The following is a 227,797-nucleotide window of genomic DNA, read 5'->3' as shown; positions in this document are numbered from 1 at the left end:
TGGGGGCACCTGAATGGATGATGTGCCAGTAAAAGCCAAGGGCAGACTGATGGAAATTTCCAAAAGAGAAATTTAACTGTGATAAAGCGATTTGGATTAAGGAGCCTGATTACAATTTTCTGATGGAGAGGCATCTGGCCCCAGGAAGGGGGAGATTCAAAAGACATTTTCTTGGGAAAGGGAATCCAAAAAAGACTCCTGGAACATGGCCCTGGTAGGTGTGTCATATGGCATTTGTGGCATTTTCAGGAAGGAACAAAGGAGAGGGGAAGTCAAACTGACTTTATGAAAATTAAGATCAGCCTTTACTAGTAAACTTGAAGGTAATTCATTATTCTTTCTTTTCTTTTTTCTTACACTTTTACTGAAGTGTAACCAACAAATAAAAATTATATATATTTGAGGTCTACAAAATAATGTTTTGATATTTGTTTACATTGTGAAACAATCACCACAATCAAGCTGATTAGCATATCTGTCACCTCATATAGTTGCCCTTTTTTGTGATGAGAATACTTAAGATCTACTCTCTTAGCAAATTTCAAGTACTCAACACATTATCATTGACTATAGTCACCATGCTGGACATTGGGTCTCCAGAACTTGTTCCTCTTATAACCTCAGGTATGTACTCTTTGAGCAACAGCTTCCTCTCTCCCCAACCCATCCCCTGCTAACCACCCTTCTACACTCTGTGTCTATGAGTTCCAACTTTTGTAGATTCCACATATGAGTGAAATCATGCTGTAGTTGTGTTTTCTGTGCCTGGCTTATTTCACGTAGCATAATGTCTTCCAGTTTCATCCATATTATCACAAGTGGCAGGATTTCTTTCTTTTTTAAGGCCAAATAATACTCCATTATATGCATATTGTGTGTGTGCATATACACATACACACACACACACACACACTACAACTTCTCTACTCATTCATCCATCGACAGACACTTGGGTTATTTCCACATCTTGGCTACTGTGAAGAATGCTGCATTGAACATGTATATGCAGATACCTCTTCAAGATGCTGATTTCATTTCCTTTGAATATATTCCCAGAAATAGGATTGCATCATTCTTTCTTAAAAATCTGGAAAGGAGGTGTAGCCCAAGGTAAACTATTCTGGTACCTCAAATCTTTAGATTCTGATTTCTAATCTCAGTCCTTTCTGCTGTTTCTCAAGTTCTTTCTAGCTTCTACCTCAGACAAGTTATCCTACTTACGATCCTACTTATGGTAGTCATTCTGTCAGGTTTACAAACTGCAAATTACATCAATGGGATTGCTTCTACAGTGCATGATAACTATTCTTTTTTTTTTTTTTTTTTTTTTTGCTATGATCATCACCTCTGGCTGAGTCCTCATTCAATCAATTTCTCCTTCCATGACTGTGGGACTGTGGGGCAGATGTTAAAACCTGGTGGCCAGCAGACTTGATGAGTTTGATTCTTACAGTGCTTTTTCAAAACTGGAATAGTTCTCAGTGTTTTGAAACAGAAACATGTTGTGTAAAAATCTGGATTTTGGCTTCTCTGGCCACACTGGGTAGGCATTCCTATGAGGCAACAAATCCAGTGGAGCTGCTAAGTGGCCACCCTATCTATGTACACAGCGTTTACTCTCTCAGTTTACCAGAGTTCCCACCCAAGCCACATCTCTTATTCATGTGACCAGTCCAATCCTGAAGACATTTGTACACATGACACCTGCTATGGACCAAGGCTTGAGGTATTGCATTTTGGCCTTTGCACGTTGATGCTTGCCTCAAGCATTCTGTGGGGTTTGAAGCCCAGATCTACTATTTTTACCTGTTATGGAATTTTAAACAATTGACTGCCTCCCTGAGCTTCAGTTTCCCTAATCCCAAAATACAGTGTGGCAACGATTAAACAAACCATTCTCAAGTCAATCACCATAGTGTTTAGCACCTTCCATACACCCTAGAAATGTTAAACTTGAGTATTAAGATTTGGAGAGATGGTCAAGGGACACCAGGACCTCCAAGTCATGTAAGCCTCTTGACACAGTGGAGAAGAGAGACAGACATGTTTGGTGTCAAAGAAAGGGTGACACAGAAGAGGCGGCAGGCCAAAGGAGTTCATTAATGCTAATAAGTAAGTCAGATAATGGTGGGCCTGAAGAAGGGAGTGAAGCTTTGTGAGAAGTTATGTCATCTGTCCAAAGTCATTCCACAAGTAAGTGGCAGAGCTGGGCTTAATATCTAGATTGACCATTATCTTCACATGCACCTGCTGGGTAGGTAAGACAGTTATTATTTACTGTCAGGGTGGTGAAGAAGAAAGCACAGATCATAAGTAGGATAACTTGTCTGGTTTGCCTAGGACTTTCCTGGTTTTAGCACTGAAAGTCCTGTGTCCCAGGAAATCCCTCAGTCCTGGAAAATTGGGACAGTCTGTCACCCTAAAATATTGAGTCTTACAGAGCTAGTAAGAGATTGACTGTCTATATGCACCTTCTACTCTGTTGTGCTGCCATATTTTCCAGCCATTCCATATCCTGTTACTCTTAGCTAGCATCTCAGTTACATGAGGTTCTTTCCTTGGTAGGATAACCTAAACTTCCATTCCCACAAGATTTGAATTATTGGCATGTTGCTCAGTTTTCCATTGACCAGTACTTTTGAACAAGGGAGTATGAAAAGTTACATCAGATGAATTCCTACATTGCAAACCCAATCCTTCATATTCTCATTATGCAACAGCAACCCGATTTCCCCCAGGTAATCAGGACATTTGCCACACCAGTTCAATGAACCCAAAATGACTAGGAGGCAGTATCTACTTCTAATTCATCAGAACCAGAACTCTTCCTTGGTGCAAGCATTTCTACATTGTCACTGGGACTTCCAAACCTGCTGAGACCAAAGCTATAGAAACAGAAAGTAAGATTCTTCATGTAGGTTATTAGGCATAATAATGAGAGGCATCACCCATCTCTACCCCTTAGTCTCCAGAACTATGATCCCATCTATGGATAGACTGCACTAGATATTGGCCCCCAATTACAGCATATACTGCATTCAGTATGATAGCATCTTAATATCACAAGGTATTATCTTCTAGATGATGCTGTAATTGAGTCTGAATCAGGTCATTCCACCTTTGGGTAATGGGAAAAGTGGTAAGACCAGTGGCCCTGGTCAGACAATGTTGTGAAAGATATCATTGCAATGGATAAAACATTCAAAGTCCATAACTGGACATGCTAGCAGAAACACTATGGGCAAGAAAGGCAAATTCATACCCAGAATATGAGTCTATCCTCTGTGAAGAGACTGCTATATTTCTATAATGGCAATTGTCCAAGGAAATCAATCTGACACCGTATAACCTGCTGGCCTTCCTGGGAGATATTACCATGTCAATGGCTCATCAGTTGCTTCTGCTGATCATACACTCATCAGTGGCAGTAGCCAAATGGGCCTTGGTGAGAGGACAGCCAGGCTGTTGAGTCCAAGTACAGCCTCCATCCTTGTTGACATGCCATTTTGTTCATGGATCCACTGAGCCAGCATCAGGGTGGCTAGAGAGAGGGGCCAACTAATATTAATGACAGCATGAGTCATCTTGAGAACATCTACCACCATGGTTGCTCTCTGATAGGCATTTGTATGGGGCACTATATCTTCACACTATGGGGCCCATTCCATACATGGAATTCCTAAATTCCTAATTTTTCTTGCCACCAATTAGCTTCAAGTCCTCAATGAGCCAGTCACCCATCATCCACTGCATGAGTTGGCGTAGATCCATGATTCAGGCCCAAGTGGACAGTTCAATGTACTGCCTGAAGTTCTGTCCACTGGGAAAATTTCCATCCACCACAGTCTTTTAGGGTCTCCTGTGAGTAGGGCTATAGATGGCGCTGTCCACTTCTGGCTGGTGCTGGCATACTGTGCAGAATTAGGTTCATGCTTTTTTCTCATTTATTCACTGGTCACAGGGAATTCCCCATGAAGTCAATGTGTGGTTGAGGGAAAGGCAGCAAAGCTATTACCTGGAGTTACCACAAGAGTCAAAACCACCTGTTTGTGCAGGTTACTGGTGCTTTCTTGACATGAATGGGCTGTTTTCCCTATATACATACCACTTCCGTTTTATAATAAATATTTCTGAGCAAGTTCAATTTTATAATTTATTGGGAAAGGTACCCAGTTCTACATGGGTAGGTTAAGTCATATGTTATTTGGTGTTACTCCTTCCCTACTCATGTCCTGAAGAGTCCTAATGGGGTCCAGCATTTAATTAATGCTGCAACTTGGGCTTGGTCCGTATCCCTATGGTCCCTGCAGCTATAGGAGTGGAGGGACTCCTTTAAAGTTTCCTGAGAGGACTTCCAGTTCTCCCTGTGCATATTAATAGCTTTTAATTTGTCTTTTCCCCCATGTATGTTCTCAAGGGTCATGCAAAGAATCAGGTGATGCCATGATTTTTGAAAATACTGCAATTGCTCTAGGAACAAAGCATTAGAACCGCTTGATCTCCCAGCACCTTGCCCTCCACTTTATTCTCTACCCCATTCAGTGATAATTTGAGTATTCATGATGCCACCCTTTACCATGAACTACCCGGGTCCTATTTGCCCTCATCAAGGAAGTTATCCTTGAGCTGCTCATGACCAGCCCAAACCCAGAGTTCCACTTTATGAGTTTGCTTCCTCCTAGGCCCAAGTGGAAGGAGAGGAGAGGTTTCAGGAACTGAGAAGGAGACAGAATCAGGTAGATAGGCGTCTTAGAGAGGAGTGATACCTTTCAGTCAAAAAACAAAGCCAGCCCAAAGCAACCTTACAGAGAATAACACCCTGTCCTCCCCCCACTCCCACTCTCCCATCTCCCACTGGAATCCTGGTCATCCAGAGAGCACAAGAACTCCATTGATGCCATGCATAAAAGTTAGTCCCCCAGGCAGAGCACGCAGCAGGTGAAGAAGGGGGAAGAATGGCTCCAGATGGCGCAGGCAGGAGATTTCTGCACACCATATAGAGTTGTTGCAATGATTTCATGAGATAACAGGCTTAGCAAAATGTCTGACATACAGTCAGAACTCCCGTGCAAAAACACCAAGGAGGCCCAGAGAGGTAAAGCCGATGGCTCAAGGACACACAGCTAGTTCACAGCAAAACCAGGCTGAAGACTCCTGTAGTAGGTGCTTTCTCTGCTGGCCCTCACTTTCCTGCCAGACCATGTGATTTTGCTGCTGATATTAATCTGTCCCTCCATTTTTAGCTTTCCTCCAGAAGTTACAACTCCATCATGCAGCCTGCATCATAATGCTTTTTGCAATGGCATGTGCATCCCATCACTCTATCTCTACCGCATTTCACTGCCTTGTCAGCTATATTTCATTATACCTTTCCCTAAACAACTCATTTGTTAGAATCTGATACAGTGAACTACTCAACATCTCAGTAGACACGCTTCTTTCCATGATTTAATGGAATTTTCCATCTATATATGATATATGCCTCTTTAAATGTATAGCAAAGTAATTGCTATTAAGAATGCTAAATTAGGAGTTGACAGAAGTGAATTCTAATTCTGGCTGCACCACAAGCTAAGTATTTGACCTGGAAATGGCCACTTTGCCTATCTATTGAGATTTTAGATTTTTCACGTATAACCATTAGAATAGGTGATTTTTCAGGCTCCTCCCAGTGCCAACGCTCACTGATGATACAAATGAGGAGGAGGAGGACGATGACTGACAGAGAGTGAGCTCCAGTTTTGTACCAGGCACTGTGCTGAGTACGTTACTCTCGTTATCTCACTGCTGTGTCACAGCAGTGAGAAAAACACCTTTCTGACCAGTAGCTAGAGTTAGTGCTCTGGCTAGCAGGATACAGGTAAGACAGCTTTCACAGAGTACATCCTGACAGAGGAAAAAGGGGCAGTGCAGAGCAGGAGAGGGAGAAGGAACTGCTTGGGTAAGGTGTTGGTTGGGGATGGCATAGAGGAGTAGAAGGAATTGGCCAGAGTGCCCCACCAAGACTTGACGAGAAATGACAAGAGAGACTTGTGCCCCATACGTAGCACAGACACTTGCAGGAGTAGGCAGGCATGGAACCAAGGTCATGGCCCTTTTCCTTATCAACTCATGAAAGGCACACAAAGGCGAATGTTGATCCAGGCTCTAGGGTTGAGAGCATGATTTGGCAGTGCTACATGAAAAGATCAAGCTTCAACTATTTCCATCTGTGTAGCAGAAAAAGGCCTAACACTACAGACCAGAAGGTCATGGTGCCTGGGAAGGTCTTCAGCCTCCTTGGTGGGCACAGCTGTGGCCTTGCAAGTCTTTCAGGAACTTGGGAGTAAATAGCCAGATAAACAGCCTGGTGATCTAGGGTTTTTTTGGTTTTGGTTTTGGTTTGGTTTTTTAGTTTTTGGTTTTTGTTTTGTTTTGTTGTTGTTGTTTTGCTTTTTTTTATTTTTTGGTGTTTTGTTGTTGTTAATCTACAAGGGGGTTGGTGCTGCCAGTTTCCCATCCCACTTGGATCCTTTTGGGGACCAGGAGTAAGGATGGGCCTGGGGCCCCTTCTTTGTTGGCATCACAGCAGCCCTGAAAAGATGCCTGGCCCCAGCGGGAATTACTTCTCAGCATCCTGACTAAAAATGTCCCCAGTTTTCCCCGCCCCACAGAGGCTGAGCATAGCTCAGGAATCTCCAGGTGGAGGAAGAAATAGAATAGATCTATCTTGCACTTTTCCTTGACTCTTGGTCCTACCGTCCTTGGTGAATGCAGGGGAAGGCAGAAGGGGCCTACAGCTTGCCCCGCAGTCAAGTGTGAGCTCAGACCTGTCCCTTCCACACCAGGCTGGGGATCTCTGCTGGAGCCAAGGTCAACCCCAAACCTCCCAGTGAGGGACAAGTCCCTCCCTGAAGGGACAAGTGCCTGCCTTATTTCTCTTCCCCAAGCCCCCAAAGCCTGTACAGGCCTCAGCAAAGTGGTGGCTTTTAATAAGACTCTTAACTGCTCTGGGGGAAAAATGCACTCACTGCTGGATGGAACTCCCACCAGGGCCCAAGCTGGACAGGAAGGAGACGGTTGCAGTTCTAACCCTTCAAGGAAGGCAGCCGAGGAGTAGGCACAGGTCCAGGCCTGGAGTCAGAAAATCTAAGGATGATTCCTGCTCTGCCTTTCCAGCTGGGTGTCAGGCCTCTGAGCCCAAGCCAAGCCATCGCATCCCCTGTGACTTGCAGGTATACGCCCAGATGGCCTGAAGTAACTGAAGAATCACAAAAGAAGTGAAAAGGCCCTGCCCCGCCTTAACTGATGACATTCCACCATTGTGATTTGTTCCTGCCCCACCTTAACTGGGTGATTAACCCTGTGAATTTCCTTCTCCTGGCTCAGAAGCTCCCCCACGGAGTACCTTGTGACCCCCGCCCCTGCCCACCAGAGAACAACCCCCTTTGACAGTAATTTTCCATTACCTTCCCAAATCCTATAAAACGGCCCCACCCCTATCTCCCTTCGCTGACTCTCTTTTCGGACTCGGCCCGCCTGCACCCAGGTGAAATAAATAGCCATGTTGCTCACACAAAGCCTGTTTGGTGGTCTCTTCACACGGATGCACATGAAATTTGGTGCCGTGACTCGGATCGGGGGACCTCCCTTCGGAGATCAATCCCCCGTCCTCCTGCTCTTTGCTCCATGAGAAAGATCCACCTATGACCTCAGGTCCTCAGACTGACCAGCCCAAGAAACATCTCACCAATTTCAAATCCGGTAAGCGGCCTCTTTTTACTCTCTTCTCCAACTTCCCTCACTATCCCTCAACCTCTTTCTCCTTTCAATCTTGGCACCACACTTCAATCTCTCCCTTCTTTTAATTTCAATTCCTTTCATTTTCTGGTAGAGACAAAGGAGACACATTTTATCCATGGACCCAAAACGCTGGCGCCGGTCACGGACTGGGAAGGCAGACTTCCCTTGGTGTTTAATCATTGCAGGGACACCTCTCTGATTATTCACCTACGTTTCAAAGGTGTCAGACCACGCAGGGATGCCTGCCTTGGTCCTTCACCCTTAGCGGCAAGTCCCACTTTTCTGGGGGAGGGGCAAGTACCCCAACCCCTTCTCTTTGTGTCTCTACCCCTTCTCTGCTCTTCTGGGGCAGGGCAAGAACCCCTCAACCCCTTCTTCACCATTAGCAGCAAGTCCCACTTTTCTAGGGGGCAAGAACCCCCAATCCCTTATTTCCGTGCCCCAACACTTTCTCTGCTTTTCTGGAGGGCAAGAAACCCCCACCCCTTCTCCATGTCTCTACTCTTTTCTCTGGGCTTGCCTCCTTCACTATGGGCAAGCTTCCACCTTCCATTCCTCCTTCTTCTCCCTTAGCCTGTATTCTCAAGAACTTAAAACCTCTTCAACTCTCACCTGACCTAAAATCTAAGTGTTTTATTTTCTTCTTCAATGCTGCTTGACCCCAATACAAACTCGACAGTAGTTCCAAATAGCCAGAAAATGGCACTTTCAATTTTTCCATCCTACAAGATCTAAATAATTCTTGTCGTAAAATAGGCAAACGGTCTGAGGTGCCTGATGTCCAGGCATTCTTTTACACATCAGTCCCTTCCTAGTCTCTGTGCCCAGTGCAATTCATCCCAAATCTTCCTTCTTTCCCTCCTGCCTGTCCCCTCAGTACCAACCCCAAGCATCACTGAGTCTTTCTAATCTTCCTTTTCTACAGACCCATCTGACCTCTCCCTTCCTCCCCAGGCTGCTCCTCACCAGGCCAAGCTAGGTCCCAATTCTTCCTCAGCCTCTGCTCCTCCACCCTATAATCTTTTTATCACCTCCGCTCCTCACACCTGGTCCGGCTTACAGTTTCGTTCCGTGACTAGCCCTCCCCTTCCTGCCCAGCAATTTACTCTTAAAAAGGTGGCTGGAGCTAAAGGCATAGTCAAGGTTAATGCTCCTTTTTCTTTATCCCAAATCAGATAGCGTTTAGGCTGTTTTTCATCAAATACAAAAATCCAACCCAGTTCATGACTTGTTGGGCAGCAACCCTGAGACACTTTACAGCCCTAGATCCTAAAAGGTCAAAAAGCCATCTTATTCTCAAAATATATTTTATTCCCCAGTCTGCTCCTGACATTAAATAAAACTCCAAAAATCAAATTCCGGCCCTCAAACCCCACAACAGAATTTAATTAACCTCACCTTCAAGGTGTACCATAATAGAAAAAAGTTGCAATTCCTTGCCTCCACTGTGAGACAAACCCCAGCCACATCTCTAGCACACAAGAACTTCCAAACGCCTGAACCGCAGCAGCCAGGCGTTCCTCCAGAACCTCCTCCCCCAGGAGCTTGCGTACAAGTGCCAGAAATCTGGCCACTGGGCCAAGGAATGCCCGCAGCCAGGGATTCCTCCTAAGCCGTGTCCCATCTGTGTGGGACCCCACTGGAAATCGGACTGTTCAACTCACCGGGCAGCCACTCCCAGAGCCCCTGGAACTCTGGCCCAAGGCTCTCTGACTGACTCCTTCTTGGCTTAGAGGCTGAAGACTGATGCTGCCTGATCGCCTCAGAAGCACCCTAGACCATCATGGATGCCAAGCTTCAGGTAACTCTCATGGTGGAGGGTAAGTCCATCCCCTTCTTAATCAATACGGAGGCTACCCACTCCACATTACCTTCTTTTCAAGGGCCTGTTTCCCTTGCCTCCATAACTGTTGTGGGTATTGATGGCCAGGCTTCTAAACCTCTTAAAACTCCCCAACTCTGGTGCCAACTTAGACAATACTCTTCTAAGCACTCCTTTTAGTTATCCACACCTGCCCAGTTCCCTTATTAGGCTGAGACACTTTAACTAAATTATCTGCTTCCCTGACTATTCCTGGATTATAGCTACATCTCATTGCTGCCCTTCTTCCCAATCCAAAGCCTCCTTTGTGTCCTCCTCTTGTATTCCCCTACCTTAACCCACAAGTATAAGACACCTCTACTCCCTCTTTGGCGACCGATCATGCACCCCTTACCATCTCATTAAAACCTAATCACCCTTACCCCGATCAATGCCAATATCCCATCCCACTGCATGCTTTGAAAGGATTAAAGCCTGTTATCACTCGTCTGCTACATCATGGCCTTCTAAAGCCTATAAACTCTCCTTACAATTCCCCCATTTTACCTGTCCTAAAACCAGACAAGCCTTACAAGTTAGTTCAGGATCTATGCCTTATCAACCAAATTGTTTTGCCTATCCACCCCATGGTGCCAAACCCATATACTCTCCTATCCTCAATACCTCCCTCCACAATCCATTATTCTGTCTCAAACATGTTTTCTTTACTATTCCTTTGCATCCGTCATCCCAGCCTCTCTTCGCTTTCACTTGGACTGACCCTGACACCCATCAGGCTCAGCAAATTACCTGGGCTGTACTGCCGCAAGGCTTCACAGACATCCCCCATTACTTCAGTCAAGCCCAAATTTCATCCTCATCTGTTACCTATCTCGGCATAATTCTCACAAAAACACACATGCTCTCCCTGCTGATCATGTCCGATTAATCTCCCAAACCTCAATCCCTTACAAAAGAACAACTCCTTTCCTTCCTAGGCAAGGTTAGTGTGGTCAGAATTCTTACACAAGAGCCAGGACCACACCGTGTAGCCTTTCTGTCCAAACAACTTGACCTTACTGTTTTAGCCTAGCCCTCATGTCTGCGTGGAGCGGCTGCCACTGCTTTAATACTGTTAGAGGCCCTAAAAATCACAAACTATGCTCAACTCTCTCTCTACATTTCTATTAACTTCCAAAATCTATTTTCTTCCTCATACCAGATGCATATACTTTCTGCTCCCCGGCTCCTTCAGCTGTACTCACTTTTTGTTAAGTCCCACAGTTACCATTGTTCCTGGCCCGGACTTCAGTCTGGCCTCCCACATTATTCCTGATACCACACCTGACTCCCATGACTGTATCTCTCTGATCCACCTGATATTCACCCCATTTCCCCAAATTTCCTTCTTTCCTGTTCCTCACCCTGATCACACTTGATTTATTGATGGCGGTTCCACCAGGCCTAATTGCCACACACCAGCAAAGGCAGGCTATGCTACAGTACAAGTCACTAGCCCACCTCTTAGAACCTCTCATTTCCTTTCCATCGTGGAAATCTATCCTCAAGGAAATAACTTCTCAGTGTTCCATCTGCTATTCTACTATTCCTCAGGGATTATTCAGGCCCCCTCCCTTCCCTACACATCAAGCTCGAGGATTTGCCCCCACCCAGGACTGGCAAATTAGCTTTACTCAACATGCCCTGAGTCAGGTAACTAAAATACCTCTTAGTCTAGGTAGACACTTTCACTGGATAGGTAGAGGCCTTTCCTACAGGGTCTGAGAAGGCCACTGCAGTCATTTCTTTCCTTCTGTCAGACATAATTCCTCAGTTTAGCCCTCCCACCTCTATACAGTCTGATAATAGACTAGCCTTTATTAGTCAAATCAGCCAAGCAGTTTTTCAAGCTCTTAGTATTCAGTGAAACCTTTATATCCCTTATAGTCCTCTGTCTTCAAGAAAAGTAGAACGGACTAAAGGTCTTTTAAAAACACACCTCACCAAGCTCAGCCACCAGCTTAAAAAGAACTGGACAATACTTTTACCACTTTCCCTTCTCAGAAGTCAGACCTGTCCTCAGAATGCTACAAGGTACAGCCCATTTAGGCTCCTGTATAGATGCTCCTTTTCATTAGGCCCCAGTCTCATCCACACACTGGACCAACCTAGACTGTGCCCCCAAATAACTTGTCATCCCTACTATCTTCTGTCTAGTCATACTCCTATTCTCCGTTCTCAACTACTCATACATGCCCTGCTCTTGTTTACACTGCCGGTTTACACTGTTTCTCCAAGCCATCACAGCTGATATCTCCTCGTGCTATCCCCAAACTGCCACTCTTAACTCTTGAAGTAAATAAATAATCTTTGCTGGCAAGGCTATGCTGAATCTCCTTAGGCACTCTCTAATCAGATGTCCTAGGTCTTCTCAATTCTTAGACCTTTTATACCTGTTTTTCTCCTTCTCTTATTCCATTTAGTTTTTCAATTCATACAAAACCGTATCCAGGCCATCACCAATCATTTTATACGACAAATGTTTCTTCTTACATCCCCACAATATCACCCCTTACCACAAGACCTCCCTTCAGCTTAATCTCTCCCACTCTAGGATCCCACACCGCCCCTAATCCTGCTTGAAGCAGCCCTGAGAAACATCGCCCATTCTCTCTCCATACCACCCCCAAAAATTTTCACCGCCCCAACACTTCAACACTATTTTGTTCTATTTTTCTTATTAATATAAGAAGGCAGGAATGTCAGGCCTCTGAGCCTAAGCCAAGCCATCGCATCCCCTGTGACTTGCACGTATACACCCAGATGGCCTGAAGTAACTGAAGATCCACAAAAGAAGTAAAAATAGCCTTAACTGATGACATGCCACCATTGTGATTTGTTCCTGCCCCACCCTAACTGATCAATGTACTTTGTAATCTCTCCCACCCTTAAGAAGATTCTTTGTAATTCTCCCCACCCTTGAGAATGTACTTTGTGAGATCCACCCCTGCCCGCAAAACATTGCTCTTAACTTCACCGCCTATCCCAAAACCTATAAGAACTAATGATAATCCATCTCCCTTCGCTGACTCTCTTTTCGGACTCAGCCCACCTGCACCCAGGTGAAATAAACAGCCATGTTGCTCACACAAAGCCTGTTTGGTGGTCTCTTCACACGGACGCGCCAAGAAAATTATCCAATCTGCTCCCGACATTAAATAAAACTCCAAAAATCAAATTCCGGCCCTCAAACCCCACAACAGAATTTAATTAACCTCGCCTTCAAGGTGTACCGTAATAGAAAAAAGTTGCAATTCCTTGCCTCCACTGTGAGACAAACCCCAGCCACATCTCCAGCACACAAGAACTTCCAAACACCTGAACCGCAGCAGCCAGGCGTTCCTCCAGAACCTCCTCCCGCAGGAGCTTGCGTACAAGTGCCAGAAATCTGACCACCGGGCCAAGGAATGCCCACAGCCCAGGATTCCTCCTAAGCCGTGTCCCATCTGTGTGGGACCCCACTGGAAATCGGACTGTTCAACTCACCGGGCAGCCACTCCCAGAGCCCCTGGAACTCTGGCCCAAGGCTCTCTGACTGACTCCTTCTTGGCTTAGCGGCTGAAGACTGATGCTGCCTGATCGCCTCAGAAGCCCCGTAGACCATCACAGATGCAGAGCTTTAGGTAACTCTCACAGTGGAAGGTAAGCCCGTCCCCTTCTTAATCAATACGGAGGCTACCCACTCCACATTACCTTCTTTTCAAGGGCCTGTTTCCCTTTCCTCCATAACTGTTGTGGGTATTGACGGCCAGGCTTCTAAACCTCTTAAAACTCCCCAACTCTGGTGCCAACTTAGACAATACTCATTTAAGCACTCCTTTTTAGTTATCCCCACCTGCCCAGTTCCCTTATTAGGCTGAGACACTTTAAGTAAATTATCTGCTTCCCTGACTATTCCTGGACTACAGCTATATCTCATTGCTGCCCTTCTTCCCAATCCAAAGCCTCCTTTGTGTCCTCCTCTTGTATCCCCCACCTTAACCCACAAGTATAAGACACCTCTACTCCCTCTTTGGCGACCGATCATGCACCCCTTACCATCTCATTAAAACCTAATCACCCTTACCCCGCTCAATGCCAGTATCCCATCCCACAGCACGCTTTAAAAAGATTAAAGCCTGTTATCACTTGCCTTCTACAGCATGGCCTTTTAAAGCCTATAAACTCTCCTTACAATTCCCCCATTTTACCTGTCCTAAAACCAGACAAGCCTTACAAGTTAGTTCAGGATCTGTGCCTTATCAACCAAATTGTTTTGCCTATCCACCCCACGGTGCCAAACCCATATACTCTCCTATCCTCAATACCTCCCTCCACAATCCATTATTCTGTTCTGGATCTCAAACATGCTTTCTTTACTATTCCTTTGCACCCGTCATCCCAGCCTCTCTTCGCTTTCACTTGGACTGACCCTGCCGCAAGGCTTCGCAGACAGCTCCCATTACTTCAGTCAAGCCCAAATTTCATCCTCATCTGTTACCTATCTCGGCATAATTATCGTAAAAACACATGTGCTCCCCCTGCTGATCATGTCCGATTAATCTCCCAAACCTCAATCCCTTACAGAACAACTCCTTTCCTTCCTAGGGATGGTTAGTGCGGTCAGAATTCTTACATGAGAGCCAGGACCACACCGTGTAGCCTTTCTGTCCAAACAACTTGACCTTACTGTTTCAGCCTAGCCCTCATGTCTGCATGCAGCGGCTCCCACTGCTTTAATACTGTTAGAGGCCCTAAAAATAACAAACTGTGCTCAACTCTCTCTCTACATTTCTATTAACTTCCAAAATCTATTTTCTCCCTCATACCTGACACATATACTTTCTGCTCCCTGACTCCTTCAGCTGTACTCACTCTTTGTTAAGTCCCACAGTTACCATTGTTTCTGGCCCGGACTTCAATCTGGCCTCCCATATTAGTCCTGATACCACACCTGACTCTCATGACTGCATCTCTCTGATCCACCTGATGTTCATCCCATTTCCCTACATTTCCTTCTTCCCTGTTTCTCACCCTGATCATGCTTGATTTATTGATGGCGGTTCCACCAGGCCTAATCGCCACACACCAGCAAAGGCAGGCTATGCTATAGTACAAGCCACTAGCCCGCCTCTTAGAACCTCTCATTTCCTTTCCATTGTGGAAATCTATCCTCAAGGAAATAACTTCTCAGTGTTCCATCTGCTATTCTACTACTCCTCAGGGATTATTCAGGCCCCCCCCTTCCCTACACATCAAGCTCGAGGATTTGCCCCCACCCAGGACTGACAAATTAGCTTTACTCAACATGCCCCGAGTCACAAAAACTAAAATACCTAGTCTAAGTAGACACTTTCACTAGATAGGTATAGGCCTTTCCTACAGGGTCTGAGAAGGCCACCGCAGTCATTTCTTCCCTTCTGTCAGATATAATTCCTCAGTTTAGCCTTCCCACCTCTATACAGTCTGATAACAGGCCAGCCTTTATTAGTCAAATCAGGCAAGCATTTTTTCAGGCTCTTAGTATTCAGTGACAGACTAATGGTCTATTAAAAACACACCTCACCAAGCTCAGCCACCAACTTAAAAAGGACTGGACAATACTTTTACCACTTTCCCTTCTCAGAAGTCAGACCTGTCCTCAATGCTACAAGGTACAGCCCATTTAAGCTCCTGTATAGACGCTCCTTTTTATTAGGCCCCAGTCTCATTCCAGACACCAGACCAACTTAGACTGTGCCCCCAAATAACTTGTCATCCCTACTATCTTCTGTCTAGTCATACTCCTATTCACTGTTCTCAACTACTCATACATGCCCTGCTCTTGTTTACACTGCCGGTTTACACTGTTTCTCCAAGCCATCACAGCTGATATCTCCTCGTGCTATCCCCAAACTGCCACTCTTAACTCTTGAAGTAAATAAATAATCTTCGCTGGCAGGACTATGCTGAATCTCCATAGGCACTCTCTAATCAGATATCCTGGGTCGTTCCAATTCTTAGACCTTTTATACCTGTTTTTCTCCTTCTCTTATTCCATTTAGTTTTTCAATTCATACAAAACCGTATCCAGGCCATCACCCATCATTCTATACGACAAATGTTTCTTCTAACAACCTCATAATATCACCCCTTACCACAAGATCTTCCTTCAGCTTAATCTCTCCCACTTTAGGTTCCCACACCGCCCCTAATCCTGCTTGAAGCAGCCCTGAGAAACATCGCCCATTCTCTCTCCATACCACCCCCAAAAATTTTCACCGCCCCAACACTTCAACACTATTTTGTTCTATTTTTCTTATTAATATAAGAAGGCAGGAATGTCAGGCCTCTGAGCCCAAGCCAAGCCATAGCATCCCCTGTGACTTGCAGGTATACACCCAGATGGCCTGAAGTACTGAAGAATCACAAAAGAAGTGAAAAGGCCCTGCCCCGCCTTAACTGATGACATTCCACCATTGTGATTTGTTCCTGCCCCACCTTAACTGGGTGATTAACCCTGTGAATTTCCTTCTCCTGGCTCAGAAGCTTCCCCACTGAGCACCTTGTGACCCCCGCCCCTGCCCACCAGAGAACAACCCCCTTTGACAGTAATTTTCCATTACCTTCCCAAATCCTATAAAACGGCCCCACCCCTATCTCCCTTCACTGACTCTCTTTTCGGACTCGGCCCGCCTGCACCCAGGTGAAATAAACAGCCATGTTGCTCACACAAAGCCTGTTTGGTGGTCTCTTCACACGGACGTGCATGAAACTGGGTGACCCCAGCAAGTCACTGAACTCTTGAGTCTGAGTCCACACTTGAGAAATAGGAACAATGATGCCTGTGTCACTGGGTTGTGGTGTTACATATGTATGACAGGGCCTGTATACGTAGCAGGCAGTGTCTGGCAGGTGGTAAGTGTGCCATGAACCGCCTGTCCTCTCTTCTGAGCTAGGAGGAAGGACCAGCCCTGGAGGAGGAGTGGCCTGCGTGATCAAATTCCGGGGCTTAGACCCTGTCCCAAGAAAGCCTAGCTGGAGCAAAGGCTGGAGGAGAATTTTACAAGGGGAATTATCTTCTGTTCACCTGCAAAGACAAGGGGGCAGAGTGTGGCACAAGGAATCTGGAGAAGGTTCTCAAGGGGATGGTTGAGGCAGTCATTTCCAGGGACAGCTGTGTGTGCAGAGAGGGAAAAAGGCAAAGAGGCCGGTCACGCTGGAGAAAACCTAGACTCTCCACCCCTGCTGCCAATCCTCATCTGGGAGTTCTCCAGCTCTGCAAACCAGACCTGCAGCCTCAGCCAGAATAGATACCCCACAAAACTGGGGCACAGGCTGAAAAACTCCACTGGGGGTCTTCTCCCCACCTATGGCTACAACTCAGCCTGGCGTCTTGTCATCTGGATGATGGCAATGTACCCACTTTCAACAGCCTGAAGCCATGGGATAGGCTCCTCCCCAAGCCCTGCCCCCAAAGCTCTGCCAGCAACATTCTGTACATTCCAGTGAGAGGAAGGGAACGGCAGTCAGGGAGGGGCATCCCGTGGGGCAGATATGTGGGTGGAGGTAAGAGGAAGAATTACAGAGAGTGCACAAACACCTTTAGCAAGGGAGTCCCCTCTCTAGGTGCAGTACCACACTGGCCACTTCCGGGTCCCCTGCTAGGTTCATCATTGGCAGCACCTCAGATGTCCTTGGATGGAAGTGGAGAGCACCCAGGCCAGGGAAACGAACTAAGCTTTCTAGGAAATAAAGCCTTTTCACTAAAGGAAGCCACCCAAAGAAAGAGGCAACAGCCACCAAGGTTTACCCATTTTTTATTTTGTATAAAACAAGCTACAAATAGTTTCCCTCTCTCCTTCACAAAGGAAAACCACACAACACCGCCTACACACACGATCCTGTGGGAGACAAGATGCCTGGGGAGATCTCGAAGATCCAAACATCTACAGGCAGGTGCCGTCTCCATGTGTGCATGCTTCCTCCAGGCCTGAAAGTGGGGCCAGAGTATCGTGCAAGGCCCACTCAGCTCCGGCACGTTGAGTTCTCTCATTGGGGCTAACGGGAGGAGGCTTCCTTCCCACCTTTCCACGTTGGGGCGAGGCTACCAGTCATTCCTGAGATAACCTCTAGGACTTTCTCCAGGACAGCAGGGACCTCCTTTAGCCCAAGACCGCATCAGATCCTGTCCCGAGAAGGCTGTGCTCCTCCCACAGGGACAGTGCTTGTGGTGCCAATGCCTTCCAGACCTGGAACGGGTGGAGGTACTTTTAGGGATGTCAGGTTGGAATACAAGATGAGGCCAGGTTTGCAACGGTGATCTGAGGAGGGCACCAGTCCAGGGCTACCCAACCTCCCTCACTGCCACCACAGCTGCTTATTGGAAGGGGTGCTAAGGGTCACTTGCTGCTCTGCCTGAAGGCCACTTGAATAGGCACAGCACCTGGGCAGAGGGAGCTGCACCTCAGACCAGAAGGCTGGGCAGCCCACCCTAGAATCTGGGGAAGATGCCTGTGATGCCTGTGGAAAGCTGGGCGGGGATTTCCCCGTAGCTGGGTTATCACCCCTGCCCTTCTAGGGGAGGCAGAATAGGAAACCCAAGATCAGTTTTACTTCTGGAATTAGCTTAAAGCCTGGAAGCCCATAAGAAAACTTGAGGGAACAGGAAGAACCTCAGTATTGGGTTTTTAAAAAACCAACAAAACAACTTTAGTGTTACCAACGAGGTGACTGACACCTCCCCCAACCCACCCACCCAGGCCTGTGATAGCCACTAGAACAACATCGGGAGATGGAGGAGTGGAGAGGTCACACCCAGTCTGCCCCTGGCACTGAGACAGCTGTGTCTCTGGGAGCCTCACTGGTAGGTTTGCAGGGAGGTGAAGAGTTTCCCTGTTGGCACCACACCCCTCAGTGCAGGCTTACTGTCCTGTCCCCTCCCCTGCTTAGATATTAAATATCTACTTTTTAAAAGGCCCTTCTGTGCGTCTTCTTCTTCGCCTCCCCTCTCATGCGTTATACAGAGTAGATGCTAAGCATGGATGAAAACGTTTCGAGTGACATAATGCAAATCCTTTGTGGATAATTTGCTCCAAGGGTCACTAAGATACTGGTGCACCCACCAATGCTGGGCCCTTTGGGGGTCCGGAGAGCAGGAATGCACGGACCCTCTGAGAGCCAGTACCTGTGTGGGCTATTCAAGGGATCTGGACTCCCTTCCTCTCCAAGGGCAGTTTCCATCTCTCCTTAGCCCAACCTCCCTGGACAAGGCCGAGAGCCAAGTGACTTATCAATTTTGACAACTAATGGCATGGGGCAATATAGTCCTCCCACCAGAAAAGAACTCGTGGAGTCCACAGTACAATTGCAGGACTCCCGTCTTTATACACAGGGGTCAGTCTCCAAACAGAAGTTTAGTAGGCCCAGGATAGAGTCCTGGATTTCCGAAAGCTGGACTATGTGTCCAGAGCGCCCACCACCCACAGCAGGCAGAGGGAGGGAAATAAACAAACAGCAATGCCAACGCCTGTACAAAAGAACTATACAATTTACATATATATTTATATACAGCATATAAATCTCTTTCTTCTCAGCCCCAACAACACCCTCCCCCACCCCCCCAAAACCCCCTAAAAGTTGTCAGTAGCAGATCCAAAAACTTACAATAAGAGAGAGAATAAAGTCTTTCTTCCCTTTCCTTTTCCCACTGTGGTATTAGATATTGATGTCTTAAAATGAAACCAAAAACAAAACACGCAAGTGAGAGTTATTAAAAGTGCAAACATGGTGGGCACCACTTATGTTACACGGGATGTGGCAGGGCCATGGGCAACGCTGAAGGTTAGGTGTCTGGTGATCCATCCTGCCTCCCTGGACTCTCCACCTGCCCTTGGGTTTTCTGCTCCTTAGACGAGGCGTCCTACTGAGAGAAGGAAGGAGAATGCAAAAAAAAAAAAAAAAAAAGGCGGGGGGAGATATAAGCAAGAAGTTAGAGTTGGGTTTGTGAGAAATCTAACTATGTCCATCAATTTCCCCACAAGTGCAGCCTTTTTCACCTGCTGTCCTCTATGAGGTTAGGTGGGGCACAGGTTGCCTGGACTTGCAGATGGGCATGTTTTACCAGCCTGTCCTTTGCCACTATGAGGCACCAACACTGCAACTGAAATAAGTCTGGCATTGGAGAGAACGAGGCTTGGCCTAGGGAAGTGTGGGTTTGCAGGGTATGCACTCTGTTCAGATCACACTACTCTTACATGCCAGCTTTTCAACCTGGGGCTGGGGTGGAAACGGCAGGGGTTTGTTTACAGGTGGGGATGGCAGAATCCCCTGGCACTGACCCAATAGTTCTCTCGTGTCCTCAGCAAACAACCTGAAAATGGGAGCTTAAGTCACCTGGCCAATCTCTTCACCCCTGAGGAGCCCAGAAAGGGGCAACTTACTGAATGGGTTTGTGCCTGCTCATTTTGCCTGGGGGAAACTGCCAAGGCTACCACCTGCAACAAACCAGGAGCACGTGACACTGAGTGGCCTTGACCCAGAGAACTGGCACCTTCTCCCGTATGCTGGGTCTCTGTCCCCTCTGACCCTCAGAATAAAGAGCAGACTTGGGAAAGAGCAAAAAGGTTGTTTGGCCCTGCTTTTTGCTCTGTGAGTGTCTATGGCTCAGGTGAACTTATTACTGGCCAACGCCTTCACACAAAGTCCCTTTTCCATAAGGCCTGGCTCCTGCTGGGCACCTCTTTGCAAGCCCTCAGCTATCCACTAAGAAGGGCTCTGGTGCTGATGCACCTGGACAGAACTGTCCCAGGTCTTGGTTCCCTGAGTCACAGAATGTCAGAGTAGAAGGAATCCAGCAGCAGCTCAGAGCAGAGGAGCGACTTTCACAAAGTCCCAGGCTCATTCTGCTGACACCCACATCTCCCCAGAGGGGGCTGAGCCATTGTGGAAACTGCCATGCCTGCTCCAGCAGGTCCTGGCCTCCTGAAGAGGAGCGAGGAGCTGGGGGCAAGCACATCAAGAGCTGCCCCCCTCCACCCCCGCCCCGAGATGCTTAGGGCCATGTGACTCTGTGCATGCCCCTGAACCTCTCTGGATCAGTCTACAGCCTGGGAGCTAGAACCACAGCTGTACAGCTTCTGCTCTGCCTCCCTCTCAGAATTGCCTTGAGGATCCACTGAATTCATGGAGGAGGAGAAAGGGCTTTGAGGAGTGTACAGCGCTGCAGAACCCAAGCCCACCCGTTGGTCATGTGAGCCACAGCTCCATGTCCCCTGGGTTATGCCACTATTCCTTACAATTGAAGAAAGGAGAGCGGACATGGGGTGGGGTGGGTGTGGGGTGGATATCGGTTTATCCAATTTTACAGAGGAGGAGACAAACTCTAAAAGAAGGTGACAGCCCCAAGGCAAGCAGGTGGGAAGCGGCAGAGCCAGGCTGCTGACGTCAAATCCCACCTTTCCTCCGCTCCCTCCAGCAGCCGCTTCTCTCCTTGCTGAGTAGAAAGGTCAGCACATCTAAAAAGGAGGTGCACAGCAGTTCTGCCCACCAGGCTGAGATGTGTGAAGCAAAATGGACAGCTAGCCGTAACCAGCTCTTTTTCATGGAGGCTTATGTGCTAATCCTGTTACCTAAGTCCTATCAGTTAATCCTCAGAGCGACTTTATTTGAGAGTGATAAAATTATCTCCATCTTAGGATGATGAAACTGAAGCTTGGAAATATCAAGTAACCCACCCAGGATGGCACAGCTTCCGCGTGGCAAAGCGAATTCCGACCTAGCTAGTTGCCTCCAGAATCATGCTCTGAGCCACCAGGGAGGATGGGAGAGAAGAAGGCTGAGCCCCAGGCAGTTGGCATCCTCAGACAAGGCAAAAGAAGAGCTGATAGTTCTGAGAAAAGGAGGCACTAGACCCCACCTGCCTCACAGGATGGTGACAATGATCCCAGTGAAGGTGCTTTATAAATTGGGAAAGTGAAGAAAGAGGCATGTTATGCAGAGAATTCAGCTCTCCAGGGAGGAGTCTGGTTGGTAAAATATCTGGGTTTCAGTGGAATTTCCAAAAATTCAGTCCCTTGGACCCAAAACTCTACTGGTCCCCAAGCTCGGCATCCTTCCCCCAGCCAGCTTCTGTCCCCACCTAGCATGCAAGCCCCTCGCAGCCCACCAGGGGGCACCGCACGACACGGGATGGATGACCGACGCATAGGCTCTGCTCCCGGAGCCCCTGCACACCATGGACCACAGGGGCTTTTCTGCCGCCCTGCAGAGCAGAGGGATAGAGCGGGCAGTTCTGAAACTCATGCCTTCATTCCCGGACATGTTCCTCTACCGCTACCAATTTCTTTTGTGCCTTCACTATGTACCAGGTACCGTGCTAAGTTCTTCACACACATTATCTGATTACATCCTCACCAAATCGTTGAGGTAGGTACTATAATCACCACTTTGCAAATGGGGAAATGGAGGTTTAGAGAGTTTAGGTAATTTGCCAAGGATTAAAGATCCGGTAATTGTCAGAGCTGGGATTAAAATCAAGCCAGGCCCATCTGACTTCAGGGCCTCTGCACTTACTCCAGCCCCTACTTGTGCCTAATCATGGTATCCTACACTGCTCCTGGGCCTCTCAATAGTGGTCCATCATCCCACAGGCACTGCCTGCCTGGAAACTGTGGGCTTCCCAGCTCAGGTTGCTGGTGGCACCCTCACCCCCTGCAACACCTCTACTCCTGCCCACACTGCCCCCAGGCTGGTCTGCTCCCCCTCTTCCCCAGACTCCCCCACTGGCCACTCCCTTGGCTTCACCAGGCAACCAAGACTGGCCTGCTCACACAAGGCGACATCTTCAAACACACTGGGGTCCTTCTCCTGGAGGGGACAGCAGTCTAGCCCAGGAATCCTGAGGCTGGGCCAAGCGCCAGCAGTGGTGTTACCTCACATGTACCCTTGAGCAAATCGCTACTCCTCTCTGGGCTAACCTTGACTCCTAGACTGCAAAATGGACTAGAGGACCCACAGAGCCTTCCAGCTCTGGGCTGCTTGGGTCCAGAGCAGTGTGTCCTGTGGTGTGTGTTGAAATGGAGAGTGGGGACACAGGAATCCTTTCTGCCTCTGCATAGGCTTTAAGTCTACTTAGCCTCCACTTCACCCCACCCCATTGATTAATCCTACATACCGTCTTCCTCTTATCTCAATGTTCTACTCTCCCTCACTCCATCACACTCATACACACATATATGCAGACACATGCACAGACATACACAGACATATGCACAATGCATGCACACATATGTATAGACATGCACACATAGCCATACTTAAAGACATAAGTGTAGACCATGTACAAACAGACACAGACATGAACACAGACAGGTGCACACTCAGGCCTACCCACGGAGACATGCACAAACAGACACGTGTATATACATTCAGAGACATGTCACAGACACGGGCTTTCTGGCCAGACTTTCCATAGTCCTACCTTTGAGGTGGGGGGTTCAAGAGGGTGTACTGGGCCAAGAAGAATGACAGTTGCACTCCAAAGCACCCTACGGGCCTCTGTGGGCAAAGCTATGAGGATAACTGAAACTAACACTTGTCCGCAGCTGAGCCTGAATTGAGGAGGAACATCCAGATGACCAGGAATCCCTAAATCTACATTCTACTTCAGTTTTCTCTGGATGCTTCTGTCAGGTCCTGTGTGTCAGCTGGGACTGGCAGACACCTGGTGCCTGGAAAGGCTTCAGAGGAAGGCTAGGAGGAGTCCCTGAGCTCGGTGGATCTGAGCTCACCACACTCAGCCATTGCTTGGCTTCCGTGTGCTGTGCAGACCAGAACTACTAGCACGGGAAGGGGGCCGAAGGCAGGGGCAGTACAGAGCATCATCGCTCAGCCCAGGAGTGCCCCTGGTATGCCTGGGGTCTACATTAACACTGGATGGTCTCTTCCCGACATTGGCCATCTGCCTGTGCTCTGCGAAAGGACCACAAATTCCAAGTGTGTCAGAGCATAATGTCACCGGAAGGGGCAACCCCCTCATCCATTCATTCCTTCACTTATTCATTCATTTAACAAGGACTTAATGAACTACCAGGTGCCATGTACTATGCTAGAGGTTAGGAATTGAGAGAGAGAATCCTTTTGGCTTCAAGGGGTAATCAGAAGAGCAAACTGCAACACAGTGTAAGTCCATCTTATGAAGAAGAATAGTAATATTGAACTTCTATTGAGTTATTTCAATTTCTCAGGAACTTTGGGAATGCTTTCACTCACTGTCCCATTTAATCAGCACAACAGTCCTATGAGATAGACTCTAGCATTATTCCCATTAAGCAGGTGAAGAAACTGAAATGCAGAATGGTTCAGTAATTTGTACTGAATTGAAATCCAAAATGCTTCAAAATCCAAAACCTTTCAAGTGCTGACAAGATGCTCAAAGGAAATGCTCACTGTAGCATATCGGATTTCAGATTTTGTGGATTTGGGATGCTCAACCAGTAAGTGTAATGCAAATATTACAAAATCTGAAAAAGTTCCAAATGCTTCTGGTCCCGAGCGTTTCAGATAAGGGACGCTCAAGCCGCATGTGGTGAAAGAGTGAGGCCAGGACAGAGGCAGGGTTTGAACCATTGACTCATTGCTGAGTCCTGGAGACTCAGAGTACTATGGGAACAGAGAAGCATCCGCATCAGACAGGCATGCCCAGAGTAACGAAGTCACACACCAGTAAGCCCCAGAACCAAGGCCAGAAACCAGCCATGGCAGGGCTGGCGGTGGGGAGTGGGTCCCAAGCCCAGGTTCCTATGGGAACCCATCCATTTCCCATGCTACTCTTTGGGTTTACTCTGACAACTGAGGATCAAGGAAAAAGCCTTTTTGTCTTCTTCTGCTAAACTCTCTCCTTAGGAAATCTCAGCTTTTCTAAAGCTTCCATTTCAAATAAGTCAGCATCACCCAAATCTGCATCTTCAGACCCTTCACCTGCATTACAGAGCCACTCATCCTTCATATGCATCCAACTCAACGTGTCCAAGCCATACTTGGGCACCCTCTACATCCCTCTATACCTAACCTGCTCTTCCTTCCATGTTGCCCATCTCAGTGAGCAGCCCTGCCTCCAGCTGAACAAACCTACCTTTGTCCCATACCCAACTTGATCTCCAATCACCCACTTCTCTCCATCCCCCTTACCCTGTTGTGTTTTCATAACTTGGCCCTCCATCACTCTAGCCTGGACTGTGCCACGCCTCCTATTGGGTGACCCTGCCTTGCTCATTTCCAATCCATGTCCCACCCTGAAACCAGAATACTTTTTTAAGAAAAACTGATACTATCAATTCTCTGAACCCCTTCAACAGCTTTCCACTACCCTTATAAAGTCTAAAGTCTTTCACCTGAATTTAAAAACTCTCCAACTTCACCTTGCCTCTTGTCACCACCCTTGCTCTTCCTATCACTGTTAAAATATTCATTTCAGTCACACAAACATCCTTCAGCTCATTGAAAACTGTTTCCTTGCCTCCAGAGCTTCACTCCTCATTTGCCTCGGCTTAGAACACACTCTTCCCTCTCCTGACCTCTCTTCTTGGCCATCTCCTACTCATGTTTCCAGTAATGGGTTAGACCATGGGTTGGCAAATTTATCTGCAAGAGACTAGATAGTAAATATTTTAGGCTTTGTGGGCCATGTACAGTCCCTCTTATATATTCTTCTTTCAAAAAAAAACTTACAGCTCTTTACAAATGCAAAAATCATTCTTAGTTCACAGGCTGTACAAAAACAGGCCACAGACTAGATTGAGCATTCAGGCCATTGTTTGCTGAGCCCTGGTTTAGGCATCGCTTCCTTCACAAAGTTTTCCAAGGCTGTCTGTCCCTTAGTGTCTTGGGTGCCCCTATATATGTTGCTACAATGCTCTGCACTTGCCCTGCTGTGACAGAGCTTACTAGATGTTCACCAGAATTCATGCTGTTCTCTTCTTGGGTTCCCTCCCCTAGTTGACTGAGTTCCGGCCAATGAATTATGACCAGGAATGTGTGTCATTTCCAGGGCTGGCCCATAAAACCCAGCCTTCCCAGTGACCGAGCTCTGGTCAGTGAAATACCGGCAGAAACGAGTGTCATTTCCAGGACTGGCCCATGAAACTCCCTCACATGCACTGCTTCATGTCTACTCCATCTGGTTGACTGAGGATGGACATGATGAAGATGGCAGAGTCACTCTCAGCCTGGATCCCAGAGTGACTGCATAGAGCAATCCCTGCCCCTATTCCTTCCCCTACACACACACACACACACACACACACACACACACACACACACACACACACACACACACACACACACCCCCTACAACCTGCGACCATGCTGAACTACTATATGGGAAAGAAAAACTTTCCACTGTATCAAGCCATGATGTATGGGCCTACTTGTGACTGTAGCCTGGCCCACCCTAGCACACTCTCACAGCATGTATCACAGCTCATGTGATTGCTTATTTAAGCTCTGTCTTCTGTGCAAGGATAGGGACCTTATCAGTCAATTCCACCAGTGTCTCAAACATCTAGCATGAAGCATAGCACACTTCCAGCAAATAATTGATGAACAGATGAGTACCTGGGATCTCATTTATCAGACAGCCCTTGGTCCCATGCCTGGGTGGGGGCAAGAATTGAAAGGCCAGGAGCACAGGGGAGAGCACTCACCTTCTTTGCTAACACCCAGGCAGCCCTTCAGCTCAGGCAGTGAAATGACCTTGTCTTTGTTCAGGTCACAGTAGTCGGTGAAACGCCGGGCACATTTCTTGGGCTTGGCTTTCTTCTTCACATAGCGCTTGAAGGGCTTCATCTCCCGCTTGTTAATGTCGTTGCTGCTATTGCTGTCCAGCTGGCTGAAATACCAGTGCACTACCCGCTCCTCCAGGGTGTGGCTGGGGTCTGGCTCTGAGAACCTTGGCCATGGACAAACACCCCCACCCCAGAGAACACCACTCAGGATCTTGCAGGAACCATCAGCCCTGGTACGACTGCCCCCAGAAAGTCAGGTAGAAATGGCTCCTCCAAGCCAAAGTCCACCCAGAGCGGCTCAGCCTGTGGCAGCATCAAGCCATCCTCTCTGACTCAAATCCCAAGATTGGACCATTCTTTTCTCAGGACTCCCCAGGTGTGTAATCCTTATTACACAAACATGCCTCGCCCTCTACCAAAGCCAGAAATGTTCTTGTGCATGTTGGGTGCTCAAGACAAATTGGCTTGATCTAATTTGCTGAATAAACCAGAGCTGGAATCCAAATTGTCCTTCCGCTGGCCTAGCACTCACTGCAGACAAGCTGCTCATCACACGTGAACATGTGCCCTGGGGTGGACTCACTGTGGGGAAGGTGCTCTGTACGCCCAGTGCCAGTCTGGGCCCTGGAGGGTGCACCCCTGGCCTCAAGTGGCTCACTGTCTCTATGAGACAGAGCCAAAAAGGTGAAAACAGTCATGACGACTGAATGTGGGGTCTCCCCTGTGAACAAGCCAGCAAACTCTCTCCTCTTCCACCCCACCAAGTAACGTCCAAGTTCAGGGAAAAAGAAGTTCCATTATGGGGGGGAAAAAAAGCCAGTCAGCCATCCCTGTTAGATGCCTATTCCTAATTAGCTGAATTTCAGTCTTGGGCAGGTACTCCGGGCATCCTGGACTGATTCCAGGAGGACGCAATTAGTGGATCTGCCAAGGGGACCTCATTGTGACAGGTTTAACTCAGACAGTACCTGGCGGAAGGTGTGAGGGAGCCATGGAGAGCTACCAGCTGCCTCTAACTCTTAGGAAATCTGCTTAGTCTGTCATGGAAACCAGGCTCAGGAGGTCTTTGAAACAGGCATGAAGTTATTCACTGAAGAACTCAGATTTTGTCTCTGCCAGCATACACAGTATTCTGGTGTTTTCCATCTTTCCCTATTTTACCTGCAATATTCACTCTTAAGACGGCCCCTGCAGTGCATACCAGCTACAAAGGCAGAATATTTTGTTGGAATGCTATTGGTGCAGGTAGGGGAGTGACCTGCCTGTCCCTGCCTTTCCCCAAACAGCAGGGAGGACACAGGCTGTGGAGGAGAGACAGAAGGCCCCCTAGGAAGGAACTCAGTTCTCTCAGGCAATGGGGGAGGCAGTCAGGGACCTTCCCGCTCAGCCCTCCCACCAGGGAGCCATGAGAGTTCCAAGGCAAAGGCAGCTCTTCCCTTAACCTTTAGGCTCAGTATAGCGTAATGTCTACCTAGAGGCTGGAATAATAAAGCCTCAGTCGCTGAGACGGGAAGGGATGAGGTCATCCCACCCAGAGGCCCTGCCAGGGGAGGAGCACTCCCTCCAACACGTGTTTCTGGGGCTCCCGCCTGTCCAGCTTCAGCAACTCCATTGACAGAGCTCTGCCACCCTCCTTTGGGCTATTTTGCAGCAAGAAGCAGTTCTTCTTCTGGCTTTACAACCTCCAAGAGTTTCCTTCCATGCCTGAGAGTGACCATCATCCGACTCCTGCCCCATTCCCTGCCTTTCTTCTGATTTTCCCTTCCTGACATCTCCTTGCCAGAAGAACAACATTTTGACTCTCTTCACTCCCATCAAGGCCTCCCAGTGCAGGGCAGCCACAACTTCTGATTGCTGCCCCCGACCCCGCCTGGCGCCCAGCTGAGCCACTGGGCTGAGTTGTGCAGCATTCACTTCCTCAGGAGAGATCCTCTGAGCCCCTCCAGGCAGTGCCTCTGGGCTCCCTCTAACACTGGCATGACTCACAGCCTGCCCTGTGAGGCCCCAGGGTCCTGCTGCCTTCCTTCCTCCTTCCCAGCTAGCATGATATTCTCTGCTTCTGAACTCCTTCGGCTGCCAAAACAACCCTCAAACCCCTAAATAAGAGAGCCCTACCTCTACCTGTAAGCTGGGTAGCCCTAGGGTCATCTTTGGAATCCAACACTTTGGCCATGCCAAACTCCAAGTACATTAAGAGCAGAAAATTTCAGCTTTGAGTCCATGAGGGATTGTGAATCCTCTGAGAGCCTCCACAAAGATATGAGCTCTCTCTCTAGAGAAATAGACATACACAGAGAAGTCTGCAGATTTTAGGAGATTAATGGACTCCCTAAATCCATTCAAAGTCCACGGACTCAGGTTAAAAAAAAAAAAAAGACAAAAACAAAACAAAACAAAACCCTTGATCTAGAGGAATGGAGGCTCTAGCCATGGCCCAAGAAGAGTATTTAAGCATGATGCTTAAAGAAGAAGATGGAGTCAGACAAAAGACAGTAGCTGGAGGGGTTTGGGGATCGTTTCCCTACTTCCAACAATACTATTGAAGGCAATGGATTTAAAAACTCTGTAAATCAAGTTTCTGGCCTGGCAACAGCCTGAAGTCACAGATGAGGTTGACAGCAGGTACCCACTATGCTTTGTACAAGCTCTTGGCTAAGACTTAGATCCAGCAGGAGTCCTAGCATAGCAGTAAGTGTGTGCAAAAGAAGACCCAAGAGGCCTCTGTTAACTGAACAGAATCTGAGATTTTTCCTGGGGGAGTGCTGGATAGGCATGGAGCAGGGAAGCCTCCCCCAGAGATTCAGGAATCTCTCAAGCAGTCTTTGCTGGAGACTTTCCATCACAGTTAGACCCCCTCAACCACAAAGCCATAGCCCAAGAAAGCCCAAAGCCTTGCCCCTTCCCCTCCCAGCTCCAGGCTTACACTGGCCTCAGGTTCCCAACCTGTCTCACACAAGCACACATATATTCCGCTGGAGGTCAGGACTGCTGAATTCAAAGCTGCTCATCAGGCAAAGGCTGAGGACCTAAGTTAGAGGGAGCAAGAGCTCCTTAGGATCAGTGTTAACAGCACTAACTTGTCCACACTGCAGACTTCTCCATGGGTAAAGTTCTACTTCTACTAAAAGGGCTCACTGGGTAGGTATAATATCCAAGTTTCCTTGGATATGGTATGAACAGACACACCCAAATGATACCAGATTCCAGATTTTAGAAGACTATGGTTCAGACAACATGAGCCAAATAACGCTGGTGTCTGCCCTACCTCTGGGCTGTTTTTGTGACTGTCCTGTTGACTTCTGCCTCCAGGGATGAGGAAACCCACTAGAGCCAAGTTCCTCCCCAAACTGGCCCCACGGAGCCTTCTCCCAGTTTCAGAGGTGGCATAGGCTACCCTTCTCCCACAGCACTTTCAGTTTTGCTTCTGCAGCCTCAGCCCCGCCAGGCCTTGGCTGCAATGCACAGCTGGAGAGCCAGCTCCGTTTACCACAAGGAAACCTGCTTTGGCCAAGATCTCGGGCCCAGTTCTGCTGTCCTAAGCAGTTTTAGAGAAGTAAGGCGGGACGGCCTGGAGGCACTAGCCAAGCCAAGCAGACCAACTGAGCCCCGTCTGGAGTTGGGTCCAGGCCCCGCCAGCTGTGCGGGTGCGGCTGGGAAATGCCAAGTCAGCCACATTCCAGCCTCTTCCTTGCAAAGCCATCAACAGGCAACCACACTGGGCAGAAAGGAGGAAGCCACAGTACAGTTTCCCCTCGGGGGACCACGTGAAGGGCCAAGAGGCTCACACAGCCCTTCCCACCTCCCCTCAAAGTTGACTTTCCCTAGGGGAGGGTGGAGCCAGGAGAGGGTTCCCCTGCTCTAGAAGACTCTGCCAGCTGAGATCTCAGAAATCTTCCTTTGGGACTGGTAAATGCTAATGGGTGCTGTGGGAAGGCTGATCTAAGGGGGAACACTGCCTCCTGGAGCCCTGGCCAGAGGGGCCAAAGGGATAACTCACTCACACAGAAAACATTCACCAAGAGGGACTATCAGCCATTGATATTTGCAATGCACACCCTCCCATGCACCTGCCACGGAGTTTTCACAGACACCCCATTCTACTCTGCCTATTTTTAGATCTTTGTAGCACTGTTTTTTGCTAATAAATCAGGCCAGAAAAGGGAGTAGATGCCTCCCACTCTTCCACTCCCTGCATGTAGCAAGTCTTGAAATCCTATTGATTTCTTTACAAAAGCTTCAGCAAATCATCCCTTTCCCACGGTCCATGCCCTCATCACCCTTCATGCTGACACTTGCTATCATCTTCCTGCCTGCCTTGCTCCCCTCCAATCCCGCTTCCATAGTGCCATCAGGATGACTCTGCAAAAATGCCCACCTAACCCTGCAGCTCCCTTCTGCCCTGCATCTTGACTCCCAGGGCCTGGCACCAGCTGGGCTCTGCTCAACTCTGCAGCCTCATCTCCTACCTGCCCCCAACCTGACTCCCAAACATAAACCATACTACTTCTTACAACTCCTTCCACACTTCCTACCCTGTTCACACCTCACTACCCACATGGTCCCCTCTGCTGGAAGCCCCTTACCCCTGGTCCATCTAGGTCAGGCATTTTCCCATTCGTAAGGGAAGATGGGGCTCCACTGTTGCTCCCATGGAAAGCCTTCCCTCACATGCTCTGGCTCCCCAGGGTACCTGCAACACTTTCTCAGCCTCTATTATCCTACCGACTTTATACTGCAGTCATATGGTTGTTCTGTATCTCCCTTCCAGGCCAGAAACTATCCCCTTTTCTTTAGATGCCCCAGAACCTAGCATGGAGCTCATACCATGGGCGAGTTGAAACGTGAGAGCTGATGCAAAGCCAACATCTCCATGCCTGACAGGAAGTAGACTGGGAGGAAGGCACCTTTTTTCTGCACTGTCCAAACATCTTCTATCCCTTTTTCCCACTGTCCCCAAGTGAGACTGTTTCCCTGGCCTCAGCTGATGTCCAGCTTTAACTACTAGAGTCTGAGAGGATAAAGGAGGGATCAGATGCGACTTCCTTAACCTCATGCCTGTAGCCCCAACTCTGCCTGAATTCCACAGCCAAGGCCGAAACTCAGAATGCCTGGATTTCCTAATTGTCTTCGTCAGTCCTGTTCCAGACATGCTACCTGACCTCCAGCTGCCCCATACCTCTGCTCCTCCATCAAACAAGAGGGACAACTGGCCAGGGTCTGTCTGCATGACATTCCAAGTCCCTGGGTCCTGGCCAGGGTACCCTCGGGCCCTGGTTACAAAATAGCACCGCAGTAAACTTGACAGCTGGCTCCAGCCTTATACTTGGTCTTGTGGTGGTCGGTTGACCCTCTGATGTGTGCCAGAAAGAGGTCTTATCAAGACAGGGATCCATCCATCTATCCCCCATCCCTCTAGCTATTTATTCATTTAACATATTTTACTGGGCACCTACTATGTTCCAGGCACTAGTCTAAGCTCTGGGAATACAGAAGGGAAGAAGACAGAAAATGTTACTTCTCTCATAGAACTTAAATTCTCCTTGGGTTTAGGGAGACAGATAATATATCAACAAGCCAGCAAAATATCAGACCATGATATATGCTAGGCTGAGTTAAAAAGGGGTGCTGAGGTACGGGGTGAACAGGCAGCTCCTACAGATTGAGTGGTACTTGAGAAGGTGACATTTAAATAGATAAGCAGGGGCCAGTCATTGGAAGATGGGGAACTGAATTCTAGGAGCAACTGACATAGAGGTCCTGGAACAGGCAAGAGCTTGACTTGTTTGAGGAACCAGAACTGAGGAGAACCAGTACCTGGAACATAATGGTGGGAAGTAAAGGAATATGTGAGGAGAGGTGGGCCCAGCAAAGTTGTCCTGAAGGGCCAGCCCAGGTCAGAGTTAGGGCTTATGCTGAATACAGTGGGAAGATCTGGAACAGCCTTAAACCCTGTTACTACACTGGTAACCCTGACAGCTACCTTCCTGGATAGCAGTTTCTCTCTTTCTTCTCCCTTTCCCCACCCACTTCCTTGATTTCTAAACTATTTCTTGAAGCATCTTGTCTGTCTTTTGATTAAAGTCCATCCTCTAGGTAACATAACTACCAAAGGCAGTTCAAATCTTTCATTCCCATCAAAACCAAGTATGGTCAAGCTAATATGAGCTTAAAATGAAAAACATGTTTTGAAAACAATTTTTTTGAAAAACCTCTTCCAAGTCTAAATGACACTTAAAATAGAATGGAAAAAAGATCCTCTTCCCTAAGGACACACTGATATTAAAAAATTATAAATTTCTTAGCTTTCATTGCCTGTAAAAATCCCTTCTGTCTGTCATTTGAGGATAAGGCACAAATCCTACCTTCCCCTGGCAGCAGGGCCCATCTGCGTCCCCCACCTGCAGTGGAGCCCATGCAGTGCTCTTGGGAAAGCAACCAAGGGGAGCTTGAAGTCCTGCCTCCTTAGGACTCAGGCAGAACTGCAGGTGGGACCCCTGAGCTGGGGGGCGGTGCCCGGAGCCTGCAGGAAGGTGTAAGTGGGAAGCCCCCAGACCAGAAACTTTTAAGCCCATGGACCTCCTTTTTTTCCTTTTTCCCTTTTTCCCTCTCTTCTAAACATAAATATGAACATAAAACATAAATCTTTCATGCCTGTTTTTGCATGAAACAACAGGTATTTTTTTCATATTCTAAACACAAGTAACATCAAGGCCAACAACACTGCCTTTTCAAAATTCACCTTCTCCCCTCTTCTTGGAGATCTGGATGCCGTCCTCTCTATCTCGGAGACTGAGCAACTGAGTGCCACGGGCCGCCTCCAGCAGCTCCCGTCTGTGGGCCTGTTGAACCCTGTCTTCACCTTTCTCAGACTTAGTGCTGTTCTCCTCCTGGAGGAGTCCTGGCCCCCACCCACAGGGGCGGCAGAAACAGAGCCACAGCCAGAAACCAGCCTCAGAGCTCACGGGACCATGGGGGGCTCAGGGCAAGCACCCCGACAAGCAGTTTCCAAGACGGGCAACCACTGCACTCACTTTTTTCTTTTTTCTCCTTTCGTTTTTTTGTTGTTGTTGTTGTTAATTTTATTGTGGTAAGAACACTAAATGGGAGATCTAGCCTGTTAACAAACATCTAAGTGTATAGCACCGTGCTGTTAACTATAAGGACAATGTTGGATAGCAGATCTCTGGGACTTATTCATCTTGCTTTGCTGAAACTTGACACCCATTGGTTAGCAACTCCCCAAACCCCTGGCAACCACCATTCTGCTCTCTGCTTCTACACATCTGACTGTTTCAGGTACCTCATGTACATGGAATCATGCAGCATTTGTGCTTGTGACTGGCTCATTTCACTTAGCATAATGCCCCCAATATAACAGGATTTCTCTCTCTTTTAAGACTGAATATTACTCCACTGTATACATATACCGCATGTTCTTTATCTAGTCATCCATTGATGGGCATTGAGGTTGTTTCCATGTCTTGGCTATTGTGTGCACTCACTTTGATTTGATATAAAATTGGGTTTTCAAAATGGCTGCCTTTGTCTGCCTCAGGATGCAGAAACGTCAACAGGTCTGCTTGGAGCCCTAAACTCCTACCCTAAACACATACCACACAGTCCTGCCAATCACCACTGAGGGAGCTATGCTGGGGTCCTTCCAAGGCCTAGGCTTGTTCTCTTTGTGGCATTCCTTGTCTTATGGATAACAGCTCTGCCTCTGGGCAGATGCCGGGGGACTAGCGCTCCCTCCTCAGTGAGCCATATAAGTTCAGAGGCAGGCTGCCCATCCCTGCCAAGCCTAGGGTACCTCCCCTCCTGCTGTAAGGAGCCTAGACACTCCCCCACTTGTCTCTGCCAGTCTCTGCTGTGCTTCCCCCTCTGGCTTCATGAGCAGAAGTCTTACTCAGCATGTCTCACAGGACTTTCAGGATCTGAGTCCTGCCCACCTCTTCCATCTCACGATTACCACTCTTACCTCCTCCGCTTCCTCCTCCTCTGCCTATCCACCCCAGCCCAACCTAACTGAACCACAGATATGCACTTTCTTGGAGCCACAATATCCTTTCCTTCTCTCTGGATGGCTTTCTCTTTTCTTTGACCGGCTAAGTCCTACCTATCCTTTAAAACTCAGCTCAGATATCACCTTCTCCAGGAAGCCTTCTCTGACTCCTCCAGACTGAGTTAGACAACCATTCTCCATTCTTCCACCTGTGTCCTAGCACTCACCACAGATTTTGTAAGTATCTATCTATGGTCTAGTATCCCCACTAAGCTGCATCCTTTGAAGGTGGGACATGCCTCTATCCCCAGATACCTTGTCCTTAGCCCAGTGTTTGCTGTGTCTTCCATGTTCAAAAGGTGGTAAGCGGATGGATGAATGCATGCATGCATCTCCAACCGACTGGTCTAATGGGCCCAAACTCATGAGTGCCAGCAATGCTGGTTACTGCGGAGCATGTGCATTTCAGCCTCACGTCAGGACGGCCTCAGCTACCACCTCAATTCCTGACCTGAGCTATATTTGGCTATATGAGTGTCCAGTTCCATTGCCAAGAGCTCCTTGGAATTCTCAGGATGCCAAAAAGGCATTTGGTTCCTGCCTTCTAGGAGAGAAGAAAATTGCAAAGTGCTTTGTGCTCCCTCTCTGCCCTCCCTGTCCCCATGATATACCCATCACCCTTCCTGCCATTCAGAACTCTCACTCCAACCCATCACCTTCTGAGATTAAACAGCTGGAAGTCCCAGACAGCCCTGGACTTTCCTATAAATCAGGTAACTAAAAGCTAGGGACAAGCAGCTCCCAAAGAACAGGGAAGGTAGAGGGGCAGGAAGATTTTTGACAGAAGGCGGGTCAAAGCTATGGGTACATGGTTTCATGAAAAAGATCAACTTCCAGCCCTTGCCCTCCCCAAACCCTGCCAACTCTCCCACCCTCCCTCAGCATCTGAAAAGTCAGGGAGGGGCCCCACATTTTTCTCCTAGGCCTGATTCCTGCTCACATTCTCACCTCCCACCTCCAGTGGGCGCTGCTGAGTTAATGGCCTGAACCATGTCAGTGGTGAGAGCATCCAGTAGGCTGGTGATAAACTCCATTTTCTTCCCTTCTGGACAGCCTAAAAGATAAAATGAGATTTGAAGGTAGATGCCAGGTAATAATCAAGTCAACAGCTTTCTCAACTACCATTCTTTCCTAAACTTCTCAAAGCCCTTCTTGTCCAGCCAAATCCACTTTAGTGACTTGTTTACTGATCAGATGAGTCTCATAAACTTCCATAGTTCCTTTACCCATACCCCACAAAGGACCATCAGACCAAATAATGCTTTCAATTTTCTTCCATTCCACACGTTTTTGCTAGACAGCAACTCAGGCACCATGTTAAACGCTAGAGATACAGAGTGAACAATACAGAAGGTCCTTATCCTTGTACAGTTCACATCTACAGGGGAACTCAAGCTAATAGCCAAGCAGTCATCCTAAAGTGAGAAAAATACTGTGCTAGGGGTAAGAACTAGGGGCTGTGGGAGCACAAGGGAGGGAGAGAACCCCCAGTGGTCAAAGTTGACTTAAGTACACCTACCACCGGATCCATCCAAGAGCCTCCTCCTTTTTTCACTTCCCTCCTCATCCATCTTAGATTATAACTACAGCATCTCTCTTATAAATACTCCCAAGTCCTTGTTCCTTTTTTCCTCCTTGTATTATTCCAGGAAAACACAGTAAAGCACAGATGAACCTTCTATAGATACGCCTTTTCCATGTCTACATCACGTAGCTGGGGAAAACACCACCACACAACTGGATAAATGGGTGTCCTATAAAGTCATTATCACCAGCACCAAATGGGCCCTCTACACTACTCCCAGTGCTCCTTTTCAAAGCAACTCCACACAGAGATTAGCAACTAGCTCATTCTCTTCTGTCCCCAAATCCTCCAGGTCTCAGGTTCAACACTTGCTTCTCAGAGAAGCTGTGGAATCTAAAGCAGGTTCTCCCTGCCATTCTCACAGCACGTTCTGCTTTTCCTTCACAGTACCCACCACGACTATCTATAAATGCCTGTATTCATTTATTCATATCCAATCTGTCTCCTCCACTCTGTAAGTCTCATGTCAACTTTGACCACTAGATTATACCCAGTGCCTGGCACATAGTAGAATCTCAATTCACATTTGTTGAGGGGTTAGCTAAAAGGGGTACCCTGGCCACCATGACTCCATTCTTGTGATGGGGTGATTCCTACAAACCTCGTGTGGAAAATCCCTGACTTTTAGAACTCTCTGCTTTCAGTTCTCACTTGGAGTCCTGATAGGTCACAGGAAGGTGGCCCATTTCCCACTAGCACTAATCTGACTTTGTGCTGTGCAAAGACAATAAGATTCCAAGCCACCAATATTTAGTAATTTTACTGTAACTTGCAGGTAGAGATTGCTATAAATAAGGGGAAACCCGCACATTAGCCATTTGGAGGTACCAGGGCCCTGCCTATGTGTCTTGTGTCACACTCCATGGTCGTCCTGTGTCACCAGGGGTCGTCTGCCTCTTCAGAGCAAGCAGCAGACACTGTCCACATTGCTCAGGACAGCCCTTCCCTATAAGCTATCTTATCCTCACAGCTCTGGAAAAAATAACTCGCAGTGCTCAAAACATTGTCCTCATGGACCTCAGATGGACAACGCGTTGTGGAATTGCAGACAGGATTTTAACCCGATGACTACATTATAAAGACGAAGAGGCACAAGGAAGAGAAGCAACGTGCACAAGAGCACAGAGCTAATTAGGGATAAATCCCAGACCGGGATGTAGATCCCACGGCTCCTGGCTCCATCTTACACATGGGGAAACAGACAAAGAGGAGACAGCTTCTTCTGCATAATGAGAGAGTGGAGAAACAGAAGGAGGTGACGGTGCCGGCAGCGCAGCATCGTCTCCCACCTGGTAGCTCCCTGTCCTTGAAGGGGTCATCCGCCTCTGTAGTCTTGGCCCTGGCGTCGCTCTCACAACTGGGCATCACGTAGCTGGGAAAAGAGAGATATGGGAGGGATGGGAGGGGCTGGCAACTGAGCCTACTTCAGTCACTACTGCCCAGCAATGATCTATGTTGTCACCAAGCCTAAAGCACCAAGGGCGGGCAGCATGATATCTCTTGCGCTGTCCGGCAGCTACAAGGCAATCTTAGCATCGATGTTCCCATTGAGACATGTTCAGGCATGTCATTTCAACCACTCAAGCATAATAACAATGATACTTGAGCTGCACGCAGTATCTTTTTTGACCCATGGAACCTAGTGGCTTAGAAAGGGCAATAATCTCATCAGGAAACCGACGTTCAGAGAGGTTAAGTACTGTTCCAAGGTCTTAAGTTAGAAAGAGACAGGCCTGTGACCAGAATCCAGGTCCCAGGGTCTTTCTACCAGAAACTCTTCTACTCATTGAAAACATTGCTCTCCCAGGCACTCATCTCCCACCAAACCAGAGCAGGAACACTGGGAGATGCCAGCATGGATAACAGCCAGCAGCTGCGTTTTTCCCAGGACCCAGCCCGGGGGGCTTACCGTGTGGAGGTCCCAGGCAGCGGGCGCCCTGTGTCCACCAGCACACACCAGCAGTAGCCAGTGGACTGGTGGCATTGCACTGGCTTATAGAGTCCCCCAGGGGCACACTCAGGGATGACAATACCCTCACGGGGATTCTGCCGGGCCTCTTCCAGGGCACTCTGCCTCTCCTGGTCACATGAGTAGACTTTCTCTGCAAGAGAAGACATAGCCTGTGGTGACTATCACTCCTGTGATTTAACATTCCTGTCTTCTGTGCCCAGCATCCAAAGTAAGTAGCAAGGACCAGGCCTGGACCCAAGGAACTGTTGAGCTGCCCCATTGATGAATTACCACAGAGAGCTGTCTCCCATGCCAGCGCATGCTGAGGGGGCTGGAGGTTCAGAACCTCCCTGTGGCCATCTCTGCTGCCAGCATTCATTAGCATTCCCACCAAACAGGTTCAACTGCAGCAACAAGCCAGCCCAGGGACTCCAGGGATGCCCCGTCTCAGAGTGGCAGCTTGTCCCAAGGGTGGAATATCTCACTGTTTTCAGAGTGGCTCCTGCTGATGCTCTGTCTATGGGCTGCAGGAGAGGTGGGTGCAGGAGCCTGGCTATCCTGCAGGCTGATGCAGGAATGCCTGTGCATGTAGACCTTTCCAAGCCCAGACACAGCAGGATGGAGCCGTGGCCATCAGCCTCATGTGGAGTGATGCTCGGCACCCAGGAGGAGCAGAAACAAGGTCCAGCCTTGGCTTCTCCCCACCCTCCAACGCTGCTGGACAAAGTAGGCCGAGTGAATTTCAGTGAGTTACACAATGCTGCTTCCATCCAATTGGAGAGAAAACAGGCCCAGCCGGATGGTATCTGCACTCAGCAGCCTCAGGAACACATAGGCATGTCTGAACAGCCAAACCTGGTTTCCCCCGAGCCAGTGCCCGGCTGAGACAGTGCATGGTACCCTGTGTCCAGCATGGCCAGCTCCAGGGCATCTCACATCTGCACAGCCACTTACCTGAAAATTCTTCCCAATCAACTACTCAGCCTGCCTGGCTTCCCTTTTTGTTTTTTTTCTGGTTTTGTTTTTGTTTTAAGTATTAAAAATAAATAGTGTTGGGTTTCTTATTATAAAGAAGTTTTAAAAAAGAAACTTTGGAAAAACCTATAATCCTGCCAAAGTTAAACACTGTACCTTCCCTAGATTTTATGTACATACATACATGGAAATACAGGTGCACACATCTACTTTTTTGATAACAAAAGAATCACATCATAAACCTGTACTATTACTTTATTTTTCATTTACTCGTTTATTTACCTACTATATATTTTTCATACCACTATTCTACAACTCTTCTCTTGAAGAAGTTGACAGGAATGTAGTCTTGGGCACCCACTGAATGTTTACAGATTGTTACAAAAATACCCTTCTTAAGAGCAAAGAACTTGGTATCAGCAACCTGGAGAACCATGCTGTGCACTGAACAACAGCACAAGCGATCAAAATAACAGACACTCAACTCCACTTTAAGGAAGCCAACTTCGTTGAAATAATGGCTCTGTTAATGACACACATATAGGTAAAGCACGCATGTTTAAACAAACCATAGGAGTACACAGAGACACAAAGTAGCTCAATGTAGTTTTACAGAGAAGTCAGATGATAGAAAAACAATGCTATGTCTCACTGCTAGGAAAATGCTCAAAAACAATGACCTGGTGATTCTCATTGCAGGGTAAAAATATTTCCTTAGGGACATAAAAATATCTGAGGGCCACGAGGCAGGCACATATAGCATATTCACTATTAAAATAGAAAATGTTATTTTGAATTTGGGAAGAGAAAAAAAACTACTGTTTTCATAATGCAAATATAGAAAAGCTAAACAGAATCTCCTTGGCTAGAGGAAGAGGAGTTTAAAACAGCTGACAGACATCAGACTTGGGATTCTGCCTCCAACTGTGACTACCACCAGAACAGCATCTAGAGGCAGGAAAGAGACAGAAACTGAGCAGGGAGAGGGGCCTTGGGAAACCTGGCTTAAAGATCCGGCATTTTGACTTCAGCCCCTGGCTGGGAAGGTGCCATGGCAACTTCAAGGGGATTATGCAAGAATTTTTCAATAGCTCCCCCAACCCCAATTTGGTAGCCTTATTTTCCTACCTCGTATTTCATGCCATGAAAGAGGCAATAGAGGAGCAAAACCAAAGGAAAACAGCTTTTTACTGGCACCACGTTCATGTAACAACCTCTGACAGAGGCTTTAAATTAAGACTCTCCAGGCCAACCTTCTAAAGCCATAAATCAGACTGAAAGCAAGAGGCAAAGAAAGAAGGGGGGAACTTCCCCAGGGGCAGAGCGAATAATGAACCTGACTTCACACCACTGGGGGTCCCGAGACCCTCGGAAATGTGGACAGGAGCCATCTAAGAATAGGCACAGACTCGTGGTTTGGGCCCTGTTGATGGATTTCTGGAAGTCCTTGAAGGCTGTTCTGAGCTGTTTATAGTCAGTGTCTATGAAGTTCCATGGAGAATAAAATCATTAAAATGCCAGGCTCAGTGGCTCATGCCTATAATCCCAGCATTTGGGAAGGCTGAGGCAGGCAGATTGCTTACCCCACGAGTTTGAGACCAGCCTGGGTAACATAGCAAGACACTGTCTTTACAAAAACAAAAAACAAAAAACAAAAAGTAGCCAGCGTGATGGCGCATGCCTGTAGTCCCAGCTACCCAGGAGGCTGAGGCGAGAGGGCCACCTGAGTCCAGGAGGCTGAGGCTGCAGTGAGCCATGATCACGCCACTGCACTACAGCCTGGCCCACAGAGTAAGACCCTGTCTCAATAAAATAAAATAAAATAATAAAAATGATAAAGCTCACTAATTTGGAAAAATGGGGGATAGCAAAGAATTTTTTAAAAGCCTGAATGCGAGGTTTATCACTTTTTTATTTTATTATTTTTATTATTGATTTACTACTTCATTACAGTATCTGCAAGTCCAGGTGCCTCTAAGAAAGAGACAGAAGTGATTTATCATAATAGCACTAACCCTCTGTGAAGAGTACACAGAGAGTTTGTCTTACAGCCAAGAGAAAATCTCCCTTAAAATCATCTTTACAACTAATAACAATAAAAACAAACATTCATTGAGTGATATGTGCCAGGCAATAGACTAAGGGCTTTACCTAATGAATCCCTTTGCCCATGTGAGGTAGGCACTATTATTACGCCCATTTTGTAGACAAGGAAGCTGAACATTGGAGAGATTAATGGATTTTCCCAAGTTCACTCAGCCGGGAGACAGAAAGGCTGGGGGATCCTGACAGTCAGGCTTGACTTGCTAACCTCTAGACAGTGTTGCCTCTAACCATTTGCTCTAGGAGACAAATAAATTTATTTTTTACAGTGAGCTCTTCTATGTCAGTGTCTTTGCAGACTATCCCAAATCTGCTGCATTCAAAACCAAATGTGCTGGACACAGCACAGCTTCTTCTGACCAATGATGTCTTCTTGACCTAAGCACGCTACAAATCTTGTACCTGGATATTTTTCTCTCTTTGCCTCAGAAGCGGAAAACTTAAAACCAAATTTAACTCATCCACCATTGCAGAACTCTAAAATGAATAACAATAGCTAACATCTATTTGAGTATTTACCATGGGCCAGACTTGGAATTAGGTGCACTATTTGTATTAACTCACTTCAAACTCATTACAAGCCTTTAAGGGCAGTGTTGTTATCCTCATTGAACAGAAAAGGATGCAGAAACACAGACTGGCTGAGAAATTGGATGATCATAGAACTAGGAAGTGGCAGAGCTGACATTTCAGCACTGGCTGGGTGCTTCACCTCTGCAAGATCATCTTCTTGCCACAGGCTAATCTGATTTTTATCCTAACCTATATTTTTCTTTTACTCAGTATAGGTCATCTCATTACAAAACAGTCCTCACTGAACCGTGCCTCCCTGTGATCATGCCCTTGTGTGGACCCCTCCACGTGGACTCTGGTTTGCTTTGCCCAATAGAATGTTAGAGGCAATGCTGATGTTGTGTGTCAGGCCGAGGCCTCAAGAGGACTTGCAGCTCTCGCTTTCACTTTTGTGGAAGCTGCCCTGAGATCATCACAAGGAAGCTGGTCTCGCCTACTGGAGAACAAGAGGCCACAGAGAGGAAAGGGAAGCAGCTCAGGTCACAGCGAGTACCAACTGCAGATGTGAGAGGGAGGTCACTTTGTACATTCCAGCCCAGCTGATCCTCCCCCACCTAGATGAGTCCAGGAGTAAATTCAGGTAAAACAAGTACCCGGCCAACCCACAGACACATTAGAAAGAATAAATTATTTTTATGGTAAGCCAGTACATTTCGGAGCAGTCTGTTACACAGCAGCAGATAACTGAAACATCTAGACCTCAACTATTCATCAATTTACCCTGTACGTATTTTTGTAGCTCTGTAAGCCCTTCAGTCAACCAATCAATTATTCTTGAAGGGCTTCTCTAGAGGTTATGGGTCACGCAGATGCTAATCAGTGAGTACCACAGGGCATAAGCTTATTCCATATCTGAGGACCCAAATTTGTAACTCATCCACCATTGCAGAACTCTAAAATGAATAACAATAGCTAACATTTATTTGAGTATTTACCATCTGCCAGACTTGGTACTGGGCAGTTTGCTTGTATTAACTCACTTCAAACTCAAACAAGCCTCTAAAATAGTGTTCTTCTTATCCTCACCGAAGAGAGGAAGATGCAGAAACACAGACTGGCAGAGTCATTGGATCAAGATCACAGAACTAGGAAGTGGTGGACCCAAAAAGCCAGGCCACCCATGGGGCCACTATCATCCTCTGTCCTTCTCAGTTACCTAAATCCCAAATGCGTCTTAAAATTCACATCTATCAGTTTTCTTAGGTACCAAGAAGTCCCCTTCCAGAATGCAAGACAGGGGGCCTATTTCGTGGGTCTCTTCATGATCATGGGTTCAGAGAGGGAGCTCCCCAGAAGTGAACACACACTGTTCTAAAATAATCTCTGCTCAGGAACATTCAGGGAGAGATGACAAGATTAGAAGGTCTGGCCAGGTATCTATGAGAATGGGCCAGGACCATCTGTAAACACCTGGAAGCCATAAATGGAAGGGGAGAGGGAACAATTAGGGCTGTCCAGGGGGGCATGGAAATGCATGGCCACACATACACACACACGCCTGCCCCTATAATCCTGTCCCTCAGATGGTGCAGAGAAGAAGTGAGAGTCAGGTCATTCTGCACTTGGGAATGAGTGGTTAAAGTTTCACTGACAAACCTCTGACTGCCTAAGAGAAGAAACACAATAGAAAAAATATCCAAGCAAACTGCCCAGTACCTAGTCTGGCACATGGTAAATACTCAAATAGAAGTGAAACCATGTCCACCCCTTGTCACCAGAAAGCACACAACCCTGTCCACTACTAATTGCACATAGCAAAGAAGGACCAAAGTCCAGCAAGAGTGGGCAGGGCAGAAGACAGGAAAGGAAAAAAGAGGTTGGACCAGACAAACATGAACCTTGTCTCCAGGCCCAGGGCACGGGTTCTTTCACATCCCACCAAGAGAGGACAAGACTGGAGCACAGCTCTGTTGGCTGGGACTAGCCCAGGCCTCTGTGCCTCTCAATTACTCGTGGTGATTAGGAACAAAGAAAAGCATGGATAACCTAAATCCTCAGCTAATCCCCAGTCTTGATTTTAGCCCAGAGTTTAGTCTTTTATCCCAGAAACCTTTTCTTCGTCATCATTTTTTTCCTTTCTCTTCTTTTTTTGTTTAAAGCAAAAATGGCCAAAAAACATAAACATTACAAGATTTGAGTTTCACATCTTTGGGCTGGCCTTTCTTTCTAGACACTGCCTTCCAGAGGAGGAACTGCTGAAGAAAGGAGCAGACAGAAAAGCTGAGATCCTGGGTAACCCAACACCAAAGCACCTTCTGCACATGCAGTCAGCAGTTATTGGTAGGCCAGCTATGCTGTAAGCTTTTTGGAGAAAGAACATGGGAACCTCATGGTGATGGAGGAAGCGGAAGGTGAAGGGGAGACGGGTGGAGAGAGCAGACAGTAGACAGAGAAGGTCTGTGTCACTCAGGGTTCTGCAGAGAAAGAGAACCAACAGAAGACAGAGACAGGTGTATATGTATGTGTGTGTGTATCTTTATATCTATTTGTTTTGGAAAGGCTAGCACAGGGACAAGTGCTAGATATCTACAGATTATAGATACACACACATATACATAGAGAGAGAGAGAGTGATATTTTAAGGAATTGGCTATATAATTACAGGGGCTGACAAATCTAAAATATGTTGGGCAGGCCAATAGGCTAGAAATTCAGGTAAGAGTGATGGGGCGTCTTGAGTCCAAAATCAATAGGTCAGGTCAGCAGACTGGAAACTCAAGCAGGATTGCCATGTTACAGTCTGGAGAAGGAATTCCTTCTTTTGGGGGAAAACTCAGTCTTTGCTCTTAAGCCCTTCCATTGATTGGATGGGACCCACCCACATTATGAAGGGCAATCTGTTTTATTTGAAGTCAATTGACTGTAAATGTTGACCACATCCACAAAATACCTTCACACCAATATCTAGATGAGTGTTTGACCAAACAACTGGGCAGGATGGCCTAGCCAAACTGACCTATAACATGAAGCATCGTAAAGTCCATCTGAAAAATAAGTGCAAGAAAAAAGGCTAATCTTACAGAGAACCATACGCAGAAGAAATGAAGAAGAGTCACAAGCCATAAAAACATGGACTGGGAAGATGCCTTGATGAATGATGCAGTCTTCCCAAAGAAAGAATCAGAAGCTCTCCCAGTGGAGGCTCGGTTGGTAACCAAGGTGCCTACTCTGGCCATCCGGACAGGGAGTTCCTTATACTACAGAAAAAGTAAGCTGACATTGTCCTGAGAGAGGAGGACCTAAAGTAGGATCCTGAGCAGCAAATGAAATTAGGGCCCAGGAAGAGGACACAAAAAAGGACTGGGACCTTGTAGACCCAGGTTCTCACCCAGGATGTTACTGGTTGTATATGTACTGGGTGCTGGCATCATGTCAGGTGCTGGAGAGGCCAGAAAAATCCTCTAAGATGTAGCAAGCAGAAAGAATAAACCATGAGACCTTTGCCTACCCTCATTTTAGGCCATCCTCCATCCCTGAAGCTTTCCCTGAGGCCCCACCTGGAAAAAGGCTAGAAGCAGTGTGGCCGCTGTGGAGGATCTGCCCTCGTGGGCCCCTTGTCCTCGGTACCCTGACTTCACTGGATGCAAGTTCCTGGAAACTAGGACTCTGCACACCCTTCCTGAGCCTTCACCACACCCATCTCTGGTGGCCATAGGAGAGCCGTGGAATCTCTGGTGTACAAGATTCATAAAGGGTACTTGGTCCAAGAACCCTTCTATTGCTTGAGTCCCCATTATGTCACCCCCTCACAGAATTCTAGTCTGACACTTCAGAGATGGGGCTGCCCACTGTTGAATAAACCATAGGGATGAGACCACAGAGGCTGCAAAAAGAATATCTATCCCTTTGACACATCCTGGGAAATGCTACACTCAACCCTCAGACCATCAAGCACTGGATTTTCTTGGGGAAAAATCAATTAAAATGTTACCCAGACTGAAAAATGAGAGGCACTTACTTAGGTTTCACTGCAGAAGGAGTTGTCCCACTGAGCCAAGAATATTAAAGAAAAAATTAGCATTGTGTCACCTACGGTGACCCTGAAACCCCATCAAATACTTCACACCCACCTAGTCTCTTATCAAAAATGAATGAAATGCTGAAAGATAACCCAAAATATCAAACTGTGTGTTGAAAACAACCTTTCTAAATTACAACATGAAATTCCAGAGGCATAAGAAACCACATGGCTCTAGCCTCTGGATTCTCTAGGTCAGCGTGCGAGCATGTGAGAGTGTGGTGTCGGGAGCGTTCCAGAACTGTCGGGTGGCTGAGAATTTGGCAGAGGAAGGCACTGCAGGAGTAAAAGAGAGAAAGATAAGACCAGGTTGTAAGGAACTGACTTTGCTGTTTCAGAAAGGTTAGCACAGGGATGAGATATGGTACCCCGGGGAAGGGTTGCTGGACTCCATGATTTATGGGACATCACTGAGCAGGCCCTTGCTGTTTATTTAGCCACATGGGGTTTTAGCACCTATGGTTTCAAGCCAACTATGTGAACAGGTTATTTTTCTTACTTGTGGACTTTGCACTTTTTCACAGGAGGGGCTAACTGGCCCCCAGAGGATCATTTTTCCAAGCACCATTTGCTGGGCCGACTCTGCCCTGCTACCATGGCTTTCCATCACACACACCACTCAGTGCCACTTGGCCATCGCCAATTCCCAATTCCCAATTTCTCAACATCTATGTGACTCAGAGTTATGCAGGGGCTCTGGGAGCCCCTGAGGAGGGGGAGAGCCCACAGAACCATTGCTCAGGGCTTCTTTCCAAATAGAGGGCAGACAACTGGCCCAGAAAAGGAAAGGCCCTACCAGGGCAAGGAAAAAGCAAACGTCGCTGGCAAACAGAACAAAGTCAGCCGCTGAAATTGTGCTCAGGTTTGTATCAGGTAGAGGGAGGGTATGGGGAGAATAGAAACAGAATTTGCGCAAATTAAAGTCACACTTCTGTTGGCATGGGTTTTTCCATCCCCTTTAAGTTAAAAAGCCCTTTCCCCCACAGAATAGGCAGCAAAAGAAAGCAAAAATCTAACATCATCCCTCAATTGTAACCTACAAAGGGACCCAGGAGAACCCCCTGGAGGGAGCACCCTTCTGATTAACTCACTGGCCAAGAGAAGAACTGTCTCCAGCTCCAGCCCAGATGGAGATGTGAGGATAGTCTAAAAGCTCAACTGCCAGAGAGAACTCAGGGCAGTCAGAGGGAACTAGAGGTAGGGGATGAGGGAATACTAGGGCTTCCTTGGCAAGGCTAAAAGCAGTCGTAAGTGCCTATCACTCCTCCTGCATACTCCTATCCAAAGGTCTGGCATGTTAGAAGGTTCCGAAGTCAGCAACAGTTGGAATAGAGGCAATATAGGCAGTCAAGAGCATGGGCTTTGTGGTCAATGATTCAGGCTCTACCCCTTGTTTGCTCTGTGACCTTGGCCAGTTCAGGTTCCTTACGTGTAAAAGTAAGGTAACTCTTGCACATGCCTCACAGGGTCATTGTGAAGATTAAATGCAATCATGTGTGAAAAACATTAAACCTGGTGGCATAGTAAGTTGCTAAATGGCAGCTACTATTCCTATTAGCTTGTCTAAGGTAGCAGTGTGGAGCAAACATGGTCTTCCTGCCCTATCCATGTGAATGACCAGTCTCCTCAACAGGACTCCAGTAGCTGACCAAAGGCAGGGGAATGGAGCAGTATGCTCCAGAGGCAGGCAATAAAGGGGTATTAGGTCTATAGGTAAACTAAAAAAAATATGCACATATAGCTAAGAGTTTATCTGCTTTTTCTAATCACTATGCCAGCAATTCAAAACAATGTCAGTGATAAAATACTCCTCCCCACTGGTATGGACCACACCATCACCCCCCATCCCTTTGGTGCACCACTGCCCAATGGTCAGCTCCTGCCTTAAACGTTCCTTGTATTTCATCCTTTGACCCCTCAGTGGCAAACAGAGGCCTTAGTACATGATAGTTCTTGATGGATCTATGACCTTGGACAAGGCCCTTAGCAAGTCTGGGCTCCTGTTTTCTCATTTAAAATTAAGCGGCAATGCTAGATGACTCTCAGGCCCTTCTCACTCTAACAGCCCACAGTCTTACAATTAAACAAAATCAGGTGCACTTCCCCATGACTCAGGGGCCAGATCCAAACTTAGCTTCCCAAGTCCCAATGGAACTCAGAGCACCAGGAAGGGGCTGGGTTAAGGGGAAGGCTGCTCGGTGCTCTCAGGTTCTCCCTCGTACCTCATACCTCTTTCCACAGCCCTGCTATGTGGCCTGTGAGCCACACCTAACCTGCTATGTCTCGGAGATCCCATCTTCAGCACAAAAGTAACACCATCCACCCCATATCCCTGACGTTGGCCGAGGCCACCTCCTCACAGGGATGTTTACAGTTGGCACTGTAAGTAGGGCATGCTGCTGGGATGAAGTGTCATGGGTGAGGAGGTGTAAGGGAAAATTACAAACCAACCAGCCTGTCTAAATAGTTTCTCTCTGTGTAACCCAAAATGGTCATGCATGGCTCACCATGGTCTGAAGTTGTGACCGCTTCCTTCCCACGCAGAGACTGAGTTCCTACAGGGTAGGGAAGAACAAGATCGAAATTCTACAGAGGATGTTTCATCCAGGATGGATTGTCCCAATATAGCATGGAGGCATTTTTCTTTTTAACTTTTCCCCCAAGGCATCACTCACTCACATCCGCTCAAATTTTAGAGAAGTTCCCATCTCTATTGACTCACGGCATTAAGTGAGCAGATACGACCCTTCCACCAAAAAGAATATGAAATACCTCACAGTATTTTTGCAATGACAAGTACTGAGAAATAGCAAGCTGCCTTTTTTCTAGTTTTTCTCAGTAACTTCATTGGCTTTAACCTGACAGTCTCTGTACTTTCATTGGCCTTAAACTGACAGTCTCTGTACTTTTAAGAGCAAGTTCTAGCAAATAAAAATTTAGACAGAAAGGGAGGAAAAGGCACAGACAAAGGTGGAAGATGAAAAAGCTATTTAAATTTATCAAAATAAAGTATCACAACTTCACTCTTTACTCCCCAAAACATGAGTGTTGCCTGTGTGAGTGTGTTTATGAGATGTAGACCCCATCTACTTCCAAAGCCACTTTACAAATAAACACAGAACAAGGACCCTCAGATCTAAGCAGAGACTGTAGTTGACTTCCAGAAAATTGGAATGAGCCAATGACAATACCTGGGCAAGATCTTTAATTTCAGTGTCTTAGCAGCAGAGGCCAAAAGGAAAATACCAGGGCATGTAGTTTTGCTATCAAACATTAAAAAGCAGACACAACACACTCACCTCCAGAAACAGAAACAGAACCCTTGCTGGTACAGCACATCATCCCAGTGCTGGGTCCTGCAGCACATCCCTCCACCCTCCCCAACCTTTGTGTTCCAAGCAGACAACGTGGGGCGAAGCAGCAAGGCGACCAGGAAAGCTAATTTTAAAACAAGGTAAAAATGGACTGTGCGGCTAGGCTCCCTGGGGCCTCCAAGTGTGTTTATTGCTTCTCTCTGCAAAGGGAAATTTTAAGAAAGAACAAGGCCTTTGTTGCCATGGAGAAAGCCATAGGGATGACCACCCATCCCCCATCCCCAGCTCAATTCTACTGGCCATGATTGACCAAGGCACCTGCATCAGAGAGACGGGCAGATATCCAGAAGGCCAGTTATGGAAATAAATATCCAGGGTGTGTTTTTATATAGATATTTTAAATGCACACAAGCCCAGACCCATCCTCGGCTGCTAACGTTAGTGGATTACTCATTCTTCCTCCCAATCACGTCATGTGCGAGATTCCAGGTGGCCATGGGGTATTTGCTTACGACGGCTACCGCTGGTTTCCCTGTGAGCTGTTTATTTTTCCAGGCCTCAAGTCATTACATCAGCCAGTGGTTTCTAGGCGGGCCAAGAGTGCTGGCTTGGGGGGTGGGGGAATCCAGCCAGGAGGTGTAGTTGCCTCAGTGACCCCAAGTCCCAGTCATAGCAGCTATCCCAGCAGGAACTTCCTGGGTGAGGAAGGAGCAATCTAAGACGTGGCCAAGTGGCCTGAAGCAGGCCTAGAAGAGCAGCAGTCTGATACTGTGAACAGCTTACCTGTGACAGGTAAGGTGACGTGAGAAAACACAGTCACAGTCATGCACGAGGAGGCCAGGGTGTCACTTTCATGGTAAAACTTAAAAGAAATGCATTTCCACCTTGTGTCTGTGCTGATGGCTGTATCTCCAGGGAGCAGAGTCACCATGAGCTGCTCCATTCAATGACGTAGAGAAGGAAGCGCTGCGGGTCTAAGAGGCAAGGGAGGAAAGGCATGGCCCTTTCAGATTTAACTCACAGGGCCAGGGTCTAGGGCCTCCTTGAGGTCCTTGATCAGATCATGGAAGAAGTTAACTGGAAAAAAAACAGGGACAAAGGAAAGAAAGAGATGACAAAATGAAGAGGGAAGTCACACCACTCCACTCCACTTGAGGCCACAGAGTCAAGCCCCCAGGGCAGAAGGAAATGAGTGGTGGGCCTTGGGAGCATTACTATGCTGCACAGAGAAGAGCTGCATGAACATATTTCCTGAGAGATTATACTTGCCCAGAGGAGAAAGGGTGGAAGTTTGTCATATAGAAACAAAGATGTAAATCAGAGCCATAGGAAAGTGCCTGCACATAGTCAAATTAGAAACATGAGAAGATGAGGTGAAAAATTAGATGAAACCTAATTCTTGTCACTTATTTCATATCTTTATCATCTGTAACATGTAGATGGTTAAAAAATATTTTAAACACTAGGTATATTAAGAAATGCCTTGGTAGCCAACCCCTGATACATATATAAAAAAAAAAACTTAGCAAGAGTTCATATTTCCTTATAAAAGCAGAAGAGAGGCTCCATCCAACACTCATCTATGGGAAGATGCTGTTCTCAAGTTCTAGGGTATTAGCTGGCCAGGTACATTGTCTTCCTGAATGCAAAAGGAATTCCTGGTGCACTGGAGATGCAATGGAGGAGAGGTTCAATGGAGGCGAGAACTGAAGAGAAGAGCAAAGAAGCAAATCTGTCAATGCTGAACTTGCCAAGTACTCAAAAGGTGACACTGACTATAGTGAACACATGACAAAGCCTTAAAAACAAGGGCCAAAACTTCCAGGAGCAGAGAAGGAGACTAGGAGAGTCTGTAGGCATATGTGTCATGTTATTGCAAAACTTCAGCTGCCCAGTGGAACCTTTCCAACATCAACAGTCCCCAGGCCAGAAAACAAACCTGGCGTCACAGGGTCTGAGTGTGAAAAAAGGATGTGTGGGGTGTAAAAGAAACTGGGATAGCCTTTTTGCCTCTGAGAGACAGCTGAGAAGAAGAGCTCTCATCCCGATGGGCTTCACGGAGTCCCATGGCAACCTCCCCGAGGATGCAGGCTGAAGCACACCTGAACCCAGGATCATCCATCAAACTCTAATGAAAAACTGTCTCAGATGTTTGGCCAAGAGGCTCCAGTCCCTACCAGAGCCAAATATCCAGACATAAGTTATCATTAAGGTATATCTGACTTCTCATTAAACCAAATATGATAACATGTGACAAGTGGCTAGCAAAAGACATAAAGATATTCCACCAAGAGTCACCAGTGTTTTGTTGGGTTTAAAAAATCATTTATGGTATACCTACTACGTGCCAGGCATTACACAGATGCTTTTGAGTCCTCACAAAGAAATCCTGCAAGGCACTAAAACTTTGTTTTACATATAAGGAAATCAAGACTCAGGGAAGTTAATTAACTTTCCCAGGCTCACCAAGCTGCTCAGTGGGAAGCTAGCATTGGAAACCAGGTTATAGGTTTGTCTGACACCAAAGCCCATGCTTTTGCCATTACGTGGTTTATCTCCGCTACATGCAAAAGACTCCCTACCCCCTGCCTAAGAAAGCCAAACATCAAGATGCTTTTTTGGCAACCCGTTTGTGGGAGCATGCACCAGAACCGGACATTAAAGCTTGGAAAAGGTTTGTGTGAGATGGTGAAGAGCCTTGTGAGCTGCCTCAGAGCTCCTGTGCTGATGCAGGCTTACCTGGGCGTGTCAGGAAGCATCCTCCTTCCTGGACTATGAGAGGGGCCAGAAAACTTAAGTAAGACATACCCATACACACACTCCCATCCAAATGCTTCTATTTCAATCATATATGCCAGAAGCCAGAAAGCTTTTCTGTAAAGGGTCAGATAACAAATATTTTAGGCTTTGCAGGCCATACAGGGTCTGTCACAACTATTCCACTCTACTATTTAGATGAAAATGGTCACAGACACTACATAAATATATGGCTGTGGCTGTGATCCAACCCAACTTTATTTTCAAAAACAGGCAAGTGACCATTTGACAACCCCTATTATAGGCCTTTGTGGCACCATATATTTTATACATAATTATATCAAAGAGATTGATAGGCATTCAGCCAATATTACCAGTTGACCATGATGGAAAAAGTCCCAGTTGAGTAGGAGATTCCTAAGTTATCAATCTCTAACAGTTAGCCCTGGTCTCAGTTTCTCCCAGGGAACTGTTAGGTCTCTCCCAACTATCCTGTCATATACACTAACCTTACAGATATAACTGGGGTCATGCAGAGAAAAATAAAGGTGGCCACGCCACCCCAACAAAAGGAAGGTGGATGGACCTGCCCAGAATCCATTTCTCAACATGACCCTATTCTTATCTAATTGGAGAGTAGGAATGAAAGCAGAAGAACTTCAGCGGAAGCAAAGATTATCAACTGACTTTGACCTCACCACTTTACTACACGCAGAGAATACAGCCCAAGAAGACAGGCATTCTATTCCCAAGGATAACTAGTTTTCTCCAGCCCAACCACTCCCTAGCTATGACTCAGGACAAGTTACTTCCTCTGTCTCAGCCTCTGACTCTTCATCTGCAAGACGGAGACAAGAACAATAGCTATCTCATAGGGTTATGGTGAAGCTCAAGTGAGATGACAAATGTAAAGTTCCACAGGACCTGACACAAAGTAGCTATTATGACAGTGCTATTCTAATTTTACTGATAATGATGATGATGATGATCTTTTCTCCTCCATCATTCCCCAAAGCAATCAAATGCATGGGTAAGTGAAAAAGAAATTCAAGGAAGCAATTGTTAAGGGCCAAGTGAGTGTTTCAGGCAAAAAAGTGCTGTATGTTATAATTCAGAGAGCTCACCTTCGTATCTTCCACTTGGTCACAGAATGAGAATTAACTCATGGGGGTCTTGCAGACCTTCCAGGGCCTCAGGGACTAGGAGACCAGTTGCAAATGTTACTTCCAGCACCAGGTACTACAGGCACCAAAACCACTTCTATTTGATTTATATTTGCCTAACAGGGAAAGGGGAATAGAGGGGGTCCTAAGAAGAAGCCTAATAGATGCCTTTGCTTAAGGTGACAATCATAAATTCTTTCTGATTGAAGAATTTTCAAAATAAGCACCATCATTACTGTTCCCACTATTCATACCAATAATAATGATAATAATAAATACATGTACTTACAATTTATCAGTTAGCCAGGCATCAGTTGAGTGCCATATAGACATTATCTTAGTTAACTTTTAACCATAGCCCTTTGAGGGAGAGATTGTGATTCCCATTTTATGAACGAGAATTGAGGCTCAAAGGAATTATGTGACTTGACTGGGGTCACTAAGTGTTGGAGCTACAATGTGAACCCAGGTTTCACTAATTCCAAAGCCTGTGCTTTAACCACTGCACTATTCTGTCAAAGACTGACCCAAGGGAGTTCACAGTCTCCTTTCACTCCACCATCCCATATCTCCAACTTTTATCAGTGAACAGACACATGAAAAGGCAGTGACCAGCCCAAGTCACAGAGGAACTCAACTGATGGCGTGTGAATTCACCTCCTGGTCTATATAATTCCTTGCATTCTAATGCCACATCGCCACCACTAGGACAGAGCTGGTGAACTGGTCAACTTAAAGGGGACCAATGACAGGACACTCATTAATTGATGGTCATGTAAAATTCTGCCTGCTGGTTCAAAGTCATATATCTTTTGTTCATAGTCTTGCCACCTATAAGGAAAAGAAGATATGGCTAAATTCAACAACCAGGCATAAATTATGCAGAGTGGTATTTTGCATAATGAAGTCTTCGGTTGAAAAGATGATCCTCCTTGATAAAGATACAGATTTCGCTTGTGAACACATTTTCCTGTTGATGAACATTTAGTCTTTATTGATAGTAAATAGACCTCTTTACTGACTCTGGTCTTTATTGTTATTAAATAGAGTCTACAAAAATATCCTACAAATATGATCACCCTTCAAAAATTATCACTTTCTACAGAGGGTTCAGCCAGTGCTCAAACTTGACCACTCACAAGACCCCCTACTAAAAGATCAGACCAGAGAAGACATGACTGTAAGCAGCTATTTAGAGCCTTCAAAACACACAGAATCGACTCCCTCCAGGCTTGAAGTCCAACTTCTTTATGTCCAGTCATTCTTCTTTCAAATTCTTCTGCATGGCATATGGAAAGTTAATCAAAATATTACAATATACAGTCAAAGAAATTTGTTAAGAGGATAAACGACCTAAGAAAGATGATCCGTGAGATGATAATTGAAGAAAATTAAAGTTGGAAGGGATTAACTCATCCAATCTCTTTATTTTATAGCTATAGAAATTGACAACCAGACAGATTAAATGATTTTTCCAAACCCACACAATAAGTAGTCACAGAACCATGGGGCAAAGAAGGATGGACTGGGTACATATATAATCCAAGGAAGGTTATTTACCTGAATTTCTTATGTTGGTGTTGTTCAGTTTGGAGTCCTTGATCACCAAGTGTTTAATCCATAGAGTTGGGGCTGTGATTTCTAGGGGTGAGGAAAAGGAGAGAGAAAAAGTCTGGGCAAAGAGACTATGTGAGTGGAAGTGTAACCTCAGATTTCTTAATAGTCATTTTTCAAAGTCTGAGGCATTGAGGCTTCAGCTCTCTCCCACATCCACTCCTCCCAGTTCCCCTCCCTTCCTCACAACGGAAGCTCCTCTCCCCAACAGCTCATAAGAGCCGATCAGGGCATCCTGTGCTGGGAAGCAGAGTGGTCAGAATGCAGAGGCGCTGAGCACTCCATCCAGGAATAAAAATATTATCCCAGGAGGTAAGGAACATGGGCCAAGCCAAGTCCCTCTCAGCTGCTTCCCTGGGAGAAGATTTAAAGGGGATAAATCAACAAACAAACGCCAAACAAACCACAGAGACCATTCTAGGGGAAACGGCTGAGCCGAGATTGCTCCAGATGGGAAAGAAAGGAGTGCGTCTCATGTGTGCTTCAATCCCCTTTCTAATGGCTTCTCATGCGCACAGGCTGAATTCCTCCATCCAGAGAGTGCCAGGGTGCCTCCAGCCTCTCCAGGATTTGGTCACCCAGTGGACAAATGGGAATCCTAAGTGACCTGAGCATACTGTGGAGTGACCTTCAATGAGGGTATTGGGGAGGTCTCCTAAGATGAGACAGTCTCCATCCCTCACCTGACCCCCCAGGGTCCCAGACTTGTCAATGATCCAGGACCTTTGTGGATCACAGAGACATCTACAACTAAACTTTTAGACATGAACATACAAAACTTCCCATAAGTGAGCTGATTGCAAAGGATATTGCACATTTCAATCCTCAGAGCTGAGCTTGTGCTAGGGACATTCATAGTCACAATGTTAACCCGTGGCATGATTTCTTTTTATTCTTCTGTCACTCTGCCCAGTCTCATGATCCAGGGCTGGATACGCTTAGCTAGGAGCTCCTCAAAGTTTGCTACACATTGCACTAAAATCCCAACCTTATTGTCATATTTTAGAGACTTCACTCTGCCAAACTTCCAGTTCCTCATCAGGGGAATATGGAGTACTTAGTACAGTACACTGAAGAAGAGTACAGGCCCTGAGCACCTCCAACTTGAACCTTCTGCACCCCACACTCCTATCCTCTCTCTATGCCTCCAGAGACTTCCAGCCTCTCTTTTGCCACCAGCCACAATTTCTCTTGACCTAGAATTTCTCCTCTCCAAAATGTCCTGCCTCAACTCTCAACGTCCCTACAACCTACACGAACCAGTCCCACTGGCCAATCTCCTTCCTGCGACTTTCCTCACTGTATCCCATCCCTACCTCATTCCCCTCTTGTCCATGCCAGCACCCTGCCTGGAACACCGAGACTCCTCCCCTCCACTTTCAAGATCCAGCTCAAGTCCTGGCTCTTCACAAAAGCTTTTCCCAGACCATGGTGATCTCTTTCTTCCATAAATGTCTATGACAATAAGAACGGAGACCACGTAATTTAACACATAAAGCACTCTAAGAATTGCAGCTGTCTTGAGAGCAAAGGCTTACATCTCCAAACCTCCTTTTCATCTCCCAGAGGGGCTCACACAGTGCCAGGCACAGAGTGGACACTTGTAAGTGTCAATTAGTTTACTGAAGGGACACTGCTGGCCTGACTATCTTTCTCAGCTGTGATTCCTGGGTCTTGGCAGCTCCAAGGGTCTGTCCAGGCTGTGTTATTGTTGGACACCAGGAGACAGGCAGGAAGCCTGAGAGAACAGAGGGCCCTTCCAGAAGTGGAGAGTGTACCAGTTTCTGGGAGGATTTGCATTTTTTAAAAAGGTTAAAACAACCCAGCTTACACTGGGAAAAATTGAAATTAAAAAAGAAAATAATAATAATAAAACTTAAACAAACATCCAACGTTAAGACTTTTCCCAAACCTGAAAATGAGTGGGAGAATGAACATCAGAAGTAATGCAAGAGCTTACCATCTCCATCGAACACCGGCTGGGTCTCCATCGTGGGCGTTGGCTTAGACCCGTCATCTGAATTGAGGGTTAAAAAGAATCGAAAGGAGACTACCATTATTGAGGTAAATACTATCTACTCTCCAGCACTGTTGAATGGTTGGGGTTTGTACAAGGCCCGGCCAAGTCCCAGTGAAGAGAACAAAGAAAAAGAAACAAAAGAAGAAAAGGGCAAGAAGGAAAAGAGAACCATAAAGAGACAAAACAACAAAACAAATCCAGGTGTGTGTTCACCATCCCAAGGCATGGACGAAAGGAGCTAAAGCTTCATGGCTTTGGGGGACCGTTTCTCACAAATCTGAGGATACCAGTATGACTCTGCTGGCCCTTGTTCCCGCAGGAAAACTGGAAGGCAGTATCTCCCCCTCAGCCCTGAGTTATGGCCAGGCATGTTAGGATAAGGTTGGCAATCCTTATGGCATCAAATTATGGTGTCCCCAGCTCCTTTCCTGCCCTAAAGCTACCAGCTCAGTGGCCCTGATTAAAGAGCTCAAGGAAAACAAGGGACCTGTGTGCTATTCCCTTCCAATCTCCTCACTGTTTCTCCACTCTCACCTAAAACAGATAAGAAGGCAGGAAGAACCATTCTCTCTCCAGCACACGGAACTGAAGAGAATCAGGAATCATTAGAATGCTTCTAACTGCGAAATAGCAAAGACCCCAATTCCCAATAAGAGGGAGGGCAAGCAAAATGGGAGAGGACATGGGACTTTGCAGAAATCACCCTACACTTGCTTTGAAATTTCTAACATAGATGATTGGAGCAGGGAGCTCCCAGTAACAAAGTCCTAATGCTTATCATTCTAATAGTGTTGGCAGTCCTCTCTGCACAGCAAGAACCTCTGCAGGTCAGGAGTTAGTGCAGACTTTGTTTATTTACCTTCCAGGACTCTGAGTTCTTTCATCAGGGCCCCAAAAACCTTAGCTTAGAGCAGTATTTCTCAACCTTTTTTCCATTATCACTTGTCTAAGGAGCATTTTTAGGTAATTTTTTCCTAATCATCTCCCTAATGAAATTTTAATAATGCAAAGAAACTGTATATATTTGTGCTTCATATGTAAAATGAGTAAGTGTTTTTCATCCCCTAAGAAATAATTTTACCCCCTTAGAGAAGGCTGGGAGAGGGTATCTTTGTCCCTCTTAAGGATATACAGTTTAAGAGATTTCTCTCCACGGGGGGAGGGAAGGAGAGCACTGTTGTCTCAGGTGGTTTGATGATTACACCATCCCTCTCTTCTCAAGACCCCTTAGAGGTCTTTTAGGATGGAACACTATATTCTCTGAGCATTAACTATTTATGCAGATTCCAAGTTCTCAGATAGTCTCTGTGACGCCAGTCAGATCATCAATAATAACAACTCTCTACCATTTGGAGCTCTCAGTACCTTTGGCCGACTTTCATGCATCTTATTGGGGGAGGGAGAGAGAATACAGAGTCCTGATCTCTTTTTTGCATCAATATCTCACCCTTGGGAGCTTAAGAGTCAAGAGCTATGGAGACTCTAACCCTTGCTAGAGGCTGAGGCCAGCAGCTGAGCTGACAGTCGGGTGACACCTGACCCTGCTATTATTCTCACGTACTGACACCAAGACCCAACTCTTGCAGAAGCCAAAGTGATCCTGAATTATCTGACAATCATCCCAAGAAATGAGATGTAGCAGGAAGAGAAGGGTATCTATGCTAGATATATTATTTGCCTCAAACTGGAGTCCAAAACAGGCATCTTTTGATGCCAAACTGTGTGAGTTTGATCTGGAAGTCATTGAGGGAGAATAAACACAGAACACAGCCACACAATGTCATTTTTTTAATAGCATCACTTCCCCTGACTCTATTAACACCTCTTTCCATTGAATTCAATGAGCCACTGAATTGAGTCTTTTGGCAGCTGCAATGCACATTTGGTTGTGCCTGCCGGATACAGAGTTCACAGTCTAAATAGTCCAGCACAGTGTGCTCAGCCCTTCCACACAGGGTGGCTTCATTTTAGGAGTCTTACTGGCTAACAAAGGGAAAGTGAAAAATCAAACATTCCAGGAGGGATGATAGTGAGAACTCAAGTGCATATGGCTTATGTAATATTTTAATATTCAATGTAGATATTAAAATCCTCCCATATTACAAGAGCTGTATCTCTTCTCTGGAGCAAGATAACTGAAAACATTGTGTTTATTTCTCCCATCATCCAGATGAAAATCTTGGACTACCCATCAGGCCCAGCCATCAGCAAAGCAGGTCTGCACTCAAGGAGGGCAAAACGGTTTTTTGGGGAAGCTTTGCCCTTTTGCAGGTCAAGGACTTCCACAGATTTCCCAGATGTAGTCAGAGAAGCCCATGAGGCATAAAGCCACGTGCAGGGAAGGAATCTTCCTGCAGGGTAGGGTCACTGAGGGTGAAAAGATACAGCTGCTCTGCCACGGGGAGGTCCTAAATGGAAATCTTTATGAAGTGAGAAAAGACAAGATGCCCTGCTGCCAGGAACCACCTGTGAAATCCAGCATGCTCAAAGGCTGAGAAGCCAAGCCAAAGCGAACAGCACCCTCTAACCATCATCTCCGGGCACCTGGGCTCCTGGCTTCTGACTCAGCAAATAAGAGCACCTCTTCTACCAAACACAAGTCCAAGGCCTAGGTCCAAGGTCTACATCAGTTCTGCTTCCAGGCAAGCCCTGGAGCAACACCAGGCCCCACACTGGGCCCTGGGGAGAGAACAAGGTTTCTATATGTGCTCCTGCCTCCCAGTCTCAAGGGGAGTCACACTCCAAATCCCCCTTCACATCTAATAAATTTACTCTGGATAAGTTGAGCCCCTCCTTTTACTTCTCTGGATAGCAATATCCTCTTCTAAAATTGAAGGATATCTGCCTACAAAATCTCGGGACACTTTTTTGTGTAGGTGTAAAACACTTTAAAGGCCTACTAAAGGGCATCTATAATTCCATGAGTGCAAACCATCTTATTCAACTGCTTACTTTTAAAATTGGGTTTACAAAATTAAAATCCTATCAAAGTTTTTAAATTGAAAATAAGGTAAACCTTACAACTCAATAACAAGCAACCTTATTTAAATATGGACAACATATTTTAACAGACATTTCACCAAAGAAGAGATACAGATGGCTAATAAATACATGAAAAGATACCCAACATCATTAATCACTAGGAAGGTACAAATTAAAACCACAACAAGATACTTCTAAACAGCCACTAGAATGGCTAAAATAAAAAGATAGACAATATTAAGTGTTGGTAAGGATGTGGAGGAAATGGAACCCTTGTTCATTGCTGGTGAGAATGTACAACTGGGCATCCACCTTGGAAAGGAGTTTGACAGTCTCTTTAAAAAGCTAAACATCAACTTTTAACCCCAAAATTCCACTCCTAGAATCCATCTAGGAGAATAAAAACATGCCCACACAAAGACATGTATAGAAATATTCACCGCAGCATTATTCATTAAAGCTTCAAACTGAAAATAATCCCAATGTCTGTCAACTGGTGAATAGATAAATTGTGATATATCCATATGATAGAATACTATTCAGCAATTAAAAGGAATGAATACTAATACATGTGACAATATAGATGAAGAATCTCAAAGACATTATGCTAAGTATAAAAATCCAGATGTAAATATCACATGTTGTATGATTCCATTTATATGAAATGTCCAGTAAGGCTAAATCTGTAGACACAGAAAACAGATCTGGGGGTGCCTAGGGCTATAGGTAGGAGTAGAAAATACCTGTGAATGGATTCAAGGTTGCTTTTTGGGGTGATGGAGATGTTCTCTGGTGACAATTGTACAACACTATGAATTTATTAAATTCATTGGGTTGTATATTTACAATGAGTGAATTTTATGGTATGTAAACTATACTTCAATAAAGCTGTTAAAACAAAAAGGTAGGTGTGCCCAAGTCATCACAAATAAATCATGAAGCAGCAGCAGCTAGATTATTTGAGTGGTCCTTAATTTGGGGGAAGACTCTTCCACTGTTTTAAAGAAAAATATATCTGAATCTGTATATGCATGTGATGATGTTTGGTGCATATTCTTCATGATTCTTTTGGACCTCAGAGAGTATTTCTCTTTAATACTATCATAATCTTCCAGATTAAAAGGAAGAGGATAAACACTGAAAAAAAAAGCCAATTCAAAGATTATCCTTTTTCTTACAGAGAGGGAGAAAAAAGGCAAATTTGGAAACATGAAAACAAACAACAAGTAAGGCAAACTGAAAGAATTCTCAAGGAGGATGTCAAGAGCAACGGTAATAATAGTATTACCACACTTTGCAACACTCAGTTCCTGGCAGGTAGCTTTCCTCATCTATTCTCACCACCAGCCAGGGTGGAGGGAGAAACCAGGCAGATAAAAAGAGAATTGAATAACAATGCAAGTAAGTGATTTGATCAAGGTCCCAGAGGCAGCAAGCAGCTTTGGAAACTGCCTGGTCCCAGAGCCCTGGCATTTGGCCTCCGGAGATTCCCCAACCCCCAGTCACGCCTTGTCCTTGCAGGTGCAGCCCCAGAAAGTTGCAGCCCCCGCATGGGCTCTGTGAGCCTATACAGACAGTAGGTTTGTGTGACAGCACAATTCCTTGCCCTGCGAGAAGGCCTGGCCCACGCACAGACAGCTGGAAGTCACTTCGACCCCCGATGACACCGTTCAAAGCCTCCTCTGTTTGGCTTTTTGATTCCTGATTGACATTCGCTGGCGAGGAGAGATAAATGCCAGGCTGAGGACAATGTTGATCCGCTCAGACTTTTCTCAGGGAAAGACTTTTCAGAATAACAAACAAAACAAAACAAAAACCCAAAAACATTGGTGTGCTTAAGGGACTGAATAGAGCCCAAGAGGTCCAGGGACGCAGGGCCAGGCCTTTCAAGGGGCTGGCAAGTCCATTGAGGAGTTAATTGTTTGGGTGTACAATGAGTTTATTCTGGCCACATACAAAGAGCTTTCTCTTCCAGGTCCTTCAAAAGCAAATGTCTCAAAGGGGCCAGAGGAGGAATCTGTATTAATGGCATCTCTTGGGGTCTCTGAGACTGAGAAGCCTTGGAGAATGAGGAAAAAAGAAACCACTTCCCCCATCCTGAGATGTAGAAGGTCTGTCAACAATCCCAAGTCCCCTTTAATTCTTGGGCTCTCCCCAAACCATGTCCATCACTGGTGACCCTCCCTCATATTCTTTCAGGCTGCCATTGTCCATCTTTGAAAAAGACATGGAGATAAACCTCAGCCTGGTAGAAGTGCTGGAAAGTTCTTTCTTTAAAGGGACCACATTTATGCCAGAGCCACCATCCTCCTCCACATGTGATTCTGAGGCTCAATGAGGAAGTGGAGACAACTCATTCTGGGCATCGTAAGGAGACAACAGTGTCTGTTTGCAAAAGTCCCTTGAGAACCTGCCCTGAATCAGACCCGGAGAAGGATGGAATGCTAGGCCACCTCAACATTTCCTGAGATGCATGCGCCATGACCAGCAAGACTCAGAAATGGATGGTGAACTGTCCTGATTCTGATCTGTAGGAGCAGAAGTGGTCGGGCATGTCAGGTTCTTTCCAAAGCAGGAGGTCAGTGTTTTATATTCCGTATAACTACCTGCATGTTCCCTCCCAAAAGAAGTGAAAACAAGCTGAAAGCTTCCTTTTTGCAGGCAGTTCTCACATCCTTGAGCTGAAGAAGAGCAAAAACAGAAGGCTGGGGAAAAGGCAAACTGGGGACAGAAGAGGAAGAGGAAGCACTGGCAGCAGAGGAGTCTGGTCAGGGTGGGGTTCACACAGAAGACTCAGCCAATGTTTTTTTAACTTTTCATTTTGAAATGATTATAGATTCACAGGAAGTTGCAAAGATAATACAGAGAGGTCCTGTGTACCCCTCACCCAGTTTCCCCCAATGGTAACGGCTTTACAGTTAGCATAATGATATGGGTAAGCCCTGTAATTATCTAGGTGGCATAATTAGTACAAAATCAAAATCAGGACACTGATATTCATATAATCTATGGACCTTATTCAGATTCTACCAGTTTTAAATGCACTCATTTCTGTGTTTTGTTCTCTGCAATTTTATCCATGTGTAGACTCGGGTAAACACCACCACCATCAGCCTAGAACTATTCCATCAGCACAAAGATGTCCCTTGTGCCACTTTTACTGTCACACTTTCCCTCCTCCACCCCATTCCTCACACCTGGCAACCACTAATCTGTTCTCCATCTCTATAATGCTGTCATTTCTAGACTGTTATATAAATGGAATCATGCAATATACAACCTTTTGAAATGGGCTTTTTTCATGTTGCATAATGCCCTTGAGATCCATTCAAGTTGTGGTTGCATATATCAACAATTCATTCCTTTTTATTGCTGAGTATTTTTCCATGGTATAGATGGATAGGGGATCCCACCTTACTCACAGCAGATACCTTCCAAGACCCCCAATGGATGCCTTCAACCGCGGATAGTACCGAACCCTACACATCCTGTTTTTTCCCATACATACCTATGATAAAGGTTTATTTATAAATTAGGCACAGTATAGATGAACAATAATAACTACTAATAAAATAGAACAATTACAACAACGTACTTTTATAAAAGTTATATGAATATTGTCTATCTCTCAGAATATCTGATTGTACTGTATTCATCCTTCTTCATTTTGCAATCTATCCACTTGATAACAGAGCTGGCCCCAAGTCACAGGGAGGGTACACAGCATGGGTATGCTGGACAAAGTCATGATTCACATCCCAGATGGGAGCGAGCAGGACAGTGCGAGATTGCATCACACTACTCAGAATGGCTCACAACTTAAAACTTACAAATTGTTTATTTCTGAAATTTTCCATTGAATATTTTCAGACCGTGGTTGGCTGTGGGTAGGGCAGTACTGCTGTGCCACGGTTTGTTTCATCTACTGAAGGACATTTGGGGTTTTTTTTCTACTTTTGGCTATTACAGATAAAGCTGCTTCTTGTTCGTGTACAGGTTTTTTGTGTGTGTGGCCATAAATTTTCATTTCTCTGGAATAAATGCTCAGGAGTGCAACTGCTGGATTATATGGTAAATGTATGTTTAGTTGTTTTTCAGAAACTTCCAAAGTATTTTTCCAGTGTGTCTGTACCATGTTACATTCTTGCCAGCAATGTATGAGAGGTCCAGTTTCTCGGCAGCCTCACTATCATTTGGTGTTGACACTACTTTTTCTTTTAGCTCTCCTAATAGATATGTAGTGACATCCTGCCATGGACTTATTTTGCATTTCCTGCGGCTAATGACGCTGAGCCTCTTCTTGTGTGCATATTTGCCCTCTGTTTGTCTGCCTTGGTGAAATGTCTATTTGTGCATTTGGCCAATTTTTTTTTTTTTTTTTTTTGAGACAGGGTCTCACTCCGTCACCAAGGCTGGAGTGATGATCTTGCTTGCTGCAACCTCCACCTCCTGGATTCAAGTGATTCTTCTGCCTCAGCCTTCCGAGTAGCTGGGATTACAGGTGCACATCACCATGCCTGGCTAATTTTTTGTTTTTGTTTGTTTGAGATGGAGTCTCGCTCTGTCATCCAGGCTGGAGAGCAGTGGCGCGATCTCGGCTCACTGCAACCTCCACCTCCTGGGTTCAAGTGATTCTCCTGCCTCAGCCTCCTGAGTAGCTGGGATTACAGGCACGTGCCACCATGCCTGGCTAATTTTTGTTTTTGTTTTTTTTTTTTAATAGAGATAGGGTTTCACCATGTTGGGTAGGCTGGTCTTGAACTCCTGGCCTCAAGTGGTTCGTCCACCTTAGCCTCCCAAAGTGATGGGATTACAGGTGTGAGCCACTATGCCAGGCCACCATTTTCTAATTAAACTGTTTTTTAACTGCTGAGCTTTAAGAGTTGTTTATATATTCTAGATATGAGTCCTGTGTTGGATAGACGGTTTGCAAATATTTTTTCCCAGGCTGTAGCTTTTTTTTAATTCTCTAACAGCACTTTTTGTAGAGCAAATTTTAAAGTTCAATTTATATATATTATCTTCTAGATCATGTTTTTGGTGGTGAAGATTTTCTCTTGTTTTCTTGTAAAAGTTTTAATAGCTTCACATTTTACATTTAAGTCTATGATCCATTTTGAATTAATTTTCGTATCAGGTCTGAGGTTTAGGTTGAGGCTTTGGGGTTGATTTGTTAATTTTATTTGTTTGGTCTGTGGATGTCCAATTGCTAGAGCACCATTTGTTTGTGGATCTGTTTCTGGGTCCTCTATTCTGTTCCATTGATTTATGTATCTGTTACTCCACAACTACCACACTATCTCCAGAACTCTAGCTTTATTCATCTTAAAATCAGGTAAAATGGTTCCTCCCACTTTAGTTTTCTTTTTAAAAATTGTTTCAGCTATTCTTGTTCCATTGCCTATCCAAAGAAACTTGAGAATAAGCAGCCCTTGAATCTCACATCTTTCTTTCTGCAAGCACAGGATCACTGCAATGGAACCTGAAAGCGACAGTTCCTCGGCCTTTACCACACAAGTTCCATGGCCCTCCGAGCTGGAGACCAGGGGTCAGAAGCAGGCCCAAGGCCTGTCCATCTGTGTGCCCATATCCCTACCTCTCTGCAAGCTGCTGTGCCACACTGGAACTTAGGCCGGGAGCAGGGAGCAAATGAACATATTCTCATTGGCCTGACAAGCTCTGAGCCCTCTCATCTGGACTTCAGTGGCCCCACAAAGGCACTAGTCAGAGGGCTCAGGAACCTGGCAGAGGGCTTTGCTCAGCTCAGGCCAACCGCTCCAAGGGGCTTTCCTTTAGAGGCTCTGGCTACAGGAGCTACCACACAGGGTTGTTTGGAGGGGCCACCTGCCTTCCCTCCCCTGCAGAGGTGGCAACTTCCCAGAGCTTACAGAAGCCTGTTGCTCCGCTGGAGGTTTTCCTCCACCTGAAGATGAATAACCTCCATCATAAAAGGCTAAGAACAATTAGAATGTGAGCTCCAGGAGGTGAGGCCTGGACTCGTACTATTATACTCATCCCTGGGTCCTTAGTGACGATAACAAGCCTGACATTTAGTAAGTTCTCCATAAATATTTGCTGAGTAAAAGCACCAAGCGTAAAATATCAATGGTTACTAATACCACCAGGGATTCAAATGAATCTATGTCTAAGAGGCTTTTTCCAGATCCCTAAATCTTATTTTCTCTCCAGTCCTTGGAGATGAGGATATGGCAGGAAATCAAACTCTCAGTCTAGTGCTGTTCATGCATAAACTTTTCTTCAGAGACCCTGGAATACGGGCCAAAATGGAGGGGGTTGAGTAGCTGGAGCCAAGCTGGTGGAGCAGTTAGCTATGGGAAGGAGGGAGACGTGGTACATGTGTGAGCATGCAAGCACACCCCTTCTGAAACTGACCTCTGCGAAGCTGGTATATGAATATTCCAGGCTTGGTGGAGGCGGCTCGGAGAACCAGAAAGCAAAAGAGCTGCCTCCCTCAGGCTTGGAGCTGCTCAGGCACAGTTCTGTTTCAGCAGGCACAGAATCAAAGTGAATCCTTCTCCAAGAAAAGCCATGTGAGCAGAAGCCAACAGCATGGAGGTCGTCAGCTGCCCATCTCCATCCAAACCCAGCCCAGCCCACCTGATGGCAATGCTAAGAGATCAGCTACAGATTCAGCCTCCCACACCCCCGTGGTTGCTAGGGGAAGAGAAAAAAGAGGTAGCAGGGAAGAGATTTAAGTCATGTGAGCATCAGTGATGTTTCACATGTGGAATGTCCCTCGACAGCCAGCCCAACACGGCTCTGCCAGGCTCAGGGCAATGAAGCACCCCTCCTTCAGGTGTGTTAACACCTCATGAGGGCTGAGGCTGGAGGCCACCCAGTCCCCTTTGTCTGGGATGTTTGCCAGCCATTGCCCCTGTCCTAAGCCTGCCCCTCAGAGCTGCTCCATCCATTGCTTGAGTGACAAGGTCTCCAAGTTGGCAACAACCTGTAGACCCAGCTCTAAAAACAGAGATACAGACAGGGACCTTGGAGAAATAAATATGACTCACTCTTCACTTGGAGCACATACTATGGAACAGCCAGTGGGAGATTTTCTTTTTAAGCTCTGCAAATTAAAGCTGGGTTGGATTTTTGAAGTTCTGCCCCTCTCCAAGACTAGCTTGACAAATACAGAAGCCCATGCAGAAAAGTTTAGCAGAGTATATTAGTATTTTTATTTTTCTCTTACTTTCGTTAAACAACTAACTCCCAGACTTCTTATGGGAAAAACGCAAACCGCAGAAAACTCCTGGTGACCCTAAACTTTCACTTGCCATTTATCACAGCATCACCCCATGGTCTCTGATGTTCTGGGCACTCAGAAGTTAAAAGCTCGCAGAGAACTGCCAGAAATCATTTCACAAGTGCTTTTCCATATCCTTTCATTTAATCACTCTTCACCACTGCCCCCCTTCACCCCACCGGAGGCTAAGAAATTCCTTCCCTCTTTGCACTTCAGAAGCAATGAAGGGCAAGGCCAGCCCCTGAACCTGTGTTCAGTTATCCTGGAAGCTCCTCAAATCACCTATGGTAATTAGCATTGAGACCCCAAAAAGAGTCACATCAGAAAAATCCACAGGCCTTGGTACAGCCAGGTAAAGCTGCTGCAGGATAAGTTCTTGATCTCCGAAACCATTCTGCTTCCAATCTACTTTCCTTTGGATGACTCCAGTGGAAACCAAAACTTTACCTCTATCTCTACTTCTTCAGCCTTCGACTGTTTTAGCAGCACATTTTCAGAGCTAAAGGGGCTGTTTGGGGCCCTCTTCCTCTCTTCTGATATTCCTCTGTAGCATCCATAAAACACATGTGAATGCACATGTGCACCGTCCCCCTCTCCCAAACACACACACACACACACACACACACACACACACACACACACATATCTCTCTTTAAGGGCCAGGACCAAAGGAGAAGAAGGGGAGGGGGCAGCCAGGATGGGATTGCCCCAGATCAATGGATATTTGAAACTCAAACACATGGACCAGGACCTACACTGCACGTGTTAATTACCACACATGTGCCCATAAAGGAGTTCGTTAAACACAAGAGGCCCAAAGAACAGAGTGAGGAAAGGACATTCCAAGGGATTAAGTAAATAGTCTGAAGTTTTGACCCTCCTCCCCTCCTGGAGCACGTGCATCTGGGTAAGATAACAGTGCCTCCCCCTCCTTCCCCCACTTCTTCCCTGGAGCCCCACACCTGTGGATCCAGGAGCCACAGCCACTCAGGCCTCCTGTCTCAGACCAAACGGCTGTGACCTGTTACCACCCAGCCTCTCTCCCTCCTCTCTTCCTCCTGCTATCTCTCTGGGCCTCCTCCCCCAGCCTCCTTCTGCTCTGCCTTTCTCCTCCTCTCCTTCAGAGAACTAATTCCTGGCTGGCGACCAGACTCTCCGTGGTCACACAATACATCTTTTCATTCCTTCCAGCCTGGGAGGGACAGCCGATCCCTCCCAGCCTGGTCAGTGGAGGATATTCAAAAAGGCAGGAGGCTAGGGAAAGAGAAGGTTGGGTCCCGTCCTTGCCCTGCCGTCCCCCACCACTCACACCTCCAGGCCTCTGGCCCCACCTCTTTTCTGGCCATACCCCTCACCCTGCACAAGGGTGCAGACCAAGCACCTCTTTGTAGCAGGCCTCAGGGAAATAGATGCCTCCTAGGAGAAGCCATGTGCGGGCACAAGCTCAGACAAGGGGCCTTTGTGTCTTCCCACCTGCTGCCTTCCAGAGCACATTCCATTCTTAAGTGGCAGCTGAAAGAGGAACCTTGGCTGGTCGACACAGGATATTACTAATGCCCTCTCGCACCCTGTCCCCATTCAAACCCCAGCTTCCTGGACAGGTGTGGCTTCAGGTGCAGCATCCTACAGGTGGCCCGAACCTGCTCTTCACTGCGCTGCCCACAGCAGACATAGAGAAGAGGATCCAACACCTAATCGGATCCTTCAAAGTACAGGGAAAGAGAGGCCACTAAATAGAATTTAAGACTCCCGGGGAGAATGAGTCCTAGCATTCCCCACCAGAGCCCTGTCCTGACCTTTGCACCAAAGAGGAAGCCTCTGCAGAGCCATCTTGGAGGAAGGGACCCATCCAGGGCAAGGGAGTAAAGAGCTGGGAACTGAGAGCAGCTTATCCCTCTGAGATGAAGGCTTCAGATTCTATCGCCCATTTCCTGCATTGCCCCTGGAGGAATCAGGCTCCTCTACCCTCTTTTGGCTCTGGAAGCTGACCCTAGAGCTAAAAAGGAACAAATGGTACTCACTGCTTGACTGTAAAAGGGAACAAAGGGTGCTCACTGTTGACTGTAAACTGACATCCCCAGCCCCCCTCACCCCCCCACTTCCAGCTGGACCAGTGAGAGCCTGGGATGGCCATGGGTCTGTCTCTCATTGTTGTCCACAGGGTGCAAAGCCACATCCCCCTGGAAAACACTTCTTGTCCAGTTTAAGAACCAGAATCCCATGGCTGGCAGTTGTTTAGTGTGTGTGCACTTTATTCAACGTCATACAATCAGCTCCCTTTGGAGGAGGGGAATCTGGGTGGTCAGTTTTGCATGATTGTTAATTTTCCTTTCCTACTACCAGGACCTCTTGCCCAGGAATAAAGGTGATGTTCCTGAAGATTTCCATTGCAACAGGCAAAACTAAAAGCAGTGCATGCCTGCAGTCCCAGCTATCTGGGAGGCTGAGGTGGGAGAATTGCTTGAGCCCAGGAGTTTCAGGCAAGCCTAGGCAACATAGTAAGATCTTGTCTCTAAAAGATAAAAATTAAAAATGCTCTCCTAGAAAAAAAAAAAAAAACACACACACACACACACGCAATAGAAAACTTGAAGGCATCTTCCTTTTCCAATCCCAGTAAACACACACTACTCACAGCATTGGTGATTTCAGGTCTTTGTAGATTCTCTCCCCACTTTCCCACCTAGGAGGGAACCACCCACACTTATGGTAGTCTCCTTATGCCCTGGGAAGGACCTGAAGAAGCACTTACTCCCCTTTCCAACTACTTTCTCATTTTTGCCCAGGGAAAGAGCAGTAGCCCATCTGGCCCATTGGTCCCTGTTTTCTGGTGGGTGGTGGTATCACCTGTTCCACTTCCACATCTTCTTGGAGCACCTGCATTTGGGGGCAGCAGGTTCTCCAGATCCTTATCTCCTGCATTCAGAGTGGTTGACTTCGCCTCTTCTTCCCATCCCATGGCATAAGCACTGGAGGCAGGGCCCAGGGCTTTACCTTGGTCTCCCTGCACCTGTGTGTGCAGGACAAGCCTGTGAACTTCACAATGACCCTCAGCAAGCCCAAGGCTCCACATGGGCCCTGATGAGCATGTAGTTTCCAAGTCCTAGATGCAGGTGGGAAGCCTTAAACTCAGCCTGAGATGGGAGTCCTGGAGAGGCTGCACATGAGATGAAATGCACACTTGCTTTCCATTCAACTACTAGCTCTGCACATATGCTGTCCTGGAGGTCAGTGGCAGTGAATCTTAAGCCTCCAACTGTCTTCCATGCTAAAAACTATGGTCAGCATATTCCAGGGACCTATTGCTCATGTTGGCTGGTCCAATAAACAGCCCTCAGACAGATACCAGCTACATCAGTTGTGGGGCCCAGTGTAAAGTAAAAATGCAGGGTCTTTTGTTCAAAAAGCAGGGAAAAGTGCCATTAAAGGCACTAAAATACAACACTTTGTCCTTTATTCCATAGTCTCTCTCTCTTACCTTGTCATGGTGTTATTTTAATTTGCTACTTAGTATTGTCCTAGATAAAGAAAAATAAAAATTTTAAGCATGCTGTGGAAGCCACATAGTACATCTCACAAAAGCTTTGTGCTAATGAGGTGACAAGGTTCAGCAGACACTCATATGATGTGTCTCTCCTCCACTCCCTTGTATCTTCACTGCCCCATCAGACTCAAAGACAGAATTATTCAGAATTTCAGGATAACAACTGCACAGGTTGCATGCCCACAAAGCCAGCCTCGCCTTAGTAAAGAGAATCTGGATGTGCTGGGACTATTATGAAGGAGAATCAGCAAGGGGGGATAAATGCCCAAATGTGCTTTTACAACAAGAGAGCCAAGGGCAGACTTCGGCACCCTACCTTCCTCATCCTCTCTGGTTTAATGCTGGCTACACTGGTAGTTGATTGACCGAGCTCCCCAGGGAACCAATATTCCTAGGGCTCACATTCTAAAGGTGCTTCTCAGCTCTGGGCTCTATACTCACTCACCTCCCTCAGGAATTCTGGGAGCTTGGTGTCCATCACTGTATGAGCCTTACTTACCTCGGGTGAGTCAGAGAGGAAACACAGAATAAGAATGGAGAAGATGTTCTGCGGGACACCTTAGGCTTTCACCCCAGGCTCCTTCTATCTCATCTAAGAAATCCTGCTTGGACCATCTTTGGAAGCAAACATTTAGATAAAGCATAAAACTCCACTCACCTTTCCTTCCTGAGTTACCCTGGCTCAAGGGCTTGTCGGTGACTGAACCTTGGGTGAGAAGGGAAACAAAAACATAGCCATTCAGAATGCATTGCGGTTGGTTTCTTTCAAAGAGTTGGCAAAACCTGATGTTATGAGCATATGGTCATGTATAGATGTATTGTATACACATCTAAGGATATTATATACAATGTTAGTACATATACACATGTTGAGTGGGGTTTGTTTAACATCAATGTCACTGATAACCCAGCACTGTTAAGATGAACTATGATTTCTAGGTTCCCTGGTAAGAGTCTTGACCACATTTTTACAAAGCTCCACACTCATATAACTCCCTTGTTGAACATTCCAATATCTGCCCCTCACCTTTACACCCCCATCTCCCCAACTTCTCACCAGTTCCATGTTCGGAGCCATATTCAGTCAGCAAGGCCAACTGAAAAGAAACTCCCTTTTACTGCAAAGGCAATGATTGACATCCCTTGCTGGTTAGGACAGGAAATCAGCGATTTTCCATCTGCATTAAGTAGAAAATTGTTGGCCCAATTGTACTGAATGGGCCAAAATAGTCTAAGGCATGGAAACAATTTTCTAGACACAGCCTGTTCCTCCAGGAGCGGGTAGCAGGTATGTTTGCCCAAGCATTTGCGCCCTGCATATACTAGGGTACTCTGTGCATCCCCTCCTCCAGTCCTGACCCTGTGGCACCTGTCTTCTGCTGAGGTCCAGCCTCACACAGGCAGGGTACAATCAGTGCACGCACAGAAGGGCATCTGTAGAGTCCCGCCAAAAGAAAAGAATCTCTATTTCCCTAATCCATGTCATATTCCTTCTCCATATACCAGTTTTGTGAGAACTCAAACATATTATCCTGTATGGCTTGTTTCTAGTCGTTTGTTTGCTTTAAATGAAACTTTCCAGGTCATTTAAAAGGAGGGCTAATTCCTGTACCTCCCTACCCCAACCCCAATTAAGGTTTCTAGTTTCCATGTAAACCACAAATAAAGTAAACTTCCCTTTCGACCTGTAAATTTGAGTTTCCTGATGTAGATTCTTATAGCCCTTTCCACTTTCTTTTTCCTTCATGTAACAGAGCAAGTAGAAAAAGCTATGATAGCAAGACTGTCAGCCTTTGGAATTTCCCATAGGTTTTAGCATAATGTTTTATACTTTGCACTTAAAATGAAAAATAAGTAAATCAATAAAACCCTATGCACACAGATATGAAGAAATATGAATCAGCTGATGGGTGAGACAGGCTTTTTTGAGAGAGCTGAGCCACACAGTGAATTAAGGGAGCGACTCAGAGTCCTTTACCATCTGAATGGAGGTGGACACTGTGGGGCTTGTAAAAATCCCTAATCCACAATCCCATGAAATGGACCTAAAAAGCACAATTTCTCTATGTTTATTAAGTTGGGAATAGAAAGGACTTAATTTTTGCTATGGCCTAACCCAATGGATCACTATAAAGCAATAGTTTGCTAACTTGTCTAATCATTAGAATCACCTGAGAGACTTCATAAAAACAAGGACCTCAGGTCTCCCTCCAGGCCTCCTGGATCAGAATATACAAGAGGAAGCCTCGATATCTGGGTTCTCTTTAATTTCCCAGACATTGCTGTTGATCAGTCAGATTTAAGGGCCACTGTTACGAAAATTTTCCATTTCTCTACATCACATTCTTCAGGGGTGGTGAGTATATGACACAGAAGCCACCATTCTCCTCTCCTGCTCCCATGAAAAACATCACTAACTGATAACTACAGCCTTTGATGCTGAGCTCCCAGGTGGTCTCAAAATCCATCTCAATAAAGCACTTCAAGAGCCACTAGCAATCAGAATCAGCACACAAGCTAGTAACTTATACGCCACCACAGCTCTATGAGGTTACAGCCAGTGCTTAGAAGGAGAGCATTGAACCAAAAATCTAAACTCAAAATCTGTAAATACACACATGGCATACACTGTCATGCCTTATCATTTGTTGACTTCCGAGCAAGCATGTTAGAGTAGAATCCTCCCTGACCTAGAAAAAGGTTCATCACCACCACCAACCTTCTAAAGGTTCTCCCACAAGATGCAGGAGACCAACCAACGGGTCTCTCTCCAACCCTTTTCATTCTTCCCGTCCCTCCCTACGGTACCTGAACATACAGGAGTTTTATTCTGCACAGAAGAGCCACTGATGGGCTTCCCATCTGGGGTGACACACCAGCAGTACCCAGTGTAAGTATGGCACTGCACCTGTTCAGGGAAGTGAAAAGGGAAGAAAACCATAAGTCTCGGTCACAATATCAAGACTCATCTCCAACCCCTTTCAAAGCATCACCCATACGATGAAAGAGCATCTTCCACCTCTCATCCCCACATCTGTCTCCAGAGTGTCTCTCATGGGTGGTCCAGTCAGTGAACAGCACTGGGTACATGTTTGCTGTGGGACTCCCATGCAAACCACAGCAGTTTACCCACTTCTCTCTTATTCCTCTTCACACTTAATACCTGTATTATACTGTGTTTTTCCTGAGATGGTTCTCACCAATACCTGTACATTTGTTTTCTCTAGCACTGGCATACACTCCCATCCAACTGTACAAAATTCTAACCCACCCTAATTTTGAGACACAGTTTCAGTCTATCACCCAGGCTGGAGTGCAGTGGCATGATCTCAGCTCACTGCAACCTCTGCCTCCTGGGTTCAAGCGATTCTCCTGCCTCAGCCTCCGAAGTAGCTAGGATTACAAGCGTGCACCACCATACCCGGCTGATTTTTGTATTTTTCGTAGAAATGGGTTTCGCCATGTTAGCTGGGGTAGTCTTGAAGTCCTCACCTCAAGTGATTCACCTGCCTCGGCTTCCCAAAGTACTGGGATTACAGGCGTGAGCCACTGCACCCAGTCAAAAATTCTAACCCTTGAACTAATTTGGCAAGTACAAGTTGGAATGTTGCCACTGCAGATTGAAATGACATTTCTTTAACAAGCAGAGACAATTGGTAAGCTTTTCTTCTTTGTCTAGCTTCTCCCAGCATCCATTCATAGATCAGCTTGCCTATTGATCTTGTGACTCTCTTGAGATGAGGGCACACATGATGGGATTAAGGCAAGGGTAAAACCTGCAGGTTTTATTTCTAGATGCCCCGCTGCACCACTGTGTGATCTTCCTGAAGCCTCCAAGATCAGGTCTGCCTGCCTGGGAATAGCAAAAAGGAATGAGGCTTTTTTCATCCTTCAGGATAGCTCTTCTTTCTCTTCCAGTAGCTGTCACCCTACCCACCACCTCCCACCCCACCCCACTATCCTGCTTTCAATCTGGAGTTCCCAAACACACATTAAGGCCTACTTCCCTGCTTAGAATCCTTCAGTGATTCGCGTTGGGATCTAGGATAGAGATGAAACTCATTGGTATGCACAAGGTCCTCTGTGATCTGCCTCCATCTATTCCCGCAGCCTCATTTCATGCCCGTGTCCCAGCACACACCCTCCACTCTGGCCACAGAACCCTTTGATGCTCCCAAACACATTCTAGTTTCTCCTGATTCTGAGCCTTTGTTTGCTCCAACCATTCCATTTGTCTGGAATGCCCTTCCCCAACCCATCTCCCACCCACTCCTAATCCCTCGTATTCCCCTCCTCCTTTGTGATACACCTCCTCAAAGCAGTCCCAGCCTCCCCTGCCTCCTTCCTCTGATCCTCCCACACACCCTGGGGCCCCCAAAATCAGAGCCCTTATCACTGTGAGCTCTAGCTGTTGATTCATCCAGTCCATTCCCCCCTCTCAAGATTGTGACCTCAGGGACTGCATGCTAGTTATTTCTACATTCCCAGAATCTGACATAATGCCTGACATTCATTGTAGGTGATTGATGGGTTGAATAAAGGGATCCATTATCATATTTTCTCAATTCCTGATCTCCGTCAATTATAAAAATGCAATGTCAATTTAAACAACCCCACTACATTAAATGTAGATCTCAATTACAAGACATGTGCCAATTGCAAAGATATTAAAGTGTGAAGAAAATGTGCCTCTTGAAATCAAGGACATATTGAAATCAAGGCTAGACAGTAATAGCATACAAACTGAGTGGTAAGGGATGGAAGGGAGCAGTGAGAGGAGAGATCTGACAGCCTTGGTGAAATCCAAAAGTTATCACAAAGGCAGAAAAGCTGTAAAAAGGCTTCTGCTCTCGTGTGGGCACCAAACACCGTCATTTTCCCCAAGACAAGTTGTTTCGCTATGGACCTATCGACAGAAATCAAGGATAAGACAAGATAGGGGGAAACTTGTTCCTACCACGAAGGTGCAGGCTGTATAAATGAGGCATTTCCCGCAGCTCCTGCATCTGAGACCCTGCTCGGGTCTTCTGATCAATGCCTTTACCCCAGTACCACGTCCCATGTCCACTTCATCTCAAGGCCATGGTTGCTACCCCAAATGTTCATCCAAGAGCAATATCTTGGGGTCAGATCAACGCTACTTTCTGAGGAGCCTTAATGGTGGAATGGAAAAAAATCCAGATAGACCTGGATTTGAATCCTGGTCCAGCCGGTTATGAACTAGATACATCGCTCAGCTCTTTGAGCCCATCTATAAAATGGGGATAACAATGTGAAACCTGAAGGTAAGAAGTCCATTGTTTGGCACCCAGTGAAGGCTGGATTTGGAGTGGCGGTGGTGAGGATTGTTCTCAGCTGTGCCAGAAACGCCTGGCAAGCTGGCCTTTTCCAGGGCCATATCTCCTCTAGTAACCTCCACAGACTTGGGTGGGAAATGCTGCTGGAAATGTGGAGCTGATCCCTTCAGACTCCATCCACCCTAGAGGGGATATTTCCTAGAGACAGTTCCTCGCCAGTGGCAGCAATTTTACTGGCAGGCTGCTTTCTCCTCCTTGGCCAATAATCACCTCTGGGGAAACATGTCCCAGGAGCTGAATGGCCACTCTGACTCCCTCCCAGGGCCCTTGACTCCCATGGCCAAGGCAGGCCTCTGTCTCCATGAGGACTGTGCCCTCAAGTCCATCGCCCGAGGCTGTGTCTCTGGCCCGGTGCTGTGCTGCAGGAGCCGGGCACTGCAGTTAAGCAGGCTGCAGAGAACGGGCTGGTTCAAAAGCATGCACAGAGTGCCAGCCAAGGCTAGTGGGGACAGAAGCAAATTCATGAGTAAGAGGCTAAGCCCAAAGCTTTGTTTCTGGGGATATAATCTGACATCTGGGCTCAGAGGGTCCCAAGGGCCACATTCTCACTGAGTGTGCCCATTGTATCCCAGTGGGCACATGAACACTGTCTCCCAGCCCCAGGCTGGCCAAGAGGCCCAAACACAGCTCCTTTCTCCCCAGAGCCCTCAGCATTTTTCTCAGTCCAGGCTCCAAAGAAGACAGCCCAGATTACAAAAAACTCCTTCCAAGTCCTATAAAACTGAAATCGAATGAGGAATTGTTGCCACGTGCCTGTGAGGGCTGGGGTATACAATAATGGCACACCTGCCCCAGGTGTGCCGCAGGGATGGGGACAGCCATTGGCAAAAGGCGGCACAGAAGACCCGAGCAAGGTCTCAGATCCAGGAGCTGAGGAAAGTGGCCGAGCACAGGCTCTTAGCTGAAGGAGCCCCTAGTAAATCAGCCCATGATTCCACAATGAGAGGTTGTTTCTAAGTTGCCTAGGGAGTTTTCAAGGTGACTTCTTGCAGAAAAAGAAGTTACATGGAGACAGTCTGCAGCCGGCCTTCCAGCACTTCCCAGCTCCGCCACTTAACTCCTTCTGCAGCCTTGAAAAGCTTTTTAATCACACTAAGCCACAGCCTGTCTGTATCTTTTTAAAAACGGAAGATAATCATGACAATAATACCTATCTTAGTTGTTAAGAGAATTCAATTTGATCATGTAAATAAAGCACTTAGCTCACAGGGTAAGTGCCCAGTTAACTTTCAGCTATTTATTTTTATTATCATTGTGTTATATTTTAGCAAACTATTTGTACACTCAAAAATGCCAGAGCCAGATTATCTGATGAGGACAAAAGAACATCCTATTCTGAGCAGCCTGAGGGGAAGGGGCAGTCTAAAGTCAGCAAAACGTTTGAAAACGTTTGGGTGGAAGAAGGAGATGTTTGTTTTCACATAGAAGTAGTTCTATTGCCAGCAGAGGAGAGAAACGTTTCTTGCAGAAAAGCAATCAGGGTATAAATTCTTTGAATTGATGGTTTCTATATACATGATCAAGATGTAAACTCTACCTGGCTTAGCTTCCTCCCTTGCAGATTTGTCCTTTTAAATTAATAAGTAATACCCTTCCTTTTTCCCTAAGAGCCTCAAGTGGGTCAACTTTCAGACTTAATCTCTGAGAAAACCCAGGACCAAGAGGATCCATGAGGCAATTGGCCATTTCAAATATCTCCCTGTGCAGTTCTCAAAACTCAGGGTTGTTCTGGCCTAAAAGGTACAGATACAAACAGTGAAATCTGCTTCTATCCCACTGCTCCTATCCCACTGAAGGATAGGATCCCACTGAAGCATCCTAGGAAGGCTGAAGTGTCAACAGATGGCTCTTCCTTAAGGGACAAAAAGTGTTTACTCATCAACCTAAGTGAGGTTACCTTCTGCTTATATTGTAACTGTACTGTAGAATGTAACTGGGGGGAGTGGGGCCAGGTGCAGTGGCTCATGCCTGTAATCCCAGCACTTTGGGAGGCCGAGGCAGGCAGATCACTGGAGGTCAGGAATTCGAGACCAGCCTGGCCAACATGATGAAACCCCGTCTCTACTAAAAATACAAAAATTAGCAGGCGTGGTGGCAGATGCCTGTAATCCCAGCTACTCGGGAGGCTGAGGCAGGATAATTGCTTGAAGCCAGGAGTTGGAGGTTCCAGTGAGCCGAGATCACACCACTGCACTCTAGCCTGGGCAATAAAGTGAGTTTCCGTCTCCAAAAAAAGGAATGTAACTAGGAGTCTCAAAGGTCCTTTAAGGCAGTGTGTTCCTAGATAAGTAAGTTTCATGTCTGCCTCATACACTTTAATATTTTTGGCAAGAAGCCCTTTACATAAACAGCCTAGTGGTATATTTCAGGCCAACCTCCATCCAAATAAAGACAGATCTGAATTATTTTAATCCTGCTAATCTTCAACATTAGCCCAAATTCTGAACACCTGGAAGGATGTGGCAGGCTAGCACTCCCAACAAGGCAGGTGAGCAACCGATGAGCAGAGAAACCTCAGTTCCTGGGGGTAAAGCAAGTCAGGGAGTAAAGGGGAAGAAAGCAAAGAGAGAAATGGGGCCGACAGATGAACAACGCATATGGACAACTATCACCCGCAGGTGCCATGTCCAACGCAAAAAATACCAGCTTCCACTTTCACGAGGGCTTCTCAGTCACCGTCAAAGGTCTATGCATTATCTCACTTGGGCCTCAAAGCCACCCTGTGTGCAGATCTTTTATAGGAGAGGTACAGAGAGCGGAAGTTATGTGTTCAAAGCCAGTTAATAACAGCACAGGACATTGGAATCCCAATATCTAAGCAATCATAAAATTTCAGAACTGATGGACTGGAAAAATCCTTAGAGGTCACCAATCTAACCCAAACACTTCAAAAATGAGGAAACTGAGGCCCAGAGACAGAGTAGTAGTTGGCTCCCAGTACCTTGTCCCGGCAGATGGAAAGCTCTCAGACCTCGAGGAAGGAGGAAGAGACAGGAAGTGACTGAGTCTCTTTGAGCCTTGTAATTTTCTGGAAAATAGAACTCTTTGGGGTCATGTAAATATGCCCACCAGGGAAGCAGCTGGAAGAGAGTCTATTGCTCCCATTTCAATGAGAGGCCTTTTCTGGAGTAGCATTGGGGCCTCCACCTGCTGCGGGCTGCCCTGCTTCCCCTGGGATGTTCTCTGGGGGTTTCTATGGCAGGGGTGAGGCCTCACCTCCCAGAGTCGCTTCTTTGTTGCTTGTTCTTTCACTCTCTTACCAATCACCCCTGCTTTCCTAGGAAACCAGAGAGGAAACCAGTCTCTCTGCAGGTGCCCACTTTCTTCTCTTTTCTCCAGAAATGTGAGGCTGCTGTTCTCTCCAATTTGATACACTGATGAATGAATGCAGCTTGTATTCTGTGAGGTGTGAATAGAAATAATGAGGGATAAAATTGTCCTCTGGCCAAATAACTTTGGAAATATTGGGTTAAACAAAGTTAAAAGATTTCTTTACTGCAAAACTTCTCCTAGCTTTACATCACCTCCCACCTGAGTTCCTATTATTCTTCCCTATTTTGACATGAAAAAAAATTCTGATCCCTTCAATTTTGCAGAAGAGTTTAGTTGACTGACCTGCCAGGTCACCTCCCAGCATGTTACGTGCACTCACAGAGCAGTGGCAAAAGCCCTAAATGTATGTCTTAATGGCTCTGCCTGAAAGTTTCCTGAGTAAATGTCTGTTGTGGGCCTACTGTGTGCCTAGCCACCTGATTGGACATTAGCTCTTGTCTCATAAAATCCTAAAAAGTGGTGTTTTCCTCCTCAGAGATCAATTGAACCCCCTTCCCAATGTAGGAACACTCCTTCCCATCCCTATGGCACAGCTGATAGATATCCACTCGGTCTCTGCTTACCCACTTTCCGGGATGGGAAGTTAAGTCCTCTTCGAGTCAGACATTCTGTCTGTGAGCTACTCTACTTGTCAAAAGTTCTTCCCTATTTCGAGTCAGAATCCTACTCTTTATATACTGTACGCAGTGATCCTGGGTCAGCTCTGTGGGACTACACATAAAAGACTATTATCATTCACAGACAAAGGTTTGGATCTGGCTCTCAGGTATCCCTTTGGTCATCTTTTTATTATTATTATTATTTTTTTTTTTGAGAGTCTTGCTCTGTCACCCAGGCTGGAGTGCACCGGCGCCAACTCGGCTCGCTGCAACCTCCACCTCCTGGGTTCAAGTGATTCTCCTGCCTCAGCCTCCCAAGTAGCTGGGACTACAGGCATGTACCACCACACCTGGCTAATTTTTTGTGTGTTTTTAGTGGAGATGGGGTTTCACCATGTTAGCCAGGCTGGTCTTGATCTCCTGACCTCAGGTGATTCACCCACCTCGGCCTCCCAAAGTGCTGGGATTACAGGCGTGTGCTACTGCGCCCGGCCTAGTCATCTTTTTATCCATCCTTTGGTTGTTATCTCTGGCTCCATTGGATATTCCTCACATGACATCATTTCCCAACTTTACTCACCTGAGTCACCCTCCTGAATATGCCCTAGTTTGGCAACATCACTTTAAAAGATGGCAATGTCTCTTAGAGGGGCAGTGTGGAATCATGGTTAGGATCAAGAACTCTGGAGCCAGGGTACTTGGGTTTGAATCCTGACTCTGCCACTTGCACACTGTGAGACCCTGGGCAAGCTGCATAGCTTCTCTGTGGTTCAGTTTCCGCATCAATAAAATGGGAATGTAATAGTGCTTATAGTGAGGACTGAATAACTTAACATGTGTCAGGCAAATATAAAACAGCCTGGTACCTTGTGTATAGGTTAAGAAAGTGGTGTTGTTGATGATGATTATTATCATCTAAAAAAGAATAGCAGCTCCTGTAATTCCACCACTTTGGGAGGCCAAGGGGGGCGGACCTCGAGGTCAGCAAATCGAGACCATCTTGGCTAACACAGTGAAACCCCGTCTCTACTAAAAATACAAAAAATTAGCTGGGCGTGGTGGTGGGCACCTGTAGTCCCAGCTACTTGGGAGGCTGAGGCAGAAGAATGGCGTGAACCCAGGAGGTGGAGCTTGCAGTGAGCCAAGATCACACCACTGGACTCCAGCCTGGGCAACAGAGCGAGACTCTGTCTCAAAAAAAAAAAAAAAAAAAGAATACCAGAGAGAGTGACTGAAGCCTCCCATTACTGAGCCTCTCCTCTCCCACAGACAGCAGGAAAGCCAGAGCAGGAGGCTTCCATCTTTCCCTCCCTCCCTCCCAAGTACACTGCATTGCAGAAGAGAAGCTGCAGATACTGCCCAGAGCTCACTCCTTTCATTTCCACAACAGACAAATTGTAGGGACAGAATCACCAAGGGCTACGGGGAGCTCAGATGCCCAGCTGGGAGCACCCAAACCTTGCATGCTTACTCCAAAGCAAATGATGCCAGCCAATCTGAGAGAGGACTCACAGTGGCCATTCAGCTAGAAAACAGCCATTGAAGAGCAGGACAGAGCAGAAAGTGGGAAAGGCGAGTCCCCAGAGAGCACAATGGAGACAGTGTTCTGAGCACAAAGCGTGCTCCATCCACCCTCATCTTATCACACATCCTTGCACCTGATGGGTGATGGGGGCATGGGGACCAGTTCTCCCATTGAAAACATGATAGCAGAGGCTCCCAACACATGCAAGACATTAGACCGGTCACTTCCTAAACAAGTCCTTCCTGCACATGAATGGGTCAGACCTTGCTCTTGCCATCATTGACAAAGTTAAAAATTAAATTTCATAACTGCATAACTGAGATTGTTTACTCACTGCAAATGATATGCCACCTTGACCTCCCACAGGAAGGCAAAAGTAGGGTGCCCTTGGGAAGCTGGCTACTGGCTGCTGCTCACTGGGGCTCCAGCTTCTACCTGTCCCAGATCTTGATGTGCTGAGAACCTTAATGCCCACAGAGGATACGCCAGTGGGGGAAGGGCGGGGGGACTAGCACAAGCCCACCACTCTACTCAGACAGGCAGTAGCATTTCTCCTCTACAGCTTCAAGGCTCCCTGTAACCCAGAGTTTCTCATTTGAAAGGAATTCCCTTTCCTGCTTGTAGAGTCAAAGAAGTATTAGCCTGTCAGAGACTGAGAGCTCTTAGAGATATACAATGCTCATCTTTGGTGATTCTAAAAAGTTTCCTACCCCCATTTGGTACCGTTCTCTCCCAGCCTTTCCCTTTTCTTACAAATATCATGCCAAGGGTACTGACATTGTCTCCAAACCTAGGACTACAGCACAGGCTACAGGTTCCTGTGCATTCCCCCTACTAGATGCTCTGCCTTGGTGAGTGGAGCCAGCATCAACCCCATACATGAGTGCAGAACAACACTCATCTCACTGTCCAATTATAAAGAAAAAATAAGATTTCAAAACTTACTGCAAGGTTATAGTAATCAGGAGAGTGTGGCACTGGCATAGGACTAGACATATAGATTAAGGAATAGAATTGAGAATCCAGAAATAAGCTGATTTTTGACGAGAGGACCAAGACAATTCAAGATGGACAAATAGTCTTTTCAACAAGTAGTCCTGAGATAACCGAATATATGCATGAAAAGGAATGAAGTTATAAGAAATAAAAGAGGAAAAAAGATAAATTGAACTTCAGAACTAAAGCTTTTTGGCCAGGCGCAGTGGCTCATGCCTGTAATCCCAGCACTTTGGGAGGCCAAGATAGGCAGGTTGCTTGAGCTCAGGAGTTCAAGACCAGCCTGGGCAACATGGCAAAACATCGTCTCTACAAAAAACACAAAAATTAGCCCTGCATAGTGGCATGCACCTGTAGTCCCAGCTACTCAAGAGGCTGAGGTGGGAGGATCGCTTTAGCCCAAGAGGCCGAGGTTGCAGTGAGCCAAGATGGTACCACCACACTCCAGCCTAGGTGACAGAGTGAGATCTTCTCTCAAAAAAAAAGAAAAGAAAAGAAAAAAGAAAAAAAAGAAGCTTTTGTGCTTCAAAGGAAATTATTGAGAACGTAAAAAGAACCCACAGGATGGGAGAAAATATTTGTGAATCATATATCTGATGAGTCTTGTATCTAATGCCCAGTGGCTCACGCCTGTAATCCCAGCACTGTGGGAGGCTAAGGCAGGCAGATTACTGAGGTCAGGAGTTTGAGACCAGCCTGGCCAACATGGTGAAACCCTGTCTCTACTATAAAAATACAAAAATTAGCCGGGCTTGGTGGCACGTGCTTATAATCCCAGCAATTCCAGAGGCTGAGTCAGGAGAATCACTTTAACACAGGAGGCAGAGGTTGCAGTGAGCCAAGATGGTGCCACTGCACTCCAGCCTGGGTGACAGAGTAAGTCAGACTCCGTCTCAAATAAAAAAAAAAGAGAGAGAGAGAGAGTCTTGTATCTAGAATATATAAAGAGCTCTTGTAACTCAATAATGAAAAGATAAGTAACTGAATTAAGAAATGGGAAAAGGATCTGAGTAGACATTTCTCCAAAGATATAGAAATGGCCAAAAAGCACATGAAAAGATGCTCGACATCATTAGTCATTAGGGAAATGCAAATGAAAACACCATGAGATACCACTTCACACCCACTAGAAAAGATACTAATAAGAAAGATGGAAAATAGCAAGTGTTGACAAGGATGTGGAGAAATTGGAACCTTCATACATTGCTGGTGGGAATGTAAAATGGTTCAGCTAACTTGGAAAACAGCCTGTCAGTTCCTCAAAAGCATAAACATATAGTTACCACATGACCTAGCAATTCTACTCCTAGGTATATGCCAAGAGAATTGAAAACAGATAAACACACAAAAATGTACACAAATGTTCATAATAGTACTACTTATGACAGCCAAAAAAATGGAAACAGGCCAGGCGTGGTGGCCCACACCTGTAATCCTTTGGGAGGCTGAGGTGGGCATATCACTTGAGCTCAGGAGTTCAAGAACAGCTTTAGCAACATGGCAAAACCCCATCTCTACCAAAAATACAAAAATTTAGCCAAGTGCGATGGTGCACACCTGTGGTCCCAGCTACTCAGGAGGCTGAGGTAGGAGGATCAATTGAGACCGGGAGGTAGAGGTTGTAGTGAGTCCAGATCATGCCACTGCACTCCAGCCTGGGCAACAGAGCGAGACCCCTTCTCAAAATATAATAAAAAATAAAAATAGAAAATAGAAACAACCCAAATGTCCATCAGCTGATGAATGAATAAATAAAACGGGATATATATATATATATATATATACACTCTCTATATATATACTATATATACTATTATATATATACTATATAGTATATATATATACTATATATAGTATATATACTATTATATATATACTATATATAGTATATATACTATTATATATATACTATATATACTATATATACTATTTTATATATACTATATAGTATATATATATATACTATAGAATATTGTTGGACAATAAAAAGGATCTTAGTACTGATTCATGCTACAACAAGGCTGAGCCTTGAAAACATTATGCTGATTAAAATAAGCCAGGCAGAAGGACCACATATTATTATTCCATTTGTATGAAATGTCCAGAATAAGCAAATCATAGAAATAGAAAGTAGATTAGTGGTTGCCAAGGACTGAGGAGAGAGGTAATGGGAAGTGAATGCTAATGGGTACAAGATTTTTTCTCGGGTGATAAAAATGTTCTGGTATTAGATAATGATGATGGTTGCACAACTCTGTGAATTTACTAAGAACCACTCAATAGCATATTTTAAAATGGTAACTTTTATGGTGCACAAATTATATGTCAATACAGTTATTATTTTAAAGAATAAATAAAAACAGGTGGCTGGTCCACAGACCACAGTTTGCCAACCTCTGAACGAGTTCAACTCTTCCAGTTTACAGTTGAGCAAACCAAGAACCTAAAGATGAAGAAAACTAACATCTGCTAAGCAACAATTATGTGCTAAATAGAAGACATTTTGTATAAATTATCACTGTACATTAACTGGTTGTTTGGAACAAAAGCAATTCACTGAAAAACACATGTAAAACAAGTAGTAAGATGCTCTGGACACAGTAGATGTTCACACTGTAATAATAATAGTTTTTTGAGCATGTAACAAAAAAGGAAAAAGAAAATCAATAAGTGCCCAACAGTGGGGTCCATTTACCATTTATGCCATCTGTACATAAAGGATGGGCTTGAATTTTTAGCAGTATGACTGCTTTAAAAAAAAAGCTGGCATTGTCCACAGACCAAAAGGCAGGAGGTCTTTATAAAGCAGGGCACCATCCACTAAACACACACAGAGCCCACTTTTTCTGCAGCATCCAAAGGGGCCAACTGTGGCTGAAGAAGCTTGGAAACATTCCAGCTCACAGATGCACCCCAGGTCTCAGTACTTCACCTAGAGAGTCCTCTACACTGTCTGAGAGAGCCACACTGTTGCTCTAGGCAAGATCTATCCACATGAAGACAAAAAGGCCCTTGGCCCCTGAACTCCTATTAGACCCCCAGGCTCCTCAAAGATAGGACAAACCCCTTCCACCCTATGAGGATGTTCAGCCTGCCAACGTTTCATCAGTCCAGGCCAACAGAGTTTCACAGTTCATGTCAAGCATCCAGACCTTCAGTACTTGCTGGGAATGTGAAAGAAAAAAGACCAGACAGTAAACCAAGGTGTTCCCAGGGCAAGCTAGTCACATAACTCGAGTCTATAGGGGTGACGTCAGGAAGATGCAGTTCTATACTGTGGGGATGGGGAGCTAAAAAGGAACAATAAGATCTGCTTCATAGCTCAACCCCAGGCACTTAGGAAACAAGTGTGTATTTCCCTAGGTTTTAGGAAATACAACAGTAAGAACTACGGAAATGACAATAGAACCCAATGCCTTTGTCAAAAAGCCACAGAACATTTTTTAAGCTTCCAACTTCAGAACAAAGCATCATCAAGAAGAAGTTACATCTCCCCAGATCCCTATATGCAAGGGATCCATGCATATAGATCCCTATATGCAATGACCTCAGGAAATAAAAAAATCAGGTACTTGTGTGCACTGTTGGAGGGGAGCAGTGGTTAGAATGAGAAAATGGGAGAAGTGGTGGTGCCCATACAGCTATATCAAGAAAGATTGTTCCTGGACCACGGAGCTCAAAGACAGGAAACATAACACATTTTTTTCCACACAGAAGTAACATAATGGATAGAGTTTTATATTCTATATTATTAGAACTATAATCCAGCTACACAAAAAATTAAAATGTCTTGGGAATGAGTCTGATAACAACCAATAATCAACCACATGGTCGCTCAACATTTATGGAAAGCGACGTGGTAGTATTCCTCAAATGCCTTAAAAAGTGCATGGCCTTTTGACACAATAGACAGCTGCTGGAAAGTTAATCTCCAAATTTTTAGGATTCATGATACATTCATACAATGAAATACAATGCAGACATTTTTTAAATGAGATAGTGTTGTATGTAACTTACTGGGAAATAAACCCATAATATAATTAGCTAAGAAAATGTTGTAAAACAATATATGACATTACACCATACTTGTCCTAAATAATGACAATAAGTACACACAAGGAAAAAAATCTAGAGGGTTAGACTTAACTGTTGCTATTTCAGGGGCATGAAATCACTGGCTTAATCTTTCTACCTTATATACTTCCGTATGGTCAGAATTTTTTTAACAGAATGTGTATAGCTTTTCTATTTAGAAGAAAATGAAAATATTTATCATCTTAATTATCTGGTTAATTAAATCCCTAATACACAGACCTACACAAATATATTACATAAGCCTCTACAACACATGCATTTAGAGGTTGCACAGTGTGGCTATGTCATTTGTTTAAGCAATTTTCTAGTATTGGATATTTAGGTTGTTTCCAATTTTTTGGCACTATAAACAGAACTTGGATTGTAATCCTTGTGGCTAAATAGTTTCACATATTTTTAGTTACTTCCTTAGAATAAATTCCTAGAAGTGGAATTGCAGGCCCAAAATGTGGACACGATTGAGGACTTTTGACCCATATTGCAAGACTATCCCATTAAAAAGTCAGTGCCAATTTACTTTCCAAACTGCAATGGAAGGGTACCCTTTTCCCTTTAACTGACCCTGAATATCATCATCTTTTCCCAGTTTTTGCTAATTTAGTAAGCAAAAGCATTCATCATCATTTTTATTTGTATTTCTAAAATGACAAAAGAAGATAACATCATTCAGATTCACTTATTGACTATTTATTATTATCGTATGACTGGTTTATTGCTATCTCTTGCCCACATTTTCACTAGGATCTTTTTGTTTCTGAATTGTAAGAGTTCTTTACATAAGATTAGCTCTTTGTTGTTAAGGCTAATGTGTGTTGTTTGCTTTTAGTTTAGTTTTTCTCTTTTTAGAAACGGGGTCTCACTATGTTATCCAGGCTGGAGTGGGGTGGCTATTCACACGTGCAATCATAGAGCAATATAGCCTTGAACTCCTGGGCTCAAGCAATCCTCCTGCCTCAGCCTCCCAATTAGCTGGGACTACAGGCTTGTGCCACCATGCTCAGTTTTGCTTTTAGTTTTGTTTAAGGTATTTGTGTCCAAAAATTTAAAATTTGTATATATTTTCCTAACAATAAAAGGCATTCAGGATTCCAAATAACTGACTTATAAATGAGCTTTTGAAATATTATTGTTTGTATATTGTCTTTTATATAGTTACTTTATCATATGTCTTAATCTCTTTTCTGCATGTAAACTCCTTGAAGGCAGAGGTCATGACATTTTTTTGAATCCTCCCTAGCAACCAGCACACAGCCCACAGTATAGCAGAGCTCAAAAATGTCTGGGATGAAAAGATATTGTGCCTGGGGATTTGCTTTGAAGCAATCCAGTTTGGGGGCAGGAGATGGAAATAAGGTAAAGATGAAACAGAATTGGCCATTTGTTAATCATTGTTGAAGCTGGGTGATGGGTATATGTTCATTATACTATTATTTCTACTTTTTTTATCTTTTTTTAATTTCCATAATCAAAAGATTGTGTTTTTTTAAATGTTTGTTTCATTGATTGGTCAATAGCATTAGAAAGAGAACTTCTGCAACAACAATGGTGATAGAAATGGAATACATATGTATCAAGGCCACTTCTGTAGCCCAAAAAAGTTAAGAGCACAGCCTTCGATATTAGGCAGGCTTGAGTACAACTTGTCTTAGGCCCTCGATATTAGGCAGCCTTGAGTACAAATTGTCTTAAGCTTAGGGACCTCAAGTCAGCCATTCAACCCCACTGAAACTCAATTTTTCTTTATACATAAGAGTATTAATAACTATCTCAAAAGGTTGTAGTAAAGATTAATGGGTGTAAAACACAGGGCCTAGCACCTGATAGCACTCAATAAAAAGCAGGCATCATTGTCATTCAGTGATGCACACATTTGCCAAGCTCCAGCCAACACAGCCTGATGGTGACAGCCCAACACCCTTCCACTGCAGCTGAGATTTCAGTTAATCAGCTTGGGCACCAGACAACTGCTTGGCAGAGGACTTGATAGAACAGATGTCAGGAGTTGTGTTCCAGATACCCAGAACAAAAAACAGATAAGACCATAGCAAAGGAAAAAGCCTATAGTTCCTGACCTTACTCAACAGGTCACCAATGAGGCTAAATTCCACATCTCAAGGATGCAATCGAGAAACAAGAGTGATGAAGTCCTTACAAAAGTGGTTTGAAACTTTGATCAAACATTGGCATCGCCTGGGGAGCTCGAAAAAACACAATGTCTGTGTCCCATTCCCAGATATTGATTTAATGGTCTGGGATATGGCCTAGGTTTCAAGACCTTTAAAAGTCTAACATGATCTAATGTACAGCTGTAGTGTCACTGCTGTAGAAGAAAGCTGAACCACTCCTGTGTGTGAGTTGGAGTTGGAGGTAGGGAGGGAAGAGGACAAGGAAAAACAAAGGGAAAGAACAGAGGCCAGCGAGTCCCACATGAAGCCCATTAAAGCCAAGTCAGTCACGTGGTCTCAAGCTGTGTCCCATGCCAAACAAATCCAATCCCATTAGAGTCCCATCACTCCCCCCATAAACTTCAAGAGAGGGTTACTGTGTAATAATTTCCAGGGCTAAAATATGTTAATACCAGGATGCATGCATATCAATATTCTAAAGAATATTAAAGCAATGTAGTTTATCTCTGGGTTTTGGTCTTGGGGGAAAAAAAAAAAAAAGCCCAGCTAAGTGATGGAGGTTGGAGAAAGGAGAAAGCATTCATCTCCCGGCATTTTGGCAGCCAGTCAATGTGACTGAAGCACACTCAAAGAGGCAGCCTTATTTTGTGAAGTTATTGCAGTGTCTTTGATCAGCGGGAAAAGCACATCCATTTTAATCACTGTAGCTGGGATGGGCCCGCTGTCTGGCTGTCTGGCTGCCCACCAGAGTGAGCTAGCCTTCAGCCTACAGACACATGGCAGTGCTTAGCATGTCAAACAAATGAGGGGGTTCTTGACTATCTACACAACTCTTGCTGAACTTCGGGGACTCTGTCGTTTAGCAATTTAGCCTGGACTAATCTGGAAGTTCCTTTCCCCCAGTAAACACCACCTGGCCTGGCCTGGCCTCACCAAAACAAAAGCTGGCCAGTGGGCTGTCTGTCATGAGGTAGCCAACACCTCAGAATCAGGAGGGCAGGGGTCAGCCGTTCCTACAACCAACACACCCAGGATCACACAAGCCTGGAGAAAGAAAAAGCCAATGGCCACAAACTCCACTCTCCTCCTTTACCTTCACCCTGTCTCAGCCCCAAACTAATCTGAGAGAAGTCTGATTCCTCCCCACAGACATGAATTCTTAGCAATGCAGTTTTAAATATATACAAAGATCACCCACATTCTTTTTACCAGAATAAACAGTTTTTTAAAAATTTATGGAAGAATTCATCCATTTTCCAACTTAGGGATTTTCAACAAAAGGTTTGGTGGGTTTTTTCCTTAAGCTGTATACTGCTATCGACATGATAGAAAGATTTCAGTAGTAGAACTACAGTAAAGATGGGAATAATCATGATGATAATGACAAAAATTTATATATTATTTATGTGTTCCAAGTGTTTCATGTGTTCACTGATTTTATCTTCATCGCGACCTAATGAGGGAAGCTACAATAATGATCGTTAACAATACTAATTATAGGAATATATAATATATAACAATTATTATTACATACAATAATAATGAATAACAACAGATAAGCAATCACAATAATCAATCTCCACTTTTCAGATAAGGAAATTCTGACCCCAGAGAAGCTCGGGGACTTACCTGAGGGGTGGGGGCTGAGCTTCGTGCCCAGGTGTCCGGCTCCAGGAGCAGCGCTCTAACCAGACCACCAGACTGCCTCCTTCCAGAGCACACCTCAGAGCCTCCTTTAAAGCTGCCAGCTCAGAGAGCCAACAGAGTATGGAGGGCTTCTGAGGGCTCTGGACTTTGGGATTTGTGAGTCTGAACCCCAGCTCTGCCACTCCACATCCCACACCTGTTGCATCATCTATAAATGGGGATAATGATACCTACCTCACAGGCTTGTGGTGAGGCTTAAATGACAAAATGAATTAAAAGCACCTCTCCCAGGGTCGGCAACGAACGTCAGTTTAACCCAGTGACTATCAAGCCTGGCTGCCCATTTGAATCAACCAGAAAACTTTTAAAATGCTGATATCCAATCCCTAACCTCCTCATCCCTCTACCTTTCTACCTCAACAGAAAGTTAGTCTCAAATGAGTAATCCACTGTGTCCCACCTGGAAATGAAACCTGAAGCCCCTCAGACCAAAGACCAGCCTATATACCCTTTGCCACATTGATTGAGAATTACAGGGGAGCTTTTAAACCCCTGAAGCCTCTGTCCCTGGCTCTAAGACAACAGGATTCCCCCAAATGTTGTTCAATTAGACAAAGAAGTTGCAGGTGCCAGGACCATTCCCAACCACCTGGCTAAGCTCATCCTTGTCCAGTGACCTTCCACACTTTCATCAGGACAGCACCTTCACTCAGCTGGCACCATATCTCTCACAGAAGCTGCCTACCACCCAGGCTGCCTCCCACCTCAGCCACAAGCCCCTGCATAGGAGGAAGCAGCCCAGAAGCTTTCCTGAGAAGCACCTTTCTGTCCCACCGTTGCCTGTGTTTTAGAAATAGTCTGTGCCAAGGCCAGGTGTGATGGCTCACACTATAATCCTAGCACTTTTGGAGGCTGAGGCGGGAGGATCACTTGAGGCCAGGACTTTGAGACCAGTCTGGGCAACATAGCAAGATCCTGTCTCTAAAAAATATTTTAAAAATAAGCTGGGTGTGGTGGCGTGTGCCTATAGTCCCAGCTATTCAGGAGGCATGGGTGGAAGGATTGCTTGATCCCAGGAGTTCAAGGCTGCAATGAGCTATGATTGTGCCACTGCACTCCAGCCTGGAGTGAGACCCAGTCTGCAACAGATTGAGACCCTGTCTCCAAAAAAAGAAAAGAAAAAAGAAATAGTCTGTGCCAAGGTCAACACAGTCAGCGTTACTTTGACAACGCACTAACCAGAAGATCATGCAAGATGAGAGGTAGGACTGCCTGACTTAGGTTTTAAAATCTGAGTATATGCATACCTCTATGTGTATACACACACACACACTCACACATCCAAGAACCATAGTACACTTTGTGCTCAAAGAGGGCTCTGCTTCGTTCAAGGACTGGGGATAGAAAGCAGGGAGGGCAGGGGGTAGCAATAAACAGGGAAGGGAATACCGGGGTTGCCCATGGAAACTGGCAGGAATAAGAAAAATAATCAGCTCACATTTGACAGAAGAGAAAAGCACAGGTCTGGCCCTCCAAGGAGACAGCCAGCAGGGAGGATGGGGACCAAGCAATGCCAGTTTCCTGGCTTGGGCTTCCATGCGTCTTTTCAGGACCTACTGCCAGTTGGCAAGAGGTGGCATGGAGGGCCGGGGAGGGCTGGAGAGGGGGAAGGCAGCATGGAGCGGAGTTGAAGAGCCACTCACTCAACTGTTTCCCAGAAAGTGAAGGCGCCAAGAAGCCCTCGCGCTCTCGGGACACCTCCCCTCTGCCTCCATCCAGGAAAGAGCCCAAAAGGATTGTCCAAGGCCTCACCTGGGTAAAGGAGCCATCCTCGCCACACTCTGGGACAAACACAGCTTCCTGAGGCTTCTTGGCTTGCTCCAGGGCTTGAGCCCGCTCCAGGCGACACTTGCTCTGGCCAGCATCTGAAAGAGGAGAGGAGCAGATTTCATATTTCACTTGGATTCGACACTGGGGCCAAGGGACAAAATGGCTGAGAAAACCACTCCACCTGTGCGGGAGCCCACACACAACCAACTGGCTTGTCCAAGCCTAAAAGGGCCATGGCTAGTAACTGCTGCACAGCCCCCCTTCCCCGTATGTCATTCATAGAAAAGCAGAGGAGTCGTGTTTATCCCAAGTTCTGCCTGTCTTTTCTCCCAAGTACCTCTACCCTGGCCCCATAGAAAAAAAAAATGTTTTACTTCCATGATTTTTCACTGGGTTTATTCTAAAAGTAGTAAGCCTAACAGGGGCTCAACCATGTCTTATGGTTCAAGAATTGCAACCATTTTCTTTGGAAAATCAGAGGCTCTAGTGCAGCCCGCTTAGCCACCTACAACTCCTGTGATGACTCTAAGCAGTCTAGGGTCACAAATTCAAATATGTACAGGACTCAGGAAAAAGATATAAATCAGAGAAACCAGCTGGATATGAGAGGAATGACATTCAGTTCTGAGAGACTATAGGGAGTGCTGTAAGACTGTGGCAAACTGGACAACAGGCTCCCCTTTAAAGCAGTAGCTGTTATGCAGGTCTAGCCATGTGTTGCTTTGTAGGAACACAGACCTAATGTTACCAGACTTTCCAATTTTGGAATAGAAGGACACAAAGCCAGATTTTTTTTCACTGAATCTCCCAATTTTTAAATGTTATCCCAAATGTTTTTTGCTGTTTTTAAACAGGCAAACAGACCAAACAAAACACATCTGTTGGCCAACAATTTGGAATCACTATTCAGGAGCCAGCAATAATGTCTTGCCGTTTTAAGCATCTCCATAAAAAGAAAAAGGAAAGTGCTGGCCAGATAGCAGCACATCTCTTTAAGCCCTAGCCTGGGGGCAGTGTTTGAAAGACAGAAAAATGCTCATTCCTTCAGGTAGACCAGGCTTTCTTCCCTCAGCCCTGGTGGAAGGGGTGGAGAGATAGGAAAGCAAAGTGAGTGGACAGACTTACTCCAAGCTTCCCTGCTGCAAATGCACAGTGAGGGAGCTGGGGTGCCCAGGAACCTCTCCTTGGCTGGGCAGGGGTGCACACACTCACCTTTGCATCTACCTCGATGCACCACGCCCAGGGTCGGGTCTCGGCACTTGGCTCGCTGGTACTCACACATGGACTCGTAGGACCTGCCATCAGAGGCACAGATGGGTTTGGGTTGAGTCCTGGAGCAGTGGAGGTTGCACTGAGGGTCACGGTCACTTATTAGAAACTAGGTTGGAAAAAAGTGAAAGGGTACAGAGGTTACTTTTGCAAGAAAAGTAGGGGCGAGTCCATGACTTACAGTACTTGTTTGCCTTTAGAAAGTAAGTCCCTAATAAACCCAAATAAAACCCTAAAGGTGAAGGGAAGGGAGCAGTCACAAAGTCTAACCAAGGAAGGCATCCTCTATGCATCATAAGAACAATAATGTCTAACAATTACTGACCATTAACAGGCACTGTGCCAAGTAATTCACATCCAGGATCTCAGTCCTCACAACAACCCTGTGAAATAGGAACCCTATTCTGTAGACGAGGAAACCGAAGCCTAGAGACGTAACTTGCCCAGTGTCACATAGCTATAAGCAGTGGAGGCTGAATTAGAACCTAAATCTGTCAGAAGTAAAATCAAAGCTTTACCCTCTAGGATGTCCAGCCTCTCCATCCATGCAGATGGCCATGCAGCCTCTATTTGTGTTCCTCAAATCAGGAACACACCATAAATCTCCAAATTCCATCTCGGGAAAGTTTTATTTATTAGATCGTAGTGAGCTCCAAATCTATCATCCCTCCAATTTTTGCCCACCTCTCTCTGGCAGAATACAGAAGTTAAATAATTTTCTGTGAGAAACAGATTTGCTGATTTTTAAAATAACAACATTAATCGCTTGGAAAATGCTGAGTTAAGCAGATTTTCTTGGTGAAGGGCTTCTCAGATGACTCTGATACATTCTTATGCATTGTGAACCTCCAAGACGCATAGTAAATTAAAGACAGCTACAAATTATTTGCTACTCCTCCCATTGAGCTATGGAGTCTAATGTCCTCTCCCTTGAATCTGGACTGGCCTCAGAAACTTGCTTGACCAAGAAAATACTATGGGAGTGGTGTCTGGGGACTTCAAAGTTAGGTTACACGAAGCCTTGCAGCTCCTTCCTGGGCCTCTTGTAATAATCACTCTTGAGGAAATCAGCTGCAAGGAAATCAGCTGTAAGAAGCCTAACAAGCCTGAGACCACCATACTATGAGGAAGCCCAAGTTTACCCATGTCAAAACCATGCAGAGAGAGAAATGCCCAACCAACCCAGGCACAGAGACATGTTGAGTGAAGAAGCCTTCAGGTGAGTCTAGTCCCAGCTGTCATCTAATTGCAACTCAGAGAGATGAAAATAAATAATTGCATGAGAGACCCCAAAGTCAGAACCACCCAGCTGAGCCCAGTTAACCCACAGAATTGAGAGAGATTATAATCATAAATTGTTTTAAGCCGTTAAGTGTTGTGGTAGTTTGTTACACAACAATCAACCAGATCAAGGGGCATATACAATGAAGCATCTTCCAAAGTTACTTAACCATGAACCCCTATATCAGGGAACCCCCTGTTAACAACAACAGAATACAGTTGGAGAACAATAACTGAGCTATTACAATCCATGAGCTTCTGCTCCGTAACCCATGATTAGATTGTACGGGCCTTGAGACCTGGGTCCACTCTTACCTACTCCCATATAGCAGAGTCCTGAGCACACAGAATGAGGCTCCTCATCAGACTGGGTTGAGGGAATGAATGTCCCACAATAATGAATGGCAATGTCATGAGCACAAATCAGGCCATCAGTAATGGTAGAGTTGACTATGTAACCAAGCTCGTAGAGGTTTTGGGAAGGCGTGAATACAAGCTCTGTCTCTGATGTATTTGTGGGCCCTTTGTGTGAAGCAAATAGATGAGAACTTGCTGACCCTTTTCCAGAACAGCAGAGAAGTTTCAGAGGTAGCACCACACCCTTCAAGGCAGTACTGGAAACACACACCCCACACTGGCCAAACTCAAAGAGGGCCCGAACCTGTCCATAAATACACCGACCACATCCCAGCTATAAAACCAGTCCCTCCTTGGGACTGGACCTCATGCCTGGGTGCTGGCTGCCTAGCACAGGGACGGAGCAGCTGAGGGCTGAAACCACTGCACAGGCCTTGTCCAAATGGACAGTGAAATTGCGCTTTCTCTTCAGACACCTTGGGCTCCCACGCACTCACAGGTCACACCTGAATCTTGCCCAGGGCCCAAAGGGAAATATCCAGATAGTGTCTCATGCGCACAGCATTTGATACAGTCCAGTGCTCAGGGGTAAAAATAAATAACTCAGATCATCATCTCCAGAGGAAGCCCACTGCCTCCAGGGCTGCCCCACAGAAGAGGGGTGAGCTGATGGGGGGAAATGGGAGAGGACAGCATTGTTCAGTCAAGCCCTGCACACGATCCCCAGCCTCAACCCCCCTCAAGTTGCCCCTGCCTTAAACCCGTGAGCCATGTCCCACTGCTCGGGGACCCTTACATCATCTCCCAGGCCTGGTGAGAATCAGACCCGGGGGCCCCTCTCTGTCCCTCTGCTCTCTCTTCCCTGCTCCCCCTTGCTCCCTGCTGGTGGGGCACACGGGCCTGCTTCCTATTTATCAAATGAGCTACCTCTGCTCCTACCTCCAGGCCTTCAGGCACGCTGTTCCTTCTCCATTCCCTCCCACCCTGCTTCGGATTTTGGCTCAGGTGGTCTCTTCCAGAAGGCCCTCCCTGACTCTCCCAGGTGAGGACGATCTCCTGTAATACTCTCTCACACTTCATTTTTCCTTCGTGGCTCTTCACACAGTTTGTAATGAAGAATTCATTTGCATGATTTGGTTACCAATGGAATCCCCAACTCTTAGCTCCATGAAGATGAGAACGATGCCTGCTTTGCCTGTGAACACCTCCCCCGAGCATCTAACACAATCCTGGGGCCCTCCGTCATGTGTGGGAGGAGTGCAGCCCTGTAGCAGCATCTCCCGCCTGCCATTCCCTCAACACCTGCCAGTGGGATGTCACAGGCCTGGCTTTCCGGGCTCCTGCCACCCCCGGGGATCGCTGGGGCCACTCCTCATGCCCCTGTGCTTCCAGCCTTGCCGTCCTCAGCCATGTTCTCCCGTCCCACTTCTGCATTGCACGTGGGCAGAGGTGGCCCAGAGCCTGCCATCTTTACTCCACCTCAGAACAGGAACTCTCATCAGGAGTGTCTCGTGCTGGGCCTGACCCGCCTGGAGGGCAGGGCTGTCTCACCTGGATGTTCAGCATCTGGTGCCTGGCACACAGAGTAGGTGCTTGGTCAACAGTTTTTGACTTTGTGAAGTCCTTTTTGCAGGTGGGCCGGTGTTTCTGTTTGTTATAATGAAAGGCAGTGGGACCTAGTGATTAGAAGCTTGGCTCTGGAGCCCAGCCATGGGTGTCAGTACCAGCAACAGCACCCACATGCTGTTTAACCCTGGGAATGTTGCCTAGCTTCTCTGGGCTTTTAGTTTTCTCATCCGTAAAATGAGAGTAGTAACAAGCCTTGCCTCATAGGGTGATGTGAAGATTCAATTATTAACATATCCTAAGTCACGTATAAGTTCTTGTTCATCTTCTTTCTTTGGAATTTAATTGAAGAGGGGCATGGTTTAAGAGAACACACAGAAAAAAGAGGGAGAGGAAGGCAAAGTTTCTTTTCAAACCCACTGAGGTTGCCTAGTTGCCCATGCTGCAGCTCACGGGACAGGAGAGCTGCCAGTGTCCCCGTGAAGTTGAACTACAGGCCAAAAAATCGGTTTGAAAATGGATTGCTCCCAGACAGGGCGGCCGGGCAGAGGCGCTCCTCACCTCCCAGACGGGGCGGCCGGGTAGAGGCGCTCCTCACTTCCTAGACAGGGCAGCCGGGCAGAGGCGCTCGTGGAGGTGAGGAGCTCCTGCCCGGCCGCCACCCCGTCTGGGAGGAAGTGAGGAGCGCCTCTGCCCGGCCGCCCCGTCTGGGGGATGAGGAGTGCATGTGCCCCCCTCTGGGAAGTGAGGAGCGCCTCTGCCCGGCCGCCCTGTCTGGGAGGTGTACCCAACAGCTCCGAAGAGACAGCGACCATCGAGAACGGGCCATGATGACGATGGCGGTTTTGTTGAAAAGAAAAGGGGGAAATGTGGGGAAAAGAAAGAGAGATCAGATTGTTACTGTGTCTGTGTAGGAAGAAGTAGGCATAGGAGACTCCATTTTGTTATGTACTAGGAGAAATTCTTCTGCCTTGGGATGCTGTTGATCTATGGCCTTGCCCCCAGCCCCGTGCTCTCTGAAACATGTGCTGTGTCAACTCAGGGTTAAATGGATTAAGGGCGGTGCAAGACGTGCTTTGTTAAACAGATGTTTGAAGGCAGCATGCTCGTTAAGAGTCATCACCACTCCCTAATCTCAAGTACCCAGGGACACAAACACTGCGGAAGGCCGCAGGGACCTCTGCCTAGGAAAACCAGAGACCTTTGTTCATGTGTTTATCTCCTGACCTTCTCTCCACCATTATCCTATGACCCTCCCATATCCCCCTCTCCGAGAAACACCCAAGAATCATCAATAAATACTTAAAAAAAAAAGAAAAGAAAAGAAAATGGATTGCTCTACGCCGAGAGAGAGGCCACAGCAGCTGTGCCAGAGACCAGCTTCTTAACAAGGGGAACACTCTGTCTGCAAACAGACAGGTTAAAGAACTTCAGAGGCCCCACCCATCCCAACACACAGAGATCATTCTCAGCTTCAGAAGAGCACCCAAAATATTCCTGTCTAGAAATTACTGGTCCCTAAGGCCAAATAAAAAGTTCAGAGATAGCATGGGGGCATTGACAATCTTCAATCAACTATGGTGTCACATTTTCATCTGTTTTAGGAACTGTGTGTTATTTGTGATTGTTTTCACACACAAAAAAAATGAGCTCTATAAAATGGAGCTTTAACCAGATGGCTACGCCCTAATAAGATCACCCAAAGCTCCAGGGCCCCAAAGGGATTACTCTGTGTCCACAAACCCTCCAGTTCATTCCTTCATCTGTTCATCTGCTCTGTACTCAATAAGTGATCACCAACAGTGAGCCCAACACTGTACCAGCATAGGAAGCAACACGTAACCAACATGGTACCCACCCTCAGTAAGATTACCATTTAGGGTGGAGACAAGGAGCATGATAACAGGACACCATGGAGCTATTAAGATAGAGGCAATAAGAGAAGACTTAATCCTAGAGACTCTGGAACGCTCCAAAGCCACACGGTCCAAAAGAACTTCTCACCATGATGGACATGTTCTATATCTGTGCTGTCCAATACAGCAGCCACAAACCACATGTGGCTGTTAAGCACTGCAATGTAGCTAGTGCAACTGGGAAATCAAATATTTAGTTACGTTTAATTTTAGTTAATTTAAGTTTAAATGACCACATGTGGCTAGTGGCTACTGTATGCAACAGCCCAGTTATAAAGTAAAAAAAACAAGAGGAGAAGAGAGAGGAGGGAGTGTAGTCTTCAATCGAATTTTTCTCAGTTGAGCCAGGTGAACACTGATTGAGAGAAAAACAAAAAAGAGAAAAAAGAAAAAGAAAAAAGAAGCTGATCTGGAGAATAATTTCTGCATTTTGAAATTAGACAGTATGTTAGGCTATTCTTGCATTGCTATGAAGAAATACCTGAGGCCAGGCATGGTGGCTCACACCAGTAATCCCAGCACTTTGGGAGGTCAAGGAGAGGGGATTGCTTGAGCCCAGGAGTTCAAGACCAGCCTGGGCAACATAGAGAGACCCTGTCTCTACAGAAAATTTTAAAATTAGCCAGGCATAGTAATGCATGCCCATGGCCCTAGTTACTTGGGAGGCTGAGATGGGAGGATCACTTGAGCTGGGAGGTGAAGGCTGCAGTGAGCCATGATGGTACTACTGTACTCCAGCCTGGGTGACAGAATAAGAATGAAAGAAAAGAAAGGAGAAAAGAGAAGAAAAGAAAATAAACAGGGAGTGAAGGAAGAAGGAAGGGAGGGAGGGAAGGAAGGAAGGAAGGAAGGAAGGCTGGCCTGAGACTGGGTAATTTATAAAGAAAAGAGATTTAATTGCTCATGGTTCTGTAGGCTGTACAGGAAGCATAACACTGGCATTTGCTCTGCTTCTGGGGAGGCCTCAGGGAGCTTTTACTCAGGGCAGAAGGCGAAGCAGGAGCTTGCATGTCACATGGCAAAAGCAGAAGCAAGAGGGATAGGGGGGCAGATCACACACTTAACCAGATATCACAAGTACTCACTATTGCAAGGACAGCACCAAGCCATGAGGGATGCACGCCGAGGACCAAAGCACCTCCCACCAGGGCCCACCTCCAACATTGGGGATTACATTTCAACATGAGATTTGGGTGGGGACAAATTTCCAAACTATGTCAGATAGAAAATCAGTTCACTATTTATGGGTCAAAACCAGGATATTCCAGGAGTTTGGAGTTGCTCAGGAGCAATCATGGTTGGTGGAAATTTGGGAGGTTGGGCAGGAGCAAGCCATCTCTCCAACAAGCCAAACACTGAGCCATTTCCTTCTAGAGGGAAATAGCAGTTTTACAGAAATCTTCACTTATATTCCTTTCCTTCTTCCTAACCAAAAGACACTAAAAACAAAATAATAATGTTAAATATGATTGCATAATACAGAAACCAAACAAAAGGAGCTGGGATAATTGTATATCTGCAGTTGTCTCTCCCACCCGTTCTCCTTGCAGAGTGGATGACTCCAAACACTCTGTGTTTTGTTCACATTTGTAAAGTAGGACGGATACTTGATATACACATAAACAAGTCATTTTTCCTATTGGAAAAGTAAGCTACTGACTGGGGGCTGCCTTTGCCATGGAGGAGATCGGGTAGATGAAATCAATTTTGGACTAGTCATCCCCTCCATCTGAAATGCACACATGCTGATTCTTCCCCTTCAGTCTCCAGCATAGTAGAATGCAAGCCCTGCCACAGCTTTTGCTCAGGGAGACCACCCCAATACCACAAGCTGTGTTAGGTTTGACTGACTGCCAAGTTTCCATGACAATATAGGGAATAAAAGAGCCAGCCTAAGATTCCATCTGGGAGGAGATGTTTAATTCTTTATAATATAGAGCTGTGCTCACCCTCTTAACTTCCACCTGTTAGTATAATGCTGACTTAACCAATATCTAAAATCTAAACAGGTATTTTTCTGGTAATATGCATACTCATATATTTTTCCTGGGTGTAGAGAAGGAGACAATAGCCAGGCTAAACAACTAGGTCAGAGGTCTATCCACTGGATTTGGGAGACTGAAGTCCACAATTTGGAGCAGCAAGTGACATTTCTCTCTGTGATAACATACTCAAAAATCACAGGCCAAACTCAAATTAATTTTAGGTTTTTCTTTAATAAATTCGTATGTAACACAGCTTCAAGTACTCACTTTCAAACTTTTTGCTTCACTTATCTGTTGGAGCAAAACAAATCACCCCTAAACTTAGCAGCTTCAAACCACAATTTATCATTTCTCATACTTATGTGGATTGGCTGGGCTCAGCTAGGAGGTTCTTCTGCTCCACATGGTACCACCTGAGGTAACAGATTTGACTTCACTCAGTTGGGAGATTGGCTGGGGCTCTGTCTCCAACAGGCTTTCCTGTCTTATCCATGACGACTTCATTTAGTCCTTTATCTCTCGCCTGGGTGTTTGATTCTTTGGCACCAAACTTCCGCCCCCATCCCTACCCCTAACCCAAGTTCAAATTCCACATTGCCACTGAGGTTATCATCCTAAAAAGCAAATACTTTCATATTTTAAACACCACTATTAGCTTCCTTGGCACTCCTACTGCACTGTGTTTATACTTCTATCAAAACCCTCGATATACTGCATTATCATTTATCTATTTACACGTCTATAAAAGATTGTGTCTTATTCCTCTTTATATACATAGGGCATAACACAGCACCTTACCAAAAAAGTTTGTTCAGTACATGTTTGAGGAATGAATGAATGAATATCAAACCTTACCTAAAATATATCATGAAGAAGTAGCTCTTTTTTCTGTCACTTACTGTGAAAAGAAATATTCTTCGTCCAACTACCAACAACAGCTTAAAGCTCTCAAATGTATAGTGATTAAAGGTATTTGTTCCTTTCTTTTCTTTAAAGGAACATCTATCTCTTAAATAATAAAAGTCACATATTAAACATGGTATTTTTTCCTTGGATTAATGGAAACGAAAAAAAATCTCTAAGAGGATATACCAGTATGGCTGAGATAGTACCCATATATCACTAAATCATCATGGAATTCATTCCCAATGAACCTGGCCTTAGCCTCCAGGAAGCCTTTCCACCAGCCCAGAGATGTCATCTCACCCATAACTCGGGCAGTATCTGAGACTCTAGATTGATGAGACTGAAATTAATATATGTCAAGGTGGAAAACTCTGACAATTTAATGGCCAATGTGATTAGCACTCTAGTTTTTCGGGCAGCTACCATATGCATGCACTTGAGTAAGAACAATAGCCAGATGGAAAAAAAAAATCAGTTACAAGTCAATTTTTTGACACCCTAAATTCATTTTTCTATAGCCTCAACATTGTAAATAATGGTGAGTTTTCTCCACCTGCAAATGTCCAATCTGCAAATGCCTATTTGGAAGGAAAGGGGAGGAGAACAATCCATACATGTATGCCTGCTGGGTGGTAACAGGCAGGGCAGAAACCACAGCCCAGCTCTGCAGCTCCTTCCTGCCTCTGGACTGTGCACACGCCGGCCCCTTTCCCTGGAATGTGCTTCCACCTGATTAACTCCAATTCCGGAGTAAATGCTGCTGCCTTCCAAAACAGGTCGGGATCCCTGTAATGAGCCCCCAGAACACCCACTATGGTCCACTGTGGCCTGTGCCATAATTGTGATTAAAATGGCCCATCATTTAATTTTACATTGCTTATCCATGCCCCTCCACCGGGCTGTAAGCTCCCTGAGGGCAGAAACCAAGATCTGGGTGTGACACTGCTGCATCCCCAGTGCCCAAATGAGGCATTTAATAAATATGTATGGCTTGAATGAATGAGGAGAAAACCGAGGCTGAGCAAGGTTAAGTCAGTAAGTGGTAGAGCACTCCTGTAAGTCTGATCCTCACAGCCCAGATTCTTTCTCCCACACCACACTGCCTTCCTAAATGTAGGGATATCAGACACTATGCCCCAGATGCCACTGAGGGGCAGAAAGGGCTTTGCTGTCAGCTCTGGCAACAGTGGTTTGGGTCTATAGTAGTGGCCCCCAGGAGAACAGAAGAGGAGAAGGGCACCAGAAGCAAAAAGAGCTCTCCCAAGAGAGGGGATATTTTTCTGTCTTGTTTGTAAATCACGGTCCAGCTCAAGTTTTTAGAACTCAAGTACTAAAAAGCATTTCTGGGAGGTAAACCTGCTATTGAAAGGGGGGAAAAGCCACTCTTGGAGCCAATGCTTGGAACAAAAAGCGGAGAATCACATTCCAGACGTCTAGCTGCAGCTCAGCCGCTTGCTCTCCAACCTGGGACTGCTCGCCTCTCACCACATCCTTCACCATCTGCAAAACTGGACTTTGGCCTTCTTCTCTGGGGCCTGCATCTTTGGGAATAGAGAGTGGTTTCCCATTAAAACATCACTCACCCACCCACTATCAAATTGGTCATCTGCATTAAAAATCCACATCCCTATATCTGCCAGCTCGCTCTCACCCTTCCCTGACCCCATGACCACTGCATTTACACAGGTGCAAAGAAGGGCCTCGACCTGCTGGCTTCAGAGGGGGGCTCAGTGAAGATGGAAGAGGGAAGATAAGGGAGGTCAAAGGGAAAGAGAGGCCTGCCAGCAACAGCAGCATCTGCTCTTCCTCCGCACACCTCCGCGACAGAGCCTGACAGCAGCATGCCCGATTAAAGGGCTTTTCACGCTGCTGAGGGAAAGCAGACACCCCCTCCAGCTGTTGGGCAGCTGGAGCCACTTCTGTTGTTTTAGCCAGGAGAGGCCTGACCTTCATCACCCCACCACCACCCCCTCGCAAGGGAGGAATTTAGCGGTCACTTCACCCCACCCACCTGACTTCCCTCCTCCACTGTGCCCCTCACCACCAGCAGCCACAGGGATGATGGGCCAGGGCCCAGGGGAGAAGGCTGTCTTACACCAGGTGCCACTGTGTGGGAAGGCAGGAGACAGGAGGACCCATGAGTTTGACAAAGCAGCTGAGACCCTGGATCTACAGAGACCCTACCAAGAATGCAAAGGGGACCGAGTTAACTTACATGCTCCCAATCCACACACTCTGTCTGCAGCCCCAAACCCATGCTCCTTGTCAATCTTTTAGAAAAGCAGGTGCACATAAAGTGAGGGTTAGGGCCCAAGTCATCAAATTTCCAAAAAAGTAAAAATAAAGCCTTATTCTAAGTGAAAGAAGCCAGACTCGAAAAGTTATATACTATATAATTCCATTATGTGACATCCTGGAAAAGTCCAAACCAAAGTGACAGAAATTGGATTAATGATTACCAGGGACTGGAGATCAGGAGAGAAGCAGGAGAAAATGTTTGTGGGTGATGGAAATATTCTAGATCTTGATTATGGTAGTGGTTACACAACTATATAAATCTGTTAAAATTCATAAAAGTATACACCTAAAAGGGGTCAGTTGTACCCCATGTAAATTACAACTCAGCAAACAAACAAGATAAAAACAATAAACACAAAACTAAAGAAAAATTTCCAAAGAATGTTTGCTTTGAAGGGCACATCAGACCCCCCCATAGGCACTCAGAGAAGTTTCTGGCGATTTCTCCGCCCACCCCCTTTAATACAAGCCACCATGCTAGGTACATTGAGGATTATGAAAATAAACAAGAACACAGGCCCTGCCCCTACAAGCTGATCTAGTTGCAAAAACTGACATGTGGACATATCTCCACTGGGGCTGCATTTTTGAAACCAGGAAGCAAAGCCTAAGTCACAAACAAACAGATAAGATATGGGAAAATGGGGTGCCAGAAAATCCAAGATGTGAGATGGTCACAGCAAACTCGTAGAAAGGAAAAGAGAGGAGAGGAGAGGCAAGGAGGAAGGAAAAAGAACCATCCATTTGGCAAAGACTCACTGAGCACCTATTATGCTTCAGGGCTCTGCTGAGTGCTGGACAGAGCAGCTGACCCTGTGTTCTGCGGGGCTAGAAGGAGAGGTAAATTCAGACTGAAAAGACCCAGGAGAATTTCTCAGGGAAGGAGCCATAAACTGGATCTTAAAAGATTTTCACAAGTAGGAAGGGATGTCGAAAGGACACGCTAAGAGAATCACAGCAGGTAGACCTAAGTAGACAAGCAAAGTAATTTCAAGATAGAGTTTAGAAATGACCATTCATAGAAGAAATCAGCCCCTAGGGCCAGGTTGGGGAGAGATCGTAGAGGATCCTAAAAATTCCCAGCTGTCTTTGGTGTTTTGTTTTGTTTTGTTTTGTTTTGTTTTGTTTTGTTTTGTTTTGTTAAAAAACTGAAAGCCAATGAAGGAAGTAAAACACAAACTCAGACCCGAGCTTTGGAAATCTTTGGCAAGGGTATGAGAGACAAAAGAGAGGACACTTAGGAGGTTACTACACTTGAATAAGCCAGCAGTGGGGATGGAAAAGAAGGGGCACATTTGGGCCAATGAAGTGGCTGGGTGTCCTGGGTAATAAGTGTGGCCACACTGTAGATGATGAGCTTAGCAAACCCATCAGCAGCCCCCGAGAACTACAGCCTAGTCACAGGCAAATGTGAGTTTCTGAGTCCTACACTAGGCATCTACATGCACGCTGCCTCCTCCTGAGAGGTGGTTATCCCAGGCTGAAAAGCAAATGCACCTGGTGGAATCTGGACCAACTAGATGAAATAAGAGCACCAAGAACCAAATCCGATCACTGTCTTATGGAACAGGGTTGCTGCCCATGGAGAAGATCAATGGGCTTCGTCGCTGCCCTACAGGACTTCCACAAGTCTAGGTAGGGCAGGGCGGGATGCCAGAAGCATGCATCCTGGTGAGAAAGAAGGAGAAAGGAGGACAAGTGGAGATCAAAATACGTCTTTGCATGAGTGGAGTCCTACAACTTAAATGTCTTTTAGATTTTAGTCCTCCTTGATCACCAACAGGGCATCAAACCTTTTACTCAGAGGCGGAAGGCATTTATTTTTATTTTCTGCTTGTGCACACACACCCCTGCCCTGTCACTAAAGACTAGGGAAGCAGAGGCTGGAGAAAGTTGCATGCCATTCCCTCTCCTCATCCCTCAAAGTCTGCCACCAGCACAAATAAAAACTCCTCTCACTCCAAATCAAATAAACAGAGAGCTCTCCAGGACCCAGGATCCCGATTTTTTTAATCCTCTCAGCCCACTAGCATTGAGGGAAAAAAAATAGAGATTAAGCTGATGGTATTAACAAGGAGCCACAAAATGGTCTTATACTTGGGGTGCATCCAAGAGATCATGGATTATAAGAGAGGACTTAGACTTGTGGGGTGCAAAGGCAAAGAGGACAAAAAAGGAGTTTCTTCATGCCTGTTTGATTCTAAGCGTCCTGCCCTTCCTCCCAATGACACACACATCTGATAGGAAGGATTTGTTAAATTAGCACCATCTCTCCACCTGGCAGGAGCAATTTATTCAGCCAAGGGTAGTAACTCCTTACAAAGTTATCCTGAACACTCCTATGAGCTCTGACCAGCAATATGCTCTAAGTTTGCATTGAGCATTACTAAGAACACAAATATCTAGCATGTCACTGAGCCTGCTGGCTTGTGGCAGTGAGCCCCGGATACTCCTGTGCCACCTGACCCTGGGCCACCATCCTCGGCTAATGATCACTGGTAGCTCTTTGCACCCAGTGATATGTGAGATGTGTTTTACCACTGGGGGACTGAGGGAGAAGTTCGGTGGCGAGTGGGGAAGAGGGCTGGGGTTGATCTCAATACAAATGGGTGCTGGGCAGTGACTGAACCCCTCTGGTTGGAAAGACAAGATTCCAAAACAGACAGAATTGTTTTCGCAAGAGACTTGTGGAGATTCCGGACAAAGTGGGAGATGCAGAAGCTGAAAGTGGCATCCAAAAGATTCAAGTTCCCCTTAAGAGATTCTGGGCACTCACAGAGCTAGATGGCAAAGAGAAACAGAAATGAGGTGGGTCCTTCTTCCCACCTCTGCATGAAGCCCATCCCTGCTCTGGCACCTGAATCAACAGCTTTGGCAGCAGTGGGAGATAGTCCCACTCACCTGGACCTGGCTCTCACCATGGGCACAGCCAGCAATAAGCATCCTTTGGGCAAAGGGGAAATTATAACTTATTTGTGCAAGTATCCAAGGCACCCCAAAGTGGGGACTAAGGGGAGTTACTGTTTGAGCAGATGAGGGTCTTAGAGTCATTGTAATTTAGGAGTAAATGTGAATGTGGCACTATTGTGTAATCACAGACAGAAGAGACCTGGAAATACCAGTTATAAGAATAGAAGCTAAGGGGAGACTGGGTCCCTTTAGCAGACTGTGGGATTCCAACAGGCAGCCCCAAACTTAGGGAGAACTTGCAAAAGCCAGTAGGATCCAGAGATTGGTTTTCCATAAAGATGACACTGGAACTGGCTGTGAGACAAAATGCCTTAGTGACATGGTTTGGCTATTTCCCCACCCAAATCTCATCTTGACTTGTAGCTCCCATAATCACCACATGTGGTAGGACGGACCCGGTGGGAAGTAATTGAATCATGGGGGTGGGTTTTTCCCATGCTGTTCTCATGATAGTGAATAAATCTCACAAGATATGATGGTTTTATAAAGGGCAGTTCCCCTGCACACGCTCTCTTGCCTGCTGCCATGTAAGATATGCCTTTGTTCTTCCTTTGCCTTCCACCACGATTATGAGGCTTCCCCAGCCCTGCTGAACTGTGTGTCTATTAAACCTCTTTCCTTTATAAATGACCCATTCTTGGGTATGTCTTTATTAGCAGCGTGAGAACAGACTAATACACTCAGTAACTCACAATGTGGCTGAAATGAAGCTAACCTGGCCCAGAGTCCAGTGGAGAGTTTGAAAGGGGTGGGAGTTGGATAGTGCTTTAAATAAAAGGGCTGATCAGCTGAACCTGTTCATGAGCTGAGGCATGTGTGCTTCCGTCAGATGGACACAGGGACATGCGTGCACACACCCTCACACTCAGAAGAGCCCTTAGGAAGTCATCATTTGGAGGGCACAATCACTGGCTCTTGTTCAAGAGTCTAGGACCACGAATGTGGAAGAAGAAAGCTGCCAGCTAAGTTACTTGCAAAAACAATAGCACTGGTAGTCTTTGTTTTCCTCCCCTCTGGATCTGCTCTGCACCACCAGACATAAGCCCTCCGATATCACAGTATGTTCCCCAAAGGAGGTGAATGGAGACCTTATCAGTGTCCTATAAGAGACCCTCATGCCACTGACAGAAGCCATAGACACTCCTTGTCCCTCCTTCAATGGGCCAAATGGGCCAGGTGAACTCCACCCAGTGTGCTTCCTGCTCCATCCCCAATACAGCAACAGCCCAACAACATCTTAAGCGGTAAGAAGCCCAAAAGCCACTCTCCAGGCCTAAGCCACTGAACCTGCAAGACAGACTCTCCTCTTGTCTGGGTCTCCTTTCTCATCCTGCTGCAGAGCTGCCGTTAGCCCTCACGACGCCACTACATGGGATTCTTGGTGTTGCTGCTATTCATTTTCTAACCTTAGAAAATATTTATCCACTCGCATATTGTGCTTTTACCACCTACTGTTCCCCTTATCAATACAAAAAGGCCCAAAACAGCCTCACCATAGCCCACCCACGATAAAAGACTTCCACACAAATTCTAAACATAGCAGGAAGAAGAGGCAGAGTATTATACTCTCCCGGCCCCTGGGGAGTATGTCATGGCTCTGTAATAACTAAATGGAGAACTGGTATATTTCAGTGTCATAGGATTATCATGAAGGAAAATGTCATTAAAGTGCCTGTTTAATTTGGATGAAATCCTATGGCATACACACAGGCTCATCTTCATTTCCACTTACACAGTGGAGAGATTTACACTGACAAAGGAGATAACAGAGGAAGAAATGCTTTATCCACAGCACTTGAGGAAATCCACTCCCTTACAGCAGTAAGCTCTGGGAATGAAGCTGAGCAAGTGCAGACTAAAACAAACAGAAGAGGAAATCCCAGTCTTGCTATATCATCGAATTCTGTTGGGGCTGTGTGTGTTTAATTCGTGTGCTTCCTTTCATTGCTATTTCCACTGTCATTTGAGATCCTGCTGTACTGATTGATGCCTGGCTTCAGATCACCAAACACACAAGCACACACATGCACACATGTGAGCATGCATGTGTGCATACCCCCAAACACACACACAAAATGCTTTCAAAGTCACAGGCAAAAGAGGAGAAGAAATAGCTTGGCCCGTGTGGGACTGGCGGGGGCACTGGTACTGTCAGACCATCTCGAGCTGAAAATCCCCACTGCGTCGCTCAGACAAGGATTGATGACCACTGCCCAGGCCTCAGGCTCATGTCTGACTTCGCACAACTGTGAAGCTGTTCTGAGCAGGAGAGAAATCCTGTTGACCCAAACTGGGCCAAGGAAAAGTAAATAAAACCATGTCAAATTCTACAGGCAGGAACGGAAGATCAGTGGAAAACCAAAGCAAACCCATTCCTGAGGGAAAGAAAGAATGGTTCTTCCATGTACTAACCCTTTCAGTTCCAGGGCAGAGCAAAGATCTTTCTTTTAAGGATAAAAACCTGTATTTGACTATGAGGATCTTTTTCTATTAGTCCAGACATTTATAACCCTTAAGGTCAGATTTCCCTCAAGCATGGGATTAGGCAAACTGATTGAGAGGACCCTTGCCTTTGCACTTAGCAGATCCCATCTGTTAAGCAGTCCTGTAGAAACAAGATAGCAAGGGGTGGGTGGATCTACTCCCAGAGAGCACGCAGGGCACACCAAGCAAAGCCTGCACACTCTCAAAGAACGGGAACGCCACAGGCTTTTCTGATGCGAAGGATAGCACCCCAAAGACTCGGTACTAAAGACTTTTCACCCAGCCTTCAAAGCAGTTCTCAAGACTTTTTATTGACCGCGGAAATGCTCACAATATAAAATTAACTAAAACCAAAGCAGAATATCAAACATGTATATAAATATACATATATATAATACATACTTATGTGTGTATATATGTAAGTAATCTTCCTCCCACTCCAGACAGAAAAAGAGAAAGACAAAAGATAGGAAATACACCAAAATGTTAATAGTGGCTGTCTCTGAATGGTAGGAATACAGATGGGTTATAGATGGGTTTGGCTTTTTTCTTGGCACTTTTCTTTAGTTTCTAAGTTTCCTAAAAAACACCTGTTTTAAAGGGATGAGAGTGAGGCACACACAGAATCCAAACAGATTGACCCAGACCTGCCTTTAGCCAAGTTGCACCCAAAGTTCTACACCAAATTCTGCTGTCACCTCAAAAGCATCCAACACTGGCGGGCAATGGCCCACACAAGGCCGGGGACTGAGCAAAGCTTGCCCAGACTTGCAGTGGGAGGGGAAGGAGGAAGGATGCCTTCTCGGCTTCTTGATCTCTGGAAGTCGGATGGGGTTACTTGTTCCTCTGTGTTATACCTACGGTTCTCAGTTCAGCACAGAACAACTCAGTGTCCTTTCTCAACAGTGTCATTAGCATTACAGGCCCAGATGCCCTCTTGGGCAGCATCTACCCAGGCAACTGCATCCTCACCACATAGTCTCCCTCTTCAGCTCAGATAACATGGACAGGCAGTCTTCAGCCTTCCCTATGATGCAGCTCTGAATCTCACCAGATGGGATGAACTCTAATGTCCCAAGCCAAAGTGGTGCTGTGATAGGGGCTGCCAGAAGCACTCAGCAGCCTCTCTAGGGCACACATGTAACCTGTATGGGCCTTCAGACTAGAAGGTGACAAACGGTGGTAATCAACTGGGAGAATGGGGGAGAAATGAAAATCACAGGGCCAAAAATAAGACCTTGCAAGACATGCAGCTCTAGCTTCAGGTAGGGGAGGGATGTGGAGGGACATTGGCTCTCCCATCATTGCTGAAAGATGCCCTTAGAACAAAACTCCCCTGGCATTCATTTCCTTGCAAAACAATTCAAAACCTGAAGGTAGTTTCATACACTAGCTCCACAACTTGCCACATTCGTTCATTCCATAAATATTTACTAACCCCCCTCTAAGGTCAGCCACTGTGCTAGGCACAGGATCTGCAGGGAGGGGCACACTGCCATAGCTCCTGCCCCTCATGGTCTTGTGGATGTAATCCTCACTGTTCCTATTTCGCATCCTTCTAGGGCCTTAATACCCTTGAGCTACAGAGTCAGGTCCCAGGCACAGACTTCAGAGTGGGGATACACCAAAGCACAACCACCCCTGTGCTGCCACCCACATGTAGCAAGCTCCTTGGAGGAGGTTCTTCTTGGTCTGGGTCACAACACAGGTGTCTCTTTAAAAGGCAATTCCATCCCTGACCTGATCCAGAAAAACATATTAACTCTAAAGAGACCCCAGCAAACTAGCTGGAAGAGGGGCTCGGGAGGCCACAGGCCAACTTCTGAAGTTGCTCAAGCTAATCAGAGTACTTAGGCTAGGTTAAAATACAGGGCTGACTGCGTCCTGATTGGCCTCCGAAAAGATAGGGCTAAGGATGACTTGTGCTGGAGTGTTTGGTCTTGTATAAGAAACTATATCTTCTAGGGAAAGCAGAAAAAGACAATTTTAAATTTTCTCCTTTTCACCTCGATAGAGTATATCTCCCCAACTTTTGGTGCATTTAAAAGCATCTCTGAGGGAGACACTTAAAATAGAGGTTGCTTTACTTTAAAACAGATTCCCCATGCCAGATCTAAATCTATTTGGGGTCCCTGTCTCCACCAGAAAACTGCCTTAAAAATTATATTTTAGTGCAGAAGTTCCAGGAAAGAAGACTACATTTATCTAAAACCTAGACTAGAAAGCACCCAATTGCACTGCTGAAATTTTACAGCATTCTAAGAGGGAATTAGAGAGGAAGAAGTCGTAGTAGAATAGAAATAAGTTTCCAGGGAATTCTCATTTATTGTATGCCTTCTATGTGCCAGGTGCAGGGCTAGGAATTTTAAATAAATTATTTTAATTGATCCTGACAACCACCGAAGAGGTAATCTTCTGCATCCCACTTTGCGGATGGAAAAACTGACAGAAAAGTTGAGCAACTGATCAAGGCCATATAATCAGAATTCAAACCCAGACCTATGGCTCCATTATATGTCAGCCAACAAGGACCAAGGAACTGTGTGAAGATCCAAAGGAGCTAAACCCTCAACCCAGCCTTGGACTACGTAAACTCAGCAAATTAAAAAATTAAGTCCAATGTTGTGATGTTTTTACATAATTTAGTAAAGAAGATGTAGATTTCTAAGATCCTACCACCACATTCTTACCTCCTCCCATCTATTCCCTTAAAAAGGAGAGGAGTAGGACTAAACAAAGATGCTGAATCCTTCAAAGGCCATAACACCTGGACCTCAGCAGCAATTTTTCTAGGACCCAACACTTCTCGCCTGTGGTTCAGTCCCACCCCATCCTTCCTGCCCCACCTGGCTAGATTGGAGATTGCTCTGTCTCTATCCTGGGGAGCTACTCTCTAACATAGCAGGATGAAAATATGAGGGACAAAATTCAGAATCAATGCCATTCTATTTCTGATGTCGGGGAAGGGGCTGTCCTCATGTATGCCTCAGTGGGTGGAGATGGATGCCAGATTAACTCAATGTCAAAGCCCTGGGCCAATGACAATACCCCAGTCGTCAATCAGGTGTGATGCTTCTAACAGAAACGAGATGTGAGCCTTCAACGGGACACAGCAAAGAAACGGGTGCTGCTTGGGAAGGTCCTCTGTACTGGGCAGAAAATGCAAGGCAGGCGGTAAAAACATGGACTTTCAGTGAGACACACCTGGGATCCAGTCCTTGGTCCCTGGACCTTGATCAAGATACTCACCTCTATGAGCCTCAGTTTCCTCACTTGTTAAGGCAGGGAAATATGGCAGTTACAGTATCAAAGATGTTCTGAGAATAAAAGAGCGGGTTGGCACATAACAACTGTTTGATAAATCTTAGATGTTACTACATTAATACTTCTATTATTGACTAAATCAGTTTTTTAAACTGCATTCCACGGTTTCAACATATTTTCACTGAAGTTAGCAAGGATTCTAGATATTGGTTTGCAAACAAAGTGAAAGTTTGTGTATTTTGTGAAATAGCCAATTTTCTGGCAGGGTGCGGTGGCTCATGCCTGTAATTCCAGCACTATGGGAGGCTGAGGCAGGCAGATCACTTGAGGTCAGGAGTTCAAGACCAGCCTGGCCAACATAGTGACACCCTGTCTCTACTAAAAATTCAAAAGTAAGCCAGGCGTGGTGGTGCACACCCGTAGTCCCAGCCACTCAGGAGGCTGAGACATGAGAATCGCTTGAACCCAAGAGGCGGAGGTTGCAGTGAGTCAAGATCACGCCACTGCAGCCCAGCCTGGGCAACAGAGCAGGACTCTGTCTAAAAAAACTAAGAAAAAAAATGTCTTTTACATTTGTGTGAGCTCATTTCTTTCTAATTTTATATTACAGTGATTTTCAACACACAGCTGTATAAAGAACCACGACAAAAAGAGGTGGAAGATATTTCGAGTTTTAAATTCAGAAACAGTACATGTGTTACTAACCATAGTGGAAAAAAAAGTCTTTCATTTTTCAGAAATAGCCATAATGAATTTTTAAAAATAATGAACCCTTTAAATGGGAGAACGATGTTATTACAAGCCTACAACTGCCATCCTGTTTCTGAAAATAAGTAAAATACTAGTACACTAAACATCTACTTTTTATTTAGACCTTTCCCAGAAGGGCCACTGGGTTGAAGTAAAAGAGTAAGATAAAAACTATACTGTAAAGATGTATTTTGTAAGAAAACTTCACTCTTTTTCACCTGCGCTTGCTATGGGTAAAACTCAGAGAACCGATCAGTTTAAACTTTTGCTCTGCACCCCATAATGTATGTCACCCTATGTATACTCATCGTTAAAACTCTCTCAATGGTCTGGCCTCCGAGGATACAGTCTAATTTGATGTAAGAAGAGTTCCACGTCTTCAAGAAATTTTAAAACTGCTGCCCTAGGTTGGTGTAGTCTTGCACAGCTTCCGTCAGAATTGCTCAGAATGTCTCATGGACTTACAGAAGGTGACAGAAGAACTGCTGCCAGCATCCCCAGAATACTTTCAGCCCTGCCAGAGCTGCCTTTGCTCTGCACCTCCGGCCCGCCCCATCACAGCTCCTGTAAGTGGTTACCAGGAAAAAGCCGCACTGCCCTGCCAGTGTCTCTCCATCTTCCGGCACAGGGGCTCCCAAAGCACAAGCGTCGGTCCCCAGGACCACAAAGCCGCCTTTGAATGAATAGAGCAGAGGCCGGCTGTGATATCAGAACAAAGACTGAATGTGCCTAATCCGTCCTTTGAGAGTGGGAGGAGAGGGCTGCACCTGTATGAACAATGCTGCATCTGAAGCCCAAATGGCACCGAAAGGTTCCCCCAGCTCCCACTGCCCCCATTCCTCCCAATGCCTTTGTGGCGGCTTTGTTCCTCACTTCCACCACTCCTTTCACTCAGCACACCCCCAGCCCCAGGGACAGGAGGAGGCATGTGGAGCTGAGGGTGGCATGGTAGTAAAGTCCCGGAAGGCCCCAGCGCAGCAGAGGAAGCTCATCACCTGTAATGTAGTCGTGCATTCTATAGCAAAACAGCAAGTTTACTATAAAGCCACTGACCCCCTCCTGAGCCCTTCAGGAAGCTGTTCCTGTTCAGGGGCTGTGCCTGTGGCTTCACACATCTGCAGGCAAAACAAAGCACCCCGCTGGTGGACTCGTGTTTTGCGAAACACAGAGGGTAGTGGTGAAGAAGGGTGTTCCCGTTCCCTTGAGCATGCCTTCACCATACAACCCACCGCACACCTGGTGGAGGGTTGAGGAACAGCTCGGGTTCCGAGGAACGGGATGGCAAAGCCACTCTTTGGACTGCCAGAACAGGCGGATGCTCCGTGGCTTTGGCCCTGGTGAGGTCGGTGCCCCACTCCCTGCGCAACACCTGCTCCACTTCTCATCCCACACCTTGAGGTATAGTTTGGCTCAAGCTGCGTCACAGGAGGGAAAAGTGAAGAAAGCCCTCAGCTAATGACAAGAATCAGAAGTAGAAAGGCAGATTCCAGCCAAAAGTCTGTAGTCCTTTAACTGGACACTAAAGCGTGGCCATTTCTTTCTCTCCTTCCCCACCTTTCTCCATGTAAACCTTGACCGCTGCCACCGCCACAACCCCTGATTTTCAGGAGAATCTTCTCTTATTTTTCATAATTTTCTAAACATCTAATGGCTCTCTAGAAATCCTTCCTTAAATCCAACCTAAATCCCTTATGCTGCAATCTAAGCTTATTTCCTGTTGGTCAATTCAAAAATTATTTCTTGAGTGCTCATTAGAGGCTTGACCCAGCGCCTGCTGTGGGCTCCCAAAGAACATGATCTGGCTCCTTCCTCCAAAAGCCAATGCTCTGGGTCAAGAGAAAACACCAACAAACAAGGAAGAGCTATACACTGCCCGCCTGTCATGGAATTGTCCAGAGGACTGACAGCAAGTGGAGCTGAAGGTCTTGGAGAAGGAGGAGTTGGGGCAGCTGGGAAGACTGCCCGGAGGGAGCGGGACTCAGGCTGCCCCTTGAAGGATAAATAACATTTGGCCTCATGGCTGAGACAAGGAAAGGCATGTCAGGCAGAGGAGAGCACCCTGAATAAAATTGCCATGCGTGCACAGGGGACAGAGGAGACGCCCATGTGGCTGCTGCCAGATGTCTGTGTGAAGGTGGGATGGCTCCCTCAAGACAGCCGGGCCTCAGTTCTGTGGCCCAGAAAGAACCTGTGGAAGCTTGGGTAGGAAAGTCACTCCATAAAACTGATGTTTTCAGCTGCTTGTTCTGGCCACAGAGGGCAGAACAGAATGAAAGGGAAAGAGAATAAATGCAAAATGGACAGTTAAGAGGCACTGGCACAAATGCAAACATGAGGTGTTGACAGCAGCCCAGGCTACGCTGTGGCAGTGGGGATGGAAAAGAAGAATCAACACAGGAGATGGTTTAGAGGAAGATTCTGGAAGCAGCTGTCTCCATCTCTGGTTCCAGCCTACTTCAGTAAATGCAATGGAATCAGGTCACCCCCTGCATTCCCAGCTCCAGGCCAAGAGCTGCGTCAGGCACTGGGGTGCGAGTGTCCTTGCCTGGGAAGCCGGCTTCAGAAGCCAGTAGCTGGTCAGGCTCTCAAGGTCCTCCCTTGACAGAGCTTTTCTGAGGCCTAAGCCCTGAGGCCCAGGAACTCCTATTTCCCGACCCTTTCTCTTGCACACCCAGGGGCCCTTCCTCAGACCTCCTACTCCTGAAACCCCAGCCCAGTGACCTGGCTGCTGTCACTTACCTAGAAAAAGTGGCTGGAACTGACTGGGTGTTGTTCCTCTGCACCCAGTCAGCTGCTAAGGGGAAAAACAGGCCTGCCCCAAAGCCACAGTTTAGTTCAAGCAATTTAAACATAATGTTGCACAAAAGAGGACTCAGTTTCCGCTCACCCTCATGCCAAGAGCACATCCATCCATCCTGAGCAATGTTTTTGGCACAACGCAAGTGCCCCTACAGACCTCTCAAGTGAGGTGACCCAGCAGCTGACGGGCTGCTGGGACGGGCAGTGTGGTGGGATGGGCAGTGAGGTCCCTCAGTAACTGGCTGGAGAGGTGCAGAGGTGGGAAGGGTGCTGTCAGGGGGGTGAGAAGGGTGCTGTCAGGGGAGTGGGAAGGGTGCTGTCAGGGGTACAGTCACTGGGAACGAAAGGAGTGAGAGCAGAGGTGGGAACAGAATCAGGAATGATGCAGAAGCCAAGCAGCAGAAGCACATGTGGATTCCACAGCCCATCTCTGAAGTGGATAGAGGGGTTGGGGCTGCTCCCCCAGCCACGTCTCTGCCTCCCTAGGGGAGGGTCACCACAGATGTGGGGCCGAACTCTCAAGTCCTGTACCAGACCCTACTTGCATCTCCAGAAAAGAGACTGATCCTAGCTTGGCCCAGACACCAGGAAGAGGTTTCTGAGTAAGAAGGTCTCTCTTTTCCTTCGTCAGCCTAACGCCTCTGGGGCTGCCTCCTTCCTTGTCCAACCAAGAAACAAGCCCCACAATCTGGCCAAACTCCCAATTACCAGTAAGAAGCAGTTCCACCTGTGTTTAATCCAGAACCAAGAAGCTCTTTATCGAGTTGTACTTTTCCCCCGGGAGATCATATCCTTCCCTTCTTCTCCAGGGGCTTGGGTTCCCAAAGAAGCCTCCAAGATTCAATACTCTGGCTTCCCTGAGCCCCAGGCTTCCCTCTCACACAGCTTCCAGGACATGTCTCTAAAACACCCCAATGTCTTAGAAAGCACTTGGTTTCTCAGGCATCTCTGTGGCCAATGTAGCACAGTAGTTAAGAGTATGGCCTTTAGAATCAGACAGACCAGGGTTTCAAATCCCAGCTCTACCACTTACTTGCTGCATGACCTTAGGCAAGTCACTTAACCTCTCTGAGCCTCAGCTTCTTCATCTGTAAAATAAGAATGCTCATTCCATGGATTGGTCATGAGGAATAGTGAGATGATGCATGTAGAGCTTGTAGCCTGGCACAGTGTAAATACTCAATAAATGGTAGCTATGTTTATTAGGATTATTCCACAGCCCTCAGACTGAAATTGTTTGGGGGAGGCAGATGGAGCAGGGAATGGAAGGGAAAGGCTTCAGCAAGTGGGGTGCCTCCTCCCTCTTCCTTCCATAATGGGTGAGCATAGAGCCTCCAGGGATCTCTGATGTGGCAGATGCTGGACAGTCACTATAAAGACATGAGATGTCACCTCAAGAAGGTCTCTTCCTATGCAGCTTGCAAGCTTGCCACCCCGGGGAGGTTCCCAGCTCCTGGAAGAAACCTTCCTGAGGGATCAGAACCCTCCAGAGAGTTTCACTCCAGTGTACAGAGACTTCCAGATGGTCATTCCTTCTCCAGAAAGGTATCTTTCCCTGTCCAATATCCCAGCATCAACACCACCTAACAGCTGGGGGCTTGACCCCAACTGTTAAATTTATGACAAATGTAGAAAATAAGAACATACATAAGCAGAGGAAGCATTATATTTAATATATGCATGCTTTAACTATTCAGGCTTTGAAGATATGTAATATTAATAACTCTACTCAGATGGGGACATTAATTAGGCAAAATGGAGTTCAAAGAATTCTCCCTTAATCTAGACTTTCCTCCCAAATTGATATGTGAAGCAGGCTCTTGTTTCACTTGTACTCTGAAATAAAGTCCTGGGAAGCAGAAAAGGGACCCCACAAAGAGCACCTCTAAAGTAGTGCACACAGAAACCCCAATGCACCCAGCCACACCACACCAAGGACCAGGAAGATCCAGAGCTGGAACCTCGCTGGAGTTTGCAAATCCAGCTATAAAGCTGTCTGGGCTGGGTCGGACCCTCACCCCTGGCTGGCTCTGGCTCTAGCCTCAAACACACTGAGCCTGGATAAACAAACAGGGGATTACGCTGACCCAGACTACGAGGAGACTGCATTTTTGCCTTCTGAAAAAGTTGCAATTTGCCAAGAAAAACCATCTCTGATTCAGACAAGGAAAATCTCGAAATAAATCAGAGCTGCACACAGACCCAGCACAGCCGAGGAAGCCTGCCTGCTTCCTGGAGGAGCAGGGCTGACTCAAGGTAAGCCCAACCTCCTGCTTCCCAGCCTGGCAAGCCAGTGACCAGCACCAGCCATCTGGGTGCCAGCCTGAAGCATTCAGATACACAGATCCTCCTCCAGGCCTGGCCTTGGGCAAGTCCCTTCTCCTCGCTGGGTCTCAGATCTGAAGCTTCCTGGACTTCATTCAAAGCACCTTTTCTCTTTGGCAAGAATCGCACTGCATCGTGCCCAGCATCCCTCCTTTCCCTACTTGCCCAGTTCCCCACTGCCTTCTCTTCCCTGCACTGACCCCTTCACCCCTCTGTTTATTCCCCTTCCAGTTTCCTCAAGGGGTCCCTCTTAGCTTCACATTACAGGACACAAAGGAACTTGGATCCATTACCCCTGGAGGAGGTGACCTGAAAGTCCCTGCGGAATGCTCAGTCCTGCCAAGTACTTGGTTCAGAAGGGAGCAGTCAAGTACCAGCACCAGGCCCTGCTAGCCTCCCTTCAGAAAACCAGAGCAATGGCTGGAGAAGTGTCTCCACCCGCAAGCAATCCTACGCCTCCTCAGAGGTTTCCCTCCTACCACCTTTTTTTGTGCCGGTTGAGATGGAATCTGACTCTGGCGTCCAAGCTGGAGTGCAGTGGCGCAATCTTGGCTCACTGCAACCTCTGCCTCTGGGGCTCAGGCAATCCTCCCACCTCAGCCTCCCAAGTAGCAGGGACCACAGGTGCTCACCACCACACCCAGCTAATTTTTTGTATTAGCCAGAGACAGGTTTTCATGTGCCCAGGCTGGTCTCAAACTCCTGAGCTCAAGCAATCCACCCTCCTCGGCCCCTCAAAGTGCTGGGATTACAGGTGTGAGCCACCATGCCCGGCTCCTCCTACCATCTTATTTAGCCCTACTCCCTATCCTCCATCCCCTCACATTCTCAAGCAATTATAAAGCCTTTCCTGTCCAGCACTTGTAGGCCCCAGCACAGACACACAGCCAATGCTCAGAAGTTGATGACCTGCAAAACCAAACCCAAAGCCCAGACTTTTTGAAGCCTCCTTGCATGCTGGAACAACTGGAAGTCAGTCAGCATGACATGAAGCATGTTCCACATATGTTACCTCAATAAATCCTTAGCTCTAGTTTTTGCCCTTGGGCTTGTTGTTTAGCTTCTCTGTGCCTCAGTCCCCACATCTGTAAAATGGCGTGATAACGGAACCACCACATAAGGACGTTCTAAGCAAAGTGAAATGCAAGTGAAGACACATGAAGAATTTAGAATTGGGCCTGGCACGGGTTGAGTACTCAGTGAACGTGAGCCATTGTTGTCAACATCATCATCATCATCATAACCACGTCCAGGTTTTCACAGCAACCTATAAGCAATCCTGGGCAAATTAACTGAGGTTCAGAGAGGTTAAGTGACTTCCTCAAGGTCACCATGTAAAGAAGTGCTAAAACATGGCTTTCAATGAGGTCTGCTGACTCCAACATACTTTTTACCATTCCACACCCAATTATGGCTCTTTGGAGCCTACGTGCCATTTGGCTACAACAGGGAGCCAGGCAAGCTTCATCCCTGATGGGGCCCCAATAAGGGGCAGAGAGTATGAGGGGAGGAACATGGTTTCTCAGCAATTTGACAGGATTGGTCAGAGGAGCTGGCCACAGGATAGAAAGCGGGGTTCTGCTGCCACTGAACAAAAGACCACTTGATCCTCTGCAGAGCCCCTAGGACCTGAGGCCACAAGAGAGAAGTACTTTAGCAGGAGAAGGAATCCAAATCTCTCCTGCATCTGCCGCCTGGCCCCTTAAACACTAATTTTTCCACTTTCCCTTCCCCAGCTCTGAAAGTTTACAGGACTGGCAGTCTGTCCCGCCCCATGGCCTAACCCAAAGCTTGAACCCAGAGAGGCTTACTCCTCCGTGGTCCCTTGGTACCAAATTAAATGCAAAAATCCAATCTAGCTGGCGGCAGCTGATTGATTGACCCTGGTATTGAGCCTTCTCCTTGCAAAACTTGCCAAAATCGGAACACAATTTAGAGATCTGAGTGGCTTAACTTCATCACTGCCCTCAGAATCTCCAATCAGGAAAATTGTGCTTCTTGTTCTTCAAACAAAGTCATCATCCAGGAGAGAACATAATTTGTGTCTGTTCCCTGGACATGCAACTCGCAGACTTTGTCAGGATTTTGGTAATACCAAGTCAGGAGCCAATTCAGGAGACTGAAAAAAAAAAAGGCTTCTGATATTAACCAGCTCCTTGGGCCTCAGTGACAGCGAGTTCCTCAGGGGAGCTGAGTAAGTCTCTGGGGGGAGTCAGGGAGAGCTAAGACTCCTCTCCAGGGTGTGCCCAGCCTTTTCCAGATGTGTCTGTCTTTCGTGGTGGTCTGAGATATAAGCAGGAAACAGGGTTTGATTTTCTGCTCTGCTCATTCTGATAAGAAAATTGGAAAAAGAACAACCTCTAACCTACAATGAACTTTCTGGATGGAGACTACCTGGTCTACAGTGAACCCCTCCAGGTTCCAGAGAGCCAGCAGCCCTGATTCACATCTCTCTGTTCGCTTCCTCCAGTGTTCAGTCTTTCGGCCAACAAATATTTGAACCTACTATGTGCCCAGCGCTGTTCTTAGTGTCAGAGACGGAGACACGGGGAGTAAGACACGCAAGTCCCGGCCCCATGGGCTTTACATTTAAGGGGGTCGGGACAAGCACACACATAAATGGATAAAACAATGTCGGGTGGTAATCTGTGCTCTGGAGAAAATAAAACGGGGTGACAGCACAGCAAGGGACTGGATCCTGTGATTGCAAAGAGACTCTAGGGGAGGAGGTGACATTTGAGCACACACTTGAATGTCAACTTTGGGTGCTGCCCACACAAAATCTAGGGACAATCATGGTTCCTCCCCTCAAGAGCCCTCCAATCTACTAAAGGAAAAAAGATGGACACACATGTGAGAGTCACATCTTACCTCCCCTACCTCCCCTAGCTCCCCTACCTCCCCTAGCTCCCCTACCTCTTTTCCTCCCCTACCTCCCCTCCTCCCCTGCCTCCCCTCTTCCCTTACTGCCCCTCCTACTCTAGCTCCCCTCCCCTCTAGCTCCCCTACCTCCCCTACCTCTCCTAGCTCCCCTCCTCTCACTCTTCCTCTACCTCCCCTCCTTCTCTAGCTCCCCTCCCTCCTAGCTCCCCTACCTCCCCTACCTCTCCTCCTCCTCTATCTCCCCTAGCTCCCCTACCTCCCCTACCTCCCTTACCTCCCCTACTTCCTCTACCTCTCCTCCTCCCCTACCTCTCCTACCTCCCCTAGCTCCCCTAGCTCCCCTGCCTCCCCTAGCTCCCCTACCTCCCCTACCTCTCCTACCTCCCCTAGCTCCCCTAGCTCCCCTAGCTCTCCTGCCTCCCCTAGCTCCCCTACCTCCCCTACCTTCCCTACTTTCCCTATCCCCCCTACCTCCCCTATCCCCCCTACCTCCCCTAGCTCCCCTACCTTCCCTAGCTCCCCTACCTTCCCTAGCTCCCCTACCTTCCCTAGCTCCCCTACCTCCCCTAGCTCCCCTACCTCCCCTACCTCCCCTAGCTCCCCTACCTCCCCTAGCTCCCCTAGCTCCCCTACCTCCCCTAGCTCCCCTACCTCCCCTAGCTCCCCTAGCTCCCCTGCCTCCCCTAGCTCCCCTAGCTCCCCTAGCTCCCCTACCTCCCCTAGCTCCCCTAGCTCCCCTAGCTCCCCTACCTCCCCTAGCTCCCCTGCCTCCCCTAGCTCCCCTAGCTCCCCTACCTCCCCTACCTCCCCTAGCTCCCCTGCCTCCCCTACCTCCCCTAGCTCCCCTACCTCCCCTAGCTCCCCTAGCTCCCCTACCTCCCCTAGCTCCCCTAGCTCCCCTACCTCCCCTACCTCCCCTAGCTCCCCTACCTCCCCTACCTCCCCTAGCTCCCCTAGCTCCCCTACCTCCCCTAGCTCCCCTACCTCCCCTGCCTCCCCTACCTTCCCTAGCTCCCCTACCTCCCCTACCTTCCCTACCTCCCCTACCTTCCCTAGCTCCCCTACCTCCCCTACCTTCCCTACCTCCCCTACCTCCCCTAGCTCCCCTACCTTCCCTAGCTCCCCTACCTTCCCTAGCTCCCCTACCTCCCCTGCCTCCCCTACCTCTCCTCGCTCCCCTAGCTTTCCTCCTCCCCTACCTCTCCGCCTCCCCTTCCTCCCCTAGCTCCCCTAGCTCCTCTACCTCCCTACCTCCCCTGCCTCCCTAACCTCTCCCAGCTCCCCTAGCTCTCCTCCTCCCCTACCTCCCCTAGCTCCCTTACCTCCCCTCTCCCTTACCTTCCCTAGCTCCCCTACCTTCCCTACCTCCTTAGCTCTTCTACCTCCCCTGTACAAGGCAGGCAAGAGAATGTGGGGGAGGGGAGAAGGGCAAAGGTCAGATCATGTAGGATTCCACCCAGGCCACGGTGAGGAGTCTGAATTCATTCCCGGGTGCCATGAGAGGGCACTGGAGGGTTTCCCATTAGGGAATGTGGGATTTGATATCCACTTCTAAAGAGGTTCAACCCAGCTGCTGTGTGAAGAAGGATCACAAAAGGAATGGGAAGTGTAGACCAGTGATTTCCAGGGCTGAGTAGACTGTAAATGTTCTCACCACAAAAAATGACAAGTATGTGAGGTCATGCATATATTAATTAGCTTGCTGGAGAGACAGCAGTGCAGACAGTGTGCGCGCAGCCAATGCATTTGGGAGGTGAGGTCAACAGGATCTGCCGATGGACCAGATGCAGGGGCTGAGGGAAGGAAGGACCAAGAGTGATCTCTAGGCTGGGGCCTGAGCGCATGGGTGAGGGGGAGTTGCCATTTGCTGAGACAGGAAAGTCTGTGGGAGGACTCAGTTTGTGAGGGAAGAGCAACCAGAGGCATATTAAATTCTAGAGCTTCTTGGATATCTGTAGCGGATGCTGTTGACACTCCACCGAGATCCCCTTTTTCTGGTTGGTGCAGTTCAGTTGCTGAAAGTAGTGTGAATCTTTTCTCTAGAGAACTGCCTTGGTGAAGGCAGCCTGACCAGGGGACCCCAGGGAGGTTACACTGCCAACTGCCCACCCCACCTGTGGCTCAGGCCAAGGCAGGACATTGCCAGGCACCACATCTTTACTTCACCTCTTCTCCTGCCCTATTCTGCCTCCCTCCTACGTAGGACTGATTGAGGGCATGCTCTCAGGAGAAAGGGCAGGATAGGTATGTCCCTGCCTCGGGTACTGTCTGCAGCTAGAAAACCCAACTGAGACCACAGCTAAATGAACATGTCAAATCGACAGCAGGTCATAGGAGTCTAGAGTAAGGGCTAGAGATACAGTGAGAGTCACCAGGGTATGGATCTAAAGTCAAGGGACTCGATGAAATTATCTGGGGAAAGAGCACAGCTGACAACAGAGGATCCAGGATGAAGACATGGGGTTGTCCCGCACTGGGAGAGAACAGAGCAGGACAAGGCAGGAGAGGAGATTGAGAAGGAAAATCCAGTGAGATAAAGGGAACCAAACAGGTCTCTCTTTCCTTCTGGTCCATGCTGTTACCCCCTGTGCTCCCACCACCCCAACTCCTATGTGTGCCTGGGTTTCAGAATCAATGAGAGGGAACTCACATTTACGTAGAAATAATTAAATAATTTAAATAATTTTGCTGCGTTTACTCAAACATGTATTCAGTCCTGTGAGCCAGGGAGGGAGCTTGTGTGGAGGGTGTACAGTAAAGAGGGCTGAGCCGGGCGCGGTGGCTCATGCCTGTAATCCCAGCACTTTGGGAGGCCGACGCAGGTGGATCATGAGGTCAGGAGATCGAGACCATCCTGGCTAACACTGTGAAACCCCGTCTCTACTAAAAAATACAAAAAGTTAGCCGGGCGTAGTGGCGGGTGCCTGTAGTCCCAGCTACTTGGGAGGCTGAGGCAGGAGGATGGCGTGAACCTGGGAGGCGGAGCTTGCAGTGAGCCGAGATCATGCCATTGCACTCCAGCCTGGGTGACAAAGCGAGACTCCGTCTCAAAAACAAAAACAAAAACAAAAACAAAAAAAAAAGAGGGCTGAGACCCTGCCCTAGGACCGCTCCTGGGAGAAGAGAAGTCAACAGGTGATGAGAGTCGATGTGACAACAGATGGGATGCACAAAGTCACAGGTTAACTTCTGTTGGTTTTCATTTATCTCATTTGTTCATCCTTCCCCTGCTTTTCCCTATACACACACCACACGCACACCATACACACCCAACACTAGGGCTCTATCCCCATAAGCTGATACAATGTCGAGGCACTTCTCAAAGTTTGGGTGCATATGACCACCTAGAGATCTTGGCAGCATACAGGTTATCATTCACTAGGTCTGGAGGGGGCCCAGGATGCTGCATGTCTAAGAAGGATGCTGGAGGCTGCATTTCTATGTGATGCCCACGATGCTGGGCAGTGGCCCACACTTTGAGCACCCAAGGCAAAGAGGACACATTACACCGGACAGCAATAGTCAAGGTCAACCTGATCCACGACTTTCCCCAGGAAAGCCAGTTCTTGTAGCAGAAAGAGTTCAGCTAGCCTTGGGCCACACTCCAACACTTCAAGCAGCAGCATGTACTGTGCCGAAGCATTTAATAATGCACAGGACCTTTACGCCTGAAGCATGATGAAGAGAGACAAAAAAAAGCAGATAACAACATCACCACTGTTTATTGGACTCGCTGACTTTATGCCAGGCACTGTGCTAAGAACATTAAGTGCATTTTTCAGTGTATCCTCCCAGCCTGCAGTATTTGCACTTTTATTTTACCAATGAGAAAGCTCCAGAGGTTACGTTACTAGCCCAGGATGGCACAGCCAAAACCCAGGCGGTCCTACTTTGAAGCCCAAGCTTTGTATCACGACCACTGAGCTGCCTCTTCAGTGAGCTAATGGAGTCTGAAGCCCACTCACTCTGACCTGGGGCACTGCCTCATTCTCAACAGATGGCTGGATCCTGGAGAGGGAGGAGGTTGGGCAGGCAGGAGCAGTGCACCCAGGTGAGGCACCCCAAAATCACAGCCAGTCAAATTCATCCAGAGCACTTCAGGGGTCCAGGGGTGGAAAGGGGGCCCCTTCCGTTGGGTACCTTTCTCCATCTTAATTCCTAACCTGCTGTTTCTGGTTCCCATTGCAAAGCACCAGTTAACTTCCAGACCCTCTGAGCCATTTTATAAAAGGAAAGAAACACATAAGAAGCATCAGTTTGTTCTCCAGCTGAACGATGCAGTGAGACCACCCAAGTTAGGGCCCAGCCCAGGCCCTGGGAATGCTCTTATGTTAAAAATGGAAGACTAATAAGATTCTCTTAAGGTTTATGTCAGCCCTCACCCTCCCCAGAATACAAAGCCCTGCACAGACCAGGAATTTCTTTCACCCCTCTTGCAGAGTAGTCTACTCACCTGTGAGGCCCCCCCAGGACCTACAGCCCAGGGACTTAGCATGTGACACATCAGGGATGTACAACAACTGTTTGTTGAATGAATTGATGTCCCCTTCTGCCCTACTGAAAAACTTGGCCCAGAATAGGGAAGAACTCAACACTCAATTTCATAGTGAGTCAGTGGAAATGAAAACCAGTGCAGTCTGTGAGCCTCATGTCCCAACAGCCTCCCCTGGGAAGGTCCAGGCCTACTGTGTGAGACACAAGGGGTTGGTCAGGCCCTCCCCAGGCACTCTGTCTCTCCACCAGCCTGCAAGATCTTGCCCATGATGTAACGACCAAGGCAGAAGTCTGCGGCGCTGGGGGCTGTGGAGTCTAGCTCACTCCCGCCATGGCCTCCCTGGGCTGTGAGTCACAGCCGAGGCAATGCTCAGGAGGCATCTGGCCAGCCCTGCAGCGGGAAGTCTGTGCGAGAGAAGGCTCATGGCCCAGGTGCTCTGAAAAGCTCTCAGGACACCCAGGAGGACCATGGGCTTTGGGCAACGAACTACAGGTCCTCACCTCCAAGGAATGGAGTGGGGGACCAGGGAGTTTTTGCACCCAGGGCTAAGGAGCACAGAGCAGGGTTCCCCATCTAACGGTGACTGTGAACTAGCTTAAACAATGAGAAGAATTTCACCTCCAGCCACCAGGCCTTTCGCTGCGCTGTGCCCTCTGCCTAGAACGCCTCCCTCCCTCTTCACTGGGCAAGTCCTCTTCCTCCAGACCATACCTCAGGCATGGAATCCTCAGGCCAACCCTCTCTGACCTTCCAGACAAAGCCCCAGGCAAAGCAGATCTCCTTTGTAGTTCTCATCCCAGGTAAAGTTTTATTTTATTTGCATGATTATTTTATTGCCTCTCCCGACTAGACAGTAAACTCCATGATGGCAGCAACTGTTTTTGCAGTTGTCATTGTATCCTCACCTGGCGCTGTGTCTGGCACAGAACAGAAGCTCAAAGTAAGTGTGCTGAAGGAATGTTTGCATGGGGATGGGAGGACAGAACCATGACAATTGGGGAGGACAGAGCCATTTGAATATGATAGGAAGCTGTTGAGATGTATGAGCACATAAATTATGATTCTAAGTCCTAGTTCTGGCAATAGCCCCTTAATAATAATATGAGGGCTGTCTGCTGCCAGGGAGAGCCCCACATCTCATCTGCACTGCCTAATTTACATATCCATAAAATCTACAGAGGTAAGTGGCAGTAACATAGCCAGCACTGGCACTAATTATATCTAGGATCAGCATTTTGGAGTTCACTCATTCTTACAAGGTCAGCCATAGCAAAGATCTAGAGATCACGGAATGAGTTTTCTACTGCCAAATAGAAGGGGCTCTAGGCTTTTGAGCTTCACTGGCTTTTGTCCCCAGTGCAGAGGCACATGCTGTCCTTCTGTCTGCAGATCCAGTTCCCGATAGAGGCTCTGGGCCTCGCTCTGAAGACATCCCTTTACTAAATCCAGTCCATAGCAACAGCCTAGGCAACTGCCAAGGAGAGACAGCGTGCATCCATGCCTCCCGGGAGACTAATGGATGATGGCAGGCACCCACTTCCATGTTAAGATGCAATGTATGTGCCTTTTATCCCTACTCCAGGGGAGAAAGAGGGGTGGGGGGGATTTTTGTTCATAGGATGATTTAGTCCAGATGGTTGTATTAATTTCATATTGGATAATCCTTACCCAATATAAGTTATCCAAAATTATGTTGGCTAATTGTATAGTTAAAATACATTTTTTTGAAAAGTCTACCTCTGGAAGGTTTCCACTGATTTCATCACAGCCAGGAGAGTGAATGAGGCAGGATTCCCTGTAGATCTTAGGCCCACCCAACTCCCATTGCAGCTTTGATGATTGTGAGTTGAGAGCATGAGATCTGAGTCCCACTGGGCCAAGCTTGAGGCCCAGCTTCACATTCACAAGGCTAGCAATTATGGGTTTTGTCAAGTTTAATACCCCCATTTCTTCTGCAGGTCCATAACTTGTAAAATCATCACAGATGTGTTACGATATTACATGTGTCTGCTACGTTCTAGGTCTTGGTAAATATTAGTAGTGATCATTGAAGTGGTTAAAATTTTAACTATTATTTTTTAAGTACAGAAGTGAAAAGGTTCAGGGTATATGTGGGAAATAGAGTAACTTCCCCTTTGGCTGCAACACAGGCTGAACAAGACACACAGCTGGAAAGGTAGAGTCTAAATCGAGGGAAAGGGGCTGTGAGAGTGGCCCAGGGCTTTATTTTTCATCTCCATGGGGAATACCTGAGTTTCTGAGCATGCTCTCTGTCCCAGAATATGAGAGGGTTGCTTGGTGTAGCTCTTTTATGGGCTTGACCTGGCTATGTAAGGCAGCAACAAGAATTCCCAAAGTGAAATACCAGCCGCATGGGAAAGAAGACTCTACCCCCTTTTGTAAAAAGTGACCCTAAGTCAGAACTTCTCAACAAACCCACCTCAAGTGTGTGCATTCTCAGAGACAGCAGCAAAGAAAACACACAGCTGAAACTCCAGAGAGGCAGGAATCAAAAACAAACAAACAAACAAAAAAACCCACGATCACCACTCCTCCATTATCCACATAAATAGAAAGAGGCTATTTCCTTTTCTCTGCACCATTTGCCTGGGTTGTATGTGATCTTGTGAGGTCTAACTGAAGCACTTCAGGACACTACAAGTCAGAAGGGACAGAGAAGCTTTGTTCTTGGCTCAATATTCTGTGGCAGTTGGGCAGCTATGAAAAGTGTTACCTCTCAGAATAATAACAATAATAATAATGGCAAGTTTTTTGCCAGGTTCTAGGTGTCTAACATGTTAATCCATTTAAACCTTAAAACAATCCTGTGAAATAAGTGCCTTCTACAGATTTCAAAGATGAAGAAACCAAGGCACACGGAAGTTCCGTTACTTAGCCATGGTCACCAGCTGGTAAGTGATGGAGCCAGGAATTGAATCCAGCCAATCTGACCCTAGGGTTCATGGTCAAAATAGACAGGATCAGCCGAGCATGGTGGCTCACACCTGTAATCCCAGCACTTGGGGAGGCCAAGGTGGGCAGATTGCTTGAATCCAGGAGTTCAAGACCAGCCTGGGCAACATGGTGAAACCCTGTCTCTACAAAAAAAATAGAGAAATTAGCTAAGCATGGTGGTGCACACCTATAGTCCCAGCTGCTCAAAAGGCAGAGGCAGGAGGATCATCTGAGCTCAGAAGGTCAAGGGTGCAGTAAGCCCTGATTGCACCACTGCACTCCAGCCTGGGCAACAGAGTGAGACCCTGTCTCAAAAAAAAAAAAAAAAATTGGGTAAGTTCTGGGAACCTATTACACAGCACGGCAACTCTAGTTAATTATAATGTCTTGTATACTTGAAAGTTACTAAGAGAGCAGATCTTAAGTATTCTCACCACAAAAAGATGATAGCCTGTGAGATGATAGATATGTTAATTAGCTTGATTTAAACATTTCACGATGTGTGCATAGATCACTGCATATATACATTTTTGTTAATTAGACCTTAATAAGGCCAGGGATGGAGAGCTGGGGACCACATTACTAGAGGCAGGAAGGGAGGTGAAGCAGGTGGTATTTTTTTTTCAAGAGGACACTGTGTGTTGCCTCCCATTCTGCCTGCTGCTGTGTTCATTCAGCATCCAACATTCATTAATGGCGGGTCCACCATGTGACTAGAAACTGTCTTTGGAATCATCCCTAAAGGCCCTTTGGAAAGACACCAAAGATCACTGGCCTGCTGCAAGCCCCTCAGCAGATTTTGTTCATATAGAAACCTGAAAAACAATGTTTACCATTTTTGAAAAGAAGGTGAAGAAAGAGGAAAAGAACAGCATGACTATTTTTAAAACCATTGTTAAATGAACAACCGATGTGTTATCATCCGAAGTGTAACCCTCTGAAGACCGCCAGCACACACACTGTCTTGTGTTCTCAAGGTATTTACACAACACTCACTAACAAAGCTTCCCCCAGGCCATCACACTGTATGTTTATTTAAATGTTTTCTAAATGTGTCATTCATTAAGAAGCTGTACCTCTACGTGTTTTGTTTTGTTTTGCTTTTAATGCAAGCTACACATGTCTGTCCACGTGAAATTCTAGAAGCAAGTAAAGTTCACCACAATGGCCCATGTGCACTATAGGCAAACGCTGGGCAGCGCTCAGGCACACAGGCTCCGTGAGCATTGTCAGCGAGGTGTTTGGGCCAACTGTCTAAGAACTCGTGAATGTTCCGCTTTGAAATAAAATTATCTTACTACTCTTCCTTCAAAGTTCCGGCCCTGTTTAACTGAAGAACATTTTGCTATTGCAGATTGAGCTGTTACCATTTGCAATGTAAATCAGGACTTTCTCACACTTTGCAAAAACACAACAAAAACAAGACGAAATGAGATACATTCAAGCTGATCAAATATCATTATCTGTCCTACAAATTGGGCTCCTTCTGAATTTGTTTGGAAACAGAGTTGTCCTGCTGTTTAAAAGTATGAAAACCACCACCGTATTATAATGCATGGTTGGTCTGAGAAGTGAGAATTCATTCACTCAACGTGCTTCCAGCATGTTCTAAATCTCAGGCACTGTCCTAGGCACTGGGCTTCTCACTCTCATGAAGTTTTCATTCTAGCAGGAGGACAGAACCAATTGACAAGTACGTGACAATCTAGCAGGTGGTGGTATGCCCTGCTGAGAAAAATAAGGCAAGACAAGGGAATGTAAAGGGTGTAAGGAGGGTGGAGATGGCAGTTCTTACCCATAGGTTGGCCAGGAAAGAGTCTCTGAGAAGGTGACATTTGACCAAAAGCTGAAGGAAGTAAACAAGGGAGCCATGCAGTTTTCTAGGGAGAGAACATTCCACACAGAGGGAACAGCAAGGGCAAAGGCCCTAAGGAGGAAATGTACCCAAGTGCTCAGGGAACAGCAAAGAGGTGGAGCAGCTGGGGCAAAGAAGGCAGCTTCAGGAGGTCAGATCAGAGAGGCAGCCGAGGAGCAAATTACATGGGGCCTGGAAGCCACTGTAAAATGGGCAGCAGAGGAGTGAATGATCTGATCTACATTCGAGAAAGCTCCCTCTGCTGCCATGCTGCTCATAGAGGGTAGGGCCCAAAGGCTGAAAAGAGAAGACCAGTGTGGCAGCTACTGCAGTAATCCTGAGGAGAGAGCCTAACAGCTTGGACCAGGCTATAGCAGCAGAGGTGGCAAGAAGCGGGTAGATTCTGGACACATTTTTAGAGTAGAATCACTAGGATGTGTTGATGGATGTGATTTGGGATGTGAGAGAAAGAGGAGGGTCAAGAATGATTCTGAAGGTTTCATCGCACCTCTAAAGATGGAGCTGTCATTTATTGAGTTGAGGAATGGGTAAATGGGTTTGGTAAGGTTGGTGGGGAAAATCTGGGGTTTTGGTTTCATGTTGGTTTCAGATTCCCAACAGACGCCCACATAGAGATGTTGAGCAAGAAGGCAGATATGTTGTTATGGCTATATCCAGACTAGAGACATAGATTTGAGATATGTCTGCATAGAGATGCTATTTAAACCATAAAATTAGACAAGATAAGCAAAGGAATGAGAATAGAGAGTGTTCCTAGGGCTGAGCCTTGAGGAACTATACCATTTACGGGTGAGAGAGATGAGGGGGAGCCAGGAGATAAGACTAACTGGGAGCATCTAGGCAAGTAGGAAGAGAACCAAGTAATGTCCCAGAAACTGAGGAAAGTGTCCCATGACGGAGGCAGTAATTAACTGTGTCAAGAGCTGCTAAAAACTCAGTACAATGAGGTCTGAACATTGCCTGTATCTGCACATTAGCCAGCTTGGAGGTCATCGGTGACACTGACAAGTTGTTTCAGGGACGTAGTGGAGACACAAGCCTGACAGGTGTAAGTTCAAGAGAAGACAGAGGCAAGGGATCAGGGAAAGCATGTATAGACCATTACAGAGAGTTTTGCTGCCAAGGACAGCAGAGAAATGGGATGCTAACAAAAAGGTGACAAGGTAGAAATTATAATAGGTTTGACAACAAGGAAATGATCTAGTGGGAGGTGGTGGATAGTGACACAGAAGACAGGAGACAGTGGCTACAGTAATGTCCTTGAGTAAGTACGAGATACAACCTAGCACAAAAGTGGAGGGGTTTGCCCCGTACAGATGCAGCAGCAGTTCATCCACAGTGACAGGAGGTTCAGGGCACAGACACGGGTAGATTCAGAGATACAGTAAGGGTAACCTGAAGAAACTATCTTCCATTGCCTGGATTTCTCAGTGAAAGAGGAAGCAAGGCTGAGACTGAAGAAGGAGGACCAATGTGTTGGAAGTTTGAGGACAGAATGTGTAAACTGGCCGGGCGTGTTGGCTCATGCCTGCAATCTCAGCACTTTGGGAGGCTGAAGCGGGTGGATCACCTGAGGTCAGGAGTTGGAGACCAGCCTGGCCAACATGGTGAAACCCCATCTTTACTAAAAATACAAAAAATTAGCCGGGCATGGTGGTGGGCGGCTATAATCCCAGCTACTTGGGAGTCTGAGGCAGGAGAATCACTTGAACCCAGGGGGCGGAGGTTGCAGCAAGCCAAGATCATGCAATTGCACTCCAGCCTGGGCAACAGAATGAATGAATGAATGAATGAATGAATGAATGAATGAATGAATAAAATAAATTAGAAAAAATAATACGTAAACTAGTCTTCCAGCACACCAGAAGCATGAATGGACTAGAGGAAGAGAACAGAAATGTTAGGCAGCACTTGGGATAAGTAAGAACAAATTTCTAGTGAGAACAGTCAGAATGGTCTCATTAATAAGCATTACAGTTGGAAACCAGGTAAGACTTAGAGAGGGACAGACATCTCTGGTCACTGGGCATCTTCTCGCATGATAATGGCTACTTCACCAGACCTAGGCAGTTTTGTGTTTGTTCGTTGGTTTGTTTGTTTGTTTCTTTCCTACTGGTGTCTCCAACTTCTGATAGTGTGGGTATTAAGGAGCATTTTGAGTGTATCACTAAATAGAAGAGGCAAGTAACAAGCAAGTCTGACTACTCTGAAGATGCTACTTTTAGTTTTTTCAGGGGTCTGCGAACTACTGTGGGGAAATGGGTGCACAAATCTGGCCCAGCTCCCCGTTTTTGTAAATATAAGGCTTTATTTACTTTATAATTTAGCTATGCCCATTCTTTTCTTTTACATATTATCTGTGGCTGCTTTTGCACTATAGTGGCAGAGTTTAGTATTTGCAACAGAGACCCTATACCCCACAAAGCCTAAAATATTTACCATCTGGTCCTTTACAGAAAAAGTTTACAAACCCCTAATTTACAGCAGTGGTTCTCAAACTTTAGGAGCATCAGAATCACGCCAAGGGCTTGTTAATGACAGACTGCTGGGCCCCACGCCTAGACTTACTGATTCAAGAGGTCTTTGCTGGGGATCAAATTTGCACATCTTCAAAGTTCCTTGGTGATACCGATGCTGCTGGTCTAGTGACCATACTTTGAGAACCACTGGTTTAGGAAGCCCATTATACCCACATGATCAGGATCTTATTCATGACTCTGTAGTGAACTTGAGCATTTCCACTCTAACTCTAGGTTCCAATGTATAAACAGACAGAAGACATACACTCTAAAAAGCTTCTCTAAACAGGCAAGGAATGAGCCAAGGAGATAAGGAAACATAAACCTCATGTCATTCCTAGGACTCTTAAAACCCTAGCCAGGGTTTTTCTCAGGGCTGCTGTATTGAGCTAGCTTATTAGCAGCCATGAAAAGAAATTTATTTCCTCTTGCTTCAGAAGAGCATCAGAAGTCCCACACTCAAGAGCAAAATCGGATCAACAAATATTTCCACCACTGTGCCAAGGCTATTTCATTTAAATCAATTCTACCGCACCAACTGCAGGGCCTTCTCCTGACACTCATGTATTCCAAGTAGGTTGGTCAGATCTAGCAAATAAAAATAATACACAATGACTAGTTACTCTGAATTTCAGAAAAGCAAGGAATATATTGTTTAGTATAAGTGTGTCCCATGTACTGTTTGGAACACACACACACACACACACACACACACACGCCAATTCATTGTTTTTCTGAAATTCAAATTTAATTAGGTGCCCTGTATTTTATCTGGCAGCCCTAATGCTAAGGTTCCCCGAAACATCCAATCATATTTTGCTTATTTTGTCTTCCTAGGAAGCTGGTAAGGAGTACACAATTCACACATATAAGAGTACATAGAACACTGGATATCGGTGGAAAATGTACCATGTTCCCACCCACAGGAGAAGACATACAGTCTATCAGAGCGGAAAGAGATAGAGGAATGATTTTGTTACCCAGCAAGACAACCCTACAGATAGAACTGCAAAATCAAGGTGTCAAAGGCTTTGAAGCCATGCAGAGCTGTTTGCCCCCACACTCGCCGGCCTTAAGCTATCATCTGGGTTTTTTCTACCCTTCTTCATTGTTAAACTGTGCATGATCTGTGTCTCCACATGCCAGCCATTAGCCATCGTTCCTCCCACTTTCTAATTTGATGCTTCCAGTTTTCAAAGGAACTGAAAGTGATAGGCTTATTCAAATTGTGTTTAAAGTGAAAAATAAACAGGCCTGGATATTTCCTAGTGAAACAAGGGAAAGCCTGACAATTTCTCCTAAGCAGAAAGTAGCCACACAAACTGAAGGTTAAAGACAAACTGCAGCCTGAGGAGGGACGCAACCAGGAGGGTGAAAGAATGCAAGGCTCTTCTACCATGAGGAAAAAAATACTGACAGGGCCTTTTCCTTTTCCCTGTCTCCTGCCTGGAGAGCAAGTGTTATGGCTGGAGCTCCCGCAATCATCTGGCGACCTTGAGAAAGCAAGCCACAACCGAAGGATGATGACACAGAAAGTGAGAACCTGGGTCCCTGACCACCTATCACCTCTGAATAGTCTACAGCTGGAATTCCTTTATGTGAATCATGTATACTTATGCCTTGGCTGGGTACAGTGACTCATGCCTGTAATCTCAGCACTTTAGGAGGCTGAACACGGGAGGACGGCATGAGGCCAGTAGTTAGAGACTGGCCCAGGCAACATAACAAAACAACGGCTCTACAAAAAAAAATTTTTAATTAGTTGGGTGTAGTGGTGCATGCCTGTAGTCCCAGCTACTCAGGAGGCTGAGACAGGAGGATTGCTTGAAGCCAGGAGTTCAAGGTTGCAGTGAGCTATAATCATGCAACTACACTCCAGCCTGAGTGACAGAGCAAGACCACGCCTAAAATTTAAAGAAAAAGGAAATTGTGCCTCAACTATGGTTGAGCATCTGTTAACAGCAGTTGAAAATACAATTCAGTATACTTGTGCTATTTACTTCTTTCAATCCTGACAATAGTGACCATACACATGACCTCATTTGGAAACAATGTCCAAAACATTTAAATAGAAATGCAAATTAAAATCATAATGAGATACCACATACTATTAGAATGCTAAAAATAAATATAAACACATAAAAAATATCAACAATACCAAGTGCTGGCAAGGATGCAGAGCAACTAGACCCCTCATACATTGATGGTGGGGATGCGAAATGGTATAGTCACCCTGGAAAACAGTGTGGCAGTTTCTCATAAAGTTAGCCATACATTTACCAGATGACCCAGCAATCCCACTCAAAGTGTCTACTCAACAGAAGTGAACAGTTATGTTCATACAAAAACCTATACATTAATGTTTCTAACAGCTTTATTCATAATTGCCTAAAACTAGAAACAACCCAAATGTCCTTCAACTGGTGAATGCATGAACAAACCATGACACATTCACATCATGGAATACTACTCAGCCAATAAAAAGGAACTACCAATATATGCAAGAACATGGATGAATGGCAAATGCATTATAGTACATGAAAGCAGCCAGACTAAAAATACTACATAATTCCACTTATGTAACATTCTTCTAGGAAAGGTGAAACTATAGAGACAGAAAACAGACCACTGGTTGTCAGGGGTTAAGGTAGAGGGAGTCAATGAAAAGGAGAAAACAAGAGAATTGGGGTGGGGAGCAAGGATGGAACTGCTCTGTGTCTTGATTGTGGTGGTTACACAACTGTATGCACTGTTAAAATTCATGGAACTGTTCACCAAAAATTGTGTTGCATTTACCATATATTAATTTTGAAATAAACTTTAAAAGTTTAAATATGTGATCCCTGGGCCACATGGCTCTCCTGGGCCTTCTATCTTGGGCCCAGTCTCAGTATCTGCCCTAATCTATTCCATCTCCAGCCTTTACCCCCAGGCACAGTCTGGATATACCTCCAAAATCTAATACAGTGGTAGACAGAGAGGATTCTCCATCCAAATCCTGGACACATTTTAACACCAGCCACTAACTGGCACTCCTGAAACACAGAACAATAGCTATATTGTATGCTGTGCCATACAGGCCACTGCATAAACATTAGCAACAAGTTCCATGGTGACTCCCTGCTACTGGCCTTTGCAGCTGCCCAACTTCCAGGACTTGAGGATCTGCCCAGGGTAACATGGAGTCTGGATACAGTTCAATGTGTCAGTCTTAAATCTATAGCTTATAACAGTCTCCATCCTTGGAAACTCCCTGGTAATAACACAGACAACAGACCCGCTCCCACTAAAGTCCCCAGTCTCAGGCTTCCAAACAGCTATCCTTGACAGCCTCCCAGAGGACAGCATACCCGCAAGTCCTGAATACCCAGGGTTAATCCCTACAAGTCAGGCCATGGAAAATCCGTCTGCTCAGGAGGGATCCTGACCAGGGGTGCATTTGACTTGACACCTCCTCAGCATAAACAGAGTCTGTCTCTCTTGACCTTATGCAGCTGCTGAGCCCAGTTTATTAAAAATTGAGTATCCAAGGCTTATTGCAATAGGGGCATTTTTGTCAACCAAAAAAAAAAAATCCTTCAAACATAAATCATTTAAGCCACCCTCCACATTCTCTGGCATGAAATAAACAGAGGCTGTCTTATAGGCAGAAGGTGCCAGAGTGGCTTTGCCAGCTTCATGCCTCCTGCCTGGCCATCGTATACTCCACCCTAGATGTTCAAAATATAATAAAAACCTGCACAGAAAGGTTTCTTCCCAACCGTTTCTTTCCAACCACCTGTGTGGGTGACCTGAATCTTGCTGTGCTGTGCTATTAAGGCAGCATGGTACATTGGAAAGCACAGGACTTTGCAACTAGACAGACTCGGATTCAAATCCAGACTCTTCCCAGGGGCCTAAGTACTTTTCTTGAATTCTCTGCACCTCTGTTTGCTCAATCATAAGTGGGAATGAAAATCGGTTCCTTTTGCAGAACCAGTTGACAGAGATAAATGAGAGTGTATGTAAAACACCTAACATGGGACTTGATCCATAAAACATGTTCATCATATTAAATCTTTTTTCCCCTAAGTAATTTCCTCTATCTAGAATTGTTCCACATAAACCTGAAAACATAAGCTAACACAGAAAGCAGAGGCAGATGATCTGTCGCCAGGAGGAAACCATCTGCTCCAGACTAGGAAACATGGTTCAAAGGCGTGAATGACATGTGAGCAAAGAAAAAGAAATTTGGTCTCCAATCACGTCCTCTTGACTAATAATCAATGGAGTCCTGTCCTAGGGAGTGCTAGACCCAAAAACCTCTGCTCTCTCACTCCCCGATCCTCATTCTCACCTGGTTAGAATTATTTTTGGCTGAAGAATCAATGAAAAACAAATTAAATGGCCAATATCCACGAGAACACAGATTTTTTAAGTGTTTTCATTGCTTCTACCTCCTAGGGTACCTTTGGAAAATACCCTGACATTTTCTGGAAACTTTTTACACAGCATAACATAAAATCTAAGGTTGTTCTCCAATGGAAAATAGCTCTTTACAAAAACAAGAAGCTGAGTATTCATTTAAAATACAGTCACAATTTTGAAAAGCTTTTACATAAATCCTTGCCAGAAATCATCCTTTCCCAATGCTACCCTCTGAGCTTAAAGCTGTCTCCCTGCTATGCCAAACTTTCCACCACCTAGACACTGCAGTGGGAACTTTGGAGGTCAACATTGGATGTACCTGCCTGTAAACTCAAAGTGAAGTCCATCAGAGGAAATGTATTTGCTTAGAGAAGTCTACCACAAAAAATAAGGAAGAGCTCAGCCAATTCCTGCTATCAGACACAGTGTATTACATGTTTAGATCATAAGGCGATATTTCACATGCTAAAGTAAAATAACAAAGCATATAGAGTGAATATGCACCATGATTCAGGGACACCAAAAACTCACATATTTATGATGATATGCTGCTTGGTGCCATCACCAATAGATAATTTTTCAGCCCTTGATACAGTGCTGAGCCCTAGGAGTATGGAGATTTAAGACAGTCCCTGTCTTCTGAGTTCTTTCGGTATAGTTGGAAATACGGAGTCCCTGCCCTAAAGGAGTCCACCCATAGTCTAGTGGAGCAAAAAGATAAATCTACAGTGAACGAGCCAATCCATCACCATAGAGCGCTTTAGGAGAGGTGAGTATAAAGTGCTGGGAGGCAGAGAAGAAGAAGAGAGGGACATTTCAAAGAAACAATTGGGAGAATACAATTCTTCCAAATAGATTTGTCTCACACACACACACCCCCACACCCCAATACCTAAGATTAAAAGAAAAGAGGCAAGGAAAGAGAAACAAAACTGAAAAACAACTCCCCTGCACTGTTTTGAGCCCAGCCTGCCTCAAGTCCTAATTGTACCTAAGGAGGTTACCACAATAAACCGGAAGGGTCTCCTCATCCAGCCTCCAACACTAACAGGAAGACCTGTCAGAGAGCACTGGAAGGCCAACACAGCACCCACAGATCCCAAGGCACTGTTGGAAGGCCAGATGAGAAAAGCAAAGAGGATGCCGAGGCTCAGGCCCTCCCAGACCTGGCTAGCAGATTCCCAGGGGTCTACTGTGTTCTTTCCTATTCTTCGTCTAAACACAGGCTGTCCTGCGGCCAGAGTCTGTCCGTGTTCCCACTACCCTCTAGCGCACCAGCCACCAAGAAGATGCAAGACCTCATCCAAGGGTGTGAAACATCAGGAAAGGGCCACCCACAGACTCACTTACCTGCATACAGGTAAGTGCAGCTTTCACATTTGAAGTGAGCACACATGCAGATTCAGTGGTTGCTTTGGTTTTACTAATTCTATTTATACATACAAGAAATACATGTTCCTTTTACACAAGGGAAATGAAAGTCTCCATAATACTGCCACCCAGAGAAAACACCCAGATCAATGTTTTGGTGCATACTCTTTTTTCTGTGTATATTGGTCATGTACAAAATGGGTCTCTACAATATGATGTTTTACAGCCTACTTTTTCCCCCACACTGAATCCGTTGTGAACTTAAACATGTCAAAAACACAACACCATTTTTATAGATTTTTGTGCCATAGATGTGTGCCACAATTGATTCACCTATTGCTGTGGTCTGAAAGTGTATGTCCCTCCAAAACTCATATGTTGAAATCCCCACCCCCAATAGTATTAGGAGTCCTTTTGGAGGTGATTAGGTCATAGGGGAAGACCTCATGAATGGCATTAATGCCTTTATAAAGGAGGCCAGAGTGAGACCCCTCACCCCTTCCGCCATGTAAGATTAGAGTGAGAAGATGGTTATCTATAAAGAAGCTCTCTATAAGGAATCTTATAGATAAGGAACCTCACCAGACACTTGTTGGCACCTTGATCTTGGACTTCCAGCCTCCAGAACTGTGAGAAATAAATTTCTGCTGTTTATAAGCTTACTCAGTCTATGGTATTTTGCTAGAGCAGCTCAAATGGACTAAGACACCTACTCTACTTGGTTCATTCTTAATACTTCTCTTTTGTTTTCTGTCTTACTGAATGTCGGCAAATGAGAGGCACATTACCCTTAGAGCTAAAATATCAGTTACCTTAAATTCTGGGCCCACACCTTTGTTGTCTCTACCCTTGGTTCATTACAAGATAAAGTGGGATCTGAAATTCTTCTCTTTTGCGTAACTACAAAGGGAGAACTAGGATCAATGGGTAGAAGACTCAGAAAGGTAAAATTATATTTAATAGACAAAGAAATCACTATATATTTAAGCAAAAATAGATAATCAGTAAGCATGTTACAGAAAGAATTTCTCAGAGTAGAGGCAAAAAGATGATATCTAAGATTCCATGTGGTAGGTTTTACCTTTTATAAATAGACAGTGAAGTTAACTAATTTTTGCTATCAAAATAATAATTCCTCCATGATAAGACATTAAATGCCATAGTGCTGCTTCCTATGGTTGTTAATCCCTAGACTAGTTTTAAGTTCTGGCAGCCCAGAACTTAAAACAGTCATGGCCCCCAGCCTCAGAAATTGTCTCCTCCACCACCCATTAAACCTCCTTCCCTCTACACCAGAGGTTGTTCAAGAACATTTTCTCAGAAATATGACTGTTTCCATCTAACTCCTCCTATTTCCCTCAAGACATTCCTCTAGTAATTTTTTCTTTCTGCATCTCCAACCTCGTTCTCTTCTCAAATCTCTCTCTAACATCTTTTAAAGAAAAATTTTGACTTTGCATCTCCATCTAATTTCCACTGTTTCTGTCCCGTGTTTCAAGGCTAAGCATATTGAAAAAGTGGCCCACACTCCATTTCCATTCCTCTCTTTCATGGCAATCTTTGGCCTTCATGACACACTGAAGATGTTCCTATTGAAGTTACTAATGGCTTCCTAGTGGGCAAATTCAGTGGATGTCTCTTAGGTGTTCACTGTTCTGACCACTTCAAGCCTTCCCTCTCTCTCAGTTGGCTTCCAACTTCTCTTGACTCCTCCTTTTTGTCCTTGTTCTGGTTATCTATTTGTACAGCAAATTTTCCCAAAACTTAGCAACTTAAAGTAACAATTTTATAATGCTCACAGATTCTACAGGTCAGGAATTCAGAAAGCACACAGAAGGCATGGTTTGTCTCTGCTCCACAGAGGACTCAAAGGCTAGGGTTGAATTTATGGCTGGGGGCAGGAATCATCTGCTGATATCTTCACTCACACCTCGCAGTTGATGCTGGCTGTCAGTAGGACATCAGCTGAGGCTGTTGGCCAGAAGACCTACACATGGCTTCTCCCTGTAACCTGAGTCCTTCAAATCATGGCAGCCTCTGATTCTTACATAGTGGCTCAGGGCTCCAAAGGTGAATGTCCTAGGAAAACCAGCAAAAGCTGTATCTTCTTTTATTACCTAGCCTTGGAAGTATCCTAGAAGCACCTCCACTGGAGTCAAATTTTCCCAGATCATGGGAAAGGAACATAGGCCTTGTCTCTCTGGGAGAAGTGTCAAAATCCCATGGTAAGAAGGGCATGTGGGATAGGAGAGATTGTTCCAGCCATCTTTGGAAAATGCAATCTGCTACAATCCTCTTCCATGATTTTTCTTCCTATGCCCAACTTAATGGTAGCATCATCCAGAGTTTGATCACTGACTGATATCACACTTTTCCATGGTCAATTTTATCCACACCAACTCTCATCTACACATTGGTGACTACTTGGTCTACATCTGATCTAGAATACGCACAAATATCTTCACTTAGGTTTCTTCAGGTGGCTCAAGTTCAACACATCCAAAACAATCCTTCCTGGCCCCTCATCAAGTCTGCTTCTCTTTCTGTACTACCCAATGTGATTCATGACACCACCTAATTTCTGAAGTCATCTAAGTAGGAAAGCAAGTAGGCTTCTTTGATTTCTCCCTTCCACCTTCACCCTTCCACATCCAACTGGCTGCCATCTTTCAACAATACTGCCTGCTTGATATTTTCAGTCCTTCTTTTCTTCAACCTCACTATCATCTCATTGACCTTAACTCAGATGCGCATCGTCTCTAGGTGGGATTTTGTAATTAATTCATAACTGGTCTCCCAGCCTGGAGACTTGCACCCCCTCCAACTACTCACTGCTTGATCTTTCTAAAACATTATTCATGTTACTCTCCTGCTTAAAATTCTGTAATGATGCCCACTGCCTACAGCACCAAGTTGACATTCCTTTGTGTGTAGGTGCCTTGTCCCTCATGATGGGTCACCACCTCCCTTTCCAGCTACCCTCCTTCTATTCCCTCACAATCAACCTACATCACAGCATCCTGAACTGCTTGCAGTCTCTAGAACATACTTTCTCATACTTCTATGCCTTTGCATATGCATTCCCTCTGCTTGGACATTCCTCTCCAACTCCTGCCTTAGAAATTCCTACTAGGTGTCAAATCAGGTGGGACTGCTTTGACTCTGCCTTCAGAAGACTCTCAGCCCCTATGTCCTATGTGTTGCCATAGCACCTCTTCCCAACATCATCATATTGCTCCTACACATAATGTTTTCACATGATGTTATAATTTGTTTGTATTATCATCACCATTCTGACCACCATTACCATATGAGTCTGTATTTGAAAGGAACGCTATCAGAAAAGACCCTCTTCATTACAGGCAACCCATTACAAACTTGATAACAAATTGAACAAGACATGATTCTGTCTAGTGTTAAGAATGAAATAAACATGATTGGCAGTGGCAGGATGGTGTTCTGTGATATCCTGCCACCTTCAAGAGGAAAAATGTTGAAGGATAGCTGCTAAATCTGGGCTACCAACACTGCATGGGAGGCATCTCCTCATGTTTTGGTCACCACAACCCCATGAAGGAAGTATGATTACCTCCCATTTCACCCATGAGACCGAGTTTCAGACAGGCTCCATGATGAGCACAAGGCCCTCAGCAGCAGGTGGCAGAGCCAGCCTTTGAGCCCATGAAGGTCTGACTCCAGGACCCATGCTATTGCACTGCCTCTACTACTTTCCTTAGTCTCAAGTAGCTGATGCTTCACCTCTCCTGGACATTTTCAGGACAGATCAGTAACCCCAGAAGTCACATGTGTGAGAGCCTATGAAGAGGAGCTACAACAAGGCTGAGGAATGCCAAGTGTTAAACCCCATAAGTGACCAGTAGAGAAGGAGCTGTTGAAAGGTCTTCCCTTAGGGGCATGTGCTGGAGAAATCCACCCCTTCAGAGACAGTGGCACCATTGTTCAGATAAGTTACACAAACATGAGCAAGAACTATATCCCACTAGCAAGAGAATTCACACATGCATGCTTGGCAAGTGAAGCTCCAGATCAAGGCAGCTGGTTTCACTCACAGGTGGGGAGAAGTTCCACAGAGGTGCATTTCTGATAAGGTTTAGTTCATTACAGAAGTGTATCAGTCCTAACTCTCTATTGTGAATGACAGAAAATAAAATCAAACTGACTCAAGCAAATAAAAAAAATTTATCAGCTAATTTATTGATGTATAACAAGCCACCCCCAACACCTTGTGGCTTAAAATAACAACTCTGATTCTGTGGGCTGATGGGGCCGTCCACCTGCTGGTTTCACCTGGGCCCCCCAAGTGCAGCTGCATTCAGCTGGAAGGTCAGCAAGGCTGAGGTCCGAGACGACCTCACTGACATGTGGGGCAGCTAGGGGACTTCGGTTCTGCTCCACGTGACCTCTCCTCCAGTAGGTTAGATGGTTTTCTTAAAGGATGGTCTCAGGGCAGAGGTCCCAGAGGGTGAAGGCAGAAGCTGCAAGGACCCCAAGGCCTAGTCTCCACAACTCACAGTGTCACTCCCACCACCTTCAAGAGTCCACGCAAGTCACAAGGCCAGCCCAGATTCAAAAGGTGTGGAAATAGACCCCATCTCTTAATGAAAGGAGCCACAAAGAAATTGTGGCTATATTTAACCTACTGTAGGAAGCTACTGGCTCATACAAACAAGAGATTCAAGGAAGCTTTTAGCAGAGTGGGATCCAGGTGTTCACAATATATTATAAGAAACCTGTCTCTTTCCTCTCTCAGCTTTCTTTTGCTCTGTGTTGGATTTATTTTGAAGCAAGGTTTTCCTTCATAGTGACCAAATAACTACCAACGACTACAGGCCTACATCTTTAGAGCATACAAACCCCAGGGCTTCTCTTTCTCCAGAGTTTCAATAAAAAGTCTCCAAATGGAATCCACTGGTCCAGCATAAGTCACATGACCATTCCTAAACCAGAGGAGGGCATACACTGATCAGGCCTGGGTCATGCATTCACCCTAGAACTGGGAGGTGGGATCAGTCCACTCGAGTTATGAAGAGTAAGAGTGAGGGACGGGTGTTCCCTAAAGGAAAGCAGAGATTCTATTGCTAGAAAAGACAGAGTAGAGGCTGGGCAGACCAAAACAACAGATGTTTCCTACAATAGGCATCTCAAGATGGTGACAAGGCAAAGCACCACCACAGAATGCACTGAATTTCCCTCTCCCAATGCATCATGGAATTTTGCCAGCTGACAAGTCCCTGTTTCCCAGCGGGGTGGTGTGTGCCCCACTGAACAGCTTCTTGTGCATTTGAAAAACAAAGACATAGGACAAAGCCTTTTGCAATATGCACTTGCACAATTCTTCAATCTGGCAAAAGATACTCTTTCTCAGACATTTGTCAAATTCCTCCCTAAGATGTCCTACCGTAATAGGAATCAGAATACTTTTAACTCAGAGTTTTTTTCTGGAAAAGATGCAAACACAACATCCCCCTTACTTTCCACAGCCCCATTACAGGCCAACTCATAAAATCTTGGAAGCAACTGGGCCAGCACTACATGAAGGCTGAGGGACAATGTGAAGATGTGTGCCATCAGTAAATTAATAATTCCCAGACCACCTCCGATAGTTCCATCCCCAAGAATATTTATAGTTTAAACTGCAGAAATTAGGATATCCACAACAAATGAATGAATGAATGAGTCAAAGGCTGAACAAAGGAGTGAGGAAATGAGTCAAAATGCACCTCCTGGTTAGAGCTGTGCTTCAGGCCCTGAACAAAGATGGTCAGAGGGCAAATGTACCTTAGCAATTCAAGCAGCCCTTCTCTTTGGACCCTCAAGGACTATTACTAGTTTATGCTATAGCACTTCTCTTCATCTTCCTGGACATCTCCTGAGTATGGGAGAAGGAGCTAAGAAAAGATATCTCTCATTTTAAATTTCATCACATGGTATAGCAGTTGCATGTGACCCTTAAGACTTGGTCTTCCACGGAATTGGACATCATCTTTCTAGAACTGCAGCTACCGAGTTGAGATTCCCAATTTCATGTCAGTAGAGGAGCAGCTCCAACCCAAAAACAAGAAGAGGGTAAGAAAAATCTATCCTCAAAGAAGAGGATAAGATTTTGCTAATAATGGCCAGTTACAGGCTGGCATGACTAAAGGTCATGCTAGACCAGGCCATTGTGGCATGTGGCCATGAGTTTAATCAGCTGTGGCAAGCACAATGATGGAGAAGTGCAATTCACCTTGTTTTAGCAATAGGGAATGCCTGGTTATCAGGTTTTTCATAATTAACACAAGAGGAAAGCCTTTGGGTGTTGGGGACAGGCAAGAACATGTTTGTTTTCTTGACACCTTCCAGCACATTATTAAGCTGTGAGTAAACACCCTGCTGCCTGAAGTAAGCATCTCAGGTCAATGAACCTCTGTGTGTCTCAGTTTCCTCCTCTGTAAAATGGGATGATAATAATGTCTTTGTCATCAGAATAAGATGGATTAGTATGTGCAAAGGGCTTAGAAAAGTACCTGGCACATAAGAAGAGCCAGATAAGTGTTATAAGTGTTGTCCATTATGTACTGCTCCATAAACGAGGGACTATCTCATTCCCTGTTGTATTTTGTTTCCCAGTGCCTAGAACACTAGCTGGCACATAGTAGTAGCTCAATAAATATTTGTAGAATGTGTTGATTTGAATAGCAGAAAACACTAGCTCTGTGCCAGGCTCTTTGCTAGGAGCTTCAACGTGAAAAAAATAAATAAATGGCACACACACTCCCTACGTTCAGCCACATCCCATAAGGACTAGGTAGCTGGGTAGCTGCTTCCCACATGGCTGGCTCTAGGAGGCACAGGTGGGCCTTCCTCCTCTCTTCCCAGGCCGCCCTCCACATTGACAACTTTCGCAAAGCACAGCCACCTGAGCAGGAACTGTAAAAAAGTTTCCATAATCCACCACTGAGCACACTGTTTGTGTGTGTCTGGAGTCAATAGAAATGGGTATCGCGAGTATGTAAGAAGCTTGGTAGCCTCCAGTCCATTCTAACAACAAGTAAAAAGCTGAACAAACTGAAAATCAACAATTCTCATTTCACATGGCAAATCACTGCCCCCAAAATTGGAGAGACAGGCAGATACAGAGAATCACAGCTTACCAGGGCAGAAATCTCCACAGGAACCAGTGTGGTAAGAAAACCTAAACCAGTATCTAAACCTCAACTGTTTAGGTAGGAAAGCCTAAACTGTAACTGACAACCTGCCAGAGGCTCAGTAGGAACAAGTCTGAGGGTCAAAAACTGCAACGGCACCTAGACTTAGGGGGACCTCCACATTTTAGTGAGTTTTACCTCCAGGAGCCCTACCTGGTTCTCACAGTGAATATCAGAGAAAAATCTCCTTGCCATTTGTATTAGTCCGTTCTCACATTGCTATAAGGAAATGCCTGGGGATTGGACAATTCATGAAGAAAAATGTTTAGTTGGCTCATAGTTCTACAGGAAGTATAGTGGTATCTACTTCTGGGGAGGCCTTAGAAAACTTACGATCATAGTGGAAGGCAAAAGGGAAGCAGGAATGTCTTAAAAAGTTGGAACAGAAGGAAGAGAGCCAGAGGGGGGAGGTGCCACACACTTTTAAACAACCAGATCTCATGAGAACTCTGTCACGAGAATAATACCAAAGGGATGATGCTAAATCATTCATGAAGGATCAAACCCCATGATCCAATCACCTCCCACCAGGCCCCACCTCCAACACTGGGGATTACAATTGAACACGAAACTTGGGTGGAGACACAGATCCCAACCCTTCCAGCAGAAGAGGGAGAAGGCAGCCATTTTGAACTACAGCAGAGCATTCTGTTCCCATAACAAGGCCTTTGCCATCAGGAGAAGCTATTTTACCAGAGCCTAATCTGTTGGGATTTTATCAGAGCCTAACCTACCTGGGAGAAGGGAAATAAACTCCAGCCCATCCTAGCCGTCATGTTCCACCTAAGGTAGGGGGAAACACTGAGAAGCACTTATGAAGTTCACAGCCCAAGGGCACAGGCTCACCAAAAAACTGAGACCTAATCACAGGACTACAGAATGCTTCTCCTCCCCTCACATCTTACCACCACATCACTAAAGGCCTATTTACCACAAGTCCTTTTGCCCAATATGTCATGGCTGGCTTTCAACAAAAAATTACAAGCCATACTAGAAGGCAAACAAACAAACAAACAAAAAACACACTTTGAAGAGATAGAGCAAGCATGAGTACCAGACAAACATGGCTGAGATGTTGGAATTATTAGATCAGGAATTTTTTTAAAACTATGATTAATATGCTAAGGGCTCTAATGGAAAACGTAAACAACATACAAGAACAGATGGGTAATATCAACAGAGAAATGGAAATTCTGAGAAATAATCAAAAAGAAATGCAAGAGATCAAAAACACTATAACAGAAATGAAGAATTCCTTTGATGGGCTCATTAGTAGACTGGACATGGCAGAGGAAAGAATCTCTGAGCTTGAGGATATGGCAATAGAAACTTCCAAAACTGAAAAGCAAAGAGAAAAAAGACTGGGAAAAAAAAAAAAACAGAATCAAATACACAAGAACTTTAGGACAACCACAAAAGGTATAACATGTATCATGGGAATATTAAAAGGAGAAGAAAGAAAGAAACAGAAGAATTATTTGAAGCAATAGTGACTGAGAATTTCCCCAAAATTCATGCCAGACACCAGACCACAGATTCAGAAAGCTCAGAGAGAACACCAAGCCAGGTAATTGCAAAAAACAAAAACCCTAGTCATATTATATTCAAACTGCAAAAAAAATCAAAGATAAAGAAAAAAATCTTGAAAGAAGCCAAAGGAAAATACACCTTATGTATAGAGGAGCAAAGATAAGAATTATATCCAACTTATCCTCAGAAACCATGCAAGGAAGAATAGAGTGTGGTGAAATACTTAAAATGTTGAGGGAAAAAGTCATCAACCTAGAATTCCATATTTTGCAAAATTATCCTTTAAAAGTGATAGAGAAACAGACTCTGAGGCAAATAAAAACTGAGGAAACTTGTTGCCAGTAGACCTGCCTTGTAAGAAATGTTAAAAGAAGTTATTCAGAGAGAAGAAAAAAAAAACATAGCTCAGAAACTCAGATGTACATAAAGAAAGAGCATTAGAGAAAGAATAAGTGGAGGCAAAATTAAAACTTGTATTTATTATATTCTCAATTAATTTAACAGATAATTTTTTTTCAAAATAATAATATTAGCAACAATGTAGTCCATGAGTATAGCTTACATGTAAGTTAAATAAATGACAGCATAATACAAGGGACAGGAGAGAGGAATTAGGAATACTTTATTATAAGGTATTTACACTACCCATGAAGTAGTATAGTGTTACTTGAAAGAGGACTTGGATTAGCTGTAAATGTTTATTGCAAACTCTGGGGCAACCACTTTGAAAAGTTTTTTTTTTTTTTAAGTATAAGTGCTACACTAAGAAAAGAGAAAATGAAATCATTAAAAATGCTCAATTAAAAACACAACAGGCAGAAAAATGAGTTGAAGAGAAAAATAGGCACAAAGAACAAGAGCAATCAGTAGAAAACAGTAGCAAATATAGTAGATATTAATTCAACTACATCAATTATCACTTTAAATATAAATGGTTCAAATATACAAATTAAAAGTACTTAGAAGAAAAAAAAGTAGGTGTGGCTGGCCCAAGCCACCTTATCTGGAAATATCCCTCCAGGAAGTCATGCTAACAGCAAGGAGTTATTGTTTCTGAACTGCAGTTCTGAAACAGACCTGGGGGGATGGTGTGTGGTTACACAACAGGCTCTGCCTTTATTGGCTTTCCAACCCCCAGACAAGGGGAAGGCTCATGTGGGTTGAGAGGAGGAAGAGGCCAGAAAAGCCAGGCACTGCCCCTCCAGCTCCATGGAATGTTCCTGGATCACATCTGGGAACATATTGGACAGTCACTAGCCTGACCCCCAACCCCAGAAATCATGAGGAGGGCACATCAATCAGCAGGACCTTCCACTTACCTCCTAATGGCAAAACTGTTTCTCACAGTCTCACAGACTTCCTATGATTCCTCACATTCTTAGAGAAATATGGAGAAGGTGATCAGGACTACTCAAGCTTCCTTTAGATGCCGAAGTCAGGAAAATAGCCTATCATGCCAGGAAAAGGGAAAAACGAAACAAGACTTCAAGAAAGACAGAGCGTCCAGTTGCCTGGAAGAGAAGCCATAGCCACATGGCACATGGAGGAAGACCATGCCAAAGAGCATCCTCCCTCCACTGACTTCTACTTAAGAAGATCCTCCTGACCTATATCAGATTGGGAAAGTGTAGGAATTTGATTTATTGCACACAAAAAATGAGCTTTATTTATAAACAAAAGGGAATAAAACCACAGATTATAAATCTTCAATGTATTGATGGTACTCTTTTAGCTTTAATTTCAAGGGGGAAATCTAATTTTGGGTTCTTACATGGATCTCTCATATTTTCTTGTTACAGCTATTATTTTTATGAATAGTTAACATTTCTTGAGCTTCCTGCCATTACTTCATTTAAGCTCCTCAATTACCCGGTGAGTTAAATAATATCTTTCTTTTCTTGAAGAGGAAGCTGAAGCATGGAGCTTAGTTCATTTGCCCGAGAACACACAGCTAGAAAGTGGCAGAGCTAGAAAGTGGCTTTTCTGAGAAAGATACCTAATCTCAGGTCTCTTTGACCCCAAGCCACTATGCTACATTGCCCTCTAGGTAGGCAAGAAAGCAGGCAGCTAGTCAAATGGTATTAGTTCAGACCTCTATCCTCCAGCATTGAGATGGGAGGTGAATTTCATTCACAAAGTAGATGCAGCTTTAAGAAAAGAAAGGTACACACTGGGGGCCAGGTACACTGGCTCACACCTGTAATTCCAGCCCTTTGGAAGGGTGAAGTAGGAAGATTGCTTGAGCCCAAGAGTTCAAGACCAGCCTAGACAATATAGCAAGACTGTGTCTCTTCAAAAATCTAAAAATTAGCCAGGTGTGGAGGCATATCTTAGTTCAAGCTACTCAGGAGGCTAAGGCATTAGGATCATGTGAGCCCAAGAGTTCAATTGCACTACTGCACTCTAGCCTAGGTGACAGAACAAGACCCTGTCTCAAAAAAAAAGGAAAAAAAGAAAAGGAAGGAGGGAAGGAAGGAAGGAAAAAAAAAAAGGTACAAACTGGGAATCAGCAATATTGGGACCAAGGCTGTGAGCCCAGTCTTTTCCTAAGGCTCTACCTTGATGGGGGGAAAGAAAGTATAATGCTATACCACCAGGAAAAGTTACATGGTCCTCAAAGCCAGTGAGAAGACTAGAAGGATGGAATGATGCATCCTGACCTCTGTTCATTACGGCTGTGACTGGCAGAGATGCAGGGAGAAAGTATCCAAAGAAGGAGGACCCTGGCCACTTTCAGACCCTCCTCAACAAAAAGAAAGGATTTCTACTTCTACTCTCAAGATGGATATTGATTTTAAAACCCACCTAGGAAACTACCATGCCGACCTTCAGATCAAACATGCTCTCACTGCTCCAGATCATTTGCCATTCAGTTGGGTGGATGTTTACATTGATCTCATTGCTATTAACCAGCATCAAGAGTCCTACACCAAGATCTACCTTTACTTCTTCAAACAGAATCGCTGGCTACTTGTTCTATCAGCTCTACTTCACATTTCCTAACTGAAACCTTCAACACTGGCGGAAACCAGAAACTCACCCCTTTTCAGGAAATGAGAATGCTATGAAATGCTTGCATAGTCAGGTGGCAAGGATGGGGAAGATTCCACATGTCCTGAGGTTTTGGTCACCTTTCCCAACCACTGGAAATTGGTGAATTGGCCAAAGCCAACTTAGAAACACAATCCTCTACAAAAATTCAAGCTATTTCCTCCCCATAGCTGGAATTGTGCCACTTTTCCAAGTGTTCCAGGGCATCTTTGAAAGGAAAAGGCATGCACAGAGCAATAAAGGGACATATCTAGAATCTGGCTCTGGCTCTGCCACTAGCTGGCCAAGTGCACTGAGGATAGTCCTTAGACATCTGTAAAATGAAGAAATCTATGGGAATCTTTCAACTGCCGGCCTATTATCCTTATTTTGGGCTTTCTGGAATCATCTTCACATGGCCTATCTATTCTATTCTGAAATTTTCCAAACTTTTTCTATGTTCCCTTTTTCCTGTCAGCTCCAACTCTTGGAACATCTGCACTGGGAGGACCCTGGAAAATCATTTAATCCCCTTAATAGATGAAGCAACTGATCACCCAGTAAGAGGGAAGCCCCCTCTCTGGGCTCTGACCATCCATGTCCAACACCCTTCTCACCACACAGCCCACCCCACCATTCCACTTGTCTCCAAATGTCACAGATCCCAACACAAATCCTGTGGTTGTTGCTCAAATCCTGTGGTTGTTGCTCCAGCATCCCTTCCACTCTTACCTTGTCCAGTAGCCATGTGGTCAGGAGAAGCTAACAGGATTAATCTGACCCCTTGTCCCAGAAATGAGTAATCCTATCTCCCACCCCTGCCACAGTGATTGCTCTAAGAAACCTGGGCCCAAGTCGAGTATGGCATTCTCCTGGCCAAAGGGATTGGTTAAAAGAATGGCTAAGTTTCCTGAGACCTTCTAGGAATGAAGACTCTCCACCTTCTGAGAGAGCTACTTAAAGCTAATTCTCTTTTCCCTCTTCTAGAAAGGATGATGTTTAGATAGGAAGGATGGAACCATTACAGCCATTTGCCCCCATGACAAAAGCTGGACTTGGGATAAAACATGCACCACACAAGGCAGAGGGGAGCTACATAAAGACACTGTATATTTGATGATGCTACTGAGCCACTGAATCAAACCACTTCTGAAAGTCACTGTATTCGTTTGCTAGGGCTGCCATAACAAAATACCACAGACTGAGTAGCTTAAATCACAGAAATTTATTTTCTCACAATTCTGGAGGCTGGAAGTTCAAGATCAAGATGCTGGCAGGGTTGGTCTCCTCTTTGGCCTCTCTCCTTAGCTTGAAGATGGCTACCCTCTTGCTGCCTCATCACATGGCAATCATGTCCCTAGTTTTTCTCTGTGTGTTCTAATCTCCTCTTCTTATACTGGTACCAGTCAGACTGGATTAAGGGCCCACCGTAACAGACTCATTTTAACTTAATTGTTTCATCAAGGCCCTATCTCCAAATACAATCACATTCTGGGGTACTAGGGGTTGAGACTTCATATGAATTTGAAGGAGATAGAATTCAGCCCATGGCACCTGTCTTACCTCTGTACTTTCTGCTACTTGAGCCAATGAATCTCCTTCACTGTATAAGCCAATTCAAAATGCATTATCTGTTTCTTGTAATATAAATACCCAACTGATATAAATATACCAAAGATCACACAAAAAGCAAATCTATAGTTACATCCAAAAAACCTCCCAATTAGCACTAAAAAGTAAAGCCAGCTCCTTTATGCTCTTACCATTTCAACCAGAAACTAAGGTGGTTCCCCTCCCAAGGCCACCAACCAAGAACTCAGGGCATAGTTTCCCCCTCAGAGCTTTGCAATTGCATGCAGCCTCCCCACTGAGAGAGCCTTGAGAAGGGAACTTTAGCACCAAACCCCCTTCTCTATCCCTCCATGGCAACACCAGAGACAAGGAAAGTAATGGCAATGCCTCCCAAAAGTTAGAATCTCTTTACAGCAGAGCCTGTTACTTGTTTAAAAATCAGTGAATTAGCAGGTCCAGCAATGATCATCAATGGGTGCTAACATCACAGATGTTATATGTCTCCTGAAAGAAGCACACACCAACTCCCATGAAATATACTTAAAAATATATATATCAAACCTATACCTGATCAAACCTATTGATTTAACTATCACTTTACGAGAAATATAAAGGACAGAGGGACATGTTACAAAATGCAACAGAAATGCAGGCAGCAAAATCTAGTGTGGAAACCCCAGAAGACCCGTTTACTCAACAAATAAATTACAAAGTAAAAAAGAGGTAGAGGAGAAACTCATAGAGTAAAAGAGACTTAGGAGACAAATCAACCAATTGCAATATGTGGACCTTATTTGGACCTTGATTCAAAGAAACAGAATAGCATATTTAAGGGATCATCAAGGAAATTTGAATATTGATTATTTGATTGTATTATATTACAGAATTATTGCTAATATTTTTTGGTTGTGGTATGGTATCATGGTTAGGTTTTTTAATGAATCCTAAACTTTTACAGATATATATGAAAATGTACAGATGATGACAAAATATCAGATTTGCTTCAAAATAATCTGAGCAGGGAAATAGGGAGATGTTTGCTTCAAAATAATCTGAGCAGGGGAATAGGGAGACTGGTAAAAGAAACAAGATTGGCCATGAGTGGTTCATGGTTGAATGTGGGTAAGGGGTCCATGGGAATCCATTGTACTATTCTCTCCTTTTGTGTATATTTGGAAGTTTTCATAACAACAAAAAAAATTTAATGACAAAGATGAAGGAGAGTCTAAGTCCTTTGCCAAAGTTCTAGTGTCATTTCCAATACAGCTTGCTTATCAACACATTTTACATAAATTTCCCCAATTACCATCACAGAATATTCCAGTTGGCATATCTTCTTTACAAATGTTACTGGAATTTCTGAAGCATGGAACAAGTATGTTCTCCAAAGGATTACATTAAGAAGTTCCATTCAGCACATACTAGAGAAACTTACAGCAAACACTAATCGATGACCTGTGTGTCATGCATTTGTTGCTGCTTGTGCAACCCAAGTCTCTAGAAATTTATTCACCCTAATTTCTATAATCTTAGTAGGAGGCCTCTCTCAGCCTGAGACCAAAGACAGAAACCATAACAATAGATTAGCCACATAAACATGTAAAAGTTCAGTGGATTGAAACCCTCGTCCTTTCATATAACATACTGAGAAAGGCATTTGCCAGACTTGACAGAAAAACAGACTAATATCTTTAGTATTTTTTTTAAAAAAAAAACCTACCATCCCTATTTTTTAAATTAGCAGAAACCCTGGGCAGGTAATTTACAAAAGAAAGGAACTAATTTAGGATTGGCAGATACAATACAAGATACTCAGTTCAATTTCAATTTCAGACAAACAATGAATAATTTTTATGTGGGTCATACTTACACTAAAACATAATTTGTTGTTTATCTGAAATTCCAATTTACCTGGGCATTCTGTATTTTTATTTTCCAACTTTGGAAATCTTAAACTGATAGCGAATAACTTGGAGAAGATGAAGAAGAACCTCATTCATGATCATCCAGGGAGGGCAAGGACAACAGGCAAGCAGAGGCCTGGGGAGGGTAGACAGGAGCACTAACGCTGGCAGGCACAGGCCGGGAGAAGGGAGCAGTAGCCCCTCCTGGCCCTGAGGAGGATAGGAGGGAGAGGCCAGCAGATGCAGTTCAGTGAGTAGGGAGGGAAGAGGGATTGCAACTTTGGTTAAACAACCCTGAGCCTATCCTTCAGAGGAAAGGAAAGGCATGCTCAGCTTCATGCAGCTAAGAACCCCTTCCAGAAGCATCACTTTTAATATTTGTTCTTAAACCCTGTTTGTGCTCTATCCAAATGCATTTTAATATCTTATGAAAAATGTATTATGTATTACTTAATGTATACAAAAAGGAATTTAAGAATCTATGTATTCACCACCCAATTTAAAGACAAACAATATTACCATTCAATCCAAGCCTTCTATGTGTCCCCTCTGACATATTCCAGTTTGCCCTACTTAACCATTAACCTGAGCTCCACACAGCATTCATCACTGCTCTTAATTTTATCTTACATTTTTTACATCTAAACAATATAGCTTTTGCATGCTTTCAACCTTTATGTAAATAATAGCATTATGTATTATTCTGCAATTTGCCTTTTTCATGCAACATTGATGAAATTAATCTGCAATAATGAGTATAGCTTTAGGTTAGTCGTTTCCAGTACTGTGTAATAGCCCATTATTTGTATACAATTTAATTTATTTTTCTATTCTTCTGTTGGTGGTCATTTAGCTAATTTCCAATGTTTACTACCACCAGAAAATGCTGCTATGAACAGTCTTGAACTTATCTCTCCATATACATTAGAGTTTCTCCAGGGTATGTACCAGAGCAGAATTACAAGGTCAAAGAGTATGTACAACTTCAACTGTAATTCTACAAAGTTATACTAATTTATATTCCCACCAGCAGCAATAAATATATTTTTTACAGTTATGTCCTGCTGAGGTTAATTGAAAACTCTCCTTTAAAGCAGTCTGAGCTCAAAGCATGCTGAAAATGAGCAGTCCTGGCACTAATAGTTACTAGCCCTAAAAGTTAGCCCAACATGAATACAGGCCAATTGTGTCAGATGTAGACTGAATCCCAGGGTGACTCAGGAATCAGGCTGGACTGAGGCAGGTTTAGGGGGCATTTTTCAATCATGCATGTTTTAATCTTTATTATTTTGCTCTAAGATTAAAAGATGCTCATTGTAAACAAAATTGTGTTAATAGTTACCAAAATGCATCTCTTGGAATTGAACATCCCCATGGTCACCACCACCAACAGCATGACATATAATCTACCTAATTTTTTAACACATAAACCAACTTTCTTTTTTGCCTAAAAGGGATCATCTATTCCTTTTTTGCATATTACTTATTTTTACTATCCAATATATCTTTATAAGGAAAGACATCATCTACCTTTATTGAAAATTCTATTATTCAATAAACATTTATTAAGCACCTGCTTTCAGGCAGGATGGAGTCTATAAAGAAAATTAAGCGACTTCATCATTAAGAGGCTCCTACCCTAAAGGAAAGAAACTAACAGATGCTGGTCATAATGATGGCCTCAATTGTAAAGCACTTTCTATGAGCCAGGCACTGTACCAGGCCCTTAATGAATGTGGTAGGCAGAATCACGCTCCCCACAAAGATGTCCATGTGCTAATCCTAATAATGCTATGTTACAGGGCAAGGAGGTTTGTTCTAATCAGCTAAACTTAAAATAAGGAGATTAGTCTGAATTATCTGGGTGGGCCCAGTGTAATCACAAGAGTCCTTAAATTGCAAAGAGGGACACAGAAAATTCAGAACCAGAGAGACCCTGGCAGCATGAGGAAAGATTTGGCCAACCATTGCTAGCTTTAAAGGTGGAAGGGGCCACAAGCCAAGGAATACAGGCAGATTCTAGAGGCTGGAAAAGGCAAGAAAACAGATTCTCTCCTAGAGCTCCAGAAAGGAACTCAGTCCTGCTGATTTTTTTAGCCTATTAAGAGCTGTGTCAGACTTCTGATCTCTAGAAATTTGTGTTGTTTAAGTCACTAAGTTTGTGTTCATTTGTCATAGCAGCAATAGGAAGCTAATACATGGCACATCATCCATTTTCCCCACCACCCTGAAAAAGAGGTGCTGTGACCTCCATTGGACAAATCAGGGAACAGAGGACCTAAGAGGCCAGATTACTAGCCCAAGTGCCCAACAGCAGAGCCAGACTCACACTTAAGTCTGTCTGCCTCTGGGTCTATGCTGAGGCTGCTCCTGGTTGGCTGGGATACAGGGAAGATGGTGACACATGCCATCATAGGGGTAAGCAAATGATTCTTTGCTTAAAGGAAACTGAGAGAATTCTTCCTGGGACCAACCTAGAAGGACTGCGTGGAGGTAACATCTGAACCTTTTGAATGATGGGCAGGATTCTGACAGACAGAAATGGGGAAGGAAGGAGAGATCAGGAAGTACAGTGGTCCAGCCCCACTGAGGTCTAGGGCACATGGGGGTATCCAGCAGAAGGTAAGGTTGGACACACTGGTCAGAGTCCAGCACTGTCCAGTATGATAGCCACCAACCACATGTGGCTATTAACATTCATATTTACATTAATTTAATTTAATTTAAAATTCAGGTCCTCAGTGTACTAACCACATTTCAAATGTTCAATAGCCACATGTGGCTAATATTGGACAGTACAGTTATAAAACATGTCCATCCTTGTGAAAAGTTCTGTGGATGAAGGGAAGTCACTGGCATCATCGTTTTTAAGCAGGTCACTGGCACTTTGGAAGGAGGAAGTGAAGAAGTAATACATGTCCTTTTATAACACTCCCTATCTCACTCTTTTATTTGTTATCTACAATGTGTCCTCTCCCCAGGGGTTTGGCAGAAGTTTCAAGAATAAATGCATAATGAACATCCATAAAAATTATTTAAAACTCCTAGCACTGCCTTAGAATGCATATCTAGTTCTAAAAATAAACCACTCTGGGAAGTAGGTCCAATTTTTCTCCACTGTCAATACTTTAAAAGAAAAAAAAAGGCTTTCAGCCCTTATCTTATAGAATCCAATCAACACTGTAGGGTAAAATAGATTTTAAGGAGGTGAGGCATAGTTGTTCAAATCTCTAGATAATTTGTCAGGTTTCAAAACACATTATGTCTGACCTCATGGAACTTTGCTCAGTCCCAGTGCTCCCTGGTGGTGGGAAAGGCTCTACTGAGATGAGAGCTACCTTCCCTGTCTTAGAGAGGCTGCCCCATTCTGACTCAAAAAAAGGATGCTGAAATCAACCAAGGTGACGTCCAGGAAGTATGCAGAGCTCCATACCCAACAAGCTTAGATGTGGCCAAAGGTAAGATTATTTTGTGATCTAGCAACTGAATTCCAAATGATGTTGGATGCAAAAGAAAACCCTATAGTCACCTATGTTGCTTTGGGGTCTTCATGGGGACAGTTGGAAGTGATTCATGGCAATCTAATCTCTGAACCTCTCGGTGACTCAAGACTCCCGCAGAGCACGTATTGTACAAACCTAACCCTATTTGGCGGCCTCACAAGCAGCTCCGATTGATTTCTCATCTGCAACTCAACCTTTGTCCTCCCCAAACATGGAAGGAGGGGGCCCTCCACACTGACTTCCTCCACCACTAGCAGCAATACCAGGACTTGGCTGCCTAAACAGTAAATCTCTATGTGGCTCAGAGAGAAAGGGTGCCCTGTACCTGCTGAGCAGGACCATGCATCCCACCCCCAGCTCCTGGAAAAAGCGGTGAGGGGAGGTTGGAATGAAGACAGGCATCAAACTAGAAACAGGCCTTCCCCTAGCCCAGACACTACCTCCACCCACAGGCCCCACTGGCAAATAAAGTTTCTGACCCAAGCATCAGCTCATGAACACTTCCACTCTGCAGGGTGAATCACCCTGAGCAAGGAAAAGGGAAGACTGCCCACTGCCAGCTTAGCTTTACAAATGAGACCTTAGGCCACCTGATGCAGACGTTTAAGCCAGGGCCTGGGTCTGCTCTGGGTCTAGAAGCCAAAATCACTCTCCAGTGGGGTTATTTTAGACAGAGCCACATGCACATCTTGAAAGAGGGGGGAGGAAGAAGAAGGTGGCAAGAAAGGAGTCCCTTACTCTGGGAATTTTTGTTTGTTTGACCTCACGTGCAAAGAATTGAATTAATTTTAATCTTTGGCTCATGATACACTCAACATTGGTTTATGCAGGGCTTACTTTTTTATCAGCTATTAGATCTTGAATAATGGACAAATGCCTTTAGGCCCATCCTCCCTCTCCCCCAAAAAGGTAGAGTACCTACACCAATCCACAACAACCATATGGTTTTACCCATTCTATCCCCCTGCCTCACCCTAACTTCACCCTGAATCTGTATCCATCATTACTTTACTTTGCTTTTCATAGCATTTTGTTGTAGCTGTATCTAGTCCTAAAAATTTTTTTTTAATTTTAGTTATTTATAAGTTTATTTTTTAAACATCACGCTGTATCTTTTGGTAATTTTCTTTCACTCAACATCATATTGCCAAGATTTATCCATATTTTTGCATGTCACTGTTGTTCACTTGTTTTGGCTGAATATAATTTTACACTGTGAATTCATCACAGTTTACTCATCTGCCCTCCCACTGATGAGCATCTGGGCTCTTTCCAGGCATGTGATATTATAAACATAGTTGCATAGCACATGAGTTTCTCCTGGGCACATAGAGCCAAAGTGGAATTGCTGGGCCATAAGAAATGTGAATACTCAACTTCAGAAGATAATTAGATCATATCAATTCTTTTCTATTTTGATTGCATTTCCTAGAGATTCTAAGATGATTGTTTCCTCTTCCTGTCCTTTTGTTTCTATAAATTTCACATGTCAGCTCTACCAAAATGTTTAAATCTGGTCCTTGGCCTAATACTTGAGTAGCACTTCAGCTAAATCCCCCCATATGGAAAAAAAGGATTCTTGTCAGGGGCACAGATAACAGGAAAAGCATCTAAGCAGACACAAGGACCCACCCTGGACAAGATGCTGGGATGGGCTAGTCAAATGGAAGGAAACAGTTTAGAAGCTGTTTCACTCTTGGCAAATGCAAGATACAAAAAAGGACTGGGGAGGAGCTATAAAGCCAGTTTCCCTGTTCAAATTCGCATGTTCAGTCTCTCTTCCCCCAGCCTTCCTGTAACTACCAAATATGCTTATTTTTAAACAAAGAACAAAAACCCAAAAATGGAAAAGCCAGTTTGTAAGTAACCAATTTCAGATTTAAACAACAGCAGGGGTCCAGGTTGGACATCATTATGCAGTCCACTTCATTTCAATATATATTTACAGAATGCTTTACAATGTGACAAGCACCCTGATGAATGAGGTCTATTCTGCCCTCAAGGGGCTTGCAGATTTGTTCATTTAACAAAACAGATCATGCATGAAGTGCTAAAGGGGCAACTTAGTGCTAAGAAGAGGAAGATGTTGGCCTGATATTAAGATGCTCACTGCAGGAGGATTAATACAAGTTAGGATACAAGTGGACCAGATATAGAAGTTTTTCAAAGGAGAGAGTAATCGTTCCTAAGCAAAAAGAATGCTCTGTAGAAAAGTTCCTAGAGAGTAATGTTGGAACTGGGTTTTGAAGGATGAATCAAGTGATTAAGAGGCGAGAGAAGAAATAACAAATACCTAAAACATTTAAGGAATAAGTTTCAGGTTGAAGAATACACAAGTGAATGGAAAGAGACGTCATGTTCATGAATTGGAAGAGCAAACGTTGTGAAAATGTCTATACTTCCCAAAGCAATCTACAGATTCAGTGCAATCCCTATAAAAATACTAAGATGTTCTTCATAGAAATAGAAAAAACAACCCTAAAATTTTTGTAGAACCACAAAAGACCCTGAACAGCCAAAGCAAAGGAAAAAGTAACAAGAACAAAGCTGGAGGCATCACACTATATGATTTCAAAATAAACTACAAAGCTATAGAACCAAGACAGCATGGTACTGACATAAAAACAGACACGCAGACCAATGGAACAGAAGACAGAGCCCAAAAATAAATCCACACATTTACAGCCAACTGATTTCAACAAAGGTACCAAGAACACACAATGGGGAAAGGAAAATCTTCAATAAATGGTTTTAGGAAAACTGGATATCCACATGCAGAAGAATGAAATTAGACCCTCATCTCTCACCGTATACAAAAATTGACTCAAATGAATTAAAGACTGAAATGTAAGATCCAAAACTATGACACTATTAAAAGAAAACATAGGGGGAAAGCTCCATGACTTTGGTTTGGGGACCTCAAAAGCATAAGCAACAAAAGCAAAAATAGACAAATGAAATTATACCAAACTAAAAAGCTTCTGCACAGCAAGGAAAACAATTAACCAAGTAAAGAGATAATCTAGAGAATGGGAGAACATATTCACAAACTGTATATCTGATAAGGAGTTAATATGCAAAGTACACAGAGAACTCAAATCACTCAATAGCAAAAAAAACAAAAAACAATGCAATGAAAAAATGGGCAAAAGATCTGAATAGGTATTTCTCAAAAGAAGACATAGAAATGGGCAACAGGTATATTAAAAAATGCTCAACATCACTAACCATCAGGGAAATGCACTCAAACCACAATGAGATACCACCTCACTCCAGTTAGAATGGCTATTATCAAAAAGACAAAAAACAAGTGCTGGTAAGGATATGGAGAAAAGGGAGTTCTTACACACTGTTGGTGGGAATGTAAATTAGTACAGCCATTATGAGAAACAGTTAAAACATTCCTCAAAAAATTTAAAGCAGAACTAGCATATGTTCCAGCAATCTCACTGCTGGACATTTATCCAAAGGAAATGAAATCAGTATGTTGAAGAAATACCTGTTCTCCCATGTTTATTGCAGCATTGTTCACAATAGCCAAGATACGAAATCAACCTAATTGTCTATCAGTGGATGAATGGATAGAGAAAATATGGTATACATACACAAGGAATACCATTCAGCCATAGAAAAGAATGAAGTCCTGTCATTTGCAACAATGTGGATGAACCTGGAGGACGTTAAGAAAAGTAAGCCAGCCATAGAAGGACAGATGCCACATAATCTCACTCATACGTGGAATCTAAAAAAATTGGTCTCATAGAAGTAGAAAGTAGAACAGTGGTTACCAGAGGCTGAGGAAGGAAGAGGGGAGAAGGGAAGGAGAGAGGTTGGTCAAAGGGTACATAATTATAGTTAGAGAGGAATAATAAATTCAAGAGATCTATTGTATAGCAAAGCGACTATAGTTAATGACAAGTTATTGTATCCTTGAAAAATGCAAAGAGTGGATGTTAAGTGCTCTCACCACAAAAATGATAATCATGCGAGGTAATGCTATCATTAATTAGCTAGATTTAACTATTTCACAGTGTATATATACTTCAAAACATCATGTTGTGCACAATAAATACATACAATGCTATCTGTCAAATTTAAAAAATAAAAATCCATTTCTGACTCAGACCTCTTGATCTTTGCATCATCTCCTATTTCTCACACTTCTTAAATCTAGTTCCTGCCTCCAGTCAAAGTGGAACCTGTAATCACTCTCAAACACACATTATCTGCATTTATTTGTTCATTCCACCAGCACCAACAAAGTAAATCTTTACAGGTGTCTGGCCCCTTGCTGAGCTCCAGAGATAAATCCCTGGACAACACAGAAACAGTTCCTGCCTTCACCCAGCTTTCCATCTTCAAGGGAGACACAGAATTTAACAAAGACAGGCAGTTGGCTTCACCATTGGCCAGACACCATCAGCCAGGGAGAGCCCCTCCCCCATCCCATCCTCCCCTGAAACATTTTCAGTAAATTGTGCAGGATTAAAGAAACGGCTGCCTCCTCAGTAATTAAAAGAATCCTGACCAACGTCCCAGCTAGCCAAGCGACCACTCACAGTTGAGAGACCCCAAAATCAGGTGCTTCCTATATAATAGCCTCCAATCTGATACTTGATAGCCGCTGGTTTCCAGAGTCAAACAAATGACAAGAATTTTATGAAGGAAGGCAGGAAGCAAATAAGGGGGCAAGGACTGGGGTCTAGGCCTCAGGGGAGCTCAATTAGTGAGCCAGATAAAGTTAAACTGAAAGGGCATGCTCTTGGTTTCCTAGAAAGCCAGCTGGAAAAGATGCCAATCCTTAAGCCTCTGTCACTCAAAAGATTAACAGAAGAGACTTAGGAGCGCCCACAGGGAATAATGCAACAAGCCAGATGTTTCTGCTCCTTGGATGACGCCGCTCTCAACAACCAGAGCTACACTTTTGAGGCCCCCAATAAGCCATAGAAAAGAACCGGAGTCTTTGGGGATAGGTTGAAATTCAGTCATTTGCCTTAAGTGATACAGACACCAAAAAAATATTAATAATTTCTCTGCAGACTCCCCTGATGTATCCGGGTTCTGTATTTCTCATTGAGCCATCTCTTTCTTTAACAGAAACAGCATCACTCAGATGAACACTCACTACAGCTGCCTGGTGGTGGGCAGAGCACACAACCTTTCAATCCATATAAACTGGAAGCTCAGGCAAGTCGATTGGCCACCCTGAGTCTCACTTTGCCATCTGTAAAATGGCTTTTAAAAGACCCACCTTCTTGTTCTCGTTCAAAGAAAGAGATCATGTAAAGTGCCCAGCCCAGATGTTCATAAGTGGTAGCTCTTATTGTTATCTATAAACACAAGCAGGTAACCACATGCTCGAGACAGCGCCTTCTCCTTGGTACTTTCTAAACACACCAAGATGTGTGTGCACATGTGTGTGTGTGTTTGTGCGTGTATGTATTTGAGTGAGAGAGAGAAAGAGGAAAAAAAAGAAAGAAAGAGAGAGAGTGTGAAGCAGCTTGGACATACACCAGCCTATTTACAATTCCTGCTTACGTTCCATCACTTCTATCAAATTAATAAACTAGAGGAGCTGGAAGGAACCTAACCGCGGTGCCTGATTTCCCCTCAAGTCCCTAGCTTTCCCCTAAAGGTTGCTTCCTCTGATTCCAGGAGGCCAGGAAGGAGAGCCATATGGCTTGAGACTCTAGACAAGCCCAGCAGCAAACAAACGAGCCCCCCACCATTTGTCTCAGGGCCTCTCTCCTTTCGACCCTCCTGTGGGCGGCCATCCAGATTTCAGTCGGGGTGCTCTGGTCTGCATCTCTTTCTTGACTGTTTCTAATTATTGGAGGGAACGCATGGCTCACCTGACCTCAGAGTTTAAGAGCTCTGAGTCTTAATATCAAATCAAGCAGCTTCATTTAAAAGGCATCCTCATCTGCATCCATAAAAGTCACTCCCAGAGCCCTTACTTGCCCCAGCTTTGGGAATGCCTGCTGTCGAGGATTTATGACACGCCCTGGATCTAATCTGCCACACTTTAACTGCTGCTGTTGCACATCTGGTCATAAAAGCAAGGGCTGGCCCAACACGGGGACAAACACTTTTCTTTCCTAAGTGGCTGCAAATCTGATCTCACAGTGATAGCTGGGCTTGGATGTAATCAATCCAGCATCTGGGCAGTCATTAAGACTTGTCAAGCATTGCAAGAATTTCCTCCACACGACAGCAATAAAGATGATTCTCATATAGCAAAAGCTATGAATAAACAACCTGCAATCTGAACAGGTGGTAAAGGGCTAGGCCCAAGGATGTTCAAGAAAGAAAGCACAAGTTGGTTGAGCCAACTTTGTTTTCGCAAAGATCCTAGCTACTTTCACATGGACTCTCAGGCTGCCAGTTAAGAGGCAATTGCCCTGACATAAACTGATGCTTGGCCAGAGATTGCCTGGATTAAGTTTGGTCAAAAGAACCACTAGGTGGTTTAATAGTACATGTTTTAAGGCAGTGAAATTCTTTATTAGACCAATTGGTGGGGGGTGTTGCGGGGATAATCTAGACCAGAAATGAACACAATACTGTCGGTTCCAGGAGATTTTACAATGCCCTGGACAATCTGTCCTGTGCACAGAATTGGCAGGTTTCATGTCGTTCAGAAACTCCAATCAGACCAAGGTTCAACAAGTAATTCAACCTCCCAGCACTGAACCCAGGGGAAGAGACCCCTGAACATTGCGCAACTCTCCCCTCCCACCTCTTTACAGTACCCCACCTCTGACCCTCTTCCAGTGCCTGCCCGGCAGGAGGGGACATTAAAATTATCTGCTGTGGGTTTTACGAGCAGTGATCGCTTTTTAAAACAACAACACAAGGTCCTTGTGTGGCTCGCGGGTAACCTAAAACTCTCCAGGCAGAGCTGCACCCGCCCCCGTCCCAACCCCCGCCGCCTGCCAACAACGCCAGCGCGCTGGACCGGGTGCAGCGTGAGACCACAGGGAAGCCCTACATGAGCGGAGAGCGAGCTTCTCTCCGACGCAGGAGGCACCTCTGAGGGTCTTGAGCAAAATGCAGGGGAGAAGAGATTGGGAAAGAAAACCCACCAGTGACAGTTCGGGGGCAGGGGAGGGATGGTGGGTCAAGAAAGGGAGTGGTGGTGGCTCCAATGGGAGAAAAAAAATATTTCAGCAACTTCACCAAGCCCGCAGAGGACCTGGTAGTAGACAGAGGACAACAGGTCTCTGACATCTCTCTTCCCCCTCCTCCTGCCCTCAGGGATGAGGGGCGAAGCAACCTCGCCTCCCTCCGCAGGTGGGCGCAAAGCTGGGGGCGCACTTACCCTGGGGCCTGTGGTGCGGTGGCCGCGAGCAGGGGACAGCTGCACCAACACCAGCAGCAAGTGGGGCGTGAGCAGGCGGGCGCAGCGCGCGGGCAGCATGGTGCCAGCCAGGCTGGGCAGCCGGCAGCGAGCGGGGTTCGCGGGCTCCGCGGGGCGCACAGCGCGCCTCCCTTCCTTCCTTCGCTCGGGGCCCTCGCGGCGGCGGGGAGCGGGCCGCGGTCCTGCGGCGGGGGCTCGCAGAGGCTGCGGTCAGGGGACACAGTCATGAACCGCGCAGGAGGGGAGCTGGAGCGCGAGCGTGTGCTCCGCGCGCGGCGCTAGCTCCGCTCGGCGGGGCCCAAGCGGCAGCAGGTTGGACGCCTGAGCCCGGGCCATGGGAATTCCCGTTATAAACCCCCGGGAGGGGCGGGGCGGAGCACGGCGGGCCTGATTGACGGGCCAAGAGGCCTGTTGAAGCCGACCTTCTGGCAGGTGAAAGCCAATGGGAGAGGGGCAAGAGGAGCCGCTCGTGGTCAACCCCCCGCCGAGGAACTCCGCGGGAGTGGGCCCCGGGAGACACTGGGATAAAGAGTAACTTTCTCGCGGCACTCCTGCCCGAGGAAGCCTGAGAGAGCCCCAGCAGCCGGCACCCACCAGAAGGCTCACCTGGCTAATAATAATGCCTTAAGCATGTATATTTCTTAGCTCAAGCTCGTGATTGTCCCAACAGCCTGGTGAAGTAGGCAGGGAAAATACTCCTAGCCCCATTTATCAGATGAGAATGCTGTGACACAAAGGCGCCGGGAGATCTGCCTCCCTGCTGCATCTGGGAAGAGCAACTGGGAAGTCGCTGGATGACCCGCACAGGGTGGGCTGTGGCGTTGGAGTGGGGAATGGGAGCATCCACTTCTTTCAAAGACTCTCCCTGGGAGGTGACATCCTGAGTCTCACAGCGGCTGCCCCGGGAGAAGTCGCAAGGGACAAGGTGAAGCGTGTGCTGGGTATTGGCCGCTGGGGAGGGCCTCTTGGGTACGGTAACCCCCTACACACACGCACACACACCTCCCAGCCCTACGGTCCGTGTGATCCAGGATTGGAACTCAGGCATCCTAGCTTCCCACTCTGAACTGGAGGGCAAGGGGCAGCCTCTCTATAGCCCAGCAGCTCTGGGAGAGGCGGGCAGAGAGGCCCTGGTCCCCTGATGGGAGACAAGGAGGAAAAGCATAGATGAGGAGGAGGCAGTCTGAGGATGCAGAGATCCCAGAGATGGGGTAGAAAAAGGAGAGGAGATCTCTCCCGGGTGCCCGACCCACTTGGAGAGGACAGCTCAGCGGAGCTTCAGTCAGATGTTGGGGGGCTCTGCCCAGGGCCATCCCCGGAGGGCCATCTTGGGAATGGTCACAGCTGCATCACACCGGCTCCTCAACAGAGCAAGGTGCTCGGCTGCCTTCAGTGGGACTAACATCTCCAGGAAATCACAGGGATGGGGGGGGAGCAAAATGAAACCCAGAGCAATCTCCTTATGTAGAGAACAACCTTTAGTGCTTACTTCCATCAACATGGGCTACTTCGCGGGGGGGATTCTTTTCTATAATTTGATTGTAAGCATCAGTGCCACACTCCTCCTCCCTATCTGGTCTGAGAGGTCCTAAGATTAGCTCTGCTCCCTCAGGGCTTCTCTCCTGGATTCCATGAACCAGCTTCCCACCTGACTCCTGAATTCAGTTTTGCCCTCTCTCCACACTGGCCCCATCCAGCCTCCACACGGCAGCCAGTGTGTCTATTCGCTATTTAGAAGCCAGTGATCCTTTTAAGCAGCAAACCAGAATTCACCATTCCCTGCTTAAACGACTTCCCCTCTCCCCATTGCCCTCAGACAAGACAGCTCAGACTGGATGCTGGAATAATAACAGAGTACTTGTGGTTCTCCAAACAAAAATGAAGAGCACTTCTAAAAGAATGGTCTATCTTTTCCTCCACTGGGAATGAGTGCTTTGGTCAGACAGACTCTGGAGCTAGACAGCAGGGTTCAAATCCTGGGTCTGCCACCTAGTGGTATAAGCTTGAAGAAGTCACTTGACTCATCCAGGGTCCCGTTTTTCTCTCTGTAAAATGGGGATAAAAATAGTATCCCCCTGCCATGAGATGTTGTAAAAATTAAAGGAGATGGAGTCTTCAAAGCCCTTATAATTAAGTGAAAAGTATCACAATATGGCATTTGAAAAGGACAGGACAAATGCGTCTCATTTTATCCTCAGAACAATCTTCTGAAATAGGTCAGACATTCCTACTTTACAGGTAGAAAAGTGAATACCCCAAGAGATTGTGACTTGCCTGGCCTCATTTGGCTGGCAAATGACAGAGCTGAGACGCTGAGACTCAAGGCAAGGTTTTTGGAGTCTAATTCTGCTTCCATCATTTGATGGCTGCAATCTCCAGTCTCAAATCCCATAGGGTTGGACGTTCCTGTGTGCTAATTGGGAATTTCTTCAGTGGCCTACAAGGTGAACTGAGACTGGTGAGCTCCACTGAGCTTCAGAGGAAAAGGATGTAAACATCAAGGGTCAGCCCTTCCTGGAAACAGCCCTTGTGATCTGGCATCCTGGAGTTTGCCCAGCTGGACTTGTGACACTTGTCCAGTACTGTGCCCTGTGCAGCACTGACATCAATATCCATGTGTCCGCCTAGGTGTTCACCCTCCAGGGGCTCAACAGGATGGAAATGTTACCATCGGGCTCAGCAGTGTGACAGGCTTTTCCTGACTCTACCACCTGGCTACATTCACCTATCAAGCTGGTCAACTCCTTCCTGTTGCTGGAACTATTGAGAAATCTGCTGGAGTAAGTAAATATGCTTCAGACGGCCCTGAGTATCTGGCAGCACAAAGTGCCCAGGGAAAAAGCACTGCAATAGCCCTTTCCATCCCTAACACCAAATGCTACTTTCCAGCCAGAAAGCTTATTTCCAAGTGTTCACTGGTCCAAAAATCTACATTATTCTGGATTTCAATCATGTAGCTTAGTTCAAACTATGAGCAACTGCTTTCCAGTTACTTTGCTCAGCAAGTATTCTCTTTCCCTCTGGTTGGCATACGAGGCCTGTTGTAACCATGGCCATCATTCAGATGATGCATTTTCTTCTCCCAACTCCTCCCAAGCCCAGAGAAGGTTAGGAATTCCAGAGAACCACTAGTCCCAAACAGTATCTCTCTGCCAGGCTTAATCTTCTGATCCAAGCAAAAAAAGTGAAATTGACAAGTTTCTTCTTTCCCTGGAGGCCAGACTCATGGTCCAAAAATAATCTAACTATCTTGGCATCTGGTTTGTCCAGTTTCAGTCATACTCCTTGTCTTGCGGGATTTCTATTTGCAATGGGATATTTCAGTAGATGAAAATTAATACTTTATATCACAGATTGAGGTCTGAACGCCTCAAATATTTAGTACTAACTAGAAATGCCAGTTTCAAATATATCTGTGTTTCTGGCCAGGCATGGTGGCTCACCCCTGTAATCCCAGCACTTTGAGAGTCCGATGTGGGCAGATCACTTGAGGCCAAGAGTTTGAGACCAGACTGGCCAACATGGCAAAACCTCATCTCCACTAAAAATAGAAAAATTAGCTGGGTGCAGTGGTGTGTGCCTGTAATCCCAGCTACTCGGGAGGCTGAGGCAGGAGAATTGCTTGGGAGACAGAGGTTGCAGTGAGTCAAGATCGTACTACTGCCCTCCAGCCTGTGCAACAGAGCAAGACTCCATCTAGAAAAAAAGAAATATATATTATATATATATATATCTGTGTTTCTATACAATCCAAAGGATTCTTTCCTCATCTCATATTCAGAATAGAATCTGTTCATTCATTTTTAGTAAGCACTTTGATGCACCTCCTTCCACGCCTTGCACAATGTTCATTATTATGAGGGATCTTTGGATGCACACCCAGCCCTCTGAGAGGTTACCATCTAATTTAAGACACAGACCAGAGAGATACCTGGGGACCACATTTAAGAGTAAAGCTGGCCAGGCACAGTGGTTCATGCCTGTAATCCCAGCACTTTGGGAGGCCGAGGAGGGCGGATCACAAGGTCAGGAGATGGAGACCATCCTGGCGAACACGGTGAAACCCCATCTCTACTAAAAATACAAAAAATTAGCCAGGCGTGGTGGCAGGCGCCTGTAGTCCCAGCTACTGGGGAGGCTGAGGCAGGAGAATGGTGTGAACCCGGGAGGCAGAGCTGGCAGTGAGCCGAGATTGCGCCACTGCACTCCAGCCTGGGCGACAGAGTGAGACTCCGTCTCAAAAAAAAAAAAAGAGTAAAGCCTGCAGTGTGTTGTAGGAACTCAGAGTGAGATGACCCACTGTAGGCCTAACGGGCAGGAAGGTCTCATGATGGAGGTAGATCCTGAATGAGGCTCTGGAGCAGAGTGCTTCTATAATATAAATATATCCTGATTTATATTTGCTTCATTTGTTACAACAGCTACCAACAGAAAGAGGTACACTGTATCTAAGGTCCAAGACTTTTGTCAAAAACACTGGTGAGCTTAGAAGCTTGAGACATTAAGATTCCTGGGTTCTGCTTTTAGATTTATGACTAACTTGCTGTAACCTTAGCATTAGGCTAAGGTAAGTATTATTAGTCCCACTGTGCAAATGAAGTTTACCCGCAGACATTTAACCTTACCAAAGTCACTCCTTAAGCTTTAAATACACATGACAAAAATAATTCGAGTGACAAACAATTTAGAAATTTAGCTCTCTCTTTGGTACACAAACTCCATTCAAAGTTTCAGGCAGCTTCCTCCAACCCAGGCTCCTTCTATTATTTCTCTGTCATAATAAGCAGCTCTACCTGGTGGTACAAGATGATTGCTTAAGCCCCAGCCATCATATCTATTTTCCAGCCAACAGGAAGGAAAAAGAGGAAAGAAGAGCATGCTCCTCTTTTTAAGGACACCTCCCAGAAGTCACGTTTCATTTTGTCTCATTGGCTAGAACTTGATCGTATGACCACATTCACCAAAAAGGGCTTTAAAAAATGTAATCCTAATTGGAGGTGACCACATGTGTACAGCTAAAAGTCAAAGTTTATGTTACTAAGAAAGGATACAATTCTGGGACACAATTAGAAGTAGGGGCCATCCTCATGAGTCGTCCTTGAGTTGCCAAACAAAAGGAGGCCACAGCATTCAAGCTGTGGTTTACCTCTAGTTCTGCAGACCCTCCTTGGTACTCAAAAATATTAATGGCTCTTATGGACTAAATATATCTCCCTGAAATTCATATGTTGAAAGTCTACCAGCTCCATGTGATGGCCTTAGGAGGTGAGTCCTTTGGGAGATAATTATGATTAGATGATGATGGTATACAGTTAAAAAAAAAAAAAAAAAAGGATTAGGTGAGGTCATGAGGGTGAAACCCTCATGAATGAGATTAGTGCCCTTATAAGAGTCACAAGAGAGTTTGCTTTCCCTCTCTGCTCTCTGCCATGCGTAGATACAAAGAGAAGTTGGCCATCTGGCCTCACCAGAACGCAACCATGCCAGCACCCTGATCTTGGACTTCCAGCCTCCAGAACTGTGATAAATACATTTCTATTGTTCGTAAGCCACCCAGTCTATGTTAAGGCAGCCTGAGCTGACTAAGACATTGGCCTTACTGCCAGACACCCAGACTCTTCGTGGCCACAAAAATTTCCTTCTGGTATTTCCCTTAGGCACATTCAAGTGGGAGGAACTGAGAACATACTGGAATGAAGCTCAAGCCATGTGGTGCCAGGCTGGCAAGAAATAAGCCCCTAAAGAGACCAGTGGTCAGTTATGGTCACTGGGAATAATGCACATCTTGTGAAAATATTTTTGGCAATTGTCTATATTCTTCTGTTTCCATTTATTTCCCCTCCCTCTTCCACCTATAAAGGGATCTTTCTCCTCACAAGGTTGTTTTTCTGTAACCTAGTTTCAAAATTAATAATAATAGTGGTAGTAACTATGAGGGCTTAGCAAATGCCAAAAATGAAGACCTTAGTATACACTCTTGCATTTACTCTACGAGGTAGGAAGCATTATTTTCTCCATTTCACTAATGAAGACACCGAGACTATGGGAGGTTAAATAACTCACATAGCCAGAAACAAAGAGCAGAATAAGAATCAAACCCCAATCCACCTTGTTATGAGGGTGGAGGGTACTAAGAACTAACCTTTTGCTAAGCACTTTCTCTACTTTATCTCATATCCTCAGACCCAACTTATGAGGTCGTTATTATTGGTCCCGTTGGATAGATGAGGAACTGAGGCTTAACCACAAAGGTCAAATTTACCAAGGGCAGTTCTTAAATTTTGCATTCACATCCAAAAATTTGGCATCCTCTTAACCCACTTATGCCTAGTGTTCCATTATTGGAATGCTGAGCATGTCAGGGTTATTTATATCCTGCTTCTCAAGGTCATCGCCAAGGTCCGATTTTGCAGTTCAAAAAATTGCAATCTCCAGCATAAATGGGTTAAATCTCTCACCCCTAAGAGTCAGAAGCACATACTGTTTTTGTGCATGCTATTTTGTTCTTTGCTGAAGGCTAACTTCAATATCCATGGGTATGAATTTTCCCCATTCACCTGCTTTAATAGTCTGTGTTGTTTATACAAGAGTCCAGTTGGAAAGGGGCATTTCCCTTGTATTCAGGACCAGAACAACCATGTATAGATGCTCCAGAGAAAGCATTACCGCAACGACTTCATTCAGCCTGTGGTTTAATACTCCATCATAAATCATCATCACATGGTCCTAATCCATTGTCACAGAGGCAAACCAGTCAATCAAATAAATTGTACTTCATTCCTACTGAGTGCCAAGCACTGCACCAGGATCTAGGTATGCAGTGTGAACAAAGACAAAAGGCAAATGATATCAAGGAACTTATAGTCTAGTGGGAAGACAGATATTAAGCAACTAATTATCAACAATTAATTCACTAATTACAAGTATCCACAGCACTGCAAGTAGGCACAGGTGTTTGGGGACTTTATTTTAAAAGGTATATAACCCAGTCTGGAGAGTCAGTAATAATTTTCCTCAGGAAGTGATGTTTTGGGGGGCGTTTTTTGAAATAGGGATCTCACTCTGTTGCCCAGGCTGGACTGCAGTGGCGCAATCACGGCTCACTGAAGCCTCAACTTCCTGGGCTCAAGCAATCTTCCCACCTCAGCCCACCAAGTAGTTGGGACCACAGGTGTACGCCACCATACTTGCCTAACTTTTTATTTTGTAGAGACAGGATCTCCCTATGTTGCCCAGGCTTTTCTCGAACTCCTGGGCTCAAGCAATCCTCCCCGCTTGGCCTCCCAAAGTGCTGGGATTACAGGCATGAGCACTGTGCCCTGCCAAAGTGATGCTTAAGTCAAGACCTGAAGGCTGTCTGATTTAAGCTGGATAAAGAGTGAGGGGAAGAGTATACTAGGCATAGCAAACAGCATATGCAAAGGCATTGAGGTAGGAGAGAATATGAAACTACATTTGTGACTAACTAAATCACTATTATCCCTTTAACCCTTAGTAGCTTAGGAAAAATAGTTATAACCATTTACCATCTGAGTATTTTTTTAAATTTCGATTACATAATTGTTCTGAAATAATTATCTTTGACTATAAAAATCAGTAACAAAGATAACACCAGTTCAAGGTTAAACAGTTACTGGACAGATGTCCTCACAAAAATATGGCCTTTATACAAGGTCATGCTTTTTATGGTCTTTTATTATAGCTTTTATGATCAGACATACAAATATAAAAACCCACTCCTCATGGCCTTCCTTGGCTTTATTTGTCAGGGTTTTCTTAACATTAGCGATTCCATTTTGATTCTGACAACTTTCACAATACAAAGAGAGGGTGCTTTGAGGTTTCATAGTCTCTTTCTCTTCAAAACGACTTTCTTTATATAGCTGTTCTCTTCATTTTCATGGTTGCTCATAGGAAACTATATATAAAGAGAAGAATTAGGGTCTTTTAAAAGATTAGGAGGTAAATTGAATTCACCACTTTGAAAGGAGGTTCTGTCTATAGTCACAATATCCAAGAACAAGCTGAAAATCCATTTATTAAATAGGACACAGGAGAAAATGGGAAGTAAAATTCCATCTTTCTTGGCATTTTTTTTTCTTTTAGATAAATCACATATGCCCCTGGTGATCTGTGTGAGTAGAAAGTTTCTTACTGAGAACAGTTTTAAAATTCATCTCACCATATGGGTATTTTAAAATCCTTCTACAAATAATTTAGAGAAGTAGCAATAAAGGGATAGTATATTAGTTACCTATTACCACATAACAAATTACTCCCAAAACTTAGCAGCTTAAAACAGCAAACATCTCTCATCTCATGGTTTCTGTGGCAGGAATCTTGGAGTGGCTTAGTTTGGTGGTTCTGGCTTGGGGTCTCTCATGAGATTGCAGTCAGGGCCAGCTTCATGGGCAGGCAAACGGTACAATCACAAAAGGCCCCATACTTGGCTTAATACTCTGCTGTTGCTGTCTTGATTTTTTTAGCAATTTTTGAAAAAGGAGCTCCCATTTTCATTTTGCACTGGATCACAGTCTAAAATTATGTAGCCAGTCCTGGTTGCACTCAAGCTGTCAGCCAGGATTACAGTCATCTAGGGCTGGAGGATCCTCTTCCAAGCTCACTCACATGGTCATCAGCAGGCCTTGGTTCCTCACCAGCTGTTGGATGGCTACCTCCATTCCTCTCCACATGAGTCTCACAACAAGATAGCTCACTTCCTGCCCAGAGGGAGTGGTGAAAGAGAAAGCCCACCTGTCTTTTATAACCTAATCTCAAGAGTGATGTACCATCATGTCTTAGCCCGTTCTTGCTGCTGTGACAGAATACCTGAGATTGGGTCATGTATAATGAGCAGAAATTTATTGGCTTACAGCTCTAGAGGCTGTGAAGTCCAAGATCAATGGGCCAGCAACTAGTGGGAGCTTTCTGGATATGTCATCCCGTAGTGGAAGTAGGACAGGCAAGGTTAGAGGGAGACAAACTCACTCTTTCATAACTACACCAATCCCACCCATGAAGGGGGAATTCTAACGGCCTAATCACTTCTTAAAGGTCCCAACTCTTCATACTGTTTCCATGGTGGTTAAATTTTAACGTGACTTTTGAAGGAGGAAAACATTCCGACCATGGCACATTACTTCTACCATATTCTGTTGGTCACACTGACCAACCCTGGTACGATGTAGAAGGAGACTGCACAAGGTGTGAATAGCAGGAGGCTAGGATCATTTAGGGCCATCTTGGAGGCTGACTACCACAGATAATGAAAGCCAGCTTTGTTAGAAATGTTAATAAGAATTTAAATATAATAAACCCAAATTTTATTCATTTTCCTACTTTTGAAGATAGTATACCTGAGGCTGGGCATGGTGGCAGCTCACACCTGTAATCCCAGCACTTTGGGAGGCTGAAGCAGGAAGATCACTTGAGGCCAGGAGTTCAAAACTAGCCTGGGCAACATAGTGAGACCCCCATCTCTACAAAAAATAAAATAAAATAATAATAATAGAGAATATAGCATACCTGAAATAGAAAGCAAACTTTGACTAAAATCATTCATTCATCCAATGTCATAAACCTGAAACATATTCATCTTATAAATACTGATTCCAGATTTCAAACGTATCTCTAACTGGTTCTAACTTATTCCTTACAGTTCTTCTGTTTGTAATTGAATCATCAAAACACAATACTTTTGAAGGCTTTAGTGGCTCATAACTTTGTTGAAGAGAGAATGCTCATCTTCTTTCCCTAATGATTGCAAAACATTTTCATTTTCATTTTGTTCTTTCTCAGGTCTACAAACACAATTTTAAATCTTCAATTCAATTAATAATTTCCTTTCTATACTATTTCCTCCTTATGTACACACCTGCCTACAGCATTTGTCCATTTCAAGTAAATTTTCCACAAAAACCTAAAAAATTAGAGTATTACCATATATCTTTTTAGCAAAATTGGAAGAGCCAGGATTTTTCCTAAAATATTGTGTAATTAAGTTCATCATGTTGAGTGACAAACTGGATGAAAATATCATATTTCTGTCTTTAAAAATATGTTCCTTGGCTTTTATTAAAAAGTCAAAAAATAACAGATATTAGCAGGGCTATGGAGAAAAGGGAATGCTTATACACTGTTGATGAGGATGTAAATTCATTCAGCCACTGTGGAAGGCAGTTTAGAGATTTCTCAAAGAACTACAAAATAGAACTACCCTTCAACCTGGCAATCCCACTACAGGGTATATACTCAAAGGAAAATAAATCCTTCTACCAAAAAGACACATGTACCCATATGTTCATCGCAGCACTATTCACAAACATAGAATCAACTCAGGTGCCCATCAGTGGTGGACTGGCTAAAGAAAATATGGCACATATACACCATGGAATACTATTCCGACATAAAACTGAATGAAATCATGTCCTTTGCAGCAACATAGATGCAGCTAGAGGCCATTATCCTAAGCAAACTAACGCAGAAACAGAAAAGCAAATACTGCGTGTTCTCACTTATTTATAAGTGGGAGCTAAACCTCAGGTACACATGGACATAAAGACGGGAACAATAGACACTGGGAAATAAAAAAGTGAGGAGGTTGGGAGGGAGCCAAGGGTTGAAAAACAACCAACTGGGAATTATGCTCACTACCTGGTGACGGGTTCAACTGTACTCCAAACCTCAGCATCACGCAATACACCTTTGTAACAAACATGCACATGTACCCTCTGAAACTTTTGAAAGAAGTATACATTTTTTAAATTCATTAACTCTCAAGTTTGAGAAAAATCTTCTAGGCTTTTGTCATCTGAAGACTCATAGGCTAGGTTATGTCTCACATAATCAATTTTGCCAGCATTTGTCTGGACTCTACTGTCTCTTTGAATTCATCTTCTGTTTATCTAATAATTATGTAACCTATTTCCCTACCACCTTTCCTCTCTGTCATAATAGGCAGAAAGTGAAAAATCCGTATTTCTGAACTTCTTAATAAAAACTAAAAGCAGACAACAAAGATAGTATCCCCAGTCTTACATGTTTTTAAAGATAACGTAACATTTTAAGCAATGAAGCAAGAAAACTGAAGGATGATGAAATTCTGATGATTTATTACACTGCATTGCATCATCCTTCTAGATGATGCTATCATTCTTCAGTGTTCTTATTTTGGTCTTTTTTCAGCATTTTGGGATTAATTGATAAGTAATGATGAAATGATTCCTAAGATGACAAACTAACTACATAATCACCCATGGGTTCTTCCTGCCCACTCCACAAACAAAACCAGTTCACTGAGACCATGGTATTGTAGTAAAGAAACAGTGTAATTGACATGAGGCCAGCCACGCAGGAGATAGAGTTATTACCCAAATCAGTCTCCCCAAAGACTTGGAGGCTAGGATTTTCAAGGATAGTTTGGTGGGCAGGGGACCAGGAGATGGGTGCTGCTGATTGGTTGGGGATGCCATCATAGGGGTGTGGAAAATGGTCCTTATTTGCTGAGTCTGCCTCTTGATGGGAGTCCACAGGACCAGCTGAGTCATTGGTCATGAGTCCCAGTGGGGTCCATCAGTTGCCAGAATGCAAAAGCCTGCAAAAACATCAAAAGGCTGATCTTAGGTTCTACAATAGTCATGTTATCTACAGGAGCAACTGGAGAAGTTACAAATCTTCTGACCTCCAGCACAATGGCTGGTTATCATTTAACTATGCTTACATTTTAGCAGAATTCAGGAGCCTCTCATAATCCTAACCTTGTGGCCTTTCATTAGTTTTCCAAAGGTGGTTTAGTTTTGGGAAGGGCCATCACCATCCTTGCTTTAATTTTAAACTATAAACTAAATTCCTCCCAAAGTTAGCTTGGCCTATGCCCAGAGATGACCAAGGACAGCTTTGATGTCAGAAGCAAGATGGAGTCAACCATGTCAGATTTCTCTTACTGTCATAATTTTTCAAAGGTGGTTTCAATTACATGTTTCAAGATACAGGAAAGAATAAGATCACTAAAAATCTTATAATGTATCTTACATTTATGAAAGGGTCCAATATCACAATTACAAGTTAGAATGAGTTTTATCCTGTCTTTTAAAAAATGAGTAAATTTTACAGTCATACTTTTTGAAAGATATCTAAGAAAGAAAAAAGTCAAAAAATATTGTGAGAAATGCTTTTAAAAATTAACTAAAATTGGGTCCAAGGGATCGTAATGGTATTAACACAATTAGTCTAAGGATTTCGGAGAAATGATAGCACTGGCATGACCAGAAGGAGACTCAGATCCCTCAGACCAAGAGTTCTCTAGTGGCTTCTAACCTCACATACCTCCCTCCTTCTGCCTGACAGCTTCATCTGGCCACTGGCACAGGCTGACCATATGCATGGGCAGGCCAGAAGTGCCTCAAAGGTGATAACCTCAGAAACAACCTCAATCACTGGAGAACCAGAACTCACAGATAAATTCCCCAGCTTCCTCACTCCTCTGCAAGGCACTTCTGAGGTGTGTCTCACACAGTCTGTCAGTGGGTTCCCATCAGGATTGAGTCCCAGTCACCAACAGAGGTAGCCCTCTCATTAATGAACCACTCATTGGCTTTTCTCCCTTCCCTATTATACTTCCCCACTCCCTTACTCTACTTCCTTGGGTCACCTTCAAATAAACTACCTGCACTAAAATTGCTTGTCTCAGAATTTGCTATTGGAAGAACCTAAACCAAGACACACAGTGAAAGCCCACATCATGATAAAGCAGCCACAGCTTCCAACATCATTGGTAGGGCTATCCTTGTTTATCGGGAGACCTCACCATAGACACCATCAACTCAGAGCAGAGCAAAGTAGGCAGATGCAAGCAAGCCAAACAGCAAGTAGGGTAGATGGCAATTTAGAAGAAAGGATGTTTTCATGCTTTTAGAGGTCATTGGAATGAGGAGCTGTCAAAAACCATCAGAAATCCTTTACCTATTTGAAAACAAAAGTTGGAATGGACTTGGTGATGGGGAGATGGACAGTTTGATCTTATTTAAGAAACAGCCCAAGGCACTGAAATAACCCTGGGCTTGCAGATGGAAGACTTGAATTCCAATCCAGGCCACTGACGTCAATTGCCACTTCTACCAAAGGGAGATAATAAAGACTTCCCAAAGTTGCAGAGTACTAAATGAAATCAATCACGGGTTACAGTAGAAAGCCCTATCAGAGTTTAAACTTGTGTTTTTAATCTTCAGCAAGATAATTTTCCAGCTACCTTAGGGTATAGACAGAAGAAAAAAAAACCCTCAAAGCAGGTCTTCTTTGTTTTGGAAAAATCCATCAGTTTGTAAGTGAAGGGTCAGTAAGCAGGCTTTCGTGTCCTGGGAGAAGGGTATAACAACTTTTTTGTATAGTAAGCAGCTTTTTAAAACTGTCTGCCTCCTTTAGAAGAATTTGATCCCTGGAGAGGAAGAAGGACCCTGGTTCTGGGCCTGCGCAGTGGCCGAGCTGGGGACATTCTGACTTGCAGTCCTCCTGGAGCTGCTTGCACCCTGGGATTGGCTACGTGATGGAACCAGAGCTTGGAGAGCTGGAATACCGGAACTCAGTTCTAAGGGTCAGCCCCACCACATTGTGCGTGGCTGGGGAAGTAGGCGCCCTCCATGGAGGTGTTTCCATACACACAGCAGCAGCAAGATCAGACTCACCAGCACCCAGGCCCTGCCTTCCACCTTAGAGGACTCCTTCACCAGCTCAGCTGGTATGTCCCTTCCCTCTGGCTGCCACAGAGAGGAAGCCGCTGCCTTGTCCACCAGCTGCCTACTTCACCCACAAGCAGCACTCTGATGCCTTGCCATCCATGGCCAACAGCACCTGACCTTCCTGCTCCCAGGGCAGCATTCTGGGGACTTGACCCATGAGAGCACTAGGGTTACCCTCTTACCAGCATTGGTCCTGGCCACCCTGGCCGGTTGATCACTGTCAGCCATGGAGAAGCATAAGAGGCAAATATGACTCCTCTCCATGTGAAGGTCACAAGCACCAAGGGATCCCTGGGTGCACAGTGAGAAAGAAGAGGGAGGCCTGATCTGGAGTCTTACATCTACGTCCAGCAGGCGAGGGCTTGTGCATCACAGCCTCAAGCGTGGAAGAGTTAATTTTATGTGTCAACTGGATTAAGCCATGGCATGCCCCAATATTTGGTCAAAGGTTGTTCTGAGTGTTTCTATGAAGGTGTTTTTGGATGCAATTAACATTTAAATTGGTAGACCGAGTAAAGCGGCTTGCCCTCCCTGATGTGAGTGGGCTTCATCCAATCTGTTGAAAACCTGAATAGAACATAAAGGCTGAACCTCCCCAGAATAAAGAGACTCCTTTCTGCCTCAGGGCATTAGAATGGGGACCTCAGCTTTTGGATTTGAAATGAAACATTGGCTTTGCCTGGGTCTCAAACCTGCTGGCCTGAAGATGACTGAAACTACACCAGTGGCTCTCCTGGGTCTCTAGCTCTGGAGAACTCTGACTGATACAGTCTCTATAATCCAAACTGTACTAACACATCTCAGTAACCTGGTGAATCCCCCACACTGTGCCTGGTCAGGTCACTGTGCCTGGTCAGTTCCATCCATGTGTTAGTTTCCTATTGCTGCTATAACAAATTACCCCAAACCTAATGGCTTAAAACAACACACATTTATTATATGAGAGTTATGGAAGTCAGAAGTTCTAAATCTGTCTGAGTGGGCTAAAATCAAGCTATTGGCAGGGCTGCATTACTTCCATAGGCTCTAGGAAAGAGTCTATTTTCTTGCCTTTTCTCTGGAGACCTCCTGCATTCCTTGGCTTGCAGCCTCATCCTCCATCTTCAAAGCCAGCAACATAGCATCATCCAATCTCTCTGTGACTCTGATGCTCTTGCCTCTCTCTTATAAGGCCCCTTATGATTACATTGGCACACCAGATAACCCAGGATAATCTCCCATTACAAGATTATTAATCTAATCACACACAAAAAGTCCCTTTTGCCATATAAGGTAGCATATTCGCAGATTTCAGAGATTAAGTTATGGACATCTTTAGTGGGGGTATTATTAAGCCTGCTGCCTTCCTTCATACTTCATTCCTTTCTGACTCCCTCCTGCTCTTCCTCTTTTCACTGGAATGTCACCAGCTCCTGGCCTTGCCCATCTCCACCAACATGCAATCCCTTTACCTGGAGGCTCTATTACTGTCACAGCCTCAGTGACTTCTTGTGCTTTGGTGATGCTCAAACTAATGCCTGAAGCCCATGCACCTCCTCCACTCTTCAATTCTATTCTTTTTATGGCCCTCTTTGGTTTCAGCTTGCATATGCAGAGAGTGCAGGATCTCCTCACCCCCTCGGAGTCTCACCTCACCCCCATGCCTGGACCACCACCCACAGTGCCTCCAGACACTTGCTCTTCCAGGCTCAGAAGCGCTCCCACCCCACCTCTTCCAAATCCTACCACTTTTCCTCAGATTTGCAGTTACCATGTTTGTGGTCCCCACTCTGCCACACGGTTTTCCCAAGGTTCAACGGTTGCCTGGGGGGAAGAAAATCATCAAACATTCTCTCCATTGTATCATTTTCCTATTCAAAGATCTCTAATTATCCATAATTTTTATTTTTTCTAAATGTCCATACATTATATTTGTGATAAGGTGAGAAGCGTCATTTAAAATACAGGAAGGAATGATCAAATCCAGTCTCCTCTGCCTTCCCACTGCACACTGAGCCTTTCAATTCCAAACCCCTCATTCTCATGGCTCCCCATCAGGAACCCCCCATTCCAACTGACATATTGATTCATCCAACAATATGAGTGAGCACCTGCTCTAAGCAAGGCACACACCTTGCTTAGAATTCAGCATCCATCCTTCCTAGGTCATCTTCTCTCCTGCTCAACAAGGAAACTGACCTCCTTCCTCAGAGGTTAAGCATGATAATACAGCCAAATTGACAAATTGCTCCACAAAGAAGAGAAATAAATACAAATCTAGTAGGTTTTCCTAAGAGTTTTTTTAAGCTACTACTAAAGAGAGAGAGTAGCTCTTTAGTAGTAGCTTGAAAAAAACTCATAGCAAAATGAGTTTTTAATAGCTACTACTTATTGAGCACTTACTACATGCTAAGCACTTTATAAATGTCTCCTTCCATCCTCATGACAACCATATTATCTCCTATATTATTGCCATCCTTCAAATGAGGAAACCGAAGCTCAGAGAGGCTAAGAAACTCCCATGGTCCCACAAGCCCCAGTGGCAGAGCTGTTTTCCAACCTGAACACATCTGACAGCAAGTCCACATTCTTTGCTGCCACCCTGTGTTAGAACAATTGGACAACCAGATTTTGGAGCTTATCCTAAGAATCAACGTAAAGGCTCAGCTGGCACCAGAGGCCAGAACCAGGCCATTTCCATGGGATCATAGTTCAAAGTCAACGGTTCAATCTGAGGGCTCTGGCCTTGGGCAAAGTGGCACTCAGAAAGGAGCTGGAGTCTAAGAGGTAGGGCAATACCAACCGCAGCCTCCTTCTCTAGGTTGCACTTCATGGAGTCATGCCAGGCCTTGCATCCAGCCAAAGAGGCAGCATTGCCCTCAGCCAGGAGAACGCTCCACTAGCCACAAATGCACTGCAATTGCTGCTCTCTGCCCCTTGGCCTCAGCCCCTCTGCTCCTCCTTCTAGCAACCCAGTGTTTCCTGCGGTCCATGCATCTGTGGCTGGATAACGCCTCTTAGATGGCCACATCTCTCTGGCCACTTAAACCTCAAACATGTTGAGATTAAAGTCCTTATCTTCTATCATCTAGCTTCTCTATCCTCCCACTCTCCAACAAGGTCAAAGGCCATACCCAAACCCACTTGCTAGGCCATTAAAATGGCCAGATTGATATCGGGGTGAAAGATTACAGGGTGGCCAAATTGAATAGATTATTTTTCAATAACTAGGATGAAATGCAAATTAAGGGGAAATTGTTATTGCTCTTTGCCCATGTGAGAAGTACAGTTTCAGTATGAACATGTAAAAACTCCTTTGACATATTTTGTTCCTAGGTTTGGGCCTTTACCAGATGTCTTGCACAATTAGACATGTGTCCAAAGACATAAAAATTTGCATTTGGATGCTTGTATCAGAGGCAGGAAATATAACATAATAGTTAAGAGTCATAGATTGGGAGTTAGACCTTGATTCAAATTCCACCTCTGTGACTTACTGGCTGACCATGGACAAGTCTCTCCACCTCTCTGAGCCTCAGTTTTCAGTTTTCTCACTTGTGAAATAGTAATTATAATTAAACATGCCTTCCTTGTTTACACCCATTAGGATGGCTATTGTATTTTTTTAAGCGCTGGCAAGGATGTGGAGCAATTGGAACCCTGTGTGTAGCTGGTTGGAATGTAAAATGATACAGCTGCTATGGAAAACAGTATGGCAGTTCCTCAAAAAATTAAACATAGAATTACCATACGACCCAGCAATTCCACTTCTGGGTATATACTCAAAAGACCTGAAATCAGGGACTCAAGCAGATATTTGTACACTAAATCTTCATAGCAGCCTTATTCACAATAGCCAGAAGATGAAAGCAGTCCAAGGGTTCATTGATGGATGAATGGATAAACAAAATGTGGTGTCTACATACAAAGAATATGATTCAGCCTTTAAAAGGAAGAAGACTCTGACACATGCTACAACATGAATGAACCTTGAAGACATCATGTTAGGTGAAATAAGACGTATTTTAAAGGATAAATATTGTATAATTCCACTTACATGAGGCATCTAGGTAGTCAAATTCATCACAGAAAATAGAACAGTGGTTGTCAGGGCCTGGAGAGAGAGGAGAATGGGTTTAATGGGTACAGAGTTTCAGTTTGGGAAGAAGAAAAAGTTCTGGAGACAGATTATGGTGATGGTAGTACAACAATGTGAATATACTGAACGCCACTGAACTATACACCTAAAAATGGTTAAAATGGTAAATTTTATGTTATATATATTTCACCACATTAAAAAAAAAAAAAAAAAGTCTTCCTTATAGTTTTGTTGTAAGTGTTAAATGATTAACATTGGTAAAGCAACCAACAGTGCCTGGCACATGGGAAGCCAGGGAGTGACAAAACCGTAGACAAAGTATCACCACCACTGTTCTTAGTCCTCAGACACAGTGGCTGAATCTTGACCGACCCAGGGCCGACAAGTAAGACTGGACCAGGAGAAAAGGGAGAGCAGATGAGGAGAGCTATCCCAGACTGAGAAGTGAGGGGATTATAACAAGACAGAAGGATGGAGTACAGGGCCCCAGGGAGACTAAGTCCAGAAAGCACCCAGGAAGAAAAGAGGAGGGCCTAACGGAGATGAAGAGGGACCAAGATCTGCATGAAAAAGGGCCGGAGCACACCTGCCGGGTAAAACACAGGATGCCTTGTTAAATCTGAATGTCAGATAAACAACAAAATGTTTAGTGCAAGTACACCCCATATATTGCATAACTCTGCCTTATTGCATGGGTTATGCTAAGAATGTATTTATTGTTTATCTGAAATTCAAATTCAGCTAGGCATCCTGTACGTTTATTTGCTAAATCTGGTGATCCTAGCCCAGAGGCACAGCTCATCCTTCGGGACTTTATACTAAGTCACTTTAGGATGATGCAGACTCTAGAATAACCTGGTATCTAAAAATCTGGTCAGGGCAGTGGCTGGCAGCAGGAATAGGATAGGATTCTTCACTTTGCAAATTTATTCTTTCACAGTTGGGATCCTATACATAGCAAGTTCCCCTAACCATAACATAGACATTCATTTTTAAAACTCAAATTCGCAGTCTCCTGTTTGAAGGAGCCCACCTGTCAAAGCTCAAGGCAGGACAGACCACATTCCCAAAAGCTATGGTTCTTCCGGCCTCCAAGAGCAGAAGAGGAGACTAATAGATATCATTTCCACTGCAGAGGGGTCTGGCTAATAAAAGCCAAATCGCTACCCTGCTCCAAGCGGGTCCAGTCTCTTCCCCAGGCCCTGCTGAACGGCCCAGCGTCTTCAGCCCAGGGCTCTGCAGCCATTTGCAGAAAAGGCAGTCACAGATTCCTCGGAAAGCAGAGACCTAAAAAGGGCTTTGTCTATGTCAAACCAAACACAATTCTCCCGCCCCTGCCCTACGCTGATTAAAAGCTGGAGTTGTTCGTTTTGTTTTGAGAAGTGCCAGGGTTTTATGCTCGAGGTCCCCCTTCCCGCCTCACTATTTCCAGCTGCTAAGGCACATGAGTGAGAAGGACCACACACCAGCAGCCCAGCGGTGCATAGGCCTGGCGGAGATTAAACCCCAGGCGGCGGGGGAGGGCCCCCTTCTTGGGAATGGAGGGCCCAGGGAAACCCCGGTGCAGAAGAGGAGCTGAACACGGAGAGGGGAGTTCAAGGAGAGAGCCGCCCTGCGCCCGTGATCCCCATCCACCCAGAGCCCAGCGTCTTGTCCACCCTACAGTCAGCCCAGCAAGCAGGTCAAAGACCAGGCTGCAGGGGGGAAGCAGCACACAATCTTGAATGCAGTGAAATGTGCCTTCCCCTTCTACTTTTTTAAAATCTAAACCAATGTATTGGCCACATAACAAATTTAATTTGCAGGGGAAGTCTGAGGGGGAGTGGGGGGTGACAGAAAGGAGGCATACTTTGGGTTTTCCTCCCAGGCCTACCAGCTAAACCGGCGAACTTAGCCGATTTTGCTGAGCCTCTGCTGGGCCATCTGCCTTGCTTTCCAATCAGAGAGGCCACAGACCAAGACGGAAAAGGCAAAGATGATGCGTGATTGGGTTCTTTCCCTTGTCCTACTTAGAACAATCTGCAGGGAACATGTTTCTTTGCTGACTTGTTCATTGTCTGTCTCACCCACACCAGAATGTCAGACTGGATACCCAGCAGCTGGCACAGAGCCAGGCGTCGGCTCAGGGAGCCCTGAATACTGTTTCCATGAATGAGTTGAGCGTGGACGATAGGCGGGAGGGAGGGAGGAGGCGCTGCTGGGAATGAGGCTGTCCTTCCCACCGGAGCACACCTTTTCCGTCCTTGGCGACCCGTTTTCTCGGGGTTGGAAGGAGATACTTTTTAGTGCTTGGGGTTCCTCAGTTTTTTTCTCACACCAAGTTTTGAAGCAAACTTGGGGGTTAATTGCATGACATCGGGCCCCAGCTTCTTACTCTTCTCCTTTGCCTTTGGATCCACTGTCCTCATGCTGAGGGGAGCCTGGGGACTGCGGGGGTGTCCTTTCTGAGGCCACAGAAGGGAGCCTTCAAGGCACCCTCTTTCTGACCTCACCTGCCAAGCACCAAGGAATGGGGTTGTCAGGAGGTAAAGATAATAAAAATAAGTCAGAAGGTGCATGAGGAGGAAGCCCGAGCTTCTGGTCTTCCGGGCCCCAGAAGAGCGGGCCTAGGCCCAGCAGCGTCACATCTGCACCTCTGTTGTAGGGAAGACTGGGAGGCTTTTCCACCCCTACCTCATGACTCCCCGTGCCTCCCCGCTCCTCTCTTCCTCCTCCACCCTGACCCCCACCTCCACCCCGGTGCCGTAATGAAAAGTTCATGTTCAAAGCTTTACATGAGATGTGATTTTCAACACTTTAATTGGATTAATAGAAGCAGGGAGTGGAGAGCACCATAGCCCTTCTTCCTAGGATACCCTTCTTCCCACCTGCCCCGTTCACCTCCGAGCTCAGCTCTCTCCTCTTTCGCATTCCCTGCTCTTCTCCAATCCATCTCTCCCCTCTCACCCTCCTGCCAGCAGCCTCCTCTCTGTTCCCAGCACTTTCTGAGCACTAGTAAAATCCTCTGTCTTCCCTAATTGAAGGAAGAGCAGGCTAATTACTGAAAATCCTGGCGAATGGAACAGTTCTAAAGAAATTCTATTTTCGGCTGGGTGCACTGGCTCATGTCTATAATCCCAGCACTTTGGGAGAACAAGGTGGGTGGATCACTTGAGATCAGGAGTTTGAGACCAGCCTAGCCAACATGGTAAAACCCCATCTCTATTAAAAATACAAAAATTACCTGAATGTGGTGGTGCGCACCTGTAGTCCCAGCTACTCAGGAGGCTGAGGCAGGAGAACCACTTGAACCCAGGAGGTGGAAGTTGCAGTGAGCCGAGATCGTGCCACTGCACTCCAGCCTGGTGACAGAATGAGACTCCACCTCAAAAAAAAAAAAAAAAAGCAATTCTATTTTCTTAGGCTCTGGAAATACATACTACCTACTAAGAGAGGTAATGGATAACAGCACTGAAAGTCTTTAAACGGTACAAATCAAGTATAACTTATATATTGGTTATTAGTGGGCAAGTGTTGCCATTAAAGGCCTTCATTCTTGAGGTGACTAACTTTTCTCAGACATAATCCTGGCCTTGACACTCCTGCTCCATTTTTTTTACAGATATAGCTAAAATACACAGCAGGGTAATGACACCCTCAGAGCTGTTCCCATGATCCAAAGTCAATGCTTTGGGGCAGGGAGATGCTGTATCCTTAATAACAACAACAAAATCCCATATCACTAAAAGCTCTGGACAGGCAGTCACCCGAGTCCTGGTGCCTGCTCTGTGCCCCAAGGCTAATTCACATTGAGACCCTGGACACATGGTTTATTTCTCTAACCTCACTTACTTCATCTGTACAATTAGAAGGTTACTCTTAATCAGTGGGCTCCAACTTTTTTTATTGTATGCCTCTAGCAGAAAAAGGTTTTGAGCATTCACCCCTACTGTATGTATAACTAGTTACAGTGCGCTACCTGGGTGCATATAATATACACAATGTCTAGAAAACTTAAAGGCTAAAATAAACATTGGCTGGCTGCAGTGGCTCACACCTGTAATCCTAGTACTTTGGGAGGCCAAGGAGGAAGGATCATTAGAGCCTAGGAGCTCCAGACCAGCCTGGGCTGTAACATAGCAAGATCCCATCTCAACAAATAATTTTTAGAATTAGCCAGATGCAGTGGTGTTTGCCTGTAGTCCCAGTCACTCAGGAGGCTGAGGTGGGAAAATTGCTTGAGCCCTGGCAGGTAAGGCTGCAGGGCTCAAGCCTGCACTCCAGCCTGGGTGACAGAGCCAGAACGCATGTCAAAAAATAAAAAAATAAATAAAAATAAAATAAACATGAAATAAATGATATTTTATGTTATTAATCATGGCAGTTTGAATTTATCACTCACTGATATTTAAAGGCAAAATATTTATGTAAAGCAAGACATCATTAATGATTGTTGCTGTAAATCCACATGTCAGGCCAGGCGCGGTAGCTCACGCCTGTAATCGCAGCACCTTGGGAGGCCAAGGTGGGCAGATTACTTGAGGTCAGGAGTTTGAGGCCAGCCTGGCCAACATGGTGAAACCCAGTCTCTACTAAAAATATAAAAATTAGCCAGGTGTGGTGGTGCATGCCTTGTAGTCCCAGCTACTTGGTAGGCTGAGACAGGAGAATCACTTGAATCCAGGAGGTGGAGGTTGCAGTAAGCCGAGATTGCACCACTGCACTCCAGCCTGGGCAACAGAGTGAGACTCCACCTCAAAAAAAAAATAAATAAATAAATCCGTATGTCTAGCAGATTTCAAAATCACTTCGATTTGCTTTAGTCGCTGATTTCTTGCCAGATCATTGTTGTACCTCACAATGTGGGAAAAAGAGAGCTCATATAAGAAATTGGAGGTGGTAACTCAGCCATCATTGTTGTTTTAATATTTTGCAGTTTTAATACTGTCTACAAAACTATTTTTTTGCTTTTAAAAGGAATTTTTTAGGCTATTTTGTGAGGCTAGGCATTCAACTAAACAATATACTAACAGGCACAAATATACTGTTGTAATACATCACAACATGCTCAAAGCGCAGGACAGAATGAGGGCACCCCGCCCTCCACCCCTGACCCAGGGACTGCCACTCCTACGTCTGCTGTGGTGCCTGCTGTCTGATGAATGGACTGAGTTGGGGAATAAGAGCCACTCTGTGAGTAGACATTAATAAGCACTTTTGTTTCTTGTTTTTAGTAGATTACAAATAGAAATGGATTCTAACCATTCTTTTGCCACCATCCAGAGGATTGCCCTGAGGCCGCCCTTTAGGGACCACCGCTCTAGGATCCCTCATCAGTCATTCTTTGATTCTCCAATGTCTCTGTAGCTGGAATCTTTATGGCCTCTTCACTTCACCTGCTGCTGGTCACCACTCCCAACTTGTGAACTAAGCAAAGCCAATATAAGCAATGCCTTGCACTGAGGTATACAAACTGTGATGGGCTGTGCATCTGGGGTGAGCAGCACTTAGTGCCCTTGGACAGAGATGGGCCCCAGACTCCAACCTCACACAGTGGGCCAGAGCGTATGCAGATCTCTTTCTCCACTGCTCTCTCACTGCACAACCACTCTCCATCCTTAATTGGTCCCTCCCTTCTCCAAAGCATGTGTCCCCTTCCCTTTCCCTACCAGGAACCCAGTCTTTGCCCAGCCAACCCTTATTCTCCTGCCTGGAGAAAGAAGAAGAAAGGCTCCTATTGGTGTGCATAGGGGTGTTCACATAGCAGGGACCACATTGGACCTGGTCACAAAGCAACTTTAGGACAAAGCCAGAATTTAAAGCTGAGGTCTAGATGATTCCAAATCTCATACTGTTTCCAACTTACCAAAGGCAGGGAATGAGTATGGTTTGTATGTGTATCATGTGTTTGCATATGTGCACATAAACATACATATATACAGTCATACAACATCGTTGAATACAGGGCACTTGAGTAGATAAACAACTGCAATAGGGTAAGGCTGACGGCCCCAGAAAAGTCCTAGGTCCAAACACGGGCCGACAAGTTGAGAGCCCCTGAAGCGGGCAGTCGCTCTGCCAACACCTAACACCGACTCTTGGTGGCTGGAAAGAGAATGAGGGTGTGCCCACTCACAACATCCTAGCGACACTGAAAAAAAGACTCGGATTTGTCTGCTTGTGACTCATCTGTTTGGTCTCTTTGAAGGGATGATATTTACTCTGGTCTTAGACAGAAACCTATTCTGGTTTGAAAAGAAATCAGATTCCTTGTCAAAGTAACAATGACCCAAATACCATTTGAGGACCTTCTGCACCAGCTGTCCAAGCTCGAGGAAATAAACTCAGTGAGGAATTTGTGGCCCTTCTTATCTACAAGACTATGTGATGAGCAACCAAGTGCAAGTTTCAAAAACAGGAGAGCAGAGGAATAAAAGCAGTAAAACAGGGCTTAGCTCTCCCCTCCCTAAGTATGATTAGTTGGTGGGGGTTATTTCAAAATAAAAGTATACGCTTGCCTCATGGCATTGCCAGTCCTTAGATCAGCCCCATTCTCAGTTAGGGGTAGGGGGGTGGTCTCAGCCCCAAGATCATGAGGATGACGATGACCACAACAGCAATGGCATCCACTTTTTGATGTACACATACTTTGTGCCAAAAATCCCCATAAACACTTTTCAAACATTATCTCAATTCACACAGGAGTCCTATGAGGTAACGATCATTGTTACCTTCAGATGAGGAAACTGCAGTTCAGAGGTGCTCAGCAATTATCCCCAGTTCCCCTTGCTGTGGGAGGGTACAGCCAAGACTATCTGGCTCCAAAGGCCGTGACCTTAACTCCTACTCTAGGAACCATAGGTTGGAAATGAGAGAAGGGCCACTCTTTTACAACACGTTTATTATGGAGTAACTTGACCCAACAAATATTTAGGAGCAAGTATTCTCTTCCTGCTAGGTGATGAGAAGCTGTTGCCATCCCCGAACCCATTCATTCAATAAATACTAATTGAGCATCTGCTATGTGTCAGGCACTAGAATGTTCTAAGTGCTGTGGATACAACAATGAACAAAACAAGTTCCTGTTCTCATAAACTCAGAATGTAATAAGGAAGAGAGATAACAAACAAATCAACTCATATATAGTATGTTGGGGGATGACATGTACCATAAGGAAAAATAAAGCAGGTGAGGGAGACAGAGATGGGGAGGGGAGGTTGATATTTTGGATAGGATGCTCAAGGAAGCCCACTCTGATGAAGTGATATTTGAGCAGAGGCCTAAAGGAGTGAGGGACATGCAACAATCTGGGAGAAGAACATTCCGGATAGAGGGAAGAGCAAATGCAAGGCGGTAAGCATGAGAGCCAGCCTGGAACCCAGTCTCGCTCAAGCTTTTAGGTTCTCAAGCCTGCTTCTCCCTTTGCTAATTTGCAGGACTGTGTTGTCCTTATTTTGCCGTGAGGAAATCAGCTTATATTCTGAAAGTTATTCTTCTCACTGGTTTCACAGAGAAAGGAAAAGAAAGTCACTTTTCTTGTGTTTACTTACATGAGTGCATTTATCCTTATGATGCTCTGAAAAGTCGGTATGTTAAAGTTACAGTCTGTGGGCCTCAAAGTCTATGCTTTTTCCACCACACCACATGGAAGGGAACCATCTGATTTCATATTGAAGTAATTCCTTCCTTTTTTAAGAGCTCAGAGCACCTGGACACCAGAACCTGAGGTCCTCAGCCATCCTCCCGATCAGACATTAGCTGGGAGCCTCCCATGTGCCAGGCTCATGTTGGGTACTGTTTGGGAACAGTGATAGCAAAGCAGGCATGGCTCCTCCTCCCAAGGGTGGCTCTGCCCACTCAGCAGGGCCAGTGGTGGGGCAGCTTCCAAGGCATGTTCCATGCGCTGTCATTCCCCCTCCAGCCCCAGGCCAGGACCCAGAGGAATTCCTCCAGGCTCTGAGGGAAAATGAATTCTGAGTCCCGGGTCATCAGCCTACTTTGAGCTGTCAGCTGGGGCTCAGAGTCTGCTGCCCGCCCCCTGTCACCTTCCACTCTGCAAAGTCCTCCAGCCAATGGGCTGGTTTTCAAGCTGAACGCTCCATGTCTTGCCCATTGACTGAGGTAGAGTGAATGAGGTAACTAAGATCCCGCAGCTTCCCAAGGAATGGAATTCAAGATACTCTCCAAGGTATCTTGGCCAAGCTTTTGGAAGAATCCAAGATGGGTTTGGGGATTCAGGCAAAAGTCTAGCCAGTTCTCCTTTGATCCAAACAATAAGCCTGAAAAGAAGCCCACCCCACATCCTGCCTCCAGAGGAAATCAAACTCCATGGAGTGTTGCCAGGAACCCATCTCAAGTTCTCCCACAGTGGGACATAACTTCTAAACCCAGTGGATTAACAGATCCAGGGACAGCCAAGAGAAGAGACATAAGTCTGATTGAAAGCCGTCAAAGCTTATTCTGAAAACAGCCTATCAGCTCACCACTTCCCTCCATTCCAGAAAACTAAGCAAGGTGGTTGGAAGTCAGACAGGGAGAGACGGCAAAGGGAAAGAGTGGAAAATTGCAGCTGAAACACACCTCCCCCTCCCCCAACCTTAAAGGCTTCCCTTTCAGTGTCAACAAATATGCAACCAATTAATGTAATTGCAGAGTTATTTATGGTGCCCAGCAAAGTGTAGCTGGATCCTAAAAGACAAAGTTGGAAGCAGGGGAAAAACTTTGTCTCAGCTTTTGGTGTGTGGTTTTGCTGGTCGGGCTCTTGAGGGGGAGGGGAGGGGCTCCTTTTCTTTCAGATGTTTCAGTCAACTTGTGGTATCCATGTGTCTGGTGGTCATGGCCCCTTCCAGGCAGTTTGCAGGTGTTCCTGCCTGGGGCAGGGGGAAAAAAGTAAGGGGGCAGCTAGAGGAAAAAAGCTAAAGGTCTTCCGATTTCAAACTGTGATCTGACATCGAAGACTTTTTCAAGGTTCCCCACTCTGACTGCACCCCTGTCGTAATCCTCCTGCATTGACCCTTTCCATAACAACCACCACCAAAAATTGCACAGAGAGACCTTTTTTCTCATAGCTGTTATGTGATTGTCTGGGATGACAGCTGTGTTGCCACTCAGCGCCTCGCACAAGACAGGTTTTAATTAGAGTTATTGAGGGGTTTGAACTGGCACAATTAGGGCCAGCATTAATGGGGTCTCCATGTGTTCTTTTGAAGAGTTTGGCCCTAATTTTTGTCCCAGGGCAGGAGGGGGTTGCAGCTAATGAAGTTGGAGAGTGCAAATTATCTCAGCAAAAGGAGGGCAAATGTAAACCACCCAGGGGAGGGGGAGACACTCAAAGGAAAGAAACGAAAAGAAAGCAGTTACATGTGGTGGAGGCACAAACACATTCACACACATGCTTACTTTCATATCTTCCATTTCTTAAATGGTCCTTTTAGAAGGAAGTTGCGTCCACCAAATATATATCATTGGCTAAGAGGGAAAGCAGGAAAATGTGTATGCTATACCGAACTAAACTGAGGATGTATGCTAACCCCTCAAAAGCTTATGAGCATATTAAAGGAAAAGAGAGATGAGACAAACTCCAGTTATCCAAAATCCTAATTCCTCATCCTCTGAGATGCTGGTTGCTTTTTACTGTCCCAGTTTCCTATTTCCTTTCTTTCCAGATGTCTGTTCCTCTCTTTGAGCTCCTCAAGCCCTTATCCTCTATGTTCCCTTGAGCGGGCTCAATTTAAAAAGATAAGCCCCATCCCCAAGTCTCTGAGCCCCCCACCCATGAGCACGTCCAATAAAGTGCAGCCCAGGACGGTGCTGGGGACAGGCCTGAAGTCCAGTAGGCCCTGATGCCTCTAACTTCCCTATGGACCTGACACTCTTCCAAGAGGTACCTTTGGTAAAAGTCATTTCCAGTAAAAAGTCAATCTGGGGAGGAAGAAGGCCAGAATTGGAAAAACAAATATGATGAAGCCCAGTTATAAATCAACTCTGTCTATGTGAGAAGGAGGCAGCTGAACTGAAACAGGCCTCCGTTCAGTGTGTCCCCAGAACCTGGGGCTGGATTGGTGTGGCCTCTGAACTTTGGGGACTGGGGAGTGGAACCATTTCGTAAGCCAAAGCAGCAAAAGGCCACACTACACTGCGAAGGGAGAGGCAGGATCATGCACAAGTTGCAGCCAAAAATGAAATCAGGTGAAGCCACCTCCCCAGCACTGTGGGCCAGTGGTGGGGCCAGCTGCCTGCAACAAAGTCCTTTCCCTACTCATTTCAAGATGAGGCTCCTGCTCCATTTTTGCATAGGTGACATCTCCTTCCTTCACCAGCTGTTTTCCCTGATGTTTTAGCAATTCCAGTGGCCAAGGCTACTCTTGCTACCTGGCATAATGAAATGGCCGGGGGTGGGGGGGAAATGGGGCAGGGTGTCGGTTCACCCTCTGTGGGACAGTCTTGGCAGAGAGAAATGGGAAGCATAGTTGAAGGAACTAGAACCACTCCCAACCCAGTGAGGCCCAAGAAATGTAGGCAGACAGACACCCAGTTTAAAATGCCTCAAGCACTCCACAGACCCTCAGGTGCTGGTACACAGAGGTTGACCTTGTCTGATGCAGCCAACTCTTCTCCTGCCACACCCACATGAACCATGTGGGGCTGAACTTTAAGAAGAGAATCCCACATGGCCAGTCAATTGGTTTTCCCAAAAGATTAAATTCCTGAGCCCAGCAAAGATAAGCATGCCAGCACATGTAGCATGACAGGGATGCTTTAAAACAGTGGTTCCAACAGGGGGCAAATCTGCTCCCCAGGGAACATTTGGCAATGTCTGGCCACATTTTTGGTGATCCTATCTGGAGGATAGCGCCAGGGATGCTACAAACATCCCACAAGGCACAGGACAGGCCCCACGACAAAGAATTATCCAGGCTAAAATGTCAATAGTACCAAGGTTGAAAAACCCTGCTTTAAAGTTAAACAGACCTGGGCTCAAATTCCAGCTCTACCACTTCCTAGCGGTGCGATTTTAGAGGGCCAATAATCTCTCTAAGTCCTGGTTTCCACATCTGTAAACCAGGGATGGTAAACACCTAGCTCACAGTTAAAGCAACTCACTGGAGAGGTTCAAGAAATAGTAATCTTTCCTTTTTTTTTTTTTTTTAAACTTAAAAGAATGTTCTGGGCTATCTTTACTAGAATCACTAAAAGAATGTGGCATTTGGGTAATCACTAATGAAGTCTTCCAGCCCTGAAATTGCCCTTTGCTCTTGCTGCTGTCACCTGTCTGCTTCTCACACAGAAAGTAGAAGCCTGCGCACGGAGCCTTTTTGGGAGAAGCCTTCAGGACACCTTCTATTCTGAGTCACAGCAGCCTCCGCGCCGCCTGCGGCCAGCTGCTCTGTGGTCCCTGGCTGCGCCCCCAGAGACCCAGCCATGGCGGGACGGCAGCGGAGGGGCCGCCTGGTTTCCGGTGGAAGTGGACTTGAGTTCGGGCTTTTCTTTTGAACCACGCCGCGGCCAAACGTCAATTAACCGAGCCCTGAAAAATGAGTGCGCTCTGGGCTCTCCGGGAGGAGGGCAGGTCGCCTCCGGCCCGGCCTGGGGTTGCTGCCCTGTTCCCCCTATTGTGCCTCCAACAAGGGCGTTTTATTGAAAAGAGCTGAGTGCATCTAATGCAGTTATCCGTGTCCGCCTCATCGGGCCGTGGGCTGGGGGCGAGGCACGCAGCTGCCGCCGCCTCACACGCTCGCAACAAAGGAGCGCGCCGTGGAGAATTTGCTCCTCTTTGAACGGCTCATCTGGTTTCCATTTTTGAAAGGTTCCCCAACCCTTCCCTTCCACCCAGCCCCCACCCCCCCTTTACCCCCTCCTTTCTCTGCTTTGCTCTAGCTGTGCCCCTTGGGGGAGGGCGCCCCACGACCCCCACACAATCACCCCCTTATGCGTGTTGGAGGCATGGGTGTCCCCCCTACACCCGACAGGGCCACACGTCCAAGCTGGACAAACACACGTGGCTTCATGGCCAGCCTGAACCGCGTCCCCTGGCCTGGGCCTCAGTTTCCCCACCTTCAAAACGCCATGATTGCATGCCACCTGATTAATGGTCTGTGAGTCAACAAACTGATTTGTAAAGCATGTGGCAAGTACATAATAGGATAATTCAGAAAAATTTAATTGCCTTTAATTTTGCTGGAGATAACCACCATCAACTTTCTATTTTCTTCTAGTCGTTTTCTCTGTATAAGAAGTCATATACAAAATTACCTTTCAATTGGGATCAGGTTGTTATGCAGTTTTATATCCTGCTTTTAGTTATATCTGGAGGCATTGTCCTATGCTAAGAGTCTCTGAAAATGTGAGATTCTTAAACAACTGCCAAATATGCCATCATGGGCTTGTACCATAATTGATTTAACTGGTTCCCCCACTGTTGGACATTCAGGTTGTTTTCCTGTTTGCTTGGGTGGTGGTGTTGGTTTTTACCCCACTATTATAGTTACAAGGCCATTTTTAAAAATAGAATCCTCACGTGGCTTCCCAAGTTGACAGCTGGATCTAAACCCCTGCCCCACTATAAATCAAAGGCATACGGCAGGCACTTCCACCTCTTCTGAGGGCTGGCGTGAGGAGAAAGGTCATCACTGGCCTCCTCCTCCCCTGCCTGACACCTCCAGGCACCTGCAAGTTGGAAATTCACATTTGAATCATGGCTCCTGTAAATTATGGCCTTGGGCAAATTGTATAACCCTCAGTGCCCTCAGCTACACAATGAAGATACAATCACACTGACCTCAGAAGGCTCTTGTGAGAACTAAATGAAACAAGATACACAATGTGCTGAGCATGTGACTAGGACACAGCTGCCAGGCTGTCCCACTGTGCGACCTTGGGAAAGTTTCCTAGTCCCTTTGCGCCTCAATTTCCCCACCTATAAAATGGGGAGTTGTGAGGATTAAATGCAGTAATGCATTAAAAGTACAAAAAACTATGCCTGGCACATACTAAGAACTCAGTAAATTTAGCTATCATTATTGTGCACCTGCCCGCCCTGCTTGTGAAGAGTAAGGTCAGCTCCCCAACCCCAACTAGTTTTCTCTTTAATCTCCCACAACTAGCCCATTCCAAACCCTATCAGTACAGGTTCTCCTTCCAACCTCAGGCCCAGCTCCACTGGAGGAATCCTAAGCCCTCAGAAAACAGGATCCCAGATGAGATACTGAGCTCGAGCAAAAAGCCCAGGCCCCAGAGAGGTCCTCACAGAGCACCCCAAACCCCCTCCACACCCCCAGCCTCTGCTTCTGGCATTAGCAGTCTCCCCGGCTCAGAGAAGGGGACTGGGTGGGAGTGAGGGGGCTGCCTTGTCATGGCTTTCGATCTCCTCTCTCAGGACTTTCTGTTCATTTGTCCAAATAAGAGTAACATCAATAGCAGTGGCCACCATTGACTGAGTCCCAGGTGTCAGACCCTGCAAAGTGTTGTGATGGCGTCTGTGAATTATCAACCCATTGTACAACAGAGGATGGAGACTGACCTCAGAATGATCAAACAAGTTTCCCAAAGCCATGGAGCAGAGATTTGACCTCATGAGACTCTGACCACAAAGTCCTGTTCTTCCCAGGACACTACATGGCTCAGGTTCCTTTATCACTGAAATTGAAGTGGCAGAGTCACCTTTTCTGGAGTGTACGCCCTGAGAAACCTAAAAATGAGAGGGCATTTGGGGTGGGTAACATTGCCAGGTTTAGTAAATAAAAATACAGGACACCCAGTTAACTTTGAATTCCAGATAAACAACAAATAATTTTTTAGTGTAAGTATATCCCCATGTAATATTTGAGACATACTTACAATAAAATTTTTCATTCGTTATCTGAAATTCAAAGTTAACTGGGTGTCCTATATTTTATCTGGCAACCCTAATTTGGAGGCTTCATTAAACTCCCCAGCAACTGGTTCAGCAGATCAGAGGTACAGTCTTGGCGTCTGGGTCACATCACAGTGATGTGGTGTCACCTAATCCCCTCCCATCTCTGCACGCCTTTTATAGCTCAGAGGTCAAGTGACTCGTCTAAGATCACAAGACTGGCCCTTGAATCGCACCCAGGCCCACGCTCCCAAGTCCCCGGATACAGTGCCCAGCAAAGTGACCACCGCAGCCCCAGGGAGGATCTGCGCTTTCCAGGGTAAAATTCTCATTCAACTGCATTGACACAAGAAAAATGCGGACAACATCTGAAAGTTTCAACACATAATGCAACCTAAAGACTCTCAAGATTTGTTGATAATCTTTTGGTTACACATGACAGAACCTTTGAACTAAACTGACTTAGACTAGAAAGAAATTGATAGCTCATGTCAACCGAAACATCCAAATGACCACACTGATGGGGGTTTGTCAAAGGGACACAGGAGCCAAATGAAAGATCTCCCAGTGCTCAAAGATGGAACAAATTGAGCAACAAAATAAAGTAGTATTGGATAATAACTCGAAGTATAAAATAAATAGCCAGGAATCCGTACTTACATAAATAAATAATTGAATAAGTAAATGTGAGAGGAAGAGACAAATCTTCCATGCAGAAGAATTCCAAACAATTTATGTAGATATTGCACCCTCAAGGGGAGGGAACATAACTCCCACTCCTTAAGCGTGGGCTCCACGTAGTGACTTCCTTCCCAAAAGTACAGCATGGAGGCTGGGCACGGTGGCTCATGCCTGTAATCCCAGCACTTTGGGAGGCTGAGGCGGGCAGATCACTTGGGGTCAGGAGTTTGAGACCAGCCTGGCCAACACAGTGAAAACCCTGTCTACTAAAAATACAAAAAATAAAAAATAAAAAATAAATAAACTGCAGCGTGGAAAGGATGAAAAGAGCCGTAAAAAGAACACATTCATGGTGCTGAAACCTGACAAGCCCTGCCTTCGCCAGGTGATCAAGGTCAACATCGACAGTGATAAGTCATGTGGACAAGAGGGACCCTCGATATGTCATGAGAGTGGCACTTTGTGGCCTTCCTCCAAAAACATATAACCCAGTCTAATTGTGAGAAAAACATCAGAAAATCCCAATTGAGGAGCATTCTACAAAATACCTGACCAGGACTCCTCAAAACTGTCAAGGTCACCAAAAACAAGAAAAGTCTGAGAAACCATCACAGCCAAGAGAAGCCTATGGAGACATAAGGATTAAATGTAACATGGTGTCCTGGATGGGATCCTGAGTCAGAAAAGGGCATTAGGGGAAAACTAAGAAAGCCTGAATGAAATATGGACTTCATTTCATAATAATGTACCAATATCAGCTCATTAATTGTGATGAATGTGCCTGCTGATATAAGATATTAATAATAGGGCTGAACACAGTGGCTCATGCGTATAATCCCAGCACTTTGGGAGGCTGAGGCAGGCAGACTGCTTGAGCTCAGGAATTCAAGACCAGCCTGGGCAACATGGCGAAACCCTGTCTCTACAAAATATACAAAATTTAGCCAGGCGTGGTAGCACACATCTTTAGTCCCAGCTACTCAGGAAGCTGAGGTGGGAGCATCGCTTGAGCCCGGGAGGCGGAGGTTGCAGTGAGCTGAGATCACACCACTGTACTCCTTCCTGAGTGACAGAGCAAGACTCTGTCTCAAAAAAAAAAAAAAAAAATATATATATATATATATATATATATAAATAATACGAGAAAGTGGGTTTGGAGTCTGGGAACTCTAATATTTTCACAATTTTTTGTAAATATAAAACTATTATAAAACAAAAAGTTTATTTAAAACAAAAAAAGCCAGGGGCTTCAAGATTGGACTTCGAGTTCAGATGACCTCATTGTTTGACTCTGCCTTCCTCCGTGCTGCCTCAGGCTCCATGTGACAGCAGCCCGGCAGCAGCACCTCCACCACTACATCCACCACTACATCCTTTCTGGTTAGAGTTCAGCAGGAAGGAGCCGCCATGTCTTTCCCAGAATTTCTGCCAGACTCTGTGTGCCTCACTGCTTCCGGCTGAGCCACATACTCAATTACTGGAGCCAGAGGAATGAGAAGCCCTGACTGGCTTCCACCTGCCACCTGCTTCAGCTCTCAGTTGGGGCCTGATTGTGAGGGAGCGATGGATGCACCAAAAAATTGGGGGCTGTCACCCGAAGCAGGTGAATGGATGTCGGGTGGCAAAAAATAATCGACGTCCAGTACCCACTTCAACACTTGTAGTACTAGTATGTCCATATATGAAATGCTGATGATGACTCTTTAATATCCTTACTTGCCAAACTTGTTAGCTACTCTATATCCATCAATTTTTAAATCTGATTCAAGAAATGGCAGCATAGAGGAACCACTGTTCAAGTCTGGCTCTGGAGCTAAAGCATGGCAGGTGAAAGAGCAGGAACAGTGAATTGCAAAACCATCCAGACCTCTCTTTAGGGCTTCGTCATGAAGGCCCAAGAAACTGATCTGACAGCCTAGACAAGGACCAATAGAGCAGAAAACCCAGAGGGCTCCCCCAAAGAGCTCCACGACTGAAGCAGGAAGGGTTAGGGAAACCCCTGTTGTAATAATAATATATGGTCATGCTGGCTATGAGCCAGACACTCTCCAAGGCAAGTGCATGCATGAACCCATCTGATCCCCACCATAGTGCCATGTTCTAGGTATTATTATCCCCATTTCACAGGTGAGGAGACTGAGGCAGAGAAGGCTTAAGTAAATTTTCCCAAAGTCACACAGCTGGCAAATGATTGAGCTGGGATCTGATCCCAGGCTGTGGATCCAGAACTATACTAGAAACCATTATTAAGAACTAAAATAGGAAAATGACCCCAAAATACAGATAGTACTTAATACCCAGCTTCTCACCCCAGCTTATTGTTGTTGTTGTTGTTGTTTTGTTTTGTTTTTGAGACAGAGTCTCACTCTGTCGCTCAGGCTAGAGTGCAGTGGCGCAATCTCAGCTAATTGCAACCTATCTCTCCCAGGTTCAAGTGATTCTCCTGCCTCAGCCTCCCTAGTAGCTGGAACTACAGGTGTGCACCACAACATCTGGCTAATTTTTTTGTATTTTTAGTAGAGACAAGGTTTCACCATGTTGGCCAGGCTGGTCTCAAACTCCTGGCATCAAGTAATCTGCCTGCCTCAGCCTCCCAATGTGCTGAGATTACAGGAGTGAGCCACTAGGCCTGGTCTCACCCCACTTTTTAAATCCAGGTTACCATTAACCTTCCTTTGATGGGAAAGTCACTTAAGCTTTTAACTTTACTTCAAGTGCCTAAATCCTGCAGGGAAAAAGAAATAATCTCCCTATCTAAACAGAAAATAAAAACAAACTGGCAGGAGAGACTGAACTGGGATCTGAAGAAAACACAGATTCGAGGTAGTGGGTTCAATTTGCATCTGTATGTTATTTTTTCTTGGCTTATGCATGAGATTTTCTAGTGCCAACTTGACTTTTTCCTCTTCTGACCTGTCACCTGTTTGCATGGCCAGTTCACACTGCCTGCTCCCAGGGCTGAGCCCCTACAGGTGTTCAGGATGAGCTTGGCATTGCCAGGTGGGAGCACTCCCTGCAGGGACACGCAGCCTGGCCCAGGGCTCTTGGCCAACAGTAGATGTGGGGACCCAGTATCCTGACCCTCTTTCAGGAAAACGCCATAGGACTTTTTTTTTTTCTTTTTTTGGCTCTCACTTCTTCAGCATTACAGCCTTGAGTCCACAGTAATCATCGGAAAGAAAGTCATTCCAAATCCAACTCATTATCCTCTACTGTGAAACTGCTCCTCCATCTGTGTTCCCCACTGGGCACACAAACACTGCTGCCACCATCAAGTAGGTTGCTCAGACCAGAACCTCGTGCCTGCATACCCCAGAGCCAACCAGTCCTGAAGTCCTGCAAATTCATCTCCTTGTTGGCTCTCAAATGTGCCTTCTCTTCCCCAGCTCCACTTCCGGTCACAGGTCAGACTCTCCCAGGCCTTGCTCCATATCTCAGCCATCACCCTGTGGCCAGTATTATCCTTCTGAAACCCTATGATGATCACCTACCTAAAACAGTCCATGGGCTCCCACTGCCTGCAGGATAAATCCTGAACTCCTGGGATTCCCGAGGGCCCAGCTCATTCTAGGGATCGTGGGAAAGAGAAGAGAAAAGGGGGGCATTGCCCTTATCCTCAGAGAGTCACAACAGGACTGAAAAGACAAGAGAAATATAGGAAACAGCTTTGGAAAGCAGCTTTGAGATTCTCAGATGAAAGCTCTTCAGATATCTAGGCTTTTCTGGACTTGTCTCAGCACTCTTCCAATTCCTCACCACCCCCATCACCCTGCCCTGACACCTCTCCCACTCAGATCAGGCTGGGGCCCCCAAGCTGGTTCAACCTTGCCTGGACTTCCCCAGGCACATCTTGGGGCTCTGTTGGGAGAGAGAAGACAAGGGTTCTGGAGCGTCTCTCAGTTTCCCTATGACCTGGCTTTGCCCAGGTGGATGGCAAGCCCAAGCGCAGTCCCGAGCTGCACAGGTCTGACTCCCTTCATTGTTATTAAAAATCCAGCCTTCCTTTCCAGAGAGTCCATGGCTTGGCTGGGGGCTAGGCTGCATGCAGGCAGTCCACAACACCCACATGCACCCCACTGTTCATCTCCCAGGACTCTGCCCTTCCAGTCCCTGCTCCTCTTCCACCCTGCTCTCGGCCACTTACTCTATGCCAAGCTCCAACACCCTCAACGGTTTCCCAACTGTTTCCACTAATCCTGTTCTGGGGAGCAGGTCAGCAGTGGAGGAGCCGCAGTTCGTGTGAAAACAGCCTGGGCTGGCCCCAGCGCTCACACCTGCACACTCCATTCATCCCCACTGTTTACACATTGTCATCCGCAATTAATGCTTTCCCAGGAACTGCAGCAGGCTGATTGCCCCACCGCCGCACAGGGACCCCATTCTGAGCCCTTGTGTCTGTTAAATTGAGCATGGGGCCCTGTGATTAAATTAAGGTTTGTGGTTCTGGCGCTCTGCTTACACTCCATCCCACTCTGCCTTGCTTCTGCCGCCACTGCCACCTCCTCCACCTCCTCCTCCTCCTCCTCCTCCCCACCTTCCGCTTTCCCCTCCCATTCATCACTGGGCCTCTTTGCAGCTTGATGGGGGGAGGTGGGCAAGGGGGAACTGGCCTGGCCTCTGGACAGGGAGGAAGAGTAGCTGTCTTCCATTTAAAATAAGGATGAAAGGGGATGCATGACCCCTTAGTGAGAGGGGCTCTGGAGGGAGGGGACAGTGCTGGAACTAGAACAAAGAGGGTGGTGTGGGGCCTTTGCTAAATTCATTAATCAGCCCCTAGACCCAGCACAGCAGAGTGGTTAAGGGTACAGGCTCTGAGGTAAGGCAGACCTACGTTTGATTCCTGGCTCTGCCACTTTCTGACTCTGGGATCTTACTCAAGAATAACCGTCCTGAGTCTTGGTTTCTCTGAGTCGGACAGAGGGATCAGAACAAGCAAGGAAACAGAGGCAGCAAAGGGAGAGGCATTTTCAGACGAAGGGAAGTAGATCAGAAGGGCTAGACATTAATCTTTCTCGGGTGATACTTGGGTTTGATAGTCTGGTGACCATGGAGATCCATGAAGGTCACATTGTCCGGAGACGGAGTAGAGGTAGGGGTAGAAAGGATTTAGGTACCAGCTACAGGGCTTGCAGCCAGGGTTTGCAAACATCACTATACATCAGGACCTACTAGGGAGCACTTTCAAAAATACAGACTCCCATTTTCTGTTTTCTGATTTCACAGGTCTTGGGTTACCCCTGGAATCTGCAGTTTAACAAGCATCACAAGTGATTCTCACGCACAGGGCTAAAGAAGCCACGTGGAGAAGCGTAGCCAGGTGTTGAAAGACCATTCTAGGATTTTCACAGTGGAAGATTATTAGATTTGCCTCCTAGAAAGAAAATTAGGGACAGTTGAATTAGGGAGTGGGAGAAACCGGAGGCAAACAGAACAATTAGGAATCTAATGCTACAGTTCAGATGCCAGATGGCAAGGACCCAAACTAAGGCAGTGGCAGAGAGGCTGGGAAGGAAGAGCAACATCTCAGCGTCAGCAGGGCACAGTCACCAACGGATATGAGAGTGGGGGAAAAGGCAAACGTGAGCCTTCTATTTAGCCTGAGTGGGCAGATGGAAATAGCCTTAGAGAGGGGAAGAGAGAAGAGTAAGGCTTGCAGCAAAGCAGAGGGCCAGGGGAAACATGAGTTCTACTTCAGCCCTGTTGATCTGGAGTTTCTGTGTGTGGCCTTCCAGTAAGCAGATGGAAATATGCATGTGGGGCTTAGTGGAGGGACAAAAGTGGAGAGAACCCCTGGGGAATCATTAACACGGAAATTAAAGGTCTCCATCCTGACTGCTCACCAGAGCCTCTGTGGAGCTTTGATCAACAGAGACACCCAGATTGCATATTTAGGGAATCTGATTTAATGAGTTAAGGGAGGGGCCTGGAAGTCAATATATTTTGGAAGCCCCCCAGGTGATTCTGATGCACAGCCATGGAAGAGAACCACGGATGGGCAGGTGCTACATCTTGAAGGCTGACAGTATCCCCCAGGTAGGAAGTGGAGGGTGAAGGGCAGGGAGAAAGAGGAGCCTGTGAAAGGAGCCAAGACGGAGCGGGGAGGGAGGAAGATAGACAGCCAGGATAGAAGAGCATCCCTCCCTGAAGCCAGAGGTACAGGAAAGGCCAAGAGGGAAAGAGAGAACCAAAGGAGAAATGCTGTCCTAAGACGGGTCACATAGGACAGTGAAGAAGAAACCACTGGATATGGTGATTCTTTCAGAGAAGAGTTCCAGGAAAGTGGCAGATAAGGCAGAAACAAGTTTGTGGGCACAAAGGAGGAAGGGCAGCCGCCAATACAGTTATCAGAGTTGTCTTTCTCTGAAAGTGCAATGGAGAAAGGGAAGAGGAGAGAAGTAGCAAAACAGTGAAGGGGAGCGGTCATGTAAAAAGGCAGGGTGTGTGTTTTTAGGATGAGGGACATTTACGCATGTTCATAGGCAGAGAGAAAAAAGCAGTGTTGAAGGGACATTTCAGGACACACAAAATTAGATCACTGATGGAGCAAAATTCTAGAGAAGATTAGAGGAAAGAGAAACCTCCTCCTGGTGATCTGAGCTAATGGAAAGACTGGCCTGGAAGGAAGGCAGGAAAAACACACATTCTCTGAGATGACAGAAGGAAGACAGAAAGGAAGGGAAAAACAAAAGGTGAGCAGGTGGGTATAAGAGTCAGCTAAGTTTGGAATTGTAGGGAGGGAAATTTAGGGTCTGAACCCCTACTGGTCTCCATTTTCGTGGTAAAGTAGGAAGCTATGGCCCTTGCTACCCATGCAGTAGGTAGGACGGAGCACAGGGCAGGGGCGGGGAACAGCCGTCTTAGAGAGTGGTAAGTTTTCCAAGCGACACAGAGAGCTCTGCAGACCTCCCAGCACCTCACAACCTCAGGGCAAGACCAAAGTCAAGGTCCAAGATTGTGAATTGGGAGGACAACTACAATGCATGGACAAGGGATGGTAGGGTCGAGGGCAGCTCAGCCATAGAATCCAGACAGGCAACGAAGCAGGAAAGAAGTTGGCCCTGAGGGAATGGGGAGGCCCAGAAATAGAAGTCACCAGTATGGGTAAAAAGAAAGGGAAAGCATCCCTAGCACTCAGCTTTTAATTTCTAATACCATTCTCCAATCAAAGGAACCAGGAGTCCTTGGAAAAAATGGTTGGTTCAGGACTTGGGAAATGATGAGCCTGGAGCATCTTGTAGTGCCAGAAAGTAAGGAAGTGCTCACACACACACACACGGACACACACACACACAGACACACACAGAAACGCACATACAGACACATATACACACACACAGATGCACACACAGACACACACACACAGAAACGCACATACAGACACATACACATACACACACGGAGACACACACACACAGACACATACACACTGAGACACAAACACATACACAGACATACACACACACAGACACACAGAGAGACACACATACACAGGCACAAACACACAGACACACAAACACAGACACACAGAGACACACAGACACAGACACATACACATGCACACACATACACACACAGACACACACACAAAGATGCATGCACACACAGACACATACACATACACACAGAGACACATACACACAGACACACAGAAACACAGACACATACCCATACACACAGAGACACATACACACAGACACACACATACACACAGACACATACAGAAATACATACACACACAGACACATACACATACACACAGACACACATACACACACAGACACATACATAACATACACATACACACAGAGACACACATAGACACACACACAGACACATATATACACACACAGAGAGACACACAGACACATAGACACACACACACACACATAGACACAATAATGGGGGTATATCAAAGGCACACAGGAACCAGCTGAAAGAGCTCCAATGCCCCAAGCTGAAACAGTTTAAGCAACAAAATAAATAAAGCAGTATCAGATTAAAACCCAAAGTATAATAAATATTCAGGTTCCATTCTGACATTAATAAATGATGAAATAAATCATATAAATGGGATAGAGGAGACACATCTCCCATGCAGAATTTTCATAATGTACGTAGACACTCCACCCTCCAGGAGGTGGAGCATAACTAACCCCTCACTCTCCAAGTGTGGGCTATACACAGTGACTTCCCTCCTAGGCGGACAGAATGGAAAGGGAAGAAAGAGTAACTTCACAGTGGAGAAACCTGACAGATGATCAAGGTCAACAACTGGGATAAGTCATGCTGACAGGATGTACCCTTGATATAAGGAGAGGAGAGTGGCACTTTACCTCTGTGGTCTTCCTCCCCAACTCCCACAGTTCCAGTCTCATCATGAGAAAAACATCAAATTTCAATTAAGGGATCTTAATTGAAATACCTGACCAGTACTAATCAAACTGTCAAAGTCACCAGAAACAAGGGAAGTCTGAGACACTGTCGCAGCCAAGAGGAAGCTAAGGAAACATAATGACTAAATACAACGAAGGCCAGGCACAGTGCCTCACACCTATAATCCCAGAACTTTGGGAGGCCAAAGTGGGTGGATCACTTGAGCCTAGGAGTTCGAGACCAGCCTGGGCAACATGGAGAAACCCCATCTCTACAAAAAAAATACAAAAATTAGCTGGGCACTGGTGGTGTGTGCCTGTAGTCCTATCTACTCAGGAGGCTGAGGTGGGAGGATCACATGAGCCCAGGATGTTGAGGCTGCAATGAGCTGAGATCACGTGACTGCACTCCAGCCTAGGTGACAGAGTGAGACTCTGTCTCAGAAATAAATAAATAAATAAATAAATATAGTATCCTTAATGAGATCTTAGAACAGAAAAAGGACATTAGGTAAAAACTAAGGAATATGAATAAAATGTGAACTTTAGTTCATAATAGTGTATCAATATCATTTGTTAATTATACCGAATGTAGCACGCTAACGTAAAATTTTAATAATAGAGAAACCTAGGTGCAGAGTGTATAGGAACTCTATACTATCCTTGCAGTTTTTCCATAAGTTTAAAACTGTCTTTAAAAATAAAATTTGTTGGCCGGGCACAGTGGCTCAGGCCTGTAATTCCAGCAATTTGGGAGACCAAGACAAGAGGATCACTTGAGCCCAGGAGTTCGAGACCATCTTGGGCAACACAGTGAGACCTCGTCTCTATGAAAAATTTAAAAAATTGGCCAGGAGTGGTGGTGCATGCCTGTAATCCCAACTACTCAGGAGGGAGAGGTGGGAAGATAATTTGAGCCCAGGAGGTTGAGGCTGCAGTGAGCCGTGATCGCACCACTGTACTCCAGCCTGGGTGACAGAGTGAGACCCTGTCTCAAAAAATGAATACAAATAAATAAATAAATAATAAAGTTTATTAAAAAGTGGAGGTAAGCAAGTGGATTCTGTAAAGATGATGGTGACAGCATAGTTTTTTAATCTCCCCTAAAAACAGAGAGAGAAACCAAGATAGCAAAATCAAAGACCCACAGACAATATCTACAACAATATTAAGTGACAGAGTCTCTCTACAAACCACTAAGTACATGTTCATGGGAACAAGCCTTCAAAAGCATGAGACTTGCCTGGTATTGGAATCTGCTGTTTGAGCAAGAGCAGAAGAAAGGTTCTGAGAACAGAAAAACCCCAAATTCACCGGAAAATATGGTGAGTCAATCTAAGAAGAATAGCTGAAGTAGAATGGCGCTTCTGTGAGATCCAATCTGTGGGTCAGGGCAGGAGGACCATCATGCAATAACAACTCATGGTGCTGGAGTAGCCTGGGCCCCATAAACTCAGGACTGAAAAGCATAAGCTCATTTCCGAAAAAAAAAAAAAACCCCATTAAAGAGAAAGTACTGCAAATAGTACCCACATGGAGCTGGATTAGACAACAGGAGTAAAGGATAAAAAATGTAAAATGTAAAATAAGGCCGGGTGCTCATGTCTGTAAAATCCCAACACTTTGGGAGGCCGAGGCAGGTGGATCACCTGAGTCAGGAGTTTGAGACCAGCCTGGCCAACATGGCAAAACCCTGTCTCTACTAAAAATACAAAAATTAGGCAGGTGTGGTGGTGCTGGTGTGTACCTATAGTCCCAGCTACTCGGGAGGCTGAGGCAGGAGAATCGCTTGAACCTGGGAGGCAGAGGTTGTAGTGAGCTGAGATTGCACCACTGCACTCCAGTCTGGGCGAAAGAGTGAGTGAGACTCCATCTCAAAAAAAGGAAATGTTAAATAAAAATAAGAGAGTAGAACAGATGAAACAGATCTCAGAAAACACCAGACCATATTTTTATCACTTTGCAAAAACAGAAGATGAGGCTCTAGAGCCAAGAAGCTAGAAAAGCTCTCCTGACTCAACCCTCTTCTCCAAAAATACCCAATTCACTTAAAAAATTAGCAACAGAAAAGGATCACTTGAATATCCAAGATCAAAGATCAAATCACTTATAAGAGGAAAAAACGAGATTCTCATCAGACTTTTCTACAGCAATGCTTTATGCCAAAACACATGGAATAACATATTTAAGATACTCAAGAAAAAAAAATATGAGCTGTGGATTTTATATTAAGCCAAAATGATCTCTAAGCACAAAGGCCACAGGCAAACTTTTTATTTTTTTAATAGAGACAGGGGTTAGGGGTAGGGCGTCTTGCCATGTTGCCCAGGCTGATCTTGAACTCCTGGGCTCAAGCAATCCACCCACCTCAGTCTCCCAAAGTGCTGGGATTACAGGCATGAACCACCGCACCTGGCCCACAGACAAACTTTTAATAACATGCAAGAATTCAGGAATATGTTTGCCATAATCCCTTCCTGAGGAATCAACTAGAAAATTAGTTTCAGGAAACAAAAAATGACTGCAAGGTTACCTATGTAAGTACTGATGGTAGACATTAAGTGTGCACTTGCCTATACAAATAAGACCAAATAGGGATTAAAAGTGAGACAGGATAGCATGTGATGGTTATGTCCTCTGACAATGTAAATACAACTCTCACAAAATGGGGAAGAATGGAGAGTGTGTATGAAAACTAGAATGAGCTTACCGGTTGCCTTATATGTAGCATCTAGGAGAAAGAGAATATTACTTCAAATATTGGTGGGAAAGGAGGAGACAGGGAGAAGAGGTTACTATGTAAATTTGATATTGTTCATATTATGGCACCAAAGACAATAGTCCACCTCCATAAAAAAAAAAAAAGACAAAACACTAGAGGAAGTATAAAGTCCCAGCACTTTGGGAGGCTGAGGTGGGCGGATCATGAGGTCATGAGATCGAGACCATCCTGGCCAACATGGTGAAACCCCATCTCTACTAAAAATACAAAAATTAGCTGGGCATGGTGGTGCATGCCTGTAGTCCCAGCTACTCAGGAGGCTGAGGCAGGAGAATCACTTGAACCCAGGAGGCGGAGGTTGCAGTGAGCCGAGATCGCACCAATGCACTCCAGCCTGGTGACAGAGCAAGACTCCATCTCAAAAGAAAAAGAAAAAAAAGATAACCATTAGAAAAAATTAAAACTTTCCTCAATACCAAAAGATATATTGAGAGAGGGAGAGAATGAAAAAATCCACAAAGTGAAAGACAAATAAGATATTGTATGATAAAAGAGACATATGACGTATATCATGATAATACGACAGAACTGAGCCAAACACATTGATCATATCAATAGTGTAAATATGTTAAATTCACTCATTAAAAGGAAAAGATTTTTAGGTTGCCAACAAAGCAAAGTGAAAATCTATGCTATACGCAAGAGACACACCTAAAACAAAGAGATTAAGGTAGGTTAACAATGTTTAAACGGACAAAGATATACCAACTATATGTAAATCTGAAAAAACACCAACAGTAGGAGTCACAGTCTTGCTATCTGATAAGACAGAACTTAGATCCAAAAAAAAAACAGTGAAAGAGACAAAGGTGTTTTATAATGATAAAACCTATCATTCACCATGAAGATATAAAGTTATTAATATACAGCAATCACTTTCATAAAGAAGAAACGATAGTATTTGCAAGGAAAAATAAAACTAATATGAGACTTTAACATATTTCTCTTAATTCAGGACACATTAAGACCTTACAATAGTAAGCTAGGTCTTATTAGTGTGTATCCAATTCTGATCCCTAATAACAGAATACAGCTTCTTTATTTTCTTTTTATCTTCCTTTAAAACTTTACTTTAAATTAACAAATAATAATTGTATATATTTATGGGGCACAATGTGATGTTTTGATATATATGTACACCGTATATTATGGAATGATTAGATCAAGCTAATTAACATACCCCTCATCTCACACTTATCTTTGTGTGCGTATGTAATGCAGACATTTAAATTTTGAAGTGTACATTACATCATTATTAACTATAGTCACCATTCTGTGCAACAGATCTCAAAAAGGTATTCCTCCTCATTGAAACTATAGCTTCTTTTTAAGTGCACTTGAAACAGTCACCAGATTGACCATATCTTTGGTCGCACACAAAAGAACTCAATTAAGTCCCAAAGAACACAAATAAAAAGAAAAACATTATCTCTCTACAATTCTACAAAACTAGAAATTAATAATAAAATTTTAAAACCAAAAGATTTTTCTACCTAGGAACTAAAAATGACATTATTAAACAATCCTTGAATCAAATGAAGAAATACCAGATGAAGTTACAGAATTTCGTGGAAGTAATTATGAAGAAACCATGACGTATCATAATCTGCGGTATACAACAGATACAACAAAAGCAGTTAGTGGGAAATTTATAGTATTAAATATCTATATATACGTGAATCAAAATAAGGGAATAAGCACCAACTCAAAACGCTAGAAAAAAAATCAACGAGGTAAACAAAAAAAATCAGAAAATAAATAAAGATTAAAACAGAAATTAATGAGTTAGAAAACAAAAAACAATAAATAAATTTTAAAACCTGCTTCTTTTTTAAAAAAGAAATCAAAAACAAAATAAACACAAAATGTAGGTAATGTAATCAAGAAAAAAATGAGAATGGAAGGAAATACAAATGTTCAAAATTAGAAACGAAGAAAAATAACTAAGAAAACAAAAACGTTTCCCCAAAATGAGATTACCTTGCATGACAATAGGCAAATAATCTTCAAACCTATAAAAATGGATATTTTTAAGAAAAATGTAATTTGCCAAAATAGACAGTAATAGAAGTTTTTCTAAGAAAAGTTAAGCAGATCAATTGTCATAGAAGAAATAGAGAAAATACTTAGAGACCGCCTCCATAAACAAAAAAAAGACCAGGCCCACATGGTTTTACAGAGGAATCTTACCAAACTTTTAAAGATCAGATCCTTATGCAATTTAAACTATTACAGAGTATAGAAAAAGAAGGAAAACTTCTAATTTTGTTTTATGAAGTGAGTATAATACTGATAGCAAATTTGGCAAAGATTACACACAAAAAATCAGTATTGCTTATGAATACTGTTACAAAAATCTTTAACAAAATAACAAACAGAATCCAACACAACACATATAAAATAATATGTTATGACCAAATGGTGTTGGTCCATATATACAAGGGCAACTTAATATTAGGAAATCCACTAATAGGCTGGGCACAATTGTTCATGGTTGTAATACCAGCACTTTGGGAGGCTGAGGCAGGTGGATCACATGAGATCAGGAGCTTGCGACCAGCCTGACCAACATGGTGAAACCTCATCTCTACTAAAAATACACAAATTAGCCAGGCGTGGTGGTGGGTGCCTGTAATCCCACTACTCAGGAGGCTGAGGCAGGAGAATCGCTTGAACCCAGGAGGTGGAGGTTGCAGTGAGCCAAGATTATGCCACTGCATTCCAGCCTGGACAACAGAGTGAGACTCCATCTAAAAATAAATAAATAAATAAAATAATACAAGCAGAATCCAACAGAACACATAAAATAATACATTATGACCAAATGGAGTTTGGTCCATAAATACAAGGGCAACACAATATTAAGAAATCCACTAATAGGCTGGACAAGGTGGCTCATGTCTGTAATCCCAGCACTTTGGGAGGCCTAGGCAGGTGGATCACCTGAGGTCAGGAGTTCAAGACCAGCCTGGCCAACATGGTGAAATCCTGCCTTTACTAAAAATACAAAAATTAGCCAGGTGTGGTGGTGGACGCCTGTAATCCCAGCTACTCGGGAGGCTGAGGCAGGAGAATCACTTGAACCCAGGAGGTGGAGGGTGCAGTGAGCCAAGATTGTGTCACTGCACTCCAGCCTGAGTGATAGAGTGATATTCTGTCTCAAAAAATAAGAAAAAAGAGAAATCCACTAATAAAATCCATTCTATTAATAAAGCTAAAGGAAAAATCATATGATCACCTCCATATTTACAAAAAATATAAATTTTTTTCTAATATTCAATGTCCATTCATTTTAAAAACACTCAATAGAATAGAAGCCAATGGATACTTTCTTGGTATAATTATACAGAGAAAGATATACTGCACAGTCATATGGGGAAAAATGGAACTAATGCTTACATTGTAAATCAGGAAAAATTCCAAAAATGTCAGAGATTTCAATGTTTAAAAAAAGACACTATAAAATACTAGAAGAAAATATGGATAAATTCTTCTGTGATCTTGGAGTAGGAAAAACTTTCCTATGACTCAAAATCAGAACAAGAAGAAGTTTAACATAATTACATAAAACATAGAAAGTACTGCATGGCAAAAAGAACTACACACAAAGTAAAATGACAATAAACTGAAAAAAAGATTTCGAATTTATACCACAAAAGGGTTAAAATCTCTAAAATGTAAAAATCTTCTAAAAATAGGGAAGAAAATGGCCAAAAACTCTATAGAAAAATGAGCTAGAGGACAGGCATGGTGGCTTATTCCTGTGGTCTCAGCTACTTAGAGGGCTGAGGCAGGAAGACTGCTTGAACCCAAGAGTTTGACACTTTAGCGCACTGTGATTGTACCTGTACTTCAGACTGAACAACATAGTGAGATCTTAGCCTTAAAAATAATAATAAAATTATATACACACATACACACACACACACACACACATACACAGTATGCTACCACATTTTCAAAGAAGAGTAGACTATGAATATATATATTTGTATTTTTTATGGAAGGATCAACCATAACACTTTTTAAAATAAGTACCTATGAGGGATGGAGGAAATGCGGTTGAGAATACAGGGATTTAAGACAAACTCCTTTGAATACAACTTCATTTAAAATATTTGACTGTGGAATTATGCAATTTATTTATAAATTATACAACAAAAATACACTTACAGAGTAATACCTAGAAATCAAAAGTAAAATGTAACAGGTGACTCCAACTATATATTCAATTTGTAGCATTAACCATTTCAAATAACAGTACAAAAATGTGTACATCCCTAATGAGATATACCCTAGAACCAAAAACCCTACAAAAACCACAACCTCTTGAGTGGTTTTCAGTATTCCTCATGTTGGTATGTGTATTGGTATTCATATTCTAAAATTACTGTGTGTGACGTGTGAAATAAACCAAATAATCAATTTGATGGTGACACTGAAAACCAGAATGTGAGGAGTGGTCAAAGGTGCTATTGATGGGGGGCTGGGGCAGGAGAATAACTTGAATCCAGGAAGTGGAGGTTGCAGTGAGCCAAGATTGTGCCACTGCGCTCCAGCCTGGGTGACAGATGAGACTCCATCTTAAAAAAAAATCTACAATCTTGAATTTGAACTAGAAATATCAATATGAACTCATGACTAATTTTATCCTAAATATCTACATATGTACACTCATCTTTTCTAGTTCTGTCCACACAAAAGGCCCAGCTATACTAATGAACTAAATAGTAATGGGCACTCAAGCACATAGATTATGGTCTCTAAATATCATTCCCACTAAAAGGAGTTGGAAGTCTTAACAAATGGATAATTCTGAGGCAGGAAATGTACAAGATAAATCTGAAATATCTTATGGTATCAGATAGCAAGGAAACTGTCAAAGACTACTAAGACTGTGTCAAAAAGACTCAGGAATCAAACCAAGTAAATCCTCACTGGCTGAAGATAGGACAATTTTACCATTGATAAAGATAATAACTGTAGGATTGAAACACATCAAGTATATCTAATTCATTAGCTCATATCAATACTAAAAAAATCATTGGTAACCTTTGGAAGATGCTAGAGAACCAACTTACTACCTTCAAAACTGGTAAATAAGTAAAAAGAAAGAATAAAAGTTTCATCCTACTTTTTCTATAATATTTGTTATAACTAATAAACTAGTTAGTTGATTAAGACCAATTCTCTTTATAAGATTACTCTAGCTAAACAACACAGAAATATTGGCAGAATATAATCATTTTTCCAACCCATAATGAGTCAATCTATTAAGCAATGATCATCAATGACTGGCAATATGATTTTATTTATTTATTTATTTATTTATTTATTTATTTATTTATTTTTGAGACGAAGTTTCGCTCTTGTTGTCCAGGCTGGAGTGCAATGGCGCGATCTCAGCTCACCGCAACCTCCACCTCCTGGGTTCAAGCAATTCTCCTGCCTCAGTCTCCCAAGTAGCTGGGATTACAGGCATGGGCCACCATGCCTGGCTAATTTTGTATTTTTTTGTTTTAGTACAGACAGGGTTTCTCCACGTTGGTCAGTCTGGTCTCAAACTCCCTACCTCAGGTGATCCGCCTGCCTCAGCCTCCCAAAGTGCGAGGATTACAGGCCTGAGCCACCTCACCCTGCCGGCAATATGATTTTAAAAACAAAAACAAGCAGAGACATTTCCTCCCAATGGAGGTACACACCACCACCTATGAGGTAGTCTTACAAAACCAGAAAACAAAAGAGAAACAAAAAAATCTTTGAAATGGACCTAACTTCAAATCTAATTTCCAAGATCCAACATATGAGAAACATAGGTGACAGAGGAACATGTTAAACAACACCACAGTTAAAAATCAGCAAAAAATAGGAAACTTACAGGGCAAAGAACTAGTTTCTTCAACAACAACAACAAAATTACTAGAAAAATAATGGCAGAAGCATCTGCAGATTAAAAGAGACATAAGAGCCATACCAACCAACTGCAATGTATGGGCCTTTCTGAATCCTGACCTGAACAAACTTGTAAAAACTGTCAGACAGTTAGGGAACTATGTAAACTGATAATTGAGGATAATTAAGGGGTTGTTAATTTCTTTAGATATGAAAATGGTATTGGGTTATGTTTTTTTTAAGAGTCTTTAAATTTTAGTGACACATAACCAAATGTTTACAGATGATATAATACAAGAACTTGGATTTGTTATAATCCCAGCACTTTGGGAGGCCAAGGGGGGTGGATCACCTGAGGTCAGGAGTTTGAGACCAGCCTGGCCAACATGGCAAAATTCCATCTCTACAAATATATATATATATATAAAGAACTTGGATTTGCTTGAAAATAAGGGAGTAGGGACAGTGAATGAGGTATATATGAAACAAAGCGGTCACTAATGTTTGTTGAAGTTGCATAATGGGTACAGCAAGTGATATGGGTTGGCTGTGTCCGCATCCAAATCTCACCTTGAATTGTAATAATCCCCAAGTATCAAGGGTGGGGCCAGGTGGAAATAATTGAATCATGGGGCGGTTTCCCCCATACTATTCTCGTGGTAGTGAATAAGTCTCACGAGATCTGATGATTTTATAAAGGGGAGTTCCGCTGCACACACTATCTTCCCTGCCACCATACAAGACGTGACTTTGCTCCTCCTTTGCCTTCTGCCATGATTGTGAGGCCTCCCCAGCCATGGGGAACTGTGAGTCAATTAAACCTCTTTCCTTTATAAATTACTCAGTCTCAGGTATGTCTTTATTAGCAGCTGGAGAGCAGACAAATACAGCAAGTTTAATGAACACTTGTTTTACTTTTGTGTATGTTTAAAGTAAAAAATGTAAAACGAAAGAAAGAGTAGGGTAGGGGGAGAATGTTGATCTGCCGAGATCTCTGACACTCACACTTGTATGAAATGAGGTAATCATTCATCTATTTCAGTTAAAATCAGTCAAAGGTCCTCCCAGAATTTCTCTGTTGGCTTACATGTAGGTAGAGCGCCAGATAGAACATAGGGAAATGAGGCATCGGGGGTAACTGAGATCTCATCACCTGGGCCCTGGGTTCCATTCCTCGTTTCTGGGGATCATTTTGCCTATATGGCAGCTTACTGTTGCTTGATTCAACTTTAAATCTTGATTTGACTCTATTTTCTATGACCAGACATTTTGCTGTTCATATTTACTTCCACAATACAGTACCAACTATGGCAAATTGTTGAATCTTAGTTTAATTAACATGTTAATTCTTTCAGAAATTTCTATTTAAATGATCAATAAAGAAAATATATAACTGAAAAAGAGAATAGATAAAAGGACAGGAGAGGTAAGGTAGGAACTGTGAGGCCAGCAGGCTGGAGGGGTCCTTAGTGTGGATTCTGAGGTTGCTCCGGGAGTGCAACAAAGAGGAAACCCAAACCAACCGATTCCGGCATCATCTCCAGTGTCGCCCAGGATCAGCCTCCCACCCTACCCAAGTGGGGCCCAGATCCAAGTGCATGGTACACTTTGGATGCCAACATGAGATACTCAGAGGACCTGAGTACAAAAGCCTAAGGCAGGGGCTCGGAGGGTACAGGGTTACCACCCACCAGGAGTCACAAGTGTCCTGGCACAGTGACCCACTGAGAGCTGACTCTGTGAGCCTACTTCACCCCACACCTGGTCTCTGCTCTATACAACTAATCCACAACCTCAGCTCTGGCTGCATGTGAAGAAAGAGAAGCAAGAAGCCACAGGGTATAGAGGTGGAGAGCCATGGCTTAGAGTCAAGAAAGTTGATGGGAGCTCATTGAAGGTCGGGCCTAGATTATTACTGTCTTTATGTCTTCAGTGCCTAGCACAGGACATGGCACCCAGATCAATACACACACACACACACACATACACATAGACATACACATACACACATACACACACATACACACACACACACACAAACATACATACACATACATACACACACACACAGACATACACATACACACATACACACACATACACACACATACATACACATAGACATACGCACACATGTATACACACATATACACATACACACATACACACATACTTACACACACATACACACATATACACACATACACATACATATATACACACGCATATACACACACATATATACACACGTATACATACACACACACGGACACACACACACACAGCAACCCTAGCAATGGACAAACAGAAAATGAGATTAAAAGGCAGAGTTCTGATAACAGTAAGAAAAAAAAAGGGGGGGCCATGTATAATTTTAAACATAAAAGTTTTTAAAGAATGTCGGAAATTTAAGGATGAGTTTCAGTTTATAAAAATAATATGCAGATCGTATGCAAATGTAGGTCCCTAGGTGTTGACCATGACAAACCAGACTGGCTTTCCAGGCTTGTTTGCCCACACTCCCACTCCTCCACCAATTCCAAGCACCCAGGGCTTCTTGGCCAGCTCTGGCAGCACATAGCTCAGCTCCAGCCATGCAGAAGCACCAATTATCCTTGGCAGCAAGGCCCAGGCTTGTGACCAGCCAGAGGGGGTCTAGGGTCATTTCACTGTGAATTTCTTGAACTATTTATTTCCTAGCAGACTGAGTATGGGGGTAGGGATATGTCTAAAATTTGGGGAAAACATACACCTGTTTCATTTCCCTACCTGGCAATGCTACATGGCTCAGTGGTACCCATGGAGTCCACAGATCTGGTTTCCAAAAAATCAATTCAGAAAAGTAAGATGGTTCATGGGGTAGAACAGCTTAATGGGCACAGGGTTCTATTTCGGGGTGATTAAATGTTTTGGAACTAGACAGAGATGGTGGGTGCACAACATTGTGAATGTACTAAATTCACACTGAATTTTTCACTTTAAAATGGTTAAATTTCTGTTATAAGAATTTCACCAAAATAAAAAAATAAGGTGGTTCAATACAGTGGCTGAGTAGAAAATTTTCGCCCAAGAATCAAATATCATGACATAAAAAGGAAAATCCGGTTAGAAAAGAAAACTGAGGGAGGGGTTCCACTTTGAAGCAGTAAACAAAGCTAAAGCTATGAAACACCAAAGATTAAATTTAACAAGAAATAGGTGAGATGTATACATTTAAAACTATTTAAAATTGGACCAGGCATGGTGGCTCACACCTGTAATCCCAACACTTTGTGAGGCTGAGTCAGTTCGAGATCAGCCTGGCCAACAAGGTGAAACCCCGTATGTGATGGTTAATACTGAGCGTCAACTTGATTGGATTGAAGGATGCAAAGTATTAATCCTGGGTGTGTCTGTGAGGGTGTTGCCAAAGGAGATTAATATTTGAGTCATGGGCTGGGGAAGGCAGACCCACCCTTGATCTGGTGGGCACTATCTAATCAGCTTCCATCGAATATACAGTAGGCAGAAGAATGTGAAAAGGTAAGACTGGCCTAGACTCCCAGCCTACATATTTCTCTCATGCTGGATGCTTGAGACTCAAGCATCAGACTCCAAGTTCTTCAGTTTTGGGACTCAGACTGGCTCTCCTTGCCCCTCAGATTGCAGACAGCCTATTGTGGAACCTTGTGATCATGTAATAAACTCCTATATATATACATATACCTATACATATATATACACATATCTGTATATGTATATTCTATTAGTTCTCTCTCTATATATATATAGAAATATATATATATTCTATTAGTTCTGTCCCTCTAGAGAACCCTGACTAATACAGATTTTGGTACCAGGAGTGCTTCTAGAGGAACAGAGTATTAAGAATGGAGTTCTTTCATTGGTTTTGGGGTTTCTGGAGTTGGCTGCTTAGTATGACTAGACCCAAAAATGCTAAGGACTCTACTTCTAATAGTATGGAGAGCACTGACAGTCCTTGGTGTAAACCATTTAAAGAGTTATGCAAAATAAATGCATTGGACTCTCCTGATTCACCGCTCATGAGAGGCAAGAAGTTTAGTGACTATATACATAATAACTTTGACCATATGTGGAGAACAAAGGAACATAATGAAGCTAGTTGGTTGCTCCTAAGTTCAGTGGACAAAGTGATTAAAGAAAATGATGAACTCAGGGATTCTGTCTCCCAGCTTCAGAAGCAGATACCAAGTCTCAAATCTGCTAAGATTTGAGACTCACTCTCCCTGAGTGAGAGTCTTATCTGCTGTAGAGAAAGAACTGAAATTGTGGAAAAACAGAGACAAGGTCTTATCATGCAAATGGCTGACCTGCAATGAAAGTTGCATACACAGCCTCGTCAGGTGTCTACTGTTAAAGTGAGGGCACTGATTAGAAAAGAGTGGGACCCTGCAACTTGTAATGGGGATGTGTGGGAGGACTCTGGTGAAGCTGGGGACACCGAGTTTGTGAACTCTGAGGAAACTTTTTTGCCAGAAAGAACAGCTTCCCCATCCCCAGTAGTGGCAACATCCCCACCCAGACCCATCCATGCTGCCATCACCCTTTCCACCTTTGTCTGAGGAGATAAACCCTACGCTGCCAGAGGCAACAGTGATGGCCTCCCCTGAGGCAGTTACCAGGAAAAATAATGTTGATTCTCCTCAGGAGCCACCCCCAACACCCCTGTTTGCTTCTAGACCTATAACTGAAGTCCCAGCAGGCCCCTAGAGGTGAGGTTGAGATTGTGACCCATGAGGGGGTGCACTACACTCGAAAAGAACTGTTTGAGTTTTCTAATTTATATAAACAGAAATCCAGAGAATAGGCATGGGAATGGATATTAACGGCATAGGATAATGGTGGAAGGAACATAGAGTTGGATCAGGCTGAATGTATTGATTTGGGCCCAATAAGTAGGGACTCACTTTTAAGGTTGCAGCTCAGGGAGTTAAAAAATAAAAGGTTCTAATAGTTTATTTGCTTGGTTAGCTGAAATATGATCAAAAGATGGCCCACTGTGAGTGAGCTGGAAATGCCTGATTTTCCTTGGCTTAATGTAGAGGAAGGGATCCAAAGGCTTAGGGAGATTGGGATGGTGGACTAGATTAGTCCCTTTAGACCTACTCATCCCAGTTGGGAGGATCCAGAAGATATACCCTTAACTAATGCCTTGTGAAATAGACTTGTGAGGGCAGCACCTGCATCTTTGAAGAGCCCTGTAATTGCTCTTCTCTGTATGTCAGATGTAACAGTGGGAACTGCAGTCACTCAACTATGAAATTTAAATACAATGGGAATAATTGGATCCCGAGGTGGCAGGGGCCAAGTGGCAGCACTCAGCCATCAAAGGCTAGGTGGGCATAGCTATCATAATGGGCAGCAGAGACAAAGCAGCAATCAAAATAGTCTGACTCGTGTAGAGCTCTGGCATTGGCTAATTAATCACAGTGTTCCTAGAAGTGAAATTGACAGGAAGCCTACTGAATTCCTACTTAATTTATATAAGGAGAAAACTTCTAGGTTGAATGGACAAAAGACTAATTCGAATTATAAAAACAGAGAATCACAACCCCTCAATCAATTTCCAGACTTGAGCCAGTTTACATACCCAGAACCACTTGAATGAAAGGGAGGCTGGGTCCCCTTGAAGAAGGACCCCACTACATTACCAACAATTTATGCAGTGAATCTTTCTCCCATCCTTCCCCAAGGAGACCTCCAAATCCAGCCTTTTACTAGGGTAACTGTGCATTGGAGAAAGGGAAATGATCAGACATTTCAGGGACTACTGGACACTGGCTCTGAGCTGACATTGATTCTAGGGGACCCAAAACGTCATTGTGGTCCTCCAGTTAAAGTAGGGGCTTATGGAGGTCAGGTAATTAATGGAGTTTTAGCTAGGTCCGACTTACAGTGGGTCCAGTGGGTCCCCAGACTCATCCTATGGTCATTTCCCCAGTGCTAGAATGCATAATTGGCACAGACATACTTAGCAGCTGGCAGAAACCCCACATTGGCTGACTAGTAGAGTGAGGGCTATTATGGTGGGAAAGGCCAAATGGAAGCCATTAGAGCTGCCTCTAGCTAGAAAAATAATAAATCAAAAGCAATATCACATGCCTGGAGGGACTGCAGAGATTAGTGCCACCATCAACGACTTGAAAGATGCAGGGGTGGTGATTCCCACCACATCCCCATTCAACTCTCCCATTTGGCCTGTGCAGAAGACAGATGGATCTTGGAGAATGACAGTGGATTATCATAAGCTAAGCCAAGTGGTGACTCCAGTGGCAGCTGCTGTATCAGATGTGGTTTCATTGCTTGAGCAAATTATTACATCTCCTGGTACCTAGTATGCAGCCACGGACTTGGCAAATGTCTTTTTCTCCATTCCTGTCCTAGACCTTTACTGTCCTACCTCAGGGGTATATCAACTCTTTGGCTTTGTGTCATAATCTTATTTGGAGAGACCTTGATCACTTTTTGCTTCTGCAAGATATCACTGGTCCATTACATTAATGACATTATGCTGATTGGATCCAGTGAGCAAAAAGTAGCAAACACACTGGACTTATTGGTGAGACATTTGCATGCCAGAGAATGGGAAATAAATCTGACTAAAATTCAGGGACCTTCTACCTCAGTAAAATTTCTAGGGGTCCAGTGGTGTGGAGCCTGTCGAGATATTCCTTCTAAGGGGAAGGATAAGTTGCTGCATTTGGCTCCTGCTACAACCAAGAAAGAGGCACAATGCCTAGTGGGACTATTTGGATTTTGGAAGCAAGACATTCTCATTCGGGTGTGTTACTCTGGCCCATTTATCAAGTGACCCGAAAGGCTGCCAGTTTTGAGTGAGGACCAGAACAGGAGAAGGCGCTGCAACAGGCCCAGGCTGCTGTGCAAGCTGCTCTGCCACTTGGACTATATGACCCAGCAGATCCAATGGTGCTTCAGGTGTCAGTGGCAGATAATGATGCTGGCCCCCATAGGTGAATCACAGTGGAGGCTTCTAGGATTTTGGAGCAAGGCCCTGCCATCTTCTGCAGATAACTACTCTCCTTTTGAGAGACAGCTCTTGGCCTGTTACCAGGCTTTGGTGGAAACCAAACGTTTGACTATGGGTCAAGTCACCATGCGACCTGAACTGCCTATCATGAACTGAGTGCTTTCTGACCCATCTAGACATAAAGTGGGTCGTGCACAGCAGCATCCCATCATCAAATGGAAGTGGTATATACTTGATCAGGCTCAAACAGGTCCTGAAGGCACAAGTAAATTACATGAGGAAGTGACTCAAAAACCCATGGTCTCCACTGCTGCCACCCTGCCTTCTCTCCCCCAGCCTGCACCCATGGCCTAATGGGGAGTTCCCTATGATCAGTTGACAGAGAAACAGAAGACTAGGGCCTGGTTCACAGATGGTTCTGTACGATATGCAGGCACCACCCGAAAGTGAACAGCTGCAGCACTACAGCCCCTTTCTAGGACTTCCCTGAAGAACAGAGGTGAAAGGAAATATTCTCAGTGGGCAGAACTTCGAGCAGTGCACCTGGTTGTGCACTTTGCATGGAAGGAGAAATGGCCAGATGTGCAATTATATACTGATTCATGGGCTGTAGCCAATGGTTTCGCTGGATGGTCAGGGACTTGGAAGAAGCACGATTGGAAAATTAGTGACAAAGAAATCTGGGAAAAGGGTATGTGAATGGACCTCTCTGAGTGGTCAAAAATTGTGAAGATATTTGTATCCCATGTGAGTGCTCACCAATGGGTGACCTCAACAGAGGAGGATTTTAATAATCAAGTGAATAGGATGACCTGTTCTGTGGACACCACTCAGCCTCTTTCCCCAGCCAGCCCTGTTATCGCCCAATGGTCCCACGAACAAAGTGGCCATGGTGGCAGTGATGGAGGTTACACATGGGCTCAGCAACATGGACTTCCACTCACCAAGGCTGACATGGCTATGGCCACTGCTGAGTGCCTAATTTGCCAGCAGCAGAGACCAACATTGAGCCCTCAATATGGCACCATTCCTCGGGGTGATCAGCCAGCTACCTGGTGGCAGGTTAATTGTATTGGACCTCTTCCATCACGGAAAGGGCAGAGGTTTGTCCTCACCGGGTGGCTGGGGTGATTGACCTGGACTATCAAGATGAAATTAGTCTCCTACTCCATTACGGAGGCACGAAAGTGTAGGCATGGAATACAGAACATCCATTAGAGTGTCTCTTAGTATTACCATGCCCTGTCATTCAGGTCAATGGGAAACTACAAAAGCCCAATCCAGGCAGGACTACAAATGACCTAGACCCTTCAGGAATGAACGTTTGGGTCATTCCACCAGGGGAAAAAAACCATGACCTGCTGAGGTGCTTGCTGAAGGCAAAGGGAGCACAGAATGTGTAGTAGAAGAAGGCAGTCATCAATACCAGCTACGACCATGTGATCAGCTATAGAAACGGGGACTGTAATTGTCATGAGTATTTCCTCCTTCTTTTGTTAAAAACATGTTTGTGCATGTGTACACACCTGTACTAAGAAAATATTTTCATTTTATTTCTCTTTTCCTTTATCATGTGACATAAGATTTATTGACTTCACATCAGCATTTAAGTAGTAAACTTTATGTAATAGTATTTGGGTTGGGGATTGGTGCGTTTCCAGTTGTGTGAAGGATAGTTGTATTATGTTAGGCATAATTATGACCTTACTTTTGTATTTATTTGAAGATTATGTATGATCTCAGGAGATGTGTGTGGGTTCATGTTGACAAGGGGTGAACCTGTGATGTTAATACTGAGTGTCAACTTGATTGGATTGAAGGATGCAAAGTAGTAATCCTGGGCATGTCTGTGAAGGTGTTGCCAAAGGAGATTAACATTTGAGTCAGTGGGCTGGGGAAGGCAGACCCACCCTTAATCTGGTGGGCACAATCTAATCAGCTGTCAGTGAATATAAGCAGGCAGAAGAATGTGAAAAGCTGAGACTGGCATAGCCTCCCAGCCTACATCTTTCTCCTATGCTGGATGCTTCCTGCCCTCAAACATCGGACTCCAAGTTTTTCAGTTTTGAGACTCAGACTGGCTCTCCTTGCTCCTCAGCTTGCAGACAGTCTATTGTGGGACCTTGTGATTGTATAAGTTAATACTTAATAAACTCCCATATATATATATATGTATTTTTTATTATATTATATATTATATATATAATATATATAATATATAATATATATAATAAGTTCCGTCCCTCTAGAGAACTCTGACTAATACAAATACTGTGACAAAGAAAGGAAAATCCAGTTAGAAAACTGAGGGGAGGGGTTCCACTTTGAAGCAGCAAACAAAGCTAAAGCTATGAAATAGCAAGGATTAAATTTAGCAAGAAATAAGTGAGATGTGTGCACTTAAAAGTATTTAAAACCAGGCCAGGCACAGTGGCTCACACCTGTAATCCCAGCACTTTGGGAGGCAGAGGTGGGCAGATCACTTGAGGTCCAAGAGTTCAAGACCAGCCTGGCCAACATAGTGAAACCCTGTCTCTACTAAAAATACAAAAATTAGCCAGGTGTGGTAGTGCATGCCTGTAATCCCAGCTACTCGGGAGGCTGAGGCAGGCAAATCAATTGAACCTGGGAAGCAGAGGTTGCAGTGAGCCGAGATGGTGCCACTGCACTCCAGCCTGGGTGACACAGCAAGACTCCGTCTCAGAAAAAAAAAAAAAAGAAAGAAAAAAAAACCCTACCTCATAGATGTGAAGATTAAATAAAATTATCATACATGCGTGCTTAGCCTAATATTTGGTGTGCAGTGAATCTTAGCATTTAGTAAATGGTTACTATTACCTCTGTATAAATCTATGATAGCATATATATGATTGTATTATGTATGCCGTGATCTCACCTTTTAAACTTAATGTTCTATGATGGATATCTTTGCAAGTCAAAGCATGTTTTTATTATCCAGGGCTTTACCCAGCACCAACACATACCATAGGCTCAGAATATACTTGTCATGTGAATAAATTACTCTTGGCTCATCTTTTTCTCTGGTTTTTGTTTTTTTGAGTCAGGGTCTTGCTATATTGCCCAGGCTGGACTTGAACTCCTGGGCTCAAGGATCCTCCACCTCAGCCTCTCTAGTACCTGATACACAGGTGTGCATCACCACACCCAGTGTGCCTCATCTTTTTAAATTTGCTACTGGCTGTAATGGTTGCCTTGGGTTACAGCATGCGGATGTGCTCTAACCAGTCCTCTGTTGACAGATATGTATTATTTATTGTGTTTAAACGATTGAAAGCAACATTATAAAAACCCATTAATGGGTGCAGCACACCAACATGGCACATGTATACATATGTAACAAACCTGCACATTGTGCACATGTACCCTAAAACTTAAAGTATAGTAATAATAAAATTAAAATAAATAAATAAATACCTATGAATGAGAATTATGGGTAGATTTTCTACTTCAAGTAATTGCAAATGAGTTAAAACATTTCCACACCTCTATTACTTGTAGTCAAGTATGCCTGTAAGTCATTTCAATGATTTCCTCTAATAAAAATAGTAAACCTATTTCCATTTGGGGTCTACAAGCCATGATTTCGACTGCTTCTCCACTGGAAGGCTGTCATGAGTGAGGGTCCCTCAGTGGGTAAGAGAGCCTGGCTGAGCCCCTCTTCTCCATGTGCCTTTGTTGGTTTGACTCCTGTCTGCTTTTCCAGGAGAAAAAGAGTGACTTTTGTAGGTAGGAAATGACCACCAAATGAGCAGTAAACGTGGTGAAAACTTCCCTAAAGAAACATAATTCAGGAGACAGCCTGGAGCCCTAACAGCCTTCCTGTGTTGGCAAACACGGTGATTCCGAGGTCTTCAAACTGGGGTGTCGCAAATGTATCACCTACAAGCACATCTCCCCCAACTACCCCAGCCACAGGGGTCTGGAGCAGGCCCACCCTGAACTAGTCAAGATACAAATGGAGGCCCTGGCCCACAGCCCATCACCCTTCTCTTCCCACCTCTGACAGCATCCTCCAGCAGAGGGGCCTTGCATGCACTTCTGTATCCAGATAACCTAGTTCCCATGTCCAGCTCTGTCCACCGCCCTCCCCACTGGCTAGACACCCTGGGCACACTCCAGGGGTAGAGGTGCACACTCCAGCAGCCCAGAGAACCAGCAACAAGCCCAGGGAGGTCCTGGAAAATAGAATATGGTGCAGAAAAGTGGAAGTGCAGCAGGTAGGTACTGCGGATGCCTCACTCTAAGAGAGCAGCAGCTGGAAGATGGCTGGAGCGGGACACTTGGAAGGCCAGTGCCTGGACAGAGCCCTGGCTTCCTGCTGTAAGGCAACACTGGTCTGCTGTGTCCAGAAGCCCAGCCAAGGCTTTTCTACCTCAGCGGTTCTCCCCGATGACGGTTTGCTACCCAGGGGCCGTGTGGCAATGTCTAGAGACACTTTTGGTTGTTGCAACTAGGGGAAAGAGTGCTACTGGTATCAAGTGGGTAGAAGCCGGTAATGCTGCTAAACATCCTGCAATACACAGCCCACAGTCCTTGCCCCCAAAAAAGAACTATCCAGCCCAAAGTGGCAATACAGCTGAGGTCAAGAAAAACCGGGATACATGCATGAGTGAGCAGGCCAGTGGATTTGGGTTCACATCCTCACTCTGCCACTATCTTGTTCTGGGACCAATGATTTTATCTCTCTGTGCCTCTGTTTTCCCATTTGTAAAATGGGGTTAATGGTAACTGTTTCACAGGGTTGTTTTGATAAATAAAAAGGACTTGATATGTAAAGTGCCTGGCACATAGCAGGCCTTCAGAAGGCGCTATAGGTGTTCCTTTATTAAATGGGGAAGGAAGTGGACTTCATATTCTTAAATGTTGCTTTATGAACCAATTAGAAGTCTTGGAGTTGGGAAGAGAAGATCTGAACCACATAAGCAAGAGAAGTGTATATTATTTCAGAACTACTGTGGTTGAAAGATCAAGGGGAAATATGGATGTATAGAAAAATCAATATGAAAGTTGTGTTTATACACAGTGCTTTAAGAAGCTGTGAATCATGTCAAGCTGAGTTATCCTTCTGGCAGGTTTTTCCGGCTTCCACAAAGGATTATCCATATGAAAACATCTTCCTTATCCCTTCCTTCCCCAGCATCTGCACTCCGCACCCCCCTCCCTCCGCCTCCCCAAACACCGCTGATGGGATTGCCCTGCACCTAAGGGACTGCAGGGCAATCCCATCAGTGATGACTTACTGCCCTCTGGTGGTAGAATTGCTAAGTGCAGCTGAGATTTTGTCTGTTAGTTTGATTCTGGTGAACACAGCAAGTGCCCTACCACGTGAAAAGCATCACTGACTTAACAGCGTTCTACGAGTTACAGGAAACGTAAAGACTGACCAACCCACACTCCTTTATAGAATCAGATGGAGACATGGGGGCTTCTGGGCAGCGGATGATAACTTGGGGCCCCTTCAAATCTGTTTAACATTTGTTTGGCTGGAGAAGGGATTCTCTATTTAATAAAACAAAAATCATGTAATCCCTTATGCTTAAAGAATTTCCTACATGTACCCATGTAAAGCTTTAATCATTCACACTTAACCAAAGAAGCTCATTTACAAGCATGTAGATATAAAGCAATGTCCAAAAGTTCTCAAAAAATTTTTGTCAGCAAAATGTTTCCAACTTTCTTGTATTTTTTTTTCTCTCTTCTGTTTTCTTTTGCAATTTTTTAAATTGGGCAATTTTTTGAGAGGCAAATTTAAGAATTTTAAATGTGGATAATAAGTCACCCCTTACTGATAACACTGTCAAAGCTAGTCCAAAACCTGAAAGCTGTTGCTGCAACTGGGTGCCCAGAGAGCTGCCCGGCCGATCCACCCACCCACGTCTCTGCTCCTGTCTTCCAGAAGCTTATCCTCTGGTGGGGAATCTATGGCAGGGAAACAAGGAACAGAAGAGCCTATGGAAGGTGTCCTGAGAGGTTTCCATATGTTTACCAAGTGCCTTCATGGAGCACACACAAATGTGGCAAACCTTCAAGGAGGAAGAGAACACTCCCCTCCAAGGAGAGGTGGGCCCCCCAGGACAGGAAGGATTCTGATCGGGGTCAGATCAAGGAAGCCCTTGGACGTCTTGCTAAAGAATTTGGATTTTAGGCCGGACGCGGTGGCTCACGCCTGTAATCCCAGCACTTTGAGAGGCCAAGATGGGCGGATCATGAGGTCAGGAGATCGAGACCATCCTGGCTAACATGTAAAAATACAAAAAATTAGCCGGGCGTGTTGGCGGGAGCCTATAATCCCAGCTACTCGGGAGGCTGAGGCAGGAGAATGGCGTGAACCCGGGAGGCGGAGGTTGCAGCAAGCCGAGATCGCGCCACTGCACTCCAGCCTGGGGGACAGAGCCAGGCTCTGTCTCAAAAAAAAAAAAAAAAAAAAAAAGAATTTGGATTTTAATCCGTTTCACATTGACGGCTGCTAAATGGGGTGTGTGTGTGTGCGTGTGTGTGTGTAAGAGAGAGACAGAGAGAGAGAAAAGGGGGCAGAGAGACTGAGAAGGGCAGAGCTGGGCTTTGAGAGATTCCATGCCCCATTCTGTGTGGTAGAATAGACCGGAGAGAGTAAGACTCAAGTGCAGGAGAATTATCGGTTATGAGGGTTGAACCGACTCAGCCACTCTGGATTCTCAGAAGAGAAAGGCGAAGGCAGGCATGTGGGGGCCATCTCCATGCCCCTGGCTTCGGTGGAACTCTCCAGGCCCAGGTCCCTCCTCTCCGCTGCTGTGTAGTGACTGATGGGAAGGGTGAGC

General features: G+C 45.2%; 1 protein-coding gene and 1 long non-coding RNA gene across 5 annotated transcripts; both read right to left on the bottom strand.

Annotated features, from left to right (window-relative positions):
• Positions 1-17,404: 17,404 nt before the first annotated feature.
• SMOC1 (SPARC related modular calcium binding 1) lies at positions 17,405-164,938 on the bottom strand. 4 transcript variants are annotated; one of them, XM_054530244.2, is made up of 12 exons: positions 164,563-164,938; positions 93,031-93,196; positions 91,801-91,913; positions 73,119-73,218; positions 70,969-71,016; positions 56,461-56,550; positions 54,447-54,527; positions 37,942-38,134; positions 37,322-37,404; positions 35,396-35,501; positions 26,305-26,549; positions 17,405-19,526 (listed from the first exon to the last, which is right to left on the bottom strand). In XM_054530244.2, exons 1-12 carry the CDS (start codon positions 164,659-164,661, stop codon positions 19,510-19,512), a joined length of 1,341 nt encoding a protein of 446 aa, XP_054386219.2. In that variant the 5' UTR covers positions 164,662-164,938; the 3' UTR covers positions 17,405-19,509. The 4 variants fall into 4 exon arrangements, with proteins under 4 accessions (XP_054386219.2, XP_054386220.2, XP_024087777.3 ...); XM_054530245.2 differs by having other exon boundaries at positions 17,405-19,523; XM_024232009.3 differs by having other exon boundaries at positions 56,461-56,517; positions 164,563-164,937.
• A 10,469-nt stretch (positions 164,939-175,407) lies between these two features.
• Positions 175,408-185,772, bottom strand: LOC129049785 (uncharacterized). The gene is made up of 4 exons (XR_008513099.2): positions 185,636-185,772; positions 182,371-182,427; positions 180,085-180,137; positions 175,408-176,194 (listed from the first exon to the last, which is right to left on the bottom strand). It is a non-coding gene; the product is annotated as an uncharacterized LOC129049785 (long non-coding RNA).
• Between the last annotated feature and the right edge of the window lie 42,025 nt (positions 185,773-227,797).

This window comes from Pongo abelii, chromosome 15 (assembly GCF_028885655.2).
Source record: "Pongo abelii isolate AG06213 chromosome 15, NHGRI_mPonAbe1-v2.0_pri, whole genome shotgun sequence".
Taxonomy (NCBI): domain Eukaryota; kingdom Metazoa; phylum Chordata; class Mammalia; order Primates; family Hominidae; genus Pongo; species Pongo abelii.
Note: the sequence above shows the minus strand (reverse complement) of the source record. Positions and strands in the feature narration are given on the sequence as shown.

Excerpts from the sequence above, each read along its gene's own strand:
- SMOC1 (XM_054530244.2), bottom strand. The coding sequence starts at position 164,661 with ATGCTGCCCGCGCGCTGCGCCCGCCTGCTCACGCCCCACTTGCTGCTG. Across the intron at positions 37,405-37,941 it reads CTGCCTGGGACCTCCACACG|CTACGTGATGCCCAGTTGTG; the intron begins GTAAGCCCCCCG and ends CTCTTTTCCCAG. Across the intron at positions 26,550-35,395 it reads GCGCCCACTGGAGGTGGGAG|GTTCTCAGAGCCAGACCCCA; the intron begins GTGAGAATGTGA and ends TCCATGGCCAAG.